The sequence below is a fragment of the Thalassophryne amazonica genome, chromosome 7 (assembly GCF_902500255.1).
Source record: "Thalassophryne amazonica chromosome 7, fThaAma1.1, whole genome shotgun sequence".
NCBI lineage: Eukaryota > Metazoa > Chordata > Actinopteri > Batrachoidiformes > Batrachoididae > Thalassophryne > Thalassophryne amazonica.
This window is the reverse complement of record NC_047109.1, coordinates 89,615,602-89,879,913: the sequence shown is the minus strand read 5'-3', so window position 1 is coordinate 89,879,913 and position 264,312 is coordinate 89,615,602. Positions and strand designations below refer to the sequence as shown.

The window sequence follows — 264,312 nt, the reverse complement described above, 5'->3', positions numbered from 1 at the left end:
ATCAGATTTTTAGAATATCCTGATTGTGTCTACCTAGACTTTTTCTGGTAGTCTGGACAACAAAAAAACCCACGAGATCCATTTTTTCCAAAGCGTATTCAAACCACATTAGTGCAGCGGATAAGAGAATATTTAGAGGGAAATCCTGCAAATGGTGATAAAAGCATCAAATTCGGCAGAAATACTCCTCAGACACTGAAAAAACCGATTGGCCACTTGACTTTTCAATCGGTGGTCAGGTAGGGGTCAATTGAAGAATTAAACAGAGGTCAAAATTAAAAGATGCTCCAATCATATTGAAAAATATTCCACATTATTTGCCTGATCATAAAGATTCCAAAAAGGTATAGTTTGGACTATCTGTGACTGAATTCTATGGAGTTACGGGATAAAAACAGCAAGAATGGTGACAAAGGTCAGTGTCGGTTTGTACAGAGGTCAAAAGTTAAAGTTGCTCCAATTTTGGTATAAAAAAAAAGTGATGGAAATTACTAGTTGAGTTAACACGGTTTTAAAAAGGAATGGTTTGGACCATGTATCATCCTTACTTATCACGTTACAGGGTAACATATGTCACATGTCATAGAATCCAATAGACGGAGACCTTGTTTGACCTTTACTTTGGAGACCAAGCATTCAACACTGTCAAAACTATTCCATTTATTAATCCTATTAGCTCAACCAATAATCTGCATCACTTTTTACCAAAATTGGAGCAACTTTAACTTTTGACCTCTGTACAAAATGACACTGACCTTTGTCACCATTCTTGCTGTTTTTATCCCGTAACTCCATAGAATTCAGTCACAGATAGTCCAAACTATACCTTTTAGGAATCTTTATGATCAGGCTAATAATCTGGAATATTTTTCAATATTTTAATTTTTGACCTCTGTGTAATTCTTCAATTGACCCCTACCTGACCACCGATTGAAAAGTCAAGTGGCCAATCGGTTTTTTCAAAAGAAGAATGTCTAAGGAGTATTTCTGCCGAATTTGATGCTTTTATCACCATTTGCATGATTGTTTCACTTACTGCTGCACTACATACAGACGTGTTTTGAAATTTGCACACATTTTTTATTGCATATTTTATTTTTTATTTTTACTGTGACTTATTCAGTGTTTAGTATTTATACATGCTTGTTCAAGGAGGGTTTAGTTCTGTATTCTTGTAGATACTTTGCTAATAAACACTATTCTGATTCTGATTCTGAAATGCAATTCAAATCACATTATTGCAAATCTGTTTCAATCTCAATATTATGGTCGCTCAAATTGGATTTCAACATGCTCTCTGCATCACTCCCAGCAAGACACAAACAACAATGACACATTTCCAGAGAGACGGAAAGTGGTTCGAGGCGGCTTACCTGTAGAGGCTTGCCTCTACTGGTGGTTGGCTCTCACTGCGGTATTGTATCACTTCCTGTTCCGGAGCACAGCGGTGTTTTGCTGTATCTGTTAGCTGTTTAATCTGCGCAGTTAGATTGATCTAGATAACTAGATAACAATTTGTTTCACAGTGTAATCTTCACATGCCTTAACTAAAGCACTCCCTCTGCTGAATCACCTCTAAATTATTTACACATTATTCACTTTGTGTGTTTTTAGGAATCCGCCAGCTTAGCGCATCTACTAGCTCTTAGCCGATTTAGCATGGCGGCTTCTCCTGTCTCTCCTGCACTTTTCTGCTCTGGGTGTGAAATTTTTAGTTATTCCTCGGCCTCCTTTAGCAGTAATGGTACTTGTAATAAGTGTAGCTTATTCGTAGCTTTGGAGGCCAGGCTGGGGGAATTGGAGACTCGGCTCCGCACTGTGGAAAATTCTACAGCTAGCCAGGCCCCTGTAGTCGGTGCAGACCAAGGTAGCTTAGCCACCATTAGTTCCCTTCCAGCAGATCCCGAGCAGCCGGGAAAGCAGGCCGACTGGGTGACTGTGAGGAAGAAGCGTAGTTCTAAACAGAAGCCCCGTGTACACCGCCAGCCCGTTCACATTTCTAACCGTTTTTCCCCACTCGGCGACACACACACCGAGGATCAAACTCTGGTTATTGGCGACTCTGTTTTGAGAAATGTGAAGTTAGCGACACCAGCAACCATAGTCAATTGTCTTCCGGGGGCCAGAGCAGGCGACACTGAAGGAAATTGCTGACTGCTGGCTAAGGCTAAGCGTAAATTTGGTAAGATTGTAATTCACGTCGGCAGCAATGACACCCGGTTACGCCAATCGGAGGTCACTAAAATTAACATTGAATCGGTGTGTAACTTTGCAAAAACAATGTCGGACTCTGTAGTTTTCTCTGGGCCCCTCCCCAATCGGACCAGGAGTGACATGTTTAGCCGCATGTTCTCCTTGAATTGCTGGCTGTCTGAGTGGTGTCCAAAAAATGAGGTGGGCTTCATAGATAATTGGCAAAGCTTCTGGGGAAAACCTGGTCTTGTTAGGAGAGACGGCATCCATCCCACTTTGGATGGAGCAGCTCTCATTTCTAGAAATCTGGCCAATTTTCTTAAATCCTCCAAACCGTGACTATCCAGGGTTGGGACCAGGAAGCAGAGTTGTAGTCTTACACACCTCTCTGCAGCTTCTCTCCCCCTGCCATCCCCTCATTACCCCATCCCCGTAGAGACGTTGCCTGCTCCCAGACCACCAATAACAGCAAAAACCTATTTAAGCATAAAAATTCAAAAAGAAAAAATAATATAGCACCTTCAACTGCACCACAGACTAAAGCAGTTAAATGTGGTCTATTAAACATTAGGTCTCTCTCTTCTAAGTCCCTGTTAGTAAATGATATAATAATTGATCAACATATTGATTTATTCTGCCTTACAGAAACGTGGTTACAGCAGGATGAATATGTTAGTTTAAATGAGTCAACACCCCCGAGTCACACTAACTGCCAGAATGCTCGTAGCACGGGCCGAGGCGGAGGATTAGCAGCAATCTTCCATTCCAGCTTATTAATTAATCAAAAACCCAGACAGAGCTTTAATTCATTTGAAAGCTTGACTCTTAGTCTTGTCCATCCAAATTGGAAGTCCCAAAAACAGTTTTATTTGTTATTATCTATCATCCACCTGGTTGTTACTGTGAGTTTCTCTGTGAATTTTCAGACCTTTTGTCTGACTTAGTGCTTAGCTCAGATAAGATAATTATAGTGGGCGATTTTAACATCCACACAGATGCTGAGAATGACAGCCTCAACACTGCATTTAATCTATTATTAGACTCAATTGGCTTTGCTCAAAATGTAAATGAGTCCACCCACCACTTTAATCATATCTTAGATCTTGTTCTGACTTATGGTATGGAAATTGAAGACTTAACAGTATTCCCTGAAAACTCCCTTCTGTCTGATCATTTCTTAATAACATTTACATTTACTCTGATGGACTACCCAGCAGTGGGGAATAAGTTTCATTACACTAGAAGTCTTTCAGAAAGCGCTGTAACTAGGTTTAAGGATATGATTCCTTCTTTATGTCTCTAATGCCACACAGTGCAGAGTAGCTACCTAAACTCTGTAAGTGAGATAGAGTATCTCGTCAATAGTTTTACATCCTCATTGAAGACAACTTTGGATGCTGTAGCTCCTCTGAAAAAGAGAGCTTTAAATCAGAAGTGCCTGACTCCGTGGTATAACTCACAAACTCGCAGCTTAAAGCAGATAACCCGTAAGTTGGAGACGAAATGGCGTCTCACTAATTTAGAAGATCTTCACTTTGCCTGGAAAAAGAGTCTGTTGCTTTATAAAAAAAAATCCCTCCGTAAAGCTAGGACATCTTACTACTCATCACTAATTGAAGAAAATAAGAACAACCCCAGGTTTCTTTTCAGCACTGTAGCCAGGCTGACAAACAGTCAGAGCTCTATTGAGCCGAGTATTCCTTTAACTTTAACTAGTAATGACTTCATGACTTTCTTTGCTAATAAAATTTTAACTATTAGAGAAAAAATTACTCATAACCATCCCAAAGACGTATCGTTATCTTTGGCTGCTTTCAGTGATGCCGGTATTTGCTTAGACTCATTCTCACCGACTGTTCTGTCTGAGTTATTTTCATTAGTTACTTCCTCCAAACCATCAACATGTCTATTAGACCCCATTCCTACCAGGCTGCTCAAGGAAGCCCTACCATTAATTAATGCTTCGATCTTAAATATGATCAATCTATCTTTATTAGTTGGCTATGTACCACAGGCTTTTAAGGTGGCAGTAATTAAACCATTACTTAAAAAGCCATCACTTGACCCAGCTATCTTAGCTAATTATAGGCCAATCTCCAACCTTCCTTTTCTCTCAAAAATTCTTGAAAGGGTAGTTGTAAAACAGCTAACTGATCATCTGCAGAGGAATGGTCTATTTGAAGAGTTTCAGTCAGATTTTAGAATTCATCATAGTACAGAAACAGCATTAGTGAAGGTTACAAATGATCTTCTTATGGCCTCAGACAGTGGACTCATCTCTGTGCTTGTTCTGTTAGACCTCAGTGCTGCTTTTGATACTGTTGACCATAAAATTTTATTACAGATATTAGAGCATGCCATAGGTATTAAAGGCACTGCGCTGCGGTGGTTTGAATCATATTTATCTAATAGATTACAATTTGTTCATGTAAATGGGGAATCTTCTTCACAGACTAAGGTTAATTATGGAGTTCCACAAGGTTCTGTGCTAGGACCAATTTTATTCACTTTATACATGTTTCCCTTAGGCAGTATTATTAGACGGCATTGCTTAAATTTTCATTGTTACGCAGATGATACCCAGCTTTATCTATCCATGAAGCCAGAGGACACACACCAATTAGCTAAACTGCAGGATTGTCTTACAGACATAAAGACATGGATGACCTCTAATTTCCTGCTTTTAAACTCAGATAAAACTGAAGTTATTGTACTTGGCCCCACAAATCTTAGAAACATGGTGTCTAACCAGATCCTTACTCTGGATGGCATTACCCTGACCTCTAGTAATACTGTGAGAAATCTTGGAGTCATTTTTGATCAGGATATGTCCTTCAATGCGCATATTAAACAAATATGTAGGACTGCTTTTTTGCATTTGCGCAATATCTCTAAAATTAGAAAGGTCTTGTCTCAGAGTGATGCTGAAAAACTAATTCATGCATTTATTTCCTCTAGGCTGGACTATTGTAATTCATTATTATCAGGTTGTCCTAAAAGTTCCCTGAAAAGCCTTCAGTTAATTCAAAATGCTGCAGCTAGAGTGCTAACAGGGACTAAAAGGAGAGAGCATATCTCACCCATATTGGCCTCTCTTCATTGGCTTCCTGTTAATTCTAGAATAGAATTTAAAATTCTTCTTCTTACTTATAAGGTTTTGAATAATCAGGTCCCATCTTATCTTAGGGACCTCATAGTACCATATCACCCCAATAGAGCACTTTGCTCTCAGACTGCAGGCTTACTTGTAGTTCCTAGAGTTTGTAAGAGTAGAATGGGAGGCAGAGCCTTCAGCTTTCAGGCTCCTCTCCTGTGGAACCAGCTCCCAATTCAGATCAGGGAGACAGACACCCTCTCTACTTTTAAGATTAGGCTTAAAACGTTCCTTTTTGCTAAAGCTTATAGTTAGGGCTGGATCAGGTGACCCTGAACCATCCCTTAGTTATGCTGCTATAGACTTAGACTGCTGGGGGGTTCCCATGATGCACTGTTTCTTTCTCTTTTTGCTCTGTATGCACCACTCTGCATTTAATCATTAGTGATTGATCTCTGCTCCCCTCCACAGCATGTCTTTTTCCTGGTTCTCTACCTCAGCCCCAACCAGTCCCAGCAGAAAACTGACCCTCCCTGAGCCTGGTTCTGCTGGAGGTTTCTTCCTGTTAAAAGGGAGTTTTTCCTTCCCACTGTTGCCAAGTGCTTGCTCACAGGGGGTCGTTTTGACCGTTGGGATTTTTCCGTAATTATTGTATGGCCTTGCCTTACAATATGAGGCACCTTGGGGCAACTGTTTGTTGTGATTTGGCGCTATATAAATAAAATTGATTTCATTTGATTTGATTAGAGTTGGAATAAGTGGAAAAAAGTCAAAGAAAATGATCAAAAGCAAAAGATCATGGAGGAGAATAATAAACTGTGGAGGGATGAGGAAATAAAGTGCCTGTTAGCTGTCTGCCACATAACCATTTCGGAACAGAAACAGGTACAGTTCGCTGCCGTCCATGTTTTTCCTGTACATAGCCTGTTACCATAGCAGTCAATATGGATAAGACTCTGTTAATGTGGACACACAGATCAGATCTGGTCACTTGCTATGTACAATACAGACAGTCAATCAGGGAGATCTGATTTGAACCAGATTTGCAATAAGTCTGATTTGAGCTGTCAGTATAAACAATGCCTTAATCTTCATATCTTCCTGGTTTTGAACTTGTACACTTGTACACTCTTGTGATCGCTGAGCCTGTTTTTTGATTTTTGGACTTTTGCCTTGAAGTGATCGCCCATGTATGATCTTGGACAGAAAACTGGCTTTGATTAAAGAACTGAATACATCCTGCCTGTTCTCTGCATTTGAGGTCACGTCAAAACTCAAATCACAACACAGGTCAAAAAATACAGTGCAGAGTGCATAAGAAATCTGCATATTTGAGCTGCATATAATTGATTTCAGGATTTTTTTCTTAATGCAACATACAGGTTTTCTATGATATCATATTAAAAGTTAAGTGTGATATTTTGCGCGTATTCCTATGAATTTCCACAAGCATATGCAACATGCATTTCACATTTAACATTCAGAAATGCAAGTTTCCTTTTTCATATGTTTTAGCCCAAATCTTTTGCAAAAACAGACTTGCTCGTTCTGAGTGTTTTTCAGCAAATGACATACAAAATAAAAGGATTATAAATATTGAACATATGATAAAGGAACCATTTAATTTGTATCAAGTGGCAGAAAACCATGTGAAATTTGAAGAAAATGTCTTAGTTTCAAGTTTAGACATCTTCAGTTTCAATAATAATGAATAAAAACAGTAAAATATCTACAAAGGCAGAGGATTTTATTTCAAGGGACACATTTGTCACAATGGTTATTTTAGCAACACAACAAACAAGCTACTAACTAACTGCAGAAACATTTGGAATTATTCAACAAAGTGGTGAAAAATATTTGTGCATTTGGCATCAATGTTTCCTTGTTTTGGCAGAAAACAGTCACGATGTCTGTGTGTACAAAAACACATTTTTGTACACACACACACACACACACACACACACACACACACACACACACACACACACACACACACACACACACACACACACACACACACACACACACACACACACACACACAGGAGCACATAAATAAATAATAAAACAAAAAAACATCCTTTTTCACTCTTTTCCCATTCTACACATCTGTTGTTCATCTATAGGTCCATCATTTGATGCATATTTTAGACTCAAGAAAGAAAGAAAGAAAGAATGAACAAACTACCGACTCACCAATGAAATCATCTGAGTCTGCTGCTGAATGAAAGTAAAGGACTTTAAAATTTAATGCCCTCCCAGAAATGACATTATCAGGAACTAATGTAGCCACATTCTAAGCGCAAGCTCCCATTACCAATTTTTGGCCCTGTTTTCTGTCCCAACTTCAAAACTGAAGAAATTAGGCGCAACTTTGTTTGTTTTTAAGTGTAGCCAAAATTCATATGTAATCACAGTGCTAATGCTTACCTACCATTTTATATCCAATTACATACAATTGTAACCAGTTGTTGCTGATTACACCCATTTTCCATCATACTATTTTCATACATGTTGATATAATCCTTTTAGGGTGATTTGTTTGTTTGTTTGTTTTTGTTTTTTTACTCCCTAATATCTGTATCTGCCTCTAAAAATCCATATCACTCAGACTCCACTGCACAAGCACAGAAATGCAGAGTGAAGAAATCTTTCCTGCCATGTGTCCATGTTTATTTGTGTTTGACAGATTAATCACTGTGAAACAAGAAGATATTAATGTTTTGTTTGTCTGATTAACAGTTTCATTTAATTGAAAATGGTTACATTCTCTGGCAGCTGTGCTCTCTGTCTCATCATTTTTTTCACTCACTCTGACTGAAATGTTCTCCCTGCAGCCTGAAAAAAAATGTTGCCAAACTCCCGTGATGAAGCCAAGCTCTACATGTTACAGTGATGACCAGTGGACTTTACATACCATTCATTTCACGTCCCCAGGATGCTATATTTATGTAAAATTACCTGTTTATTCTGTTTGTTATGAAGGAAATTGTTTGAGAAATTGGAAAGTATTGCTCATTATTTCACTTATTATCAGCTTATATGTACATACAGTACATATAGTATGTACATCCAGAATCAAAATCAAAAGTAAACAGGCTGTGATTTAATTTGTCGTCAGGCCATAAAATAACACAAAGTATAACTAAATTCACTATAATATTTTTGCGACTCCGGATAAAGCGGAAGAAAATGGATGGATGGATGGATTTTTGCAAACAAATGAGAGCTTGTTCTGTTTGTTGTTGTTGTTTTTTTAAATATACTGGGACAAAATCATGATGTTTAACCTAGTAGCCCAAAAACAGGATGCAAATTTAAGCTTCGACAGTTATTTACATTGGTATTAGCATACTGTTTGCACATTAAACATGTGCATGAGTGGGTAGGTGAGTTAATGCTATGTGCATTATACTATGTGCAAGCAATAGTAATGGTTAAAGCATGGTTTACACATAGACGGTTTTGTCGGTGGGTAGTACGTAGACTGAAGTTCGCTGTAGTTCCGGCTGTTTTCGCGGTGGAAAGGGGTGGAGCATTTGGCCGGCGTTTTGACCACCGTACTAGCCGCAAATACGCGGATAAAACGCCACTAAATACGCCGAATAAAGTGGCGTTTTGATGCCGTAGCATCCGGCACACGTCAGGCAACGGGGGTTAATACCCAGTTCTATCCTTTACAATCGCAGGTTAAGACTCGCGTGAGAACAGCTGTGTTCTGCTGCCGTCGATAATGCCCTGTGTACCGCTGGATTTATCCAGGCAAATCCTGCGTTACTCCAGGAACTTCTGCATATAGGCACCGCCCCCAGAGTATAATAGGCTGAAGCAGCAGGAATACATGCCTCTGTCACTGCAGAGGGAGGGAGAGCATACTCAGCCTTTTCTTCTCTTTCCTTTTCCCCTCCTCAACGTGTTGCTCCGTCTCCACCACAGGGCTACCCTCTCTTGGTAAGTCCTTGCCGCTGCCAATTTTCTTTTAGGAGGCATACTGGAGCTTCTCTGCAAAAATATCTGGAGCTGGCCGCGAGTGAGAGGCCTGCATGCAGCGCGCTAGTGTTTTTATATTGACCGCCGCCTATTGGCCGTTTGGAACGCCATTAACCGGGAGGTGGCGTTTAGAACAGCATACTGTCCGCTAGCGCTGCAGTTTTGTCTGCCTCTGTCGCCGGTTAAAACACCCTTGAGGACGCCGATGTGGGCTCTATTGCCGTTTTACACGCCATTGATTAGGGATACAACGCCGGCCGCCAATTACGGCGGTGTAAACTGCAGCACTACAGGAAGGGGCAGGATGAAAAGGCAATTAAAAAGTATCAAACGCCGTTGTTCGCGTTGTCTCCATCATCACGCGAATTCTCCAGGAGCGCTCCCGGAATTATTCGACAGGTTGAATAATTTTTTCTACGATTCCTGGTAAAGCCGGAACTAAGTCACGCCCCCTAGTGCTGGCGTTAACAACGGCGTGTGATCCTTAAGACGACCAAAAACTCTTCCGGGAGCTCTTACCGTCTATGTGTAAACAGGGCTTAAGTCCCTTCAGCTTCTCCCTTGTTTTTCACTCACGGTCACCACAGCAAATCTGAGGTGGATTTGTATGTTGAACTGGTCCAGGTTTTACTCCAGATGCAATTCCTGAGGCAACTCCACATTACATGGAGAATGGCCAAGGTTGGGCTTTGAACCGAGAACCTTCCGCACTGGAAACAAACACACTAACTGCTTGGCCACCACCCCTGTAGCAATAACTCAAAAAAAGGAAAAAACTAAATGTTATTATCTTGTAACTTGCCATATTAAAAGAGCACATCATGATGATGAAGTGATTAGATGCCGGCTAACTTAACTAAATTGAAACAGCGACTTTGCTTTACCTCTGTAATATCCCATACATGCCATAAACACATCTCACACCTGCTCAATGCACCACCTGCCTTCACAAATTAAGCTAGCAACAGTAGGGAATAACATAATGACCCACTATGTGGCCAGATCCAGGATAAATTATACAACAGAACGGGACTGTAACACTGTAACACTGGAAGGTGTTGATAGGAATGTGTATCCAAAACATTTGGTCAGTACTGTAAATCAGTGATTGCTAACTTGAAACATTCATGCATCCATTTTCTGTACCTACTTATTCCAGATAAGGCTCACAGGGAGGGTCTGGAGCCTATCCCAAGGGTCACTGGGTGAGAGGCGGGGTGCATCCTTGAGAGGCCAACAGGCTGTCGAAGGGCCAGCACATATAGACAAACTCATTCACATTCACACCCACGGTCAGTTTAGTCATTATTTCACCTTCCCTGCATGACTTTGGAAGTGGAGCACCCAGAGGAAACCCACACAAACATAGAAACATCACGCAGACTCCACACAGAAAGGACCTGATCTGAAGCGACCCTGGGACCTTGTTGTGAGGCAGCATTGCTAACTGCTGAGCCATCATGCTGCCCTTACTCGAATTCTATAATGTTGCAAAATCTTTGCAACACCAGTGTTTGGGAAAATTGTTCTGGAGTCAGCATCAAACAGAAAACGTTGTTTCCTGTGCTGCCACCTGTTGAACACTAAGACCTGCTGGACAGTTCAGGAATGTTCATCCATATGAAATTCTGAATTTCATACTTAAAACGTCACGATCAGTGCAGGGTCTGTATGTACATACGCTGCATTTAATTTATTTGTAGGCATTTAACAAGTGGAACTTTTTTCTTTTTTTGGGGGGGGGGGGGGGGGGTGCAACTGTCACCTTTTCTGTGACCTATGACCAAGAAAATTTCAGACAAAAAGTATCACTTTGAGTCTAAATTGTTCAAAAATGTTCAAACATGAGTGACATAAAAAGTATGCCTTTAGTAAGAGTAGAATTACCCAAACATATAGCAGAAATGTTGATATTGTGATCTGTAGTGAGTAGAGAGTCTAGCCTGGAAAGGTGGAGATAAGCTCTGGAGAGCAGAGGAATGAAAGTCAGTAGAAGCAAGACTGAGTACGTGTGTGAATGAGAGGGAGCCTGGTGGAATAGTATGGTTACATAGGAGTAGAAGTGGTGAAAGTAGATGAGTTTAAATACTTGGGGTCAACTGTCCAAAGTAATGTACAGTGTGGTAGAGAGGTGAAGAAGGCAGGGTGGAGTGGGTGGAGAAAGGTGACAGGAGCAATTTGTGACTGAAGAATATCTGCAAGAGTGAAGGTGAAAGTCTACAAGAAAGTAGTGAGACCAGCTATGCTGTACGGCTTAGAGACGGTGACACTAAGGCCGGGTTCACACGGCAGGATAATTAGGCTGATATCGGACCCGATCTTCCCCTTCCAACAATCTTAAGGATGCTCCGACAATCGTGATGACGCTAAAGATAATCTTATCAAATATTCCTGCCGTGTGTGGTGTGTTAAGAGCGCTCTGATCTGCTCGGAAGGACGTCAGGAGCGCTCCGATCGCAAATCAGGGATATTCAACATGTTGGATTTTTTTGGCCCGATATCGCAGCGTGTGTTTTGTCCCCCGACCACAAAGTGCACGCAGCCTGCTGAATTTGATGTGCAGCCAATCAGAAAGCGAGGTGACGGACGCACAGAACGGAAAATAAAATCAAAACAGCTGTTCTGACTTACCAGAAAGTCCGGTGGTCGCACTGTCTCCACTCTTTTAAAGAACGCCTTTTCTTTTTCTTTTTGTATTGCTTTTTTCCCCTCTGTATCTCCGTTTGTTTACTCTGAAGTCACGTTTAATCTCTAGAGATTTTGCGAGATTTCCTGTCTGAGCTGTTAATGTTCGTGTGTGAAATCTGTTTGTGTGTGGTGTTGTTGTCCTCACCGTGTGGCTGAACACCACACACTGTACGACCAAACCTGTCAGATCCATGATTTTTTATCTTCATGTGTGTGGTCTCTCAGGTTTTGGAAACCTAAAGATAATTTTAAAATCTTGTTGTGTGAACCAGGCTTAACAAAAAGACAGGAGGCAGAGCTGAAGATGGTGTGATTTTCGTTGGGAGTGACAAGAATGGACAGGATAAGGAATGAACATATCAGAGAGGCAGCTCAGTTGGAATGTTTGGAGGCAAGATTGAGATGGTTTAGACATGTGGAGAGGAGAGACCCAGGGTATATAGGGAGAAGGATGCTGAGGATGGAGCCACCAGGCAGGAGGAGAAGAGTGAGACCAAAGAGGAGGTTTATGGATGTGCTGAGGGAGGACATGCAGGTGGTTGGTGTGACAGCGGAAGATACAGAGGTCGGGGTGCGATGGAAACGATCTGCTGTGGCGCCCCCTAACGGGAGTAGCTGAAAGAAGGACAAACAATGTTGACAACCAACCACAGTGGCAAAGAGACAGACAGATGTTACAGGTTATCAGAACAGCTTTCAGGACCTGAATTTATAACCACGAGTTAAAAGTGCATCAACAACCTATAACAGAAAACTGTTGCGAAACTCTTTCGATTACCAACTGTCCAAGATCCATAGATAATATAATCTGACTCCATCCCATAAAAGTCAAGTCAAATGTTCTGTGTGACCACTGATGCAGGGTTGGGTTTGTGGCAAAGCAGCCTGTGCCTTTAAATTTTTCATCTTCCTTCATAATTTGACCTGTCCCCCAGCCAGGGGCGTGGAGCCAGTGCAGCTATTTTTAGGTGCTATGCTCTGATGACTGGGCTGCAGAGACAGAGAGAAGGAGTTTGACTGTGTTGTTTCAGCTGGGCAAACATTTAACCCCTCCATCCTTTTGTCACGGCGCAACCAAGAAGCCAAGAAGGAAATACACAGGCTCACCCCAGACACAAAACAATGTGGAACGCATGATTCACGCAGTTCGTTTGAATTATTTTAGATGACAATCCATCCATTTGTTAATCTGATATATATTTTTTTAATTCAATGCCAGAGCGGAGAGAATGAATGAAGCAGAAAGATAAAATACTGTATAAAATTTATCAACCGATTGTTCTGCTTGGAAAACTCGGTCATTGTCAGGTAAGTTTGGCATTTTTTTGTTTCTGTTTGCTTTAAAGACATGAGAAGCCAGAGCTCCATCTGTGACAGAATGTGTCAGACTGAGTGGTGTGACCCTGCAGGCTGACCTCAACACAGGTCAAAGCATGACTGATCAAAAAGTACGAGGTGTCACAGCAGTGGGATCTGCGTTTAAGTGGAATTTTACAGAATATTGAACAAATCTAAAATGTGTAACAGATTTTTTTTTAAATTCCATGTGCACATGCACGCACACTCGACCACACGTAAGCACACATTTTGCAATGCTTCTTTTTAATTTTCCACAGTTGCACAATATGACACACACCCTTTGCTGGAAATTCATGGGCTCCTTTGGTGATTTATTCATGTATTTATTTTTATTTGTGCCTGGTGGTGGTGGGGGGGAATTATTATTATTATTATTATCATTTCATCTACAGCACCCCCCTCCCCCCCAAAAAATGGCATGAAATGGGGGTTTTAAAAAAAACAGGCTACTTCACAATAATTATTTCCTTTAATCACAATTTTAAAACAGCTCTCCACATTATGCAAATTAAGTAAAAAATAAAGTACAAATAATCTCATGCATAAATACCTTCTTCTATATCACATTGAAATCATCACTTTTACAACCAATTTTCTTTAAACAAGCTATGGGATTGAAAAATTAACATTTCCAAGTCACTGAATATGTTTTGAACTCAATTCAAACCAATCATTAATTTAAAAATAAATGTTTTTGTCTTGTTTTTGTTGTGTGGGCCGCTGAAGAGGAGGTACTGCTGGCCCACCACCACCAGAGGGCGCCCTGCCTGGAGTGCGGGCTCCAGGCACCAGAGGGCGCCGCCGCCTCACGGGAGCAGCCAAGGTGACAGCTGTCACCCATCACCTGAGATAGCTGACAGCAATCATCAGTGGGGTATATCAGCAGGACGGCATCTCCACCTCATTGCCGAGATATCGTTTCTACCTGAGAGGTAACGTATCAAAGCTGACGGAGTGTATCCTTTTGGATTTGTGCTTAGTTTGTGGATTACTGTTCCAACGAGAGGTGGAGGTAACTTCCCTGCTGTTCGGAGTCCTGGGTGCAAACGCGCCCCCATTTAACTGTTCTTTGTTCCTCGCCAGCAGTACCAGGTCCGACACGCGGAGGCAGTGGCCACCTGGGAGTTCGGGACTTGGCGGCTCCAGTATTCCCGGGGTCCTGTGGCGGAGGAAGCCGTGTGGTTCCGGTCTTACCTTGGAGAGGCGTCTCCTATCTTCGAGCCTGCCCACACGACACTTTTGTGAATTGACTGTTGTCCATTTCCGTGATTGGTTGTATTCGTTGTGCACATTCACAACAGTAAAGCGTTGTTATTTTGACTTACTCCATTGTCCGTTCATTTGCGCCCCCTGTTGTGGGTCAGTGTTCCTACACTTTCACAACAGGATATCTCGGCCAGCGTCATGGATCCCGAGGGGCGTCAACCGGCTGTTGAACGGCCAATGGAAGAACAGGGCGCACAGGCGTCCGCAGGAGGGGTAATCGGTGAGTTGCAGCGGATCCTCACCGCTTTCACGACTCGGTTGGATTTGATGACCGAGCAGAACGTCCTCCTGAACCGCAGGGTGGAGGCTCTCGCCGCGCAGGTGGAAGCGCGCCCTCCGGGTGCCGCTGCGGCTCTCCCTCCCGTCGACCCTGTGCGTAACAGCGACGTTCCACTGGTTGTCCAACGACCCCTCCCACCTTCCCCTGAAGCATACATAAGCCCCCCAGAGCCGTACGGAGGCTGTGTGGAGACGTGCGCGGATTTTCTTATGCAGTGTTTGCTCGTCTTCGCACAGCGTCCCGTCATGTACGCGACCGACGCTAGCAAAGTAGCTTATGTGATAAATCTGCTTCGTGGTGAGGCACGCGCTTGGGCTACAGCGCTCTGGGAGCAAAGTTCACGGCTCCTTCTGACATATGATGGGTTTGTGAGGGAGCTCAGAACAGTGTTCGATCACCCTAATAGAGGAGAGACCGCTTCAGCCGTGCTGCTGTCAATGAGACAGGGGCGCCGGAGCGCAGCTGCCTATGCAGTCGACTTCCGCATCGTGGCTGCGAGGTCCGGCTGGAATAGCACTGCCCTCCGCGCCGCCTTCGTAAACGGACTGTCGTTGGTTCTCAAGGAGCACCTGGTGGCTAAGGACGAACCGCGGGATTTAGATGGGCTCATCAATCTTGTCATACGATTAGACAATCGGTTAGATGAGCGCCGTCGGGAACGAGACGAAGGGCATGGCCAGGCACGCGTCGTCCCTCTCCCTTCCGGTTCCGACCGCGTTCCGCCCTCCCACGCTCCACGGCCCCTGCGCTCCGTGTGGTTACAGCCCCCCCTGCTGACGAAGCTATGGACACGAGTAGGGCAACATTTAGGGCACCAGGTACACAAAGGAGGCTGGCCCGCGGGGCGTGTTTTGTTTGTGGCTCGATTGAGCATCAATTAAGAGACTGCCCCGAGCGGTTAAACACCAACGCCCGCCCCTAGAAACTGGGCTAGGGGTGGGCCGAGACATTCACGTGGGACACACCCACATCGCCACACGACTCCCAGTTACAATCCTTTATGAGGATTTAACCCTGAAGGCCCCAGCACTGGTGGACACGGGCTCAGAAGGGAATTTGCTAGACAGCCAATGGGCCAGGGAGATAGGGTTCCCTCTGGTGGCGCTTACCTCGCCTGTGCAGGTACGGGCGCTAGATGGCTCCCTACTCCCTCCAATCACTCACAAGACACCACCAGTAACTCTGGTGGTGTCGGGGAATCACCGGGAGGAGATCGAGTTTTTCGTGACTCCGGCCACCTCCCGTGTGATTTTAGGTTTCCCCTGGATGTTGAAACACAATCCCCGGATCGATTGGCCGTCCGGGGTAGTGGTTCAGTGGAGCGAAACCTGCCATCGGGTATGTTTAGGTTCCTCGGTTCCTCCCGGTTCCCAGGCCAGGGAGGAGGTCAGAGTCCCGCCCAATCTAGGGACGGTGCCGGTGCAGTACCATGACCTTGCAGAGGTGTTTAGCAAGGATCTGGCGCTCACCCTTCCCCCGCACCGCCCGTATGATTGTGCCATTGATTTGGTTCCAGGCGTTGAGTTCCCGTCCAGTAGGCTGTACAACCTCTCACGACCTGAACGCGAATCAATGGAGACTTACATCCGGGACTCTTTGGCTGCCGGGTTGATCCGGAATTCCACCTGCCCGATGGGTGCGGGTTTCTTTTTTGTGGGGAAAAAGGATGGCGGATTACGTCCATGCATCGATTTCAGGGGGCTGAACGAAATCACGGTTCGTAACCGATACCCCTTACCCTTGTTGGATTCGGTGTTCACGCCCCTGCATGGAGCCAAGATATTCACCAAGCTTGATCTTAGGAATGCGTATCACCTGGTTTGGATCCGGAAGGGAGACGAGTGGAAGACGGCATTTAACACCCCGTTAGGTCATTTTGAGTACCTGGTCATGCCGTTCGGTCTTACCAACGCTCCTGCGACGTTCCAAGCATTAGTTAATGATGTCTTGCGGGACTTCCTGCACCGATTCGTCTTCGTATATCTAGACGACATACTCATCTTTTCTCAGGATCCTGAGACCCATGTCCGACATGTACGTCAGGTCCTGCAGCGGTTATTGGAGAACCGGCTGTTTGTTAAGGGCGAGAAGTGTGAGTTTCACCGCACCTCTTTGTCCTTCCTGGGGTTCATCATCTCCCCAACTCCGTCGCTCCTGATCCGGCCAAGGTTGCGGCGGTGAGAGACTGGCCCCAACCCACAAGCCGTAGGAAGCTGCAAACAGTTCCTCGGCTTTGCGAATTTCTACAGGAGGTTCATTAAGGGCTACAGTCAGGTTGTTAGCCCCCTGACAGCCCTGACCGCACCAAAAGTCCCCTTCACCTGGTCGGATCGTTGCGATGCCGCGTTCAAGGAGTTGAAACGGCGCTTCTCGTCTGCACCCGTTCTGGTGCAGCCCGATCCTAGTCGCCAGTTAGTGGTTGAAGTGGACGCCTCGGACTCAGGGATAGGAGCTGTGGTGTCCCAGAGTGGGAAGACCGATAAGGGTCCTTCATCCGTGTGCTATTTTTCCCGCAGGTTTGACCCCGGCTGAACGGAACTATGATGTCGGCAACCGAGAACTCCTGCGGTGAAAGAGGCTCTTGAAGAGTGGAGACACCTGTTGGATGGAACATCAGTGCCATTCCGGTTTTCACTGACCACGGAACCTGGAATATATCAGGACCGCCAAGCGGCTGAATCCCAGGCAAGCCCCCTGGTCACTGTTCTTCGGCCGTTTTGACTTCCGCACACCTACCGGCCCGGACCAAGAACCAGAATCGGATGCCTTGTCCCGGGTACACGAAGACGAGGTCAAAACGGAGTTGTCGGATCCACCGGAACCCATCATCCCGGAGTCCACTATCGTGGCCACCCTCACCTGGGACGTAGAGAGAACCCTCCGGGAGGCCCTGGCACGAAGCCCGGACCCCGGGACTGGACCAAAGAACAGACTTTACGTCCCACCAGAAGCAAGGGCTGCAGTCCTGGACTTCTGTCACGGCTCTAAGCTCTCCTGTCATCCAGGGGTGCAAAGAACCGTGGCAGTTGTCCGGCAGCGCTTCTGGTGGGCGTCCCTGGAGGCCGACGTCCGGGACTATATCCAGGCCTGTACCACCTGCGCCAGGGCAAGGCCGACCATCGCAAGGCTCCGGGACTGCTACAGCCGCTGCCCGTGCCTCATCGCCCCTGGTCCCACATCGGCCTGGATTTTGTCACGGGCCTCCCGCCGTCCCAGGGAAACACCGTCATCCTCACGATAGTGGACCGATTCTCTAAGGCAGCCCACTTCGTGGCCCTCCCGAAGCTCCCAACGGCCCAGGAGACAGCGGACCTCCTGGTCCACCACGTCGTCCGCCTGCATGGGATACCATCAGACATCGTCTCTGATCGCGGTCCCCAGTTCTCCTCGCACGTCTGGAGGAGCTTTTGCCGGGAACTGGGGGCCACGGTCAGTCTCTCATCCGGGTATCACCCCCAGACCAACGGGCAAGCAGAGCGGGCCAATCAAGAAATGGAGCAAACACTACGTTGTGTGACAGCCGTGCACCCGGCGGCCTGGAGTACTCATCTGGCCTGGATCGAGTACGCCCACAACAGTCAAGTGTCATCAGCCACCGGCCTCTCCCCCTTTGAGGTGTGTTTGGGGTATCAGCCCCCATTATTCCCGGTGGTGAGGGAGAGGTCGGTGTGCCCTCGGTCCAGGACCCACCTGCGGAAGTTGCCGTCGGGTGTGGCGTGCCGCCCGTTCTGCTTTGTTGAAGGCCCGGATTGAGGGCGAAGACCCATGCAGGACCGGCGGCGGACCCCAGCCCCTAGTATCGTCCCGGGCAGGAAGTGTGGTTGTCACCAAGGACATTCCACTGCAAGTGGCCTCCCCAAAACTGCAAGACAGATACATAGGTCCGTTTAAGATTCTCAAGGTCATCAATCCCGCCGCAGTGAGGCTTCGGCTTCCAGCCTCACTGCGGATCCATCCAGTATTTTCATGTGTCAAGAACAAGCCCCATCACACCTCGCACCTCTGTACACCCCGGTCCGGCACCACCTCCTGCCGGATCATCGATGGCGAGCCGGCTTGGACAGTGCGCCGGTTGTGGACGTCCGACGGATGGGCCGGGGCTTTCAATATCTGGTGGACTGGGAGGGGTACGGTCCCGAGAACGCTCCTGGGTGAAGAAGAGCTTCATCCTGGACCCGGCCTCCTGGCCGACTTCTACCGTCGCCACCCGGACAAGCCCGGTCGGGCGCATGGAGGCGCCCGTTGAGGGGGGGGTCCTGTTGTGTGGGCCGCTGAAGAGGAGGTACTGCTGGCCCACCACCACCAGAGGGCGCCCTGCCTGGAGTGCGGCTCCAGGCACCAGAGGGCGCCGCCGCCTCACGGGAGCAGCCAAGGTGACAGCTGTCACCCATCACCTGAGGACAGCTGACAGCAATCATCAGTGGGGTATATCAGCAGGACGGCATCTCCACCTCATTGCTGAGATATCGTTTCTACCTGAGAGGTAACGTATCAAAGCTGACGGAGTGTATCCTTTTGGATTCGTGCTTAGTTTGTGGATTACTGTTCCAACGAGAGGTGGAGGTAACTTCCCTGCTGTTCGGAGTCCTGGGTGCAAACGCGCCCCATTTAACTGTTCTTTGTTCCTCGCCAGCAGTACCAGGTCCGACACGCGGAGGCAGTGGCCACCTGGGAGTTCGGGACTTGGCGGCTCCAGTATTCCCGGGGTCCTGTGGCGGAGGAAGCCGTGTGGTTCCGGTCTTACCTTGGAGAGGCGTCTCCTATCTTCGAGCCTGCCCACACGACACTTTTGTGAATTGACTGTTGTCCATTTCCGTGATTGGTTGTATTCGTTGTGCACATTCACAACAGTAAAGCGTTGTTATTTTGACTTACTCCATTGTCCGTTCATTTGCGCCCCCTGTTGTGGGTCCGTGTTCCTACACTTTCACAACAGTTTTATTTTGTGTGGTATTTATTTATTTACTTATTGTCCCTTTTTTCCTGCTTAAGACAGTTTAAATCTGTCAAAAACAGGAGTGGGGGGGGGGGGGTTGCATCTTTTGTGGCTGTGACCAGAGTTACATAAATAATTTCATCAGGCACTGTAAAACTTTAAGTGATTCTGGAATTTATTCTTCATATTATATATAAGCCATTGCATTATTACTCTACTTTTTGACCAAATTACATGAATAATTTGGAACAGAGAAGTTATCTAAATGTAGTGGGAGAAAAAGCTGATACAGCAAAAATGCAGATAAGCGGATAGACGGATTAGTCAACACTTGGCACTTTATGTAGGCAATAACTCAAAAATAATCATCTTTAACTGCGCCCTGCGGTGCAGAGTAATACCATCCCTGCTCACCCACCAACTTCAGCAGTCTTGCACCACCCTTGGAGACCCTGAGGTGGTTAGACAGATGCAGGCTCACAGGCAATAACTCAAACATAATAAATACGACCATTATCTCACTGACCAAATTAAAAGAGCACATAATGAGGACGGCCTGATTAGTTTGTGTTGAACTTTGATGCAGGAAACGAATTGATAAAGCCACTTTGTTTTGTCTATGTGATATCCAGACGTGTCTCCCCACAGACATGTCTGCCACCTGTTGGATGGTTAGTGTGGGATTATGGCAAATTTAAAACAGCAGTGGTTCAGTTTACATGTATACTGGCTGTCAGCTGGTGAAAACAGTGATTCTCATGCTCACTGCGCGCTTTTTTTGTGTTTTGCCCTTCAGTGCCTGCTTTTACATCAGCGTCAGCTAACCATTTAAAATCGCCACAGCAAGTAGAAACATGATGCCAACTATATAAGCAATGCAGGATGAAATATACAACAAAATAGTAAATTAAAACTGCAATGAAAGAAAAGATAGAACGTATGACTGGAGCTAATGCCGAAGGTTTTCATCTGTGCTGCAAATTAGTGATGGCAAATTTGAAATACTGCTCAGAAATGTTTCGAATCCTGTTTCAAAGCACTGTCCTATAGTTTGTAACAAAAGAAAGACATGCTAAACACTGCCACCTGCTGGATGGTACACAAATCTACATCCATATCAAATAATAAATTTCATTTTTAAAAGCGCCAGTCACACTGTAGGTCTGCAGTGTGCACTAGCACACGTGTCACTTGTTAATCAATTGTGATGTTTCAAACTGAGCAACAGAACAGATATCAAGCTGAAGTGTGTCAAACTGACCACTATGGTAAGGTGAGTGTAAAACCTCTGATTTCTTTGTTTATGCTCTGCATAATAGTATGTCTGCTTTCATTTTCTATGAAAAACATAAGGAATTTGATCCGTCTTTCACTGCTACACATTATCATCTTAAAACCGCTCTGATCAAACCGACCCACTTCAAAACAAAAACACCCAGACATGTCACAGACATCAGCGACGATTAACCTACACATTTTATTTATAACTGGCTTTCCGGGGCTGATGAGGGATTGTGGGATTGGAAATAGCTCTGCCTAGTAGGCAGGGTCTGTAAACCTGCAATGTGGCTTCAAGCCCATTATAGCTCCTCATGTGTCACTGGTGGCCTTTGTCTACTTTAGTCCTATTAAAGCATTTAAGTGTGAACGTCAGCGTCCCCGCTGGAGAGCCACTCTGCGCCGTTCCCCGGGGGCCAGGGCCCGACAGTCTGTCACCTCCCTCATATCAAACGCAAACTGTGTCAGAATACGTGTGTGCATGCGTGTTTTGACATCAGAGCGCCAAGGTGAAGCGGGGGAATATCAGAGACGAGAGAACAAGGGGGTCGGACCAGTCAAGCGCCCTGAGCGCTTTCCAAATTTAAATCTAAGGCCATTATAGCCAGGTCCAAACAGCATGGGATGCACACAAACACAACACCGCTTTCTCCACCTAAATCAAATCAAATTTTCTATTATTATATGAAATAACAATAACATCCACCCCCCCACCCACACACACGTATGTTTTGCAGGTTTTTCCATCTGTATTTATAGAAACTTTGCACATAACTGCTGATTTATTTATTTTTTTAATCTACAAAATTAATCTACTTGCATTACCACAATTACTGTACAAGTTCCAAATCAGCTCCCGGGTTGTGTGGCTGAATCACCACAGCAGCGCTGCCTTGTGACACACATTGTGCATGATGAAACCCAGCAGGGAGGCAAACTCGAGTAGGAGGGGAGCTGAACTTAAGTGTTGCAACAGATATAAGCCGTGGACAAACAGGTTCCTTGTAACAAAATTGATCCAGCTAGAAAATGTTTTGGTCCCCTTAATAGCGGATGATCCGTGTGTGGGAGGAAATGAGTCAGCCCGTGTTTTTTTTGTTCTCTGAACTTCAAAGCCCCCCGGGTATGTCAGGGGGGCAGCAGGGGGAACAGGAGCACATTATTTCACAATGTCTATTGTGAAATAATGTGAAAACAGAGTGTTTTCTTGTTTAATCTTAAACTTACACATGCACAATAGAAATTGCATGGATTAATCCTTCTACTCAGTGGCGGCTCCAGGGGTTTTTCTTGGGTGGGTGAGTGCTTATTTTGTGACGGTGTGAATGTGCCAAAATGCTTTTTAATGGAAATTTTAATTGGCTACGACATATGCTACCAATCAAACGTTTGGACACATTTTCGGGAAAGTGTGTCCAAACTTTTGACAGGTACTGTATCTGTTGATAATTTATATATACATTTGAGGGCATACGTTTGCGTACACCCTGCTTAAAAACGAGTGTCGGGATGTACAATGAAAATCATTAGCTAACTATAGCCAGGTGCCATTAGTTCTCGACTAATCTAAGCAGTGATACTCCAAGCTGACTTGAATAAAATAATAATAATGAAAAAAAACTATGGAACTACAAGTTGAAATATGAACTACATGGAAACAATGTATGTTGTTCCACTTTTCAAAACCCTGAAGTGAAGGGTTTTGTTGGCTGCTGGTAGATATTGGCCTGTGGTCATTACTGCTTGATCTTTGTCCACAGTGAATTATTCTCTGCAAGGGTGCCCTTCTTTGTTTTTGATAGTTGTGTAGGAAATTTGGAATTACCTAACTAGTTGACTTGAACAAAATGTCAACTAGTCAGGTATTAGCTAGTTATAGTTAATACCTGACTATTCGACTAGCTGTCTCAACCCTACTAAAGAGTTTCAAACTCAATTTTCCCTTAGTGCGCCTATTCCATTTTATATAACATCTAAATAGATCCTTCCATTTGATTGGTGGATGGTACATCACGTGGCACTGATTAATTGTCCCGTTGTATAGAAAAATATTCCATTGTATTTTTCCTGCATTTTGGGTCCATTCACTATCCAATTTTGTTTTGTTTTACATGTAGATCCTTAAATAAAGCCTACATGTAGGTTTTTAAAATAAAGTTTAACCATCAAAAATGTTTGTAAACCCTAAAATAATACAATTGTTCCTGTTGGGGTTTAACCATAATCCAACCATTGAAATTTAAACATCATAGAAAGGCAACAAGCATCACCAAGAGGAGCAAGAGGTTAAACTGGAATAAATTCAATAATTAGATTATTAAAATTATTTTTCATGTGTATTTTTAATTCCTAACATTGCTTATTTATTTAAAACTTTATGTATGGTGAATAAACTGCGTGTTGAATGGAAACTACTATTTAATTCCATTTGTCCATTTCATTGTTTATGTACATCTTGACCATCATCTGATCTTGACACACTAAAGCTTTTTGGGAACCTCCATATTTATGCAACAACATTTTGAAATTTCACTTCTTATGGTTTTCGCAGTTTTAGAACCAAACAAAAGCTAAATTCATAGAATAAACCTTTCTGATTGGGCGGTTTATTGGTTTAACTTTATCACAGTTAACTGTTCAGTTTGGTTTGCTGTGTCCGCCACCATGAGTGTAATATAAACTGTGGGAGCTAGGACCAAATCAGTCAAGAAATAGATCATTAGAAAATGTCAATTGGGCACCACAGTTTCATTTGAGGGAGGGCGCTAAAGGGTTAAAATATGATGCATATGGTGTAATTCTCTACTTCTGGGGACAGAGCCGGCCCAGGCATACCCCAACTACGCGGTCACTTAGGGCCTCCACGCCACCAGGGGGCCCCGAGAGCACCGAGACATTGTGATAAAAAAGTAAAAATATACATTAAATTAAAATAATATTGAATCATTTAAACAAAATTGTATTACACCTGAAAAAAATAAATTCATTTTGACAAAATACCAATACTAGGTTAATTGATGCCTCCTGTTGGCTGCTGCCACCGTTGGGTAAATTTAGATGCACCACTTGGGTCAGGTGGTCGATGACTAATCGTGAGGAATGAAGTGAGTGCAAGTCATGTCTCAGAAATTATCCCTCTGGAGCGGAGAAAAGAAAAAAGAAGAAGTTGGAAGACGAGTAAAAACAACAAGACAAAGGTAGGTTTGCATGTCCAATATTACAATTTTTGTTGTCATTATTTGCGAAATGCTCCGTTCGTTTAGTGTAAAGTGCTTTAGGCGTCTTAAAGTCAGAGGCGATTGCTGTAAGACTGCAAGGGAAGATCAGCTTCCCCTAAAATGTCAAAAAAATAAGCGATCAAATATATACTGTTGTGTGTACATGTCACTGACTAAATATGCGCTACAACGCGCTCAACTTTTGTTCAGAATCAGCTTCTTATCACTGGTAACGATGCGGCTTTCCTCTCACTCAAACCCGCAGCTTCACAATGCTTTAAACAGTGTAGACGCTCAGCGTCCACAGACTTCAATAGCGACACAAAGCATGCAGCGAAACGAGACGAGTCATTGGATAAATGCTGGGCTTTGTCCCGCCCATCGGACGCTCAGCGTGTCTGGGGGTCTATGGGGCAGTGGGCCGGCTGCACATAATGGCAGACAATTTGAATGTTGTGGACCGGATTTTGGCGAAGCCATTTGATAGTCTTCCTTACAAAGAAAAACTTAGAGTTAAACAGCAGGGCAGATCAACTCCTCAGATTAATTTGGTGCAAAAGGTGGGGAAAAGTAGCTCAGCTCTCAATGGTTTGCAGGCTAAAGTTAAAGCAATAGCCCCCAGTGTAATGTTTGTGCATTGCTATGCACACACATTGCTGTTATGTTGTGGATTTCTATGTTCATTTTGGAGATTATTTAAGTATTGTATTTAATTTTGATTACAACTTTATTTTTCTGTAAGATAATATGAATGTCATTTGATTCTGTTTTGTATTTGGATATTGAACATTTCGCACACCATTGCACATCTGAAAGAAATTAAACTATTTAACGTGTTTACTATAAATGCAGTCTCCTGCTTGCTGATGTTACTTTCAAATAGTTAAATTCATGAGCCATACTTATACATCACTCTGTATGTAGAAGTTAATTAAAACATATTTATGAGTTTGCTACCCCTTTAAGGTTAAAAACAAGAATGACACCTGTATGATGTAAGATAATTACAAATAATGCTAATGATTGTGGGTAAGTTACACACATAACAGTGTAGCCTATGGAATAATGAGGCATCTGGTGCTGAGGTGATGGTAGGGGGGCCCCCAAATGAAATTCTGCTTAAGGCCCCATAAAGGCTCGGGCCGGCCCTGTCCAGGGACAAAAACGTGGCATTTTCTCTAGATTTTTGGGCAAATTACAAGCAAACAAAGTGAAAATGCAAAGAAAAAGTGACGATGCAGTGGAAAGTGGACATGTGTTACGGTTTGTTTATGATCCTGAGCTCAAACATGTCAAGGCAGTTTTGCAGGCGAGAGAACGTAGCTACTGTAGTTAGCTGTGTAGGCTAACACTTACCGACACGGCGTCTCCCATTTGCCTTGTCTTCCCTTCTCCACTGGGAACCGAAAAAAAAAAAAAAAACACTTTTCGCAACTGCTTCGGTGATTGCAGCCAAAAACCAAACAGTACACCATTTTCCCCGTGTGAAGTTATGCTGTGTTTGTATTGCACAACGGGAGCAGAGGTCCCCATAAGTGATCAAATTCTGTGATATCATGCAGGGTTCAAACAAGACTGCATTGTCCTATTTAATGACGGGCAGATGGTGGAATTACTGAAATATGTGAAGAGCTACAGTCCCATTGAATCTCACCATAGCACCACCTATGCATCTACCTATTGCTCACTGCTTCCGGTGCAGATGCAGGAGGGTGCTCCAGTTTCATCATGCCACCAAGGGACAACTAAGCCGGATTTGATCTCTGTTTTCTCCAGTCAGACGAGATGTTCCTTCCCAGAGAGATAGAACACATAACAACAGTTTCTGACGTAACAGTACTCCCCCCACCCTGAGCTTTGTATTCTCTACTGGCCACCCCACAGCTCTGTGGCACAGGAGAGAAATTACCTCTGCACGCCAATTACCTCAATGCCACCACCTTACTTACATCAGGCCCGATGAGTCACCATTTGTAATTGTGGGAGATTTCTTAGATCAATTCAGATGAGGAAAGCCACAGCACACTGGAGCCTCTGTGGGCAGCCCAGAACAGCCAATCTACCTGCTGAAGGCTGTTGCTGATGTTTTGTCACTTCAAACAGCCCATTTTCCCTTTAGCCTTGCAGTTAGCCTCATAAAAACACAAAGCCACTATAACAGTTGATTTGATGGTAAAATCCAATTAGCCCGTACATCTGGTTGTGTTATGAGAATGTTTCCCTGCTAATGATTTGCACACTCTTACTTTTATTGGGTTACTCTGTCTGGCGTCTTGTGGTATTTCCTGTTGGACTTTCAGGGTGATATAGAATGCACTTAACAGGCTGGATCAAGTAACATGAAAAAGCCTATAAAGGCAGTCATGTTTGGTACTTAATGCTGAAACAATGCTGGACAAAGTTTGACAATACAAACAATAACGCAGTGAGATGGAGCCTATACCGCCCCAGGTTTCTGTGTCATTTATTAAAAACATAAATAAGCCAGATGTCAGACTAGTCAAAGAGGAACAGCACATAATGTGGATATAATAAGACATTCGTGTGCTGTGAATGTCAGGCTGAACCATAACCGTGTTCCAAAAAGGCAAGAACACCATTTCAAAGCAGAGTTATACAATGACCTTGAAATCCGTTTGCTTTCTAACTTTAAATAGGTCTCTAATGGCTTGCCTGTGTGTGTTGCCATAGGCTTTCCAAAAATAGATGTGGAGCACAAAGGAGCACTGCAAACAGACAGCAGAGAAAAGTGTTTTTACTGATCAATGTGCACGACTCTATGGAAACCATTGATCCACTGCTTGAATCAAACTGACCATGTTGTTGAATAACTTCCATCCTACTCACTCATGACACGTCTGCTTTATGTTACGATTTCGACACTTTCCAAATACCCTCAGAACGAAGTAACTCTTCACTATCCTGATAGTTTAATGCTGAAAGATGTACGGTTGATTAGAATGTCTGGAAGAGCATTAGTTTGACATCTCTATTAACTCAGGAACACAAAGGAGGCTTGCTGCCTGCAACTGCAAGCAAGAAGAAACCTTCCAGTGCTGAAAAATGAAGTCAAGGATGCAAACCTGTAATTCCATGAATGGTCACTTGAGGCTTGCTCCAAAAGAAAGTCAATCACTGTAGAAGCTCATACTAAAATTTCCAACTTTACAGCACAAATAAAATGTTTCCACCCTGGAACATAGAACAATTAGAACAATTCTGGTTTTTATAGCTAGTTTCCTAGTTCATGGGAATTGTACAGGAGTGTGTGTGTGTGTGTATATATATATATATATATATATATATATATATATATATATATATATATATATATATGAGAGAGAAATTTGTCCATTTACACAATTTTAAGCCATAAATTATAAATAACAATGGGTGATTGCTTTGAGTAACAGCAACTGCTAGCAGTAGCTGCTAGCTACTGTGGACTCCACCAGGTTTATCCTTTCTGAACAACATATTATTAATATGTTTCCATCTAGGAAGTGTGTATTACATGGACTGTAGTTATACTGAGTGAATTTTTAGTATGATTTTTTTTTTTTTGTATGTTAGCACCATGAACACTAATTAGCACATATAGCTGGGTGGCGATATTAACAATGATAGCACCAGAGTTAATGAGGCAACATCCCAGCAGTAGCTTTTAAATGTCCACACCCAAGAAACCTATGACAAGATCACCATGCAGTCTACAAAAAATATGCACAAATCAGCCATTCAAAATTCAGGTGTCCTAGCCTGTTAGCCTTAGCTTGGTAACATCGAGATGAGGGGCATGTTCAGTCTTCAATCGTCCTCCTGCTCAAGTCATGCCGGCCTTACCCATGATTCACTTCTTTACCCATTTATGGGGCTATTCCACAGAGCGCCGTTCCTTCCTGTTTAATCCCAAATAGCAAATCGGGGTGCGTTTTGAAGCATCATAGTAACTTCCTGATCCATCTTTGTCAGTCTTGAACAAACTTGGTATATTTCAATTTCCCAATTTCAGAACTGGTGATGATGATGGTTGTAACTCCTACATATACCACATAGTAGTTGTGGCCATCATCAACACCAACTTTGAAATGGGGGTAAAAATGTTTTGAACTGTTCAATAATTTCATCCCGGTTTACAAAATTTGCATCATTACACAGTCACTTCGGGTGTTCATAGTCTTAACAACTTCAATCATGTTATAACGACTTTAAGCAGGGTATCCTAGTGAATGCGGCTTGAAAATTGTTTGTGCTCCATCGGGGTAAAAATTTGAAGCCGAAGCAGCATTTGTTGCGGTTTTGCTCAAAGTTGAAGAGCTTGATCATGTCTGGCCGAGGGTGCAGCTCCTTAACTTTCATTTTCGGGTGGGTTACCAGGTCTGCACTTTATAAGCCACCCAGTTGCCAGGTCTGCATTTTATAATCCAGCCTCTTAGGATGCAAGGTGGGTCAAGCCGTTTCATCCCATCTTTGCACTTTTTTTGGATCATGGCCGATTGAAGTAGAACAGCGCCCTGTGGAATAGAGGTGTTATCGGTTGGATGAGAGTTATGCTGCGTATACACATAACGACGGCAAGTCACGAATGCCACAAAGTATACATTCTTGGCCACTGATCACGAATGTGATGATTCGGGAAGAGGCGTCAGGTGTCCTCAGGAACTGCTGCAACCTGTTACTATGCGTTACGATTAATGGCACGTGTTGCTGGAGAATTATCAAGAACCATTACGCATGGTCAAGAATAATGTTATGCACACTATTGCGCATAACAGTGCAAGGTTAAGTACTGTCACGTTATGAATGAGGCGAATTGTCTCCACACACAGAGCATAATTCTTGCTTGCCTCTACTGGTGGTTGGCTCTCACTGCGGTATTGTATCACTTCCTGTTCCGGAGCACAGCGGTGTTTTTCTGTATCTGTTAGCTGTTTAATCTGCGCAGTTAGATTGATCTAGTTATCTAGATTACGATTTGTTTCCCAGTGTAATCTTTACGTGCCTTAACTAAAGCACTCATTCTGCTGAATCACCTCTAAATTATTTACACATTATTCACTTTGCGTGTTTTTAGGAATCCGCTAGCTTAGCGTAGCTACTAGCTCTTAGCCGATTTAGCATGGCGGCTTCTCCTGTCTCTCCCGCACTTTTCTGCTCTGGGTGTGAAATGTTTAGTTATTCCTCGGCCTCCTTAGCAGTAATGTACTTGTAATAAGTGTAGCTTATTCGTAGCTTTGGAGGCCAGGCTGGGCGAATTGGAGACTCGGCTCCGCACCGTGGAAAATTCTACAGCTAGCCAGGCCCCTGTAGTCGGTGCGGACCAAGGTAGCTTAGCCGCCGTTAGTTCCCCTCTGGCAGATCCCGAGCAGCCGGGAAAGCAGGCTGACTGGGTGACTGTGAGGAGGAAGCGTAGCCCTAAACAGAAGCCCCGTGTACACCGCCAACCCGTTCACATTTCGAACCGTTTTTCCCCACTCGACGACACACCCGCCGAGGATCAAACTCTGGTTATTGGCGACTCTGTTTTGAGAAATGTGAAGTTAGCGACACCAGCAACCATAGTCAATTGTCTTCCGGGGGCCAGAGCAGGCGACATTGAAGGAAATTTGAAACTGCTGTTAAGGCTAAGCGTAAATTTGGTAAGATTGTAATTCACGTCGGCAGTAATGACACCCGGTACGCCAATCGGAGGTCACTAAAATTAACATTAAATCGGTGTGTAACTTTGCAAAAACAATGTCGGACTCTGTAGTTTTCTCTGGGCCCCTCCCCAATCAGACCGGGAGTGGCATGTTTAGCCGCATGTTCTCCTTGAATTGCTGGCTGTCTGAGTGGTGTCCAAAAAATGAGGTGGGCTTCATAGATAATTGGCAAAGCTTCTGGGGAAAACCTGGTCTTGTTAGGAGAGACGGCATCCATCCCACTTTGGATGGAGCAGCTCTCATTTCTAGAAATCTGGCTAATTTTCTTAAATCCTCCAAACCGTGACTATCCAGGGTTGGGACCAGGAAGCAGAGTTGTAGTCTTACACACCTCTCTGCAGCTTCTCTCCCCCTGCCATCCCCTCATTACCCCATCCCCGTAGAGACGGTGCCTGCTCCCAGACTACCAATGACCAGCAAAAATCTATTTAAGCATAAAAATTCAAAAAGAAAAAATAATATAGCACCTTCTACTGCACCACAGACTAAAACAGTTAAATGTGGTCTATTAAACATTAGGTCTCTCTCTTCTAAGTCCCTGTTGGTAAATGATATAATAATGATCAACATATGATTTATTCTGCCTAACAGAAACCTGGTTACAGCAGGATGAATATGTTAGTTTAAATGAGTCAACACCCCCGAGTCACACTAACTGTCAGAATGCTCGTAGCACGGGCCGGGGCGGAGGATTAGCAGCAATCTTCCATTCCAGCTTATTAATTAATCAAAAACCCAGACAGAGCTTTAATTCATTTGAAAGCTTGTCTCTAGTCTTGTCCATCCAAATTGGAAGTCCCAAAAAACAGTTTTATTTGTTATTATCTATCGTCCACCTGGTCGTTACTGTGAGTTTCTCTGTGAATTTTCAGACCTTTTGTCTGACTTAGTGCTTAGCTCAGATAAGATAATTATAGTGGGCGATTTTAACATCCACACAGATGCTGAGAATGACAGCCTCAACACTGCATTTAATCTATATTAGACTCTATCGGCTTTGCTCAAAAAGTAAATGAGTCCACCCACCACTTTAATCATATTTTAGATCTTGTTCTGACTTATGGTATGGAAATAGAAGACTTAACAGTATTCCCTGAAAACTCCCTTCTGTCTGATCATTTTTTAATAACATTTACATTTACTCTGATGGACTACCCAGCAGTAGGGAATAAGTTTCATTACACTAGAAGTCTTTCAGAAAGCGCTGTAACTAGGTTTAAGGATATGATTCCTTCTTTATGTTCTCTAATGCCATATAACAACACAGTGCAGAGTAGCTACCTAAACTCTGTAAGGGAGTTAGAGTATCTTGTCAATAGTTTTACATCCTCATTGAAGACAACTTTGGATGCTGTAGCTCCTCTGAAAAAGAGAGCTTTAAATCAGAAGTGTCTGACTCCATGGTATAACTCTCAAACTCGTAGCTTAAAGCAGATAACCCGTAAGTTGGAGAGGAAATGGCGTCTCACTAATTTAGAAGATCTTCACTTAGCCTGGAAAAAGAGTCTGTTGCTCTATAAAAAAGCCCTCCGTAAAGCTAGGACATCTTTCTACTCATCACTAATTGAAGAAAATAAGAACAACCCCAGGTTTCTTTTCAGCACTGTAGCCAGGCTGACAAAGAGTCAGAGCTCTATTGAGCTGAGTATTCCATTATCTTTAACTAGTAATGAGTTCATGACTTTCTTTGCTAACAAAATTTTAACTATTAGAGAAAAAATTACTCATAACCATCCCAAAGACGTATCGTTATCTTTGGCTGCTTTCAGTGATGCCGGTATTTGGTTAGACTCTTTCTCTCCGATTGTTCTGTCTGAGTTATTTCATTAGTTACTTCATCCAAACCATCAACATGTTTATTAGACCCCATTCCTACCAGGCTGCTCAAGGAAGCCCTACCATTATTTAATGCTTCGATCTTAAATATGATCAATCTATCTTTGTTAGTTGGCTATGTACCACAGGCTTTTAAGGTGGCAGTAATTAAACCATTACTTAAAAAGCCATCACTTGACCCAGCTATCTTAGCTAATTATAGGCCAATCTCCAACCTTCCTTTTCTCTCAAAAATTCTTGAAAGGGTAGTTGTAAAACAGCTAACTGATCATCTGCAGAGGAATGGTCTATTTGAAGAGTTTCAGTCAGGTTTTAGAATTCATCATAGTACAGAAACAGCATTAGTGAAGGTTACAAATGATCTTCTTATGGCCTCGGACAGTGGACTCATCTCTGTGCTTGTTCTGTTAGACCTCAGTGCTGCTTTTGATACTGTTGACCATAAAATTTTATTACAGAGATTAGAGCATGCCATAGGTATTAAAGGCACTGCGCTGCGGTGGTTTGAATCATATTTGTCTAATAGATTACAATTTGTTCATGTAAATGGGGAATCTTCTTCACAGACTAAAGTTAATTATGGAGTTCCACAAGGTTCTGTGCTAGGACCAATTTTATTCACTTTATATATGCTTCCCTTAGGCAGTATTATTAGACGGTATTGCTTAAATTTTCATTGTTACGCAGATGATACCCAGCTTTATCTATCCATGAAGCCAGAGGACACACACCAATTAGCTAAACTGCAGGATTGTCTTACAGACATAAAGACATGGATGACCTCTAATTTCCTGCTTTTAAACTCAGATAAAACTGAAGTTATTGTTCTTGGCCCCACAAATCTTAGAAACATGGTGTCTAACCAGATCCTTACTCTGGATGGCATTACCCTGACCTCTAGTAATACTGTGAGAAATCTTGGAGTCATTTTTGATCAGGATATGTCATTCAAAGCGCATATTAAACAAATATGTAGGACTGCTTTTTTGCATTTACGCAATATCTCTAAAATCAGAAAGGTCTTGTCTCAGAGTGATGCTGAAAAACTAATTCATGCATTTATTTCCTCTAGGCTGGACTATTGTAATTCATTATTATCAGGTTGTCCTAAAAGTTCCCTAAAAAGCCTTCAGTTAATTCAAAATGCTGCAGCTAGAGTGCTGACGGGGACTAGAAGGAGAGAGCATATCTCACCCATATTGGCCTCTCTTCATTGGCTTCCTGTTAATTCTAGAATAGAATTTAAAATTCTTCTTCTTACTTATAAGGTTTTGAATAATCAGGTCCCATCTTATCTTAGGGACCTCGTAGTACCATATCACCCCAATAGAGCGCTTCGCTCTCAGACTGCAGGCTTACTTGTAGTTCCTAGGGTTTGTAAGAGTAGAATGGGAGGCAGAGCCTTCAGCTTTCAGGCTCCTCTCCTGTGGAACCAGCTCCCAATTCAGATCAGGGAGACAGACACCCTCTCTACTTTTAAGATTAGGCTTAAAACTTTCCTTTTTGCTAAAGCTTATAGTTAGGGCTGGATCAGGTGACCCTGAACCATCCCTTAGTTATGCTGCTATAGACGTAGACTGCTGGGGGGTTCCCATGATGCACTGTTTCTTTCTCTTTTTGCTCTGTATGCACCACTCTGCATTTAATCATTAGTGATCGATCTCTGCTCCCCTCCACAGCATGTCTTTTTCCTGGTTCTCTCCCTCAGCCCCAACCAGTCCCAGCAGAAGACTGCCCCTCCCTGAGCCTGGTTCTGCTGGAGGTTTCTTCCTGTTAAAAGGGAGTTTTTCCTTCCCACTGTAGCCAAGTGCTTGCTCACAGGGGGTCGTTTTGACCGTTGGGGTTTTACATAATTATTGTATGGCCTTGCCTTACAATATAAAGCGCCTTGGGGCAACTGTTTGTTGTGATTTGGCGCTATATAAAAAAAAATTGATTGATTGATTGATATTCATCCAAACATCAGTTGCTGAATAATTCAGATCGCTCCAGTTTGCGCCTCAAAATCCACAGCAGAACTTTGTGACTGCATGCTTAGTTGGGCTCTGTGCCATGGAGTGGCGCAGAGAGGAGGAGGAGACAGACAGAGCCAGAAGTGTGACTCCACATAGCTCTCGTCTCACTCATTTTCCCAAACATCAGGCACATGCAGCAGGTGGAACACCTGCAGGAGCACGCTGAGAAGCACTGAAACAAAACTTTTAGCCAACTTGGCGTCACTGTCCTTCTTCAGCATACTGCAGCAATGAAACTGAATGTGGTGCAGCAGGGTTTAATTGTGCACACGTCAGAAAAGAACGCTGTCACGCTCTATTAAGGATCACCACTAATCAAGACGGATCAACACGCTCAGTTGCGACCTCCATGAGATGAGGTGAAATGAGGGTGGTGTGTGACATTCGTGCAAGATTTTTTTGACAGCCATAAACATGCTCCACGATAATCACGAATATCACACACTAACACACACTATTAGGAAACCTATTCAAATGCGTTAAGTCACGTTAAGAATGCCAGTAATGTGCCAAGAATGACGTAAATATGACATTTGTAACGCGTCCTGCCTATGTGTAAATGCACCATTAGGTGGAGTCAGGCACTGCCAGGATGGAAACATAAAGAGCTGCATGATTTCAGCTTCAAACCCACTTTTTAGGAAACCTATGGGTGATGTCACAATTTATATATACATCCTGTAATTGCAATGTACAGACTGACTGAATCATTGCCTGTTACACCAACATCACAGAAATGCATAAATTGGCTGAATCATTTTTACAATAGCACAACCCAAAATGGACACATGACTTTAATGGAACCCAGCCAGGGTGAGCTGACCTTATAAAATCCCTAAGGGATTAATAAAAACAAAGGCTCTCTGTGAAGTAGCATATTTCCAGTCCACATCCTGCTTCACAAAACCATTGATGAGTGGATAATCATAGCATTGTCCCTCTCAAATACTTTGTGGCCTATGTTCTCAACATGAAAACAAATCATAGTGTTGCTATTGCCACAGCCTTTAAAAAAAAAAACATATTGTTTTGATATGGGATAAGATAAGTGACTGGGTGAAGGTGACAGGATTAAACTGCAAGGTTCAAACTGACAGTTATATACTCCCCTGGTACATCCATCACAGGTGTCATTTATAATCCCCTTTCACACATGGAGCTGGGTACATTCATTGAAAACAGTTAACACGTTCATGGCAGCGATTTGACTTTCACAGCAGAGTTCATGTGATTTAAATTTTCTGTAATCACTCTGTTCTCTCCCGATCGTCCACTCAGTTCAAAGCAGTGCACAGAGAAGCAAAAGTGTCATCGCGAGTTTCCAACAGATGCAGTTGTCATTTTCACACCAAGCTCATCCCCAGATTCCATAGTATAAGTGGATGAGAATTTACGACTCCCGGTTGACAGGACAGCGTGTGTTACTTCCCGAGCCAAGGCCAGCACCAGATTACAGCTGGGACAATAAACTGTCTCTTGTCCAGTGACATAAACAGGTAGTGTTACCAGGAATCAAACCCTGGTACGCTGATATCTCAGCCGTGTATTCCACTGAGCTACCTACTAATTGCCGTTTATTGTATTAAAATCCTTCTCTGTTTCATTACACCATGAAGCTGTGACTCAGTGCAACATGCAAAGCCTGCATCATCCCTAGTTTATAATCCACAGAAGCCTATATAAATCCATCAAGGGTGTTATGGGTGTCTTGGTGGGCCTTCCTAGTCTAGACTCCTTCTTGCACAGTCGTTCAATTTTTGAGAATAATAAAAATACTTATATTTGGATTGTCCAATTACTTATGGTCTTTTAAAATGTAGGGACTGTGTACAGAAATGGCTATAATTCTTAAATGGTTGATGCAATACTTTTGTGAAACCCATAAATTATAACAGTTCCTACCTCCAGTTGTGTTAAATGAAGCATGCACGAAAATAGCAAAAGCTACAGTTCGTTGATTGACAGCTTAAGGCTGGTTCCAAAAGAAAGTCATTTCCCATTGAAGCCCATGTTAAAATGTACAAGTTTTTAGAGGACAAATAAATATGTTTACATCCTGGTACAAAAAATTATTTTGTTCTCTATAGCTAGTTTCCCCTTTCAGTTTGTCATAAGTCATCAGTTTAAGATAAGCCACAAAGTGACTGTGTCCACAACCCCATTAGCAGAGACAGCAAACAATGGCTGCTAGCTGTTGTCTGTCAATGTCTCTCCTTTCTGATCATTTTATTATAAATATCTGATGTGGTTTAACATGGCTTGTTGTGGGGATAATTGTTCTAACAGAGGTCAATGCTCCATTATTTCTGTTGAATGAAATTTTCATATTCCTTAATTTGTATGTTCGCACTATTAGCAGGTATTGGTAGCTTGGTGACATTAGCTACACTTTTACTCCACAGTTACTGAGGCAATAAGCTGCTCATAATTTTTAATACCCACACTCAAATCACCCATCATGAAAGCCAGTAGACAAAAATATGCATTAATAAAACACTAAACGCAAGGTTAGCCTGTTAGCTTTAACTTGTCAGTAACTCAGATGGAGTCGTGTTTGGGCTTCATTCATCCCACCCAGGACTAGCAAAGACATGCCCACACTCTACTTAACATCACTTTGAGGAGATGGAATGAGTTTATTAGTACCAATCACTACTGATATTTTCACCTGGGTTTGATTCCCAGTCACTGTACCTGTCTGTGTCCTTGGGCAAGACATTTCACCTGCATTGCCACAGTTCACACAGCTATACGGTGCATCCAGAAAGTATTCACAGCACTTCACTTTTTCCACATTTTGTTATGTTACAGCCTTATTCTAAAATGGAGTAAATTTATTTTTTCTTCAAATTTTTACTCACAACACCCCATAATGACAACATTAATTTTTGTTTGTTTGTTTTTTACAAATTTATTAAAAATAAAAACTAAGAAATCACAGGTACATAAGTATTCACTCCCTTTGCTCAATATTTTGTTGCACCTTTGGCAGCAATTCCAGCCTCAAGTCTTCTTGAATATGATGATACAAGCTTGTCTTATCTTTGGGCAGTTTTGCCCATTCCTCTTTGCAGCATTTCTCAAGCTCCATCAGGTTGGATGGGGAGTGTCGCTGGGCCACTCAAGGACATTCACAGAGTTGTCCTGAAGCCACTCCTTTGATATCTTGGCTGTGTGATTAGGGTCATTGTCCTGCTGAAAGCATCAGCTAGTCTGAGGTCAACAGTGCTCTGGAGCAGGTTTTCATCCAGGGTGTCTCTGTACATTGCTGCATTGATCTTTCCCTCAAACCTGACTAGTTTCTCAGTTTCTGCCACTGAAAAACATCCCCACAGCATGATGCTGCCACCACCATGCTTGACTGTAGGGATGGTGCCTGGTTTCTAGGGGTGTCGGAAAAAAATCGATTCACGTCCGAATCGCGATTCTTATTTATTATGATTCTGAATCGATCCAAAATGTCCAAGAATCGATTTTTAAAAGGCTTTTTTTTTTACATTTTCTTGCTTACTCGCTGCGTGTACTGTTTGTCAGGCAACGGCTTCCGTACTACAGCGTCCCCGCTAGGCGGGGGGGTGGTCCGGCATGCTTCAAACACTCGTGAGCTGCAGAGTTCAGTGGCTGTAGCTTAGCATGGTGGACGAAAAGTTAATTCAGCTAGCACCGTCTTTGCTGAAGGCAAATGTTTGGGCGCATTTTGGATTTTATTATTTGCTGCGTAAGAAGGAGCTTGACATGACTTACGCAGTGTGCAAAATCTGCAAAATCTGCAAGCCCACATGCTACGTCATGACCCGGAGCTAAAACAGGGGAACAGCGGTCTCTGCCGACTACTGACCAGCGCTTCGTTAAACTGCCAGCCAACTCTGAACCAACAAAGCAGATAAGTAAATTTACATGTAGAATCACTTGATTAACCTTGTAAAGCTGCATTTTCTTCAACATAAACATTTTTAAGTAATATAACTATTTCTCAGAGCTCTTTGAATCGAAAATCGATTCTGAATCGAATTGTCACCCCAAGAATTGGAATCGAATTGAATCATGAGTTGTTGCATGATTCACATCCCTACTGGTTTCCTCCAAACATGATGCCTGGCATTCACGCCACAGAGTTCAATCTTTGTCTCATTAGACCAGAAAAAATTTGTTTCTCATGGTCTGAGAGTCCTTCAGGTGTCTTTTGGCAAACTCCAGGTGGGCTGCCATGTGCCTTTTACTAAGGAGTGAATTCCGTCTGGCCAGTCTACCATACAGGCCTGATTGGTGGATTGCTGCAGAGATGGTTGTCCTTCTGGAAGGTTCTCCTCTCTTCACAGAGGAATGCTGGAGCTCTGACAAAGTGACCATCAGGTTCTTGGTCACCTCCCTGTTTAAGGCCCTTCTCTCCTGATGGATCAGTTTAGACGGGCGGACAGCTCTAGGAAGAGTGCTGATCGATCTGAACTTCTTCCAGTTACAGATGATGGGGGCCACCATGCTCATTGGGACCTTCAAAGCAGCAGAAATGTTTCTGTATCCTTCCCCAGATTTGTGCCTCAAGACAATCCTGTCTCAGAGGTCTACAGACAGTTCCTGTGACGTCATGCTTGGTTTGTGATCTGACATGCACTGTCAACTGTGGGACCTTAAATGTGGAAAAAGTGCAGCGCTCTGAATACTTTCTGAATGTACTGTAAATGGATATCAGATTTGTTTGAGGAAGTAGCCTGCTTTTTAACAGGCATCCTGTCTGCTTCACACTGCGGAATCTGGGGATAGGCACTGACACCAATGAGCCTCAGGGCCTATACAGGACTTACTTCTTTTCTTCTTGAATGATGCTAATAATCTACACGACAACCAAGTCTTATTTTTAGTTTCACTACAACTCTACTGCAGTAGTATACAGTGGAAAAATGACAAAAAATATGTCATTGTCCAAATGCTTATAGACCTGACTGTATATGACAGGATATTGGGGCTGCAACTTGGCTGAGGACACTATTCAAGAAACAGCCCATGAAACAATATGACAACTGCAGTGACTAAGATTCATGACATACTGCTGAGATATTTCAATGAAATGTAAAAAGAAAAACCAACCTATGAATATCCATTCATAGAACTGAAAGGTCCATAAAAAGCCGGAAACCTTGTTTACTATAGGAAGGGTAGTTTGACGTTCATTGTCCAAGCTACTTCCACCTATGCCACCATTTCTTTGCTGGACCACAGTCCAGAGAGCAGACTCTCCTCCTGTGATGTCTCAAAGGGTTTGGACACAACAATACCGCTACAAAATGGCTCTTCCTCTGATTATTGAACACTTCTTTGCATGCTGGAAAATGCCCAACAGTGTACCCAACACCTTTGTTAAAGAACTGGTTGATCCCTATGCATAAATCTGAAGTAGTTCCAGATATATTTTTAACACTTTGTTCAGCTGGCCTTGAGTTTTTAGATCTCATAGCATTGTATATGACATTCCTCTGCAGATCCACAGTGGCTATCATGGCTTTTATGTTATACAATTACTGGATTATTCAAATTCTTACTGCAAACTGTAAAAAAAATATGCTCAATATTTGCAATTCTTATGTGGATACCAAAAGACACTGCTTTTCTATCCTGGGGTTCAAGGGTTGCCTCACTTGTTTAGTGAGAACACAATACTTCTGACAGATTACGTGTGAGTGTGTTGAATCTCTTGCACTTTCCAGACTAAATCTTGATATCTACGCATCTTTAGCGACATAGTCTTTTTTTTACTGAAATAAATACCTTTTTGTTGTTTGTGTACTTCCAAGAATTCTGGTTTTAAAAACAATCATACTAAGAGTTACATGATGATAAATAAGAATATGTGTATGATTCTGTCTCGAAGATAATTAGTTTGTGACAATCGTTTCACTCACAATAGAAAGTGTAGACATAACTCAAGCAGAAATTTAACTGTGGGACACTTTCTAAGTTGGATAAAACCTCTGATGGAGCCTTCTGCAACAGTGCACCCTGCAGGTTGATTAGGAACAGGAACAAAAACAAAAAAAACATTACAATCAGTCTGCTATATATTACTGTAAACCTCTGATAGGAAACGCTAAAAACTCCTGAAAGTAATAAGAACATGGAAACATACCAAAAAACAAAACAAAACTGTGCTTAAAGATGTTGTTTTACCATATAAGTTCATCTTATTAAGGGTCACGGGGATCCTGGACTCTATCCCACCTTAGACAGGCAGTCAGTATATCACAGGACTGACACATAGACAGACAAACACATTCACAGTTACAGTCAAATTAGACTTTCCAATTCACTTAACCTTTTTCTTTTTTCTTTTTTTTTTTTTGGAGGATGGAGGACGTCAGACCCCTGGACGTCAGACTGGGAGACTGAACTCCACATAGAAGGTATCAGGTTGGGTTTGAACCTGGGAACTTCTCACTGTGAGGCAGTAGTGCTAACCAGTATTACACCATGCCACCACCATTTATGTTGTAAAAATGATTATCTGAAGGCATTACAATCTTATGGTGTCAATATGATCAAAATTTGTGTTGTCTGGATACAATATAGAATTTTCGCCCATATGAGTTAAAATCCAGAGACAAGATAACTGTAGGGTTTAAATAGTAGAGAAGCTTGAATCTTCGACTGGTCTGGGTTGCTTGACGCAAGGACATTTTGCTTCAAATCACAGAAGCTTCCTCAGCTAAAATTCTTGCTCTGGTAGTCTGACTTCTGTCTTGACTCTTGTAGAGAAGAAAGGGTTTAAAAAAACAATCTAATTCCATGAGAGTAGTTGATGGCTGACGTGTGTTCTTTAGTTAAAAATGTAGTCTTCCAGTTGTTAAAGTTTTGTAGATTTATTTTGAAACAAATGACCAACAAAACAACAAACCCAGACAAGGCAGATTACATCACGACACGACCGACATGGTCAGAAAAACCGTCAGACTCCTAACCTCTCGCACCAGTCGCCCAACTTCCCGCTCTCCTATGGTGCCACCCTTAGCCCAAAAAGTCTGAGAGCAAGCACACAGGTGACAGTGGTAAGGAAAAACTCCCTCTGATGATTTCAGGAAGAAACCTCAAGCAGACCAGACTCAAATATACAGGAAATTTTAGTAAATTTAGGGAGTCCATGCTGGTGCACAGGACGGGAGGCTTGCAGAAGAAGACACCCAGAAATACTAAGGTGATCGCCGGCCACTAGCCCTAAGCTTCACTAAAAGACCCAAAATTTAGATAAAGTTGAGGCCGCGGCCACACTCCCCATTACTGTGAATAGTTGACACCAAGTATTTTAAACTCACCACCAGCCTTCCCTTTATTCACACACATGCACAGCGGTATCACTAAACATGATTAATAGTCTCTGCTTTTGAGTACTTGGCATGCTTGACCTGACAGGCGGACTGTCATTTCAGTGACCCAGGGTGGGGTCTTTTCCCCCTGATGACAGAAACAGTCCACCCTCAGAATTCACAGACCTATTAGTTAACACGTCATACCATCCCGTCTTCCTTCAGGGTGCGCACTGTGCCGCTATGCTTCATTCTAAATGTCTCTTTGTTGTGATCTTTCATCTCTACATACACATCCTACCTCTCAGCCCCTCTCATGAGTTATGGGCTTGGAGAAGGTCATGGCTGTAACCCCTTCCCAGTTGGCATCAAATTTGCAGAACAAACGAATCTACAGTTTACTCAAGGATTGGACATACCAGAAAGATATCCAAGAGCAGAGGCCCTGAAAATGTCTCTGTGGCACGATAGGTCTGAAAGCCCATCTATTCCCAAAAGAGAAAATGATATTGCTTTTGAAGAAGAAATCTTAAATTTGAAAAGCTGCAAACAGATTTAGTTTACACATGGAAGGCAAATTAAAAAGTGGTAGCGGCAGCATTTTCACATTGAAACAAGAAAATGTCAGTTGTCTCAGGACCTTAAAAAGGGATTTGTTGACCCCCACTTGAATCAGGTGACTTGTTCCTTTAGGTTAAATATGTCAAAGGATACAATCAAGTTTACATTTCTGAAACATTGGCAACTCCATTGATATAATTTAGCTCAGTCATGCTTATTTGCATTTGTTGATAGATATTTCAGGTTAGACAATATGACTGCATTGTATTGGTGGTTCTGAGAATTGGGTGCCTGTTGCTTAAGGTTAGACCTGTGAAGTGCCTTGAGGCAACTTTGTTGTGATTGGGCGCTATATAAAATTAAATAAATTAAAATTAAATTGAAATTGGAGGGGAGTGGGTGGAGAAAAGTGACGGGAGCAGTTTGTGACAGAAAAACATCTGCAAGAGTGAAGGGGAAGGTTTACAAGACAGCAGTGAGAGCATCTATGTTGTAGACTTAGAGGCGGGTGGCGTGAACAAAAATACAAGAGGCAGAGCTGAAGATGTTGCAGTTTTCAGTGTAAGTGATGAGGACGGACATGACTGGGTACTGGCAATAAGCTTGGTCAAAAACGTCAGTCTGACAGCCAACAGCTTTACAAAGGGATGCAGCAGAGGGCTATCCAAAACAAATAATAATAATAAAAAAAAAAGGCAATAGGTCAGTACATACAGAGTCCTCATACCAAGCAACCAAATCCATGATGGCAGCCAAAACTCAAGATCTCAAAATAGTAGCAAAGTGTCTGTAACAGAGAAGTAGAAACACTGGAAAAAGCACAGGGAAATATGATGTGAGAGGGCAGGACAAAACCTATACAATCTGGTAACAAGGGATCACTCTAAAGCCCTGTTTACACATAGACGGTACGAGCTCCCGGAAGCGTCCCGAAAGAGTTTTTGGCCGTCTTAAGGATCAAACGCCATTGTTAACGCTGGCACTAGGGGGCGTGGCTTAGTTCCGGCTTTACCGGGAATTGTCGAAAAAATTATTCAACATGTCGAATAATTCCGGGAGCGCTCCCGGAGAATTTGCGTGACGACGGAGACAACACGAACAACGGCGTTTGATACTTTTTAATCGCCATTTCATCCTGCCCCTTCCTGTAGTGCCGCAGTTTACACCGCCGTAATTGGCGGCCGGCGTTGTATCCCTAATCAACGGCGTGTAAAACGGCGATAGAGCCCACATCGGCGTCCTCAAAGGCGTTTTAACCGGCGACAGAGGCAGACAAAACGGCGGCGCTAGCGGACAGTACGCCGTTCTAAATGCCACCTCCCGGTTAACAGCGTTCCAAACGGCCGATAGGCGGCGGTCAATATAAAAACGCTAGCGCGCTGCATGCAGACCTCTCACTCGCGGCCAGCTCCAGATATTTTTGCAGAGAAGCTCCAGTATGCCTCCTAAAACAAAATTGGCAGCGGCAAGGACTTACCAAGAGGTCTGGTTCAGAAGCAGAGGGTAGCCCTGTGGTGGAGACGAGCAACACGTTGAGGAGGGGAAAAGGAAAGAGAAGAAAAGGCTGAGGATGAACTCCCTCCCCCTGCACTGACAGCTGCTTCAGCCTATTATACTCTGGGGGCGGTGCCTATATGCAAAAGTTCCTGGAGTAACACAGGATTTGCCTGGATAAATCCAGCGGTACACAGGGCATTATCGGCGTCAGCAGAACACCGCCGTTCTCACGCGCGTCTTAACCTGCGATTGTAAAGGATAGAACTGGGTATTAACTCCCGTTGCCTGATGTGTGCCGGATGCTACGGCGTCAAAACGCCGCTTTATTCGGCAGATTTAGCTGCGTTTTGGCCGCGTATTTGCGGCTAGTATGGCGCTCAAAACGCCGGCGAAATGCTCCGCCCCTTTCCACCACGAAAACAGCCGGAACTACCGCGAACTTCGGTCTACATACTACCCGCCGACAAAACCATCTATGTGTAACCTGGGCTTAACAATGGTTATAAACGCAAGCAAACAATCAAACATGGAAGCACAGGGACACATGAAATGTAACGAAAGAAAGACGAAGTTAAGCTACACCGAATGAAAATAAAATAAACATGAACCACTGGAGAGAATTAGCCAAATAACATGAAAAATAATGATAAAAAATAATGCCAGAAATAAAATAACACAGAGAATAATACCAGACACAAAATACTGCAGCGATCAAACCTAAATGCCGATATGTGATCTCTGAGAGAAGAGACGGTGCCCACTTGAAGTAAATGAACAGAAAAGCTGCAAACAGAAATAATATTATTGCCATAATTAATATGAACCAAAATGCAGACGCAGATGCACTGTGGGAGAAAAAAAAGCTGGACAATGTGGCAGTGGAGGACTGACAGCACACGGTGAGTGGGACGAGAGAAAACACAATGAAGTAGTGAGAACAACAATTAAACTGACAGAGTGCTGAGCCAGGACTACATACACAAGGAAGAGTGAAGGCAAAACACAGAGACAGGTGTGTGATTACAGATCAGTCTCAGGTGTACAGCAACAGCAGCACAAAACAAGGTGCAGCACGTGTCAACTAACAGACAGAGATGACATGAGGTGGGAGGAATGGAGTGAAAGATAAACTCAAAGCAGCACTCAGGTAAGTATCTACAAACGAGGCATGAAAACCACACTCAGAAAAGCAGTTACGGTGTACAACAGAAGTGAACTAGAATGATACTCATGTCAGTGCCAGACTGATACACTCAACCCAAAAACAAAAGAGAGACCAAGGCCACCAGGGACAATACTATGACAATTATAAAATATCTCATCTATATCTCAGTGTAAGAGAACACAAAAAATATTGACCTGTTCTCAATATGTGGTGGGGCAGAAAGATCAGTGGGATGAGTTGGGCTACAAACATGAAGACCTGGGTTCAAGTCCCCGTGTGGTGTACAATTCTTTCCACGTATTTTCTTTTCCTACCACTGATGTTGATTCTAAGTGCGCATGCGCAAGTGCGAATTCATTTCATGACAATAGGCACATGAAATGCGGGGTGACACGTGGGGGAGTCTGGACGGCTATGGTTAGAGTTAGGCTGATACCATGGATCATCATATTCTACTTGACAGGCTGGAGAATCATTTTAGGATTACTGGGAGTGCCCTTGCATTCATACTTGACCAACTATTCTCACTGTGTTTTGTACAATAACACTACCTCTAACCTTGGTGACATGAAATTTGGGGTTCCACAGGGGTCCGTCTTAGGCACCCTGCTTTTCTATCTTTACAATAGCACCCCTTGAGCACATATTGAGGCGTTTTGGGATTACCTTTCATTGCTATGCTGATGATACTCAGATATACATGCTGATAACTGCTGGTAATCTCATCCACATAAAATCCATTGAGGATTGCCTTGCATCAGTGTAAAGCTGGATGTCCAGTAATTCCTACTTTTAAAACCTCACAAGACTGAAATGATGGTTCTTGGTCCAGTGAGACATCGGCATCAATTTGACCAGCTAACACTTAGCCTAGGCTCGTGTGTCATACATCACACTGACAAAGTGAGGGACCCTGGGGTCATTTTTGATCCTACATTGTCCTTTGACCTCTACATTAGAGATATTACGAGGACTGCTTTCTTCCACTTGCGAAATATAGCGAAGATTCATCCCATCCTGTCTATGGCTGATGCTGAGACCCTGATACATTCATTCGTTTCTTCTAGATTGGACTACTGCAATGTTTTAGTTTCTGGTTTACCACAGTCCAGCATTAGGTTGTCTCCAATTGGTTCAAAATGCTGCTGCCAGACTTTTGACACATTCCTTCCACATTTGTTCCATTCACCCACTAAACTAGCTGATTCTAATCAGTTCAACTCTTCAGGCAGGTTGATGAGCTCATCAGTGAAATCACTTGTTTTAGGTGTACAGGTAGAAGCAATACCTGGTGGGACGTTTACTTACTGAAGCCGGGGATTTCCACCTCTGATTTTTCACCTTTGGATTTAAAAGAACAATAATTTGCAATTTGTAAAATTCTAGAATTGGATCTAGACCACATCAAAATTCTGACTGTGAGAGGCTTCCACAAGTGAGCCAAGCTGTGTCACATATCTGGAATCTTTTTATGCGTTTCAGAGAAACTACACTCAACAAAAATATAAACGCAACACTTTTGGTTTTGCTCCCATTTTGTATGAGATGAACTCAAAGACCTAAAACTTTTTCCACATACACAATATCACCATTTCCCTCAAATATTGTTCACAAACCAGTCCAAATCTGTGATAGTGAGCACTTCTCCTTTGCTGAGATAATCCATCCCACCTCACAGGTGTGCCATATCAAGATGCTGATTAGACACCATGATTAGTGCACAGGTGTGCCTTAGACTGTCCACAATAAAAGGCCACTCTGAAAGGTGCAGTTTTGTTTTATTGGGGGGGGGATACCAGTCAGTATCTGGTGTGACCACCATTTGCCTCATGCAGTGCAAACACATCTCCTTCGCATAGAGTTGATCAGGTTGTCAATTGTGGCCTGTGGAATGTTGGTCCACTCCTCTTCAATGGCTGTGTGAAGTTGCTGGATATTGGCAGGAACTGGTACACGCTGTCGTATACGCCGGTCCAGAGCATCCCAAACATGCTCAATGGGTGACATGTCGGTGAGTATGCCGGCATGCAAGAACTGGGACATTTTCAGCTTCCAAGAATTGTGTACAGATCCTTGCAACATGGGGCCGTGCATTATCCTGCTGCAACATGAGGTGATGTTCTTGGATGTATGGCACGACAATGGGCCTCAGGATCTCGTCATGGTATCTCTGTGCATTCAAAATGCCATCAATAAAATGCACCTGTGTTCTTCCTCCATAACAGACGCCTGCCCATACCATAACACCACCACCGCCATGGGCCACTCGATCCACAACATTGACATCAGAAAACCGCTCACCCACACGACGCCACACACACTGTCTGCCATCTGCCCTGAACAGTGTGAACCGGGATTCATCCGTGAAGAGAACACCTCTCCAAAGTGCCAAACGCCAGCGAATGTGAGCATTTACCCACTCAAGTCGGTTACGACGACGAACTGGAGTCAGGTCGAGACCCCGATGAGGATGACGAGCATGCAGATGAGCTTCCCTGAGACGGTTTCTGACAGTTTGTGCAGAAAGTCTTTGGTTATGCAAACCGATTGTTTCAGCAGCTGTCCGAGTGGCTGGCCTCAGACGATCTTGGAGGTGAACATGCTGGATATGGAGGTCCTGGGCTGGTGTGGTTACAGGTGGTCTGCGGTTGTGAGGCTGGTTGGATGTACTGCCAAATTCTCTGAAACGCCTTTGGAGATGGCTTATGGTAGAGAAATGAACATTCAATACACGAGCAACAGCTCTGGTTGACATTCCTACTGTCAGCATGCCAATTGCACGCTCCCTCAAATCTTGCGACATCTGTGGCATTGTGTTGTGTGATAAAACTGCACCTTTCAGAGTGGCCTTTTATTGTGGGCAGTCTAAGGCACACCTGTGCACTAATCATGGTGTCTAATCAGCATCTTGATATGGCACACCTGTGAGGTGGGATGGATTATCTCAGCAAAGGAGAAGTGGTCACTATCACAGATTTAGACTGGTTTGTGAACAATATTTGAGGGAAATGGTGATATTGTGTATGTGGAAAAAGTTTTAGATCTTTGAGTTCATCTCATACAAAATGGGAGCAAAACCAAAAGTGTTGCGTTTATATTTTTGTTGAGTAAAACCTAACTCTACCTGAAAAATACATAGAAGAGAAGTCATTTGCCAGCTATATAGGTAACTTAGACATCAGTTATGAGTCTCATTTCAAATCCAGAAGCATGTGGTGCCCCTCTGGGAACAGCGGCCAGTTGTGTGAGTGTAAAATCTTTAGAGTTTATTCACCTTCAGTCATTGCATGGAAAACATCAACCCCTGCGTTCACACCGGGCGCGACGTGAGCGACAGCAGCGACAGGTTGCCATGTAATCCCTAGTCACGCAGCGCGACGCGATGGATGCGAGTGAAGTGATTTTGAGCGATTGGCGCGTTTGTGGCGCGATATTGCGTCACATCACGTGGCATTGCCCTCCTCCCCAAGTTAAAAAATCTGAACTTTTTTGTCTCGTTGCGCCGCGATGACCAATCAGGGACTGAATATGTAGTGACGTGGAGATGTCTGGAGTTTGACTGAAGATGTGAACATGTTCTGTCTCTGGTAGCAGCCTGTGAGCAGGACTTATGTCTCTTTTGTCCTTTATTTCACAATTATGACAGACTTTTTGGAGTGAACAGCAGCCCCACAGCAGCGGGAGCAGAGTTTCTTTGTCTTTCTATATTACGTGCGAGCGAATCGTCCATGGAGATTATTTTACTTATTAACTACACAGATGTATAATAAAACAAATGGTGGCTGGTTTCTAAACACAGTTATGACAGAGTTTTTTTGGGGGGAAGAGCGAGAGCAGCCCTGCAGCAAGCAGCGGAGTTTTTTTTTTTCTTTACGTGCGCGCTCGAGCGAATCGTCTGTGGAGAATATTTTATTAATTAACTACACAGATGTATAATAAAGCAAATGGTGACTGGTTTCTAAACACAATTATGACAGAGTTTTTTTGGGGGGAAGAGCGAGCTGCAGCCCCTCAGCAAGCAGCGGAGTTTCTTTTTTTTGTTTGTTTACATGTGCACGCGTGAACGGGACAGGAGGTCCTCAAACTGGGTCCCGCAGAGGTGGAAGGACTGCTGAAAGTGGCTGTCATCCAGACGTAGACGTAGCTCCTGCAGCAAATAATGATACTCCCTGAATTGGGAGCTTTCCACAACTCGCTCGGTGTGATCAAGGTCCGTCATGTTAACTTGACTGACAACCGGAGCCGGCGAGCGGAATGGAAGCTCCTCCTATTTGATGACGCACCGGGGCGAATTTTTGCAGCAAAAGCAGAGCGACACACCGGGCGAAGGAGGTGCGTCCGTCGCCACGCGACCCCCGCGAATTTGTAGCGTCTGATCGCGCCCGGTGTGAACGCGGCATTAGTCTTTGTCCGCTCATCACCAGATTGTTGCTTCAGTCAGTTTGGACCATTTCATGTCTGCCTGTTTTCCTGCTCATCTTCTTATCTGCAGATCAGTCGTATTCAGTGGTGGGCACAGTTCCGCTAATTATCAAAGCTAATGTTTTCATTATCAGATTAGCTTTTCAGATAACTTTAAAAACCATCATTGAACCAATTATCTTCTGATAAATTTTGGTCCGATAACTTTTTAGATCGCTAATATGTTTTTGCAGGTGTTGTCAATAAAGCTTTAACAGTTAAAAACATTTGTTAAGCCTGATATCAAAGATTTTAATGTTCATCTGTTAAATGTTTTGTAGCAGATGAACAGCTCTATTCTCTGTAAACAGAGGAGAGCTGGTTTCAGGAGAAACCACTCTATCCTCTGCAGGCAGAGGAGACCTGGTCACAAGATAATTGCTCTTGACACCATACTAACCGGCAATATCACCCAAGTCATCCAGAGGCATACAGTTTTAACTTATGGTTAAAATTTTAGCCAAACTATTTTTGGACATGTTATTTAAATTAACTGAAGTTTTATAAATGAATATATCAGCTATATGTTTTAGTTTTAAAGTGTTACACTAATTTTGAAGGTTTTAGTGTGGACATGCGTGTGTAGAGTTGAGCTTAGCTCCTCTCAACTGCTTTATTGCTGCAAAATATGTAGTAAACAGGACCTTCCAGCAGTGGACAGGGTGCATAAAGACAGAAGTGCTGACTTGTTTGGGTTTGTGGTCGCCTTTGATGCTACCAGACGTGATTGTGGTGTTAAAACTTAAAATCAGCTTGTTAGTAGTTGCAAGTGTACCGGAGACAATACTGAGTTATCTGTTAGCTGTAGCTTCCGATAAATTTTTGGTTTTTTTTTTTTTTTATCGGTTTAGCTTTATAAAAGATAACTTTTCAGTTAGCTGATTAGCTATTATCGAAGTTAACTTTTTGGTTAGCTGTGCCCAGCACTGGTCGTATTATTACTTAGTTTAATCTTGTTGTTTTAGCCTGTACTGCACAGGCAAAAAGAACATTACAATAAAGCACAGCAAAACAGAAACAGCGCCTTACTCTGTGTATCATCACCCACCTACCTCAAAAACTCAGTGACCCAAACCTGTTTTCTTCCCCATTTTATGATAGATATCATGTCCAGACCAAGAACTGTCTATTTTGAAAGAATCATTGCAGCCAAATATATCCTGCTAGCGTTTACGCTTCCTGATGTGCATCCGACACGATGGATCCTGCTAACACTGCTTAATTTGACTGCAATCAAGTCACTTACTACAACCCCTGGCAAAAATTATGGAATCACTCGGCGGATGTTCATTCAGTTGTTTAATTTTGTAGAAAAAAAGCTGATCACAGACATGACACAAAACTAAAGTCATTTCAAATGGCAACTTTCTGGCTTTAAGAAACACTATAAGAAATCAGGAAAAATAATTGTTGCAGTCAGTAACGGTTACTTTTTTAGACCAAGCAGAGGGAAAAAAATATGGACTCACTCAATTCTGAGGAATAAATTATGGAATCACCCTGTAAATTTTTATCCCCAAAACTAACACCTGCACCACATCAGATCTGCTCGTTAGTCTGCATCTAAAAAGGAGTGATCACACCTTGGAGAGCTGTTGCACCAAGTGGACTGACATGAATCATGGCTCCAACACGAGAGATGTCAATTGAAACAAAGGAGAGGATTATCAAACTCTTAAAAGAGGGTAAATCATCACGCAATGTTGCAAAAGATGTTGGTTGTTCACAGTCAGCTGTGTCTAAACTCTGGACCAAATACAAACAACATGGGAAGGTTGTTAAGGCAACATACTGGTAGACCAAGGAAGACATCAAAGTGTCAAGACAGAAAACTTAAAGCAATATGTCTCAAAAATCGAAAATGCACAACAAAACAAATGAGGAATGAATGGGAGGAAACTGGAGTCAACGTCTGTGACCGAACTGTAAGAAACCGCCTAAAGGAAATGGGATTTACATACAGAAAAGCTAAACGAAAGCCATCATTAACACATAAACAGAAAAAACAAGGTTACAATGGGCTAAGGAAAAGCAATCGTGGACTGTGGATGACTGGATGAAAGTCATATTCAGTGATGAATCTCGAATCTGCATTGGGCAAGGTGATGATGCTGGAACTTTTGTTTGGTGCCGTTCCAATGAGATTTATAAAGATGACTGCCTGAAGAGAACATGTAAATTTCCACAGTCATTGATGATATGGGGCTGCATGTCAGGTAAAGGCACTGGGGAGATGGCTGTCATTACATCATCAATAAATGCACAAGTTTACGTTGATATTTTGGACACTTTTCTTATTCCATCAATTGAAAGGATGTTTGGGGATGATGAAATCATTTTTCAAGATGATAATGCATCTTGCCATAGAGCAAAAACTGTGAAAACATTCCTTGCAAAAAGATACATAGGGTCAATGTCATGGCCTGCAAATAGTCCGGATCTTAATCCAATTGAAAATCTTTGGTGGAAGTTGAAGAAAATGGTCCATGACAAGGCTCCAATCTGCAAAGCTGATCTGGCAACAGCAATCAGAGAAAGTTGGAGCCAGACTGATGAAGAGAACTGTTTGTCACTCATTAAGTCCATGCCTCAGAGACTACAAGCTGTTATAAAAGCCAGAGGTGGTGCAACAAAATACTAGTGATGTGTTGGAGCGTTCTTTTGTTTTTCATGATTCCATAATTTTTTCCTCAGAATTCAATCAATCAATCAATTTTTTTATATAGCGCCAAATCACAACAAACAGTTGCCCCAAGGCGCTTTATATTGTAAGGCAAGGCCATACAATAATTATGTAAAACCCCAACGGTCAAAACGACCCCCTGTGAGCAAGCACTTGGCTACAGTGGGAAGGAAAAACTCCCTTTTAACAGGAAGAAACCTCCAGCAGAACCAGGCTCAGGGAGGGGCAGTCTTCTGCTGGGACTGGTTGGGGCTGAGGGAGAGAACCAGGAAAAAGACATGCTGTGGAGGGGAGCAGAGATCGATCACTAATGATTAAATGCAGAGTGGTGCATACAGAGCAAAAAGAGAAAGAAACAGTGCATCATGGGAACCCCCCAGCAGTCTACGTCTATAGCAGCATAACTAAGGGATGGTTCAGGGTCACCTGATCCAGCCCTAACTATAAGCTTTATCAAAAAGGAAAGTTTTAAGCCTAATCTTAAAAGTAGAGAGGGTGTCTGTCTCCCTGATCTGAATTGGGAGCTGGTTCCACAGGAGAGGAGCCTGAAAGCTGAAGGCTCTGCCTCCCATTCTACTCTTACAAACCCTAGGAACTACAAGTAAGCCTGCAGTCTGAGAGCGAAGCGCTCTATTGGGGTGATATGGTACTACGAGGTCCCTAAGATAAGATGGGACCTGATTATTCAAAACCTTATAAGTAAGAAGAAGAATTTTAAATTCTATTCTAGAATTAACAGGAAGCCAATGAAGAGAGGCCAATATGGGTGAGATATCCTCTCTCCTTCTAGTCCCCGTCAGTACTCTAGCTGCAGCATTTTGAATTAACTGAAGGCTTTTTAGGGAACTTTTAGGACAACCTGATAATAATGAATTACAATAGTCCAGCCTAGAGGAAATAAATGCATGAATTAGTTTTTCAGCATCACTCTGAGACAAGACCTTTCTGATTTTAGAGATATTGCGTAAATGCAAAAAAGCAGTCCTACATATTTGTTTAATATGCGCTTTGAATGACATATCCTGATCAAAAATGACTCCAAGATTTCTCACAGTATTACTAGAGGTCAGGGTAATGCCATCCAGAGTAAGGATCTGGTTAGACACCATGTTTCTAAGATTTGTGGGGCCAAGTACAATAACTTCAGATTTATCTGAGTTTAAAGCAGGAAATTAGAGGTCATCCATGTCTTTATGTCTGTAAGACAATCCTGCAGTTTAGCTAATTGGTGTGTGTCCTCTGGCTTCATGGATAGATAAAGCTGGGTATCATCTGTGTAACAATGAAAATTTAAGCAATACCATCTAATAATACTGCCTAAGGGAAGCATGTATAAAGTGAATAAAATTGGTCCTAGCACAGAACCTTGTGGAACTCCATAATTAACTTTAGTCTGTGAAGAAGATTCCCCATTTACATGAACAAATTGTAATCTATTAGACAAATATGATTCAAACCACCGCAGCGCAGTGCCTTTAATACCTATGGCATGCTCTAATCTCTGTAATAAAATTTTATGGTCAACAGTATCAAAAGCAGCACTGAGGTCTAACAGAACAAGCACAGAGATGAGTCCACTGTCCGAGGCCATAAGAAGATCATTTGTAACCTTCACTAATGCTGTTTCTGTACTATGATGAATTCTAAAACCTGACTGAAACTCTTCAAATAGACCATTCCTCTGCAGATGATCAGTTAGCTGTTTTACAACTACCCTTTCAAGAATTTTTGAGAGAAAAGGAAGGTTGGAGATTGGCCTATAATTAGCTAAGATAGCTGGGTCAAGTGATGGCTTTTTAAGTAATGGTTTAATTACTGCCACCTTAAAAGCCTGTGGTACATAGCCAACTAACAAAGATAGATTGATCATATTTAAGATCGAAGCATTAAATAATGGTAGGGCTTCCTTGAGCAGCCTGGTAGGAATGGGGTCTAATAAACATGTTGATGGTTTGGATGAAGTAACTAATGAAAATAACTCAGACAGAACAATCGGAGAGAAAGAGTCTAACCAAATACCGGCATCACTGAAAGCAGCCAAAGATAACGATACGTCTTTGGGATGGTTATGAGTAATTTTTTCTCTAATAGTTAAAATTTTGTTAGCAAAGAAAGTCATGAAGTCATTACTAGTTAAAGTTAATGGAATATTCAGCTCAATAGAGCTCTGACTCTTTGTCAGCCTGGCTACAGTGCTGAAAAGAAACCTGGGGTTGTTCTTATTTTCTTCAATTAGTGATGAGTAGAAAGATGTCCTAGCTTTACGGAGGGCTTTTTTATAGCGCAACAGACTCTTTTTCCAGGCTAAGTGAAGATCTTCTAAATTAGTGAGACGCCATTTCCTCTCCAACTTACGGGTTATCTGCTTTAAGCTACGAGTTTGTGAGTTATACCACGGAGTCAGACACTTCTGATTTAAAGCTCTCTTTTTCAGAGGAGCTACAGCATCCAAAGTTGTCTTCAATGAGGATGTAAAACTATTGACGAGATACTCTATCTCCCTTACAGAGTTTAGGTAGCTACTCTGCACTGTGTTGCAATTCTGTGAGCAAAGCCTGCTCACAGAATTGAGTGATTCCATATTTTTTTCCCGCTGCTTGGTCTAAAAAAGTAACTGTTACTGACTGCCACAATTTTTTTTCCTGATTTCTTATAGTGTTTCTTAAAGCCAGAAAGTTGCCATTTGAAATGACTTTAGTTTTGTGTCATGTCTGTGATCTGCTTTTTTTCTACAAAATTAAACAACTGAATGAACATCCTCCGAGGCCGGTGATTCCATAATTTTTGCCAGGGGTTGTATTAAACATCATCACGATTTGAAGCAAATCATAACTGAGCAATGTCATGTGCAATCTTGCCTGGTAACCCAACGCCATGTTGGGGATACATCCTGTTGTGTAACACAAAACGCTTACAGCTATAGCCAATAATAGATACTGGACATAAAAAAAAAAAAATCTTTAAAGGGTATACTGGGGAATATATGTTTTAGAACAAAAAAAAATACATCTAAATGTGCATTTAATATATTTTAGAAAGTGTATTGTTTTTTGACAAACCAACAAAAGATAAAATTATTTCCCCTTGAAGAAAATGCACTGGAATTATTTTCCTTCATGCACATTTTCATGTTTTACTACTACTGTGTAAAAGTTCATTGAAATCCAACAGTTTAGGAGGAGCTGCACTTACAATGGTCATGCTGTGTGTGTTTCTCCAGGTAAAACCGGAGTTGTGTTAGGAAGGGTATCCGGCGTAAAACTTGTGCCAACTACCATTGCGGATCTGGCTGTATCTGCTGTGGCGACCTCGAACATAAAACAGGAGCAGCTGTATATATATATATATATATATATATATATATATATATATATATATATATATATATATATATATATATATATACACGCACACACGTGCGTATACGCATGCAGAAAAAGAAAAATTAAGAAGAAAAATTAAACTATTTTGTGACTGATTACATGGTACAAATTAATTTAAAAAAAGTGAAATTTTGACATGATCCAGTAAAGGAACACCTCCGTTTCAGCGTGTCATGGGACAAGTTAGGACATGCCCAGCTCTCCACAATTTCTCTGATACTTACTGGACTGGTAAGCATTGAAAGCCGAGATAGGCAGGTCCCAACTTGTCCTCTGACACGCCGAAATGGAGGTGTTCTTTGTCTCGCTCAAACAGCGAATCGGTCGTTGCGCACGAAGCCTCCGCGCGGATTTCCATGACAAAATCTCTTGTTAAAAGTGAAATCTGCCGGAAAATGGCTGATGTCCAGCTCTTGTGATAACCAGAGAAAGTGCACACAACGGTCTCGTATCCACAGAGCCATCAGCTTAGAAATGATCTGGCGTTTTCTGCCTCGTCGTCGCAGCTCGGAGCGCGGCACGCCGAGCGTCCTTAAAGCCGTCCTTAAAGCTGTAGTAACAGTCCTTATTCTCTGTGAAGCCCGTAAAATTTTCACTGAAAGCCAGATAAATTTTTCAAATGGTTTCTAGGTGCCAGTCTCTAACAGCTTTTGAAAAAATTCTGATGGAAAAAAAGTCCAAATCATTCCGCCATTTCCAGACAATGAAAATCCGACGAGGGGGCGGGACCACTCCTCACTCAAAGCCTGCTCACAGGCGAATGACGTCACCGACAGGCGTGGAAAAACTCACGAATGCTCACGAGGGTTCAAGCTTGTCTGACGTAAAAACATATGAATGAAATCCATATAGTTTTTGAAAAAAATAAAAAGGTACGATACTTTATTGACAGACCTCGTATATATGTATGCATGTATATATATACAACCCCTGGCAATAATTATGTAATCACCGGCCTCGGAGGATGTTCATTCAGTTGTTTAATTTTGTAGAAAAATGACAGCCATCTCCCCAGTGCCTTTACCTGACATGCAGCCCCATATCATCAATGACTGTGGAAATTTACATGTTCTCGTCAGGCAGTCATCTTTATAAATCTCATTGGAACGGCACCAAACAAACGTTCCAGCATCATCACCTTGCCCAATGCATATTCAAGATTCATCACTGAATATGACTTTCATCCAGTAATCCACAGTCCACGATTGCTCTTCCTTAGCCCATTGTAACCTTGTTTTTTTCTGTTTAGGTGTTAATGATGGCTTTCGTTTAGCTTTTCTGTATGTAAATCCCATTTCCTTTAGGCAGTTTCTTACAGTTCGGTCACAGACGTTGACTCCAGTTTCCTCCCATTCGTTCTTCATTTGTTTTGTTGTGCATTTTCGATTTTTGAGACATATTGCTTTAAGTTTTCTGTTTTGACGCTTTGATGTCTTCCTTGGTCTACCAGTATGTTTGCCTTTAACAATCTTCCCATGTTGTTTGTATTTGGTCGAGAGTTTAGACACAGCTGACTGTGAACAACCAACATCTTTTGCAACATTGCGTGATGATTTACCCTCTTTTAAGAGTTTGATAATCCTCTCCTTTGTTTCAACTGACATCTCTCGTGTAGGAGCCATGATTCATGTCAGTCCACTTGGTGCAACAGCTCTCCAAGGTGTGATCACTCCTTTTTAGATGCAGACTAACGAGCAGATCTGATTTGACGCAGGTGTTAGTTTTGGGGATGAAAATTTACAGGGTGATTCCATAATTTATTCTTCAGAACTGAGTGAGTCCATATTTTTTTCCCTCGGCTTGGTCTAAAAAAGTAACCGTTACTGACTGCCACAATTTTTTTTTCTTGATTTCTTATAGTGTTTCGTAAAGCCAGAAAGTTGCCATTTGAAATGACTTTAGTTTTGTGTCATGTCTGTGATCTGCTTTTTTTCTACAAAATTAAACAACTGAATGAACATCCTCCGAGGCCTGGTGATTCCATAATTTTTGCCAGGGGTTGTGTATGTGTATATATATATATATATATATATATATATATATATATATATATATATATATATATATATATATATATATATATATATATATATATATATATATATACGAGGCCTATTAGAAAAGTATCCGACCTTATTATTTTTTTCAAAAACCATATGGATTTGAATCACGTGATTGCGTCAGACAAGCTTGAACCCTCGTGCGCATGCGTGAGTTTTTCCACGCCTGTCGGTTGCGTCATTCGCCAGTGAGCAGGCTTTGAGTGAGGAGTGGTCCAGCCCCCTCGTCGTTGTTTCATTGCCAGGAAATGGCGGAATGATTTGGGCTTTTTTTCCATCAGAATTTTTTTCAGAAACTGGCAGCTGGAAACCATTCGAAAAATTTATCTGGCTTTCGGTGAAAATGTTACGGGCTTGGTAGAGAATAAGGAGTGTTACTGTCACTTTAAGGACGGCCCCCAGCGGCTGTGGTGCCACGCTCCGAAGCCGCCATCGACAGGCTGAACGACCATTTCATTTCTAAACGGATGGCTGTCTGGATCCGTGACCATCGTGTGCCATTTCTCTGGTTATCACAAGAGCTGGACATCAACCATTTTCCGTGAAATCTGCCAAAAAATGGTTGAGCGGCTTCGGAGCGTGGCACCACAGCCGCTGGGGGCCGTCCTTAAAGTGACAGTAACACTCCTTATTCTCTACCAAGCCCGTAACATTTTCACCGAAAGCCAGATAAATTTTTCTAATGGTTTCCAGCTGCCAGTCTCTAACAGTTTCTGAAAAAATTCTGATGGGAAAAAAAGCCTAAATCATTCCGCCATTTCCTGACAATGAAAATCACTCCTCACTCAAAGCCTGCTCACAGGCGAATGACGCAACCAACAGGCGTGGAAAAACTCACGCATGCGCACGAGGGTTCAAGCTTGTCTGACGCAATCACACGTGATTCAAATCCATATGGTTTTTGAAAAAAATAATAAGGTCGGATACTTTTCTAATAGACCTCGTATATATATATACACACAATTTTTGCTTGCTTGGTTTTTTGTTTTTAAGCAGCAAATCTTCTTAACTTTTCTTTTTCTGTAAATTTATTACTGATTATTCAACTGACTCTACTGGACGTGCGTGCTTGCGTGCGTGTGTGTGTGTGTTCAATTCCAGTTTTTCTTTTGATTCATCTGGCAGATTGGCTCAGTCATGTCACACTTTCCATCACCACGCACAAAACATCAGAGCATTGTTCTTCTGTATTAGATCAGCAATCTTTGGTGGGTGACATGAATCCTGCTTTCACACCATCATGGTCAGTCAGGATAGCACCAAAACACAGGAAATACATTCACAAGTGACAAAGCCCACGAATTCATCACTTTCATCAGCTTGATTAAAAAAGTAAAAGAAACAGGATTTTTATTCCCTCCACTCTGATAAACTTGCTCGCCCTCACGTCTTAAATCATCTCTATTATTCCATACTGTCTACTGGTTAGAACATGAAGACAAACTGAAGATACTGTAGTTACTAAATGTATTCATGCAATCACAAATATTAACTGTATCTCTAATAAAAGGAAGCCAACTGTATAATCCTGAGTCGCACTGAATATTGTTTAAAGTAAGATCAAAAGATGTCTTGCTAGATGTACAAATTGATATTAATCATATAGTTTTTATTGTTATTCTGCTCCCCTCTCTTACCTGTTCTAATCATTTTGATGATTAAACAAGGTCGAGGGCTTTCTATAAGTCTATAATTCTATCTTCCTCAGCACACATTTGTCTTTTGATATACACTGATGTACAAAAATCAACCATGCAATTTGATTAAAGAACAAAAACATCATAAACATAACAAAAAGGGTCTAAATATACAAATAATGAATGTTTGAGTTCAATGGTAAGAATATGAGGTGAAAGATGAAATGTTCCATTTATGGAGTCAAATCCAATCCAAAATTGTTCTCAATCAACTTGTAAAAACAGTCAGATAGTTCAAAAACCATCCTGACGATGTAGTCCAAAGCTGATGCTGTGCACTGACTTCTTCATGTACACTGCCATCTGCTTTTCTCAGTCCAGCTAAAATTTGTGACCGAAATTTGTTGAGCTCCTCATCTGACATCGATTCTACGAGACGTCCCAGCGAATATTGCAAATGCCTCCAGACGGTTTACAGCATAATGGATTTGTTTTTTTCTTTTGTGTTAAAAGAATGAGCACCATCAATAAGCTACTAAGCTCTGTAGCTGCTAGTGTGCGCGTGCGGTGGTCACAGCGTGCAATAGCACGAATCTTATAGTTCCAAAATTGCACACTAATCAGCGCTAAAATTGCATGGTAAATGGAACACAATGGCAAATGGTATGAATAATCCATGTCACGTGACATACAAACCAATCAAATGACAAGGATCCATTCAGGCGTTATATATTATAAATTCTAATCCAATTATTTTTTCCGAAAATTTGATTGGTTAACTGTGTGAGATTTCAGACCGTATAATATTGGCGTAACCGTGGCAAAATATTCAACCATTTCACATTTGGATCTATTACTCCGCGCCCTGACCAGTCACGCACTGCTACGCAGATGTCATCAATGGCGCTGTCAGCTGAGAACGAGAGAAAGTCGCATACTGACGATGATGCAGAAATGGGTGAATTTAAGCTACCATACAGAATCAGAATCAGAATCGCCTTTATTGTCATGGTAATTTGTATTACAACGAGATTTGAGTGCAACTCCAAAAGGTGCTTTACGTGGGGCGAATAATTTTAGCCAAATAAAGGACAGTGAAATTTAACTGTAAATTATTCAGAGTATATGTACAACTAATATAAACATAAGGTAAAATAAAATAAAATGAAATGTGGACCAAGTAAAATGTAAAATGAGAATTATATACAACTGTGGAATCATATTGCACATGGTTTATAGATATTGCACAAGCAACTTGAAAGGTGTGGGCTAGAGTGATTTGTTATTGTTCAGTGCAGTGATCGCTCTGGGGAGAAAGCTGTCCCTGAGTCTGTTTGTCCTAGTTTTGATTGACCTATACCGTTGGCCCGAGGGTAGTAGGTCAAACAGGTGGTTGCTTGGGTGGGATGTGTCTTTGCAGATGCTGGCAGCTCTGCTGAGGTAGCGAGAGCTGGCAATGTCTTCCAGGCTGGGCAGAGAGCAGCCAGTGATCCCCTGGGCCGTTTTGATCACCCTCTGCAGCGCTCTCCTGTCTGCTGCTGAGCACCCAGCAGAAGTACCATAAGGAAGTACTGATGTGGATTCTGATACAGAATTATCATTTCGCATTTGATGGATTTTCACATTTGATTGATTACTCTGTGCCTTGATTGCTGATGGAGCGACGCTGCCTCGGCTTGAAGGTAAGCCTCGCCGACTGAATTACCTACAGAAAAATAAACCGTGTAATCAATGGAATTGGATTAGAATGGGAATAACCCTGTTGTGTCTGATGATATGGGGACGTTCATGCTGGATTACGGTGTTTACCCATGGCCTCTAAAACTACATTTGTTTAGTTGAATTGACAGACAGATTGGTGCTGTAACATGTTTTGTGGACGCTGTACTGGACAAACATGGTGACGAAATAACTGAGCCAGAAGGCGAGATTCTCAATTTTCCAGGTGATTTATACGCCTCACCTATGGTCATGAACTTTTAGGTATGGTAGAAAGAACAAGGTTGTGGGTGGCAGAAAAGACATTCCTCCATCATGTATCTGGGCTTACACTTCAGGACAGGGTGAGAAACCCCAATATCCATGAGGGATTCAGAGTAGAGCTGCCACTTTTTTGCAATGAAAGGAGCTAGCAAAGGTGGTATGGACATCTGATGAGTTGACCCACGGTCATCATTGAAAAAAAGATGGCCAATTTTCTGTCCAAAAAGTTGGAAATTCCTCACTCATTATTATAACCCTAACCCTCATGTACGTTTCTGAATGCTAAATGTGAAGCCCACATTGTGCATGCACAATGATGCACCAAAGATTGCACTTTACTTTGTGTGATATCACACAAAAGGCATTGTGAGACTACATTCTTATATTATACATAAAAACTTGATTGTGTTACACAGGTCTCCCATTGCCAATTTCTGACACCTGATTGCTTTTTGAGCCACTAAAATAAAAATCACATACTCAATCAAAGCATGCTATAGTGTGCAATCTGTGTTAATACTGATGTTACAGAATGTTGATTATTGTTCTATTGTGAAGCTTTTTAAAAATTGATGTATAAAAGTCAATAATTGGATGTAATGTGTGCAGATAAGGGTAATAATATGCATCATTTATACAGCTTTGGTTTTTATTTCTTTACTGCATCTTCAAATAAATTGTTTCTGCTTCAAAATGAATTTGGCTGCACAGTCACTTTGATGCCAGGTTAAAATTAGAGGCTAAAATTAAAATACAATCCAGATTGTTGTCTCTTTTGGAGCAGAGTGTTTTCATTTGCTAGCACGGGTACTGCAATGCAGTGCTACACAGCCCAGTGCAGAGCAGTGCAGCAGTCAGTTTGTGTGCATATGTGTTTGTGTGTGTTCCAAAATTCCCTATTTACTGACTTCTTTCACTCCTCTGGATATATACATCCATAAGCCCATAAAGGCATGTCACACTCTTCAGCAGAAGACAGTTTTGAAATGTTAACAGACACATTTTAGCTTTGGAATAACATTTTGTTCTAAGCACAGACATAAAAATTCAAAAAGAAAAAATAATATAGCACCTTCAATTGCACCACAGACTAAAACAGTTAAATGTGGTCTATTAAACATTAGGTCTCTCTCTTCTAAGTCCCTGTTGGTAAATGATATAATAATTGATCAACGTATTGATTTATTCTGCCTAACAGAAACCTGGTTACAGCAGGATGAATATGTTAGTTTAAATGAGTCAACACCCCCGAGTCACACTAACTGTCAGAATGCTCGTAGCACGGGCCGGGGCGGAGGATTAGCAGCAATCTTCCATTCCAGCTTATTAATTAATCAAAAACCTAGACAGAGCTTTAATTCATTTGAAAGCTTGTCTCTTAGTCTTGTCCATCCAAATTGGAAGTCCCAAAAACCAGTTTTATTTATTATTATCTATCGTCCACCTGGTCGTTACTGTGAGTTTCTCTGTGAATTTTCAGACCTTTTGTCTGACTTAGTGCTTAGCTCAGATAAGATAATTATAGTGGGCGATTTTAACATCCACACAGATGCTGAGAATGACAGCCTCAACACTGCATTTAATCTATTATTAGACTCTATCGGCTTTGCTCAAAAGTAAATGAGTCCACCCACCACTTTAATCATATTTTAGATCTTGTTCTGACTTATGGTATGGAAATAGAAGACTTAACAGTATTCCCTGAAAACTCCCTTCTGTCTGATCATTTTTTAATAACATTTACATTTACCCTGATGGACTACCCTGCAGTGGGGAATAAGTTTCATTACACTAGAAGTCTTTCAGAAAGCGCTGTAACTAGGTTTAAGGATATGATTCCTTCTTTATGTTCTCTAATGTCATATACCAACACAGAGCAGAGTAGCTACCTAAACTCTGTAAGGGAGTTAGAGTATCTCGTCAATAGTTTTACATCCTCATTGAAGACAACTTTGGATGCTGTAGCTCCTCTGAAAAAGAGAGCTTTAAATCAGAAGTGTCTGACTCCGTGGTATAACTCACAAACTCGTAGCTTAAAGCAGATAACCCGTAATTGGAGAGGAAATGGCGTCTCACTAATTTAGAAGATCTTCACTTAGCCTGGAAAAAGAGTTTGTTGCTCTATAAAAAAGCCCTCCGTAAAGCTAGGACATCTTTCTACTCATCACTAATTGAAGAAAATAAGAACAACCCCAGGTTTCTTTTCAGCACTGTAGCCAGGCTGACAAAGAGTCAGAGCTCTATTGAGCTGAGTATTCCATGAACTTTAACTAGTAATGACTTCATGACTTTCTTTGCTAACAAAATTTTGACTATTAGAGAAAAAATTACTCATAACCATCCCAAAGATGTATCGTTATCTTTGGCTGCTTTCAGTGATGCCGGTATTTGGTTAGACTCTTTCTCTCCGATTGTTCTGTCTGAGTTATTTTCATTAGTTACTTCATCCAAACCATCAACATGTTTATTAGACCCCATTCCTGCCAGGCTGCTCAAGGAAGTCCTACCATTATTTAATGCTTCAATCTTAAATATGATCAATCTATCTTTGTTAGTTGGTTATGTACCACAGGCCTTTAAGGTGGCAGTAATTAAACCATTACTTAAAAAGCCATCACTTGACCCAGCTATCTTAGCTAATTATAGGCCAATCTCCAACCTTCCTTTTCTCTCAAAGATTCTTGAGAGGGTAGTTGTAAAACAGCTAACTGATCACCTGCAGAGGAATGGTCTATTTGAAGAGTTTCAGTCAGGTTTTAGAATTCATCATAGTACAGAAACAGCATTAGTGAAGGTTACAAATGATCTTCTTATGGCTTCGGACAGTGGACTTATCTCTGTGCTTGTTCTGTTGGACCTCAGTGCGCTTTTGATACTGTTGACCATAAAATTTTATTACAGCGAATTAGAGCATGTCATAGGTATTAAAGGCACTGCGCTGCGGTGGTTTTGAATCATATTTGTCTAATAGATTACAGTTTGTTCATGTAAATGGGAATCTTCTTCACAGACTAAAGTTAATTGTGGAGTTCCACAAGGTCTGTGCTAGGACCAATTTTATTCACTTTATACATGCTTCCCTTAGACAGTATTATTAGACGGTATTGCTTAAATTTTCATTGTTACGCAGATGATACCCAGCTTTATCTATCCATGAAGCCAGAGGATACACACCAATTAGCTAAACTGCAGGATTGTCTTACAGACATAAAGACATGGATGACCCTCTAATTTCCTGCTTTTAAACTCAGATAAACTGAAGTTATTGTACTTGGCCCCACAAATCTTAGAAGCATGGTGTCTAACCAGATCGTTACTCTGGATGGCATTTCCCTGATCTCTAGTAATACTGTGAGAAATCTTGGAGTCATTTTTGATCAGGATATGTCATTCAAAGCGCATATTAAACAAATATGTAGGACTGCCTTTTTGCATTTACGCAATATCTCTAAAATCAGAAAGGTCTTGTCTCAGAGTGATGCTGAAAAACTAATTCATGCATTTATTTCCCTCTAGGCTGGACTATTGTAATTCATTATTATCAGGTTGTCCTAAAAGTACCCTAAAAAGCCTTCAGTTGGTTCAGAATGCTGCCAGCTAGGAGTACTGACGGGGACTAGCAGGAGAGAGCATATCTCACCCGTGTTGGCCTCTCTTCATTGGCTTCCTGTTAATTCTAGAATAGAATTTAAAATTCTTCTTCTTACTTATAAGGTTTTGAATAATCAGGTCCCATCTTATCTTAGGGACCTCGTAGTACCATATTACCCCATTAGAGCGCTTCGCTCTCAGACTGCGGGCTTACTTGTAGTTCCTAGGGTTTGTAAGAGTAGAATGGGAGGCAGAGCCTTCAGCTTTCAGGCTCCTCTCCTGTGGAACCAGCTCCCAATTCAGATCAGGGAGACAGATACCCTCTCTACTTTTAAGATTAGGCTTAAAACTTTCCTTTTCGCTAAGGCTTATAGTTAGGGCTGGATCGGGTGACCCTGGACCATCCCTTGGTTATGTTGCTTTAGACGTAGACTGTGGGGGGGGTTCCCATGATGCACTGTTTCTTTCTCTTTTTGCTCCGTATGCATCACTCTGCATTTAATCATTAGTGATCGATCTCTGCCCCCCTTCTCGGCATGTCTTTTTCCTGGTTCTTTCCCTCAGCCCCAACCAGTCTCAGCAGAAGACTGCCCCTCCCTGAGCCTGGTTCTGCTGGAGGTTTCTTCCTGTTAAAAGGGAGTTTTTCCTTCCCACTGTGGCCAAGTGCTTGCTCATAGGGGGTCGTTTTGACCGTTGGGGTTTTTCATAATTATTGTATGGCCTTGCCTTACAATATGGAGCGCCTTGGGGCAACTGTTTGTTGTGATTTGGCGCTATATAAGAAAAGGGTTGATTGATTGATCAGTGCACTGACTGCACACAGTACCGTTGTGAGCATGCCCAGTAGTTCCTGTGTCACGGAGCTCCATTCAGTGTTGCTTGTTGTTGTTTGCCTTTTGGCTGCTCCCATTTATTCAGGGTTGCCACAGTGGAACCAGCAAAGATCCATATTGGGATTTGGCACAAGTTTTGCGGCAGATGCCCTTCCTGACACAACTCCAATTTTACCTGGAGATAAAGACACAGCCCCTCTTCCAAAAAGGTCTCCCATCCAGGTACTAACCAGGACCCACTCTGCTCAGCTTCTGAGATCTGATGGGATCTGACTTGCACAGAGCAGATACATTCAAAGTTTGTTGTAATTGACATATGTCAGTCTCCACGCTAACGTTCAGCTGTATCAAAAGTGAAATGACTTTGGAAATGTACAGTGCCTCATGCAAAAGTCCTGCAATTGTCCACTGCCGACACATAGAGGTGATGCTGGGAACCGTTAGTAGTGTGAAAATATGAAGTCATCAGAGTGATGTGCACACCAGAGACACACTTATGAACAATTATATGGGTGGACAGAAAAGCATGTGCAAAGTGATGTGCAAAATGGCATGATCAATGGTTGTGTTAGTGTTGTTAGAGGACCTTGCAAATGGTGTAATCCGACATGAGCGAGTGAGGATTTACTTGCAAATGGCGGAAATTGGCTCATAAGCCAATTCCAATTACCAAGGCCACTGTTACTGGAGTTGCACACAGAACTGCTGCCGGCCCGGAGCGTAATACAGCAAGGAGCCAGGCGTTGTCCTTGCCGACACAGGTGCTGACCACGCTGGGCTACCTGGGAACAGGGGCATTCCAGCGGGAGCTGACTGATCGGTCAGGAGTGTGCCAGTCAATCTTGAGCCAAGCCATGCCAGCTGTGTGGAACACAATCATCTGAATGTCATCCAAGTACATCGCATTCCAACATTACAGCACAATTTGCAGCGAGAGCCAGTTTCCCTAATGTAATCGGAGCTATTGACTGCAAACATATTGCTATAAAGGCACCATCACTTGATGAATTTGTTTTTGTTAATAGGAAGCATTTTCATTTCATCAATGTTCAAATCATATGTGATGTGCAAATGTATTGCATTGGGGTTGGGTACAGGCTAGAGGCTGGCACGGTGCACGATGGGTGGCTGCTTTATTTGTTTAAGTGTCCCAAATGAAAACCAACGTGGGCACATTTGGGCATGTGCGCATTCAAATATGAGCCGGTGGAGCCAGCCCCGCTGGTGAAACTTAACCACGGGTGAAACTTCATTGGTGTCACTTCACAGCTATGTCTGTTGTGAGCAGCCTATTGTATGACCAGTATAATGACAACATTTATGACTTCAGCATGGGATGACCCGTGTCGCCTTCATGGGCTTCCACCACTTCAGTGAGAGCTGTGTCACCCACTATCGCGGTCACTTTTTTGTGGTTGGGGGTGAATTCCTCCATCCTGTCTCCTCCTTTCAAATCCTCCGTCTGACCATTTTCTTCTTATTTCAGTGTGTGTGCTGTGCGCTGGTCTGAGCCTTAGAATTTATATAGCCTAACACACACACATATGCACTCATTTTCATTTCATTTCACATTACGGCAAGCTGCGCGAGACAAGGAAGACCGAGCCACAGTTTTCATCTTTTCTGCACTCTGTCTCTACAAGTGCTCTAATTTGTATGCACGACAACATAGAGACAATGGCGGTGTCATCAAACACACTACACTTCACACTTATGGTACCGTCAACATGACCCAACCAAACTATTTAAATAAATTTGCATATTCAGAAGGAGGTGTGGACAGGGAGAAGCTTGGTCCGTCTGCATGTGCGCTCAATTCCACGTTGATTGGAATGATCCATGTGTACGCACACTTTGATACATCTGGATATTTTGGGGCTTATGCCAATTTTTGGAGTACGCCATGTTTCAGTAGGAAATCCACTCAAGTCTTTGTACATGAGGCCCCTGGTGTATAATCACGTATAATACTGTGACACACATCTTTAGACTGCTACTGTGGACAACTGGGCCTGATTACCTCATATTTTGAATTTGTGCGGCAATCAGGGCCAAATATCGGCAATCGGGAGACTGACTGAATCAAAACACAATCTATGTAAAATATAAATTGTGTATTCTCCATGATTTCTAATTGGTTAACCAGTGGTGTGTCAGCATTGTGTTATGATTTCTGACTCTTTCATATTAACTGCATCAGTAGATTATAGGCTAAGACGGTATTGATGAGACTGGCTATTGAGGACTTGAGTTCCTGGTTTTTTGCTCCAAGGTGTATAACAATATCAACTATGTACTTTCATACTGGTTGTGGATTTGAACTGAGTAGTTTTGGACAGTGATGAGTGTGTGTCCATTACATATTTTGCTATAATTTGTCTTTGTCTTTGAAAAATTATTGTTCCCCCATGTCTGCATAGTGTGTCAGGGTTATCCATCGCCTGCTGGCCTGTGTTGATAGAGCAAGCTGTGTTTCTCCAAGTCCACGATAAAGCATCTGATTGTTTTCCACACTAACTGAAGGCCACGTCTGTATTGTGGATTTGTTTTACTAAGGCAGGGGTCCTTAAGGCAGCTCTGGGGGTTGCTAAGATCAGAAGACTCTGAGTTTTATGTTTGCTTGCATCTCCGTTGGGAGTCTCTCCAGATATATCTGTTAATGTGCTTAAAATACAATTAAATCTTTCTCTCTGCATCATATTAGGGAGGGGTGTTATTTCAAAAAATTTGGAAATCTATAAATGTTTGCATGGAATATGGAAATATACATGGAATAAACCATAGCAGGATAAATTTTGGGTCATTTGGTTCCAAAAACCCATATGGACGGAGCGTCTGAAAATTTCAAGTAACGCGTGTGTCGTATATGTGCTGTTGACATAGAAAACCACTCTGTTGCTTATAATTAGTTCATTGTGGCCATGTCATTCTTTACATGTGATGATTATACTCAACTGATGTTCCTGAAATAAAAACTACACAGATTTTGTTTGTTACAATTGATCGTAACATATGTACTGAAGTTAGTTTTTTTGTCAATTACTCTTAAAAAACACCAGATAGGCTTACTGTTACTATAGAAGTTGAATATAAACATTTGGAGCCAAATTTCAAGTCTCTAGGTGCAGTGGTTCTCAAGATATGACATTTTCGTTGATATTTTTGGCGACTTTTGAACCCGATATCTTCACTGGCTCTGTCCATATGTGTTTTTGGAACCAAATGAACCAAAATTTATCCTGCTATGGTTTATTCCGTGTATATTTCCATATTCCATGCAAACATTTATAGATTTCCAAATGTTTTGAAATAACACCCCTCCCTAATCGTATTTCGATTCCTGGTGGTCCATGCTTGCTGGTCTCATTTCTCTGCTGGCTTCATCAAGAAAACTGCACAACAATCTTAATGGTACTGTATGGATAAATGCATTATTAAATTTGATGTTACAATTTTGCTCTTATTTACGTATATGATGTTTTATGACTTAAATATTGTCTCTAACTTCTTTAATGTTTGATAACTGATTTTAGTTTAATTGTAATTTATTTTGGCACTTTATGACAATTCTTTTAAAATCCTGTACAATTTTAAAATAATTATTGCTGTTGTCATCGTTGTTGTTGTGCTACTTTCTTTAATATATTCATTAAAGATGAAAAATCTGGAAAACATTTAAATTAAAATACTTTTTAGTCATGTTAATTTTGGTCTTTTACTGACAGGCTAATGAAGGAAAAAACATCAAAAACACATTTACCCAAAAAAACAAACAAATAATAATGCTTAAAAATTTTGAAGTGCTTTGTATGTACTTTTAATATTCAAATCTGCTTTGTGGCTGAATAAAGTAAGCAAAATGTAACATAACAATAATACCGCATTGATAAGTTGCTGAATACTGCTTGACGATTGTAAAGCAGAACAGAGAGACTAATTAGGTCCAGTGAATAATTTGCACATGCCTGCCAAGACTTGTTCCATCGAAAACATTTTGTCACATTAACACATTCATTGGTACTATGAAATTATGTGTTAGGCTAATTGTAAGAAACTGTTAAAATGACTTTCTCTCCCTGACACAGCTCAGATGGTACCTGCCCCCTCAAGCCATCTGAGCAGTGCAGACATCTGTGAGCATCAACATGCCAAGAACAAGTCTAATGTAAAAATATCATAAATGTTCTGACATGGAAAGATTACTGAAGGGTCATTTGGAATGGCTGTGAAAATGTTTCATGTCAACTCCGTCAAGCAGTGGAGCTGCTGTTTAAGCGAAAATCTCATGTGTACACTAGAAGGTCTGGGGTTTTTGTGTTCATTACTTTCCTTGGAGAAAATTGAAAACGTGTCACCAAATGACACCTGTGTAAAGCGTGCCGTCGACCAAAGTCAAACACAAGAGTCATATAAAATGTAACTTAACATGTTATTTATAATGGATTGGGGTCCACAGCGCCACAACTATGTGAGAACCCTCATTATGACTGTATTGGCAATTACATTTAATCATACTTTTCATTCATCTGTGAATTATTTTATTATCTGTTGAAATCATTTAGTCTACAAAATGTCAGGAAAAAAAAATAATAATCCAATATTTGTCAACTGATACAAATGAAGTCTGCACTTCTAGACATATAGGCAACTTAGGCAGTCACCTGGGGCACCATCTGTAACCCCTTCAAAAGACCATACTGACTAGAAACACCACTGCCTGTTCTTAAGTTAAAGCCCTGGTGGGGGCGCTGTTTCATCAAAGTACAACCAATATGGAAATATGGAAATCAATGGGAGACACTGAATGAGATATTAATAATAAACTGATAACATATTAATACAATAACATGCTTTTGGAGGGCGGTATGCATTTTCAGAGGCCCGACGTTCACGCCCAGTCACCCAAAATGACAGATATTTGCCCAAGTTAGACAAGGGCGAATATCTGTCATTATGGGCGACGGCATGGACGGAGTGACTCAGAAAATGCATACCGCATGACAACAGCATGTTATTTGCACTATTATCACTTACTGAGATACACAACACGTAACACGTACATAAAAACTTGGCTCACTTTAACTTTTGTTGTGTCGGCTGGCGTGCGCTGTTCTGCAAATTCGGCAATGCGTCCTCATCAGGCTGGCTGCTTTAGCTGCTGTTCATTGTCTATCCATGAGAAAATCATCCGGAATATCCATATTAGGACCAAAACACACTTCTCGCCTTTTTTTTTTTTCCTCTGTGGAGAGTTTTTTTTTTCCCCCTCTGCAGAGAGTTCTTGGGCTGCGCGCGCTATGACGTCATTTGTTTACGCACAGCGGGCAGGTATAGCCAGGTAGCGTCAATGTAAATCTACGATACCGGCCTAGCAATGCCTTGGTAAAGTGATAATAATAGTACAATAACATGCTTTTGGAGGGCGGTATGCATTTTCAGAGGCCCGACGTTCACGCCCAGTCGCCCAAAATGACAGATATTCGCCCAAGTTAGTTGAGGGCGAATATCTGTCATTTTGGGCGACTGGGCGTGAACGTCGGGCCTCTGAAATGCATACCGCATGATAACAGCATGTTATTTGCATTATTATCACTTACTGAGATACACAACACGTAACGCGTACATAAAAAGTTGGCTCACTTTAACTTTTGTCATGTCGGCTGGTGCGCACTGCTCTCCAAATTCGCCAGTGCGTCCTCATCAAGCTGGCTGCTTTAGCTGCTGTTCATTGTCAGACTATTCATGAGAAAATCACCTGTAATATCCATATTGGGACCAACACACACTTCTCACCTTTTCATCTTTTCCTCTGCGGACAGTTCTTGGGCGGTGTGCACTATGACGTCATCAGTATATGCACAGCGGGCAGGTATTGGGATACCCGCCCGCTACTGCGGGCAGGTATAGCCAGGTAGTGTAAATGTAAATCTATGCTACCAGCCCAGCAACGCCTCAGTAAGTGATAATAATAAACCTTATCCTAGATTTACATCTACCTGAAAATCTACTGCATTCTTCCTTGTCCCAGTCTTGAACACTACACCAAATTTTACTGAAACCTGTTGTTGACTTTTTGAAATATCCAGGCTAACAAACATAGTAATGCTGGTGATAGATAGCGGTCCTATTTCACTGGGCTGTGACAGAGTGTGAATAGCAATTGCGAGGGACATCGTTTTATTTCACAAGACGTTCGCTGGGTGGCACACTTCCCTCGCTTCACTTGCAGGGTGTCGCCAGCGTCACATTTGGATTTCTAATTTTTCAAAGTTGGCAAGGCATCAAGACTCCTCCCAGTGTGATCCCAGAGCCATCACTGGTGTCGTGCGATCATCTGAATGCACTCACTGCGACTGTAATGGGAGAGATTCATGAGAGAACTGTGGGAGGGGCGGAGGTGGATTGGAGAGGAACAGCCACTTCTGGAAGTAGCCGAGCTGATGTCAGCCTGGCCACAGTTGCAAGATATCAGGACTCCTGTTTGAGCTTTCTGGTCTTATGCATTTAATGTCTTTTTTTTAATTGGGGAGCACAAGTCTACAGGATTGGAGCACAGCACAGTCATTTTGAATCTATTTTTTATCTCGAGCACTCTCTCTCTCTGAGGAGGTGCAGTGGGAGTTCTTTGATGTGTTTGTTGTGAGGAACGCATGATCATTGAGGAAATATGATGACATGCTTTCATTAAATGGGACACACTGCTCATATCCAGCTCTAACATCACACATACAGTATGTGTCTTTAAAATGGGAAAATCTTTCAGCTAAATGCCGAGGAAATGTGACATCATATGTCCAGCAGAGCCAAAACACAGGAGGATAGAGGAGGACGTATCTGTGCCAAATCAACGTGCAGTTCCACCTCAGATCTACTGTGGAGACCCTGACTGAAAAAACAAGGGAACAGCCAAAAGGATTTACAATGTTACTGTTGAATAAATCAAATCAAATTAAAGGACGCACACTCCTGAAGCGCTGCTGGACATTACTGTGTCACAGAGCAGAAGCTGTTCCAGCCCGTGAACGATCACTGTGCGTGGATCTCGAAGCCACGGTCAAAAGGATCAGATAAGCTGTGGATTATATACTGGACATGGAACATAGGACAATAGATCCTGCAAGGACATCATTCTAGAAGTTTATTATGCCAATGGGAACAGTCTATTCACATGGATAATAGCAAGATAATAAAGGCTGAATACTTCGTGTTCAGCTGCAAGTGGCCACTTCAGTGAGATACCAACTGCGACAGTGTCACTCATTCATGTGTTTGGGCACTAATTCGTGTCTTCCACTGCTCTCCAACAGTCGCGTTCAGTGAGATAGGACCCTAAGCATTTGGCAGTCTGAGACAGCACATGCATTTGCCATCAGAATAATAAATGCAAACACCGTTATTGCATCCAGTACAGAATTGTGACTGATTCATTATCAAGACTATGTACTCTGCTACAAATATAAAAATAAAAAATGAATTAAAAAAGTAGAGAGAACTTAAAAACTCAAGGTTACACAAAGATTACTGAACTTAAAAACATAAGGGACATTATCTTACACCCAGTGTAAAGTGGTATAAAAAGAGCAGCTCAAGTGTCATTACTAGTTTCCACGTGATACATTTGACATTTTTAGACAGTGAGCACGACCTTTAAATCGCAATACCATTTGCATTAGTGTGTGCATGATGGTTTAAAAGTAATTGTTGATTTTGTTCATTACCTTAAAGCATTTCTGCCTCTGGGACAGTATAAAGAGTGCAACACATTCACAACACATGCAAACTCTGCCTGCATATGAGACAAATTTATCTCCATACAAAAGGTGCATTAGGAATGATAACATATAATGGCCACTCTATGGGCACAAAAAAGGAGTGGGAGGAGGGAGAAACATTTGCATGTTTCTCATGATGGAAAAAACTACTCTAACAACCCCAACAGACACACACACCCTTTCACTTATGTGTGTTTTCTCAGTACCACAGCACTGTGCACCCTGCGCAGTCCAGTTTAAAGGGAATTGGATAATATCATGTTTGGACTACAACACACCCATGCATAATGAATATGATCAATCCAACCCTTTTGTGCCCAACACTCAGCTTTGCATCTGTATTTCCAGCTGCTTAAACAGCAATGTATGTTTGAACATACATGAAATGGATTTGCACCATATTTTCAGCTCATTTTAGTGTCTGTCATCACAATAGAGCCCAAACTCTCACTAATGTTTTATATGTTTAGTAAATGCTTAAATTAAAAGTCTGTGCAGCAAGTTGCCTTGGGTTTTTAAGTTTTTTCCACAATTTCTTACAGTGTATATGCAGGGATATGTGAAGAATAGTGATAAAGGTTCATTTCAGTTTAAAATAGGGATCAAAAGTTAAAGTTGCTCCAATTTTGGTAAAAAGTGGTGGAAATTATTGCTTGAGCTAATAGGATTAATAAATAGAATGGGTTTGACTGTGCTGAATGTTTGGTCTGCAAAGTAAAGCTCAAACAAGGTCAACATCCATTGGATTCTATGACGTGACATATGTTACCCTGTAACATGATAACTAAGCATGATACATGGTGCAAACTATTCCTTTTTAAAACCCTATTAACTCAACCAATAATTTGCATTACTTTTACCAAAATCAGAGCAACTTTAACTTTTGACCCCCGTACAAACTGAAATTGATCTTGCTATTTTTACCCCATAACTCCGTAACATTCAGTCATAGATAGTCCAAACTATACCTTTTTGGAATATTTATGTTCAGACAAATGATGTGGTGTCGTTTTCAATATGATTGGAGCATCTTTTAATTTAGACCCCTGTGTAATTCTTCAACTGACCCTTACTTGGCTGGCTGCCTATTGAAAATTCAAATAAATAGATATATAATAAATAGCAATGTATGCTTGAACATACCTGAAATGGATTTGCACCATATTTTCAGCTAATTTTAGTGTCTGCCATTACAACAGAGCCCAAACTGTCACTAATGTTTTTATATGTTTAGTAAACTCCTAAAAAGTCTGTGCAGCTAGTTGCCTTGGGTTTTTTAAGTTTTAACACAATTTCTTACAGTGTATATGCAGGGATATGTGAAGTTTTAAGTACATTTACTACAAACAGCAAATCATAACATAAAGGAAAGTTTAGGAACGTTTCAATTTTGACAATGTGTGAAATATCATACTGTGAATCACTGAACTCAGTTCAATTTCTGTTCATTTATATAGTTCATTTTTAAATCATTAATTAAAACAAGGGTAACCCACCCACCCGCTGAACAAGCACATTGGCAACAGTGGTAATCTCTCCTGGATCACACTGATTTGGACACCAAACAAAATGCGTGTGTGGAGGATAGAACTCTTTATGATATCATGAGGCAAGAATGTTAGACAGGAAAACAAAGGAAAACATCTCACAACGAAAAAGCAAGTGATAAAGGGAAAGGTTTGATGGTATCATGAGGCAAGATTCATCCATCCATCCATTTTCTTCCTCTTTATCTGGAGTCGGGCCGCGCACACACCTCCCCCAGCTCCTCCGAGGGAACCCCGAAGTGTTCCCAAGTCAGCCAAGAGATGTAGTCCCTCCAGCATGTCCTAGGTCTTCCCCGGGGCCTCCTCCAAATGGGATGTGTCCGGAACACCTCTCCAGCGAGGCATCCAGGGGGCATCCGGACAAGATGCCTGAGCCACCTCAGCTGGCTCCTTTCGACGTGGAGGAGCAGCGGCTCGACTCTGAGCTCTTCCTGAGTGTCCGAGCTCCTCACCCTATCTCTAAGGGAGCGCCCAGCCACCCTGTGGAGGAAACTCATGTTGGCCGCTTGTACTCGCAATCTCGTTCTTTCAGTCATGAGCCAAATCTCATGACCATAGGTGAGGGTCGGAACGTAGATCGATCGGTAAATCGAGAGCTTTGCCCCCCTACTCAGCTCTCTCTTCACCATGACGGTCCGCTACAGCGACCGCATCACTGCAGACGCTGCACCGATCTGTCTGCATCAGCGTGCAGCATCTGAGGCAAGATTGTTCGAACAAAATCAAATGAAAATGTGATATGTGTGTGCAATAATTACATACATACAAATCTGTAAATATACAGAATAATATAATTTTGTAAATATACAGAAGTACTATATTACTCGAAGCATTAGGTCAGCAGAGATACTACAGTATTTCTTCCAACAAAGAGGACAGTCAGAATTCTTGTTTCCTTCCTCCCTCCATCTGATCTTTGTGATGTCATAAGGCAAGAATGTTAAAGAAAGAGATTAAAACATGCAGCCTTTCTCACAAAGTCAAAAGCAACTAATCAAACTATGAGATGAAAGACAAAACCTTCATGAAAATTCAGTAAGGTATGTCTTCTATAATATTTTCCAATTCTAAAGTAGAACTCTACTAGTGTATACTAAGGTATACCTAAATATCTAAAAAAAAAAAAAAAAAAAGAAGAGTAGAATAGAGTAGAGCCACTTAGGTGCCTGGTCTTGAGAACCAGGGATGGTTCTCAAGACAGATTGTTCCCAAGATGGGGTCGGCACAGCGGATACAGCCAGATCCGCATTGGTAATTGGCACAAATTTTACGCCGAATGTCCTTCCTGACACAACTCCAGTTTCACCTGGAGAAACACACACAGCCGCTGGTGTTCCAAAGAGGTCTCCCATTCAAGTACTAACCAGATCCTGCTCTGCTTAGCTTCTGAGATCTGATGGGATCAGGCTGACACAGAGCAGATCGGCTGCATGATTTTGAATGTGATAAACAAGAGAAATGGATGGATGGATGGCTGGATGGATAAACCATTATCACCATCAAACCATGTGTACACACAATTTTCTTTCAAATCAAATTCCATCCATTACTTTTACAGATAACTTCACTACACTCAAACAAACATACAAAGAGATGGGACAACCACATAACTTCATGTCCTCCTCTGTCTGTTTGCACAGGAAATTGATATCAATTCAGCATTAATAGGTCAATTGATGTAGCATGTGTGTGTGTGTGTTTATACACAGACCTATATATATATATATATATATAGTTTATTCAAGCTTCATGTCTTCAGATGTTGATGGTTACAAATAAAATTTTGGAAATTCAGGTTCTGCACATGAAGTTGTTCAAATATGAGCACTCAAAATTATACAAAGTATTTGCAGTAGTGGAACTAAATGAACCCCGTAGCGGTGTGGTGCTGTGGTGTTACTTTTCTTTGAGGTGAGTGTTTCACACGTTCACAGCCACATTTGGTGAGCTCATACATTCGTAAGCAACAGTTTATTTATAGCTGGCAGTCAATACCACCTCTTGGAACTATTAAAAGCAATGACGCCATCAGAAAAGGTCACCGACGCAAACAGACGGCTCAGGACGCTGATTGGCTGAGACAAGTTAACGACCAATTAAAAAGCAGCACCTGAGACACAAACTGATAGATTAGCGCGCTGACGTGATGCGTTCATGCGCCTCAGGATCAAACAACACGTATCATCAATACATAATGACTACATTAATACCGCACACACACAAAGCATTTAAACGTTTTCCAAAGCAGCTGACGAGCAGCAGGTTTTTTGTTTTTTTTAAAGAGAGTAAAATCTGTACCTTCAGGCAGAGTTCTTTGCTGCTGTGACGAATTTGTGATGTGATGAGTCTGACGGCTGTGACGAAGGAGCTATAAATAACCTGGACCTGGTCAAGAGGAAAGACATTATAAACCCCAGCTGAGGTGGTAGCAGACACTGTCCTCTGATGGCCTTTGACGTCATAGAGACAGTCTGTCCCCTGCAGGTCCACTGTGTCTCCAACTAGTTTAGAGCTCGTTCAGTCGTGTCCCTGTTTGTGTTTTCTGTATGCGAACAAACTGACCAGCGAGTGGTGTGAAATTACACATACACGCCAGTCGTGTCAGATTCACCGAACGGCGAGCGCCCCCTGCAGGTGACATGATGCAACAATCAATAACGTCCAAACTTTTATATTGATGACAGATTTTCTTTGTGGTATATCTTGGATCAACATATACACTAAAGTGAGGAAAATCTATTTAGGGCTTTTTAAAATTTGAGTAATTTCTTAATTGTCAAGTTTAGAAATGCTTTGACTGATGTAAGCCAACCATATCAGTTCTTTAATTTAGATGCCTTTAATTTAGACTAGGAAACTGTTCAATAGCAATATCTGTGACACGAATTAGTTAAGCAAACGTTCGGAGTTAGTGTTATAATTCATTATTTGTTGTTGATTTAAAGTACAAATCCTCTTGGACATGAACTGTAATAGGATAAAATAGAATATCATGTTTATGAGTGCAATGGTAAGAATATATGCGTTTACAATAGTTACAAGTTAATGCAATGCTAAAATACCCTCGGCCATGTAAGCATACAAATAGGAAAGAGAATGTGACCTTTTGACCTCTTAAAATAGGTCAAGGTTAACCATCTTTGAACTTGTCCAAGGTCTGTGTCCCAAGAATGTTCCCTATGAATTAGAAGACCCTGGCAGTAATAGGACTGGACTTATGCTGTCGGTTTTATGAGTATAACAAGAAGAAACAGAATGTGACTGCTTGACCTCTTAAAATAGGTCAAGGTTAGCCATCTTTGAACTTATCCAAGGTCGGTGTCCCAAGAATGTTGCATGTTATTTTGAAGACCCTGGCAGTAATAGGACTGGACTTATGCTGAGCACAGACGAGCAGACGGATGGACACAAAGTCTTTGCAATACCCAACAGCCATATTTTGGCCTCGGGTAAAAATTAAAAGTTCTATTCGATGAGTTGAATAGAATGTATTATATAATACCTAATAGATCATTTCCATTTGATTGGTGGATTCTATGGACTATGACATTTATTATTTATCTCATTGTATTGGTGATGCCACTATACCAAACATTTTTGTTCTATTTACGGTGCATTTTTGTCCTCCCACCAGTTTTTCTCTGTTGCACAGTTCCATTACTTTTTCATAAAAATGCTTTAAAGGTGCGAAGAAATGAAATCCAGTAGCCAAAGTATTCATGGGGACATCTTTAGCGGCAGAAGTTCTTTTCTGCTGGACTTGGAAAAGCAGATGTGTTTCTGCATTGAGCTCATCAGGAGCTCTCGCTTTGCTCAGCAGTCTTTTGGAAGCTGCCTCCAGGCAGTAGTGAACACAAGTGGATGATTTTGATTTTTCATTTACAAACACCTATAGAGGTCCTATAATTTGTTGATTCACATTCAGTACAACATAAATTAATCTGTGTTTCAATGCAATTAGATTAGATTAGATAGAATTTTAATAATCCCTTGGGAAGACTCCCTCAGGAAAATTGAGGTTCCAACAGCATTGTATAACAGCACACAGGGTAAGAAGCACACAGAATATCAGAAGTAGAAGTAAGAGACAATTTGCAAAATGTAAATACAAATATATATACCAGAAATACTGTCTTACTGGCTACAACTGCTTCTCTCCTTCCCATCCGCTGTCTTGCTGTTACTCCTCCTCCACCTGAGTGAGGAGTTGTACAGTCTGATGGCCTGAAGGACAAAGAAGTTTTTCAGCCTGTTGGTTCTACACTTGGGAAGAAGCAGTCTGTGGCTGAAGAGGCTCCTCTGGTTGCTGATGACCGTGTGTAGAGGTTGACTAGCATTGTCCATAATGTCCAGCAGTTTGTCCAGTGTCCTCTTCTCTGCCAACCACAGAGCCAGCACACCTGATCAGTTTGTCCAGCCTGGATGTGTCCTCCTTGGATGTGCTGCCCCCCATCATACCACTGTGTAAAATAGGACACTGGCTACTACAGTCTGGTAGAACATCCACAGGAGTTTCTTGCAGATGTTAAACGACCGCAGCCTCCTCAGAAAGTACAGCCTGCTCTGTCCCATCCTGTACAGATGGTTGGTGTGGGTTGTCCAGTCCAGTTTGCTGTCCAGCCACAGCCCGAGGTATTTGTAGGAATCCACAGCCTCCATTTCAACTCCCTTGATCAGAACTGGTTGCAGTCTTGGTCTGCACTTCCCAAAGTCAATGACCAACTCCTTTGTCTTTGAGGCGTTGAGCTATTTATGTGGCACCAGACAGACAGCAAAGTCCCTCACTGGGCGCCTGTACTCCTCCTCTCTGTTGTCCCTGATGCATCCAACAATGGCTGTATCATCTGTGAACTTCTGGATGTTACATAGCTCAGAGTTGTAGCAGAAGTCCAAGGTGTAGAGGTTGAAGAGAAGAGGGGCCAGCACTGTGCCCTGTGGTGCTCCGATGCTGCTAATCACAGCAGCATCAGAGCTTCATACTGCGGCCTGTCGGTGAGCTAGCTGGAGAGCCAAGTGACCAGGCCAGGGGTCCACTCATATCCTGTTCAGTTTGTCCTGAAGCATAAGGGGCTGGATGGTGTTGAAGGCGCTCGAGAAGTGCAGGAAGAGAATCCTCACTGTGCTGCTTCCCTTATCCAGGTGCGAGTGGGCTTGGTGTAGCAGGTAGAGGATGGCAATGTTTAATTTATTATATGTATATGTATACCTGTGGTCATTCATTTGGAAATTTTTACTTGAATGTAGACGTATGTTACATTTGCGTTACTTATCTATTCTTTTTGGACATCAAAAATTGCTTCCAAGCTTTGAGCCTTCCTTTGACAGAGCTGCAGACACTTGCGTTGAGGAATCATACTTGTAAAAGCAGTGCCATCTACTGGTCATAGCAGGTGCTGCCGCCAAATGTGAAGGGTTTTCTTTTCAGTGATAAATTTGAACACAGTACAAAGATATAATGCATTAAATAATATGACAATAGTCTGATCGTGTAACTCGGCCACATGGGGTGTGCGGACAGTCCATTCTGAGTGCTGGTCCCACACCCAGGGAAATGAGGAGGATAGAAACAGGAAAGACATAGATTGCAAATTGTGTCAAATCTCAGCCACACTGGATGCACAAGTCAATGCACTTGGAGTGTGTATTGAGTAGGCAGTGAGTGGGGTTGCGTTATGAAGGGCATCCAGCATAAATTTTGCCAAATCAAACATGAAGAACAGGCTGAAGAGTGGAAAAGCAGTTGGTCCAGATGAGAATGAGGCATGGAAACATTTAGCAGAAATGTTAGTGGTATTTTTAATGAGACTCTTTAATAAAATCTTGAAAAGTGATAGGATGATTAAGGAGTGTAGAAGTGTAATGGTTCTGATTTTATTTTAGAACAAGGGTGATCTGCAGAGCTGCAGTAAATACAGAGGCATAAAGTTGATCAGCCACAGCAAGTGCAGCAGATAACAGAATACAACCCCTGGCAAAAATTATGGAATCACCCTGTAAATTTTCATCCCCCAAATTAACACCTGCATCATATCAGATCTGCTTGTTAGTCTGCATCTAAAAAGGAGTGAACACACCTTGGAGAGCTGTTGCACCAAGTGGACTGACATGAATCATGGCTCCAACACGAGAGATGTCAATTGAAACAAAGGAGAGGATTATCAAACTCTTAAAAGAGAGTAAATCATCACGCAGTGTTGCAAAAGATGTTGGTTGTTCACAGTCAGCTGTGTCTAAACTCTGGACCAAATACAAACAACATGGGAAGGTTGTTAAAGGCAAACATACTGGTAGACCAAGGAAGACATCAAAGCGTCAAGACAGAAAACTTAAAGCAGTATGTCTCAAAAATCGAAAAATGTTCAACAAAACAAATGAGGAACGAATGGGAGGAAACTGGAGTCAACGTCTGTGACCGAACTGTAAGAAACCGCCTAAAGGAAATGGGATTTACATACAGAAAAGCTAAACGAAAGGCATCATTAACACCTAAACAGAAAAAAACAAGGTTACAATGGGCTAAGGAAAAGCAATTGTGGACTGTGGATGACTGGATGAAAGTCATATTCAGTGATGAATCTCGAATCTGCATTGGGCAAGGTGATGATGCTGGAACTTTTGTTTGGTGCCTTTCCAATGAGATTTATAAAGATGACTGCCTGAAGAGAACATATAAATTTCCACAGTCATTGATGATATGGGGCTGCATGTCAGGTAAAGGCACTGGGGAGATGGCTGTCATTACATCATCAATAAATCCACAAGTTTACGTTGATATTTTGGACAATTGAAAGGATGTTTGGGGATGATGAAATCATTTTTCAAGATGATAATGCATCTTGCCATAGATCAAAAACTGCAAAAACATTCCTTGCAAAAAGACACATAGGGTCAATGTCAATAAGCAGATCTGATTTGATGCAGGTGTTAATTTGGGGATGAAAATTTACAGGGTGATTCCATAATTTTTTCCTCAGAATTGAGTGATTCCATATTTTTTCCCTCTGCTTGGTCTAAAAAAGTAACCGTTACTGACTGCCACAATCTTTTTTTCTGATTTCTTATAGTGTTTCTTAAAGCCAGAAAGTTGCCATTTGAAATGACTTTAGTTTTGTGTCATGTCTGTGATCTGCTTTTTTTCTACAAAATTAAACAACTGAATGAACATCCTCTGAGGCCGGTGATTCCATAATTTTTGCCAGGGGTTGTATATAGAGAGGAATCTTTCAAATAGTGAAACAAGCACCAAATACAGCACAAATACTTAGACATTACTCTTTAAAAAAAAACAACAACAAAAAAAAAAACGACTGGCTACTTGAATTTTCAATAGGCAGCCAGGTAGGGGTCAACTGAAGAATTACACAGGGGTCAAAATTTAAAAATGTTCTAATCATATTGAAAGCTCTACCACATTATTTGTCTGATCACAAAGATTCCAGAAAGGTATAGATTGGACTATCTATGTTATGGAGTTATGCGGTAAAAACAGCGAGAATAGTGACAAAGGTCAGTTTCATTTTGTACAGGGGTCAAAAGTTAAAGTTGCTCCAGTTTTGGTAAAAAGTGGTGCAAATTACTGGTTGAGCTAATAGGATTAATAAATGGAATAGTTTTGACTGTGCTGAATGTTTGGTCTGCAAAGTAAAGGTCAAACAATGTTAACATCCATTGGATTCTATGACATGTGACATATGTTACCCTGTAGCATGATAACTTAGCATGACACATGATGCAAACTATTCCTTTTTAAAGCCCTATTAACTCAATCAATAATTTGCATCACTTTTAACCAAAATTAGAGCAACTTTAACTTTTGACCCCTGTACAAACTGAAATTGATCTTACTATTTTTACCCATAACACTCCATAACATTCAGTCATAGATAGTCCAAACTATACTTTTTTGGAATATTTATGTTCAGGCAAATTATGTGGTATAGTTTTCAATATGATTGGAGTATCTTTTAATGTAGACCCCTGTGTAATTCTTCAATTGACCCCTACCTAGCTGGCTGCCTATTGAAAATTCAAGTGGCCAATTGTTTTTTTTTTCAAAAGAGTAATGTCTAAGGAATATGTGTGCCAATTTTGGTGCTTGTTTCCAGAAATGAATGATTGTTACAGTTATCTGCTCCACTAAGCATGGGACAGAGGAGTGGAAACTCGACTTGAAAACAAGGTAGGGAACAACAAGCAACGGTATTTAAAGCAGGATATGATAGACACAATGTTTGCTGTGAGAGTGCTGATGTAGAAGTACAGAGAAGGCCAGAAGGAAAACTTGTGATAGGATACCAAGAAAACAGTTGTGGTATTGCATGAAGAATTCTGGAGTGGCAGAGAAGTAGGTGAAGGTGGTGCAGGATGGATACTTAAAATGACAGTGTGACAGCACTGAGGTGTGCAGTGGGAATGACAGATGCATTCAATGTGGAGGTGGGATTACATCAAGCTTGTGCTCTGAGCCCTTTCTTGTTTGCAATGGTGATAGACAGGTTTAAAGACAAGATCAGACAGGAGTGTCTATGGACTATGATATCTGCAGATGACATTGTGTTCTATAGTGAGAGTAGAGACCAGATTGAGCCAGGTTTGGAGAGGTGAAGATATGCTATGGAGAGAAGGGAAAGAAATTCGCTCAGAGCAAGGCATTACATGGGTGTGAATAAGGGGGGAGTCCAATGAAGTACAGGGGTTGCATGGAGTAGAGATGGTTTAGTTAGCCGAGTTTAAACACGCGGGGTCAACTTTCCAAAGTAATGCAGAGTTTGGTAGAAAGGTGAAGAGTGTGCAAGCAGGGTGGAGTGTGTCAAGAAAAGTATAGTGAGATCAGCTGTACAGCTTAAAGACGGTGGCACCAACAAAAAGACAAGAGGCAGAGTTGGGGGTGGCAGAGCTGAAGATGGATGGATTAGGGGCGAAGATATCAAAAGGACGGTACATGTAGGATGTTCGGAGTCAGAGAGGTGAGATTGTAATGGGGCATGTACAGAGGAAGGATCCAGGGTATACAGAGAGTGGGATGCTGAGGATGGACCACCAGGCAAAGAGGAGGTTTAAGGATGTCATCAGGGAGGACAGGCAGGAGGTTGGTGTGACAGAGGACAATGCAGAGGACAGGGTGAGAGAGGGAGATGGGCGATCTGCTGTGGTGACCCCTAACAGGAGCAGCAAATAAAAGAAAATGAAGAAGTCTCATCATGCACTGGGATCACATGTCCTCCTGCTGTCACAATGTACTAATTGTGTGCATATAAACATTAAGTCGTGAAGATATTCACATGCACGTATATTTGTGTGTGCATTTTTACCATTTATAAAACATTTCACCTTTAATATTCAGATGAACAACAGCAGTTCACATTTTGTGTAAAAAAAGACCTTGAATGTTGTGATAGATGGCTTCTGCTTTAATCTGAGAAGGTCCTGTGAACCTTTCCTGAGCATGTTCCCACTGTTCTACTTACATAACTGGACTGCTGGGAATTCAGTTTTGTTTTGTTTTGTTTTTTAAGGAGGTTCATTTATCCCTCCTGTCCAGGGTATACCCCACCTCACACCCTATGACTGCTGGGATAGGCTCCAGCGCCCCCCCCCCCCCCCCCCACCCCACCCCATAACCCTTAATTGGCGTAAGCGGGTATAGAAAATGAATGGATGGATGGTTCTTTTATCTCAACCAGAAGCGTGGTCTGTGTGATTAGCCTAGATTATATGCAGATTGGTCATCGTCATAAATCCACAGCTGTCCACGGTCTCACATTTTTATTTGTCACTTCAAAGCATTCTTCAGTGCTAGTTTGCTGTTTGGCTCAGTGGACAAATGTCTTGTCTATAGCAGAAGAACAAAGCACTGCTCTCATTTCTTTTCACCTGTTCCCATATCACTGCTCCCACAATGTAGATTTTTGGGTCGATCCCTCCAGTTTGGCCAAAGAGTCAGTTGTGTCTTCTAAGGCCTAAATATGGCCATATTGTGAAGACTTTGCATCTGTCCATCTGTCTGTGCTCAGCATAACTCTAGTCCTATTACTGCCGGGGTCTTCAAATTCACAGGGAGAATTCTTGGGACACAGACCTGGGACAAGTTCAAAGATGGCTAACCTTGGCCTATTCTAAGTGGTGAAAAGGTCGCATTCTTTCTACACACTCTTTCATTGATTACATGCTGATTTTAGCATTGCATTGTATTTTTTGTTATATATTCAGAGGATTTCTGATGGTTATTTTGTTGTCTGTCATGCTTTCAGCCCTCTGGGAGCAGTAGAGGGAAGCAACACTGATTTCTCTCTCCACATCACATCGTTACTCTGCAGCAGCTGGGAATGACCCAGTGGGTCACATCGCTTTCATCCTGTGTGACCTCCAACACCCACCTGTTTGTGATCCCTCATCCTGAAGGCTAGAAAGACAGAAGCACCGAAAAGCAAGAGCACAAGTGAGGCGGGATCCTCCATGTACGCCACCATGGCGGTGACATCAGCCCCCCACCTCCACCGCCCACTGTGCACAGTTTTAAAACTAATCAAATTTGTGACCGCCAATAATCGACACACATGCTGTCACCACTGATTTATCACAGTGTTGGAGTTGCTGACGTCTATCGTTAGTAAGAGAATTAGAAATAATTCTAATAATTGTGAATAGTTAATTTAAGGTAATCTGGGGGTGCAAAAAAGCATGATCCAAATTAAACCAGAATATGAATTAAAAATTAAACATTTTAATTTTAGTACAGTATATATACTTGTACAATGTGCTATTTTGTGTGTGAGGCCATGGACATGGGGATTAGTACACTCTATTTGCTTAGTGGGTTGCAAATATTTAAAACCAATTTTAAATTAAATGTTATATCTAAAGCAAAGCGGTTGCAGTACTGTATCACAGCGCCACAGTGTCTCCTTATTGACACATGCATGTACAAACATGATGTCTTATAAAGCACATGGATGTAAATACAGGGTGAGAGACACAATCAAAAAGAGGGCTGGAGATTGCAGAGGTATGTGAGCAACAACCATTTTCAGCATTTGATGCACTTGCTGCTTTGTGCCCCCTCATTTAAATTGAATTTGTGAGATATTTTCTCCACAACAGCTTTCCCAGTGGGAAACATTCCTGCCAGAGTTTTACCGTGGCTTTTGTGAAGCTTATAGGAACAGATCATGGAGATTTACCCCCCAGCAAAGGCGACCAGGCGAAGCAGAAAGCAGAAGCAGAAAGTGTGACCACATTACACCCATTTTGGCATCCCTTCACTGGTTGCCTGTCCCAGTGAGATCAGATTTTAAGGTTCTGCTACTAGTCTAGAAAATTGTACGGACTGGCACCTCCCTACTTAGCTGACCTAAATAAACCCTACGTACTGGCCCGGGCTTTGCGTTTTCAGGGTGCAGGACTACTTTGTGTCCCTAGGGTGAATAAGGAGTCTGCGGGTCACAGAGCTTTCTCTTATCGTGCCCCTGTTCTGTGGAATGATCTCCCTGCATCAATAAAACAGTCAGATTCTGTGGAGACTTTCAAGTCCAGACTTAAGACACACTTATTTTCCCTTTCGTATGGCTAGCATATTGGCATAGTATAGTTTTATGCTTTTTACTCCTTTAATTAATTTTATTAGGAAACGGAGCGTGCCACGGCCTCAACTTTACCTAAATTCTGGGTCTTTTAGTGAAGCTTAGGGCTAGTGGCGGCAATCACCTTAGTATTTCTTCTGTTTTTCTTGTTGTTTAATTCCTGGCAAATTATAGTGTATTTGATGTCTTTCTGATGCCTGATTCTGTTTTTTCTCTCTGTTTAAGGTGCGGCTCCATCCAGAGATGGGTGTGGTATTTGTGCTGGAGACCCTCCTGTCCTGTGCACCAACTGCATTTCCTGTATATTCGTTTTGTAAATTGTTCTGTAATTTATGTTTGTAGCATGGCGCAAGCAGAGGGTCACCCCTTTGAGTCTGGTCTGCTTGAGGTTTCTTCCTCAGAGGGAATTTTTCCTTACCACTGTTGCTCTGGGTGTTAACAAGGTTAGACCTTACATGTGTGAAGCGCCTTGAGGCAACTCTGTTGTGATTTGGCGCTATATAAAATGAAATAAATTGAAATTGAAATTTACCACCCTGCAGAAAATAATCACCAGCCTAACTGCCACCAATTGTAGTGAAATACCTTGAAATGTAAGACTACCATAGAAAGTTGCGCACATATTTTCACAAGGAGACTGCTAACTCGCCCTCTCACAAAGTACCTGTAGGAATTTTCTTTACGGCACGTGGAACATCCATCACAGATCCAGGGGTTTCCGTAGCATAGTAGACACATGCTTCCAAACCTGACCTGACACTGTGGAACAAATAAGGCGACTGTGTCTTCCTGCTGGACAGCTTCAAAGATGGCAATTCAGACTGATGAATGACATCATGGCTGCTTACTGTCAACAAGTCAAAATGATTTGCAGTTGTCATATAAATATCTGTCAGAAGAACTGGTCTTTGACAAAATAACCATTTAATGTTACATAAAATAATCGTATGTATAATACACTCGTTAAAAAGCAGTATGACATTTACATGTAAGTGTAGAGTAGCTGGTACATAATTGTTCATGAATGATACGAACAGTATTATGATGAAAGCATGTCTGTCATTCCTGAAATGCCTTTATGTGAACTTTGGAATGTAAATACTGGGTTTGTGTCTGTAACAGAAGCAGTCTTTGTGCAATATGTGCATCACTGACTGACAGTTTTATGTCCAAGCCACTTCCTGTTACCAGTCCTGTTTGTGGTATTTTCAACATTAAACATTATTTACTGCTACATTAAATTAAATATCTATTAAATTAAGTCTGTCATTCTGTCAGCTTCTTGCATGCTCCAATATAGTACTGTGCATACGTTTTGGGTGACCTGGAATGTTGATAAAAATTGAATTTTTGTTTTCTGTTGTTGTTGCATCTATCAGTCAAAGTTGAAATTTTCAAACATTCCATTAAAAAAAAAAAAAAATCACATGTGAGATTTTTCCCCCTTTCTCTTAAAAAAGTAAGATCACATGTGATATCAACCCCCCCCCCCCCCCCCGTTCTCTTAAAAAATATAAATAAATAATAAGTAAGACCACATGTGAGGTTTTTTTTTCTCCCAGTTCTCTTAAAAAATAAAATAAGAAAAACGTTCCTTCAGATGCTCCCTTGTTTTTCACTCAGGGTCACCACAATGTTAATTTGGCACATCACATGGAGAAATGTGGCAGCTGTGGGATTTGAAACAGGAACCTTCTGCAGTGAAATCAAGCTCACTAACCTCTTGTCCATCACCCCTGCCTCAAAAATAAATAAAATAAAATAATTAATTGTAAAGTTAAATCAAGCTTTAAAAAAAAAAATCTCATTAAAAAAAACTTTGTAAGCATACCAGTCTGTCACACTTTAACTTCTGACCCCTGTACAAACTGAAATTGACCTTTGTCACCATTCTTGTAGTTTTTACTTCATAACTCCATAACATTTAGTCAAAGGTAGCTCAAACTATACCTTTCTGGAATCTTTGTGATCAGCCACATAATGTGCTATAGCTTTCAATTTGATTGGAGCATTTTTAATTTTGACCCCTGTGCAGTTCTTCAATTGACCTCTACCTGGCTGCCTATTGAAAATTCAAGTGGCTAATCGTTTTTTCAAAAGAGTAATGTCTAAGGTATTTGTGCCAAAGTTGATGCTTGTATCACCTTGTGAAGGATTGTTTCAGTTATCTGTTGCACTATATGTATTTAATGTATTTATGAGATATTTTTAAGCCTTTCTCATTTTTTTTTCTTTTTTAAGCACATTAATGTGCAAAGGTCCACAGATGTAATAATTTGTTTAGTAAACATCTTGTCAAATATTACCCATGGATTAGAATTGTCCAGAATGGAAATAGGTGCTTGTTATCCATTTACTGTCACCAAACATTATTTTAGTGGAACTTTTCCCTGTGATTTCCAGGGAAAACACGGGTATAATGGAGTCAGTCTCAGTAATTCTGAAAAAAAAAAAAATGCTGCATATTCAGCTTTGAAATATTGGATTCTGAAACATACAGCCAAGGGCCAATGAACCTCCTGTTTTAGGAAATGTCATCTCATACATAATGATCTCCAGTTATTCTTTTAATGCGGTGCATCTGAAAAGTATTCACAGCACTTAAATTTTTTTTTAAATTCATTTTTCCCCTCAACATTTTACACACAATACCCCATAATGACAATGTGAAAAAAGTTTTCTTTTTAGATTTTTGCAAATTTTTAAACATTTTAAAAACTAAATAATCCCATGTATGTAAGTATTCACAGCTTTTGCCATTGAGGCTTTTCAGGTTTCAAATCCCGCAAAACCTCGGATAGGTCGCTGCGCTGCAAGATCTCAGTAACATTGAGAACTGCATTGAGACGCTCTGATCACGCTGCACTTTAACCACTGCAAATGGACAACAGCATTAATATCACAACACAAAACTATTTTTATATTGTGCCTAAAACTCTCGTGAATATATTCCCTGGGTTTTTAGACGTCATACGTCTATGCGTATGACGCATAGACGTATGCATGCAGTCTCTTATTAACGTGATAAAAATATAAAAAATTACATTTTTGTAGTATAATATTCATTTACAATTGTCATCATGTGGATTCTTTATGTTGCTTTGACTGCAGTAACTCTCTGGCGCGCAAGGGATTATGGGATATGTGAAAACCCAGAATGAAGTTCAAAATTGAGCTCAGGTGCATCCTGTTTCCACTGATCATTCTTGCAATGTTTCTACAGCTTAATTGGAGTCCACCTGGGGTAAATTCAGTTACCTGGACGTGATTCGAAAAGGCACGCGCCTGTGTACATATAAGGTCCCACAGTTGACAGCGCATGTCAGAGCACAAACCAAGCAAGAAGTCAAAGGAATTGTCTATAGACCTCCAAGACAGGATTGTCTCGAGGAACAAATCTGGGAAAGGGTACAGAAACATTTCTGCTGCTTTGAAGGTCCCAATGAGCACAATGGCCTCCATCATCTGTATAAATGGAAGATGTTTGGATCCAGCAGGACTCTTCCTAGAGCTGAATGCTGTCTAAACTGACTGAGTAATCGGGGAGAAGGACCTTAGTCAGGGAGGTGATCAAAAACCCATGGGTCACCCTGTCAGAGCTCAAGCATTCCTCTGTGGAGAGAGGAGAACTTTCCAGATGGACAACCATCTCTGCAGCAATCCACCAATCAGGCCTGTGTGGTAGAGTGGCCAGACAAAAGTTACTCCTTAGTAAAAGACAAATGGCAGCCCGCCTGCAGTTTGCCAAAAGGCACCTGAAGGATTCACAGACCATGAGAAACCAAATTCTCTGGTCTGATGAGACAAAGATTGAACTCTTTGGTGTGAATGCCAGGCATCATGTTTGGAGGAAACCAGGCACTACCCCTGCAGTGAAGCATGGTGGTGGCACCATCATGCTTTGGGGATGTTTTTCAGTGGCAGGAACTGGGAGACTAGTCAGGATTGAGGGAAAGATGAATGCAGCAATGTACAGAGACATCCTGGATGAAAACCTGCTCCAGAGCGCTCTTGACCTCAGACTGGGATGACAGTTCATCTTTGCACATAGCCAAGATATCAAAGGAGTGGCTTTAGGATAACTCTGTGAATGGCCTTGAATGGCCCAGCCAGAGCCCAGACCTGAATCCATTCAAACATCTCTGGAGAGATCTGAAAATGGCTGTGCACCCAACTTGATGGAGCTTGAGAGGTACTGCAAAGAGGAATGGACAAAACTGCCCAAAAATATGTGCATCAAGCTTGTGGCATTATATTCAACACTTGAGGCTGTAATTGCTGGGTGTGAATAGGTGAATACTTATGTACATGTGATTTCTTAGTTTTTTAGTTTGAATAAATTTACACAAAATTCAAGAAAAACATTTTTCATGTGATGATGGGGTGTTGTGAGTAGATTTTTTTTTTTTTTTTTTTTTGGTGGGGGGAACTTAATTTACTCCATTTTGGAATAACAAAATGTGGAAAAAGTGAAGCGCGGTGAGTACTTTCCGGACGCATTATATCTGGGACATGTCTGGACATGTTAGGAAGGCCTTTTGTTTATATGTTACTTATGAAGACTTGTTACAAATCCCAAGATCCCGAATGCTAATGCAGCATAGACTGTAAAAGCCACTTTTGATTGCGTTATTTTATCAACACAAAACAATCAAAACATGCTTGGAGTTTAATGCAATATCACTAGATGGCGACATTTCACTTTTTGGTTCTTAACCAAACCCCACAACGTGATGCAATAAAGAAAACCGTGTCTCAAAATAAAACAAAAAGCAAATAAAATCAAATGTTATGTAGAAACAGTATGTTTTGTGGATTCTGCTATCATCACTTCAAGAAAATATATGCATTATTTCTAATTCAATTTCTTATATAAAAAAAAGAACAGGGAACTGTCCGAAATAAATATCCTGTTTGAAATAAATTATTCGAGATAAGCAATAAACTGAAGTTGCAGAATATTTTTTTAACTGTTCAAAAACTCCACAGTCACTTTATGACAGAGTCTACAGCGTACAATGTATTTTAGATTATTCTTCAAAGTGGTGCTGTGTGTTATATATACGTTTTCAAAATGGTTTAAATCGGATAAATTATTTAAAGCCCCAAATTCTCAGAGAATTAAGTTTTTTTTATTATTATGAGCAATGTGAGCGTCCCACAGCGCTCCGTCGGTGTCCAGCCAACCAGTCACATCGATACTTGAGTGTGGAGCGGATTTCACCAATCAGATTGGATGTTTTTGGGAGGTGAAGTATTGTGGCGGCAATGTTATGGAGTTTCCGCTGCTACTCTCGTTTCATGCCATCAGGTTAGGGAGCTAGCAGAACAGCTAACTGGGCTAGCGTTACGTTAGGCCTTCAGTAAATCAACTGAGGAGTTACCGCGGTGTTATAAATATTCCTCCACCAAGCTGCATGACAATATTTAAAATACTAGAAATATGGTGGTTCTCAAAATTCGAGACCAGGTAAGTTTTCGTCTTGTTAAACACTGTCCTAAAGGGGCTTACTAACGAAAGCCGATTTGATTTTAACGACGCCAGTCTGTAATCGGAGTCTTACCTTAAATTATCAAGTGTTAACTGGTGTATTCTTAGAATGTCGTTTAGTGAATTACATTCTGAGTCGTGATTTTTTTTTTTTGCATTAACAGCAAACACGTAACACTGGGACGCTTGTGCCAGCGGTTGTTGGGGATGTTGACCAAATTATGCTGCTGTGTTTATCTCCAGCATTTAGCCGGAGCCTGAATCAAATGTTAGCTTGGAAAGTGACTTTGACTTTATTAACTTAGCATGTTGTGGCAGAACAACAATACCAGCCTTCGGTTTTGGCAAATGATGTCTTTACGTCAAGTAGTCAGTGAATGTCTGAAGTGTAACGTTAAATGTTAAGGAGAGCTGTTGAACTGGCGTTACTGTGACAACAAGACATTTATGTTGGCTACATTTGAACACCGTGTTGGGGCGTTCGGCAACAGCCAGGGTGTCCGTTTTAGTTATTTGCCTTCGTTCAGTGTTTTTGTGGTGGTTAGTAATTCCTCTGTAATGACTAAAGTTAAGTCCTTTGATCGCTAGCCTGCCTGAAAATTTGCTGCTACGTTAGATATTCTCCTAAAATGTATTTATTTGTTATAATCGAATACCCCAAATAAACTTCATACAAAATGTCTGCAGTGTAATGAAGACGTCCCCAATCACCGGAAATATTGCCACTCGAAGTTCTGATCACGTGATTTCAGTTTGGCTTCTGGCAATGGCCTCACAATGTTGCTGGTGGGCTGTTTCATAATCACGTACATAAGTGAATTTTAACGATAAAGTTTGGTTTAATGACAAGGTGGAAATGACCAACAAAGTTTAGTTTGCCATACATGGATAACTACTACTGGTCTATCAGCAGCAAGGGGAATTTGGTTTGATATCCCCATTTGTTTACCAGCTCTAATTATACCAATTTTTACCAAAATATCTGTCTCATTTCCATGATGTCTAATTTTGATGAGCTGTCAGAACTATTATTTATTTAGTAGTTGCCTACTAAATAAAGACTAATTTCCCTATAAAAGCCTACTGTATAACAATCTAACTCCCAGAATCATTGCCCAGTGGGGAAACAGCTTGAAAGAGACATTCAAAAATAAAATGTCTTGTATGTCAGAAATGTCCTCTCCAGAAATAGAGTGCATTTCAAACTCAAGTATTTTATGCAGGGCTGTGAAAACTCCGCGGATCCACGGGATTCCACAGATTTCATCATGGGTGGGTGGTGTTAGTGTTGTACTCTTTAATCGTGATCGTTACTGAGTTTTTAAAATGCTTATCGCAAAGCGTTCTTTTTTTACGACATCATGCAAGTTTTATAAGTCCGCGGACACTGATCTGTGTGTTACAGATACATATCAGTTTCCTCGGATCCGCGGAGGAAAAATGCCACTCAAAGCCTGGCTGTTACGACAGTTGTCGTAAAGCGGGACTGGTTGGTTGCTGCGGTGACACTGTGTTGCTCCTGTGCGAAGCTTAGCTAAACGTAGCATGTGGACATCGCACACTTTTAGAACTTTAAATTTTTAAAAGAAGAATTTTGCAGCATGTCTGATGTCGCAGAGAGACATCAGACATAGCGAAGATGGCAAGAAAGACTGTTTGAAAAAGTGTGATAAGGACAAGAATCCGTGGAATTGTTGCTGGCTTCATCAACACACCTGAAAGATGAATAGAAAAAGTGGTAAGAATTTTATTCTCTCTCTGGAAAATAAACATTGTGCTGTTCAAACTGGATTTCAGAAAAGATTATGTGCCTTTTTTCTTTCATTAATCTAGACTTTATTTCATTGAAGAAACAGACGTGGCTTTGAATGAATTTAGGCTACATGAATTTATGCAACAGTGTAACTTAGTTTTTCTTAATGTAGACTTTTTTCATGGGAAAAAAAGACTGTGGCTTTGAGTTGATTTACAGGAATTTACACAAGAATGTGTGGCTTTTTTTCTATAAGGTATGTTATTGATATTTTACCCTGATTTTTAAAATATTCTTCAAGCTTTAGCTGTGGTTTTTGACATAGTTTAACAGTCTTTTCATTCTTCATGAATTTCATGTAGTTTAATTGTTCTGAGTTAATGCATAATTTGGTTTACAATTAAAAGGAAAATCATTCCAGGTCCTACTTCCACATCGTATTCTGTTATTTTAACATGATCATTGATGGTTCAAATGAAAGGTTGAATCTAGGATCATTTAAATATGCACTAATTTTGAGATTTGTTCTTCCAGGAGATGTTGAAAATGTATCAGTAGATGAAAAGTTAATTTGGTTTCTGGGGCCCCACAAGACCCTACACCCTGGCTCCTGCGGAGCTGCGCCCCCCCCAGACCCCCTGCGAATTTTCCTCGGATTTTACAATTTTCATTTCACAGCCCTGTTTATGTGAATAATAATTTATTGTTTGAAAGAGGTAATCACTATCTGTGATGCCTAGGGATGGGTATTGATAAGATTTTATCTATCAATACCATTATCGATTCCACTTATTGAGCCGATTCCCTTCACCTCTTGTGAATTTTCTGTGTACTAAAAGTAGGCTTTACAGGTATTGAGTCTTAAAGTAAATAAATATGAAATTGGTCCTTAAACTGTGGACATAAATAAACTTTACATGGTGGATCCTTGATCTCTGGACATAAATAGAATCTGTAGTTTTTGTCAAAAGCATTTCCTTATTGGCATGAATGTCTTTCGATACCTTTGAGCTGAGCTCTTACAGCTGGCTGTGCTGCACGTCAGCATCAGTTTAATTCATAAAGAACGCAGGATGTCTCATTTTGGGAGGAAAAGATGTTTTAGTCTGTTGTAGTTTGTCTGTATTACAACGTTTGGAAAGAGGTGTCATTTTATTTAAAGCGGCGAATCCCTTTGAAGTTATTAATTCCGACCAGACTATAACTCGACTCAGCAGAGAGCGGAGTAGCGTTTGAAGCTGTGCCAACGGAACGGAGGACTATTCTTGTTTTTTGACTGCAACAAGACAGGAGTTCCAGTTAGTCACTTTAATCTGCACAAAGTAACACATGGTTGACATATTTTAATGGCTTTGAGAGGGGTTAAGAAGTGGAGTTGCTGCTTCTGAAGAGCAGCGAATCAAAGAACCAGTGAAGCAGCAGATCGAAGCTCTGCTTCATTGGTTCAAGCTTCAAATCGGAGTTGTGCTGCAGAAGCGGTTGATTACAGACCCGCTGCAGGGTCTGTAGTCAATGTAGAGAAATGATCATTTTCCCGACAAACACCCTCAAAAACAACATCCGCTCTGAAGGACCGATAAGGGAATCGTTAAGCAAAAAGGCTATTGATGTCGGTGTATCGAATCATTTCTTAACGATACCTGAAGAACCAATTCTTGTTACCCAACCCTAGTGATGCTACAAAAGGATGTGCACCTAATTCGCTCAAATGTCATTAATATTGGCGTGCTACTCAATCTGTCAAAAACTGTCCTCTCTGGAAATGCTTATAGTCCATCACTATATGAGAATGCATAAACACAATAGCAGTTGTATACTCTGAGTACATAATTACCATCAGCTGTTTTTAGTAGATAGTATACAGGGTTCTAGCTAGTGCAAACTTGCGTTACGGCCCGTTACGCTATAATTTTGGACGGTTACGCTTATTTTGGAAGCGTAACGGGTCTGTAATCAACCGTTTCTGCAGCGTGACTCCAGTTTGAAGTGTGAATCAGTGAAACAATGCTTCAATTCAGTGGCTCGTGGCTCTTTGATTCGCTGCTCTTCAGAAGCGGTAAGTCCGCTTCTTAACCCATCTCAAAGTCATTAAAATATCATGAGTCACTTTTGTGTGTATTAAAGTCACTAACTGGGACTCTTGTCTTGTTGCAATCAACAAACAAGAATTGTCCTCCGTTCCGCTGGTACAGCTCCAAACGCTGCGCGGCTCTTTGCTGAGACAGAGTTCAATCGGGATTAATAACTTCAAAAGGAATTTCCGCTTTAAATAAAATGACACCTAGGGTTCTAGCTAGGATAAAATTTTAGCATAGTGGTAATGTGGAGGGAGTGAAGTGACCGAGAGGGGGATGGTGCGGAAGGGGGGAAGCTTTTGAAAACTCAAGCTAAAAATTGGCCGTTCTAGGGGTACCCAAAGGGGAAAAGCCAGGTACGACAGCCCAAGTCCCTTCATCATGTCCAGAAGGCTGGGGAAGTTTGTTGAGTAGGCAATCTCATTCTGGGTTAGCCAGTACATGGCCCTCAGTGAGGCAGTCGGACTCCGTGGGTATTTTTAAGTCAAGACTTAAAACCTATTTTTATTCTTTTTCTTATGAGTAGTTTTTATTTTGTTATGTTTTATTCTTTTACTTCTGTTTTTAATTAGGTATTTGAATTTTTTTTATTTATTTATTTTAATTTTTTATGTTGAACTGTTCTGTGTGAGGCACCTTGAGGCGGCTTTTGTTGTAATTTGGCACTTTATAAGCTGATTAAATTGAAATTGAACAACATTTTATTGAGTCTTAAAGTAAATAAATATGGAATTGGTTATTGGATCCTTAAACTCTGGACATAATAAACTCAACATGGTGGATCCTTGATCTCTGGACATAAACAGAATTAAAGTCTTAGTTTTTCTCAAAAGCATTTCCTTTCAGACATTATTATTGGCATGAATGTCTTTCCATACCTATGAGCTGAGCTCTTGCAGCTGTGCTGCAGGTCAGGTTTATAAAGAATGCGGGACGTCTCATTTTGGGAGGAAAAAATGTTTTAGTCAATTGTAGTTTATTGTCTCTATTGCAACATTTGTAAGAGGTGTCATTTTATTTATTTATACTTCGTTTTGAAGTTATTAATTCTGAGCAGACTCTGTCTCAGCAGAGAGCCGCGCAGCGTTTGAAGCTGTGACAACGGAACGGAGGACGATTCTCGTTTCTCAACTGCAACAAGACAAGAGTCCCAGTTAGTGACTTTAAGCCACACAAAAGTGTCTCATGATATTTTAATGGCTTTCAGAGGGGTTAAGAAGCGGACTTACCGCTTCTGAAGAGCAGCGAATCAAAGAGCCACGAGCCATTGAATCGAAGCATTGCTTCGATTCACACTTCAAACTGGAGTCGCGCTGCAGAAACGGTTAATTACAGACGCTGTATTGAAAATCGTAACGGTCCAAAATTATAACGTAATGGGTCGTAAAGCAACTTTGCGCTAGCTAGAACCCTGACACCTCTTTACAAACGTTGCAATACAAACAATAAACTACAATCGACCAAAACTTTTTTCCTTCCAAAATGAGACGTCCTGCATTCTTTATGAACCTGACGTGCAGCTGCAAGGGCTCAGCTCATAGGTATGGAAAGACATTCATGCCAATAATAATGTCTGAAAGGAAATGTTTTTGACAAAAATTAACAGATTTTATTTCTGTTTATGTCCAGAGAGCAAGGATCCACCATGTAGAGTTTATTATGTCCAGAGTTTAAGGATCCAGTAACCAATTTCATATTTATTTAGTTTAAGACTCAATAAAATGTTGTTCAATTTCAATTTAATCAGCTTATAAAGGGCCAAATTAGCACAAAAGCCGCCTCAAGGTGCCTCACACAGAACAGTTCAACATAAAAAATTAAAATAAATAAATAAATAAATAAAAAAAAAATTCAAATACCTTATTAAAAACAGAAGTAAAAGAATAAAACATAAAATAAAAACTACTCATAAGAAAGAAAATAAAAATAGGTTTTAAGTCTTGACTTAAAAATGTCCATGGACTTTGAGTGCCTCACTGAGGCCCATGTTGGCTAACCCAGAATGAGATTGCCCACTCAGCAAACTTCCCCAGCCTTCTGGACATGATGAAGGGACTTGGGCTGTTGTACCTGGCTTTTCCCCTTTGGGTACCCCTAGAATGGCCAATTTTTAGCTTAAATTTTCAAAAGCTCCCCCCCCCCCCTTTTTTTTTTTTTTTTTTTTTTTTTTTGGTGCCAGTGATACATACTTGTGTACCCTGACTGTGAAACAGCTCTGGTGCAGTTTTTCAGTTTAGGGTAGGGTTGGGGTTAGTTTACAACCCCAATTCCAATGAAGTTGGGATGTTGTGTAAAATATAAATAAAAACAGAATACAATGATTTGCAAATCCTCTTCAACCTATATTCAATTGAATACACCACAGTAGGGCTGCTCGATTATGGAAAAAATCAGTATCACGATTATTTAGGTAAATACTGAAATCACGATTATTCACACAATTCTTTTTTTTTAGTTACACAATGCATTTATTCAGCATTTCTCTCACTCTAAAAAAAAAAAATTGTTATAGACAATGTGCACAAAACCTCCAAATTGAAAATGTACTGTACCTTACCTGTATAAAACATAAAATGAATAAAATAAATATTAAAAATATCATATTATATATTATTTTTCTGTTTTCCTCTCCCTTCCCTGTTGTCACTGACCAGTTGGTCAGTGTCTTTGGGCATCTCCCTGACTTGTGCTACTAGGACATAGTGCGGCTGCATTGTTTTTGTTTCAATTTATGTTCATTAGTTTGTGTTTTTGTCATCATTCCCTTGACCACGTCTCCTTATCTCCTTTTGGAGAAATTTATCCGTTCATTTATTGTTAAAATATAAAATGAAACAGCTTTTTTAAAAATAATAAAATAGTTGCTGTTGAAAGAACCTTTTATTTAGAAGCAGGTGGTGTTATGCTGAATTCTCGGAACCAGATGAAGGTCTCTTCTGCAGCTTTGAACTCTGGTGGTGTTGCTGAAGACACTTTTGTCCTATTTTGAAGAGCAGAGATGTTTTCTTTCAACTGGACGTGGTGTTCAGCTCATCAATGGAAGTTTGGTTGTCTGCACAGCAAATGTTCCTGATTAGGACAAGTAAAAATATTTCTTTAAATATAAAGAAACACTAAACAGTTTATATATAAAAAAGGAAAAAAAAAACAGGTAAAAACGATGGGGAAAAAAACGCCCGAAAAAATAAGTTATTTAAAGTTAAGCTTTTGTGGTGTCTGAAAAAAAGCTGTAGCTTTATTTGGTAAAAATAAAAAAAGACTGAACCATTTACAAATTAAAGCGTTCACTCAGATCAACTGTGCTAAAAGGCTAATCTAATGTTAACTGATCATCAAACCTTCACAGCAGTTCAGTAAACGTCACGTTTTATTTTTACATTATTCTCACCTCGATAAAGCTGCAGAACTAAACTCCGTTGGGCAAACTGGGACTTCGCATATATCCAAAAAGTGGGAGATTTCGGACTGAGTGGGTTTGCTCCATCACCCCGGCTGCCTGCCTCGCTCTGCCCAGGAATGATGCTTGAAGGCCGGCTTCTCCGTGCGGATTGGCTCGCTGTCGCGGTTCGACCGATATCCCACCAAGTCGTCAGTCCTCCCTCGGTCGGCGTCACTCGTTCTACTGTCGTTCTTTTTAAAGATTTTTTTGTGGTTCAGGCCATGCAAATTCAAGAAGGCGATCGCTGAACTTTTTTCAGGTTGTGGAAACAGCCAGAGTGTGACGTAGCAATCCCGCCCCCTTGCCGCTTCCGAAGCGACGCGTCTGACGTCATGCGTCTTGGGATACGTTGACGGATTGGCCTGATGAAAGGCCCTTAAATGATTTCACTCGATTATACGAGTTTGGAGATCGTTTGATACAAATATCGATATCGCGATCGAAATTCGGTTAATTGCACAGCCCTACACCACAAAGACAAGATATTTAATGTTCAAACTGATCAACTTTATTGTTTTTTGTGCAAATATTTGCTCATTTTGAAATGGATGCCTGCATCACGTTTCAAAAAAGCTGGGACAGTGGTATTTTTACCACTGTGTTACATCACCTTTCCTTCTAACAACACTTCATAAGCGTTTGGGAACTGAGGACACTAATTGTTGAAGCTTTGTAGGTGGAATTCTTTCCCATTCTTGCGTGATGTACGACTTCAGTTGTTCAACAGTCCGTGATCTCCATTGTCGTATTTTGCGCTTTATAATGCACCACACATTTTCAATGGGCAACAGCTCTGGACTGCATGCGGGCCAGTCTAGTACCCGCACTCTTTTACTATGAAGCCTTGCTGTTGTAAGACGTGCAGAATGTGGCTCGGAAATGTCTTGCTGAAATAAGCACAGACGTCCCTGAAAAAGATGTTGCTTGGATGGCAGCATGTGTTGCTCCAAAACCTGGATGTACGTTTCAGTATTGATGGTGCCATCACAGATGTGTAAGTTGCCCATGCCATGGGCACTAACACCACCATACCATCACAGATGCTGGCTTTTGAACTTTGCGCTGGTAACAATCTGAATGGTCTTTTCCCTCTTTTGTCCAGAGGACACAGCGTCCGTGATTTCCAAAAACAATTTGAAATGTGGACTCATCAGACCACAGCACACTTTCCCAATTTGCGTCTGTCTATTTCAAATGAGCTCAGGCCCAGAGAAGGCAGCAGCGTTTCTGGATGTTGTTGATGTATGGATTTCACTTCGCATGGTAGAGTTTTAACTTGCACTTGTAGAAGTAGTGACAAACTGTGTTAACTCACAATGATTTTCTGAAGTGTTCCTGAGCCCACTCAGTAAGATGCTTTACACAATGTCAGTTTTTAATGCAGTGCCGCCTAAGGGATCAAAGGTCACCGGCATTCAGTGTTGGTTTTTGGCCTTGCCGCTTACGTGTAGAAAGTTCTCCAGATTCTCTGAATCTTCTGATTATATTATGGACTGTAGATGATGGAATCCCTAAATCCTTGCAATTGAACATTGAGAAACATTGTTCTTAAACTGTTTAACTATTTTTTTCACGCAGTTGTTCACAAAGTGGTGATCCTCGCCCCATCTTTGCTTGTGAACGGCTGAGCCTTTTGGCGATTCTACATTTATTTTTGTACCTTATTTTAACCCAAACCCAAAGTTCACTATGCTTGTTTTGCCTGAACAGTTATAAGTTGTTGGTGCCCACATCTTACATTTTGCATTAACCCTCTGGGGCTGACGCCATCGTATACGACGGCTAAGACCAAGCTTTATTAAATTATAAATAACTTTTTAATGATATGAGATAGAAACTTACCTTTTTTGCTGAAAAGTTAACTCCGCGGACTTTCGAGCCAGCCATCGGCCATCTTTGTACTCCTCATAGAAGCTGTGTGATGACATGCGCAGTGTGAGTGTCCAATCGGAATTGGTTCACCGTCACATGGTTTTCCAAAATCCAATCGTAAGGCAGATTTACCTCACGTGAAAAGCCAAAGATCGTTTTCAGGAGTGATATGTTACTAGTTGGTCCGTTTGAATAGCCCCATGGGTGCTCCAATGAGTACATACTATTGGTCTCCATGCGCCCTGCGCCATTACGCACAGCGATCAGTGAAAGCAGATGGAGAGCCTCTGACGACAATCTCACATGCTCAAACAAAGAGTGTGTAACTATCAGGATTGCTCCACTAGTTTACATGCAAATGTTACTGGATAACTCTGTTGATTTCTTGGCGTAAAGCACTTGTTTACCATATCAATGGAGCGAGGGGGAGGGCTGCTCCTCAGACTGTAAGGAGCCAAAGTGGGCCAAAGTGTGAATGAAAGCTGCTTTAGGGGCAGCACATAACAGTCCAAAACACAGTCAAAGTAGAAGTTTGTGTTGTAACCTTTGTGTAATAGCAGACAGAAATTGCTTTGAGATGAAGACAACAAAACGTATAGACCATTTTGTATATATTGTTCACAATGTCCATTTGTGTTTATTGTTTGAACCTTTTTGTTGTACAGTCTTTCACACAAGACCTTAAATTACCTTTATAAAGTGTCAAAACAGTTGTTTATTATAGTTTGCTCTGTGTTTTGAATAAATGTGTATGGAAAATTATTTTCCACTTTACTTTTTTCTTTCTTATTTTTGATTGTAAACCTTTATTACACTTATAAAACACAACAAAAGCATATATATTCAGAAAGCACAGGTTGTCCTGAAAAAAGAGACATAAAACTTGATTGTGGGATGCAGGGAGAGCTGTTAACAGCAATAATAAAACATTTATGCCAGGCGAGGGAACGGTCCAAAAAATGTCCTTGGACCCCAGAGGGTTAATGACAATTTGTTTCAGTCAAACCACATTTTCAAATTGTTACTTTCTTCAGTGATTTACCCCAGAACTATCTGCCAAGCTAGAAAACTGCTGCATCCTAGTAAGAGCAGAATACTACTGGAATGAATTTGAATGAGGAAAGTTGGGGGGTTTTTATCACCTAAATGGATGCTGCACTCACTGCAGTTTATTGTCTGGAATAGTCCCAGATTGCATTTCAGAGCTTCGAGAATTAAACAAAAACATTTGTGTGGGTGGTGTTGGGGGGTAATTTTGGGTTAGAGCTTTTTTAGTTTTTCACCACTTTCATCCCTGAATATGTCAATCGTGAGTCACTTTTGTGCGGATTAAAGTCACTTGTTTTGAGAAAGTCCTCCTTTTTGTTCACACAACTCCAAACACTGCGCGGCTCTCTGCAGAGTCAAGTTAGAATGATAGTCCAGTCAGAATTAATATATTCAAAGCGAAACACTGTTTAAATCAATTGACACCTCTTTGACATTGTAATACAAACTGCAATTGATCAAAATGTTTTTTCCTCCCAAAATGAGCCGTCCTGCGCTGATGTGCAGCAGCCGACTGGGTTCAGCTCAGAGGTACAGAGTGAAATTCACGCCAAAATGTGTGAAAGTAAATGCTTTTGACAAAAACTACAGATTTTGTTTATTTTTATTTATGTCCAGAGATCAATGATACAGTGACCAATTTCATATTTATTTACTTTAAGACTCAATAAAATGTTGTTGACATAGAAAACCTGTAAAGCCTACTTTTAGTACACCGAAAATTCACAAGAGGGATCGATAAGGGGATCGATAAGGAATCAGATCGATAAGCAGAATCGATAATGGCATCGATATTGATAAAATCTTATCAATACCCAACCCTAGACTGGAGTCATTTCCGTGATTAAAAGCCCGACCGTTTATTTTTTTTGACACCGTGCTCAGACTCTGACCCACAGCCTGACGTGCAGCTGTTAAATCAGACAGCAAAAGGCTGTGATTTGACACTTTGCTGCTTTCAGTGCTTCATCTGCCATCATATTATCATAGTTTTTTGCAGTGCGCACGCTGAATACATTTTGATAATGGATCAAATGCATTTTGCAGAAAAAATTTTTCAGAGGAAATTATGACCCAGTCATTAAATGAGGCACAGGTCCCGATTCAGGATTCCTCATAGATGTTCAGTGCCTCCTGACTGTAAGTAATCCGATACATACATATCACCCACATCAGATCGCAATGTATTTCCATTAAAAACCCCAAGCAGTCTCGACATGCAGAGGTACAAAGAGGCACCTGGAGTTTCTGATGCAGATGGAAAAGGGCAATATAGATACAGTCCCTTTACCATTTTATTGGCAAATTTGGTTAAAATATTTTAAGTTTTTATCATGACATCGCGTTAGGTGGTCATTTTCATATGATAATAAAAACAAACAAATGAAAAGAAATTTAAATCTTAAACCTAGTTTTCTGTGTTTGGTTCCCAGCTTTCAAGGGAACATTATATTGAAATTACCTTTACTAGCAGTCAGCATGAATCCTCTAGTATCTTTAGGTTTCATCAGTCATTATCAGGATCCTTTTCAAACTGGCAGCATTATTAAATTATATTGTAAGTCCTTTCGCCTGCTCCCTTGTTTTTACTTGGGGCTGCCACAGCAGTTCCAAGGTGAATCTGCATGTTGATTTGGCATTTTTTTACATCGGATACCCTTCCTGAAGCAACTCCGGGTCAACGCTACATAGAGAAATTTGGCAGGGGTGGGGTTTGAACTGGGAACCTTATGCACTGAAACCAAGCATCCTAACCACTTGATAAATATCAATATAGATACTTTGAGTGAGGACAATATCTTTTCCTGTATTTCACAGCCCCAGTGGGGCGTATGATTGGTATTTTGTGTGCTTGATTACAGAGCTGTAGTCTCTCCCTCTCTCCCCCTCTCTCCCTTGAGTAGGGCACAATTAAATGATGTGCTGCCTTGTGACCTGGTGCTTTTAATTAATTCTGGCAGACTTGGCAGTGGTTTGCTGCATGAGTCAGTGTAACTGTGACTGTTAAAAAAAAAAAGAAAAAAAGAAAAACTAAATAAATAAAAATTATGTTTTCATGGAGTTATGGCCCCTTCACACATAACACGAATGTGGGCGACACAGGCGGAATGTGCGAAACCCAAAAAATTCTTCCCCACTCGACACAGAGGCAAAACTGAGTATTTTCACATTATTTTATTTTATTGTTTTGTGGGTCATGGGATAATTTCATCATGTGCTGGGAGTCTTTAAACTTGCGCCGCAAAGCAGCTTGTTAACAGCAGAGACTCAATCCATCAGCCGCAATTAACGGATTACAGAGGGTGCTGTAACCTGGCACCAAACTTGTGACATATTAACTTTTCTTCAGCCAGGACATAAGTATTAAATTATTTTCAGACGTCGTTTTGTAAACGTGGATAAGTTTTTTATCAGTTTGTGAAGATGATCTCACTGAAACGGACAGGTAAGACTATATTATTTACTCCTTGTGTGAATGGTTTTAATATTTAATAATAGCATGTTTATCACACTACTAACGTACAGTACACTAACTGTATTCAAGAAGGAAACATTTATTTTAAAAATAACTGATATTTTCAGTCCCTCGTGTCATTTTTCAGATTTCAAATGTATGTACCTGTTTCTAAGAAAAAAAAACATAAATAGAAAAATCCACACTTCATCACTTTTTTTCTGATGTCAAGGATAGTAAAACAAACTTTTTAAAAAAAAATGTATCAGTCGATTATGACCACAGAACTGGGGGAAAAAAGTTTATCTCCTGCATGCCTAAATCGCCTGTGTTATTTATTTATTTTATAATCACCATTCTGTGTTCTGAACTCTGCCAATATCGTTATTGTTGTCAGACTGAAGGTTTTCCTCCAAGGTTTAGCCTCCTTCATTGTGTTCTAAATAAGGCTCAAAACCAAGGCTGTGTCCCCGCCGCTGCTTCAGAATCACCTTCAGACTGGACTTAAAAAAAACAAAAAAACAAAAAACAAAAACAAAAAAAGCTCCACACTTGAAACAAAATCGTCCAAAAACAGCTCAACTTCCGTTGTGTTGTACAATTGATTTGGGCTTGAATCAGCAGGTCCTGTTCTGGTTATGACGTAGCAACAATATTCACATTCAGAAAACTTTATTTATCCCAAGGGGCTATTCAGTTTGCAGTCATGGGTTGCAGCAAAGGATGTGACATTATCACACACACAGACAAACAAACTGTATATTGCACAAGAATGTCAGAAAACAGGATAAAACATCAGCTCAGGATCCAGCCATGAAGGTCTCAAGCTAAGCACTGTCACTAACTTTTAAAAGTCTAATAGCAGAAGGAACAAAGGAATTCACATATCTGTTTGTTTTCCTGCTGGGAGCAAGATAGCACTTCCCAGAGGGCATCAAGACAAACCTCTCTTTAAGAACATGGTCAATATGGCCTCGGCTGATAGCTGAAAGACCTGATAGAGTGGAGCCTTCAGGCAGCTGCTGTTTATCGTTCACCTGTGCATTTATCGACTTTTATTTTTCATGATTTTTTTTTTAAATGTCAACATTTCATCATTTTTAGTGATTATTTGTGCACATTTTTTGGTGTCACCTACACTTTAAAGTTCATATTGGAATGTTGACATCATTCATTCATTCAATTTGATGAAAGGTGGAATGATTCCATCTTTCACCTCATGAAATATTTATGCCATTAAACTCATAGGCATTCTTTGTATACTAATTGTAAACTTTAAGAAGAACTGAATGCTACATCTTTAGTAAATGTTTTGTTTTTGCAGCACTGCAGACCAAACATTTGTCAATTTGCATTTCTATAAAATGGCAAATATATGTAGTTGATGATCTGAAACCATGTAAGCTTTAGCATTTCTTGGTTAATTCCCAAGGCTGTTAATTGTTGAAATTGTTGCAGATTATATCGGTTGACAGACTAATTGGGCTAATTGATGAATCCACTAACCATTTCAAGTTAAATAGCTTCCTGTTCTTGTTGGACATGCCAGCTATTCTTGTGACATATACAACCCCTGGCAAAAATTATGGAATCACCGGCCTCGGATGATGTTCATTCAGTTGTTTAATTTTGTAGAAAAAAAGCAGATCACAGACATGACACAAAACTATAGTCATTTCAAATGGCATCTTTCTGGCTTTAAGAAACACTATGGAAACAGTGAGGCTGCTGTTTTGCTCTGGGTGGAGGACAGAACCTGTAGTTTAAAGCATACGTGTGTGTGTGTGTGTGTGTGTGCGCCATTATTTAAGTTATCAGGTTTTGAGAAATTAGGAAAAATGTACAACCCCTGGCAAAAATTATGGAATCACCGGCCTCGGAGGATGTTCATTCAGTTAATTTTGTAGAAAAAAAGCAGATCACAGACATGACACAAAACTAAAGTCATTTCAAATGGCAACTTCCTGGCTTTAAGAAACACTATAAGAAATCAGGAAAAATAATTGTGGCAGTCAGTAACGGTTACTTTTTTAGACCAAGCAAAGGGAAAAAATTATGGAATCATGAAAAACAAAAGAACGCTCCAACACATCACTAGTATTTTGTTGCACCACCTTTGGCTTTTATAACAGCTTGCAGTCTCTGAGGCATGGACTTAATGAGTGACAAACGGTAGTCTTCATCAATCTGGCTCCAACTTTCTCTGATTGCTGTTGCCAGCTTTGCAGGTTGGAGCTTTGTCATGGACCATTTTCTTCAACTTCCACCAAAGATTTTCAATTGGATTAAGATCCGGACTATTTGCAGGCCATGACATTGACCCTATGTGTCTTTTTGCAAGGAATGTTTTCACAGTTTTTGCTCTATGGCAAGATGCATTATCATCTTGAGAAATGATTTCATCATCCCCAAACATCCTTTTAATTGATGGGATAAGAAAAGTGTCCAAAATATCAATGTAAACTTGTGCATTTATTGATGATGTAATGACAGCCATCTCCCCAGTGCCTTTACCTGACATACAGCCCCATATCATCAATGACTGTGGAAATTTACATGTTCTCTTCAGGCAGTCATCTTTATAAATCTCATTGGAACAGCACCAAACAAAAGTTCCAGCATCATCACCTTGCCCAATGCAGATTCGAGATTCATCACTGAATATGACTTTCATCCAGTCATCCACAGTCCACGATTGCTTTTCCTTAGCCCATTGTAACCTTGTTTTTTTTCTGTTTAGGTGTTAACGATGGCTTTTGTTTAGCTTTTCTGTATGTAAATCCCATTTCCTTTAGGCGGTATCTTACAGTTCGGTCACAGACATTGACTCCAGTTTCCTCCCATTCATTCCTCATTTGTTTTGTTGTGCATTTTCGATTTTTGAGACATATTGCTTTAAGTTTTCTGTCTTGACGCTTTGATGTCTTCCTTGGTCTACCAGTATGTTTGCCTTTAACAACCTTCCCATGTTTGTATTTGGTCCAGAGTTTAGACACAGCTGACTGTGAACAACCAACATCGTTTACAACATTGCGTGATGATTTACCCTCTTTTAAGAGTTTGATAATCCTCTCCTTTGTTTCAATTGACATCTCTCGTGTTGGAGCCATGATTCATGTCAGTCCACTTGGTGCAACAGCTCTCCAAGGTGTGATCACTCCTTTTTAGATGCAGACTAACGAGCAGATCTGATATGATGCAGGTGTTAGTTTTGGGTATGAAAATTTACAGGGTGATTCCATAATTTATTCCTCAGAATTGAGTGAGTCCATATTTTTTTCCCTCTGCTTGGTCTACAAAAGTAACCGTTACTGACTGCCACAATTTTTTTTCCTGATTTCTTATAGTGTTTCTTAAAGCCAGAAAGTTGCCATTTGAAATGACTTTAGTTTTGTGTCATGTCTGTGATCTGCTTTTTTCTACAAAATTAAACTGAATGAACATCCTCAGAGGCCGGTGATTCCACAATTTTTGCCAGGGGTTGTATGTACGTGTGTCATTGTGTGTGCTTGAGTGATCATTTGCCTGCAGCTCTGCCAGCCTGTGGAGTTGGCAAACAGCTGTCTCCATGGTGATAGTATTAACTAGATTGGCGTCTATGAGAAGAAGAGGTGCACAGTTGTTTTGCTTGAGAAGCAACGAAAATCTCCAGCAGCAGTCATCTGGAACTGGTGAACTAGGAAAAACAACAAAATATTTATAGATATTCTCTGGGTAGGATTCACAGTAATCTTCTAGAAGAAGGAAAAAAATACTCATATAGGAAGTACAAAAGTGTATACTTATTACTCTGAATGTGTCCTAATGACTTTATCCTCCACTGTGCCCTACAGATAGTCATGAGCCTTTTAATAAAAAACACTGTTGTCTTTTGTTTAATACAAGTGAGTGCTAGTTTCTTACTTGTTGTCTTTCTCTTAGTATCCCAAATACACACTGAGCAATGTGTAATATGGGCTGTAACTACTGATCGCTTTCATACCAGAATATTTCACTATATCTATGACAAGTTGGAAAAGATTGGCTTTTAAACTTGGAAAAATTTAGGAGGTTTAATGTTATCCATGCAGGCTCATATTGTGTGTGCAGACAGAGAAAATGATTATATTTGCCTGAAGTTTTAAGATTTTCACAGCACCTTAAAGAACCAAAATATGTATTTTCTACACAAAGTCTTCAGCATAAAGAACATCAATAATTGGGGTTTATACCAGTGTCACTGACCGAACGGTCCCCCTAAAAATCGGTCTGCCCTGTCTTCACTACGCATGCGTCATTTGGGACAACAGCATCATCATTTCTGAGTGTCAGCTGTGATCCACCGATTATCACCTCGTTTCTGCTTAAAACTGCACTCCAGTCATTATCTATCTCAGCGACAGATATCCGAAGCTTTTGGACAACAATCATTTCCACATAAATTCAGCATTATTTCATAATAAAAGACTGCAGCGCCTAGGTTGTCTTGCTGCGTCAGTAGCGAAATGAGGTGATTATCGCCTCATTTCTGTTTAAAACAGCCTTGTGTCTACTTAAAACTGACTTTAGAATGATTTAAGAGGTTTTACCTTGTCATCTGGTGGTTAATAATCACATCCTTTGATTGCTTTGGGTGTAGAGAGTCAGTCTCAGATGAGCTGCCGTGGTCCCAAATGATGCATGCACAGTGAAGGCAGGGCGGACCAGTTTTTAGGGGGGGCCGTTCGGTCGGCGACACCGGGTCACAGTATTGTCGAAGCACCAGTATAAGACTGGGTAATCTCGTACCCATACTTCCAATATATCAGCACGGGATGTGATGACCAGTTCGTCCACTTTATTTTTTTGAAGCAGTATCTAAAGGCCCCTTTACACATAACACGATTGAAGCCAACTGGTGCATGAAGGAGGAATTGCATGCCATTTGTGAAAAATTAGAGCAGCCTCAAGCACCTCATACAGCTGTCGCCACAACCATCTGCGCACACCAGTGGCTAAAAGACAGCAAGTGTCCTGCGAATGCCCATTCGACCCCCCTCTTGGCAGGTGTCGGCCAAATTCCAGGTGCCACACAGGAACATCCAACACCACTCGCTGGGCACTTAGAAAAGGCGGGGATGTTCACACTTCCAGCATGATAGTGGAGCGCAGATGACCAGATTCGCTGTCTGTGTAAATTGTCTAAGTGCAACACAAGTGTGGCATTACCAGTCAAAACACATGGGTGTGACTGCCAAACTCCCCCCCCCCCCCCCCCCCCCCCCCCCCACACACACACCATGAATCCAAAATTGTCAGCTGTGGCTGACAGTCCCGGAGTCTGGTCGCTGTCCAGTACAGTGTGCTGCTGGAACAGCTGACCACTGTGTACTGCAACTCAGCTGGTGAACATGCAATGCACATGTGTGGGCGGGTGCTCATGCCCTCATGACATGCTGATAATTATGTTCAGACACTATCGCACGAGGTCCAGCCAAAGTCTGACTGCGTGACACTGTGTGAAATTAATGAGCCGGCCGGACAGGCTGATGTCACTTCCACCACGTAAATTGTTGTTTACATGACAGAGTGGAAATTCAAGAAAGTCCTGCAACAGCACCTACGTTTCATGCAGTGAGGAGAAACTCAAACAATGAGGCTGCGTTATTTTAAAAATTGATTTTTGAAAGTTTGAATATCATTTGAATCATTAAGGAAAAGAATCACGATTCTGGTTAAATCAATTATCCCCCCCTCCCCCCTCCCCCCCCCAAAAAACACCCCTAATAACTAAAGTATTAAAGAGCTGCTTACACACTAACACCACACCCTACAGTTTATGCATCGATTGAAACAAAATTTATGTAAGCAGTAGTAGGGTTGGGTATCGGGAACCAGTTCTTTTCAAGAATCGTTAAGCAATGATTCAATCCACCGACATCAATAGTCTTTTTGCTTAATGATTCCGTTATCGGTCCTTCAGAGCAGCTGCTGTTTTTGAGGGTGTTTGCCAGGAAAATGATCATTTCTCCACGTTGATTGCAGACCACGTCTGCAGTGCGGCTCTACTTTGAAGCTTGAAGTAATGAAGCAGTGCTCTGACCCACTGCTGACCCACGGTTCTTTGCTTCACTGCTTTTCAGAAGTGGAAAATCCGCTTCTTAACCCCTCTAAAAGCCATTTAAAATATGTCAATTATGAGTGACTTTTGTGCAGATTAAAGTCACTATCTGGGACTCCTTGTCTTGTTGCGAGAAAGAAACGAGAATCGTCCTCCGTTCCGTTCCCACAGCTCCAAACGCTACGCGGCTCTCTGCAGAGTCACGTTAGAAAGATAGAGTCCGGTCGGAATTAACTTCAAGGCAATCGCCATTTAAATCAAATGACACCTCTTTCCAAATGTAATACAGACAATAAACTGCAATTGATCAAAACTTATTTTCCTCCCAAAATGAGACGTCCTGTGCTGACGTGCAGCACAGGACGTGCAACCTGCTTTCCTCTTCAAGACGTCTGTCTCACAGCTGGACCACTGTATGCTGTCAAGGTAAATGACACTTCCCCACAGTAGTGGGCAGGGCACACAAAGACAAGCGCTGACTCATTGGCTGTGTTTGAGTTTGTGGTCGCCTTTTATTCTATCAGAAGCCTTGGCGGTGTTTAAACTCAAAATCAACTTGTTAGTAGCTGAGTGTACCGGAGACAATAGTGAAAGTTAGCGGTTAGCTGTAGCTTCCGATAATTTTTTTGGGTGGTTTAGCGTTATAAGATAACTTTTCAGTTAGGGGATTAGCGTTTATTGAAGCTACCTTTTTGGTTAGCTGTGCTCACCATTGGTATGGACATCATGCCAAAATGTCTGAAAGGAAATGCTTGTAACGAAAACTACAGATTTGGTTTATTTCTACAGTGGGGTAAAAAAGTATTTAGTCAGTCACTGATTGTGCAAGTTCTCCTACTTAGAAAGATGAGAGAGGTCTGTAATTTTCATCATAGGTACACTTCAACTATGAGAGACATAGACATTTACAGAAGCATAGCACAATATAACACATTAGCAAATTGTGACTCTACACAGAAATTCACAAGAGGTATCGATAAGCGGAATCAATAATGGCATCAATATCAATACCCATCCCTATGCAGTATTAAGCACATGAATGTATCAGTGCGGTGTATATTGAATCAGAGGTCCAGTGATATGCATGGTATCAAGTTTTGAATTTACGTGATTTTTTTATGCATCTTGGTCACACTGAATGGTTAAGATATTCAAACATTACTAGTGTGTCTATCTAGCGTGGACTGTCTCGTCCAACAAAAATGTGACAGGCCAATTGTCATGATTAACAATGATTCATTGTGGAAGCTAATGGTGTGTGTGTGTGTGTGTGTGTGTGTGTGTGTGTGTGTGTGTGTGTGTGTGTGTGTGTGTGTGTGTGTGTGTGTGTGTGTGTGTGTGTGTGTGTGTGTGTGTGTGTGTGTGTGTGTGTGTGTGTGGTTGGATTTGCTTTGGACAACTTGTTTAATATCAGGGAAGAGTTAGATTTTTGTCTTGGTTAGGAATGTTCCATCAGGGTCTTTAATGAGTTGCATTTTTTGGAAGAGATCCCCTACTCTCACAGTTCTCTCCATCCATGCCAGCATCCTCCCATCGGCAGCGGAAAACTGCCTGATCAAAGACACATAGAAAAGTACAGCAGTGTGGACCTGGCTAACAGAAAATCTAGTCAGGTCCACATAATTGACTCAAATATCCTGTGCTGATCTGATCAGTATGTTGACTGTAACTTCTCCAAAACCAAAGAAAAGCAGAAGCTGTTTAAACATGAAACTAGAGTAAATGGATGGAATTTAATTGAGGAACAAAGAATGAACACTGAAGAATCTGTCTGTTTAATGAACACCATAAAACACCATGGGGACAGTGCTTTAGTGTCCTCAAAAATACTGTCTTTCTAGAAATTTGCTCCCCCTGTCCATTTTCAAGGGCTTGTGGTGTTTTAGTCGCTTGAATCCTTTGGAAACCTCTCTGACCCATGTCCTCACCAGTTTTCGTGGCTGTGGGAGTTATTTTGGGAGATGTTAATGTATAAATTTGCCAGTTGGAAATACAAAACACATGTAGACATATGTGTTTTGTGGACTTGTAAAAAGGCGTACGTCCGGGTCACTTGAGGTGTCCGCTGGTGGATGCTGTGGGAGTACGGAGTACCAGAAATGCTGCAAGGTGAAATCTGGTCTCTATAGCCTCATTTCCACCCAGCAGCCCAGGGTCAGTTTGGTACTGGTCGGAATGGTTAAGTCTGGCTTGGCTTGTATTTCCACTGCCAGCAGTATGTTGTTTGGTAGGCAGAGCATGTAGACGTCGACATGCCTCCACCACACGGTGCCTACACAGTGCAGGGCTCGAAATAGTATGTGCATGTGCTAGTTTGTGCACGTATTATTCGAGCAGTGCACGTAATTTTATACTGCGCTTGCACTGGTGCAAGTAACTTTATCCAAGTTTTATCAACTATAAGCACCAGTAGAATGAAACAATAAAGGAATAAATAAGGAAAAAACAATTTCCAGTGTGTTGTCTTCGTCTTCCCTGCGTTTTATGACTCTCACACACAGAGTGAGTTGCTGTGCTCTATTTGTTGTGGAAAGCTGATAAATGTCGACCAGTGGCACGCGCACGTGGGAAAAAAAAAAAAACTGGTTGCCGCTGCGGTCCTTACGGAACCCGAGAGAGGTCATTTAAAGTGATTTTTTTTTTCTGGCCATGATAATTTGTGCACACGTTTTCCTTTAATTGAGCCCACGAATGAATAAAATGTGCTGTCAGATTAATAAAACGTGTGCACGTTTTCCTGGCCATGATAATTCGTGCGCACGTTTTCCTTTAATTGAGCCCTCGAATTAATAAAACGTGCACACGTTTTCCTTTCGTTCAAAATGAACTCCATAATATGATCTATATGGTGACGCTATACGGGGAGACGCTTTGCCCCACTTTGCATCTGGAGGATGATGCCATGCTGGGCAGCTGGAGTTCTCTGTATGTCCTTGTGTGCCCTAACCATGATATACCCTGACCACATCCATTTCTGATGGGGAAATGTATTACACTGTCTGCTGGTTTGTTGACTAATAGCCAACATTTATGTCAAGACAATATTGAATAATTGAGTGCACGTTTTACAAATTGTGGCCACGTTTAAGTAGATCGTGCCCTTGTTTGCTTAAAATGTGCGCACAATATAATAAAACGTGCGCACAATATAACAAAATGACCACACAATATAATAAAATGTGCGCACAATGTAACAATGAGAGCACAATATAATAAAACGTGCGCACATTCTCTCCACATGAAAAACATTTTGGGATGACACTTCCAGGGCTCTGTAGTTCCTCGCTCTCTCTCCCCTCAAACTCTGTCATAATTGTGTTATAAACTAGGGATGTGAATCGTACAACAACTCATGATTCAATTTGATTCCGATTCTTGGGGTGCCGATTCGATTCAGAATCAATTTTCAATTCAAAGAGCTCTGAGAAATAGTTGTATTACTTAAAAAATGTTTATGTTTAACAAAATGCAGCTTTACAAGGTTGATCAAGTGATTCTAGATGTAAATTTACTTATCTGCTTTGCTCGTTCGGAGTTGGCTGGCAGTTTAGCGAAGCGCTGGTCAGTAGTCAGCAGAGACAGCTGCTCCCCTCTTTTAGCTCCGGGTGATAGCGTAGCATGTGGGCTTGCTGATTTGAAGTGTTTCCGCAGTACTTGACTTTCATTTTGCAGATTCTGCACACTACATAAGTCATGTCAAGCTCCTTCTTACGCAGCAAATAATAAAATCCAAAATGCGCCCAAACATTTGCCTTCAGCAAAGACGGTGCTGGCTGAATTAGCTCTTCGTCCGCCATGGTAAGCTACAGCCACTGAACTCTGCAGCTCATGAGTGTTTGAAGCACGCCGGACCACCCCTCCTCGCGGGGACGCTGTAGTATGGACAAACAGTACCTGACAAACAGTACATGCAGCAAGTAAGCAAGATTATGTTTAAAAACTGCTTTTAAAAAAATCGATTCTTGGACATTTTGGATCGATTCAGAATCATAATAAATAAGAATTGCGATTCGGTCGTGAATCGATTTTTTTTTTTACGACACCCCTATTATAAACCAGTCACCAATAATCTTCATGGACGATTCGTTCGCGCGCGCACGTGAAAAAAAAACTGTCTGCTGCTCTCCCCTCAAACTCTCCCCAGAGAGGAAGAGTCTGACACATCAGAGGAGGAGTTTTAAGGTTGATATAAGACTGACTTTTGGTTGTGCAAGTAACTTTTTTTTTTTTTTTTTTTTTTGGTGCAAGTAATTTTTTTGTTAGTAGCACCAGTGCAAGTAGGTTAAAAAATGTATTTCGACCCCTGCAGTGTAATTTAACATTTTTTTAAAAACAGTTTAATTCATTTTATTTTATTTTCATGGCTCATGGGATTTATTATCGGGAACAGGTGAGCTTAAGACTTTATGTTCACTCAATGTGTGAATGGTTTTAATATTTGAAAGTCTGAACCATATGAATGGTCATGTGAGGACTGCAGCTTTCGCTTTAGCTGCTGAGCCAGTTGAAGCACAGCAGCGGGTTAACGCCTCCCTTTTGTTACCGTTCCATTATTAAACCCAAAGGTTGCTGATAAAATGGTAGCTGCTTGTGGTCGCATCTGTTATTTTGGTACCTGTTCCTGAATCTGGATGTGGAAATGCACAAATAGCGTACCATGCTGACCTGGACCGTTCGGTGGAAACAGGGTTATACGACCAAAGTAAGAAGTTTGTCCACATTCTCTGCATCACATCAGACCTGTTCTCCGTAGGTGTAGGACTTCACCAGGGTTGCTCCTTGTCACCAATCCTGTTCTTGATGTTCATGGATTGGATTTCCAGGTGCAGTCAGAGACTGGAGGGTGTCCAGTTTGGTGACATCAGAATTACATCTATGCTTTTTGCAGATGGTGTGGTTCTGTTGGCTTTATCAGGCAATGACCTCTGATGTCCACTGGGCAGGTTTGAGGCTGAGTGTGAAGCAGTTGGGATGAGGATCAGTATCTCTAAATCTGACATCATGGTCCGCTGTTGGAAAAGGTTGGATTGTCCCCTCTGGGTCAGGGGAGAATTTTTGCCCCAAGTGGAGGCGTTCAAGTGTCTTGGGGTTTTGTTCACGTGTGAGGTCATTTAGAGCCTCAGATTGAATAACAGATTGTGGTTGCAGCTGATGTTCTGCAGACGCTGTACCGGACTGTCATGGTGAAGACGGTCCGGTCCTGAACCACCCTGAGCCTGGTTCTGCTGGAGGTTTCTTCCTGTTAAAAGGGGGTTTTTCCTTCCCACTGTTGCCAAGTGCTTACTCACAGGGGGTCGTTTTGACCGTTGGGGTTTTTCTGTAATTATTGTATGGCTTTTGCCTTACAATATAAAGCACCTTGGGGCAACTGTTTGTTGTGATTTGGCGCTATATAAATAAAATTGATTGATTGATTGATTGATTGATTGAAGAAAGACCTAAGCCAAAAGGCAAGACTCTCAACTTGCCATTCAATTTAATGCTCCTATCCTCACTAGGGCTGGGCAGTATACTGGCATTATGAACAGTACCAATATATTTTAGGAGATATATAAATGGGACAATGCCATAACACAGATATTGCTTTAATGTTGTGTTGTGAGCCATTTGCATTTTTTTTTCTTTCCGTTTCATTAAAGCAGCTTGCCTTTCTCCTCTCCAAGTCAAACAGTAAGCAAGCAAGCAGGCCGGCTCAGCCCTGCCCCTCTTTCCATCTGCACAGAAAGTTGCTGCTTGCAACACAAACTCCAAACCTCTATACAAAAAAACGCAGTGTCCTCTGTATGCGGAATGAGCGGCATCAAAAGTTCTGTTTATACCACATGAATCTTAGCTTCATCACTGGAGTTTAGCTCCTGGACCTGGGTTATTATTGGTTTCATTGTTTTTTTTACTGGAGGTTTATTGTGATTAGTGGATTGATTTCTGAGAGAGCAATATGTAAATCCATCCATTTTCTATACCCACTTCCTCCAGCTAAGGGTCATGGGGGGGCTGGAGCCTATCCCAGCAGTCATAGGGCATGAGGCAGGGTACACCCTGGACATGACACCAGTTTGTTGCATATAAATAGTTATTAAAATTATTACTAATGAACTTGTGGTTTTTCAGTGTATAAGTTGCAGGACCTCCTAAACTACACACACACATCTTCAACCACTTAGTCCAATTAAGGGTCGCGGGGAGCTGGAGCCTATCCCAGCAGTCATAGACCGTGAGGCAGGGTACACCCAGGACAGGACACCAGTCTGTTGCATATAAATAGTTATTAAATTATTACGAATGAACTTGTGGGTTTTTTTGGTGTATAAATTGCAGGACCTCCCAAACTAATAAAATAGAAAAAAAGTGACTTATACTCTGGAGAACAAAGTCCACAATTACCCTCGTCTGTATGATGTTTCATTGCCACTGCGCACTGACAAATATACTCGTCAGAACAGCTGACAAGAGAGCTGTAAAATGTTACTATTTGATGTGAAAAGGGAGGTTTTATATGGTCTGAGTGCTCTGGTGTACCTGCTGGTGTACCTTGTGGATTTCTTCAATAACAAGTGTAGTGCATGAGCAAGAATGTGTACAAGTACTTCATGGTACAGTTGGTTGTTTAAGGGAAAGCATGGTTAAAAGCCAAGTGTATTAGGTGTTTCGCTTATTGGTCACTGATATTCTGCATAAAATCTTTGTGTAAGTCTGAGATAGTCATTCATTTCAAACATGATGATCCTGATATTTGGGTTGTTTTTTGTGCTCTCTCTCTTTTAACAGCCTGCCTTGCTGAAAGCCATCTTCAACGTAGACCCAGATGAAGTACGCTCCCTCATATTTAAAAAAGAAGATGTGAATGCACAGGTAATCTCAGTGCAGCCACACTCATCGCCGCATCTGTTTCTTCACAATGTTGTTGTTTAAAATTTCAGATCCTCTAAATTTGTAATCTGATGTGAAATGGTCCTTCAGATTCCTGATGCAACTCTTTCTGTTAGTAGTGGTAAACTGAACAAGTGTACATGCCGAAGTTTTAATGTCCACACTTGTGATCTTGCTTTGCATATTTTATTGCATTTGTCTCCAATATCATTTTTGTCAAAATGAGGCCAGTTGTATTTGTGTGATTTTATTGAAGGGGTTCCAACATATAACTTAATTTTTTTTAAATTATTATTATTTTTTATTTTTTGATTTGCTTTTTCTTTTTATACTCTTGATATTTAAAATCCAAAAAATAAAAATACGTCCTCAACAGATTGCTATATTAACCTGTGTAAAACAGGAAGGACTGCAAGGCTTACTTATTAAATATTTTATTTATTTGGGTGACCTTGGTGTGTATTACTTTTACAGGACAATGAAAAGCGAACTCCATTGCATGCGGCTGCTTATCTTGGTGATGCAGAAATTGTAGAGTTGCTGATTCTTTCAGGTAAAATTTCATGCAGAAGAGAGATTTTTTTAATTTATTTTATTTATATATTTTTTGTGCTGTTCTCAAAAATCATAACTATATATTTAAGATCACTTGGATGTCAGCTTGTTTAAATTGTATTTGCTCAAAATGTCAAAATTCCACTTGGTCATAAAACTTCACTTAAACAAAATGATTTCGAAAATAAATATTGCAACTGAGTAACAATATAGAACAATAATGGTTGTTTGCTCAGTTTCCTTTTTATGAGTGAACAACAGAATATCTAAGAAATAGTTTAGCTTGGCTGTAATTTCGTGCAGTGCAGAAATTAGTGTCACAATTTCTGACAGGTTAATAGTTGACTGATGGGCCACGTTCATGACACAGGTTCTGCAGTGCTGTGCTACATAATATTAGCATCATTTTTATACAATTTTACTCTTACATAATCATTGTGGGCACTTTGAACACTATAGTAGAGAAGCTTGAACCCAGACTGGACTGGGTTGCTTGACGCGAGGACGTTTCGCTTCAAATCACAGAAGCTTCCTCAGCTAAAATTCTTGCTCTGGAAGTCTGACTTCTGTCTGACTCTTGTAGAGACGAATGAACAAAAGCCAACAAAAGCTGGAGTTTTAAACCTAACCAGACCGCTCCTACTGAGAGGCAGACTGCTATAGGCTAGTGACTAAACAATAGCTCTAATTAGCAACTATTGTGCTCTAGTTAGCACTCTCCTAATGACAGGGCAGCTGTCCCTCCTAATGATGGGATGGATGCCTTTCTTGATGGCTCCCTTGATGACTCTCCCGATGACGTGAATGACTCATTAACATGAACAAAAGACTGAAACTCCTTTGACCTGAGTACCCCATTGTAAACAGGGGACAAAGCGTGTCTCAGACCCCCTCCCCGGTTAAGGCTGGGTTTCAAACATTTCACAAAGAATGCCTCCTTGACCCCTCTCTCAAACCATTTCTTCTCTCTGGTTAATATTTTAACATCCTTGTCCTCAAACGTGTGGTTAGTGTCTTGAAGGTGGAGATGAACTGCAGACTGAGGTCCACTGGCGCCCTCTCTGTGGTGCTGGTATAGTCCTTTGTGTAAAGGTTGCTTATTCTCACCTATGTAGTGTTCGTTACAGTTTTCCTGACATCTGATAGAATACACTACATTGCTCTGTTTGTAACTAGGGATCATGTCCTTAGGGTGAACTAATTTCTGTCTCAAGGTGTTAATCGGTTTAAAGTAAACTGGGATTTTGTGCTGTCTGAAGATCCTCTGTAGTTTTTCCCCTACTCTTCTTCTTGTCTCCGTCTCCTGTCTGTCTGGTCTCTGTTCTCTGGGACTTCTGCACTTTGTCCAGGAACCATCGTGGGTACCCACATACTGTGAGGGCTTTCCGGACACGTTGTTGTTCTTTAGCCCTTCCCTCTGCAGTTGTGGGCACCTGTAGGGCTCTGTGTTGAAGCGTCCTGATCACCCGAGCTTGTGTTCAAGGGGGTGGTTTGAGCCAAAGAGCAGATATTGGTCAGTGTGAGTTGGTTTTCTGTAAACCCCTGTCTGGAGCTGCCTGTTCTCTCCAATCGTAACATCACAGTCCAAGAAGGCCAAATGGTTGTTTCTGGCATCCTCACGTGTGAACTTGATGTTGGCGTCCACCGAGTTGATGTGTTCTGTAAAGTCTTCAACTTCCTGTTGCTTGATTTTAACCCATGTGTCATCAACATATCTGAACCAGTGACTGGGAAAGATGCCCGTGAAAGACGTCAAAGCTGTCTTCTCCACTCGCTCCATGTAGACGTCAAGACAGCCTTAAAATCTTAACCAGAGAGAAGAAATGGTTTGAGAGAGGGGTCAAAGAGGCATTCTATGTGAAACAGTTGAAACCCAGCCTTAACTGGGGAGGGGGTCTGAGACACGCTTTGTCCCCTGTTTACAATGGGGTACTCAGGTCAAAGGAGTTTCAGCCTTTTGTTCATGGTAATGAGTCATTCACGTCATCAGGAGAGTCATCAAGGGAGCCATCAAGAAAGGCATCCATCCCATCATTAGGAGGGACAGCTGCCCTGTCATTAGGAGAGTGCTAACTAGAGCACAATAGTTGCTAATTAGAGCTATTGTTTAGTCACTAGCCTATAGCAGTCTGCCTCTCAGTAGGAGGGGTCTGGTTAGGTTTAAAACTCCAGCTTTTGTTGGCTTCTGTTCATTCGTCTCTAAAAGAGTCAGACAGAAGTCAGACTTCCAGAGCAAGAACTTTAGCTGAGGAAGCTTCTGCGATTTGATGCGAAACGTCCTCGCGTCAAGCAACCCAGTCCAGTCGAAGATTCAAGCTTCTCTACTATGGAAACCACCTGGACAACTGAGAGCCTACACAGAAACACTTTGAACACTATTCTTTTTGTGATACTATTTTTCATGCAGTTCAGAAACACCCAAACATAGTTTGTTTTTTTCCAATCAGTATTAGAGACAGTGACAAATAAGCTAAGGGATGCCAGACCAGTGCAGGTTACTTTCCAGCCAAGGCCGGTACCTGTTTACAGCTGGGTGGACTGAGACATTGCAGGTTAAGTGTCTTGGCCGAGTACAGAGGTAACACAAACAGGATTCAAACCGACCAGCTTCTTATACACAAAGCTACTTGTTCTGTGGTGGCAAGTAAGAACAGCTACTATTGTGGAGCATGATGAAATAATCTAAATTTGAAACTCTAGAATGTTTTCATGCCCATTTAACTAGATGGCATGTATTGTCAGTCCTTTCCAGTCTGTTCTTTGTGTGTACAGATGAAGATATTAAAGAACACAACTATATAGTTCTCTAAATTCTTTATTTTATGTCAAGTGTTATGCAAGAGGTTATGAAAATGATTTCCAGTGTCCTCTAACTTGTAGGCGCCAGGGTAAATGCCAAAGACAACAAGTGGCTCACTCCTCTGCACCGTGCTGTGGCATCCTGCAGTGAGGTATGTGACCACATGTGATTTTTTTTTTTTTTTTTTTTTTTTGTCACACACAAAGTAAAAATTGTCAAGACTGTGCAACTTGTACTGAGAAGACATGCATTTTTGCAGGAAGCTGTGCAGGTGTTGCTGAAGCACTCTGCAGATGTAAATGCCCGAGACAAAAACTGGCAGACACCGCTTCACATCGCTGCGGCCAATAAGGCGGTCCGTTGTGCCGAAGCCCTCGTCCCTCTGCTTAGCAATGTGAATGTGTCTGATAGAGCAGGCCGAACAGCACTGCACCATGCCGCTTTCAGCGGTCACTTAGAGGTAATTTTTGAAGGGAGGCAAAGCCAATCACAAGGGTCCCCTGATTTTTCCTTACCTCCACTCTAGCAACATGGATGGTTCCTAAGTCTGTTATGTGTGTCACATCAGCTTTACATGCTACTACATTCCTGGTCAGAGATTGACAAACACACAGGCTGTTATCTCAGTCACAGCAGCTTTACACATAGTTACATTAATGGCCTTAACCTTCTGTCTTCCCCAGCCTCAACTAATTTTTTGACCTTTAGGTGCAGTGCTGAGATAAAGACAGTTGCACAAATAAGTAGTCGTTCTTTCTTCTACGTGACTGTGGGGTGCTGCTGTGGGCCATAAAATGTTAACTTTTATCTTTTATTTTAAAATAATAGATGCCATTGTTGATTGGCCAGTCACGTCATGTCATGCAAATGACCCGCAGTTTATTCCTTGCTTGCTGATTAATCATTAAACTTCATTAGGTGATCTCTTTCTCATGTAGTTTTTTTTTTTTTTTTTACATAATTCAAGATTAAATAATGTTCAGCAATCCCCTAGTCATATATATTTTTATCACTCACATGATGCATCAATATTGATTTCTCTTTCTCTTGTGTTGCTGTTGTCAGATGGTGAGGCTCCTTCTTTCTAGAGGAGCCAACATCAATGCCTTTGACAAGAAAGACCGCCGTGCAATCCACTGGGCAGCCTACATGGGTAATAAGTCAAATGTGGATTTTATATCACACTGTTAATTTTTAATGTAACTCTAAGAGAGCCTCTGTCTGTTCAGTTTATTTGTATCACACCAAATCACAACATAAAGCACCTCACAAGGAGAGGGTCTAACGTTACCTACCCTGTGAGCTAGGTAACGTAAAAAGTGATAAGGACAGAAACTCTCTCTGACATGTAATTTTTCAAACTGTAGGAATACACCTCAAGCAGACCAGACTCAGAGCAATGGCCATCTGCTTTGGCCATACTACCAATAACAAAAAGTCAAATAGGCAAGGTATAGCAGCTATAACAGGTATAGCAAAGATTTGTCAAACACGCAAAACAGACACAATTGAATGAACTAGACGGGTAGGTAAATGTCCAGTCCTGTGGTCATAATGACCAAGAATCAACCAGGTGACAAAGATCCAGCCATCATGGTTAGAAGACAGTTCAATCCATTAAGCCTTCAATGGCACTGGCACTTAAACCATCTCAGTGCTCCATTTCCTGAGTCAGTAAAGGTAGGGACAGTGCTTTGGGATGTGTGATGATCCTCTGCATGGTACGTCTCACTAGCTATGATCCTTTTACAGCCTCTTCGTCTCACTAGCTATGATCCTTTTACAGCCTCTTCATCCACAGTGCTCAACTAGAAGAAAAATTCATAGTAACAGTGTTTTACAACAGCAAAATAACAGGCAGGATGCTCACATAATCGACAGCAACATAACCCTGTGTTTTCACAGACAGTGACAGAATTTACATGTGGTGAGACCGAGTCCAGTTCCGCAAGTAGTAAAATTAATTTCTACTCTATGATTTGAAAGGCAACTTTACTCTGCTTTTTATTAATTTTAAAAGCTTCCAGTGCATGAAAAAACTTAATTTAAAAAAAACAGTACAGTTAGCAGGTATAGGCCAACATGCTGTATGGTAGTGGGAAAAACTACTATTAGCCGGGCCTTAAACATTTGCGCTTTATGTTGTTTTTGCTTTCTGTTACGTTCAGGGCACATAGAAGTGGTCAAGCTTCTTGCATCTCATGGAGCTGAGGTGGCTTGCAAAGACAAGAAATCTTATGCACCCCTACATGCAGCAGCGTCCAGCGGAATGATCAACGTTGTCAAATACCTGCTGGACCTGGGAGTAGATGTGCGTTCCATGTCATTACACTCTTAACACTGCTGAATCCTGTGTTCTGATTCAGCCATTCTCAGACAAGTTCTAGGAAGTGATGGAAATAAAATAAATACTTGCTGTTTCTGTTGCCATCCAGATCAATGAGCCCAATGCGTATGGCAACACACCCTTGCATGTTGCCTGCTACAATGGACAGGATGTGGTGGTGAATGAGCTCATAGAATGTGGGGCCAATGTCAACCAGGTGAACGAGAAGGGCTTTGCACCGCTGCATTTCACAGCCGCCTCACGGAATGGAGCACTCTGTCTGGAGCTCCTTGTGTGTAATGGTGCAGACGTTAACATCAAGGTAAAAACCAGGTCAATGCCACTCACATTTACTATGTAATAGGCACCCTTTTTCAGGCCATGTCTGCTTTTCAGTTAGCAATTAGATAAGTCACGAAAGTGCAAATAATAAAACTAGGGTTTGGCAGTTGGACAGTTCCATTGTCCATCACTGATGTGGAGCCACCACTGTGATGCCACGCCCTCCAACCTGCCACATACAGCAGGTAAAATAAGTATTTAACACATCACCATTTTTCTCAGGAAATATATTTCTAAAGGTGCTATTGATGTGACATTTTCACCAGATGTCAATAGTACCCAAAGTAATCCACCCATACAAAGAAACTTAATATGTACAGAAATTATCTTCTGTGTGATAATATGAAATGATGTGAAGAAAGGGAGGGGCAAAAGGCATGGAAAGCCAAGATCAAAAAATCAAAGGTCAAAAGTATATGCTTATTCTTGCTTGTTCCTGCTACAACCTAAATACAGTTGTTCTCAAAAGTGTACATACCCTGGCAGATTTTTTGCTTTTTTGGCCATTTTTAAGAGAATATGCATGACAATACAAAACTTTTTTTCACGCATGGTTAGTGGTTGGGTGAAGCCATTTATTGTCAAACAACTGTTTCCTCTTTTTAAATCAAAATGACAAGAAAAGTACCCAGAATGACCCTGATCCAAAGTTTATATACTCCTGTTCTTAATACTGTGTATTGCCCCTTTAACATCAGTGACAGCTTGGAGTCTTTTGTGGTAGTTGTGGACGAGGCTCTCTGATGGTGAAGCTGCCACTGAATATGTCTTGGACTTTATTTACATTAATTACAAATCTAATGGTGCGTTTACACGTAGACAGGACGTGTTACGAATGTCATATTTGCGTCATTCTTGGCACATTCCTGACCTTCTTAACGTAACTTAACACATCTGAATAGGTTCTTAATAGTGTGTGTTAGTGTGTGATATTCGTGATTTTCGTGGAGCATGTTTTTGGCTGTCAAAAAATCTTCCACGAATGTCACGCACCACCCTCATTTCGCCTCATGTTGTGGAGGTTTCAACTGAGCGTGTTGATCCGTCTTGATTAGTGGTGATCCTTAATAGAGCGTGACAGCATTCTTCTCTGACGTGCGCACAATTTAAACCCTGTTGCACTGCATTTAATTTCATTGCTGCAGTATGCTGAAGAAGGACAGTGATGCCAAGTCGGCTAAAAGTCTCGTTCCAATGCTCCTCAGCGTGCTCCTGCAGGTGTTCCACCTGCTGCTGCTGTGCCTGATGTTTGGGAAAACGAGCGAGACGAGAGCCGCGTGGAGCCACACATCTGGCTCTGTCTCCTCCTCCTCTCTGCGCCACTCCATGGCACAGAGCCCAACTAAGCATGCAGTCACAAAGTTCTTCTGCTGTGGATTAATCTAGATTTTGAGGAGCAAACTGGAGCAATCTGAATTGTTCAGCAGCTGATGGTAGGGTGTGTGTGTGTGTGGAGACAATTCGCGTCATTCACAATGTGACAGAACGTAACTCCGCGGAACATTATTCTTGACCGTGCGTAATGGTTCCCAATAATTCCCCAGTAACACGTGCCATTAATCGTAATGCGTGGTAACAGGTTGCAGCAGTTTCTGAGGACACCTGACGCCTCTGCCTCAAATCATCACATTTGTGGTCAGCGGCCAAGATTGTATACTTTGTGGCATTCCTGACTTGTCGTTATGTGTAAACGCAGTATAAGAGTTTTCGTTGAGAGGTAAAAATGTCATTGTTTAAAAATTACTAGTTAACAATGTGTGTGAATTATCAGAATGTATCATTTTGTAAACATAATCTTAATAAAGCACCTTATTTCTGTTTCAATCCAGAGTAAAGATGGTAAGACTCCCCTGCACATGACTGCCATTCACGGGAGATTTTCTAGGTCTCAAGCAATTATTGAGAATGGTGAGGTCCTGCAAAAAAAAAAAAAAGCTCTAATTGACTTTGGTTTCTCACTTTAGTCTGTAACATTCAGTACGCCCCATTGAAAAATCAGTCATGGCTTTGTTTTTCTGTAGGTGCTGAGATTGACTGTGAGGACAAGAATGGAAACACACCACTGCACATTGCAGCTCGATATGGACATGAGCTGCTAATCAACACCCTCATCACCAACAGAGCTGACACAGCTAAGTAAGTGAGGCTGTTAGTCCTTTCACAGCAAGTTTTTAACTTCTGGAGGATTCTGTATTTGTCAGTAGGATGTTCCTAATTTGTTTTTACGACCAGTGAGTAGGCTGGTAAATAATCAGATGTTGCTGTTAAATCAATATGATTGTGTTTTTGTTTCAGACGAGGGGTACACGGCATGTTCCCACTGCATTTGGCAGCTCTCAGTGGATTCTCCGACTGTTGCCGAAAGCTCTTGTCTTCAGGTGAATGTTTATCCATACATGCATACATACATACCCAAAATGCTGCTGAGTTTCTCATTTGTAAGTAATAGTGCAGGGAATTATAATGCTGAAGCTTCTAATCCTCTATAATGACAGGCTTTGATATTGATACTCCTGATGACTTTGGAAGGACCTGCCTACATGCTGCAGCTGCCGGAGGGTGAGTATCAACTGTAGGACTGTTGAATATTGTATTCAACAATTAGCTGCAAGTGCTGCACATACAGAGCATGAACCAAAAGATTAAGAATATTCTAACAGCAATCATTTTGACTTCTTGCAAATGTCTCAGAAACCTGGAATGCCTCAATCTTCTCCTGAACACTGGTGCAGACTTTAATAGGAAGGACAGCTTTGGAAGGTGTGTTAATGTTTGAGCAGGACTGGTGCCCTCCTAGTTCCACAGTCAGGTTTGACACTGTTATGCCTCGTCTTCCAGAACACCGCTGCATTACGCTGCCGCCAACTGTAACTACCAGTGCCTGTTTGCTCTGGTGGGCTCTGGGGCCAGTGTCAATGACTTAGATGAGCGGGGCTGCACTCCTCTCCACTACGCCGCTGCCTCTGACACAGATGGAAAGTAAGTAGCACTTACATCATTCAGTTTCTTTAGGTGAGAGAAAATATTTGAGGGGTATAAAAGCTCTGTTACATGATTAATTATGCTGAGTGGCACTTGTGGGCTTGGTGGCAAATGTTCCAATGACTTTGTGTCCTTGACCAGGTCCCTGGAATACTTACTGCGAAATGATGCTAATCCAGGAATCCGTGACAATCAGGGCTACAATGCTGTGCACTATGCCTCTGCGTACGGACATCGCCTCTGTCTAGAACTGGTGAGAACTTCCCGAGATCATGACAGTTAGCATCTCTGTGGTCCATTAACAAGCTTTATTCTAAAAATGTCTGATGCGTTGACACTTCTGCCACATTCCTTTACAGATTGCAAGTGAGACACCTCTAGATGTGGTGGGTGTCTTTTTTTTTATATATATATATATATATATATATATATATATATTTCTTTTCTAGTTTGTTTCGGGTTTTCATGTGTACATTCTACAAACGTTTAGCTGTCATCATGAGCTTCAAGCATTTTGATTCTGTTTAGCTAATGGAAACCTCAGGAACAGACATTCTGAATGACTCGGATGTCAGAGCCCCCGTCAGCCCCTTGCACCTTGCTGTGAGTAATGTTTTGTGTATTTTGTTGTCAGATTTCAGTTTCTGTCTCCTCATTCTTTAAACCACAACCATATGCATGTCGTTCTTTCTGTGTTGTTTTTTTGTGTTCTGTGCTTTGTGAAGGGCTAGTCTTGCAGTTCACCCTTGAGGGATAAATAAAGTTGTCATATCCTTGATGTTAACATATTCATGGTGAATTAATCTTTCAGGCATACCATGGTCATCACCAAGCCATGGAGGTTCTGGTACAGTCTCTGCTGGATCTGGATGTGAGGAACAGCCAAGGGCGCACACCCTTAGACCTGGCCGCATTTAAGGGCCATGTGGAGTGTGTGGATGTCCTTATTAACCAAGGCGCATCCATTTTGGTCAAAGACTTCACTTTGAAGCGAACGCCCATCCACGCAGCTGGTATTGACCTTGTAGTTAAACGGCGGATTTGCCTGCATATTCTGATATTTTATCGCTCTAATTCTAATTGATAATTCTTTCACTGCAGCTACCAATGGTCATTCAGAATGTTTGCGTTTGCTAATTGGAAATGCTGATCTTCAAAGTGCTGTAGATATTCAAGACGGGAACGGCCAGTAAGTATAATTGGTTTACTATATTCCAAAGGAGATGGGGTTCTCGGTTCAGTTTTATAGTAATTACTGACGCTGTGTGCTGTTGTGCAGAACCCCGCTGATGCTGGCAATCCTTAGCGGACACACAGAGTGCGTATACTCTCTGCTTAATAAAGGAGCCAGTGTAGAAGCCAAAGACAAGTGGGGAAGGACGGCTCTGCACAGAGGAGTAAGGACATCTCATTGTTCTACCACGTACAGAAGGGCTAGGAGCTGTTGCACAGCTTTCAGTACCAAAATATACCCACTATGGATAGTATAACATGGTAGCACAATAGTCTAAATGTTGTGAATGTTAATGTTGTTGTTTGTTTTATTTTAACTGAACCACACCACAGGACTTTTTAAATGCAAGTTTTTTTATATACACTGTAGTTTTCAAGATGGAGAACCAGCAGCTGCCGTCAAAGAAAACATTTTATGAGACAAATAACTGGAAAATTAACTGTCACTAAAAGCACTTTCGTTTGCATTGTTTGGAAAAGTTATTAAATAGAAACTTGAGTTGTATATTTTGAACCCTTGCAAATTTATGTGCAAAAGAAAACTTTTGGAAAACACAGCCTATAGTAACTAAAGTAAAGGTAAAGCAAGTCCCTTTGGCTTCTCCCTTGTTTTTCCACTTGGGGTCGCCACAGCATAAGCATGGGCTCAAATTGAATCAGGACTGCCTGAATAAATTTTCAGTGTATTTAAGAGATGTGAAGTGACATTTTGCACTAGTGCAATCACTTTCTGTTTGGCTTCAGGCAGTGACGGGCCACGAGGAATGCGTGGAGGCCTTGCTTCAGCACAGTGCCAATTTTCTGGTGCGGGACTGTAAAGGGCGCACTCCAATCCACCTGGCAGCAGCGTGTGGACACATCGGGGTACTGGGAGGTTTGCTGCATTCTGCCCAAGCATTGGAGACCCTTCCCGTTTTAACAGACAACCAAGGCTACACACCACTGCATTGGGCCTGCTATAATGGTACAGAGAAAGATGACCCGAATGAGCATATATGAAAGTGCACATTAGACACTTGGATCACGTGTAACAGCTTTTGCAATAATTATTGTGGATCTTGTGCCTGCCGTTGCTTAGGGCGTTTTAGTAGTGAATGAAATTTAATATAAAATGTCAACGCATCAAAATTTTCAAAGGATGATTGGACGTAAATGTGACATTAGAACTCAACACTTCAACAGTGAGGCTGATGGTGATTGTTTTCTTTCCTGCAGGTCATGATACATGTGTGGAGGTTCTGCTGGAACATGAGGTTTTTCACAAAAGTGAAGGCAATTCTTTCAGCCCCCTCCACTGTGCCGTGTAGGACCGCCTGCTACCTTCTATTTCAGTCATTGCACATGAACACATAACCTGTACTAGCTGAAATTAATGTTCTCTCTCTTCTTTAGCATCCATGACAATGAAAGTGCTGCTGAAATGCTGATAGACACTCTCGGCTCAGCAATAGTCAGTGCTACAGACAGTAAAAATAGGTACACACACAAACCACAGTACAGCAGTCAAGTTTTGTGATGTCATTTCCAGTATTTTTATGTTCAGTAAAAACCCGGTTTTAAAGCATGTACTTGTTTTGTGTTTGAGATTGATTTAATCAAGTTTACCTGATAGAAAATGAGCTTTGTTGGTGTTATTTATGCAGGACCCCCCTACACGCAGCAGCCTTCACTGATCATGTAGAGTGTCTCCAGCTGCTGCTGAGCCACAACGCTCAGGTCAACAGCGTCGATGCTGCAGGGAAAACGCCTCTCATGATGGCCGCTGAAAATGGCCAGACCAATGCCGTTGGTATGATTGCGTCTGTTTCTGTCGTCTTAATATAAAACATCACAGCAGGACACGCTGATTAATGCAATGGTGAATTAAAATAAAGTTGTGTTTCCTGTCTTTGTCGCAATCTCTGTCAGAACTGCTGGTGAGCAGCGCAAAAGCAGATCTCACTCTACAGGATGCAGTAAAAAACACAGCTCTTCATCTTGCCTGCAGTAAGGTCAGTATTACCACATGGTGGCACGCTTCTTTTATTCTCCTGCAGGTATGCCAGTGTCTTGAAATGAGATCTACATTATTACAATTCTACACCACACGGTTGTCTTAATATGAATCATTCAGCAGTTATTTCCTTTCAGGGACATGAAACCAGTGCCTTGTTGATATTAGAGAAGATTACAGACAGAAACCTCATCAATGCCACGAATGCTGCCTTACAGACGTATGTATGGCCTGTGTTACATGAGTCTTCTTGTAACCTACTACATCTGTATCATGGAATGAAACTGATGCAGTAATGTACTAAATATGTTATTTTTAATACATATATCTGTGCATCTGTTTTATTTTTCCTTCAAGGCCTCTACATGTGGCAGCAAGAAATGGTCTGACTGTGGTTGTGCAAGAATTGCTTGCAAAGGGAGCCAGTGTACTTGCAGTTGATGAAAATGGTATGTGTGCATCATCAGTGTTGCACTTTATTGCAGAATGCTAGAAGTAGTAGTAACTAAAATTCAAAAACATAATGTGAAGTGGCACCAGTTCGGCCCTTTAAAAAACAAAAAAACAAACTGATTTATTTAAAAAATTATTGGTTTCACTCTAATGACACTTAAAGCTGTATGCCCTTTTAAATTTCACAAAACTGACAAAATTTAGTTTCTACTGAAATCCAAGCATTATAATGGAGGTTTGTTTTTGTAATATGTTGCAAACTTTTGTTTTGAGATTACTTGTGACCTGACTCTTGCTTGATTGCACGTTCCCGGGGTATGCACGCTAACATCTGTAAAATGTCTTGTAAATTACTTCAGAGTGGAAGCCCCCATGTGATCTGACATCGCTACAAAATGTAGATCATGACATCTGATTGCTTGAATTTCTCCCCTTCCGGGGGAGAAATTCTAAACTGTTTCCAGACAGTGAGAATTTTGATAATATTGGCAATATCATATTATGAATCCCATATTTAAAAGCTAAGGAATAAAATTATTGTGGTGCCAAAGAAAATCATTATTTTTTACTTAAATCTTAAAACACCCAGAGGCCTTACAGCTTTAATGTCTGCTCTGACTTAACACCACCTCTCTAATATTTTATTAACTCCCATGGCACAGTGTATTGCAGGAGCTGTAGGATTGGGGTCCATCATAACTGTATTGTATTGATTTGTTTTGGGACACTGAGTTATGTGGTGATTGTAGAAAAGTGATAGTATTTTGTTCATGAGACTCATCCAGGGCTATAAAGGACACAAAAATGTTGGCGTACCAAAGGACCAGATGAAGGTCATACTTTTTGAGTAATAAGCCCTAAATGCAGTATACTTTTCTTGCGTTTTTAATTGTCAACCATTTTCAGAACCTTGTGAGGGGGAAAAAGGCACAAGATATACAAAATCTGACAAGTTTTTCTAATTCTATAGAAAGACTGACTTTCAAAGCTGTGCATTCTATACAGTTGGATACATTCATGCTGGAAAGTGCACCGAGAGCCTTGGGGGCTGTGGCTTCAACACTATTTGAGATACAGACCTAATATTTTGGGTTTTTACATATCTATTGTATAGGAGCACCTCTGAATTTTTTTTCAGAAGAATCTGAGAGGGTGACCTGGCAAGTTCCTCCCAAATTGGGTTATTCGGATTACTATCTGACCTGCATTACTTTTGACTTTATTCCCTAATTGCATCTATTACAACTGAGCCCAAGTACATGTAGTACCAAGCCTGAGCCACGAAGAGCAGTATCGATAGATAATTTTAAATCTGTCCCTCACAAACCTGATCTGATGTTAGTTTAATAGCTCTTCAGGGCAAGGCGGCTTATTTTATTGGATACAATATCATTATGAATATTTGTTACACTTTCTTTTAAAGTAATGAATCAGTTTGGTAACTTTGGTGGGCGGGGATTTTGTGAAACGCAGCTGTGCCGCATGGCGCAAAGCAACGCCGTGATGAAGCCTCATGGGACATGTTCTGGCATGTCCAGGCACATCCACAATTTCTCGGATAATCACTCGATGGAAAAACCACCGACAGCTGTCTGAACGCCATCTCAAAGCCGTCCTGTGAGACCAAAACGGAGGTGTTCCTTTGTCTTGCTCCATCAGCAAATCGGTCATGACGCGCAAAGCCTCCACTCGGCTTTCCATGACAAAATCTCTTGTTAAAAGTGAAATCTGCCGGAAAATGGTTGATGTCCAGCTCTTGTGATAACCAGAGAAAGTGCACACGACGGTCCGGCTCCACAGAGCCATCCGTTTAGAAATGATCCAGTGGTTTGTGGCTCTCAATGGCGGCACGGAGCGCGGCGCGCCGAGCGTCCTTAAAGCCGTCCTTAAAGCTGTAGTAACAGTCCTTATTATCTGTGAAGCCCGTAAAATTTTCACCGAAAGCCAGATAAATTTTTCGAATGGTTTCCAGCTGCCAGTCTCTTAACAGTTTCTGAAAAAATTCTGATGGAAAAAAAGCCCAAATAATTCCGCCATTTCCTGACAATGAAAATCCGCCAAGGGAGTGGACCACTCCTCACTCAAAGCCTGCTCACAGGCGAATGACGCAACCGACAGGCGTGGAAAAACTCACGCATGCACACGAGGGTTCAAGCTTGTCTGACGCAATCACACGTGATTCAAATCCATATGGTTTTTGAAAAAAATGTCGGATACTTTTCTAATAGACCTCGTATAACCTCTTTGGTGTCACGTTTGTTTTGTTAATTTGACAGACATACAATGATATGTGCATGCATGCAGTTTGTTTATAGAACATGTCAGTATTACAATATTACACGCGACGTCATTCATGGCGCGACATTAGTCATAAGCCGATGCACGAAAACGGCGTCATCAACCACATTAATTCTGCACAGTTTCAGGACATTGACAAAATAAATGTGTGCAAGAAACTTACAATTTTAGTCCATCTTTTACGTCCGTCTGGATCTTTCTTTTCTGTGGGGAAATTGTGTAGAATGAACAGAGGTTTACGACCACATTTCTTCTTCTTTCTGTCTTTGGATGGCCTTGGTGGAGCTTGCAGTCGTGTGTTTTCAGCCAACTTTCAAGCCTATAAATTCCGTTCGAGCATTTGAAAACAGCACAGTGCGCACCAGTCATTATTGTATGCGTTGCTTAAGGCTTAAAGCCTTTGAAACAATCCCTGTAAACCTTAACTTTAACAGTCCTCAAACGCTACCATATGCGAAATTCAGTGGTAGCTGTGTGAGTTTGGTAGCTGGAATTTTTTTGCTCCATTTGACCCACGCATGCGCAGATGCTTTGCGCACTTCACTTATTCCCAGATCTTTGATTGTAACTGTAAATAAATTTTGTGTATCAAATGCTGTGGTGGTGGTGTTGTTTTAGGTTACACCCCCGCCTTGGCTTGTGCCCCCAACAAAGATGTGGCAGACTGCCTAGCGCTCATCCTGGCCACCATGATGCCTGTGTCTCCTTGCACCCCTGCACCTTCCCTCCCTTTCAGTGCCATTAACCACTACACCACCAGCCCCTCTAAGAGCGTCACCTTCGACAGCCTGCCCATGCCGCGCGGCGAGCACAGCTCCTACTGCAGCTTCAACAACATCAGCCATCACGATGGTTTCTACAAAGACGAGGAGCTCAACGACTCTGACTCAGAGACGTACTGAGAGATGGTACCAAGCGCGAAATGCATAAACACACATTGTGTCTTATCAATCACCCACCGTGAGCTTGGGAGGCCAGAAGGTGAGACAAGCCCCCACAGGAGCCTTAAGAGTGACCCCACCCTCCCTTTCCCCCAGAGAGCAAGAGAGGGAGGAGGTGCAGCAGGCTGGCCCACAGTCATCCCGACCTCATCCAGCTCCAGGTATTCTTCCCGGTGATACTGGACCTCAGTGACTGCTGCTCTACCAGTACAGTGACTTGTCGATTGCTAAAGAGTGGATTTGTTTGGTGGACGGCGACCGTATTACGGCAATAACGTGCTGAAGAGGCGTGTTAACACTTCACGTGGCGCTAAACAGGGACCAAAAAACAGATGAAATAATTTTAACCCAGTTCTGTTTTACAAATTAAAATCAAATAAATAAAAATATACATTTTCAGGGGGTGTTAAATTGGTAGAGGCACTTTTTTTTTTCTTCACTTATGTTACAGTATGTTGGTATTTGACCACTACTTTTATCAGAATGCACTTGTCCTTCAAATCTGTGAGGGCAACATGTTTATTTTTAATCAGAATTTTAATATGCCCTTGTTCATGTCTTAAAAATTTTTTTCTTCCTTTCTATATAAAAAAAATTAAAAATCTGAACTGACTGACATGAATATTAAAAAAAAAACATGCATCAGATTACTTTTAGGTTGATCAACTTTGCCTTTGTACATTGACTATTGTGCTTTAGCCTTTAAAAAAATAAATTATTTGTGTACTTTCGGTTTTATTTATGTCTTCAGTTTGTGCCTACTGAGGTGTGCGGCTCAGTTTCATAAGGTGAAACACTGTAAACCAGCGATTGGGCTGTTTGATTTTTCTTCTGTTTGAATATTTTTTGCTCTTATAGACAGTGTGACAGGTTTTGCTTGCTTTGATGTCACAACAACAAAAAAATTCAAGTCTGCATCATTCAAAATTCTCCATTCTGTTGAAAAATAATTTTTACTGGAAATATGTACAATACATTCTACTAGCTTCATTTGAATGGAGAAGATTTTTTCTTTTCCACAAGAGATGAAACTAGCATGTATATAGATACTGACTGTGAATTCAGTGCACCAGTGAATTCTTTGAGTACCTGAGATTGCTGTATATTTTATGAGTAATAAAGAAATGTTATTTAATAATGAACCTGAGTGTTTCCTAGAATAGTTCTGTCATTAATTGTTGACTGCATGACACATGATGCAATTGTTTTGAGAATAGAGTTTAAAATGTAAAGCTAATCCCCTTGCGCACATGACAGCTTTTTGCTTTTTAGTGTTTGGTATATTCTCAAACTGTTAGTTGTGCTACAGTGGAGAACTTTTAAAATAAGATTTGGGGGTGTTTATTAGCAAAAATGGAATATATCATTCATAATCATGTTAATTAGTGTGTAATTACTTGCAACAGTTAATCTTATGTTTTTGTACGCTTAGATGTACATGGGAGTGGGCACCCTCATGGTGGACATGCATACTCTGTCTTTTGTATCTTGCAGCACGAACAGAAGACCAAATTCAAAAAGAGGAATGAGTGGTCGCTACTACAGGAATAATTTTCAGTACATTCATGTCTGAAATTGAGGATACTGTGTGTTGCTTATCACAAGAGAGCATGAGTACCTGTCACCAAAGAAACCAAAATGTGAAATGGAAACAAAATCATGGAACAGTGATGGCACTGTGCAATCTCCAACCTCACAAATAGGTGACACTAAATTCTGCACAGTGCAACTTTAAATTGCAGCGCTGATCCCAGTCGGGTTGTGTAAATAATTTAAAAACAACAAATGCTATCTTGTAATTCGTCACATTAAAAGAACATATAAGGATGATGAAGTAAGTATATGATGGTTACCTATAAGTTGTTTGATGGATCTGGTACAGGTTTTCCCCTGTGTAATACTGACATGTCTGTCACCTGCTGGAGGCGGTGCTAGCCTTAACGTGAAGTAAGCAAAGTAAAAACTAAATTTAAGAATTGATAGAATGTCAGACTGGGGGGAGATGCAAAAACGTTTTGTTTCGACTACAAATTACGAATTTTCACTCGCAGCATTGTTTCAAAATTTGTTGACTAACAAACGGCACAACGCACATGAGCTGAACACTGCCACCTGCCAGACGTTTCACGAATGTGCATGTTAATTTTATTAAAATACATTTAATTTTATTTAGTGCAGGGTTTGTAGAAAATTTGGTTTTTTGAAGATGTGGACTCTTGTGAACAGAAAATTACCTCATACCACACTGTTAGGATGCTAATAATATATAAATAATTACAAAGTAATATTAAAAACAAATGATGGACCAATGAGAAAACGGAGAAGACACCGTCAGCAGTGATTGGTTCTCAACCCGGAAGTTTTTAAAGTGCAAAATGACGCCTTGTAAACGTTAACTTTGTAACTTCTGCAGCGGCTAAGCGGTCAAAGTTTGTCTCTGCACAGTTATGGACGAAGTAATGGGAGCACAGCTGATTGCTGAGTCTCTTAAGACTCAGGTACGTTCAACAAAATAAAACTTTCAGACATCATTTCGTCATGCTGGAGTTTGTTGCAGTGGAGTGTGTTACGTCGGTGTTTGTGACCCCGCAGAAAGTGGACTACATGTTTGGGATAGTTGGGGTTCCGGTCATTGAAGTTGCCACGGCTGCGCAGGCGGCGGGGATTAAATACGTGGGGATGCGCAACGAGCAAGCGGTAAGAATTATATGACATGTTTATCATAATTATCATTATAATGTATTAATACATTATAGATTATTTTTAAAATTCTGAGTGGGAAGCAGCAACAACATGTTGGTGAAGGGAACAGAGGTGATGAGGAAATAATGGGTAGATATGGTATCAAGGACAGGAATGGAGAAGGACAGATGGTAGTTGATTTTGCAAAAAGGATGGAAATGACTGTGGTGAATACCTACTTTAATAAAAGGGAGGAGCACAGGGTAACATAAGAGTGGAGGAAGGTGCACACAGGTGGACTACATTCTTTATAGAGGGTTTTCATGTGATGTATCGGCAGTGGTGGGCACAGATAACCAAAAAATTTACTTCGATAACAGATAATCAGATAACTGAAAAGTTATCTTCGATAAAGATAAAACAATAAACCACCCAAAAATGTATCGGAAGTTACAGATAACAGTTATCGATAACAGATAAATTCCAATATTATCTCTGGCACATTTACAACTACTAGTAAAACAAATTTAATAGCTTCTAGTAATATTAAAAGTAACAACAGACCCAAACAATGAGACCACACTTTTTTCTTTCAACATTCTGCACCTGCTGGAAGCTCTTGTTTACTACAGCGCTCCCAGCACAGAGGCACCCCGAGAGCAGCCATAAGGCCAGCTCTCTATCAATTACAATGCTCCGGTCAGGCGGAGGTCTTGAAAAATAAAGTCCTGCTGAGTTATGGTTTTGATTTATAAATAACATTAATACCGATAGAATAACTCCATTAATGTCAATTCTGTCATTTGTACAAAGTTAAAATATAACATATATCTTTTAATGTTGAATAATGCACTAATTCTAGGTTTTGTAACAAACACACAGATCGCAAAGGATTCTGGGTAAAAGTGCTTCTGCTAAACACTGTTTGGTTCAGTCATTCATTATGTAAACCAACACGTTAATGTGACGTCTGTCGTGTGTTGGTGTTTAAAGATAAATGTGCTTTTGTAAAATATTCCATTTTTTGTTTGTAAAAACAGGCATTTTTACAGAGCCCTGCAAGTGTCATTGCAAAATGTTTTGCATGTGGAGAGAATGTGCGCACGTTTTATGATGTTGTAAAACGTGCTTTACATTGTGCGAGATGATTTTTCATGCAGGAATTTTTTGGACCGAGTTTCAGGTTAATCGTGCGTCCTGCATCGTGTAGTGTACGTGGAGTATCAAGCTGCGGTCAACATCTGACGACCACCTCCTGATTGCCGATCGTATGGTCGAATGAGAATCAAACCTGTTTGATATATTATTGTGGTCGGCCGTCGTGAGGGTTTCCTGCTGCTGAAAAGCTACAAGCATCCAAACGCTTGCACTGTGCCTGTGCAAACACTGCAGAGCTGGCTTGTAATGTTATTATTATTATTATTATTGTTGTTATTATTTTGCTGTTGTTTTGTTTTTAAACATCATTTGTAAAAAAAAAAAAAAGCCATTTGCAAAGCCAAAAAGTTGATTTGACAATCATCTGATATAACCGGGGTCAAAAATAAATAGAACACTGCCATCTACTGGTTCTGACGCTTAGTACTTAGGGCGGATACTGCCATGAACACTACTGGCCAGTAGATGGCAGTAGAGGCCTTGAAAACAAAATTCCAGATAATCTCTGTCTGCTACATTTAAAATGTGTGGATCTTAACAAACGCAAATACAAAACCAATGTCTATAAACGCAGAGAATATATTCAAGAGAGTTTTAGGCACTAGAGTTTAATGCTGTTGTCCGTGGAGCCCGAACAGAGTGTCTGAAATGCATTTGTCCTGTCGTGACGTACTGAGATTACATCATTGTACCCATAATGCACTGCGGGGCACAGCATGTGGTCACAAAACCTTAAAAATTAGCACATTACTTTAAAACTAAAACATATATCTGATATTTTCACTTTATAAAACTTCAGACATGACAGTAATTTTAAATAACTTGTCCAAAATTAGTTTGTTAGTTTGTTTGAACCATAAGTTAAAAATATATGCCTCTGGATGACTTAGGTGATATTGCCAGTATATCGGTATGGTGTTAAAGGAAATGTTTTTTGTTTTTTTTGGCCGTTTCTCCTTTGTCTGCAGAGGATTGAGACGCTTTTCATACAAGCAGTTCTCTTCTGTTTGCAGAAGTTATAACTGTGCGTCTGTTACAAAACTTTTAACAGGTGGGTGCTGAACTGATTTTAAATTTTAAAAATGCTTGTCGCTCTTCAGCTTTGTTTACTTTGTTTATCGGTTTAAAAGTTATCGGACAAAAATTAATCGGAGGATAATTGATCCGATAATTGTTTTGAAAGTTATCTAAAAAGATAATCTGATAATGAAAACATTATCTTCGATAATGATCTGTTATCGGATTATCGGAAGTGTGTCCACCACTGCGTATCGGCAGTGTTGCCACAGTTACTTTGAAAAAGTAATCCAATTACTGATTACTCCTTGAAAAAGTAACTTAGTTACTTTACCGATTACTCAATTGTAAAAGTAACTAAGTTAGATTACTAGTTACTTTTTTAGTTACTTTTCCCAGCTGCCGACAACAACCCTCTGCCACCTCAACATGACAATGATACCTGTTTTGCCAAAACTTACTTTATAGTCACCCTTTCTTGACTTCAATGAAAATAAATACTTGTTTTATAAAAAGTAAAATAAAGACCTCTTTCTTGACCTCATATTTAACTGTTGACAGCACTGTAACAGTAAAACTTTTAATTTCGAACCTACATTGTTTATAAATGTAACTATTAAATTCATTCTAGCATTTTTCTAACATTTAAATTCTCTCTAAATATTTTACTTGTAGAAATTAATATTATTTTAAGTAGTATTAGTAGTTGTAGTAAAAAAAGGCTTCAAAACTGGACCTTTAATCTAGGGGTGTTGTGAGGGGGGCACATCCTTGCCCCACGCCCCCATTCCATCTGGATTCGCCCCTACTTTGGCGTTTGAGCACAAAGAATGGATAACATTTATTTATGCAGAAAACGTGACCAGATTTACAGGTAAGAAAGTTTTATTGTGTTTTCACATCATGTGGTCCTCAGAAAGAGAGTTTAGGTGCATTTGAGTGGAAAATAGTGTTAGTTGTTGACGTGTCGCGGAGGATCAGCTGTTTTAACGTGCAGATACGGAGCGGCTCAGCTCTAAATAAAGGAGGAAAAAAGTATAAAAATGTCTTTGTAAAGCTCAGTGCAGGTGTGCTGATCACCGTGCTTTAAGAGGAGACGACGAGTCGAGCAGCTGCAAAAAACCGCGGATGAAAAGCTCACAGTTCGCTTAAAGTGTGCAGTTCAGTCGAACCCCGACCTCCTGCCCACGGACCAAGTTTAATGCTGCTATCGACCCACAATGAAAAATAATAGTAACGCACAGTGACATGGAGAAGTAACTTTAATCTGATTACTGATTTGGAAAGATTAACGCGTTAGATTACTCGTTACTAAAAAAAGTGGTCAGATTAGAGTAACGCGTAACGGTAACGCGGTTACTAAGTAACGCGTTACTGGCATCACTGCGTATCGGTCACGTCATTTTGTCTCCCGCGCCCATTCTGGATTACGACGCGGTGGCCGCTGTGATACGCTACGTGCATTTGGTGAACAATTGCAGAAGCTTCAACGCTGGTGTGAAGAAGCCTCACGGCATCGTGGCGCTGAGAGAGATCCGCCGCTACCAGAAATCCACTGCTCCCAGAATTTTATTTTATTTTATTTGGCAATAAAATTAGAAGAATACATAAAATACCGCAGAGGATAACACAAGAACGCTTCCAATATGGATGCTTATTTGCATTGTGGTCCTCGAGCACCGAGCTGCTGATCCGCAAGCTGCCCTTCTAGCGCCGGTGAGAGAAATCAGTCAGGACTTCAAGACGACCTCCGCTTTCAGAGCTCCGCCGTGATGCTCTGCAGGAGGCTGGAAAGGCTGACCTGGTCGGCAGCTTCCTAGTTCACAATATCGCAGTGTGACACTGTCGGCCAGTTCGTTACATCAACACTAAATTCACTATCTGGTATAAGATATGGATCCACTTAACCAACTGCTACACATCTATCACGATAATTAGCTTTATCTCAAGGATTTAAAGCATTGTAATAACCGTACATTCTCTCCATTTTTCTATCATGCACCAGCCTCCTTGTAATCCAGAATGGAGACGGCACCTGTCCTGCAGCAAATCGGTCACGTTATTGAAAACCCTCTATAGGAGATGCAAGCTAAAAGAAATCAGAGACTGTAAGGTGGTGGCAGGAGAGAGTGTTGTTAGACAGCACAGGATGGTTGTTTGTAGGATGACTTTAGAGGTAAAGAAGAAGAAGAGAGTGAGAGCTCAACAAAGGATCAGATGGTGGAAGCTGAAGGAGGAAGACTGTTGTGTAAAATTTAGCGAGCAGGTGAGAGAAGCACTGGTTGGAGGGGAAGCAATTTTGGACAACTGCAGAAGTACTACAGATGTGGTGAGGGAGACAGCTAGGACAGTACTGGGTATGACATCTGGACAGTGGAAGGAAGACAAGGAGACTTGGTGGTGGAATGAAGAGGTCCAGGAAAGCATAAGGAGAAAGAGGTTGGCGAAAAAGTTTTGGGATAGTCGGAGAGATGAAGAAAGTAGACAGGAGTACAACAAGGAGATGCAGTGTAAGGCGAAAAGAGAAGTGGCAAAAGCGAAGGAAAAGGCATATTGCGAGCTGTACAAGAAGTTGAATAGTCAGGAAGGAGTAAATGACTTGTACCGATTGGCCAGACAAAGGGACAGAGCTGGAAAGGATGTGCAGCAGGTTAGGGTGATAAAATACGCACATGGTAATGTGCTGACAAGTGAGGAGTGTGTGCTGAGAAGGTGGAGGGAATATTTTGAAGAGCTGATGAATAAAGAAAATGAGTGAGAGAAAAGGCTGGATGATGTGGTGAGAGCAAATCAGGAAGTACAAGAGATTAGTAAGGAAGAAGTGCGGGCTGCTATGAAGATGATGAAGCGTGGAAAGGCCGTTGGTCCAGATGACATTCCAGTGGAGGCATGGGAATGTCTAGGAGAGATGGCAGTAGAGTTTCTAACCAGATTGTTTAATAAAATCTTGGAAAGTGAGAGGATGCCTGAGGAGTGGAGACGAAGTGTGCTGGTTCCTATTTTCAAGAACAAGGGTGATGTGCAGAGCTGCAGTAACTACAGAGGCATAAAGCTGATCAGCCACAGCATGAAGTCATGGGAAAGAGTAGTAGAAGCTAGGCTTAGAAAACAGGTGAAGATCTGTGAGCAGCAGTGTGGTTTCATGCCAAGAAAGAGCACTACAGATGCAATGTTTGCTCTGACAATACTGTTGGAGAAGTACAGAGAAAAACAGAAAGAGTTACATTGTGTGTTTGTGGACTTAGAAAAAGCTTATGATAGGGTGCCAAGAGAAGAGCTGTGGTATTGTATGAGGAAGTCTGGAGTGGCAGAGAAGTATGTTAGGTAGTTCATCCCCCAGGCTGGGCGGCGCGGGCCCCTCCTGCTGCGGCCTTCACCCACTTTGCCTCAATTCGGAAGATGGACTACTTCAAGTTCAGTGCACAAACAATGTCAAATGTATATGTGTTGTCTTTAATTTTGATGTGTGCCATTATTACGGTAAACAAGTAATAATTGTGGATTAATTGCTGTATCTTGTCTGAGGTAATTGGAGTGTAAACGTAATTGCCCTTTTTTGGGATCACTAAAGTTGTCTGAAGTCTGAAGTCAAGACATGTACAAGAATAGTAGAGATGCGCAGTCGGAATGACAGACTCATTCAAGGTGGAGGTAGGATTACACCAGGGATCAGCTCTGTGTCCTTTCTTGTTTGCAGTGGTGATGGACAGGTTGACAGATAAGATCAGACAGGAGTCCCCATGGACTATGATGTTTGCAGATGACACTGTGATCTGTAGTGAGAGTACAGAGCAAGTTGAGTCTAGTCTGGAGAGGTGGAGATATGCTTTGGAGAGAAGGGGAATGAAAGTCAGTAGAAGCAAGACTGAGTACATGTGTGTGAATGGGAGGGAGCCCAGTGGAATAGTGCAGTTACAAGGAGTAGAAGTGGTGAAGGTAGATGAGTTTAAATATTTGGGGTCAACTGTTCAATGTAATGGAGAGTGTGGTAGAGAGGTGAAGAAGAGAGTGCAGGCAGGGTGGAGTGGGTGGAAAAAGCCACCTTTTTCCACCCACTCCAAGGTGGCAGGAGTGATTTGTGACCGAAGAATATCAGCAAGAGTGAAGGGGAAAGTTTACAAGACAGTAGTGAGACCAGCTATGTTGTACGGCTTAGAGACGGTGGCACTAACAAAGAGACAGGAGGCAGAGCTGGAGGTGGCAGAGCTGAAGATGTTGAAATTCTCTTTGGGAGTGACAAGAGTGGACAAGATTAGGAATGGACATATCAGAGGGACAGCTCAGGTGGGACGGTTTGGAGACAAAGTCAGAGAGGTGAGATTGAGATGGTTTGGACATGTGCAGAGGAGGGACCCAGGGTATATAGGGAGAAGGATGCTGAGGATGGAGCCACCAGGCAGGAGGAGAAGAGGGAGGCCAAAGAGGAGGTTCATGGATGTGCTGAGGGAGGACATGCAGGTGGTTGGTGTGACAGAGGAAGATACAGAGGACAGGGTGAGATTGAAACGATTGATCTGCTGTGGCGACCCCTAACGGGAACAGCCGAAAGAAGAAGAAGAAGGGAAGCAGCAACAACCTCGGTCCATAAGTATTTGGACATTCTGTGCAGCACCACAGTGGAGTTGAAATGAAACAGTCAAGATGTGCATGAGTGTAAAACATTCAGACTTAATTCAAAGAATTTAACAAATATATTTCAATCATTAAGGTTATTTGTTTGTTTTCTCATCTGTTGCATCCACAGTTATATAGCTTCATTGTGGAGTGGCACAAACTGACAAAGAAGGACATGCATGCCATTTCAGATACAGTTTACCAGAGATGGCACCTGGGGAACTTGAGCATAGATTTGATCTGTTGATTCGCCTGAAAATTCTGCTCTGTTCTACTCAAATGTGAAGCTGTGACTGGTGATGCAACAGGCAAATGCTGCACTATGCACAATTTGTCACAACTGCAGAAGACGATAACTCCTTGACAGTTATTCATCGTGGGTGTGTTGATTGCTTCCTTCCTTGACTAATTTCCTTGTGTGTTAAGTGCCTACTTCAGACACGTTTACCATACACAGTATCATTTTAAAAATGTTCCCCCACCAGAAACCATGGATGAATAAAAGGGTGAAAATCCTACTAAAAGCCAGTAATCAGGCATTTAGATCTGGAGATGCGGCTGGCTACAGCACTGCCAGATCTGAGCTGAAGAAGGGAATTAAAAAGGCTAAGGACATGTTTAGGCAACGGGTAGAAGACTAATTTTCCACCAAGAACACCTGAGGTATGTGGAGGAACATCAAACCCATCACTAATCACGGACAGTCTAACTCCCCCCACAGTGATGTCACCATGGTCAGTGATCTCAACAACGTCTTCGCTTCCTTCGAACCTAGCAGTCACAATCCACCTGAAAAGTAACTGTCACAGAGGGGGGCAGAGCCCTCACCATCAGGCTGAGCACACATGGGGTCTGGCCGTCATTACAGAGAGTTATCCCCCAGAAAACATCAGGCCCCAACAGAGTCCCTGGACATGTGCCGACCTGCTGGCTGAGGTTTTTTGTAATATTTTCAACCTGTTCCTGGACCTGGAAACAGTGCCTCAGTGCTTTAAGTCAGCCATTATTGTCCCAGTGCTGAAGACAATGCACATCAACAACATCAATGACGACTGGCCAATTGCCTTCACACCCGTCCTAATGAAGTGTTTTGAAAGACTGGTCTTACCCCACATGAAGGCCAAAATCCCAGATGGACTCACACCAATTTGCATACAGAGCAGATCTACAGATGATGCCATATCTCTAGCTCTTCACACCATCCTGACGCATTTGGAGGGGCAGGGCACAAATGTGAGAATGCTCTTTGTAGACTACAGCTCTGCCTTTAACACTGTTATCCCCTCGCAGCTCATCCACAAACTGGATCGGTTGGGCCTCAGCGCAATACTGCGCAACTGGATCTCCATCAGGATGCCCAAAATTGGTGCACTCATGTCCACACACCTCATCTTCCATAACCCTGAACGTCGGGGCTGTGTACTCTCCCCAATCCTTTATTCGAGTTCACTCATGACTGTGTCATTGCATGTAACTCGTACACCATCATAAAGTTTGTAGATGACACAACTGTGATTGGGCTACTCTCTCATGGTGATGAGCTCCAGAATCTGGTGAGGTGGAGCTCAGAAAACAACCTGTCCCTCAGCTCTGAAAAACCAAAGAGCTGATCATTGACTTCCAGATATCAATGGGGACTGTGTGGAACAAGTCTTGTCCTTCAAATTCTTGGGAACCCACATCTTAGACAACCTCTTGTGGACATCCAACATCACTGCTCTGCTGAAGAATGCCCAACACCCTTTTGTTTTCCTGAGCATGCTGAGGAAAGCTGGCCTTTTTCAAAGTGTCCTGCTCTCCTACTACCTCTGCACCACAGAGCGCATCCTAACACACTGCATCTGTGTGTGGTTTTGCAACTGCACTGCAGAATAGCACTACAACGAGTGGTGTCAAGAGCTGGGAGAACCATCAGGGTGCAGTTCCCAATACTGGAGGACATTGACCACACTCGCTGCCTCAGGAAAGCGAGGACCATCTGCAAAGACCTCAAACACCGATTCCATAGTCACTTTGAACTGCTGCCATCCGGTATAAGCTACAGAGCATTACGGGCTCGAACCACAAGACTCAAGGACTGTTTCATCCCAAGTGCAATACACACCTTAAACTGAACCTTAGTTATAATGTGAAATCACCCGCAAAATGCAGATTTACTGCCAATGTCTGCTACACTTGCACAGTCTGCCAATTTGCACGACATGTACAGTATTTGTATATTACCTTAGGTATATATGTATTTGCATATTACTTTTATGTTTTTTGTGCAGCCGATCTGCTCTGTGTAAGCCTGATCCTGTCAGATCTCAGAAGCTAAGCAGTGCGGGACCTGGTTAGTACTTGGATGGGAGACCTCTTTGGAACACCAGCGGCTGTGTGTGTTTCTCCAGGTAACACTGGAGTTGCGTCAGGAAGGGCATCTGGCGTAAAACTTGTGCCAAATATCAATGCGGATCTGGTTGTATTCACTGTGGCGACCCTGAACACAAAAACGGGAGCAGCCGAATGGACAACAACTTTTATGTTTTTTGTATTACATTTGTATATACTTTTATCTTTTGTTTTCTTAACTTATCAGGAGAGTTGCATCCAAATTTTGTTGTGCTCCACTGTACAATGACAATACGGGAATTCTATTCTATTCTATGTTAACAATCTGGAAGTGGAAGTGTCTATTTTTCTAATCTATACACTCACTGTATTATATGGGATACATGAGGCTTTTACAAATCCTAGGAGAAATTATGAGAAAATTTCCTTATACTGGTGATGGCTCTGTGCAGTTTTAGTATGTAAATGTTTTATTTATGTTGTAAATAAATAAACGTCTCTTTTGCAACAGGCATGTTACGCAGCATCTGCCATTGGATATCTTACTGGAAGGTAACTCTTTAACTTCCTATCATCATGTTCCTGTTCACTGAGCAGTTCTGTGTCAGAGTGGATCACGCTCATATGTTGTTGTCTCCTGTGATTATCTTTATCCAGACCAGGTGCCTGCCTGGTGGTGTCTGGCCCTGGACTCATTCACGCTCTTGGTGGGATGGCCAATGCAAATATGAACTGTTGGTATGGGAAATTTTTTTTCTTCCCTCATAAATAAAGCTCGTGATTGGTAGCTGGCAGTATGACAGATTTTACATGGCCCCATACCGGGTTTCTGCAGGCCTTTGATTGTTATCGGGGGATCCTCAGATCGAAACCAAGAAACAACTGGAGCGTTTCAGGAGTTTCCTCAGGCAACACACATTGACATATTGATTTTTTTTCTGAATGAAACTTCAATAAACTGAATATTAATTTCTTGCTAGGTTGAAGCATGCCGCTTGTATAGCAAGTTCTCTGCACGACCCAGCGGTCTGGAAGCTATTCCTGCAGTGATCGAGAAGGTAACATAAAGAACTGAAATGTGACGTGTGACTATTAGTGCATTCATGAAAATGAGCTGCCATCGTGACTTGGTCCCAGATGAGCGGTAGAAAATAAATGGAAATGAGCTGCTAACAGTTGTTCATGATTGAGTTTACTCAGTGTACAGTTACAACTACATGTTCATCCTTGTTTGTCTTTGTGCTTCTGGATGTTAAAACTTAAAACATAATTTTACATATTATAAAATTTTGTTCCGGGGGTTTGCCTCTTTAAGAATCTGCTTAATTCTTGAACATTCTCAAAGTGTGACATCACAATGATACAAAAGGTCTAGAAGTTTAAATTCTGACTGACCTTGTCTGTCGATTGGTAAAGTTATTAATGGTTGTGTATTATTGCCCTGGTGGAGGAATGCCTTTTATGACTATATCGTCACATTTTCTGTGTTTTTATGCCTTCTCACTGCTTTTATCTGGTTTAATGTCATTGTAAATTGAATAGATTTTGGTTTTGGGATATTACTGAGACAAAATACAGACAAAAACAAAGAGTTCACCACGCTTCTGTATAGCACAAACAAATCTGGTGCAGCCAAGTAGGACTAATTTGTAAAAAAGAAAAATAACTGGTGCAACACAGGAATAAGTGCCAGAAAATTTAATAAGGTGCTGAAAGTAAAAAATGTTCAACGGGACTAAAGTTTCAAACATTCACATTTTTTTACTTTCAGCACCTTATTAAATTTTCTGGCACTTATTCCTGTATTGCACCAGTTATTTTTCTTTTTTACAAAATACATTCAGAGATGACATCTTAGAAAACTGTGATGGCATTTTTGTCAAATTTGTTAAAATTTAAACACTAAAATATTAATCAGTTAATCAACAACAAATCAAAAAAATACTTATTTAAGTTGCAACCTAATTAATCATTAACACTGAATGGGTGGTCTTGGTTCATCTCACTCCCAATACTTTGATAATGAAATATCTGTAAGGTGCAAATACTTGCATTTGTATAGTACGATTTTTTTTATATGTATATAAGTTGTTTTGTTGGTTGTAGGCAGTTCGCATAAGCATATATGGACGTCCGGGTGCTTGTTATGTGGACATTACAGGGGACATGGTCAATGCTAAACTGAAAAGGAGCACAGTCAGGTTTGTTGCCATTTATACGTTATTACTGCAGTTTTCAATTATTTGTAGTATTACGCCAATGGTTTTGATGATATACTTGCACTTTGAGAAATGTAATTTTCTCTGGCAGAGCTGTGACCTGTTGTCCACCTCCTTTAGTGAGTTTGGCTAACCATGCTGCAGTCACAGAAGCTATCGCTGTCTTGAAAGCGGCTCAAAAACCTTTAGTCATCATTGGCAAAGGTGGCTTGAAAGTAATCCTTTTGGAATCATGACATCACTTAAAATGCTCAGTGTTCTCCAATCATGGTGAATTAGAGTGCCACATAGATCTTGATGTTGTTGGGGGGTGGGGTGTGCCCAACAGGAGCAGCCTATGGTAAAGCAGAAACTGCTCTAAAGGAGCTGGTGGAAACGGCTGGACTGCCGTTCTTGCCCACCCCCATGGGTAAAGGGGTGCTGTCCGATGACCATCCCAACTGTGTGGCTGCTGCTCGCTCAAGGTCACCCACCCGTTCACTACTAACATATTTTAGAAAGTATTCTGTATAAAATGTTTTTGATCTTGGATAGTCTTCATCAGCATGCCTCAGCCTGTTTGTTAGTTGTATATATTGTTCAAAATATTGTGTTGGTTAATGCTGCGTTTACACATAACAACGACAAGTCACGAATGCCACGAAGTATACATTCTTGGCCGCTGATCATGAATGTGATGATTTACCACGCGTTACGATTAATGGCACGTGTTGCTGGCGAATTATCAGGAACCATTACACACGGTCAAGAATAATGTTCAGCACTGTTGCGTGCTATTGCACGTAATGGGCCTTTCACACTGAATAATTCAGGCCAATCTGTCAACGCTTCCCAATCCATCGGATGCGTTTCCAACGCGTTTGACGCATCCGACGCGTGACGTCACACTTCGCTTCGGAAGCGGCAAGGGGGCAGAGATTGCTACGTCACACTCTGGCTGTTTCCACAACCTGAAAAAAGTTCAACTATCGCCATCTTGAATTTGGGTTGCCTGAACCACAAAAAGCTTTAAAAAACAGCAGTAGAATGATTCTCCCATCACCCTACTGGGAGAAGCTTTTTTGCAGCTACTTTTCGGAGTGATGCTGACCGAGGGAGGACTGACGACTTGGTGGGATATTGATCGAACCGCCACAACGGGCCAACCCGCATGGAGAAGCCGGCCTTCAGGCATCATTCCTGGGCAGACCAAGGCAGGCAGCCGGGGGGATGAAGCAGACCCACTCAGTCCGAAATCTCCCACTTTTTGGATATATGCGAAGTCCCAGTTTGACCAACGGAGTTTAGTTCTGCAGCTTTATTGAGGTGAGAATAATGTAAAAATAAAACGTGACGTTTACTGAACTGCTGTGAAGGTTTAGTGATCGGCTAACATTAGCATAGCCTTTTAGCACAGTTGATCGGAGTGAACACTTTAATTTGTAAATGGTTCAGTCTTTTTTATTTTTTACAAATAAAGCTACAGCTTTTTTCAGACACCACAAAAGCTCAACTTTAAATAACTTATTTTTTCTGGCATTTTTCCATCATTTTTTCCCCCTTTTTTATATATAAACTGTTAAGTGTTTCTTTATATTTAAATAAATATTTTTAATTTGTCCCAATCAGGGACATTTGCTGTGCAGACAACCAAACTTCCATTGATGAGCTGAACACCACGAAGTCCAGTCGAAAGAAAACATCTCTGCTCTTCAAAATAGGACAAAAGTGTCTTCAGCAACACCACCAGAGGTCAGAGCTGCAGAAGAGACCTTCATCTGGTCCCGAGAATCCAGCATAACATCACCTGCTTCTAAATAAAGGCTCTTTGAACAGCAACTATTTTATTATTTTTTAAAAAGCTGTTTCATTTTATATTTTAATAAATGAACGGATCATTAAAAATGTCCACGAATCAAAGTCAAAAGACATTTGAACAGGTAGAAGCTCTCCACTTATTGTGCTCAAATTCATATTTTAGAAATGACTCTGTCCTGATAACAACATTAAAGGCAATTACATATTTTGGTGAAATTACAAGTTGAAATGACTATTAAAAAAATCATGTTTATGTCACAGAAATCCCACTTTACAATCACACTGCAGTCATTGTTAAAATATTTCCTGTTGCATTTATAATAAACATTTGTATTTATTTACAGTGTCTGTGTTGTGGCTGGGGTGCCTGGCTGGCTTTTGTTTCTGTTTTCTGTCTTCTGTTTTCTGTCTTTTGTTTTTCCTTCCAGGTGGCATGCGTTCAGGACTGAGTGGCTGTGTGGCTGAGTTATTAGGACCTCACCCTGATCACCTGAGGCTGGTCATGTGCAGCTCGTCAGGACTCACAGCTGTGGTGCATCTTTATGGATTGGGGCATGGTTGCATTTAAGTCTGGAGTACACAGTGTGTATTTGCCAGAGACCCGACCTTGTGACCAGACGGGTGAGATCGACGTCTAGAGAACCATCTCATCATCATGGATGCAGCGACCGTACCAGGTTTGATGCCATGGTCTGTGAAAGAGGAGGGGGTGAGGTCTCACGCTCATCAGCACACTTCCTGAGGTACTTTAGGTTTTGTGACTAACATGAGTACAGTCAGTAGATGTGGTGTCCCTCACACCTTATTATATTGAGCTGCTATGTTAGTCGTTTAATCAGCTTCCACTGCAGTGGAGAATTGAACTGGGTGTTCCATGCCTGCAGGGTGGGAAGCAGATTGGTGATTAAGCCAGGAAGTGTTTGCTGTTTATGTACACCTTTGAGTGGTCTCTCTGTGTGTGGAGTGGTGGACTCACATGATGGTTTCTTCTTTCACAGACTCGGTTGGTCGCGGCCACCTGGGGGGTGTCGGCGGGGTCCTTGGGTCCGAACTGTTCTGGCTCCGAACCGTTTGTGCTGCTGGGAGCGCACCGTTGTTCCATCTCGCCAGACCGCGCACTTATTTGTTATTAAGCACTCACTGTTATGTCATTAAATTCTGTTATCCCTTTGAACCGTGCTCTGCTTATTTTATGCTGGGTCCTTTAAACGCTGGTCGGTTCTCCGCCCGCGTCCGACACATAACAGTCTGTTTTTCTGGTTGAAATGAGATATAAATAATCTACCAGACTTAAAAAAATTTACAAATTTCCAAGTTATTTTGTCTAAAAATAAATGTCAGAGGTTCCTTATGTTAAACAAGAAATTATCTAATCTGAAATAACAGGTGGTTTTAATTTACAGATGAAAGGTTTCTAAAGAACCATTTATTGATTTATTTAGCTATTTTAATTACAAGTGTTCTAAACTTTTTTAACAGTAATCAGAAATTCTGAGGTAACAAACAACAACAACAAAAAACATTTCCAAGGATTTTTCAGAAAACTGCTCCATTAAATGAGCAGTCCTGTCACATGTTTGTTTTGTACAGATCAGTGGTTTCTGCACCAGTCTTCCGTGTTTTGGCCCGACGCGTCGTTCCTATTGGACAACACAAAGGTACATCACAGCTCAGAGTGTCGAAAGTTGGATTGGATTGAACTTTGACCGCGTCAGCCTGCCGAAAAGTGGCAATGCGCGCTCCCGTCAGAAGCGTCAGTTTAGCTCCTCTTTTGACGCGACGCTTCTGACGCATCTAAAAAGCAACGCATCTCATTGAAAATAATGCTTTTTAGACCGATCTTTGACGCATTTGACACGTCTGACGTATTCAGTGTGAAAGGCCCATAACAGTGCATCATTACGTTCTGTCACATTGTGAATGAGGCAAATTGTCTCCACACACACACGCCCATATTCATCCTACCATCAGCTGCTGAAAAATTGAGATTGCTCCAGTTTGCGCCTCAAAATCCACAGCAGAAGAACTTTGTGATTGGATGCTTAGTTGGGCTCTGTGCCATGGAGTGGCTCAGAGAGGAGGAGGAGGAGACGGAGAGAGTCAGATGTGTGGCTCCACGCAGCTCTCGCCTTGTGTGTTTTCCCAAACATCAGGCACAGCAGCAGCAGGTGGAACACCTGCAGGGGCGCGCTGATGAGCACTGAAACGAGGCTTTTACCCGACTTGGTGTCACTGTCCTTCAGCATACTGCAGCAATGAAACTGAATGCAGTGCAGCAGAGTTTAATTGTGGGCACATCAGAGAAGAACACTGTCACGGTCTATATATTAGGATCACCACTAATCAAGACAGAACAACACGCTTAGTTGTGACCTCCACGACATGAGGCGAAATGAGGGTGGTACGTGACATTCGTGGAAGATTTTTTGACAGCCAAAAACATGCTACACGAAAATCTTGAATATCACACACCACCACACACTATTAAGAAACTTATTCAGATGCGTTAAGTCATGTTAAGAATGTCAAGAATATGCCAAGAATGACACAAATATGACATTCATAACATGTCCTGCCTATGTGTAAATGCAGCTTTAGCCTTTCTTTGCTTTCCAGTTGATGAAATGTAGAAAAACTAATAGACACAACTAATTAAATGAACAAACTGACATGCAAACACAAAAGAATCTGAACAAAAAACTAAATTGAAATTACATCATACATTGGTAAAGTTATTCCTAGGCTTTTAAAGAGCCTAGGAATGTACCCTGAAAAATGCAGCAAACCTTCACAAGCAGTTTGATAGGCCTGTCTGTTTTTATTTTATGTTATGGTCATTGTGCATGTTGAAAGATGCCAACATGGCACCAAATAGGAGATTCACTGAATCTCACCTGTATTTATCAGAACCCAAATTTTCAGAGCAGAATATGCAGCACTTTGTACAGACATATTTATGGAAACTTTATTATTACACTCCTTATTGATAGAAACAGTCACAGAGAATATTCTCTCATACCTGTTTTCTCTAATATCTGATCATAATTGGTTATTGTCCTGCCTCTTTCGCTGACCTTTCTGGTACCAAGAGCCCTTCTCCAGGCTGATGTGGTGCTTCTGCTTGGAGCTAGGCTGAACTGGATCCTACACTTTGGTCTACCGCCCAGATTTGACCCTCATGTCAAGGTCATCCAGGTTTGTAGGAGATAAAGTTCTTTTTAGGTAAAAATGTGAATGGAGGATAACTCCTATCCACACGTCTACTTGAACTTGAAAAGATTGTAGGAACATATGACACAATAGTGATGATACGCAGGATCTGCAAATATGTTATCACAATATCTGACTGAGTTGATTTGGTGTCTGCACTTTGAATGAAATCATGCTCTTGTGCATTTTGATGTATATGAGGTCTGTCCATAAAGAAACGGTCCTTTTTATTTTTTTCAAAAACTATATGGCTTTCATTCGTATGTTTTTACGTCAGACATGCTTGAACCCTCGTGCGCATGCGTGAGTTTTTCCACGCCTGTCGGTGACGTCATTCGCCTGTGAGCACGCCTTGTGGAAGGAGTGGTCCCGCCCCCTCGTCAGATTTTCATTGTCTGGAAATGGTGGAATGAAAAGGACTTTTTTTCCATCAGAATTTTTTCAGAAGCTGTTAGAGACTGGCACCTGGAAACCATTCGAAAAATTTATTTGGCTTTCGGTGAAAATTTTACGGGCTTCTCAGAGAATAAGGACTGTTACTACAGGTTTAAGGACCCCTTTAAGGATGCTCGGCACGCCGAGCTGCGACGACAAGGCACAAACCACTGGATCATTTCTAAACGGATGGCTCTGTGGATAGGAGACCGTCATGTGCTCTTTCTCTGGTTATCACAAGAGCTGGACATCAGCCATTTTCCAGCAGATTTCACTTTTAACAAGAGATTTTGTCATGGAAATGTGGACATGTCCAGCTCTCCACAATTTCTCTTATACTCACTCGACTGGTAAGCACTGAAAGCCGAGATAGACATGTCCCAACTTGTCCTCTAACACTCCGAAAGGGAGGTGTTCCTTTGTCTCGCTTCCAAAGTGAATCGGTCGTGACGCGCGAAGCCTCCGCACGGCTTTCCATGACAAAATCTCTTGTTAAATGTGAAATCTGCCAGAAAATGGCTGATGTCCAGCTCTTGTGATAACCACAGAAAGAACACACGATGGTCTCGTATCCACAGAGCCATCCGTTTAGAAATGGTCCGGTGGCTTGTGCCGCGTCATCGCAGCTCGGAGCGCGGCGCACCGACTGTCCTTAAAGGGGTCCTTAAAGCTGTAGTTAAAGTCCTTATTCTCTGTGAAGCCCGTAAAATTTTCACTGAAAGCCAGATAAATTTTTCGAATGGTTTCCAGGTGCCAGTCTCTAACAGCTTCTGAAAAAATTCTGATGGAAAAAAAGTCCTTTTCATTCCGCCATTTCCAGACAATGAAAATCCGACGAGGGGGCGGGACCACTCCTTCCCAAGGTGTGCTCACAGGCGAATGACGTCACCGACAGGCGTGGAAAAACTCACGCATGCGCACGACGGTTCAAGCATGTCTGACGTAAAAACATATGAATGAAATCCATATAGTTTTTGAAAAAAATAAAAAGGACCATTACTTTATGGACAGACCTCATAGTTTCATCAGCAGGGCAACAAACCATGAGGTCAGAAATGATAAGTTAGTTGTACCTGAGTTAAATTATACATTTTTCTGTTCCTGTTGCTAAGAAATCTTGTGCTCTGACTTCAGGTGGACCTTTGTGCTGAGGAGATGGGGAATAATGTGAGGCCTGCTGTTGCCCTCCTGGGTGATATCAATCAAGTTGTCATACAGGTGCGTTAACTGCACGTCACCTCACACCTTGTGACAATCTACTAGCTTCTGTGTTTTAAAGATATACAGTTACAAGAGATATACAAGATATACAAGAGAACAGTTTTTATTACGCGTCTGTGTGTCATTCATGTATGACAGAGGCCAGCAGGAATCTCTGTGCTTATGCTAGTCAATAGGCCTCACTGCCCGACAGCCAAAGGATTTTCTGGCCACTCAGGCCAGAGCCCGGGTTTTAGCCCACTGGTCAGTGCCCGCCTCCCATGCCGGCGATCGTGAGTTTGCGTCCCGAGGGGAGCAAGTGGGAGGAGTCAACATACACAACGCAGAGCAAGTCGCTACATATACATGAATATATACAATGAAAGTTGTCCTCTGTATTTAACACATCCTAATTAAAGTTCAATCAATCAATCAATTTTTTTTTTATATAGCGCCAAATCACAACAAACAGTTGCCCCAAGGCGCTCTATATTGTAAGGCAAGGCCATACAATAATTATGTAAAACCCCAACGGTCAAAACGACCCCCTGTGACCAAGCACTTGGCTACAGTGGGAAGGAAAAACTCCCTTTTAACAGGAAGAAACCTCCAGCAGAACCAGGCTCAGGGAGGGGCAGTCTTCTGCTGGGACTGGTTGGGGCTGAGGGAGAGAACCAGGAAAAAGACATGCTGTGGAGGGGAGCAGAGATCGATCACTAATGATTAAATGCAGAGTGGTGCATACAGAGCAAAAAGAGAAAGAAACAGTGCATCATGGGAACCCCCCAGCAGTCTACGTCTATAGCAGCATAACTAAGGGATGGTTCAGGGTCACCTGATCCAGCCCTAACTATAAGCTTTAGCAAAAAGGAAAGTTTTAAGCCTAATCTTAAAAGTAGAGAGGGTGTCTGTCTCCCTGATCTGAACTGGGAGCTGATTCCACAGGAGAGGAGCCTGAAAGCTGAAGGCTCTGCCTCCCATTCTACTCTTACAAACCCTAGGAACTACAAGTAAGCCTGCAGTCTGAGAGCGAAGCGCTCTATTGGGGTGATATGGTATTACGAGGTCCCTAAGATAAGATGGGACCTGATTATTCAAAACCTTATAAGTAAGAAGAAGAATTTTAAATTTTATTCTAGAATTAACAGGAAGCCAATGAAGAGAGGCCAATATGGGTGAGATATGCTCTCTCCTTCTAGTCCCCGCTAGTACTCTAGCTGCAGCATTTTGAATTAACTGAAGGCTTTTTAGGGAACTTTTAGGACAACCTGATAATAATGAATTACAATAGTCCAGCCTAGAGGAAATAAATGCATTAATTAGTTTTTCAGCATCACTCTGAGACAAGACCTTTCTAATTTTAGAGATATTGCGCAAATGCAAAAAAGCAGTCCTACATATTTGTTTAATATGCGCTTTGAATGACATATCCTGATCAAAAATGACTCCAAGATTCACACAGTATTACTAGAGGTCAGGGTAATGCCATCCAGAGTAAGGATCTGGTTAGACACCATGTTTCTAAGATTTGTGGGGCCAAGTACAATAACTTCAGTTTTATCTGAGTTTAAAAGCAGGAAATTAGAGGTCATCCATGTCTTTATGTCTGTAAGACAATCCTGCAGTTTAGCTAATTGGTGTGTGTCCTCTGGCTTCATGGATAGATAAAGCTGGGTATCATCTGCGTAACAATGAAAATTTAAGCAATACCGTCTAATAATACTGCCTAAGGGAAGCATGTATAAAGTGAATAAAATTGGTCCTAGCACAGAACCTTGTGGAACTCCATAATTAACTTTAGTCTGTGAAGAAGTTTCCCCATTTACATGAACAAATTGTAATCTATTAGACAAATATGATTCAAACCTGTTATGTGTTGACGCGGGTTGAGGAGCGGACCTGCGTCTGACGGAACCCAGCGCTAAAATAACCAGAAAGCGGTTCCAATAACAAAACAATTTATTTCTTCCACCCTTTGGTGCATAACAATGTGTACAAACTAAAACAGCGTCAGTTTGGTGGAGTGAAGGCTGGCATGCTCTCCAGCGCCTAAAAGGATCGAAACCCGGCGCTTCTGGACTCACTGTTACCGCCAAACACCCCCCAGGTGGACACGACAAACCGACTCTCTGCGAAGGATAGAAGAGGTGAGGTAAGTCAGCAGTTACAACCAATATCCTTCAAAAGGCACACACCATCAGCAACACATTCAGGTCTGTATTTAAGCTTTATGCAAATGAGCAGCTTCTCACAACAGGTGGAGGATCACCGGTCCGCACGCCACGGCAGTGAGAAGCGAGCTGCACAATTCTCATCACAATTCAAGTATACTGCGTAACAAAATACCAAGTTACTATCAACAATTAGTCAAACAATTAATCACCTCTGATGTGTGCTGACAGCATGTGTCCCTCACCCTTCTTCCTTCTCAGGCACGATGTGTCAAACCCAGGAGCGGTCCTCAGCGTCTCACAAACGAACATCACAAGGTCGAGTTCCCGGCAATTCTGCTTGAATCACACATGGCTTAAATGCAGAACGCCATCTAATTATATGCTTCAGCTGAAAGTCTTTAAGGTTGCATGTGAGCACCATCCACAGGTGCTGCACATAACGTTGATGAGGGTGAAGGACTCTTCATCCAGCACCTTCTCCACAGACAAATCAGTTTTCATACCACCTGGAGAGCAAAGAAAAGAAAAGAACACCAAAATGTCCAGCCACACCCCCCCAACACACAACAAAACCACCGCAGCGCAGTGCCTTTAATACCTATGGCATTCTCTAATCTCTGTAATAAAATGTTATGGTCAACAGTATCAAAAGCAGCACTGAGGTCTAACAGAACAAGCACAGAGATGAGTCCACTGTCCAAGGCCATAAGAAGATCATTTGTAACCTTCACTAATGCTGTTTCTGTACTATGATGAATTCTAAAACCTGACTGAAACTCTTCAAATAGACCATTCCTCTGCAGATGATCAGTTAGCTGTTTTACAACTACCCTTTCAAGAATTTTTGAGAGAAAAGGAAGGTTGGAGATTGGCCTATAATTAGCTAAGATAGCTGGGTCAAGTGATGGCTTTTTAAGTAATGGTTTAATTACTGCCACCTTAAAAGCCTGTGGTACATAGCCAACTAACAAAGATAGATTGATCATATTTAAGATCGAAGCATTAAATAATGGAAGGGCTTCCTTGAGCAGCCTGGTAGGAATGGGGTCTAATAAACATGTTGATGGTTTGGATGAAGTAACTAATGAAAATAACTCAGACAGAACAATTGGAGAGAAAGAGTCTAACCAAATACCGGCATCACTGAAAGCAGCCAAAGATAACGATACGTCTTTGAGATGGTTATGAGTAATTTTTTCTCTAATAGTTAAAATTTTGTTAGCAAAGAAAGTCATGAAGTCATTACTAGTTAAAGTTAATGGAATACTCAGCTCAATAGAGCTCTGACTCTTTGTCAGCCTGGCTACAGTGCTGAAAAGAAACCTGGGGTTGTTCTTATTTTCTTCAATTAGTGATGAGTAGAAAGATGTCCTAGCTTTACGGAGGGCTTTTTTATAGAGCAACAGACTCTTTTTCCAGGCTAAGTGAAGATCTTCTAAATTAGTGAGACGCCATTTCCTCTCCAACTTACGGGTTATCTGCTTTAAGCTACGAGTTTGTGAGTTATACCACAGAGTCAGGCAATTCTGATTTAAAGCTCTCTTTTTCAGAGGAGCTACAGCATCCAAAGTTGTCTTCAATGAGGATGTAAAACTATTGACGAGATACTCTATCTCACAGAGTTTAGGTAGCTACTCTGCACTGTGTTGGTATATGGCATTAGAGAACATAAAGAAGGAATCATATCCTTAAACCTAGTTACAGCGCGTTCTGAAAGACTTCTAGTGTAATGAAACTTATTCCCCACTGCTGGGTAGTCCATCAGAGTAAATGTAAATGTTATTAAGAAATGATCAGACAGAAGGGAGTTTTCAGGGAATACTGTTAAGTCTTCTATTTCCATACCATAAGTCAGAACAAGATCTAAGATATGATTAAAGTGGTGGGTGGACTCATTTACATTTTGATCAAAGCCAATAGAGTCTAATAATAGATTAAATGCAGTGTTGAGGCTGTCATTCTCAGCATCTGTGTGGATGTTAAAATCACCCACTATAATTATCTTATCTGAGCTAAGCACTAAGTCAGACAAAAGGTCTGAAAATTCACAGAGAAACTCACAGTAACGACCAGGTGGACGATAGATAATAACAAATAAAACTGGTTTTTGGGACTTCCAATTTGGATGGACAAGACTAAGAGTCAAGCTTTCAAATGAATTAAAGCTCTGTCTGGGTTTTTGATTAATTAATAAGCTGGAATGGAAGATTGCTGCTAATCCTCCGCCCCGGCCCGTGCTACGAGCATTCTGACAGTTAGTGTGACTCGGGGGTGTTGACTCATTTAAACTAACATATTCATCCTGCTGTAACCAGGTTTCTGTAAGGCAGAATAAATCAATATGTTGATCAATTATTATATCATTTACCAACAGGGACTTAGAAGAGAGAGACCTAATGTTTAATAGACCACATTTAACTGTTTTAGTCTGTGGTGCAGTTGAAGGTGCTATATTATTTTTTCTTTTTGAATTTTTATGCTTAAATAGATTTTTGCTGGTTATTGGTGGTCTGGGAGCAGACACCGTCTTTACGGGGATGGGGTAATGAGGGGATGGCAGGGGGAGAGAAGCTGCAGAGAGGTGTGTAAGACTACAACTATCTAACTAACAACTGTCATAACCCATTAACAAAACATGGTAGACACTTGAAATGTATGTATATGTATCCCCTGGCGAGTAGATCATCTCACTGAAGTTAAGAGTTGTTTGGTGTATATATATTCATAGAGGATTGGGTGGCACTCGAGAGTGGGTGGCCCGGCGGCCAGGTCCGTGCTCACAGCCCTTGGCTGTTGGGACGTGGAACGTCACCGCGCTGGGGGGAAGGAGCCTGAGCTTATGCGGGAGGTTGAGAGATACCGACTAGAGATAGTCGGGTTCACCTAAATGCACAGCTTGGGCTCTGGTACCCAACTCCTGGAGAGGGGCTGGACGCTCCACTTTTCTGGCATTGCCCATGGGGAGAGGCGGAGAGCTGGGGTAGCATTGCTTATTGCTCCCCAGCTCAGTCGCCATGTGTTGGAGTTCACCCTGGTGAACGAACGGGTCGCGTCCCTATGCCTTCGGGTCGGGGACAGGTCTCTCACTGTTGTCTCGGCCTACTGGGGACTCCATTGTTCTCCTGGGGGATTTCAACACCCACGTGGGCGGCGACAGTGAGACCTGGAGGTGGGGGATCGGGAAGCACAGCCTCCCCGATCTGAACCCGGGTGGTGTTCAGTTGTTGGACTTCTGTGTTAGTCAGTCTGTCCATCACGAACACCATGTTCGAGCACAAGCATGTCCATAAGTGCATGTGGCACCAGGACACCCTGAGCCGGAGGTCAATGATCGACTTTGTAGTTGTATCATTTGACCTTCGGCCACGTGTCTCGGACACTCGGGTGAAGAGAGGGACTGAGCTGTCGACCGATCACCACCTGGTGGTGAGTTGGATCTGCTGGGAGGGGAGGAAGCCGGTTAGACCTGGCAGGCCCAAACGTATCGTGAGGGTCTGCTGGGAAGACTGGCGGAACCCTGTGTCAGTGAGGTCTTCAACTCTCACCTCCGGGAGAGCTTCTCCCAGATCCTGGCCGAGGTTGGCGACATGGAGTCTGAGTGGGCCATGTTCTCCACCTCCATTGTCGATGCAGCCGCTCGTAGCTGTAGTCGCAAGGTCTGGTGCGTCTGGTGCCTGTCGCGGCGGCAATCCCTGAACCCGGTGGTGGACGCCGGAAGTAAGGGATGTCATCAAGCTGAAGGAGGAGTCCTACTTGTCTTTGATGGTAAGTGGGACCCCGGAGGCAGCTGACAGGTACCGGTAGGCCAAGCGTGCTGCAGCCTGTGCAGTCGCAGAGGCAAAAACCCGGGTCTGGGAGAAGTTCGGGGAGGCCATGGAGGAGGACTATTGGTTGGCCTCAAAGAAATTCTGGCAATCCGTCTGACGCCTCAGGAGGCGGAAGCAGCTGTACACCGGCACTGTCTACGGTGCGGGTGGGGAGCTGTTGACCCTGACTGGGGATGTTGTCGGGCAGTGGACGGAATACTTCAAGGATCTCCTCAATCCCATCGTCAAGTCTTAAGAAGAGGAAGCAGAGACTAGGGACTCAGGCGGACTCATCCATCACCATGGCAGAAGTCACCGAGGTGGTCAGAAAGCTCCTCGGTGGTAAGGCTCCTGGGGTGGATGAAATCCGTCCTGAGTACCTTAAGTCTCTGGATGTTGTGGGACTGTCTTGGTTGATATGCCTCTGCAACATCGCGTGGCAGTCGGGGACAGTGCCTCTGGATTGGCAGACCAGGGTGGTGGTCCCTCTGTTTAAGAAGGGGGACCGGAGGGTGTGTTCCAACTATAGGGGGATCACACTCCTCAGCCTCCCTGGTAAGGTCTATTCCAGAGTACTGGAGAGGAGAAGTCGCCCGATAGTCGAACCTCGGATTCAGAAGGAGCAGTGTGGTTTTCGTCCTGGTAGCGGCACACTGGACCAGCTCTACACCCTCCATCGGGTGCTCGAGGGTTCATGGGAGTTCGCCCAACCAGTCCACATGTGCTTTGTGGATCTGGAGAAGGCGTTCGACCGTGTCCCTCTGGGCACCCTGTGGGGGGTGCTCTGGGAGTATGGGGTCCGGGGTTCTTTGCTAAGGGCTATCCGGTCCCTGTACGACCGCAGCAGGAGCTTGCTTCGCATGGGCTGCCCTTTGTCACCGGTTCTGTTCATTACCTTTATGGACAGAATTTCTAGGCGCAACCAGGGTGTAGAGGGGGTCTGGTTTGGGAACTACAGAATCTCATCTCTGCTGTTTGCGGACGATGTGGTTCTGTTGGCTTCATCAAATCAGGACCTTCAGCGTGTACTGGGGCAGTTTGCAGCCGAGTGTGAAGCATCCAGGATGAAAATCAGCACCTCCAAATCCAAGGCCATGGTTCGCGACCGCAAAAAGGTGCTTTACCCTCTTCAGGTCGGTGGAGTGTCCTACCCTCAAGTGGAGGAGTTTAAGTATCTTGGGGCCTTGTTCACGAGCGAGGGACGGATGGAGCGTGAGATCGACAGATGGATCGGCGCAGTGTCTGCAGTGATGCGGTCACTGTATCGGACCGTCGTGGTGAAGAGAGAGCTGAGCAGGGGGGCAAAGCTCTCGATTTACCGATCGAGCTACGTTCCAACCCTCACCTAAGGTCATGAGATTTGACTCATGACCGAAAGAATGAGATTGCGAGTACAAGCGGCCGAGATGAGTTTCCTCCGCAGGGTGGCTGGGTGCTCCCTTTGAGGTAGGGTGAGGAGCTCGGTCATTCGGGAGGAGCTCGGTCACTCGGGAGGAGCTCGGAGTCGAACTGCTGCTCCTCCATGTCGAAAGGAGCCAGCTGAGGTGGCTCTGGCATCTTTTCCGGATGCCCACTCGACGCCTTGCTGGAGAGGTGTTCCGGGCACGTCCCATTGGGAGGAGGCCTCGGGGAAGACCCAGGACACGCAGGAGGGACTACGTCTCTCCGTTGGCTTGGGAACGCCTCGGGGTTTCCCCGGAGGCGCTGGGGGAGGTGTGTGTGGATCAGGAGGTCTGGGCGGCTTTGCTTGAGCTGCTGCCCCCGCGACCTGACTCCGGATAAAGCGGAAGAAAATGGATGGATGGATATTCAAAGTTCTTTATTAATCGTCTCCTTTCGGAGAAATTTAGTTTGGTGCATGAGGGGGCTCACCTGCACAGAGAGTAAAAACAGGACCAGCCTTTACACAGTAAAAGCCACAAAAATAAATACCACCAACAATAAAATAACATAAATAACCAAAAATAACCTTATAAATCATTGTAACCAACTCAATATAAACTACTAAAACCACACATCCATTAACCACTCGCCATTCAACTGAAAAATGTGCCAAATTTATCCTATGACATTAAGTACAATTTAAGCTTGTTCATTAATAAGCTTAATAGACAACAGAACAAATGAATGTTTGTACCGGTTACATTTGTACAAAGGAACACGATATCTCTTTCCCGAGTTTAACAAGGTATACTCTGAGTGCAGAACATGTGAGCTGTCCATTAAGATGTTTTTTGCTTGTGTAATGGTTGCTCTGTCAGAGAGTTCTTGAAAACTGGGAGGAGTGTGGCCCATGATCTTACAGTTTTTATAAGGGCATGGATCTGTGCTTTCAATTTGACTGGAAGGTTCCCAGACCAGCCGGTGATACCATAGCGAAAAATGGACTCAATCGTAGCTCTATAAAAGATTAGCATAATGTTCCAGCAGACCCCAAATAAAATGAATCTGCGCAGAAAGTGCAACCATTGATGAATTCTAACACTGACAGAAGTAACGTGTCTGCCAGCTTAAGTTACTATCAATATGAACACCAAGATATTTGTAAGCGGTCACCTGTTTAATTGTGAGGTTGTTTATAACAACAGATTTATGGTCACCGGCTGATCTGGGATCAGCATCATCTCTACTGTTGTTCTTATTAATCTGGAGTTTATGGCTGTCACACCAAGCCACAAAATCATTCACAGCATATTTTCACATTAATGATGGTAAAGCTGTGACTTGAGATTGCTTGAGTAATTAAAGTTCCTCTTGGTGATGTGTCAAACAAGCAGTTACTTGACGAGACTAAGACAACGAGTATCACTTGCATCGTGAGGGAGCTTCAGCTTCAACATTTTAGCTATGTGGCATGTTTCTCCTGAGTGTTGATGACCCCAGTAGTTGGAGAAGGGCAAGGGGACACTCACGTTTCACCTGGCTGCGGCAGATAGATGATTATTTTAGCAATGTGGGGATGGGTGGTTGCAACCGAAGACCAGACATGGCTTGACTTGTTGATACCTGTATATTTTGAGGTATTAATAGTTGGCCAGGGGTGGTGGCCAAGTGGTTAATGCGCTTGGTTTCAGTGCAGAAGGTTCCGGGTTCAAATCCTACTCCTACCACATTTCTCCATGTAATGTGGAGTTGCGTCAGGAAGGGCATCCGGCGTAAAACTTGTGCCAATTCAACACGCAGATCCACCTTGTGCGACCCCGAGTGCAAACAAGGGAGCAGCCGAAGGGACTTACTTTACTAATAGTTGGCCCATTGTGATTTCTCAGCTACTTGATGGCGTATGTAGAGATGGCTGGAAGTACTCCTCAGATACAGAGTGGTGGAACACGCTTAGGAAGAAGATCGCTGCCAATGCTCTGTCCAACAAGGTGAGATTTCAGCGCAAACATTTTGTACAGCTGTTAATTGATCACAATGTGAGGTGTTAGATGCATTTTCAGACAGTTATTATGCTGACAGTTTTGGTATTTTCCACACAGGAGCTTGCACTTCAGTCATCAGTTCCAATGAACTACTACACAGTGTTTCACCACATCTCAGAGCTGCTGCCACATGACTGCATTATTGTCAGCGAGGGAGCAAACACAATGGACATAGGGCGCACAATGTTGAAAAACTACCTACCACGACACAGGTAAAGCTGAGTCTGTGGTTAAAGATAACACTTCTCATTTGTGTTAAAGGACTAGATCCAAAATATACACTGCATCCATTAAGCAAGTGAGCATTCTGACCTTATCATAATTTCTTTGTATATTTTCTAATTCCACACTATATAAACCAGAGTACTTATTGGATTTACACATTCTCAGGTGATATGTAGTTGTGTAATAAGGGAGGGTGTGTCCTAAAGTCATTAAAACCCTATGTCAAGGTGTGAATAATTATTAGGCAGCAAAAAAACACCTCCGTCTTGGAAGTCTCACAGGACATGTTGGGCCATGTCCAGCTGTTACACAATTTCTTGGATACTCACTCGACTGAAAGCCATCAAAAGCCGTCTGAATCTTCTGAATGGTTTCCAACACGGAGGTGGGTTTTTTTTTGCTGCGCGTCCTGAGCTGCTTCGTGCCGACGCGCGAAATCCTCCGCACGTCTTTCATTACAAAATCTCCTGTAACAGTGGAATGTGCCGCAAAAGTGCTATGTCCAGCTCTGTTGCCATTTCTGTGGTAGTCACATGATGTCCCGGATCAACACAGCGTTTAGTTTAGAAATGATCTGGTCAATCCAGCCTGTCGAATGGCTGCTCGGCGCGCGGCGCGCCCTCCGCCGCTGTGGGCCGTCTTTAAAAAGGTTTTAACAGTCCATAATCCGCGTGACGCAGACAGAATCTTCACCGATATCCAACTGAATCTATCGAATGGTTTCCAACTGCCTGTCTCTAACAGTTTCTGAAAAAACTTTCATGGAGCAAAGCGGCAGTCTCTCAGCAAGTTCTCAGACAAAAGAAATCTGACGGGAGGGGTGGACCAGTGCTCACTCAAAGCCTGCCCACAGGTGAATGACGCAACCGACAGGCGTGGAAAAACTCACGCATGCGCACGAAGGTGTTGTGTGGGCCGCTGAAGAGGAGGTACTGCTGGCCCACCACCACCAGAGGGCGCCCTGCCTGGAGTGCGGGCTCCAGACATCGGAGGGCGCTGCCGCCTCACAGGAGCAGCCAGGGTGACAGCTGTCACCCATCACCTGAGACAGCTGATACCAATCACCAGGGAGGTATATCAGCAGGACGGCATCTCCACCTCATGGCCGAGATATCGCTCTACTAAGGAGGTAACGAACTCAGCCAGTTGTGTTATTCAGAGAAGTAATACTTTGTTGCTTGTGCTTAGGTCAGCTGAAGACCGTATTGGACGTGGTTGGATAAGTACTCACATTCCAATCCTACAGTGCTGTTTTTGAGTAGAGGTGGAGGTGGTGTTTCCACCCTGTGTGTTGCTGGGTGCGGCCGCACCCACACCTGACTGTTTCTGTTCCTTGCCAGCAGTACCGGATCCGACGAGCGGAGGCAGTGGCCACCTGGGAGTTCGGGACTTGGCGGCTCCAGTATTCCCGGGGTTCGGTGGCAGAGGAAATCGGGTGGTTCCGGTTCGACTCGGACAGACGTCTCCTATCGTCGAGCCTGCCCACACGACACCATTGGAATTCGGCTTACTGCTATAATTGTAATCTGTTGTGTTTGTTGTGCGTGTTCACAACAGTAAAGCTTTGTGATTTGACTTCCTCCATTGTCCGTTCATTTGCGCCCCCTGTTGTGGGTCCGTGTACCTACACTTTCACAACAGAAGGTTCAAGCTTGGCTGATGCAATCACACGTGATTCAAATCCATATAGTTTTTGAAAAAAATAAAAAGGTCTGTTACTTTTTGGACAGACCTTGTACAAGGTGGAGACGTATGGAGCTAAATCAAGACCAAAGGTTTTGTAATTTGAAAATAAAAAAAGATTGAAAAAAAATATTTTGAAACTGAAAATTAAAGTTTTGTAATCTGAAAATAAAAAAAGATTGAAAAAATAAATTTTGAAACTGAAAATTCCATGTTTGTTCTTGAATTTTATAATAATTTAAAAAGTATTATCAAAATAAAAATAAGTGTAAGATATATATTTTTCAGTTTAAATACATTTTTGATTCAGCTCTGTAATTTTTTTTGATCAAATTTTTTTTCATTCATATTTCTTTTTTTCACCTTCAGATCTTTTTTTCACTTTCAGATCTTATTTTTTCAGTTTCAAACTTTTGGCCCTGTTATGGCGTGGGAGGACATGGCTTCGATTGAGAGGGGCGTGGAATTGTGAATTGTGAACGTTAAAGAGCAAACACGAAGCGATTGCAACTCACAGTGATTCCAATTTAAAATAATGGAGAAGCAACCTGAGCTTCTTCTGGCATTTTTACATAAAACAAACACAATAAAAATGTCTATAAACCCAGAGAATATATTCATGCGAGTTTTAGGCACGATATACAAAGAGTTTAATGCTGTTGTCTGTGTGGAGCCTGATCAGAGCATCTCAAATGCATTTCTCCTGTCGTGAACGTTTACCAATAATGCACTAGCACTGCCGAGGCATGTCCACACTAAAACCTTCAAAATTAGTACAATACTTGAAAACTAAAACATATAGCTGATATTTTCACTTTATAAAACTTCAGAAGTGACATTAATTTAAGTAAGATGTCCAAAATTAGTTTGGTTCAAATTTTAACTGTATGCCTTTGGATGACTTGGGTGATATTGCTGGTGAGTTAGTATGGTGTCAAGAGCAATTATCTTGTGACCAGGTCTCCCCTGACTGCAAAGGATAAAGCGGTTTCTCCTGAAACCAGCGCTCCTCTGTTTACAGAAAATAGAGCTGTTTAAACATGTAACAGATAAGCACTAAAATCTTTCATATCAGACGTAACAAATGTTTTTAACTGTTAAAGCTTTATTCACTACGCCTGCAAAAACATGTTAGCGATCTAAAAATTATCGGACCAAAATTTATCGGAAGATAATTGGTCCGATGAGGGTTTTCAAAGTTATCTGAAAAGCTAATCTGATAATGAAAACATTAGCTTCGATAATTAGCGGTTAGCGGATTAGCGGAACTGTGCCCACCACTGAATCTACAATAGTCTTTGACACTGGAGGGCTCATTCAACACTCGGCATGAGACGAACAGTTTGTCACGTGACACTGTATTGCCCATGTGCATTTCCCTATTAAAACACTTTTGACATGTTTTTATAAAAGTGACATCTGAGAAATGTATATCTTTGTTGTTGGCGCTGTAGCTAACGCTATTGACGTGCAGGTTGGACGCTGGCACGTTTGGAACAATGGGCGTTGGCCTCGGCTTTGCTATAGCAGCTGCTGCTCTGGAGATGAGCGAGAAAAGAGGTCAAAGGATAGTTTGCGTGGAAGGAGACAGTGCCTTTGGATTTTCTGGCATGGAGGTTGAGACCATGTGCAGGTAGATTTATTTCCTTGATTTGTGATTGTTGTATTCACTCGACTTGTACTACTTTATTTTACATCCTTTCTGTTTTCCACAGGTATAATCTCCCTGTGGTCATCATTGTGGTCAACAATAATGGCATATACAGTGGAGTGGATTCAGACACTTGGAAGGAAATGGCAAAAATGGGAGACCTGACAACTATGTGAGTCATGCAGAATTACACTAATGAGTGTCAAATTTCTTCCATAATTGAATGAATGGTATCCTCCTTTGCTATGTTGGTTGTCAGAGCTCCACCTATCACTCTCCTACCTGAAGCACGCTATGACAAGGTTATGACGGCATTTGGCGGCCGAGGGTTCCTGGTGAAGACTGTGGAGGAGCTGCGGAATGCTTTGCAGCTCAGCTTAAGTGACTGGGAGAGGCCCAGCCTGCTCAATGTGCTCATTGACCCTTCATCAGACAGGAGACAACAGGTAGCCTTCACCTTTGAATGTACTTGTAGAGACAAATTAAATTACACTGTCAAAGTCAAACATGAATGAAGAGAGCAATGCTTTCACTTTGGGGTTGAAATACAGCATCAGCCTACTAAGTACAGTGCCTTGCAAATGTATTCACCCCCTTGGGCATTTAAATATTTTAATTTGTGTATGCCATTTCTGGCACAATAAGTAATTCAGGCTTCTCTGTATTAAAATTTCTAAAATTGTCATCCATAAACTCAAACTGAAAGCAAATCTTTACAACTTGTTATAAATTAAACTAGAGCAGCACGCTTATAGAGTGCAAACCTTTGCCAGCACTAGTTTCCAATTCCACAATTTTTTACCTCAGAAAAAAAATTCAAGGTCACAGTCCTGTTAGAAGTGGCTTTTCATAAGCAGAAATAGATGTGATCAAATGCCAGTTATATATTTAGTTCATGCACTTGAATCAAAGTTTTTTTTTGTGGTGTTGTCGGGGGGGGGGGGGGGGGGGGGGGGGTCTAACTTTTTCAGATAATTTTCACAGAACATTGGTTATCTCTGCTATGCACAATTAGATAAATAGATGAAGATCGACAAACAGGCATAAAATCGGAACCTCCGTCCACGTTTGGTGGTGTAGGTAAATTCATAACAGAAAAATGAGCGTGACTGAGGCACTGTTGATTGAGATATAATGCAAAATGTACACCAAATAGGCATTTCAATGTGAAATTGTAATGTCCGCAAAATCCACAATCCGGATCAGATCCAGATCAAACTTTGTCAGGTGATAGTGAGTGCCAGTATGCACCTCACTTTCAAATATGAGAGTGATTGGGGCACGTTTGATTAGGATATAATGTAAAATATACATTAAATGGGGTTTTCAGTGTTGAATTAAATTGGCCACAAAATCTGTAATCTGGATCAGATCTGGATAAAACTTTGTCAGTCGATAAAGGATACCATCCTACATAACACTCTCAAATATGAAAGAAATTTGATCTTTTTTGACAGATGTATGAATTTCTGAAAATTTGTTCATTGTTAAGGAGAGGGATTGTTCCTGACTTTAACCTTTGACCATGAAAATTGAATCAGTTCTTGCCTATCAGGATATGAATCCTCTAAAAATTTCATAACAGTATATGAATAATTGTGGGCTCCATGCTGTTCACGAACAAACAGACAAACAAACATGGGCAAAAAGATAACCTCCACCCGATTTCATTGGCGGAGGCAAAAAATAAATAAATAAAAAATCAAAACCAAGATAATGGGTTACATAAATAATGGCACCCTTTGGTATAACACACAGCAATCATCAGTTTCATTGCCAATTTACTTGAGACACATTCGGGGATGGATACATGTACATTTTACTGAATATGTCTTGGCATTTTTTTTTAACATCAGTTATTAATAAATACAAACAATATGGTACTCTCTGGTAAGTGTGTGGAGTAAATATTTGAATGACCGTGCAAAAAGGACAGTACTGAGAGAAGTCACCAAGACACACACAGGTTTTGTGTTTGACATGGCATAAAAAATTAAAATGTGTAAAAGCCCGAGGGGGTGAATACTTTTGCAAGGCACTTTATGTACTTGATTCTGCTGTTTGAAAGGCTGCAGGTCTCTGAGTGCCGTGCCATACTGAACAGTAATCCGTGTACTCCAGGTGCGGTGCAGAATTGTTGTATTCCACCATCCCTCCACCTAACACCAACCTGACCTTTCTATTTGTGTCTGCATAATTAGAAAGTATGGCCCTCTGTGTTGATGTTGAATGTATCTACGCAACCCTTTGCAGACGTGTTTGAAATCTGTATTGCAGAGTTTCCATGGCGCCCAGCTCCACAGTGTGTAGCAGAAGGACTCGTGTCCTGAGTGGATGTGTGTGTCCTTCATCATTTGTCCTCCTTATTTGCATCCATTGACCTTAAAGCTGCAAGTCTTTGCTCATGGGTTTTCTGAAACAGTTCATACCACTCAGCTCACACAGCGCTTGGCAGCGGAATATCATCGCCTTCTGCTTGTTCATCCATCCTTCTTTCTGTTTGTTGATCATAAATTTTTTTAAAAATTCAAGCTATGATTTGAGAATGACTAAGGATCTTAGGATGCTATTAAAGACCAAGTTTATATGCCTGAACTTGAACAAAGACAGAATAATAGTCACAAAACATGCATGAAATGTGTGTTTTACTGACAAAATGTCTAAATAAGGCAGTGTGTTTGAATTTGGAGACCACATTTTTCTAACTTTTACCTCTGGCACAAAAATCCCTTTCTAGAAAAAGTGTTTTATTGTCTCAGAAGGTTTAATATGACTCTTGTTTTTATTTTCAGGAGTTCCCTTGGCTCACACGCTCCAACCTGTAGACCTGCAGAGATCTGCTTCCTGCTTTCTGCACAGCAGGCAGCGACTATTTCTCCTCAGCAAACTCCAACGTGAACCTAATATGTCTTGTTAACATTGATTTATGAAATGATTCAGTATATTTTGACTGCAAAGTTGTATTTCCTCTAACTAAGTAAAATCAGAAAAGACCACTTTGACACCCATGTTTTTTAAACATCAGGATTAAATGCCTTTGCTTGGTATGAAATCAGAATTTCGCATTTTGCCACATGGAAAAAAACTATCACGTTTCATGTTAAAAGTAGTCTAATTACCAATTATTAAAATGAGTGGCCTTTTCTTGATCAATTTACTGTTGAAATTCTACTTTGTTCAATACACTTGAATAACATTTGGATATATTTCAAGTGTACAAGGCACATTCCAGATAATAATGAAACGTTTCAATGCTAATTTAAACCTTGTGCAGTGGACGGTGCACACTGATCAGTTAAAATTTTTGGTATTTTCTTGCAGTTTTACAATGTTTTGCAAATTAAAATGAACAAAGCAAACCACCAGACCTTTAGAAATGAACCAAACTGACAAACATGCCTCAGTAATTTATATCATGTAGGAACGGCATATATACATTTGTAAGAAGTAAGCTTCATTACTATGATGACAGTATGCGTGCACCACGCACGTAGGAATCACACTCAAAATGTGATCTGCTATCAGAAATGTCTGCTGCAGGGAAGCTTAGTTCCTCATATACAGCCTGTAATTACTGTAAGTGGATGTGAAGCAGTGAATTTTGTGAACCTGACAAAGACAAAACATTTGTGCTGTCAGTGTGAGCTCATTCTAGTCTTGAGCATCCAGAACCCCCCTCCCTTTTTTTTTTAATTCTGCACACTAACAAGACTGTGTGGATCAGGGTTTGTCATGTGAAGTGGTGAGGGCTCCATCTGGGTCTTAATCAAAAACTTGGTGAACATTGGCTGAGATTTACATCATCTTCACAACCGAGTTGTCACATAACATGGGCGATGTCCTACCGCGTGCTGGGTAATCGGGAGAGTCGGGAGTTTTCCCGGTGGGCTGGTCCAACCTGGGGCTGTTGTGAAGGATGTTAATACGAGGTCTGTCCATAAAGTATAGGTCCTTTTTATTTTTTTCAAAAACTATATGGATTTCATTCATATGTTTTTACGTCAGACATGCTTGAACCCTCGTGCGCATGCGTGAGTTTTTCCACGCCTGTCGGTGACGTCATTCGCCTGAGAGCACTCCTTGTGGGAGGAGTCGTCCAGCCCCTCGTCGGAATTCCTTTGTCTGAGAAGTTGCTGAGAGACTGGCGCTTTGTTTGATCAAAATTTTTTCTAAACCTGTGAGACACATCGAAGTGGACATGGTTCGAAAAATTAAGCTGGTTTTCGGTAAAAATTTTAACAGCTGATGAGAGATTTTGAGGTGATACTGTCGCTTTAAGGACTTCCCACGGTGCGAGACGTCGCGCAACGCTCTCAGGCACCATCGTCAGCCTGTTTCAAGCTTAAAACCTCCACATTTCAGGCTCTATTGATCCAGGACGTCGTGAGAGAACAGAGAAGTTTCAGAAGTAGTCGGTTTCAGCATTTTATCCGGATATTCCACTGTTAAAGGAGATTTTTTTTAATGAAAGACGTGCGGACGGGTCCGCGCGTCGGGACGCAGCCGACGCGGTGCGGCGGCACAGGAAAAACACCTCCGTGTTGATACCATTTGTAAAATCCAGGCGGCTTTTGATGGCTTTCAGTGGAGTGAGTATATGAGAAATTGTTTAACAGCTGGACATGTTCCAACTTGTCCTTAAGGCTTCCAACAGAGGTGTTTTTCCTGTGGCGGAGCGTCGCGGCGGCTGCGAGCCGACGCAATCCGCCCGCACGTCTTTCATTAAAAAATCTCCTTTAACAGTGGAATATCCAGATAAAATGCTGAAACCGACTTCTTCTGAAACTTCTCTGTTCTCTCACGACGTCCTGGATCAATAGAGCCTGAAATGTGGAGGTTTTAAGCTTTTTTTAAGGGGCTGGACGACTCCTCCCACAAGGAGTGCTCACAGGCGAATGACGTCACCGACAGGCGTGGAAAAACTCACGCATGCGCACGAGGGTTCAAGCATGTCTGACGTAAAAACATATGAATGAAATCCATATAGTTTTTGAAAAAAATAAAAAGGACCTATACTTTATGGACAGCCCTCGTATATATGCATACATGACCACCACTAACTGTTAGGCTACACAGCACACAAGACACTTGGGCTGCTGTATCTTAAAGAGACGACATTAAGTGTTATAAATGTTTTACAATCATGAAAATTCACAAGAAAATAACTTAAGACTGCTTCTTTTGCAATGCTGTTATCTTGTCCAAAGCCTAAGGTAGGGACATACCATTACATGTTTAACACCCCTATGCATTCATTACAGTTAGTTCAGTCCAATCAAGCCCTGTGCACTCAGATGGGACTTGTGCTACTAGCAAGTATAGGAGGAGTGTCCCGTGAGTGAAAAGATGGACAGAAAAAAGCCAGGTGGAGCTGAAAAAGCTAGATTAAGAAAAAGAAAAGTTTTGGAGGAAGATGCTGCCAAGTGTGTAAAGCTCACAGATATTTTTCCAAGAAGACAGAGTGAAGAGAGAAATGGTAAATAGGGCCGGGCATAACAGGCTACATGCCTGTTATGCCCGGATGTCAGCCGTATCAACATTTGTAGTACTCTACCACCTCTTCCAGCTACTTACAGACTTCACTGACTTACGCTGGGCATACACTGTACGATATTTTCAATTGTTGTACTTGGCTCCAGCTCAAACTGTGTGACAAAACCGCAGGGTTTAAAAGTTCAGAGTGCACGATTCATGGTCTCACTGTACACCAGCTGGTGTACTGGTGAGTTAACAATACCGCTAACTTTTACTTTCTATTATAAGCCACCCAATTTTCACAGTCAGTCAGCACATAAATGCCACAGCAGAACTCTTATTATCTCTGTGCGCTGGCAGTTTGTGGGCCAGTTGGATATGAAACTCCTGGGCTGAAAAATGTTCCCAGCACGCCCCTGGCGATGTCCGAATATAATTTTAACCTTTGATAAGTAAGACTCCATGGTAAATGGACTGGATTTATATAGTGCATTTTCTATCTGTATCAGAAGTTCAGTGCAATAACCTTAAGCAAGATGGCGGCTGCCTGGCAACAGCTCACAGGTTGCATCTGCCATCTAGTGGATTAAATAGAAATCGATGGGCAACCACAGTCCCCACTTGGGAGGAGCTCTCACAGACGTGTCTGAGTGCAGAGCATGTTTTGGGTGAGAAAATATGGCAGGCAGTGACTTCAGTCGTGCAACCCAGCACTAAAACACCCACCGCCCCAAGCCAGCGTGTGAGATGAGCAGCAGGGAATTGTTTAGTAAGTCCCTTCGGCTGCTCCCTTGTTTGCACTCGGGGTTGCCACAGCAAATCCAAGGTGGATCTGCATGTTGAACTGGCACAGGTTTTACGCCGGATGCCCTTCCTGACGCAACTCCACATTACATGGAGAAATATGGCAGGGGTGGGATAAGAACCCGGAACCTTCTGCACTGAAACCAAGTGCATTAACCGCTTGGCCACCACCCCTGCCAGCAGGGAATTGTTTATCACTGTCAAAAAATAACTCAGAACAGATGAGCAGATTTTCAATAAAGTTGACAGGAATATTCTATGGGTGTCTCCAAGTAATTCACTTTTAGCCAAAGGTCAAAGATGTCAATTATAGTCTGAAAAACAAATTTTTTACAGGATTTCTCTGAAACCAATAGGTCGAGAGAGGTGATCCAAAGCTTATATTGATCAGCTAATCATTTGTTATTCAGTGGTGTAATCAACAGCACTGGAGTCTGAAAATGATATTTCATGTACGTAAATCTGGAACTAATTGGGCTGGAGTAACAATATTTAGCTTATTGATCTCTACTACCAGTCCTGCTGTGTGTTGATATGACTCTTCATGGTCTTACAGAGCAGAGTTATGGGTGCATGCAGGGCGTCACCCCTCAATGCCTTTCATTCAGCAAAGTTGTGTTTCACAGTTTTGTTGTTGTCAAAAGTAGGCAGCAGTTCAGTTACATTTATGCACTTAAAGTTAAACTGATGCATTCTTTTAGAGCTCTTTAAAGCTTAAATCCCCCAGAGAACTGAAATGAAGACAGAATGTGCAATAAAGCCAGTCCAGCCTGGACTAACTGGGCTCCACAATGCACCGCTGTGGAATGGAGTAATCAATACTGATAGTATAAATTTGTCTCGGGATGCAAAAAAGCAAGTGAAACCTTCAGAATCCCAGTGGAAAGTGCTTGCAGAGAAGCCTACCGTTGAGCAGAAGTGGAGGAGTGGAAACAACAAAAGGCACCCCCTGCAGTAGTAAAGATCTAATATTGGCACCCGAAGCAGCTGGCAGGTTGTCTCCTGTAATTTTAGCGCACACTGATGCAGAGGAAAGATTTAATGGGCATTGGTCGCCATATCCTCTACCAAGGAGACGGAGAGGAGGGGGTCCGGAGAGAGGGCAGCGAGTGAGGAGAGGGAGAGAAAGGCAGCGCGAGAGGGGTGGCTGAGGATCGGAAATAAAGTCAGGCAACTATCCGGAGCAGCATGACTCTCCTAACGCTGGGACTGTATCTGCCGCTGTGGTTTTCTTATGGCCTGGCTCAGTCCTCTCCTCTGGATAGTTTGGTTTCTCTGCCAGCAGGTAAGCATGCATGACCACTCATCGTGTGCGCGCACATGCTTTGGTGGAGCATGAATACAATGGCCAGTTTTAGGTTCATGATCTGTTTGTTTGAATAAAATCCTTAATTTTCTTGTCATTCATGCGGATGACTAAAGTAGCTTCTATAAATAGGAAGGCCGGCTTCATATCGGTGCCCAGCTTAAGGAACTCTGCAGGATTTGATAGTTTGCACCTGTTCTGCTCCTGCACGTCCTACTCGTGTGTTTGGTTGAGGGCTGCCTCCCCACGGGGCACCACGCTGCATGCTGCAAACTTGAATTCGGCTGTATTGTTGCAGACAAGCGGTTGCCTTCTTGTCATTGGGACATGTGGCCAATGACTGCATGCACACTTTGCACAGCTCTCAGATCGCAGGTGCAACAGAGGAGGATCAACCCGTGCTGTTTGCTGAGTCCACCTCCACCCCCACTGTTTCCTCCGCCCCCTTCACTTTGGCGCCGCCACGCTCATGTGAGTAAAGTCATGTGACTTTGTTTTTGAATGTATGTTGCTATGCCCTTGGGCAATTTTCAAACAGCTCCACTTTGTCACTATCTTGAAGAAAAGTCACACCGGTTGCAGTGAGACCCTCTGCTGGTATTTTGTACCGCAGCATTCAATTAACTTGTTGTTTTGAGCACTTTGGTAGAAAAATTCAGATATAGTCACTGAAACATGTTTTTTGTCTTCTGATACCGTTTTTGTAAATAAACACCAGGTCTTTTGCTGAGCTAACCACGCTACCACATTGGGATTTGTGGAAATAGAAAATTTAAATGTTCAAGCTGGAAAAAATGTGTAATGTGTAATTTGTGGCTAATTAAGGAAGGAGTGCCAAAAAGCCAACTGATACTGACCAAACAACTACAGCTGTTGGGAAATTAGAAATTAAAATAATGAACACATGGTGGCACAGTGCCTTAGTGGTTAGCACTGTTTCCCCATAGTAAGAAGGTTTCGGGATCGATTCCTGCCTTGGCCTTTCTGTGTGGTCTTTGCATGTTGTCTGTGTGGGTTTCCTCTCGGCACTCTGATTTCCTCCCACAATCAAAAACATTCTCTTAAAAAATAAAATAAAATAATGAACACTGTGTTCAGTAAATTTGATGGTCCTTAGAGGTTCTTCCTTAAATTTGCTCAAATTCCAACTGTGAGATGCACTCGTTTAGGATGTACAGTTCAAATTTGGTGAAAATCAGATTAATTTTGTTATATGCACAATAAAGTGTGACTGACACACACACACACACACACATATAGAGGGAATGCAGTTCTATATCCCTTTTCTGGGCCTTTCAGCTTGCAGGGAATACAAAGGCTTAATGCTTTTTGTTTGTGAGGGGTGGGGTACAGACGTCTTAATGAAGCCGATGAAACTAAAGTGTCTAATGAGTCAGAGCTGAAAAGAAAAAAAATATTTTTTTGCTAATGCATCTTGCAGAATGGCGACATGGGTTTTATTGATGGAGGTGAGACAGGCGACGGGGACAAAGGTTCTACCTGCATGCAAGGCCCGCCTGGACCTGTTGGTCCTCCTGGACCTGAGGTAAGAACCAGAACCATCTGGTCCCACCATCACACAGTCAACTCACTGAATGACAGACTGTTGTTTTTGAGCTCGACCTCATTTTACAATGTTGAAAATTAGGAAAGAAAATAAAGTAGAACCCCATCTCCATCATTTGAGTTTCTGCAGAACAGGAGATGGGGATTTCTCTGTCCCATGAAGAACAGCAGCTCATTAATGCACCATATTTAGCTGAGACACAAATAGCCTTTTTCCACTGCCTGCTAGAGGGCCACACTTCGTTCTCAGAAATGACCCGAAGAGTCATCTGCCTGGAAAGATGACTAGCTCACGTAAATTCCAGGGATTACCAGCATGAGCGTGCGTCCGTGTTTGTGTACTTCAGTGATGAAAGATGTAAAGACACTTTGGTTCCACAGTTGCCTGTGAAGGTGGAAGACCCCCACTGTCAGCCCAACAATTCATACGCTAGAGTTACTTTTGCTCATTGTGATCAAGTGGCAGGTAAAGGTTTTGCTGTGTCTGCTCATCTCGTGCTGTTCCAGGACCAGCTGGACTGCAGCAACACTTCACTATATCAACAGCACCAGGCACGATTTAAATCAATATTGGCTGCTCAGCCTTTAGCTAATTGAAAGTGCAGATCTCGGCTTTGGGCAGCACAAAAATCCAGAGTGGATGCTGTAGATGATAATTAGCTGAATACCTTTAATTTTATGTGCGTGTGTGATGTTTGTATTTAACAGGGTCCACCTGGATTACCCGGTATACCAGGTTACAAGGGAGAAAAGGTAACAGTTTAATGTTCCTATTAAGTGTCATGTATATTTTTAATGTTATTTTATTATGTATATGGTATGCAGAGCATTTCATTATCTGTATGTGTGTGTGTGTGTATTAAACGAATAAAAACACTAGAAACTTGATACTTACACCATTGTATCCCCTGAGGAGTAGTAGGGGCCATTTACATTTTAGGGTTTGATGCATTAGTGAAGGTGCAGTTATTTATTTATTTTAAAATAACTCTAATGATGCAGATGGCTCCAAAGGGTGTTATTTTTTATTCTTGTGAACACAATAAATTTATATGTTAGAAATGTGGTACTTATGCCATAGATACTCCTTGGAGAGTAGATGAGTCCATTACATTTTAGGGTTGATTGGTGGATATATTTCTATATTACTAAGGGTTAAATGCTTTTTCTTGTGAACACAGTCACTCAGTATATGATAGAAATCTGATATTTACACCATGGATACAATGCAAAAATGCAACATCTTACCAAGTATATTTATCTAATTTCTAGTTAGTCTAAGTAATTACGCACAATAACTGTGGGCCTTAGAACAACCAACCAGCTCTTCGCTCTCACAAGGATCCTGGAGGGGGTTTGGGAGTATGCCCATCCAGTCTACATGTGTTTCGGGTACCCCAAGAGATACTGTGAGAGGTGCTGATGGAGTATGGAGTGAGGGGGTCCCTTCTCAGGGCCATTCAGTCGCTGTACTCACAAAGTGAGAGCTGTGTTCGGGTGCTCGGCAGTAAGTCGGACTTGTTTCCGGTAGGATTAGCCTCCGCCAGGGCTGCGCCTTGTCACCGATCCTGTTTGTGATATTCATGGACAGGATATCGAAGCGTAGCCAGGGGGAGGAGGGTTTCCAATTTGGTAGGCTCAGGGTCTCATCACTGCTTTTTGCAGATGATGTGGTCCTGTTGGCTTCATCGGCCTGTGACCTCCAACTCACTGGATCGGTTCACAGCCGAGTGTGAGGTGGCTGGGATGAGGATCAGCATCTCTAAATCTGAGGCCATGGTTCTCAGCAGGAAACTGATGGATTGCCTGCTCCAGGTAGGGAATGCGGTCTTACCCCAAGTGAAGGTGTTCAAGTACCTCAAGGTCTTGTTCACGAGTAACGAGACCATGGAGCATGAGATTAGTCAGAGAATCCGTGCAGCAGGGGCGGTATTGCATTTGCTCTACCGTGCTTTTGTGATGAAAAGAAAGCTGAGCCAAAAAGCAAAGCTCTCGATCTACTGGTCAATCTTTGTTCCTACTTTCACCGATGGTCATGAGGTTTGGGTCGTGACTGAAAGAACTAGAATGTGGTTACAAGCAGCCAAAATGGGCTTCCTCAGGAGGGTGGCTGGTGTCTCCCTTAGAGATAGGGTGAGAAGCTCGGTCATTTGTGGGGAGCTCAGAGTAGAGCCGCTGCTCCTTCGCGTTGAAAGGAGCCAGCTGAGGTGGTTCGAGCATCTGGTAAGGATGCACCTGGGTGCCTCCCTAGGGACGTGTTCAGGCAAGTCCATCTGGGAGGAGACCCTGGGAAAGACCCAGGACTAGGTGGAGAGATTATATCTCCACACTGGCCTGGGAACACCTCGGGACCCCCAGTCAGAGGTGGTCAATGTAGCACGCGAAAGGGAAGTTTGGGGTCCTCTGCTGGAGCTGTTGCCCTGCGACCAGAGTCCCAGATAAGCGGTTGAAGATGTGTATATATAAGACAAAATCACTGCTACAAATTGCAGATTTTTTTAAACTTGTTAAAACATCCCCCTTCCATTAAAAATAAATAAATAAATCTGCCAAAGCAGCAATTGCAAGGTCACTTAACATTTATTGAAATAAGGTCTTGAAATTAGCTGAGAAAACTCATTTTGAGTTATATTTTACCAGTACTGGGTAATTATTTGTACTGGTTTTTACAAATAACACAGCATCTTAAAAATCTTAGTGTGTCAAAAAAGCTTAATTGTTCTCAGAAATGACTCAAGACCAAATGTTATCAAGAATTTTTAACTACTTTGTTCTTTTTAACATTTTATTTGAGTGATTTTGTCTTATATTAAGTCTAACTTCCCTTTTCCTCAATTTTCCTTAGAAAATTGAGGAAAAGGGACTGCACAGAGCTTGTCGCCTGACAACGACCAGCCAATTCTAGGCATTCTGTCTTCCACACTGCCAACTTTGTAATGCTATCTAATAATTAATGTTAGTTACTACTCAGTAAAGTGACATTTGATCGAGAAAAATTGTCACACTTTTCTAGGTCCTGCTTCGATATTGATAAGATTTGTTGTGTGATCAACAAATTAAATACTCATCTTAACAAATGACAAAATATAACATAATAGATCTTCAAATTTGACCCTATTTTATGGAGTTTCAGTCACCTCAGAGTTTAAGTCTGAGCTGTTTAAAAAAATACCTCTTGAAGAGGAAAAACCTGTAAGTCGCACCTCTTTTTTTTTTTTTGTCTATTTTCATTTTTGTGCATTGTTGAAATGTACTATTATTGGCATTTATTCTTTTATTATTAGTTTATTTTGTTTAGTGATTTGACTCCTGGGAAAGTCCTATATAAATAATTATTATAAATGATTATTATTCTTGTTATTGATTACAGATATGTGATTTTTAAGTGCCTAAGTTGCACAGGAGTATAAATTGCAGAACCTCCTAAACTAGTAAAAATAAGCTTATACTCCAGAAAATACCGTCAATATTTTGACTACAAATTGCGCAAATATGCTTTGTAAAATTGTGCGGTTTTGCAGTGCACCAACTGGGATGCACATGAGCTGATGAGATTTTGGCAGTTTCAGGTTAATATAATTGCATATTAATGAAAAAGAAGTGATCACACTCCTCCTCCTCCTCCTCCAAACAGCCATTGCTACAAAATGTTTTATGATGGAGACTGCAGATTCAGAATGTCTGTGTACACTATAGTGAGATAAGTAGGCTCACATATACAGACATGGTTATTTGCATAAATGTTTTTATAAGCAATAAATCAATGTGATAAGATATTTTATATTCCTGAAGACGTATATGATGTGACACATGGTGCCGATCTGCAAACACAAGATTTTAATCACAATTCCAGGGTGACTAAAAGTGTTTTACACATTTCACAAACATTTTAATATGTTTTTAGATGTGACGTAAGATTGACATGTTGCTCATAGTATGTATCTCGTCACCCCCCCCCCCCCCCCCCCCCCATCCTGTTGTCAGGGAGAAATCGGAAGACCTGGGCAAAAGGTGAGATTAATCATTCTATATTTTGTAATAATGGACTGAAACAGTGCCTTTGCCAGCTTTACACCTGAAATTGTTTATGCAGTTTTATAAAGTATATGTTCAGTATTTTTAAAAAGGCAGTGCAGACACATGAACAGGATTCAGCAGGTAGGAAGATGCAGCACAGAGGGAGGGAAGATCCTGTTGGAGCATATGTCATGTCAGTCAGCGCCCAAACACGTGCCATTTGTCACAGCACTCTGTCTCTCGTTACACTGGAAGGACAAGGCCACACAGCTTTTGTGCACGTGCAGTGTTTGATCAGACGAGCAGTGAGCTCCTAAATGATCAGTCAGTGGTTGTTCAGTAGAAGAGGCCCAGTGGGAGAGCTTTGCTGGCTGGTGGCCTAACTGAGCAGCTTTGCAGCACTGCAGTGCAATTTAGCTTAGTGCTTCAGCCAGGTCATAAATCATTTTATTTCCCACAAGCACTCGCTCCTGTTCTATATACAGCCCATCATTTAATTAAAGGGAGCAAAGTGGCATTGCTCGTTAAAGTCATTTTCCCCTACATGTGCAGCTGCCTTGTGTCTTGAGACATACTGGAGTGAGCGTCGCCGTGGTCTTATACACCAACACTTGCCGATTTATTTTTGTTAATGTGACTTTCCTTTTAAGTGGGTGTAGCAGACAGTTTTTATGTTTTTTACACTTCTTCTTCACATACTTGTTCAAGTGGCTGCTTCAGCTGCTGCAGTAAAGATTTCTTAACTCGTTTTACAATGAATGTCTCCTTTCAGGGTCGGACAGGTTCTCCTGGACTGCCGGGAAAGCCAGGAGCAAATGGATGGCTGGGAGTGAGCGGGTCCAAAGTGAGTAAGTCAGATCTCACAACGTAGAACAGTGGTTCCCAAACATTGTAGGTCACACACCTCAGTGTACATCCTGACCAAGTTTTCGCACCCATTGCCACCATCCTCCGTCCCCTCCTCTCCATAGTACTAACCAGTGTTGTGCAAGAACTAGCTCAAAGTCACTCACAGACCCAAAATATAGATAAAGTTAAGGCAGAGACCTGTTCCGTTGCTAATAAAATGACTTTAAGATAGGAAGCATAATACCATACTATGCCAGTGTGCTAGGGAAAATAAGTGTGTCTTTAGTCTGGACTTGAAAGTCTCCACAGAATCTGATTATTTTATTGACGCAGGTAGGGGATCATTCCACAAACCAGGTGTAAGTAGGGAGGTGGTAGTCTGTGAATAATTTTATAAGTTAATAGCAGAACCTTAATTGAACCAAAATTGAAAATGTTTGACATTCTGAGAGGTGTTGTCCAGTGACCCCTGTATTACGCAACAACAAAAAATCCCAATCCAGACTAACCAGGCAAAACATACACAAACGTGAACCTTCCGTCATTACAGATTGTCTCGCTTGTGCCCCTGTGAGTGTATGTAGGCAAGTTTGGGAAACCCAGATGTAGAAGATAAAACATTTGATATTTCCAGGGCAACAACAGAACTACTGAGGATGTTAATGCTACACATTTCTGTTTTTTGATGGTTTATTTACTTATTTTTTCCATTAAACTCAATGAAAAGGTTACATCTGGCGTGGAATGGTATGCCTTCATTTGTGGAATTCCAGATAGAACTAAAAAATATTGAATGTTTCATTTTTTTTTAGCTTTTTTCTTAGGTGTTACCTCTGAATATTTATTTTTATTTCCTAATGTTTTTCTCTGTTCCAGGGTGAGAAGGGTGACCCGGGGCTGATGGGTTTGCCTGGACCAAGAGGACCAATTGGACCTCGGGTACATCTTGCATGTGACTTGATTTTTGGATTGAAGATCATCTCTGATGTCTGGAGTCCACAGTGATGATTGAATGTTTTGTATTTGTAATTGTAGGGTTTGCCTGGCTATAAAGGTGAAAAAGTAAGTGAATGTTGTGATAATTTGAAGCCTGTTTCTGTGACCACATTTTTCCGAACAGTTGCCCAAAATGTACATAATAACAGCCGATGGGTTCTATTTGTAGCTAAGGGAAAAGAGGTTGGATGAAGACAGATGACAGAAGGCAAACAGAATTTCACCACTCTCTAAGAATTCTTACTGTCCATCCATCCATCCATCCATTTTCTTCCGCTTTATCCGGAGTCGGGTTGCAGGGGCAGCAGCTCAAGCAAAGCCGCCCAGACCTCCCGATCCACACACGCCTCCCCCAGCTCCTCCGGGGGAACCCCAAGGCGTTCCCAAGCCAGCCGAGAGACGTAGTCCCTCCAGGGTGTCCTGGGTCTTCCCCGGGGCCTTCTCCCAATGGGACATGCCCGGAACACCTCTCCAGCGAGGCGTCCAGGGGGCATCTGGAAAAGATGCCTGAGCCACCTCAGCTGGCTCCTTTCAACGTGGAGGAGCAGCGGCTGGACTCCGAACTCCTCCCGAGTGACTGAGCTCCTCACCCTATCTCTAAGGGAGCGCCCAGCCACCCTGCAGAGGAAACTCATCTCGGCCGCTTGTACTCGCGATCTCGTTCTTTCGGTCATGAGCCAAATCTCATGAGCATAGGTGAGAATCGGAACGTAGATCGATCAGTAAGTCGAGAGCTTTGCCCCCCTACTCAGCTCTCTCTTCACCACGACGGTCCGATACAGTGACCGCATCACTGCAGATGCTGCACCGATCCGTCTGTCGATCTCATGCTCCACCCGTCCCTCACTCGTGAACAAGACCCCGAGATACTTAAACTCCTCCACTTGAGGCAAGGACACTCCACCGAGCACTTTTTTCCAGTCGAGAACCATGGCCTTGGATGTGGAGGTGCTGATTTTCATCCCGGATGCTTCACACTCGGCTGCAAACCGCCCCAGTGCACGCTGAAGGTCCTGATTTGATGAAACCAACAGAACCACATCGTCCGCAAACAGCAGAGACAAGATTCTGTGGTTCCTAAACCAGACCACCTCTACACCCTGGCTGCGCCTAGAAATTTTGTCCATAAAGATGATGAACAGAACCGGTGACAAAGGGCAGCCCTGGTGGAGGCTTACTATTTCTCCAAAAAAAAACAAAAAAAAAAAAAACAGGCAGCTGTCAAGAATAGTACCTCATTTAAATTTTACCTACAACCCCAATTCCAGTGAAGTTGAGACATTGTGTGAAATGTAAATAAAAACAGAATGCATTGATTTGCAAATCCTCTTCAACCTATATTCAATTGACTACACCACAAAGACAAGATATTTAATGTTCAAACTGATAAACTTTATTGTTTTTGTGCAAATATTTGCTCATTTTGAAATGGATGCATTTAAAAAAAGCTGGGACAGTGGCATGTTTACCACTGTGTTACATCACCTTTCCTTCTAACAACACTCAATAAGCGTTTGGGAACTGAGGACAGTAATTGTGAGTGTCATGATTGGGTATAAAAGGAGCATCCCCAAAAGGCTCAGCCGTTCACAAGCAAATATGGGGCGAGGATCACCACTTTGTGAACAAGTACGTGAAAAAATAGTCCAATAGTTTAAAAAACAATTGTTTCTCAATGTTCAATTGCAAGGAATTTAGGGATTCCATCATCTACAATCCATAATATAATCAGAAGATTCAGAGAATCTGGAGAACTTTCTACACGTAAGTGGCAAGACTGAAAACCAACATTGAATGCCCGTGACCTTTGATGCCTCAGGTGGCACTGCATTAAAAACCAACATCATTGTGTAAAGGATCTTATCGCGTGGGCTCAGGAACACTTCAGAAACCACTGTCAGTTAACACAGTTCGTCACTACAAGTGCAAGTTAAAACTCTGCCATGCAAAGCAAATGCCAGACATCAACAACATCAGCTTGGGACTCTGGCAAGGACGGTCGCATTCCTCCCCTCTCCTCTCCTCCTTTCTGCTCTCTATCTCTGCTCCGACCTTCAAAGTCCCAGACTGTGGATTCAATCTCGGAGCAAATCACTGCATTGCAAAGGAATTGTACTGCTGAGGACCAGAGAATATTCTTCATAAATTTGGACTCTCGACGGTCAGGAGTGCAGTAAATAGAATTCTGTATCTCTCCACCAAACATCAACATGGCAGCCTTATTGGCTCCTGAAGGCCAAATTCCCTGCTTTTCCCCCAGAAGGAACTACAGCCTTGGTGAAGGAATTCCCCCCCCCCCCCCCCAGCCTGCTGTTGCCTAGCAACATCAGACTTTACACACACACACGCGGACAGAAACTGTCAGACTTTACACACACGCGGACAGAAATTGACAGAAATTTATCTGCACACGACGCATGTCTCCCTCCCTCCATCCCTATTACCCCACCATGTCTCTCCACTCCCCTCACCCTGGCTTCCTCCTTGCCACCTCGTAGGCAGCGCGGTTTTTACTGCTGCAGCCTTCAACCCCCAGGCTGGACGGCGCGGGCCCCTCCTGCTGCGGCCTTCACCCACTTTGCCTCAATTCGGAAGACGGACTACTTCAAGTTCAGTGCACATAAACAATGTCAAATGTATATGTGTTGTCTTTAATTTTGATGTGTGCCATTATTACGGTAAACAAGTAATAATTGTGGATTAATTGCTGTATCTTGTCTGAGGTAATTGGAGTGTAAACGTAATTGCCCTTTTTGGGATCAATAAAGTTATCTGAAGTCTGAAGTCATCCAGAAACGCCGTTGCCTTCTCTTGGCCCTGAGCGCATTTGAAATGGACAAACACAAAGAGGAAAAGTGTGCTGTGGTCTGATGAGTCCACATTTCAAATTGTGTTTTTTTTTTTAAATCATGGACACCGTGTCCTCTGGACAAAAGAGGGAAAAAGACCATCCAGATTGTTACCAGTGCAAAGTTCAAAAGCCAGCATCTGTGATGGTATGGGGGTGTGTTAGTGCCCATGGCATGAGCAACTTACACATCTGTGATGGCACCATCAGTGCTGAAAGGTACATCCAGGTTTTGGAGCAACACATGCTGCCATTCAAGCAACGTCTTTTTCAGGGACATCCCTGCTTATTTCAGCAAGACAATGCCAAGCTACATTCTGCATGTGTTACAACAGCTTGGCTTCGTAGTAAAAGAGTGCGGGTACTAGACTGACCTGCCTGCAGTCCAGACCTGTCGTCCATTGACAATGTGTGGCATATTATGAAGTGCAAAATGTGACAACGGAGACCCTGGAATGTTGAACAACTGAAGTCATACATCAAGCAAGAATGGGAAAGAATTCCACCTACAAAGCTTCAACAATTAGTGTCCTCAATTCCCAAACGCTTATTGAGTGTTGTTAAAAGGAAAGGTGATGTAACACAGTGGTAAACATACCACTGTCCCAGCTTTTTTGAAACGTGTTGCAGGCATCCATTTCAACATGAGCAAATATTTGCACAAAAACAATGAAGTTTATCAGTTTGAACATTAAATATTGTGTCTTTATGGTGTATTCAATTGATTATAGGTTGAAGAGGATTTGCAAATCATTGTATTCTGTTTTTATTTACATTTTACACAATGTCCCAGCTTCACTAGAATTGGGGTTGTCGATATTACCATGCTGCATAGTTTTTGTGCCATAAAAGGAACCTTTTTATAAATTGTTCTACCCACACAAGATTAATCACAAAGAGCAGCAATATTTGTGTTTTTTTTTTTTTTATTATTGAGCATTTATTTGTTCCCTGCACAGGGAACAGTTGGGACTATATTTGAAGAGAGTATCACTGACATGGTCTTTGGTGTCAACATGTTCCTTTAGATTAAAGCTGTTCAAGATTTATTGAGTGACATTATGCTGATTATCTACTGGTTTGATGAACACTGAACTCTAATTCACCAGGGATCTCGAGGCGAGCTTGGTGAAGTTGGACTGAAAGGCGCCAAGGTGGGTTTATGAATAGTAATGGCAATATATGACAGAAATTGTGAGAAGTCCAAACTGATATTGTTGTAGTTATACTGCTGGTCCTGTGCTTCACCATTGTTAACCTCTTCTGATGTGAGGTCCCACAGACAGAGGACGCTGAGTGTCAGTACAGGACCAACATTTTCCTAGTTTTGGGCGGTTTTAATGTTGATGAAATGAGTGTGCTCATCTTACTCTGCAGGGTGCCATGGGCTTCCCAGGGATGCTTGGACAGAAAGTGAGCAACAGAGTTGAGCAAAATTAGATTTGTGCAAAATTACAGCTTTAAATCATTCAGTTGATGGTGTTTGCTTTGTAGGGTGAAATGGGTCCAAAAGGAGAACCTGGGATCTCAGGAAACAGAGGACCCACAGGGCGGCCGGGGAAAAGAGGGAAACAGGTGTGATGTTTGTGCATATTAGGCTTTTTAATCATTCTGCCTGTGTGTGGTGTTACAGCAGAATAATTAAAGTGTAGTGTTTTTGTAGCTGGGTGTAAAGTGTTTTAAATGTGGCTACCTGGTGTATTTTGGACATGTGCTTTCAGGGGATGAAAGGAGACCCAGGTACTGTGGGGCCCATGGGACCCGCAGGCCCACAAGGACTTCCCGGCCACCCTGGTCCTCCTGGTTTACCCTCCACAGGTAAAAAAAAATAAATAAATAAAAATACCTGCTTCATTGACCAGAGCAAAAAAGAAAAAACAAAACAAAAAAGATAGGAAACTCTTTGAGGGTTCAGTTACAGATGAGGACAAATTTAATAGCTCTGCTATGAGGTTTTCTTCAAAATTTTCCAAGTGCTTTTTATTCCCCCCACTATGAAATACAGGGGGATATAGTGATCAGCATGTCCATCTGTCCATTCAACCACCTGTTTTCACTTTTTAGCACGATATCTCAAGATCCAGTTGACCAGTTTCATTCATGTTTAGCCTAAGGGTGTACTTGTGTGATCCCCCGGCACCAGTCGATTACAGTGACCTTGATTACAGTGAGTCAATTTCAAGGTCACAGTAAGATATTAAAGATATGGTCATTGCCACCCTTGTTAGCGCAGTATCTTAAGAACCACTTGACCAGTTTCATTCATATTTAGCATGAGGGTGTGCTTGGGGTGATCCCCGACACTTTGTATTACTGATTTGTGGGGACTGGGGGGATATGTCATCCCCTGATGACTATTGTTTAACAGAGAAAGGAATTTTTAGCACAGCATTTCTAAACATCATTTTTTTTTCCCAATTTATTTTCATTTATATAGCGCCAAATCACAACAGAGTTGACTCAAGGCGCTTCACACAAGTAAGGTCTAACCTTACTAACCCTCAGAGCAGCAGTGGTAAGGAAAAACTCCCTCTGAGGAAGAAACCTCAAGCAGACCAGACTCAAAGGGGTGACCCTCTGCTTGGGCCATGCTACGGACATAAATTACAGAACAATTCACAAAACAAATATATAGGAAATGCAGTTGGTGCACAGGAGAGGAGGGTCTCCAGTACAAATACCACACCCATCTCTAGATGGAGCCGCACCTTAAACAGAGAGAAAAAAAACAGAATCAGGCATCAGAAAGACAAGAAATACGGTATAATTTGCCAGCATTAAACAATAAAAAAAAACAGGAAATACAAAGGTGATCACCGACCACTAGCCCTAAGCTTCACTAAAAGACCCAGAATTTAGGTAAAGTTGAGGCCGCAGCACGCTCCGTTTCCTAATAAAATGAATTAAAAGAGTAAAAAGCGTAAAACTATACTATGCCAGTATGCTAGCCATATGAAAGGGAAAATAAGTGTGTCTTAACAGTTTTGTTGGTATAGGATCAAATAAACAGGTTGTGCTTTTTGCTGACATTACAAGTTTCGTCAGCATGCCTTGTGAGATACTCTCAAATTCTGTAAATCTAGGTAATACCTCAGTAATGGCACCAACCTCAATAGCAGTGTATAGTGGCTGGGTTAAGGTATGCTGGTATATGTTTAACCTAATGTCTTGTATTTTCTTCTCAAAGTAATCCAGGAAATCTTGTGCTGTAAAAGGAGAGCAAACTACAGGTGGTTGTCTGTGAATAAGTGTTGCCACCGTGTCGAACAAGAACTTTGAGTTATGTTTGTTTTTGTTGATCAAATCAGAGTAGTAGGTCCGCTTTGTAGCCAGTAATGCATGCTTATAGTCTAAGATAGCATCATGCCACGCAAGGTGAAATACTTCTAATTTTGAACTATGCCATTTCCGTTCTAGACCTCTAGTCTTATGCTTGAGGTCACACAAGTAATCATTGAACCAAGGTGACTGTGTTTTGGGGGAGGGTAGTTTTAACACTGGTGGTGCAATCATGTTGAGTGTAGTTTTGAGCACTGAGTTTAAACTATCCACAAGACTGTCTAATGACTGGGTATTTGTCAAATGTGAAGCTAAGACTTCAAGCAGTCTAGCTTCGAGTTCAGACTTAGTTGAGGAGTTGATGCATCACCATAGTGATATATAAGGTTGTTGTTCCATTAATCACTGCAGCGAAACTGTAAGCTTAATAAGTGAGTGATCAGAGACCACTGATGTAAGAGGTATGATGTCAATATTCATGACAGCAATACCACGTGCGAGAACCAAATCCAGGGTATTTCCACTAATGTGCATCGAGTCCCGAATGCATTGCCGAAATTCTAATGCATCCACAATTTCCATAAATGATTTGCAGAGGGGATCAGAAGGCTTATTTATATTAACGTTAAAGTCAACAATGATCAGAATGTTATCTGCACTCGTTGACAAGTTAGAGATGAACGCACCAAATTCATCTAAGAATTCAGAATATGGACCAAGAGGCCTATATACAGTGACAAAGTAATATGGCTGATTTTTATTCTTCTGACCATGGCAATGCGTAATATCCTGAGCAGAGCGGAGAATCAGACGCTCAAACAAGTTATATTTGTGAGCCCCAACAGCTAATAAGCTAAACTTAGCTTTATGAATAACAGCAACACCTCCGCCTTGCTTCACATCATGAGGGACATGACTAAATGTATATGCTGGTGGGCAGGCCTCATTAAAGGACAGCTATAGGTTTAAGCCAGGTTTCACATAACCCAATCATATCTAAGTGATAATCAATAATTAGATTATTAATCAACAATGCTTTTGAGGATAGTGATCTTAGGTTAATGAGACCCAGACTAAGGACCTCAGTGGGGTTGACAGTTGAACTGTTTGGGTTTAGGGGTGGTTTCAGAGTAGCATATATAAGGTGCCTAGAAGTAGGTTTAGGCTTGAGACATTCCACGAACGTTATCGATAGCAGACATGAAATCTTTGATATTGTTGGAACAACCACTGGGCCATCCTCAATTTCAACATCATCCAATGTAGTAATGGGTATTAAGTTTGCACAGCATTTCCCTTTATGATTTTTAGGTATTAGGTTTGCAAAGCATATCCCTCTGATTTTTATGGACACGTCTACGGAAGTAGGCCACAGTCTCAACTTGTTCAATTTCCCTCCCTGGCAGATAAACTGCACTATCACCATAGTGGATTTTCTGCACTAATTTCCCCGCTAAGCTAATGGATTCTACACCCACATTTGTCATAAGCCTTGCAAGGTCTCTAATCACCTGCTCTGTGGCCTGCTGTAAATTCATAATATTACCCTCCCTGTAGAGCTCTATCTATGTTCGCAGACAAGATGGCGGCACCTTCCCCAGTAGGGTGGAGGCCATCCGGCATCAGCAAGCGATGGCGGCCTCAGAACGAAGGCCAGTTATCAATAAAGCTAAAGCCTTGCTGTCTACAAAATTGCGCCAGCCACCTATTTAATGATGTCAGCCTTCTAAACGCCTCATCAGTACCCCGGGAGAGGAGGGGACCAGAGACTATTAATCGATGCCGACACATTTTTCTGGCAAGGTCACAAGTCTTCTCTGTGTCCATTTTTGTGACCTCTGAGTGCTTCAACCTGACATCATTGGTGCCGACGTGAATAAGGATGTGACTATATCTCATGTCATGTTCCATAGTCTTGTCTTCCCTTTTGCAGCATCAGCACCCTAAGGTGGGATGCAATGTCGGGAGCTCTGGCCCCAGAAATACATTTAATGTCAGCCGGTGTCTGTAACCAGACTTTGCGGGTGATACAATCCCGTCCGGCGGCCTGGAGACAGGAGTGGAAGTCACTTGTGGGCTCAGAGAATTCACATCAGGCAAATCCAAGGGGAGAACCGATTCACAGTTCACAGTGGTGAGTGTGATCGGGGTACCACAACCGGGCACCAAGCCCTACAGGGCTTTCTCCGCCTAGCCACAGTCTGAAAGCCATCCTCCACAGCCAGCATTTCTAGGTAGATGCTAATGGGCATGCTAGCTGGCCCAACATTAACCTCATCTGGAGTGCCTGTAACATCTAACTCCACTGAGCTAAGAAGCTGCTCTAACTTACGGACACGGCTCTCTAAGAGAGCCACCCTACCTTCCAACATGACGCATGATTTACAGAGGGTGTAAAGCAGTGTACTTTGTGCACTAAGAAATTCAAGAGTATAGCCAAGCAAGCATGAGCTAACAATAAAGGAATAAGCTAACTACTCCTAAGGCTCACACAGGATTCACACAGACGTAAATAAATAAATTAAAATTCACAGCAGTTACACTGAAAAAGTAGAAGTATTAAACTTGTAGGAACAGTTAAAAAAAATCCTCTGAGTAAACCACTCCTAAGATTAACACAAGAGTAAAGTACTAAGGTAAAATTCCCAACAGTTACACTAAAAAAACAGAAGTATTAAGGGGAGTCGAATGAGCTAATGCAAGCTAACCGCTTGCGAAAATGCTAACCGCTATAACAGCTATAAAAGTAACGGCGGGGGGAGTCGACCTAGCTAGCAAAAGCTAACCGCTAGCAAATGCTAAACACTAGCGATTCACAACAGGACTGTAGTTAAATAAGATTCAATAAGAGTAGATATACTTAACCAGAAGAGTGCTAAACAGAAATAAAATAAACGTATACAACCATGTAAAGTGTGGAAGAGCGTCACAACAGCAAATAATCCACTGGAAGCCACTGGTACGATGGCTGGAAAGTGTCACAAAGAGCGCAGAGGGAAACATCCTAGTTTTATTGTAGATGCTTACAATATTTTACTTTTTACACAGAAACACAATTATTTCCCAAAAAACAAAAACTACCAGGGTCAAAATTATCAGCCCCCCTGATGCTAATAGTCAATTGTGTGCCATTTTTACTGGATAACAGCCTGCACTTTGTTGTAGTTGTCAGCAAGTCTCAGATATGTCTCCTGAGGAAGCCCAGCCCAAATCTCTAAAGCTCCTGCAGATTTGATAGTCTTCTGTCATGATAGAAATGTGATGATAGTCATGACTATATTATATAGATAGTCATGATAGTCTTCTGTCATGAGTCTGTCTCTCTGTCTGTCTTGAGTTCACCCTACAGATTTTCAGTGAGATTCAAGTCAGGGCTTTGTGCAGGCCATGTAGTAACATTCACTTTGTTCTTCTGAAGGTTGTTCTTCACCAGGAGTGCCGTATGTTTTGGACCGTTGTGTTGAAAGACAAAGCGACGACCCAAACCCAGTTTTGCTGCTGACTGCTTGAGGTTTTCTGTCAAAAATCTTTACATATCTTTCTTTATTCATGAGTCCTTCTACCTTGAGGAGATTCCCAGTTCCAGACGGACTGAAGCATCCCCACAGCATAACACTCCCACCACTGTGTTTCACTGCAAGAACAGTGCTCTCCAAACATAATGTCTCTATGGCCAAAGTCTGACCAAAGTACAAGCTTCCACTATGCATAATCCTTCTCCAGGTTGTCCTTAGTGTACTTCAGTCTGGCCTGAAGGCCTGTCTTCTGCAGAAGTGGAGCTCTTCTTAGTCTCCAACCTCGCAGTCCATTCCTGCCCAGTGCTCTAGTGATTGTCTTCGTTGAGAGTACAATTCCTGCCTTGGCTATGTCATTCACTTGTGTCTTGGTAGTTGTTCTGGGGTCTTTAGACACATCTGTCAGTAGTTTTTAAAGTCTTTGAATTTTTTTGCTTTGTACCTGTGACAAGCTTGTTCTGTAGTGTGTGGCTTTCTTTGACTTTCTTGATGATATTTCTCACTGCAGTTTTTGACACTTGGGAAACACTGTGATAACTTTGTATATCCTTCTCCTGCTCTGTGAGCATCAACAATTCTTTCTCTCTAAACTGATTTCTTCTGATGTTTCTCAAGTGACAGCTCAAACCCTTACTGAGTTTTTTTTTTATACTGGATGGTTTTAACTTGATTTTACAATCTTTGAGCTTTACAAAGTTCAGGCACATCATCGCACAACAGTGGTTTGTGCTAAGGTTCAACAAAAACGTCAGTTCTTAAGGGGATTAATATATTTTTGACCCTTGTAGTTTTTTTTTTTTTTTTTGTGAAATAATTTTGTTTCTGTGTGTAAAGTAAAATACTGTAACTATCCAAAATAAAGATGTTTAGAAATGCTGTGTTGAAAATTCCTTCCTCTGTAAAAGTAAATAAATAAATAAATAAAAAGAAGCACTTGGGAAAATTTTGAAGAAAACATTACATTTCATGGTTGAAGGCTTTAATACGTTCGTCCTCATCTGTATGTACCCCATTGGTTTGGCAAGGCATCAATTTCCATCCACTTTGTACAGTTTGCAGTATGTTTGGTTCTGCACACGCTCTGACCGTGTGATCTTAATGCAGCACACTCTTGCTGGATGTAAGATTAACATCCATCATCTTATTTTTCACTGGAGAAACCTGATCTGTTGGAGTGAAATATCATGGCACCGTGTGACTAAAGTTAATCCAGAGTGGGAATCCCTTTAGTGTTTACTAATGTCACCACATAATCAAAATGACACGTTATTGCAAAGAATAATATTGCAAAGTTAATACAAAGAATTAAAAAATGATCTAGTCCATGAAATATTTTGTCAGCTGTACTGTACTTGGCGTTCTCCACACTGCTTCCTTTTGGCACATGAATCCTTCATTACTCTGCAGATCACACAGAAGGTTAGCCTCTTGAACACCGTTTCTACAATGATCTCATCTTTGTGCATGTTTAGGAGTTTATATGGTTGGAGCAAAGGGTATCCGTGGTCCACCGGGGCCTCCTGGGAAGTGTAGCTGCAGCTCTCTCAGTTCTACATATGAAGATTATCACTCCAGAGACTTCTATCCCAGCGTACCAGCGGTGAGGAATCACGTGACAAGTGTTGTGCACTGGTGTGCACAGTTTCTTTTTGCTTAGCTGTGCCCACCAATGGTATTATCCAAATTCACTAATATAGTTTTGAGGTGTTTGTGATCAGTGATGTCATGTCTCACTTGAAGACTCAACTCAGCTTTTCCACCTGCAGGTCTTTAGGTTTAATATTAAAAAGACAAACGTGTGCTGTGAGTGCAGTGCATGCTTCTGCAAAGGGCCAATCTGTATTTGTAATTAAGCCAAATTGAAGTGCACATTGGCACGCAGTTACACTCAACATGCAACATGGAAATAAATGGGAAAGATTATAAAAATATTGATTTTAAAATGATCCTGGATTTACATCTGGCTCAAAACCTCATCAGCATCCACTGCAGCAAATTTCACTAAAATCCGTTTAGGTTTTTGAGATATGCTGCCAACAGATAAATTTGGCAGAAAGCATTGCCTCCTCCTTAATAGTTTTAGACTTAATGCTATTGAACCACCCCGAGTGCTGGATAACAATCCTCCAGGCAGACAACTGGTCCATAGCCATGTCCCAAAAGTCCCCTTGGCCTTCTCCAGTTGCTGGGGTTCTCTTCCGTCAAAGAGACCCAGTACCAAAGATATTCAGTTGTCATCTTAGGTCTGTGGTTAGCAACCAAGTCGCACAACCGTACAATAAGATAGGAAACACCAGGACCCTAAAGACTTGAACCTTTGGTGTCCTGCCAAGATGTCAGCATCGAGCAACCTCATCAGGTTTTCCCGGGTCTCTCTCTCTCTCAAATGTTGAGGACTCAGAGACATGAACATCACTGTAAGATAAGTGAATGTGTCTACAAGTTTAACTCTTTAACTCCTCAATTAGCTTCTTAAGTGGTGCAATCAGGACATCAACTGAAACCACAGTCCTGAAAGTCAAGGTTGATAAACCTTTCCTTGTGGACAAGGGACCAGTTACAAGAAGCTCCAGCAAATTAGTTTGTCATCACTCACCTTATTATTGTGTCCCAAAACAGACTTGTTATGGCTTGCTGGATTATTTGGACTCTTCCTCCGTCAGCAACAGCACAATTTTTGCGTGATGAGGATGTTCATTTGACAGATTTGAACTCCTCTCGCGTAATGCACGTAAAGTCATTGCTGCTGGTAGTAATACCATAACGCTGCTATTACAACAGTGACAAAATGAAGTAAAATAAACCTGCCTATGTATTCTTCTGATAGTTGAGATGATAATACTGTTGCAATTGAAAATATGTGAACATTCAATGCATTTGCAGGTGTATTTGGTGTGTTTGTACAATCATGAAGAAAAGAAAACCATTTGTGTCGACCTTAGTCCAGACTTCCAGGTGTGAAAATGCACGCAGAATTGAACGTCATGATTTAAATGATTCATAATTTAAATTGTACATAATATTGAATACATGGTTGTTTATGGGTGAACTTTTCTTTATGTAGTTTGCATTTTCTTTCATCTGCTGGCTCCTCATCGTTGAAGACCATGTGTGGTCAAAACGTGGCATTTTCTTTTTACCTGAACTTGCCCAGTTAAATAAATGTTTTACTTGTGAGTGTTGACTAACTTTTTCCCCCTACGACATGGCAATAAATTCTCTGACACCTTTTGTTTTTCCTTTCATTCAGATATTCATTGTAAACAGCGAGGAGGAACTGCAGCGCCTTCGCACAGAAAACGCTCTTGCCTTTCGCAAAGACCAGAGAGCACTCTATTTCAAAGACACTGACGGCTGGCTGCCCATTCAGGTACATTTGCGTGCAGCAATCTTAGACTTGGTCCGAATTATATTTGTCACATGCAAAATAATTTTTAAATTCAATTTTCTTTCAAGTTTTAACCTGTAAAAGAACTTTTCATGACAGCTGATACCGTTCCAATCCATGGAAAATGCACCCGATGAGGAAGGCTACTGTGGCGATGGGATTGTGCAGATTTCCAGGGGGGAAGAGTGCGATGACAGAAACAGAGTCGTCACTGACAGCTGTGTCAGTAAGTCATCTGCTTCTGTTAGCTGGTCTACATAGCTTTTTTAGTTGTACTCAGCTATGTACTTACAACATAACCTCACGTGCGTCCCCTTACCAGAATGTAAACACGCCTACTGCGGAGATGGATATCGCCATGAGGGGGCGGAGGAGTGCGATGGAAAAGACTTTGGATACCAGACATGCAACTCATACCTCCCAGGGTAAATACAAGACAGCTGAGTGATGGGAAATCTTTGGGCTCTTGCTTGAGGATCTGTGACACACATTCTACTGTGCATAGCGCAAGTCCACTTGGGGCATGTCCACCTACATTTAGCTGTTTACATAGCCCGTAATCTGAGTGCAAACTAAGGTGCAGGGAACAAATAGGTTGGATTTATCTTTTTAATTATTCATGGATGTGTTTTGTGTATAACATGACATGAGAGCATCATTTCTCATTCCCTCTAAGAGCCCTTCGCACAAACTGCTATTTAGAAAATGGATTCAAGTGAGAGGTTTTCTGGTGAGTTCCTTAATCTATGCCAACACGTCACAGTGCACCAGCAGACAAGCAGCTGTCATCATTCCGCGAGGTGAAGCAGTGAGGCAAATGAGGTGATGTTTTTGTAGAACCCCAAATCAGACAAAGACTACGTTTACATGCAGCCAATAACCCTTTCATAAACGGAATATTAGCAATAATCCTGTTGCGCACGGCCATGTAAACATCCGCAAAAACCCAAATATGCTCATATTCCGGTTTTTAAAAACCCGAATATGACCCCTGGGTTACTCCTTTTCTAACCCGAATATCAGGTCATATAAACGCGCATTGGGATATCCCCATAGAAAGGAACGTTATTTTGTGTTCTGCGCATGTCCTAACCGCAAGGAATCTTGGTCTTTTGAGTACGGCAACTACTTGTATGCAGCGCGCGCAACCCACAGGACACCACAGAAGCGGAGGTAAACAAGCATGGGGAAATCCAGACGCGGCAACACAGCACCACACTTTTGGAGCGAGGAGGAAACCGAGTACAGTGGTCCCTCACTATAACGCGCTTCACCTTTCGCGGCCTCGCAGTTTCGCTGATTTTTTTTTTAGTGCAATTTTACATGCTGCTTTTTTTTTTTTTTTAACAGCGCATTGTGTTCTGTGTCCTTGTCAGGCAGGCCGGTCGCGGCACCAGTCGGCATCACCGCAATTGCTCTCACTGCCTCGGATGCGCTTACTGAGTCTGCGGGCTCGGTAAACCCCACAGCGGGCCACTCACACCGCCACCCTCTCAACTGTGCGGAGCTGCGCCAACTCTGGCAACAGGTCCAGAGACTACGCTCGCTGTTTTGATGCGGAGCACTCCAGCAGCCCGCAAGGATAGATTTCTTGCGGAAAAATCCACAGCGCCGCAGGGTCTCGGTATACCGCAGCCACAGAGCTCCGTGGCCATGACTTGGATTCTTTGCGGGTCCCGCATCCGTACCCCCGGAGGCAGTGAGCGAAGGGAGAGCACGCGCATTGTGTTCTGCATGTGTCTGTTTATAATCTTCTCGCCCAGAAGAAAAAAGACAGTGTTTAAAGTGAGAAAATGTTAATGCCTGTTTGAGAAAAGTGTATGAAGTGTGTAATGAGGCGTTTTACAGGCTTAAAACATCTATAATAATTGTAAAAACTAATGCTGACTACTTCGCAGATTTCGCCTATTGCGGTTTTTAGAACGTAACTCCCGCGATAAATGAGGGACCACTGTACTTCATTGGTATCGTGAAAGACATGAATATGTCTTTTACTGATGGTAGAAAGTACCGATAGCGACATTTACAAGAAGGTGGCTGAAAAGTTATGCGAAGCAGGATTTGCACGAACGCCAGACTAAATCAAGCACCGGTGGAAGACGTGCATCGCTGTTTAGATGGGGATATTCCAAATGATACCAATGACCATGTATACAGGATTCAGAAACCGGAATATTGACCTTATCCTGAATGTTAACGGCATGTAAACGTAGCCAATGTTGGAACAATATGAAAAATGCAAATACAAAGAAAACACAGTGATCCTTACTTTTGACTCTTGTTGCATGCTTTGTATGGTCAACTTCATTTCATTTATTAATATACATCAATTCCTGCATTCAAGCCCTGCAACACTCTAAAAATCGTTGTAACAGGATCAGTTTATTCTAAATGTAAGGCTTAAATCATGACCTTTACAGCAGGTTTTCTTGAGCCAAGTCAGGAGATGGATGCATGAACATTATCAGGTTACTGGACTTCATTTACATCAATCATTAAGGAATACAAATAGTATGGTACAGTGTGGTAAATCTGTGTAGGCAGTTCTCAAAAATTGAGTGACCATGTGCATGTGTCCATTCTCTTCCGGATTATAAGTGTGATTTGATCGGCCACAAGGTGCAGGGTGTACGTGTGTGGAACCCACTTATGTAAGACGCATCTGAGTGTTGAACCATATTAATTCCCACAATGCACAACCTTAGACTTTAGACCAGGTGTTTGCTTGTTTGTGGCTTAATCACATTTTGCTTCCACACACACTAACCTTACAACTTTTGAGTTCGGGTTAACATTTCACCAACACACCATCACTGCCCTAATCGCACATTATTTTAGACCAAAACAAGCACAGTTCTAATCTATGCTTATAAATTGTAACAGCAGGTAGAGTGAAAACTACCAACAATAACTGCTGTTCGCTGCTTTGTGGCGGGTGGAAGATAAAGCCCAAAATGTGTATTACGTTAAGGATGGATGTTTTGTTTTTTTTACAGATCATATGGTCACCTGAAGTGCACACCATATTGTGTTATTGACTCCACAAACTGCAAGTACTTCACCTGAGGAGGAAGTTGTACAGTGCTGCAGAGGGAAACTGTGATTTTTGTTCAACAGGAAAATTATCATGCAAAAAAAGTACAATAATGCAAGAAACAAGATGTTCGGAAAGAGGGAGCTGCAGTGACTTTGGAAAAAAAAACCACACACATCCTCTGTATCGCTGCGGAGATGCGATGTAGCTCCCTGGAAACAGTCGGAGGCAAAACCTACACCCACAGGACAACTGTCTTAAAACATGGGACTTAAGCGTGGCGTCCTCAATGTGCCTGAGCGAACTGGACTCAGCGTCTGGATGGGACTGTGGAGATCCCTCATTATGGGTTAGAAGCGTGTTGATATTGACCCAGTTACTGTTGCAAAAGAGGGGCAGTAGGAGCCATGATGCCAGGTATTCTGCATTGTGAATGAGTGTGCTCACTCTGCACTGTATTTGCATGAGGCTGGGATTAAGACTTGACAGCAGCTGTCGCTACATAAGCATGTAACCTATACTTTACTTACTCTTGCCACAAGGTTTGCACACTCCTCCCAAAGAATTCACAGAGGCAGTGCGAGCTGTAAAACCAGCCGTCTGTTTTAAGATCGATAGTTAAGACGTCGAGATGAGTGTGGCGCATCGTTGTGCTTAAATGCAGGTAATATTTCACTGAGGTTGGTACCACAAGGCCAAACATCGGTGAAAAAGTCAGAGGCTGACCCTGTGCTACCTTAGCTTGTGGTGGCACAGACCTCGACATCCACATTCTGGAAACACACACACACAAAAAGCAACTTGGTTTTTAATATCCAAGAAGTTCTCAGGAACCGACAGGTGCCGTAATTCCACCCAGCATGTTTCACACACATCCTCCCTTAATCTCTATGTCTCTCTAAATGACATGGCAACGACTGTACGCCGAGGCACATGGATTCCGCCAACGTAGCAGTAATGCAGGTGCCAACGAGATCCCTCCATGAAATCTACTGTATGTGAAGGCTTGAAACTGTTACCTACTTAATCTTGTCAGGGCACAGGAACGCTGGAATGGTGTGTCGCTGCTGAAAAGGAGGAACTTACCTCCCATCTGTCCTTTGGTCATTACTGTATTTACGCTAATACCTCTTTATCCAGTCTGTCTTACAGTTCACAGCAACAGAAGAACTCAGCAGTAAACTTAATGTACTTGTCTGCTGTGTCTTGGGCACCAATGATGAAAATGAATTTGCCGATATAAGCTAATATGAGTCGCAGTGCCAAGGGAGACCTGTTCTCAGCCATACTTCATGTAGTCAGGTGTCAAAAAGTCCATTTTTCTGTCATAGATTCAGTAAAACCAGTAAAACTGGTATTGAAACGACTGTTACCGTGTTGTGTCTGCATGCCAATAATTGTGCAACGCTTTCACTGTGTCAAACGTTGTGTAAGTGTGCACAGCCGGCGTGCTGAGGTCAGCTGTACTGTGGCGTGCACAAAGCTGAGCTACCTTTTTGAAAAAAAAAAATGTGCAGTGTTCTTTTACTGTGTATGCTCAAATGTGACGTGCATGTGGTAACGTAAGGCTTCAGAAACTGTAGTACGCACTGTGACGGGGTGAGGAAGTTCATTCTATGACATGACACTTTATACAGAAAAGGCACTGAAAATAAAATCAGTTGAACTCATTTGAAGATGTGCACTCTGGGGGGGGTGTCAGCACCTTCAGTTGCTCTGGTAAACAAGCGGTGACAGTAACTGGGAAGTGCAAAAAAAAAAAAAAAAAAAAATGCAAACATAGATAGAGCTGGTATTGATCCTTTAAGGCTGTGGCTTAAAAAAAAATATCCATCAAGTGGGAGATGCTGTCAGCAGCTCCCTGCAAAGCACTGCATTTGGCTGAACAGTACAGTGCACGTTGTGCACAGTGCGGGAAACCTCCCGCAGGCTCTGGCTGCTCAGAGAGATGAAGCAGTAATTCGGGTTCCAGAGGTTGGGCAGCCAGCCAGAGCTGCAGCAGAGATGTTTGAGGCTGGATGCGGCCGTCTAACTCTATTAGCATGGTGTATTTCTTCCCAAATTACATCAAGACAATTTGTCTGCCGAGGCACCCTAGTAAAAGCTTACCTCGGCGTATTTATCCCATCATGTGCATTCCCTGACCAGGCCAATCAGATTTGTAGTGCAGATGTCTTCTGCACTTTACAGAAGATCCCCCCCCCCCCTCCTAATTAAGTTTTATAATTCTTCATTTTGGAAACCTTCACTAGTTCTCTTCAGGACAAATTCATTTACAAATGTACTATTAGTCTTCAACATGTGTGTTTGATTTTACCAGTCTGTCTGCAGGCTGGAACTTGCTACAGGCTTATAGGAAGAAATGTTTGTTAAGCAGGGTGTGCACAACAGGGAATGCTTCAGTTGTAAGCTCAGACTTGTGAAAAGCATTTTAGTATTTACAGTGGTGGAAGTGGAGTGTTATTTTTTTAAACTTAAAATTACAGTGTGGAGGATTTATTGTGGTGAGGTTGCAGTTTACATTATACACTCACCAATCACAGGTCTGTTTTGTCTCTGTTTGTGCTTTGTGCACCTTTGCCTTCTGTCAAAAAAAAATGAATGATCCTCTGTTTAAAAAAAAACTGGGGTTTTCCACATGTTAGCCTGCACTAGCAGCTAGTAGACAATGTACAGGGTGCAACCATGGATTCCTGAAGCATTGAAAGATTACATTAGTATGTGCATTTTGGGCTACTGTGTAAACGTGGTAGTGCAAAATTAGTCTCAGTGAAGGAGCCCGCTCTCATGTAAATATGGAGGGCTCATTTCTAAGCTTAGGAAAACACCAAGAAGTTGTTCCTGGTAATAACACACTAATGAACGGAAGGTTATGAATGATATGTTCCGCTAAGAAACACCCCTAAATTCAACACACTGTAGCTTTAAATAAAATTGGAACTCTCTCCATTTAAAATGTTACTCAAAAGTACAAAGTATTTACTTAAAAATATGCTTAAAGTACTACAGTTTTAAATACTTGTGCAGAATAGCTAAAGTGTGCAATACTCCTAAATAAATCAAGTTATTGTCAGATTACTAGGTTTTGGATGACTAATTAAGATCAATTAATCATGTACGTTGGTTGGCGTTGTTGACTAGTCGCCAACAACGCCAACGGTTATAAATTAATGTTCAAATTTAAGCATTATACTCTTAAGAAAAAACTGCAAGTAGAAAACATCACATTAACACAGGGAACTATGTGGAAATGTTTGTGGTACTAAAAGACTTCATGCAAGATCATTTATTCAGTGCCCTTAAATGGAGTTATGCCTGCTGGTGGGTGTTGGACCGTGGTCACGGTGTTCCACTTGATCTGACCTGGATAACCTGTCTGTGTGTTTATTGTGTAGGAAGAGAACAGCCTGCCAGATTTTTTCCTGGAAACTGAAATGTGACTTTTATTCTCTGCTGTGACCGAGTTTGTGTGTGTGTATACATACATACATATGCTGCTCAAAAAAATTAAAGGAACACTTTGAAAACACATCAAATCTCAAAGGGGGAAAAAAAATCATGCTATCTTTCCTGATATGGACTGGGTAATGTGTTAGGAAGGATGCCATCGTTTGATGGAAATGAAAGTTTTTTTTAACCTACAGAGGGCTGAATTCAACGACACACACACACGTGTGCTGGTATGCACGCCTGACAATGTCTGGGCTTGCTCCTAATGAGATGATGGATGGTGTCCGGGGGATCTCCTCCCAGAACTGGACCAGGGCATCACTTAGCTCCTGGACAGTCTGAGGTACAACCTAGTTGTGTCGGTTGGGCTGAAACATAATCTCCCAGACGTGTTCTATTAGGTTTAGGTCAGGCGAACGCGAGAGCCAGTGCATAGTATCAATTCCTTCAAACTCCAGGAACTGCCTGCATACGCTTGCCACATTGTCAACACACCAGGAGGAACCCAGGACCCACTGCACCAACGTAGGGTCTGACAGTGGGTCCACTGATGTTATCCTGATACCTAATAGCAGTCAGGGTGCTGTTGTCTAGCCTGTAGAGGTCTATGCGTCCTAGGGATATGTCTTCAAAGACCATCACTGACCCACCACCAAACCGGTCACGCTGAGTAATGCAGGCAGCATAACATTCTCCACGGTGTCTCCAGACCCTTTCATGTCTGTCACATGTGCTCAGGTTGAACCTGCTGCCATCTATGAAAAGCACAGTGCACCAGTGGCAGATCTGCCAATTCTGGTGTTCTAAGGCAAATGCCAATCAAGCTCTACGGTGCTGGCTAATAAGCACAGGGCCCACTTACAGTACTCCACCCTCAAAGTCTGTTTCTGATTGTTTGGTCAAGACATTCACACCAATGAGCTACTGGAGGCTATTTTTGCAGGACTCTGGCACTGCTCATCCTATTCCTTCTTGCACTAAGGAGCAGATACCAGTCCTGCTGATGGGTTAAGGATCTTCTATGGCCCTGTCCGGCTCTCCTACAATAACTGCCTGTGTCCTGGAATCGCCTCCGTGCTCTTGAGACTGTGCTGAAAGAAACCATATTCTGGCAATGGCACATATTGATGTGCTGTCCTGGAGGAGTTGGACTACCTATGCAACCACTGTAGGGTCCAGGCACTGCACCACGCTACCACCTGTTGTTAATTTCATTAACATCAAAGCAGCTGAAACTGATTAACAACCCCCCTCTGCCACTTAACTGATCAGATCAATATCCCAGAAGTTGAATTGACATTCTTCCTCTCGCCCCCCTGGGAGGGTGGTATGTGTGTTCCTCAAGCTCAGGTCCTCTACTAGAAGCCTGGGAGATTGAGGGTTCTGCACAGTATCTTAGTTGTTCCTAGGACTGCACACTTCTCCTGGACAGAGACCGCCGTTATTGTGCCTGGAATCTTCTGGAGCCACTCTTCCGGTTCGGCTCCTTGTGCTCCTCTTGCCACTGGAATGCTATGGACTTTATCTTCCACATCTGCTCAAGTTGCTCCTTCAGCCGTTGGTACTTCCAAGATTTTCTCATCCTCCTCCTTTCTGATGTTGCTGTCAGTTGGGATTGCCACATCGATCACAACTGCGGTCTTCTTAAATGTGTGTGTGTGTGTATATATATATATATATATATATATATATATATATATATATATACACACACACACACACACAGTTGCATACAAAAGTTTGGGTACCCCTGATAATTTTCATGATTTTCCTTTATAAATCATTGGTTGTCTGCATCAAAAATTTCAGTTAAATATATCATACGAGGTCTATTAGAAAAGTATCTGACCTTATTATTTTTTTCAAAAAGCATATGGATTTGAATCACGTATGATTGCATCAGACAAGCTTGAACCCTCGTGCGCATGCATGAGTTTTTCCACGCCTGTCGGTTGCGTCATTCGCCTGTGAGCAGGCTTTGAGTGAGGAGTGGTCCAGCCCCCTCGGCGGATTTTCATTGTCAGGAAATGGCGGAATGATTTGGGCTTTTTTTCCCATCAGAATTTTTTCAGAAATTGTTAGAGACTGGCAGCTGGAAACCATTCGAAAAATTTATCTGGCTTTCGGTGAAAATTTTTACGGGCTTCACAGAGAATAAGGACTGTTACTATAGCTTTAAGGACGCTCGGTGCGCCGCGCTCCGTGCCGCCATCGAGAGCCACAAACCACCGGATCATTTCTAAACGGATGGCTCTGTGGATCCGAGACCATCGTGTGCACTTCCTCTGGTTATCACAAGAGCTGGACATCAACCATTTTCTGGCAGATTTCATTTTTAACAAGAGATTTTGTCATGGAAAGCCAAGCGGAGGCTTCGCGCGTCACGACCGATTTGCTGATGGAGCGAGACAAAGGAACACCTCCGTTTTGGTCTCACAGGACGGCTTTGAGATGGCATTCAGACAGCTGTCGGTGGTTTTTCCATCGAGTGATTATCCGAGAAATTGTGGATGTGCCTGGACATGCCAGAACATGTCCCATGAGGCTTCATCACAGTGTTGCTTTGCGCCATGCGGCACCGCCGCGACGCGCGGAATTCCTCCGTACGTCTGTCTCAATGTGCCAAAAAAGTGCTGATGTCCACGTCTTTTCACAATTCCTGTGCTAGTCAGACGACATCCCAGATAAAACACAGCGTCCAGTTTGGAAATGAACGGCACATTCCACTGTTACAGGAGTTTTCATCATGGAAAGAGGAGCGGAGGCTTCGCGCGTCGCACATCCACAATTTCTCGGATAATCACTCGATGGAAAAACCACCGACAGCTGTCTGAACGCCATCTCAAAGCCGTCCTGTGAGACCAAAACGGAGGTGTTCCTTTGTCTCACTCCATCAGCAAATCGGTCGTGACGCGCGAAGCCTCCGCTCGGCTTTCCATGACAAAATCTCGTTAAAAGTGAAATCTGCCAGAAAATGGTTGATGTCCAGCTCTTGTGATAACCAGAGAAAGTGCACACGATGGTCTCGGATCCACAGAGCCATCCGTTTAGAAATGATCCGGTGGTTTGTGGCTCTCGATGGCGGCACGGAGCGCTGCGCGCCGAGCGTCCTTAAAGCCGTCCTTAAAGCTGTAGTAACAGTCCTTATTCTCTGTGAAGCCCGTAAAATTTTCACCGAAAGCCAGAAATTTTTCGAATGGTTTCCAGCTGCCAGTCTCTAACAGTTTCTGAAAAAAGTGTGATGGAAAAAAAGCCCAAATCATTCCGCCATTTCCTGACAATGAAAATCCGCCGAGGGGGTGGACCACTCCTCACTCAAAGCCTGCTCACAGGCGAATGACGCAACCGACAGGCGTGGAAAAACTCACGCATGCACACGAGGGTTCATGCTTGTCTGACGCAATCACACGTGATTCAAATCCATATGGTTTTTGAAAAAAATAATAAGTCGGATACTTTTCTAATAGACCTCGTATAGCAGATGAACACACTGATATTTGAGAAGTGAAATGAAGTTTCTAGCATTTACACAAAGTGTGCAATAATTCTTAAAAAAAAAAAAAAAAAAATAGGTGCATAAATTTGGGCACCCCACCAGAAAAAAAAAATACATCAATATTTAGTAGATCCTTCTTTTGCAGAAATAACAGCCTCTAAATGCTCCCTATAACTTCCAATGAGAGTCTGGATTCTGGTTGAAGATATTTTGGACCATTCTTCTTTACAAAACATCTCCAGTTCAGTCAGGTTTGTTGGTTTCCGAGCAAGCATGGACAGCCCACTTAAAATCACACCACAGATTTTCAATAATACTGAGGTCTGGGTACTGAGATGGCCATTCCAGAACATGGTACTTGTTCCTCTGCATGAATGCCTTAGCAGATTTTGAGAAGTGTTTAAGGTCATATTCAAGGTCTGCTGATATTGACTAGAATTCATGTGACCCTCAAATTTAACAAGATTCCCAGTACCTGCAATGGTCACACAGCCACACAGCATGATGGAACCACCTCCAGATTTTACTGTCGGTAGCAAGTGTTTTTCTTGGAATGCTGTGTTCTTTTTCAGCCATGCATACCGCCCCTTGTTATGTCTAAATAAAAATAATAATTTTATTTTCATCAGTCCACAGCACCTTATTTCAAAAAGAAGCTGGCTTGTCAAAATGTGCTTTAGCATACCTCAAGCGACTCTGTGGCGTGTATGCAGAAAAGGCTTCCTCTGCATTACAGCATCATACAGCATCTCTTTGTGCAAAATGCGCTGTATAGTTGAACAATGCACAGAGACACTATCTGCAGCAAGATCATGTTGTAGGTCTTTGGAGCAGGTCTGTGGGTTGACTATGACTGTTTTCACCATTCTTCACTTCAGCTTATCTGAGATTTTTCTTGGCCTGCCACTTCAGGCCTTAACTAGTACTGTGCCTGTAGTCTTCCATTTCCTCACTTATGTTCCTCACAGTGGAAACTGACAGCTGAAATCTCTGAGATGGCTTTTTGTATCCTTCCCCTAAACCATGATGTTGAACAATCTTTGTTTTGTTGTTTAGACGCTCCCATGTTATTAGTGTGTTTGTCTGCTATATATTTAAAATTTCTGATCCAGACAACCGATGATTTATAAAGGAAAATTATGAAAATTATTAGGGGTGCCCAAACGTTTGCATACTGTGTATATATATATATATATATATATATATGTGTGTGTGTGTGTGTGTGTGCATGCTGGAAACAGAAACTACGGGAGTCTTTGAGGGTTCCAGTAATTAAATGTATACACTATATTGTCTCTGTAAAATTCACATTGGTAACAATATTTATCATACACAAGCACAATTTAGAGTATTTATTATCTAAAATACAGTTTATACACATTAAGAGGAAAACCTAGTTTCAGTACGAGTAAGATACAAAAGCATGTTTTAAGAATTAGCACTTAAAAGAACAGACAACTGGAAATCAGTCTATTATACAGTCTCAACTTCAAATAAATTTGCACTTATTCACTACAACTCCAGACTACTATCAAAATACTATGTGGTGTTTTGTTGTATAGACACACAAAAAAGCCCAATGAGGATGTTCTTGAGGTGTTTGAATGGCTCAGTAACTCTATAGCCAAAAATTCTAAATTCCACTTGGTGAACTGACATCATAAGCAAGTACAGTGGAAAACTATAAAATCCAGAATGCAGTTACACTTACAGTGCATTATTTTCACATACAGTTATGAATAAGGAGCAATGCATTATAACTTTAATCAATAATTTTGGGATTAGTAATACAGTTTATGGCCCATTTTCTATTGTTGGCACCTGCATTATATATGAGAGAGAGAGAAAAAAAAAAATCATGCAATCACTAAACATGTCCTGTGGCTAGCCACATTTGTTGTTTTCTTTTTTTTTTTATCACAGCCTTGATATAATTTCATCCACTTCAACATGACATTTATAACTTAAGTCTTTAATAAATATGGAAATGCAAACAATGCATAGGTTTGTGCAGAGGATGTCCACATAAATATTCTGCTGCTCGTCAGAATCTTCATGTTGGATCCAGTAGTTTAGTTTTCAGTATTGTGGCTGGCAGGGGAAACTAAAGCCACGTTCATGGCTGTTCCTTTTTGGTCCCACGGAAAGTCTCCAGAGCAAAAACTCGCAATGTAAAACAGAATAATAAATATTACATTTTGATTCAAATTCCAAAGTGAGAAATAACATTAAGTATTGATCATGAATTCTAAAACAGTGCAAGTTTTTTTCCCCATAGGTACATTTAAAGTTAGCTGGTGGTGCAGTTCTGTAACTTACTGAAGTACATCGATTACACTGGTCAACATGATTTTTCTTGCATGGAGTTCTTCAAGGGATTTTGGTAAATTTGGTGGCGCTGAATCCAAATCTGGTGTTAGTTTTTGTCAATCACATCACATTATTGAGATATGAAAACATATTTCTTGCATCAAGCACTGAAGCAAAAGCTGCAGTCTCACACACCTCTTCAGCACCATAAAGTATATTACGGCTCTTGTTCACATTTTGAGTACCTTGTTTAAAAACTATGTTTTACTAACTAGGTTTTACGTAATTCATCAATGCGGAACATGCAGGCTGCAAAAAAAAAACATGATGTGATGGAGGAAATCTGAACTCAGATTCGGGTTCAGCATCCAAAATTAGCGTAAATCAGTTCTCAAAGTCTATGCAAGATTTTTTTTTTTTTTTTGGTTGACCAGTGTAATCACCCTGTTTCATCAATCCAAGAAAAAAAAAAATCTGAATAAACAATGTTGAATAAATTTCTTTGCTTTCTCATCAGTCCAAATGATCTGGTGAAAATAGCAAAGCCCTGTGGTTGTGGACTTTAAAGCTGCAGTGTGGAGGATTTAGTGTCATCTGGTGGTGAGGTGCATTACGCCGTTACCAGTCACTGTAGTTTCCCTTTGTGTTTTTGCTTCTTTGGTGACAGGGATTCATGCTCCCTCCTCTTCTCTTGTGCTAAGCAATATGTATGATCCTCTATTTCCCAAAAATGAGGCTCTTAAACTTGTTAGTCAGCACAAGCAACCAGCAGACAGTACATAGGGGAGCAACTACTGATTCCTCCGCTTTACTCTTCAGTCATCTGACCACAATGCGAAATGCAAAAGGCAAAGTTAAGTATCTCCCTTTTAGGTACTACATCAACATAGCGGAGTGGCCAAACCCCAACATCCGGTCTTGTTAAATGAAGCGACAAAATCTCGGATTTCCTTAAATGGCTATTTGAGGCTAGCTACAAAAGGGCCATGCCCCGCAGACCCCCATCTTGAAATCCCCAACTTTATAGCAGAAATAAACATGTTTACAATTTGGATAACAAAATGACAACTGTACAGGGGTGGAATTTCTTTAAATATAACTCATTAGTTTAAGATATTTTAAGCCATAAATTTATGACTCATTGGGCGCGTGGTCTCTTTGAGCGACAGCTAGTGTGTTCCAGCCAAGCATTGCTAACAAAGGCTGTTAGGAGTGGCTGCTAGCCGCTTCAGACTCGATCATGTTTGTCATTTCTGCGCATTTTATTACAAATATTTAACAAAATATGGCTTACTGTGCGGTGCAACATGGCAGCCTCCAGCAGGGGGCCCGCTCCCATGTATTACAAACAGATGGTTATGAATGCTATAGTCCAATTCTACTAACACTCCTACACAGTGTAGCTTTAAAGCACCTGAGTACATAAAAAGCCATAGTGACAGAATGTGTGGCAAGAACAAATTGTTGATGCATAGCGGCATTCCTGCACTCTCCGATACACGCAGATACTTTGCCCAACTGTGTGCTCCTAAAACATCTAAACCCTAAACGTCTTTGAACTTTACAGCTCGTTCTGTTTAAAGAAGTGCTGCAAAAACCTCACGGCTGATGTGGCCACACCGGTTTGTACACAATGTGCTTGTGTTACCTTTCTACAAGCAGCCAGCCGCTTATTCAGACGCCCCCCCTCAGGTTCTGTGCTGCTCTTTGATGAGATCATCCCTTTGCTGAAGTTTCAGACAACTTCATCAGACTCCAGGTCGTATTCCTCATACAGGGCATCCAGAATGGTCAGCTGCTTTTGCATGGCGGGCAGATACCTGCTGAGATCCCTGTGCATGCTGCTGCTGAAGCCACTCTTCAGCTCATCACCCTCTTTGGATACTAAGGCAGCGGTGAAACTTTGATACGTTGGAGCAGCTCTCAAGGCCAACTGGGAGAGAAAACAAAGACCACCACCCATCACTTCAAGCACAACATGGATCAAAAGAGCTTTAAGTGACAAATACCTACAGCAAATACACCTCGCACCACCCATCCGTGGTACTGACGAAGGGTCTTTCCATAAGCATTGTCTGGATTGAAGACATGTCATGATTTTGCTTAATGCAACTTAAATTTCTATGCACATACATCTGCGTGTCCATCTTTACAGAGTTTGGACTCACTGAGGGCTCCATGGATGTCTTGTTCCCCTGCGTTGATTTCTGACAGAAACTCCATGAGGAACTTTAGACCTCGTCGGAGCCACAGCAGAGCCTCGGTGGCTGAGTTCCGCACCTGTGCCACGTTGGTCTCCACTTCGTGCATCACAATGGACTGTAGCGTTGGGAATCTGTCAGGGTCCGACATCAGCTTCTGGTGTATTTTCTGCAGGTTTAAGGCACAAATACTCTGAAATCTTATTGGCTGTCCTATATCACATGCCTTCAAATGAATAAATAAATAGTTAATGTACTTAATTATGAAGGTACATCTGGGGTCATACGTAGGGCTGGGCGATATAAACAGTTGTTCCAAAAATAAACAAATATGGTAGAAAAATTAAGAACCTGCAAGAGAAAATTAACAGTTTGACAAACTTAACCACCGTAAAGAAAGATGATGTGGATAAGCAAGATCAAGTCATCATGGTGTGGTTACACTGATGTATGTACCAGTAAAAATGTACAGATAACCTGTGCCAACTGAGACGGGCGATACAGTACATCCAGAAAATATTCAGAGCGCTTCATTTTTTCCACATTTTGTTATATTACAGCCTTATTCCAAAATGGATTTAATTCATTTTTTCCTCAAAATTCTACTCACAACACCCTATAAAGAATGTGAAAAAAGTTTTTGGAGAGTTCTACAAATTTATTAAAAATAAAACACCTAAGAAATGACATGTACATAAGTATTAACAGCCTTTGGCATGAAGCTCAAAATTGAGCTCAGGTGCATCCTGTTTCCACTGATCATCCTTGAGATGTTTCTACAGCTTAACTGGAGTCCACCTGAGGTAAATTCAGTTGATTGGACATGATCTGGAAAGACACACACCTGTCTACATATACGGTCTGACAGTTGACAGTGCATGTCAGAGCACAAACCAAACATGAAGTCATGTATTGTCTGTAGACCTCTGAAACAGTATTGTCTCAAGATACAAATCTGGGGAAGGGTACAGAAACATTTCTGCTGCGTTGAAGGTCCCCATGAACACAGTGGCCTCCATCATCTGTAAATGGAAGAAATTCAGATCACCAGGACTCTTCCTAGAGCTGGCCGCCCATCTAAACTGAGTGATCAGGGGAGAAGGTCCTTAGTCAGGGAGGTGACCAAGAACCCGACGGTCACACTGTCAGAGCTCCAGCATTCCTCTACAGAGAGGAGAACCTTCCAGGACAACCATCTCTGCAGCAATCCATCAATCAAACCTGTATGGTTTAGTGACCAGACGGAAGTCACTCCTTAGTAAAAGGCACATGGCAGCCCACCTGGAGTTTGCCAAAAGCAGCAGGCATCCCCTCTGAAAGTTTAGTTTTTTGTTGTTTGTTTTAAATCACCTGTGACAGGGCCACTTGAAAAACCAAGACTACAGACAAACTGAAATCTGAAGGGAAACACTTTGGTTTGTTGACAAATGGAGGTTTGGTCATTTGTGTAAACAGTAAAATTCAAATGTTGTCCAAATATATTTTACATGAATGTGTTTGTGTTTAATTCTGGGATGTTCACTCCTGAAAAATTTACACTGAAGTTGTGCTGTTATTTATTTATGTAATACTTGTGCATTATTTTGCACAAAGGTCACAATGGTCCAAACTGTAAAGATAAAATTATTAAAACCTTCATGTCTGGTAAGTTGTGTACTTGTTAGCTTGAGATAATTTTGATATTTTGTAGTCTTACTTTAAAGTATCTACATGCCTTTTTTTCCTGTTTCTCTAAATGCCTGCAGGCTCTAACATAATAAACGTTACATCAGCAAGATATGAAATTGTTTAATTTGGATTTTTTTAAGTAAATTTTTTATATTGCTGTTTGTAGTTCATCCTTGTTTTATTTTTCCTAACCGACAAAAACAAAATTAAACCAAAAAAAGTTGTAAAAATTGTGTTTACGTATATCGCCCAGCCCTCGTCATGCATTATTGTACAAATTAAAACAAGTAGCTCTCTGATATCAAAGTGAAGTTTTAAATTACATAGGTTGAGTAACACACTTTCCACATTAGTCACATGTGTAATTAAATTTTGTTGAACAGCAACATGATTAGCAGTAACATACCTTTATATTTCCAACAAAATCCATTTTAACTGGTGCGAACACTGTTGACCCCAGCTTGTCTGAGGAGAGAGAATCCAGGATCATTTTTTAGTAGCTGATGAAGTACATATATTTAATGTCCTATTTTAATAAGTTCTTTTAGCTGTAGTCATTGTTTAAGCAATGAGTCACCATCAGAGTGGTGCTTCATTTGAAAATAAAATTCTGAAAAGGGTGTTAAAATAGAAAGATGAATTTTTTTGTGTGTCTGTGCAAACTACAAACTGACATTAAGCCGGTGTCGCAGACTGTTCGGTCTGCCCCTAAAAATTAGTCCGCCTTTTGCATCTGCATGTGTCATTTCGGAGCTCTGCCGCTCGTCTAAGACAGTCTCTTTACCCAAAGCGATCAAATGGATTAATGGGATTATTAACCATCAAATGATAAAGGTAAAACCTCTTAAATCATTCTGAAGTCAGTTTTAAGCAGAAACAAGGCTGTTTTAAGCAGAAAGTCAGCAAAATTGCGTGACGCTTTGAAATGGCCGACGTGTGGTGAACGCATCAGCTAGCAGCTCGTTTAGCCGTGGTGCTCTGATCGCTTCCGCCACTTTATATGATGAAATAATGCTCAATTAATGTGGAAATGATTGTTGTACAAAAGCTTCAGATATCTGTCACTGAGATAGATGAAGACTGGAGTCCAGTTTTAAGCAAAAATGAGGTTTTAATTCATGAACCGCAGCTAATGACGCATGCGCAGATGCAAAAAGCAGACCAATTTTTAGGGGGGGGGGGGGGGGGCGTTCAGTCAGCGACACCAGCCATACTCTCCCTGATACAATGTGATGCAGCAATATAGTTCAAGACCACATTTGAGCACTTGAAATGCAACTGCATGTACAAAAGATACAATTTGTTCCTATATTTTGATTACTTTGTGCGCACATGATGCTCTGTGCTAAAGTGAGTGTGCACTAAGGTCAATGAGCCAATGAAAGACAGCGATAAATGTTTTTATTGTGTTTATGTAGGTGACAGCAAACACGGATATACCGTATTTTCTGGACTACAAGTCGCACTGGTATATAAGTTGCATTTATTTTTGAAACATGGTGCTACCACTTCTTGTCAAAAGAAGCAAAATTAATTTAACCGGGCATTATTTAGTTATAATGCAAATATTAGTTTGCATGATAACATGTTAGTGAGCAGAAGCTAATGGGCTAATTAACCTTATTGTAAGACTAATTATACAACTGCTTCTTTTAGCTGCTAAAGAGACAGTCATTGATGAGGTAAAGCTACAATGTAATTAAAGTTTGAAAACATGGCGCATTATTTATTTATCAGACAAACACTTACCTTAGGTTTGGCTTGCTGACCTGCCATTGCTGTTCTTGTTGTCTCACACAGTTCAAACAAATATTGTTCCTAATAATGTGAAAATTATATTTCCTGTTTTTATTCCAGTGCGTGGTCTTTCAGTTTGAGAGCATGATTTCTTATATTTACTTTTTCTCTAAGACACCGAATATCTGTCTCATTCACACCTTATTCTTCTTGTTTTGTGGCAGTTGGCATCCAGGTTAATGTGTTACTGCCAGCTTCTGCTCCCAAGTGTGAATAGCAGCACCTCATTCAGTATACAGGAGCAGCTGCTCATGTGTATAGACTGTGCCATCGTGTGGCCATACATTACAATACAGTATTTTTTCATTAAGTCACTTTGGAAAACAAGGTGGTCACAGGACCTGTCAAACTAGTAAAGTAAAAAAAAAAAAGAAAAGTGACTTCTAGTCCAGAAAATACACTACATTTAGTGAGCACATAAAGGTTTTATACACTCAGAGATAAATGTTTGGAGACCGAACCGACCAGTCTTTCCCCAAAGGTGGGAATGAATGACCAGATGCACTACCAAAACTATATAATTATTTATCTCAAACACACAAATTAATCAAACTACAAGGATGAATTGTATGTCATGCATATACAACAGCATTTAGAGGGCTATATGTATTTTATTTTTCTTCCTTTATCTGTGGCGACTCCAGGAATCCCTGGGAGTGTCCTGGACACCTTCACATGATCTACCACAAGTTATGCACTACCAGACCTTAACCCCACCCTCTTTTTTTGCCTGCTTTGGTGTTTCAACAATGAAAATGTCTCTCCGCCTCAAACAAATTATCCAGTGGACCTACTGCGGTATTTAGAGATGGGAAAATGTATAATTTTAGACAAATATGCAATGTGTTTTCCTGTCTGTGCCCCCCTGAATGTAATAGCATGTAGCACCATGCAATGCACATCATGATGTAATAATGGAAATATGACTAGGGTGACCAGATTGTCCCACTTTGTGACCCAAATTGAGATGGTTTCTGGCATTGTTACTGACAGTCAGACTTCAGTGTTGAAATGCATGTTTTAAAAATGAATGTTTTAACCACACGTTTTTAAAACTGAAGCCTGACTGTCAATAACAGCTCCAGAAAACATCTCAATTTTGGGCACAAAGTGGGACATCTGGTCACCCTAAATATGACACCTGTTGCATTGATGAAGTTTTGAATAATGTTCAAACTGCTGAGATGTGGCCCCATCTCACAAACATACAAGATCATACGCCGTTTCTCCATTCACACTGTAATATAGTGTGCATGTCTTTACGATCCTGGCACAATGCAGTGCAATGTGTTGCGTTATTGTGTAGTGTACAGTCAATTTAAAAAAAAATGATCAAATATATGACAACAGAAAAATAATATTTAACAAAAGTGACATTATTAATATGAAGTACAGTTTTTCCAGACATCTAAGAAGTCTTTAATGTTGGGCATGCTAATGTAATAGTGACTACTACTGTGATCTGAATCAGGGATGGTGCACCTTCTACATGCATGTTTACTTCTCTGTTTAGTACAATTGTACAATGTTGCTTTGTTGAGCTGATCTGGTGCATTAAGGTTCACCAAATTATATTGGATTTGGACTCGTATTTTCTTTTAATTTGGTGAGTTACAAAGTGATGGAATTTATTATTTTTGAGTTAACCTGTACCCATTTAGAAATGACCTTTTTATTTATGTTTGGCAAACCATTTACCACAGATGTTGGTAAACACCAAACACTGACTATTAATACATCAACTAACCAACTGTTAATTCAGACAAATGCGATCAATGTGGACAAAACTTGAGTCTTTTCAACTGTTGTTGGCCTTATCGGTCAATGATTATTGTTTTGTTTTTTTTTTAATCACTCAAACATCCTACAACTTATCAATCGAGAGATACATTTGTGCGTCTATGTCAATATGTGGACAGTGACCTCCTGTCTGTGTGTGTGTGTGTGTAGTACAGTCAAAAAACACTGAAAAAGAAAACAGCATGAAATTGAGACCATGAATAAGAGTTAATGAAGCTGAGACAGATAGTTGCCTCCTTATAACCGATGGACCATGTGATTGATAGAACATGCACATATAACAAAAAAGAAAATGTCATAAATTTTCTGAGCTGCTTTAGTTTTCCAAATTGAAGTTACACAGGGTGAAATGATTGCAAACAAAGGAAAAGCAACAGATTAAAATGAGGAGAGACTATAAGTGACTGGCCTACCTAATACAGGCACTATTGCATAGCATGAGTCCAAAAAATCTTGTGTAGGGATACCATTGTCGTCGTCCAGTCTTATATCACTAAATCTAAAAAAAAAAAGTCAGATTCAAACAGAAGAATATATTAGAGATAAATTAGCCACTTCAGCTTTTATTTCATCAAAGAAAACAGGAAAACAAAGGTTTACATTTATCACAGGCCAAACCAGACATGAGTCTCTCACACTCACTCACTCACACACACACACACACACACACACACACACACACACACACACACACACACACACACACACACACACACACACACACACACACACACACACACACACACACACACACACACACACACACAATCATACAGTTCTGTTATTCAACAAACCTGACCCTTTTCTGGCATTGTATCTAAAAAGTATTGTTATTTTTATTTAGGTTACCATTCAAAAATGGTCCCATCAGTTTTAAAACAAGTTTTCATTTTGTAACGGAATACTGGCCTAGTAAGATCCTTATGTTATAAAGAAAATTAATTACATCATCTTCTAGCCTTCTAACTTAGCATTACAATAAACTGCCATATTGGACCGAATATAAGATGACCCTGATTATAAGACAACCCCCAAAAGACATAATTTTGGAAAAATTCCATCTGGAGACATTTTTTTTATATACCCCCCTCACACTAGAGGCTGAATGAGCCCAAATCCCATCTGAATGAAAATTCAATCCACATTTGGGAGGTCTCAAGGTGCAGTCACGTCCTTCGGACAGCATTCTGGACGCAGACTAAACAGTCAGGCACAGTCGTGTGGCTGCCTCGCGTGTTTTGCACATGTTCAAAACATTTGTTGCGCAGTCGAAGTGGCAAAAATACCAAGTGGCAGCCAAAGTGCTGTCTGACCACAGTCTGATTGCATTCTAAACAATCGGACGGCATGAAAATGGCATTCGTAACATTGTGATCGCGCTCGGAGGGATTTTCGGCATGTTTCTGTCACGACTGAATGTCCAGAATGTGCTGCTGGATTATATCCTGCCGAACAGCAATCGGACCGCAATCGTACAGCTTGTAAGTGCATTCTTATTGTTCTTACTGGAATCTGGCAGCTATCCAGGTACTATTACCGTACTCCACCTACATTTGTACCGTGTTCGGAGGCTCATGCACACGGCACATGCACGAATCAGTTGGGGGGAGCGCAGTCTGGGTATTCGAACGGCTGTCCTCCGCAATTCTTATTCTCCCCACCAGATGTGGCACGAATCCTGTTGTTTGTTTTTTTTTTTTCATTTTAGATTCTGCCAGATTCGGCTTGGCTCATGCTCATTTGTACCTAGTGTGATGAGGGTCTAAAAATGCTTTAATTCAAAAATTTTGCTTCGTAGCAGTAGCAGCAATCAGGAGGGGTTCACTCCGCTACTAGAACAGCAGTGTAAGGGATTCTGGGAGGACTGTAATGATAAATAATTTGGATTTATTGTCATTTTAGAATGTTTTATGCTAGTCCTTATGGTAATCTTGTTAAAGTTACAAAGATGTGATTGTGATATTAAACTGAAGAAGCAACATTCAGCACCATGAGTGCAAATTGTACTGCACAGACAGCCTTTCAGCTCATTTAGCTGTTATATAGTGTTGTGAACAAAAAGTTTTTTCAAGGTTCTCTTAGCCACCTACTGTTGTTGTTGTGCCTGACATGAAAGTTTAGTCTGCAATTATAAAATGACCCTGTATTTTTCAAAGTTTTTGTTCTGGAACAAAACCTCATCTTATATTCAGGCCAATATGTTATGTCACACAAACTGTTAGCTTAGTAACACTTTCCATGGCTTCAGAAACAAAAAAAAGGTGAAATACATTAGAAATTCAGAGTAAAATGTCAACAAAAAGTTTTTACAAACCCAGATATCAGGTGAGGGTCTCTGTGTCACATTATGAAGAGAGAATACATTTATGTAAAACACTCATGACATCTTGAAATAATTTCAGTTAAAATCATCCAAACCCATTAATATTTATTCATTCTATGCAACATGATCATAAAGTTAACACAATATTACCACACATTAGGTGAAGTCAAAAACTGCAATAAATCCAAAGGTGGCAGCAAAAGTACAGTAATCTAACACGTCAATACTTTAAGAGTAACTTCATACTGTAAATAGTCCTAAAGGATGTGACTATCCTGAATAGCATTTTCATACCTGTGACTCACTGTGCTGAAGAATGTCTCCACCTGCTCTGTGTCTTCTAGCTCTGCAGAATCTCTGAACATTTCGTCCTCATGTTGACCCTCATCTGGATGTAAAAAAGCTGTCTGGTGTTGCTGAGACTGGTTCTTGTTGTCTTGCTCTGGTCTTTGGTCCACTTTGTGCCTCTGCTTTTCTTTTGTCTTGTTTTGTTCATAAGCAGTCTTCTGGACCTCCTCCACTGATGACTGGTCGTCGTGCTCAGTCTCAGATGTATCATGGGACATATCCTGCCTCGGATCAACTTGATTCTTGAGGTCTGATCTGTTGCTACTGACTGTATAATTACAGTATATGGATAACACAGACACAGAGAGATAAGTGGTAATTGTGTTAACATACAATTATATATATATATATATATATATATATACACACACACTCAACAAAAATATAAACGCAACACTTTTGGTTTTGCTCCCATTTTGTATGAGATGAACTCAAAGATCTAAAACTTTTTCCACATACACAATATCACCATTTCCCTCAAATATTGTTCACAAACCAGTCTAAATCTGTGATAGTGAGCACTTCTCCTTTGCTGAGATAATGCATCCCACCTCACAGGTGTGCCATATCAAGATGCTGATTAGACACCATGATTAGTGCACAGGTGTGCCTTAGACTGCCCACAATAAAAGGCCACTCTGAAAGGTGCAGTTTTGTTTTATTGGGGGGGATACCAGTCATTATCTGGTGTGACCACCATTTGCCTCATGCAGTGCAGCACATCTCCTTCGCATAGAGTTGATCAGGTTGTCAATTGTGGCCTGTGGAATGTTGGTCCACTCCTCTTCAATGGCTGTGCGAAGTTGCTGGATATTGGCAGGAACTGGTACACGCTGTCGTATACGCCGGTCCAGAGCATCCCAAACATGCTCAATGGGTGACATGTCCGGTGAGTATGCCGGCCATGCAAGAACTGGGACATTTTCAGCTTCCAAGAATTGTGTACAGATCCTTGCAACATGGGGCAGTGCATTATCCTGCTGCAACATGAGGTGATGTGCTTGGATGTATGGCACAACAATGGGCCTCAGGATCTTGTCACGGTATCTCTGTGCATTCAAAATGCCATCAATAAAATCACCTGTGTTCTTCGTTCTTCTGCCCATAACATAACCCCACCGCCACCATGGGCCACTCGATCCACAACATTGACATCAGAAAACCGTTCACCCACACGACGCCACACACGCTGTCTGCCATCTGCCCTGAACAGTGTGAACCGGGATTCATCCGTGAAGAGAACACCTCTCCAACGTGCCAAACGCCAGCGAATGTGAGCATTTGCCCACTCAAGTCGGTTACGACGACGAACTGGAGTCAGGTTGAGACCCCGATGAGGACGACGAGCATGCAGATGAGCTTCCCTGAGATGGTTTCTGACAGTTTGTGCAGAAATTCTTTGGTTATGCAAACCGATTGTTTCAGCAGCTGTCCGAGTGGCTGGTGTCAGACGATCTTGGAGGTGAACATGCTGAATGTGGAGGTCCTGGGCTGGTGTGGTTACACGTGGTCTGCGGTTGTGAGGCTGGTTGGATGTACTGCCAAATTCTCTGAAACACCTTTGGAGACGGCTTATGGTAGAGAAATGAACATTCAATACACGAGCAACAGCTCTGGTTGACATTCCTGCTGTCATCATGCCAATTGCATGCTCCCTCAAATCTTGCGACATCTGTGGCATTGTGCTGTGTGATAAAACTGCACCTTTCAGAGTGGCCTTTTATTGTGCGCTGTCTAAGGCACACCTGTGCACTAATCATGGTGTCTAATCAGCATCTTGATATGGCACACCTGTGAGGTGGGATGGATTATCTCAGCAAAGGAGGAGTGCTCACTATCACAGATTTAGACTGGTTTGTGAACAATATTTGAGGGAAATGGTGATATTGTGTATGTGGAAAAAGTTTTAGATCTTTGAGTTCATCTCATACAAAATGGAAGCAAAACCAAAAGTGTTGCATTTATATTTTTGTTGAGTGTGTGTGTGTGTGTGTGTATATATATATATATATATATATATATATATATATATATATATATATATATATATATATATATATATATATATATATATATATATGAATATATGAATGTAAAATGGCATTGCAGAGTATCCAAATAGGTTTGCAGAATATGCAAAATCAGTTAAATATGGACAAAGTGTTTATCTTATGTGACATTTTACATAAGGAAATGCGTAGTTCTCATACAGTAAAAAAGACAAAGAAATTATAAAGTGAATCAACCTTTTTGGAATAAAGAACTACAGGCTCTTTGGACTATTGTGCAGATAGCTGAGAAGAGTTTCCTTAAATGTAATGATCTAAATGTAAAAATTCCTTTAAAAATGAGTTTAAAAAAATGTAAACAAAATTTTGACCAAAAGCTAAGACTTTTTAAAAGATGTTTCAGAAGAGGACAGTCTCTCCAGCTTGAGAACTTGAAGTTAAATTCTAAACTGTTTTGGAAATAAATAAATAAATTAGGACCCCAGAAAATAAAATCAGTTCCAATGGAGATAATAACAGACAATGGAGATTCACACTTTGAAACAGAGTGAGCTATCAGATGTTATATTGTATCAAAATGATATGTTGAATTATGACATTACTCTCGAGGCGGTACAAAAAGTTGTGAGTGCTGCTAAAGCAAATAAAGCAGTGGGAGTTGAGGGGATCCCTAATGAAGCTCTCAAGGCACCCTCTCTAATTCAATTTCTGCAGGGTCTTTTTCAAGCCTGCTTTTCAAATTCTATTGTTCCATCAGAGTGGCATCAGTCAATAATAAAACCTATTTCTATTCATTTCACCAGAAAATGCCTGTGTTTGTTTCCGACACCAAATATGTGGAAAATAATGGCACTATGTGATAAAGCTGTGTGGAATAGACAATTCTCAAAAACTGTGTGATCACGCATGAAGGAGGTGAGTGAGGGAAGCCACTAAGGCACCATGACAACTCTAAAGGTGTTATAGATTTGTCTGTCTCTATGTGGCCCTGCAACAGACCGGCGTCCTCTCCAGGGTGCACCCCACCTCAAGCCCTATGACTGCTGGGATAGGCTCTATCTTCCCATTGACCCATAATTGGAGTAAGCGGGTAGAGAAAATGGATGGATTGATGCTTTAGGAAAATCCGTCTCTGTTCCACTCCACCTTGAAGCTGTATAGCTGGTTCTTCTCTCAGAACAAGAGAAGCGTAAAACTTCTTTAACGGAAGAGCTAGTGTATCGTTCCACCCCTGTAAAAGATGCCAACATGGACCAAAACAGAGGGTTCACCAGTCCTCACCTGCATGTATCAGAAACCAAAATTTCATAGCTGAATACACTGTCCTTTTTACACGGTTACTTACAGAACTTTTGTGGACCCATTCATTGTCTGACTAACTGATTAGTCCTATGTTTGATGTGCTAATTGCAAGGAATAATTAATCAGTAAGATGTTTATAACAAAAGGAACAGCCAGATTTTCTTTAAAAACAAAAAACAAAACACTACAGGGCTGGATGTACCTGGATGAAATAAACCTTTTAAGTTGAAAAGTGGTCAAAAGTATTTAAATGTTACTTTTTTTTGAATAGGTTGTATCTCTTTAAAATAAAAGTTATATTTTTACTGGAGGTTTTTCATTTTTTAAAAGTGTACTTGATGGTTTGTGTCTTTTTAAAACGTCAGATTTATGTGAACCTTTGAGTTTTAATAATGTAGATATGTTGTTGTCCATTCGGCTGCTCATGGCTCCTGGATGAGGACTTTGTTACTGCCAAGGGAAATGCAATAACGTAACTTGGCATCAGTCACTGTCTGCTCCCTAAAATGCAACAATCTATGTCAGTTCAGAGAAAGGACGTATCTGAGTGCAATGTACTTTCCTTTATGTAATTTATTAATGGTCTTGAGTTCAGTGATCACTCCATGTAATAAAGTTGAGATGAACATCTGACTGACCTGCAAAGAAAGGATGATGTTCTTGTGAATCCTGTACATCCAGTCCTACTGTCTCTGAATCCAAGCTCTGGTTCTCCTGAGATACTTTCTCCTGTGAAGCTTCAGGCAAGTCGCTCCATCTAGAATTCATTTTAACAGCAATATTAAATCTCAAGCTTCAGATGTACCTCTGTTTTGCCACAATGACGGACAACTGTGAAGATTCAGAAATGAAACCAATGGAATACCACTTCTTGCATGCAAAATCTGATAAATACATTTCATCTGGTGTTTGTTAGGTGCTATTTTCAATGCATTATATGGCATAACAGTTTCCAGTAAGACAACACTACTTTTGATACAACAAAGCCACCTACTTTTCACTCATGTTCTGACTGCGAGAGTTGACCTGTTGGTGAAAAAGATGCTATATGTTTACATACTGGTATGTGGAAACAATGCAAGCCTGGTTATATTACACTATACCATCTCTTCAGGCAGACAAAGTATGAGACCAACCTTCTGAGGCTTGACAGCTGCTACAGGGGGAGAGCCTGGTGGTGTCACTATATCTGCCCCGAAAGTACGATTTGCTATGTGCATGCATTCCTCTAGAGTCTTCAGGAATGTGGTGCATGTAGATTTCACCATGGTTCCAGTGTCTATCCCTGTCTACAAAGGACACACGCATTTCAGACCACACCTTTGTGTATACTTTGGCTACACAGTTTCAAGCTCAACATTTCCCAACTTCACACATTTTCTGTCACCAAACAATTCAGTCAATTAAAATGTCTACTCAATTCCCCTAGGTAAGTCCCTTCGGCTGCTACCTTATATTTTCTTGTGGTGGGACAAAAGCATCTGGCGTCCTCTGGTTCCAGAGGTGTCAAGTAACGAAGTACAAATACTTCGTTACTGTACTTAAGTACACTTTTTAGGTATCTATACTTTACTCCATTACTTATTTTTCTGCCTACTTCCGACTTCTACTTATTACATTTTCACACAAGTATCTGTACTTTCCTTACATTTTTAAAACAAACAGCCTCGTTACTCTTGGCTTCAGCGCCGGTGGATGTGCGCTGACGCCTCAGCGCACATCCACCGGCGCGGCTTTACCGAGGTGCCAGCGCGGATTTATCTGACCATGGGTCTGAAGAAGGCACTGACGGCGGAGGAGGGAGACGATATCAAGAAGTCCCTGGACTTTTTGTCTGAAGAAATCTCTGTTGTTAAAATGCAGCAGAAATCCATTATGGAGCTGGTGGAAGAAGTGAAGGCTCTCCGGATCCAGAATGCCGAGAAAGACCGGTGTCTGGTGTACCTGGAGAACCGTGTTGCAGAGTTGGAACAGTACACAAGGATGAACGACGTTATTATTACAGGAATTCATATTAAACATCGATCCTACGCACGGGCGGTGTCAGAAGACAGCAGAGGGGAGGCCAACGAGCAAGAGGCCAGCTCAGTGGAACAACAGGTGGCTGACTTCCTGCAATCTAAAGATATTCAAATGGACTGTAATAACATTGAAGCGTGCCACCCCCTGCCCAGGAGAGAGGATGGAGACAAGCGAGCTGTTATAATGAGGTTTGTCAACAGAAAACATAAAATGGCATTGTTAAAACAGGGACGGAAACTCAAAGGAACAAACGTATTCATCAATGAACATCTGACCAAAAGAAACGCAGACATCGCCAGGAAAGCTCATCTCTTAAAAAAGCAGGGAAAAATTCAACAGACATGGACATCCAACTGCAAAACATTCATCAAACTGAACGGAACACCAGAACAAGCGAAGGTTATGGTAATCAGGAACATCAAGGAACTGGACAAATACGACCAATAAGGTATGAGGACACAAACACATCACAACACCATGACACAGACCAGAGGAACCTATTCATCTACTACATCATCTACATCTAGAGACCAGAAGGATATAACTCACAGGATTGCTGATCATGGAAAACTAGAACTGAGAACATTTATATACACAGACCACAATGTACTGGACTTGGAGCACGATATAGACCCGGACAATAATTTCTTATCAAATATTAATGACAGTTGTTGCTATTATACAGATGAACAGTTTAATCGGATCATTAAAACGGATAACAAATTATCAATAATCCATTTCAACAGCAGAAGTCTGTATGCAAACTTTAACAACATTAAAGAATATTTAAGTCAATTAAAAAAAAAAAATTAACATAATTGCTATATCAGAAACATGGATCAATGAAGATAAAGGAATGGATTTTGAACCAGTCGAAGCAGTGGTTTGCAGATTGAAGCAATGCTTCAACCTATTGTTTCGTTTATTCTTTCTTTCTTTCGCTTAATTTTCCCCCGCTAAAACCCTAAAGAGCATACTTCTGTGAGTATTATTTACCTTTTCTATGTTAAACCGACCTGTTATGGTCTTCTGAAACAGTTGATAGATGTATTTTATAACTTAAAAATGGGAGCGACGCTAACACGTTAGCATGTCTATGGCATTTTCAATGTTAAAAATTAGCATGAAGCAGTTCCAGCTGTCTTCACGTTCGGGTGCATTTGTTTTCAAATTGTAATATTTCTTAAATTTATTTTTGTTTATATATTAATAATCTAATGATAATTATTATATACAATTTCAGAGAAAGAGACAAAAAGAACCTGAATAGAAACACAACAGAAAATAAAATATAAAAGCAACTAACAATGAACATACATACATACATACATACAGAAATAAATAAGTGTTTCCTGTGAACACTAGTGACTCTTACACCTCCATTTCATCCCTGTTTTATTTAAGTTTAATGACAGTTTGTTTCGGTCAAACCATATTGTCAATGTGTTAATTTCTTCAGTGATTTCCTCCAGAACTATCTGCCAAACTAGAAAACTGCTGCATCCTAGTAAGAGCAGAATACTACTGGAATGAATCTGAATAAGGAAAGTTTTTTTTTTCTCACTAAATGGATGCTGCACTCACTGCAGTTTATTGTCTGGAATAGTCCCAGATTGCATTTCAGAGCTTCTAGAATTGAAACATTTTCATGCAGGTGGTGTTGGGGGGTAATTTGGGGTTTGGGGTCTTGGGCCACATGTAGAACGAATCAGTTTTTAAATTAAGCTTTCAATTCATATAGTGGCATCTACCTTTTTTTTTTTTTTCTTTTTTTTTAAGGTTACTTTATACTTTTATACTTTAAGTAGGTTTTGGAGCACATACTTTTTCACTTTTACTTGAGTAAAAAGGTCAAGTTGATACTTCAACTTTTACCAGAGTGTTTTTAAACTGCAGTATCTATACTTCTACTTAAGTAACAAATGTGTGTACTTTTGACACCACTGTCTGGTTCAGGCTGAGAAACATGCCCAGAGCAGACAAACACAAAAGGACTTAAAAACACTACATTTCTTCAGCCATGACACGGAACTAAAGTATTTTCAGACGCCGTTTTCCAAATCAGGACGTTTTATGTGGATACATTTTCGTCAGGCTGTGATGATGAATCAGACTGAAATGATGTAACAAGTAAGATTAAGACTTTATATTTACTCAGTGTGTGAATGGTTTTAATATTTGAAACAGTCTGAACTGTTTGCATGAGGACTGCAGCTCTTAGTTGTTCAGCCAATGAATGGACAGCATCAATGGACAAATTTCGACTTATGAGTAACTTACAAGAAACTTGTGTCAACAATCGCATAACTTACCTACAACTTATGACCAGCATGTGTGGAACGTATGAGCCATATGCTGACATGCATCAAAAATATTGTGCATGGACAAAATTTTTTGACGAAATTGTCGTACTACGCCGTATACCAGCGTGCTTCAAAGTGCTCTTAAATTATGGTTAAATTATAGGAAAGTTACCCATAACTTATTAGACGTATCCCAGCGTATTCTGTGTATTTTTAATACGTCAACATGCACAGGCTAAATCATCAAGGTGTGACAGGGCCTTTAATTTGATACTCCTTGAACAATGTGACGTGTATGGCTGTTAAGATTTTTATACAATGGATTGACCAGTGGTTACCTGGTTTGTAGAAATTACATTTTTTTTTTCTCCTAATGCTTCTGTTTAATTCTTTCTTTCAGATTTTTGACAGCCAGGCACGTACATGAAAGTCAAATACATGCCCCAATCAAACCCTAACTATTTCATTGAGCCAATCAGCAGCACCTACAAGTATCAGTTCTATTTCTGGAATCTTCTGGAGTTTTTCCCCACACTGTTTAAACAGGGAACCAATTTGGTGTATGCAAACCTCTGCTCTACTGAATAGCTGAAATAGTGAATAAAAACTGAAATAAATCAATCTCTTTATTATTTTGAAAGAACTTTACACAGAAATGAAGCAGATATTCTAAGTGACTAAAATGTAGTGCTTAGCTACATGCAATATGTGGAACTGTGGGAACAGTTTTTCAGCATAAGTTTAAGGTGTATGTAAACATATTGCCTCAACTGTAAACATCACCTATTATCATCAAAGATCCTGAAATTGAATAAAAATAGCAGACTCACACAAGTCATGGTGTAGTTTAACATTATGCTTACAACATTAGTTAATTTCTCTAAATTCAATAATTTTGACATACATCCCATTCCATCCTTATTTGAGAGCGCGTGCACAGCAACTTGAAGTTTTAGTCACAGACACGTTAACCTTCACTTATGACACAACAACACCAGCGTCTCTTATGTCATCAGCTCATCCAAACACTACCCTTACCTCTGCTGTGTGTCCTTGCTCATCATTCTCCTTGATCTTGTTTACTTGTTGAAGGAGAAGGTCACAGTACAATCTGAGTTCTGACATTTTTGTTTTCAGGGCCTCTGTATTCTCCTGAAGCTCTACAATGGCAATAAAGAATCAATTAAACACTGCAAAGATGTCTCACAAAACAGAAACTGCAACTGCAAATTCCATTTGTCAGACTTGGATGTTATGGCAATCAATTACCTTTTTCTCTCTTTGTTCTGTTATCTGTAAGGCAAGCCTTCGCCGTTCCCAGTGCCACAAGCCATTTCTGCCTCTCTGCTGCATTAATGGCTTTGAGGTAAAAGTACTGTTCTCCAGGAATGTTCAAATCAACTCGTGTTGAGTCAGAGGAATGAACTAAACACAGAACACAAGAAGAAAATCCTCATCAGAATGCCACATTTTTTCCAAAATACTGTAGAAAATAACAACAGTAACGGTTGATTGCCAACCTTGAATTTCACAAACTGAAATTTTAAGGCTGCCTTTGCACCCTTTCCATGCATCTTCTTGAGAGTCATAGTAAGACAAAGTTCCTCCATCAAGCACAAACCAACGTGGTTGCCAACCTGTAAAAGGCATTTCAGAAGTTTAATCATGTTTTGATATTGAAATTATTCAACAATCGACTACTTGATTTTAATAATCAACTAGCCAGTGAGATATAAAAGGAACGATACCAAACTTTGGTTGCAACATCTCAAATACTAAGATTGCTTCCCTCTGTTACATAACTAAATATGTTTAAGTTTTGGAGCATGAGTCAAATAAGTTATTCTTTACATATTCATCAATTAACTTTTTCTTTACTGTTTTCTATCTTTTTGGCCATGGAGCCATCTACATTTGCATCATTGCTACTTGGGAATTCTTAAATACGAAAAACATAGCAATAAAGCATTCTGTTGTTCTGTCAAAATATTTGTAACACAGAGTGATATTTCCTGCATTGTCAGTACTATTTAACTGAAATCCCTGATGTTTAGACAACTCCAGGACAAAGTACTGAATTGTCCCCATGTAAGCCTGGATGCATTAACATTGAGACGATAAGGTAAACTTACTGGGGGAAAAAAATTAAATTATACGAGGTCTGTTAGAAAACTACCCGACCTTTTTATTTTTTGCAAAAACTATATGGATTTGAATCATGTGCGCTTGCATCGGCCAAGCTTGAACCTTTGTGTGCATGCATGAGTTTTTTCATGCCTGTCGGTTGCGTCATTCGCCTGTGAGCACGCTTTGAGTGAGCAGTGGTCCACACCCCTCGTCGGATTTTTATTGTGAGCAAAATGTCTGAACGATTTGGAGCTTTGCTGCATCAAATTTTCCAGAAACTGTGAGAGACAGCCAGGTGGAAACCATTCGAAAGATTCAGACGGCTTTCAGGGACGATTCTATGGGGATCACACAGATTAAGGAGTGTTACAACCGGTTTAAAGACGGCGCACAATGGCGGAGGGCGCGCCGCGCTCCGAGCGGCGATCGACAGGCTGAAACGACCAGATCATTTCCAAACTGAACGCTGTGTTGATCCGGGACGTCATCTGACTACTACAGAAATGGCAGAAGAGGTGGACATACCACTTTTTCGGCACATTCCACTGTTACAGGAGTTTTTGTCATGAAAAGACATTCGCGCGTCGGGACGGAGCCGCTCATGGCACAGGATAAAAAGCAACGGCGTAATAAAGCCTCACAGGACATGTTGTGGCATGTCCAGCTCGTCCACAATTTCTCGGATAGTCACACGACTGAAAAGCCACCGAAAGCCGTCTGAATCTTACGAATGGTGCAAGAGCTGCGCATGTTCCAACATGTCCTGTGAGACCAACACTGAGGTGCTTTTGTCCTGCGCCATTAGCGGCTCCGTGGCGAATTCCTCCGCTCCTCTTTTCATGACAAAAACTCCTGTAACAGTGGAATGTGCCGAAAAAGTGGTATGTCCACCTCTTCTGCCATTTCTGTAGTAGTCAGACGACGTCCCGGATCAACACAGTGTTCAGTTTGGAAATGATCTGGTCATTTTAGCCTGTCGATCGCCACTCGGAGCGCGGCGCGCCCTCCGCCATTGTGCGCCGTCTTTAAACCGGTTGTAACACTCCTTAATCTGTGTGATCCCCATAGAATTGTCCCTGAAAGCCGTCTGAATCTTCCGAATGGTTTCCACCTGGCTGTCTCTCACAGTTTCTGGAAAAATTTGATGCAGCAAAGCTCCAAATCGTTCAGACATTTTCCTCACAATAAAAATCAGACGAAGGGTGTGGACCACTGCTCACTCAAACTGTGCTCACAGGCAAATGACGCAACCGACAGACGTGAAAAAAGGTTCAAGCTTGGCTGATGCAAGCGCACATGATTCAAATACATATACACTCAACAAAAATATAAACGCAACACTTTTGGTTTTGTTCCCATTTTGTATGAGATGAACTCAAAGATCTAAAACTTTTTCCACATACACAATATCACCATTTCCCTCAAATATTGTTCACAAACCAGTCTAAATCTGTGATAGTGAGCACTTCTCCTTTGCTGAGATAATCCATCCCACCTCACAGGTGTGCCATATCAAGATGCTGATTAGACACCATGATTAGTGCACAGGTGTGCCTTGGACTGCCCACAATAAAAGGCCACTCTGAAAGGTACAGTTTTATCACACAGCACAATGCCACAGATGTCGCAAGATTTGAGGGAGCGTGCAGTTGGCATGCTGACAGCAGGAATGTCAACCAGAGCTGTTGCTCATGTATTGAATGTTCATTTCTCTACCATAAGCTGTCTCCAAAGGCATTTCAGAGAATTTGGCAGTACATCCAACCAGCCTCACAACCGCAGACCACGTGTAACCACACCAGCCCAGGACCTCCACATCCAGCATGTTCACCTCCATGCCACAACCTTAAAAAGACTGTCAAGCAAAACTGATTCAGGAATTTAGGAGCATTTCAAAAAGAGTGGGCAGGAGCTGGAGTCTGTGCATCAACAGCCACCACACACAGACCAGACATATCCAAGTGTCACATTCCTAGAGATCAAAGACTATGTCAAAAGCATCTTAAGCCTGGTTCACACGGCAAGATAATTAGGCCGATATTGGACCCAATCTTCCCCTTCCGACAATTTTAAGGACGCCCCGACAATCGTGATGACGCTAAAGATAATCTTATCAGATATTCCTGCCGTGTGTGGTGTGTTAAGAGCGCTCTGATATGCTCGGAAGGACATCAGCGGTGCTCCGATCGCAAATTGGAGATATTCAATATGTTGGATTGTCTTGGCCCGATATCGCAGCGTGTGTGGTGTCCTCCGACCACAAACAAGCACGCAGCCTGCTGAATGTGATGTGTAGCCAATCAGAAAGCGAGGTGACGGACACACGGAGCAGAAAATAAAATCAAAACAGCTGTTCTTACCAGAAAGTCAGGTGGTCGCACTGTCTCCACTCCTTTAAAGAACACCTTTTTGTTTTTCTTTTTGTATTGTTTTTTCCCCTCTGTTTTAAATAGTCCACAAACTATCTCCATCTGTTTACACTGAAGTCACGTTTAATCTCAAGAGATTTTGCGAGATTTCCTGTCTAACCTGGGAATGTTTGTGTGTGAAATCTGTTCGTGTGTGGTGTTGTTGTCCTTACCGTGTGGCTGAACACCACACACTGTACGACCAACACTGTTAGATCTATGATTTTTTTAATCTTCACGTGTTTGGTCTCTCAGGTTTTGGAAACCTACAGATAATTTTAAAATCCTACCATGTGTACCAGGCATTACATGTGCTTAGGAGAAAAAGACCTGGGCCAGTGCGCAGCAGGCCAAAGTACTCTTTTCAGATAAAAATAAATGTTGCATTTCATTTGAAACTCAAGGTCCCAAAGTCTAGAGGAAGAGTGGAGAAGCACAGAATCCAAGTTGCTTCAAGTCCATTGTGTTAATTTCCAGTCAGTGATGATTTGGGGTGCCATGTCATCTGTTGCTTTTGCAATGGATAGGTGCATGCCAACTACTTTTAAAATGAATAATTTCATGTAAATGACTTCATAATATTCAAATTAAAAGTCTTCTTTATATAAAGCTCATTTAATGGAAATCTGATAAGGCTAATTTAATGGTAATCTGATAATCTGTTTAAAATGTAAGTTGTTTCTGCTTCTCCTTTTTTCCACTCAGGTTTGCCACAGGAGATCCATATCAGATATGCATAATGATCTGGCACACATTTTATGCCAGAAGCCATTCCTGGCACAATTTCACATTACATGGACAATCGACAGGGGTGGCCTTGAACCAGGAACCTTCCATTCTGGAAACAGGTGCACTAACCATTTGGTCACCATGCTGCCTAATAAGCCCTGCTTTACATATCACATTAAAACGTTTTTATTCAGTTAACTTTTGGAAGTGAAACTGAACTCTTATTTCTCATGAATGGTCTTTTTATGTACTGATTAGCGACTACGTTCATTTTTAGGCAGTGGTTATCCATACGTAGCCATATTCATATAGTGAAATTCTATTCGTACGTAGCGTCTGTCTCATTGGTCAATATAGGTCACGTGATCATGAAGACGTACTTCTGGATATATTTGCTATTGATACATAAATTCCTAATCTACATTAACCACAACCACAAATCCTAACCAATAGAAATTGACTATATGAATATGGCCACTATCTTAGTTATTTTAAATCTATTCTCTAGTGCAATACACCAGATTTTTAGCTTTTTATATTAGCCATGTGTAGCATTGTTAACTTATTTTAAATATTGTTATGATGATTCATTTGATTTGATTATTCATCCAATAATGAGAATTATACAAACAAAATATGTAAATCTGACGTAATTAAAAAGGATAATACACAAACCAAAAAATACAAAAATAATAATTATAAAACAAACAAAAAAAAAACCCACTTATTTCCAGTGCGGTCCTTGGTACCACATATTAATATTTCTTGTATTTGTTTTTACTGTTATTTGTCTGTTTTTAGTGATTTGCATTTATGCACCACAATGGAATATGTGTTTTCACTTTATTGTATCATGAATTTTTCAAAGTATACACCTTGGTATGTGCAATAAGTTTTACTAAAATTCTATCAATCAGTTAAGAAACAACTTGTCAGTCGACTATATACACAGTGTATGGACAACACTCCATTGTACGGCTGCATGATATGACCTAAAATTTATATCGCGGTATAAATTTAATCCCTTCACGGTAACGGTATATATCGCGATCTAAACTTAAGTGTAAAATGATGTGTTTCTGAATTAGTCCCTCAGCAAAGGTAAATTGATCAAAATAAATAAATAAAAATGAGAACAAAAAATAAAAACAGATATAATGTAATTTTAAAAACATTTATTGTGCAGATCTCAAAACTACTGGTACAATTTGCCGGAATGTACATCTAAGATGCAAGCCTAGATTTGATGTTTTGGTGAAAGAATTAACTAAATTTATGGTCAGCGAATAAAGTTTTATCTCTTGAACACTAGATGGCACACCTGCTCTGAATACATGAAGCTCTTTCAGGATGGTCACTTCAACTCAACACAAAACCACCAAAACATTTTATAAAAATATACTTAATTTACTTATATTTGAAGTCAGTCTGGGTAAATTCACATTACCTGGCTGATTAATCCGGTTAAAAAAAACCCTTGCATTACTTAACATGGCGCTTTCTCAAATGTTTGATTCAGGTCGCGACAGGGCGTCCGCCTTACCCCAGTGCGTTGGCTGAAATAAACAAACAACGGCTTTACAATTATCAGCGATGAAACAGGCATCTCACAAACTTACATGAACAGCAGTGAGAGTCAATCACTTCAGCTCAGAACACCCCTCTCCGCCATAGCAAACTGGTTCACACACACAGCCGCTTCACAGGGGAGTTTTCCTGGATCGAAAAACTCTGCGGCTGTTATCGAGATTAGTCGGTGGAGTCCAAATCTCTACCGTCGTCCAAAATTATACCATATACCGGGTAAACTGGCTAAACTGTGCAGGTCTACTCCATTGACAGAAGAAACCCTCAGAGAGGCAGCACTGCCACTTTTGTTTGTTTATGTGGTATGACAAGTTGATGAGCTCATTTCAATAGACCCAGTCACCCACGGTGAGACTAAACACCGACAGGAGCCGGTGGGAGCCAGTGGGAGCCAACAGGAGCCGATAGGAAGCCTAATTCCTTTCAACTATGCATGAATAACACTTAAATTCCCATGGAAGTCAACATTCTCCATGTACACAGTCTGAAATATCCCTTATTACTGCTGTAAAATGTTGTAAATTGCTTTTTTAATGGTGGCTTTTGAGTCCCAGATCGGTACTGGCAGTTTACCATTAATGCCCCTCTTAATCATCTTATAATATTTCCTTGCAAGAAATTCTTAGATTAAATTAGATAGAATTTTATTCATCCTTGGGAAGACTCCCTCAGGGAAATTGAGGTCTTGCCATTTGAGGCAATAACCAGTTCCCAATTGGTGGACGGGTGGGGGGCATACCTTTACATCAGTTAATAAGAAATTTGGGGGGGGCAAAATTTTATCATAAATATTTTTCACATCATGACTTCAGGCTATTTGACAATATTTTGCCCTGGCTGGTCTCACTGGCGTCTGCCTGGCGAATGGAGTTTGAGGTTGGGGAACAGCAGTTATAAGGGTTGTTAATGTGTATATTTTGCCTAAATCTTATGTTTTAATATACAATCTGTTTCCATGCTGTTGCACAAAAATGCCTATGTCAAACATTTTTTTCATAACCCTACCTCTGAACCAAAAAGACAAACATAGGTTGAAAAAGGACCAAATTTTGCAGCTCATCTGGAGTTGGTCAATAGAGACAACTTGTGTGAAAGCTTTACTCTAAATTTGTATCTTTCCAACATAACTGATTTATAAATTTTCAGATAAACATCAAATAATTATGGCTACTACTCCATATGCATACTGTACAAGTAAAAAGCCAATAAAACAAAAATATTGATCCAAAATGAAATAAATGTTCAAAGTCGGGTGACTAAAGGACCATCATAACACTTTTGAATTTCAGATTAAGATAAAGGCTGCATAAAAAGTTTTTTCTTTTAAGGGTCAGGTACATAAGAAGATGTAGTATCTTTTCCATGAGAAAAATGTTCACAGTTTATTTGAATGTTAGACTTAGATCATTTTGATGCACAGATGAAGAACATGTGAGATAATTTGTAACAAAGTGTTGCATTTTATGTCTTCAAAAAACAGACTTTTTAATTATGATTATTTTTAATTCCAATATGAAATAATTTGAAATGGAATGTACTGATTTATAATCACTATTTGATTCAAATTTTTTTGTTCTTCTTTTACATGTAGCTGTATATTTGTGAATAACAAACACTTCTGAGATTTAAGCAGACGTTAAAAAAGGTTTAAAAATTTGAGTCACAAAATAACCAGTGCAAAAGGTGCTCTTAAGGTAGGTAATGATGATGTTGATGATCTCTCTTTTAGGGAGCGGTAATTAATGATTTATGAGTGTGGGGGGAGGGGAAAGGGGGCAGAGGAGCTTTGAAATCCACCCCCCCCCCACTCCAACACAAATCATAATCAGCCACCCCTCCCTGAGACTCAAGGTTACCCTATGTGAAACCATTATATATATATATATATATATATATATATATATATATATATATATATGAAATCGCAGTGAAAGCCACCTCTCTGAGATTTTGCGAGATTTTGTGGGATCTGAAACCTCAATAGGGTGAATTGATTGCCAGTTATGGAGAGTGTTGTGAGACTCTGTTGCCGTCTCACCCAATCGAAAAATTTTTTGGACTTTGAAAGCTTGCATCTGGTGAATTCTGGAGGGGTTTAAACTAAAATTTCTCCAGATTTGAAATCCCCCCCAAACTCTGTGAATTTAAATCCCCCCCAATGTCATGATATGAAATCAGACCCCAACTCCCCTTGATAAATAATGACCGCTCCCTTAGTGTCTTAAGGTGTGCTGACATTTGATGCATGCACTTGCACACACATCATTGTGATGATCCCACCGGCTGTGTTCCCAGCTGGACGCCATGCATTGTTCCAGTGACTGCCACGCGCTGAGTGCTGGACGCTGCTTATATAAAATAATTATTTCGTAGCGGATTAATCATTTCCTCTGCAAGTTGGCTGCTAATCACTTCCTGAGTCACAGAGTGCTCCAGCCGGAGCCATTCACACATGGAATGAGCTGGAGAAAGCATTTGGAGCCATCTAAAAAGGTAATTATTTGTCATGTCTACATTGTCATGGCTTGATAAAACAGTTGCATGTTCTTTCCTTCTTGTGTACAGCTCTGAAAGTATGTTTATGATAAATTTAACATCTCGTTACAATAGTTCAGACGAGCTGCACTCTGGTGTGATCTGCTGATGCAACCACTCACTCTGTTCACTTCTTCTTTACTCCACTTGACAAACTGCACGTAGTGACATTTATGCATGAAAGATTTTTTGAACATTTCAAAATTCTCTCTGCACAACTGCACACGCCAACGACCCTCTTGCGTTCAATCTGCACCCGTTAAAGATGAGTTTACTCTCTTGCACAACACAGAGCGTGCAACTGCGTGCATCAAAGTCGTGCAAGTGTCAGTGGGCCTTTACACATAACGAAAAGTCACAAATACCACAAATCTAAATTCATTGCCGAGGATCATGATTCAGGGCAGAGGCATCACGCACCGTCATGTACTGTCGTGACCTGTTACCACTCGTTACAATTAATGGCACGAATTGCTGCCGAATCATCACAAATCATTACGCACAGTCATGAATATTGTCCCTCACTGTTGCACACCATTGCGAATCATCACGTAAACACGCATGACAGTTTGTGTCAGTTCTTGACAGCTTTCTTGTTGATTCGTGACAGTTTGGGCTCCTAGACTCATCAAGAATACACTAAGAATACTGTTACACTTTATTACAAATCACCACTAATCACCACATATGGACACATTCAGTTGCGATCTCCATGAATCAAGGGTGATTTGTGACATTCGTGGAAGATTTTTTTTGGCAGCCAAAAACATGCTCCATGAATATCACGAATGTCACGAACCAACAAGCGCTGGTAACTAGTGATGGGATGAACAACACTGGTGCGTCAGCACTGTGCCGAGCACACAAGAGTGAAACCCCGTATTGGTGCGTGTATCGCTTTAAGAAAAAAAATCACGTGACTGATACAGGAATTATGTCATTCAGCTGTGCCGTGCCAAATTGCATTTATGAGGAAACAAACTGTATCGACATGTTACGGATTTGTTGGATGGATTTTTGCTTGCCCTCACCTTGTTCCACTGACTTCATGGATCGTTCAAAGACGTTTCCCCAGTCTGGAATAATTTTGATCTTTTGACGCCAAATAAGATTGCATATGTTTGTACTCCTTTACAATACTGGAAGAATAACCAGAAAACACATCCACACCTTTATCAACTCGCACTGAAATTTTTATGCTCAACATCTTCATCTGTACCCTGTGAAAGAATTTTTTCTAAGGCAGGGGAACTGGTGTGTAAGAGGAGAAATCGCCTTGGAGCAAAGACACTTCAGAAACCTTTATTCCTCAATAAAAATGCATAAATGAATCTATTTTTAGTCTTTTATTTCATATGCTTTAACACTCAAGTTAACAAATTTCCATACATATGTTACAAATTTAACTCTAAATTTTATTACAGACAAATTTGCTATATTTTACAAACCAACATTTAGCATTTACACAAACAAGGTTTTAAGCAAATTTTAAACTCTTTTTGTGTGGAGAAAAGATTATGTTGTTTTGCCACTGTCTTAAAGTAACCCTAATGATGTACTTATTATTATTACACTAATTGCACGAATTTGTTTTTGTAGCCACTAACGACTGGGAGTGAAGCATGCTGGGGTCATTCTGAACTGGGAGTGAAGAGCTGGGGTCATTATGTTTTTGCAAGAGGAAATAACTTTCAGATGCCTGTTGATTAAAGGAATTATGTGCGCCTGGGAGTTTGAGATGGCCACTCACCCTCCCTTCGCGCACACACTAGAAAAGAGGGGGCAGAGCCATGCTCCGATAGAGTCTGCTGCGGGTTACGTACGAACGCCCAGCCGGTTGACAAGCGCACTCTGCCGAAGGTGTTGGCTCTCCACCTTAAAGGCGTCACGGTAAGAGAGAAAGAGATATTTTATGCGCTGCAACCACTTGTGTTTGATGTAACTGCTTTTGTGGGGAATAAATATACGCCTGTTTGTTCTAGCAAAATGCAGTCTGTGTGATCATTTCTGTGTGCCGATCTGACCGAACCTTGTTACAAAACACTTTTCATGAACAGCTTAATTCGACACACAAATTGAGCACATGAAATTATGCAATGATGAGATCATATTTTAAATCGAGGACTGGCGATTAACTATTTCACAGGCTGATGTTGCGTTTGCAGCACGTTAGCTTTTCCATCTTATTTTCATTTTATTTACCTGCAATGATTTTATAACTACTGCAGGGGTCACTATTGAGCAACCAACACAGTGTCAATACAGTGTCAATACAGTCTGTGTAGTGTGTCAATACACTCCTTGAGGTATCATCATCCCATCACTACTGGTAAAACTATTCAGATATGTCAAATGTCACGAATGTGCCACGAATGACGGAAACATGACATTTGTAACGCATCGTGCCTACGTGTAAATGCAGCATTAAACAGATAAGAGATTATGTATAATATGCAGAAGCATAGGACCTTCCAGTTTGACGTTAATATACTAACAGCTTTTGTAACTTCAATATAGACCTATAACTTTTTCTGCCCACTGTCATGATAGGATGATTTTGGAATCCTAACCCTAACTCAAAATTCTATTTGAAAACTAGGGAGATTTTGTATGCTAACGTCACCAAAAGCTTTTTACAATATAATACATATACAACTTGATTCTAGGCCTCCTATCGGCTCCTATTGGCTCGCACCGGCTCCTGTCGGTGTTTAGTCGCACCGAGAGGGAAAGCATTAACCCCACCGGGGTCGACACCGTCGTATACGACGGCTAAGACCAAGCTTTACTAAATTATAAATAACTTTTTAATGATATGAGATAGAAACTTACTTTTTGTTTTGCTGAAAAGTTAACTCCGTGGACTTTCGAGCCAGCCATTGACCATCTTTGTACTCCTCATAGAAGCTGTGTGATGACGTGCGTAATGTCAGTGTCCAATCGGAATTGGTTCACCATCACATGGGTTTCCAAAATCCAAATCGTAGGGCAGATTTACCTCACGCGAAAAGCCAAAGATCATTTTCAGGAGTGATATGTTACTAGTTGGCCCGTTTGAATAACCCCCTGGGTGCTCCAATGAGTACATACTATTAGTACAAACTCAGTGCGCCCTGCACCATTACGCACAGCGATCAGTGAAAGCAGGAGCAGACAGAGAGCCTCTGATGACAATCTCACGTGCTCAAACAAAGAGTGTGCAACTATCAGGATTGCTCCACTAGTTTGCATGTGAATGTTACTGGATAACTCTGTTGCTTTCTCTGCGTAAAGCACTGTTTACCATATCAATGGACAACAAAACGCATAGACCATTTTGTATATATTGTTCAAAATGTGCATTTGTGTTTATTGTTTGAACATTTTTGTTGTACAGTCTTTCACACAAGACCTCAAATTACCTTTATAAAGTGTCAAAACAGTTGTTTATTATAGTTTGCTGTGTGTTTTGAATAAATGTGTGTGGAAAATTATTTTTTGTCTTATTTTTTCCTTGCCTATTTTTGATTGTAAACCTTTATTACACTTACAAAACACAACAAAAACATATATATTCTGAAAGCACAGGTTGTCCTGAAAAAAAGAGACATAAATCCTGATTGTAGGATGCAGGGAGAGCTGTTAATAGCAATAATAAAACATTTACGCCAGGTGAGTGAGTGAACTGTCCAAAAAATGCATCTGTCTTTAACCCTAAAAACTTGAGTTACTCCTGGCCGGTTCCTGGCACAGTGATCACTTGGAGGAGAAGCAACTCCTTTGATAAAGAATATAAACGTCTTGAAATTGTGACTATTTTTGGAGTACTTTAAACGAATTTTTCGGTTATTTCTATGAAGCTCAGAAAGGTGACGCGGGTGTTAGCTCGCGTTAGCTCGGCTGCTGCTTGTATTAAAACTACAAAGTGCGGTACCACGCTAGCTAATCTCTTTAGAACGAAAATTACAGCGTTTAAGTGACGACGTACAGCAACTGACTTACCGCTTATATAATTAGTCCACTTATAAAGCATTCCCTCCATCGTTTAATCATCTATTTTTTTTGTTCATTGCTAGTTTCTCAGAGGAAGATACGATGCACAGCTGATTACAGCGACTCTACGGGCCTCGACGTGATTTCTGGAGTAACGTCTTCGATTTTGCATTTCAACTACGATGATAGAAGTGCGTAAACGTTCGTGAATTCGAGTCTGAGCGTTTAGGAGAGAATTAGCGTCACACCGCCCACCTTTACGTCAACAACGTCAACTATTGTGGGTGTGGTTTGAAATGATGGAACGATAGCGCACCAATAATATGAAAAAATTAAGATACTGGGGCGGGATTAAGAGCTATTTTCTCCAATCGTAACTGGGAGGAAGGCACATCGCAGTAGCCACACAGACAGCGCGTTTGTTTCCGAAGTTGGTTGCCACGTAGTTGGAATCGGAAGGAATGATTCAGTTTAGATTTTTGAGAATTGTAGGATTTAGTGAGGTTTCATTGTCGAAATGATTCTGTTTGCTGTTTGTTTGATGCTGCCCTCGTTGTTTGTGTACGTAAAAGGTGGGAAGCTTCCTGAGCTAGAAGTTCAAATTGAAGTTATCCACAAACCCTTCATATGTAGCCGCAAGTCAAAATATGGAGACATGCTTCTTGTTCATTACGAAGGATTTTTGGAGAGTAATGCCACCATGTTTCATTCCAGGTAATTTAGAAAGACTACCATAATAATGCTGTATGTGTCTGTTTTTCCATTTTTTGCCTTGACATCTCAACAATAATTAAATCAAGGGTGTCACATTGTGCCCCAGGGGCCAGATAAAGCCTTTAAGCTCGCAGATTATGGTCTTCTGTGTGTATCATCAAATATAACCTGCATAGTGCACGTTTTTAGCTGACACGCATTATGTTAAACCATTATCTTCCCTGCCATATCCATAGGTGCATTTTTTTTCTAAATGTTGCAACAATTTATAGGTTAAAGGTTATGGGTTAAAACTGCAGCATTCTTTGTCAGACAGCACCAGAACCATACCAGCGGGGCCAAGTGGATAGTGCAGAAGGTTCCTGGTGTCGCACACCGAATGGTCCGCCCCTAAAAATCGGTCCTCCTTTTGCATCTGCGCATGCGTCATTTCGGACCACAGCAGCACGTCTGAGACGGAGTCTCTTCACCCAAAGCAATCAAATGGATTAATGGGATTATTAACCTTCAGATGACAAAGGTAAAACCTCTTAAATCATTCTAAAGTCAGTTTTAAGCAGAAACGAGGAGAAATTTTGTTACGCTTTGAAATAACCGACGCGCAGTGAACACATCAGCTAGCAGCTCGTTTAGCAGTGGCGCACTGATCACTTCCACCACCTTTTATGAAGAAATAATGCTGAATTTATGTGGAAATGATTGTTGTACAAAAGCTTCAGATATCTGAACATGAACACGAATGAAGTACTCTGACATAGCAACCGAGGCAGAAGAACGTGGCTGGCATGCTCAGGTGCTTCCGGTTGAGGTCGGGTGTAGAGGATTTATTGCCGCATCCACAACTAAGTTTGTTAAGAGAATGGGAGTACGGGGACAGGCATTCCAACAGGCCATGAAATCACTGTCAGAGGCTGCTGAACGAAGCAGCAGCTGGCTATGGCTCAAGAGAGAGGACCCCAACTGAGACCTGGAAAATGACCATCAGGAGTATAGCAGAGGGGGCACACCTGGGACACCAGGTGGCACCGCTGAGCCGTCTGGAGGTGTCGTGGGCCTTTCAGCGAAACACAGATGAAGGAGGGTACCCACCTGAACACCCAAATGAAGCGATTACCCCTACCCCATTCTAAACCAAGTGCTGATTATCTAAGGGATTGTACGATCTAGTCCTGTAAGCTCAACCTTCGCTGAGATAGATGATGACGAGTGCAGTTTGAAGCAGAAACGAGGTGTTAATCCATGAGGGGCGACCGATTTTTAGGGGGACTGTTCGGTCAGCGACGCCGGTTCAAACCCCACCCCACATAATGTGGAATTGCATCAGGAAGGCCATCTGGCGAAAACCTGTGCCAATTCAACATGCAGATCTACTTAGGATTTGCTGTGGCAACCCCAAGTGCAAACAAGGGAGCAGCTGAAGGGACTTACGTATTTGGACCCGAACCATATCAGAATTGTGCTTCTGACCAAGACTTCTGGAAGTGTTCAAAGCGATAGGCCAGAATTCAAAGTATTGTTCACATTCCCAGGTATTTCATGGTGACACACAACACCAGACTTGACTTAACTATGTATTTCACAGAAATTAAACCCTCATCCTCACCCTAATCCATTTAACATGACAGCTGAGACATCAGGTTTAGAGTCTCTTTCCGACATCAGAAGGGTGCATTGCCCTTCCAGAAATGGCGGTCAGATTAGGGAGTACAAAAAAAAGAACAACCTGTTATGTGCAGACGCAGGTTGAGGAGCGGACCAACGTCTGACCGAACCCAGCGCTAAATAACCAGAAAGCGGTTCCACAAACAAAATGATTTTATTTCCCCTCAGTGCAATAATTAGTGTACAACATAAATATTGGGTTTGTCTGGCGGAGTGAAGGACGGCGCGCTCTCCAGCGCCCAAAAGGATCGAAACCTCGGCGCTTCTGGACTCAGATTCACCGCCAAACACCCCCCAGGTGGACACGACAAACTGACTCTGTGAAGGATGGAAAAGGTGAGGTAAGTCAGAGCTACAGCAAATATCTTTCAGAGGCACACACTATCAGCAACACATTCAGGTCTGAATTTAAGCTTTATGTAAATGAGCAGCTTCTCACAACAGGTGGAGGATCATCAGTCCGTACGCCACGGCAGTGAGAAGCAAACTGCACAATTCTCATCAATGTTCAAATATACTGCGTAACAAAATGCCAAATTACTATTAACGATCATTCAGACAATAATCACCTCTGATGTGTGCTGACAGCATGTGTCCCTCACCCGTCCTCCTTCACAGGCACGATGTGTCAAACCCTGGCGCGGCCCTCAGCGTCTCACAAACGAACGTCACAAGGTCGAGTTCCCGGCCATTCTGCTTGAACCACTCATGGCTTAAATGCAAAACGCCATCTCATTATCTGCTTCAGCTGAAAGTCTTTAAGTTTACACGTGAGCATCATCCACAGGTGCTGCGAGTCAGTAGGCCTGCACATAAACATCCTCCACAGGTGCAGCTAATAATGCTGATGAGGGTGAAGGACTCTTCTGCCAGCACCTTCTCCACAGACAAAAACCAGTTTGCATACCACCTGGAGAGCAAAGAAAAGAAAACAACACAAAAACATCCAGCCAAACCCCCCAACACACAACAGTACCCCCCCATCAACGGGAAGCCCCCCGGCAACCGAACAGACCACGCCCGAGAACAACACCTCCCTCCGGGGTCCATGACAGAAAGCAAACGGCAGGACAGGGCACCGCGGCTGGAAGGCCGGCTGGCATCAACAAAAACCCCAAAAAGTCCCATATACAACCCAACATAGAAGAAAAATACAAAACCCACCCAAACCCTCCCCAGGGGACCGTCCCATCCAACCCCGGGAAGAAAAGAAAAACTCCCAAATGTAATAACACAGCCCCAACAACACAATACAAACAAATTCACAAAGAAAAATAACAAACAACCCCCCCAGAACGATATGCAGAACCCCCCCCCCCCCCCAGAAGACCTTTACCGCCAGTTCCAGGAGAGAACAACCAAAACCGGAATCTTACAGCGGTCCCCAGGTTTACACGGAGGAACAGCGCCCCCCAGAGGACCATACCATCAACCCCAGGAGGTACCCTCCCCACAACCCAGGAACCCCAGACCCGGCCACACTTGGTTAATCGGCCCCACAATCAATTCCCCCCCAGAGGACCGTCCCATCGACCCTGGAGGTGGAACCTGGAAGGAAACATAACAACACAAAAATCCAACCCCCGGCGGACTTCATTAAAACACCCCGGGGGCAAAATAAAACAACTGTCAAACCCTGTTGCACCCCGAAAGACCCCATACCACTCCCAGAGCCTATCGTTAGCCCAATTTTGGCGAACGGCACAAACTACTAAGCTGGGGAAGGAAACAGGAAAAACTAACCCGGTCCCATCCCCGAAGCGCAGCGGAAAACCGGAAAGACGTCCGGTGCCCCAACCCAACCATACCACCAGCCTATCGGGAGGGGTGGAACTACCGAAATGGCGAACGGCAACAGATCGGCCCACCACTCCGACTGAGGTATGTTCCCGCTGCACCACACCCCGGTAACACCAATGACGAACGGTCAAAGGCCCACCGGGGCTGGAGAGGAACCGGGCCCTAACCAAACCCCAAAAAACGCCCCTGACAACCCCCCCCCCCCCCCCTAGGTGCAGAGGTCTTCTGAGAAACGCTCAGCGTGACCAACCTGCACCACCCCACAACCCAAAAGACAAAACGGTCTCAGAGCAATGTGAGGTTGGGGTTAGGGAAGCAGGGAAATAAAAAACAACAAAACAAAATAACCCAATCCTCAAACAAAAATGACCTAACTTCAAATAATGATTACCTGAGTCCAGCTGAGCTCCGAACCGCCAGTCGTTCACTCCACCAGAACCGCCTCTAAATCCCCAAACAATTTATAACCCCTTACATGAAAACAAAAACAGCCCAAATAACTAAACAACCAAAGGGGTTTTTTTTTGTTTTTATTTGTGTGTCCATTTTTATGCCTGTCCCAGAACACCTGGAGATACGTCATCACTATCTTTCTTGACGCTTATGTGACCGGGACAATATGGCGGCTTCAGCTCGTCCGAGCTGCATGGGCTCATCCGCAAGAGGAGCCAGAGGTCCCGTCAGAGGAGTCTCAGTTGGGTGAAGAAGAGGCAGCCCAGATCTGTGTCGGGGAAAGCCCCGAGACGAAAAAACCCGCTCTGATGTCCGTCCTCTCTCGCGTCCACGCTCCTTTATCCGATCATCTAGACGAATAACCAAAGATATTAGTTCATCTAAATCTTTTGGTTCATCACGGACTGCTAGCTCGTCTTTTAATGGATCGTTCAAACCATCTACAAACACTCCTCTTAAAGCTGCGGCATTCCAACCGGATTGGGCAACGGTATTTGTTTTCACCGGATGGTCAAAAACCAAGCGGAACTCCCGAGAGAAATCCTTAAAGGATCCTAACAATGGAGAGTTATTACTCCACAACGCAGTGACCCAAGCTAAAGCGTCACCTCGGAGCAAATTTGTCACATATGAGGCACGACTACCATCAGAAGAGAAGGAAGCCGGTCGCTGAGCAAAAACCAGAGAACATTGCATCAAAAACGGAGCACGGGCTTCAACGTTTCCCGCATAAGGCTCCGGATGACAAATGATTGGTTCGGAAGCCGAATCTCTGGGTGACGGAGTTATCTGCACCGGTATCGATGCTGGAGCAGCAGGAAGCGGAACGGCTTGCGCTGCAAGCTCCGTAACGCGGGCATCTGTTTGTTTAATTTGGTTTGCGAGATGCTGTAATTGCTCCCATATTTTCTCCAAGTGTTCTTGAACTCTTTCGGCAAACGGAACCGCTTCTGCCGCTGGGTCCATTTTGGAATGGCCGGGAACTACTGTTATGTGCAGACGCAGGTTGAGGAGCGGACCAACGTCTGACCGAACCCAGCACTAAATAACCAGAAAGCGGTTCCACAAACAAAATGATTTTATTTCCCCTCAGTGCAATAATTAGTGTACAACATAAATATTGGGTTTGTCTGGCGGAGTGAAGGACGGCGCGCTCTCCAGCGCCCAAAAGGATCGAAGCCTCGGCGCTTCTGGACTCAGATTCACCGCCAAACACCCCCCAGGTGGACACGACAAACTGACTCTGTGAAGGACGGAAAAGTTGAGGTAAGTCAACAGAGCTACAGCAAATATCTTTCAGAGGCACACACTATCAGCAACACATTCAGGTCTGAATTTAAGCTTTATGTAAATGAGCAGCTTCTCACAACAGGTGGAGGATCATCAGTCCGTACGCCACGGCAGTGAGAAGCAAACTGCACAATTCTCATCAATGTTCAAATATACTGTGTAACAAAATGCCAAATTACTATTAACGATCATTCAGACAATAATCACCTCTGATGTGTGCTGACAGCATGTGTCCCTCACCCGTCCTCCTTCACAGGCGCGATGTGTCAAACCCTGGCGCGGTCCTCAGTGTCTCACAAACGAACGTCACAAGGTCGAGTTCCCGGCCATTCTGCTTGAACCACTCATGGCTTAAATGCAGAACGCCATCTCATTATCTGCTTCAGCTGAAAGTCTTTAAGTTTACACGTGAGCATCATCCACAGGTGCTGCGAGTCAGTAGGCCTGCACGTAAACATCCTCCACAGGTGCAGCTAATAATGCTGATGAGGGTGAAGGACTCTTCTGCCAGCACCTTCTCCACAGACAAAAACCAGTTTGCATACTACCTGGAGAGCAAAGAAAAGAAAACAACACAAAAACATCCAGCCAAACCCCCCAACACACAACACAACCTGATTTTTGTCCAACTTTGCAAACTGAATAGAACACACCCAGCATTGAGTGTAACCATTCATTCACTTGTGTTTCAATACCAGAGACGGCCAAATCAAAAAACTTTTTTTTTTCTTCTGCTCCCTCTGATTGGAATGTCCTCCAATCTGAACTGAAACTGTCTGGGTTGATTTCTTTGAACGCCTTCCGGTCTATCTTAAGAGACTGCAAACGGATTTCTTTTGCACATTGCCGTGTTACTAAATTATTGATTGTTTTATCCTATTCCTCGTTGCAATGACTAAGCTGATTGTTTTTTTCTGTATATTGCTTGTATTTTATTTGTTGTTGATGTTCTCATGACGATGTTAACCTGCCTATCATGACATGTGCTGCTTCCTTTCTTGGCCAGAATCACCCTTGTAAAACATGTTTCTATCTCAATGGGCTTTTTATCTGGTTAAATTACTGTTGCTGATGTAATAAGACATTTAACACCTACCTATTGGTGTGGACTAAGAAACTGTTTAAATTTATTTCATTTATATAGTGCCAAATCACAACAAAGTTGCCTCAAGGCGCTTCACACAAGCAAGGTCTAACCTTACCAATCCCTAGAGCAAGCACAGAGGCAACAGTGGTAAGGAAACACAGGTTCAGAAATATGGTTATAGCAAGGATTTTGAAACATTCTGAAACAGTGTTTGATGTCATTAATTTTCGGCACAGATTAAATGTTTTGTTATTATCTCCAGCTATGTGCTCTCTATTCTATAATTCCAGTATTAGTTTTCTGTTGTATAGTTCATCCTGTATTACCACCACTGGATTAACATGTTCCGTATTATGAGAGAATGACTGCGTCCTCATTTTGTGTCTTTGTGGTATCAAGTCTGTGTTTACTGGATTTTTCCTGAAAGAACACTGCATCTTTGTGTCTGTTGACAGTCGCAAACAAGGGGACCAGAAACCAGTATGGTTCACTCTCGGGATCAGAGAAGTGCTCAAGGGTTGGGACAAGGGTCTGCAGGACATGTGCGCAGGAGAGCGCAGGAAACTTACCGTCCCTCCATCTCTGGCTTATGGCAAAGAGGGAAAAGGTAATATGGATTGCCTCAATTATAAAAAAAGTACACGGAAATTCACATACTGCATGTTGCACACAGTTTTCTTTGGATTGGATACTACTGAGTCGCCCTTTTGGATGTTCATAGGAAAAATTCCTCCAAGCAGCACCCTCATTTTTGACGTTGAGCTCATGGAGATCCGAAACGGCCCCCGCTCACACGAGTCTTTCCGGGAGATGGACCTAAATGATGACTGGAAACTCTCCAGGCTAGAGGTGTGAATTGTGCTAGCTTTATAGCTTTATTTTTTTAATGCTGCAAAAACATACTTATATTTTAATGCATTTCATGACATTTTGTCTACATTACAGGTGAAAGAGTATCTGAGGAAGGAATTTGAGAAACATGGATACTTGCCCAATGACACAAATCATGAAGTGATGGTAGATGATATCTTCAAGAATGAAGATGAAGACAAAGATGGTTTTATATCTGTCAGGGAATTCACCTACCAACATGATGAACTCTAAAAGACAGGACCCCCACCCAATTGTTTTTAGTTTTTGTGCCCTGTGCAGAAAAAATCGTTATCAAAAGTAATTGCTTTTTTTTTTTTTTTGTCTGTGTGTGGCCCTGCGACAAACTGACGTTCTGTCCAGCGTGTACCCCACCTCACACACTGTGACTGCTGTGATAGGCTCCAGCACCCCCATGACCGTCAATTGGAGTAAGTGGGTATAGAAAATGGATGAATGGAATTATTTATGGAAGCAAATTCTTTGGAAAATGTGAAACCTCAGATTCTGAAAATACAATTATTTGCTTCCCCTGGACACCTCGCTGGAGAGGTGTTCCGGGCACGTCCCATCGGGAAGAGGCCTGGGGAAGACCCAGGACACGCTGGAGGGACTACATCTCTCGGCTGGCTTGGGAATGCCTTGGGGTTCCCCCAGAGGAGCTGGGGGACGTGTGTGTGGATCAGGTGGTCTGGGCGGCTTTGCTTGAGCTGCTGCCCCCGCGACCCAACTCCGGATAAAGCGGAAGATAATGGATGGATGGATGGATGGACAAGAATCAACTATCTGTCATCATCAGTAATTATCTCTCCTGTTGTACTGAAAGAAAAACAGGTTCCTCAGTCAGATAGTGGTTGGGCTGCTAATCTGTAGACCTGGATTTGAATCCTGGTCATGCTGCCTGTCTTGAACAAGACATTTAATCTGTGTTGTCTCAGTCCATCCAGTTGTAAGATGGGTACTGGTGTTGTCTGAGGAAGTAACTGCAATGAACTGGTGTCCAGGGGGCAGTCACGGACTCTCATTTTTCCAGGGGTTAAGCATCATTCAGGACCAATGGGTCATCAGGCCTGCATAGGCTTTGTTTCTTATATTCATTAATTAATTTTTTGCCCCTTATGCAGGTCTGCTCAACCAATATCCTCTAACTCTTCCTGGGGGATCCTGAGGTGTTCCCAAGCCATCTGGGAAATATAATCCCTCCATTGTGTCTCTTATATTGAAAGAAAAATTATGAATTTATGGGTCAGACTGAGCTTCACAGTTTTTCAAAACCAGACCTTAGTGGAGCAGATAAGTTTGATTTTTGGCCAGAATTGTTCACTTGGTGATACAAGCATCAGATTTGGCATGAATGTTCTTCATAAATCAGTTTGAGAGAAAAAAGTGCGTGCCACTTGAAAATCCAATATGGCGGCCAGGTAGGGGTCAAAGAAGAATTACACTGGGGTCAAAATTTAAAAATGCTCCAATCATATTGAAAGCTATACCACATTATGTGTCTGATCACAAAGAGTCCAAAAAGGTATAGTTTGGACTATCTGTTACTGAATGTTAGGGAAACAGCAAGAATGGTGACAAAGATCAATTTCAGTTTCTACAGGGGTCAGAAGTTCAAGTTGCTCCAATCTTTGTAAAATTTGATGCAAATTATTGGTTGAGTTAATAGGGTTTTAAAAAAGGAATAGTTTGCATCATGTGTCATGCTCAGTTGTCACATTATAGGGTAACCTATGTCACAGGCCATAGAATCCAATGTACGTCGACATTGTTTGACGAGTACTTTGCAAACCAAGCATTCAACACAGTCAGCTATTCCATTTATTAATCCTATTAGCTCAACCAATAATTTGCACCACCTTTTACCAAAATTTGAGCACGTTTAACTTTTGACTCCTGTACAAACTGAAATTGACCTTTGTCACCATTCCTCCTGTTTTTACCCCATAACTCCATAACATTCAGTCAGAGATAGTCCAAACTATACCTTTTTGGAATCTTTGTGATCAGACACATAATGTGGTATAGCTTTCAATATGATTGGAGCATTTTTAAATTTTAACCCCTGTGTAATTCTTTATTGACCCCTACCTGGCCGCTATATTGGATTTTCAAGTGGCCCATACTTTTTTCTCAAACACTGATTTATGAAGAACATTCATGCCAAATCTGATGCTTGTATCACCAAGTGAAGGATTGTTTCAGTTATCTGCTCCATTATCTGTGAGTGTTCCGACTGTAATCTGGGTCATCGGTTAAGTGAACTTCTATGTCAGATTTTTTGCTTGTGTTTTTCTAACTGAAAATCTTTTGATGAAACACTGCAGTCATTTCCACATCAAACGTCAACGTCCACAAGCAACATCACCTTAACCGGAGAAGACTCTTATGCCATTATTTTTCTTTTACAGGTACATGTGATGCCTTCTAATCACAAAAAGTAGTGGTTGATTGGTCACCCAAAGGAGAACATTACTGGAATTATATATATATACTCAACAAAAATATAAATGCAACACTTTTGGTTTTGCTCCCATTTTGTATGAGATGAACTCAAAGGTCTAAAACTTTTTCCACATACACAATATCACCATTTCCCTCAAATATTGTTCACAAACCAGTCTAAATCTGTGATAGTGAGCACTTCTCCTTTGCTGAGATAATCCATCCCACCTCACAGGTGTGCCATATCAAGATGCTGATTAGACACCATGATTAGTGCACAGGTGTGCCTTAGACTGCCCACAATAAAAGGCCACTCTGAAAGGTGCAGTTTTATCACACAGCACAATGCCACAGATGTCGCAAGATTTGAGGGAGCGTGCAATTGGCATGTTGACAGCAGGAAAGTCAACCAGAGCTGTTGCTCGTGTATTGAATGTTCATTTCTCTACCATAAGCCGTCTCCAAAGGCGTTTCAGAGAATTTGGCAGTACATCCAACCAGCCTCACAACCGCAGACCACGTGTAACCACACCAGCCCAGGACCTCCACATCCAGCATGTTCACCTCCAAGATCGTCTGAGACCAGCCACTCGGACAGCTGCTGAAACAATCGGTTTGCATAACCAAAGAATTTCTGCACAAACTGTCAGAAACCGTCTCAGGGAAGCTCATCTGCATGCTCGTCATCCTCATCGGGGTCTTCACCTGACTCCAGTTCGTCATGGTAACCGACTTGAGTGGGCAAATGCTCACATTCGCTGGGGTTTGGCACGTTGGAGAGGTGTTCTCTTCACGGATGATGCGAAGGAGATGTGTTGCACTGCATGAGGCAAATAGTGGTCACACCAGATACTGACTGGTATCCCCCCCAATAAAACAAAACTGCACCTTTCAGAGTGGCCTTTTATTGTGGGCAGTCTAAGGCACACCTGTGCACTAATCATGGTGTCTAATCAACATCTTGGTATGGCACACCTGTGAGGTGGATGGATTATCTCAGCAAAGGAGAAGTGCTCACTATCACAGATTTCGACTGGTTTGTGAACAATATTTGAGGGAAATGGTGATATTGTGTATGTGGAAAAAGTTTTAGATCTTTGAGTTCATCTCATACAAAATGGGAGCAAAACCAAAAGTGTTGCGTTTATATTTTTGTTGAGTATATATGCATGAAAAAGTCACCCAGGTACAAATTACTAATGGTACTAATTTCAGTGACAGTGATTAGTTGGATGGCATTTCAAAAGCAGAAGTAGGCCAAACTCACTCCTTGACAAAAACAAAAAAAAAAAATATTGTATGCTGTAGCTCTTATGAGGGTTCGATTTTATCTTTATTTTCTTTTTTAAATTTCTTGTGTTCTTCTTTTGGTTGAATATGTCTAGTTCTATTTTGTATCATTTTATGTGAGCTCCACCTCATTAATTATGACTCCGTTACGCTTGCACTGACATGGTTACCACAGATGTACTAACAGGCAGTATTGTTTTGATTTAATGCTTTACAATTATTGAGCTTGTTTGTTTGAAGAATAAAGAGAATTTGTTCATTGTTTAGATGTACGATTTTCTTACACTGAAGGTGTGTTAAGTTTACAGTGTGGTCACTCTTAAAGGACCATACCAGCCATTGTGGTATTGATGTATCATACTGTATTTGTCATAAGCTGCTGTTTTCTAAATGGTTAAACTGAAAATAAGTTAAAACATTCTGATATGCTATTTAAATCCAACTTGCTGATACTTAAAACTGTGTTCTGAGGGCTTATCCATCGTAGCGCGGAATGTGGCACCCACAGGGTTTTTTTTTTTAATCATCATGACCATATTGTCGCTTGTTTTCCCGTCTTTTTGTCCAAGTGTTGACGTAAACTTATTATATCATCATTGATCATTTAGATATCAATCATGATGCACCATAGAACAACAGAAGATTGTTCAAGTTGACCTAATTTTTCTGTGTAAATAGGTCATCATGGTCATTAATTAAATAAATGCAATATCAGCTGAACAGGCCAGGAGATATTTATTTGCTTTTAGTGATTCATCTTGAGATGGACCAGAACCATGTTGAACATTGGTGACCTTGACCTACTTTTTCTGGGAAAATTGGTCACTATTCTTGGGGTCTGTAAGCATGGGTGTCTGGCATTATTTATTAGTCTAGCTGTGGATGGAAAGAACTTTGTGTCTTGAGGTTCTGGACTTGATGGACCTCAGCAATAACAGCCATTCAGGCAAATGTTCAGGTTTTCCCTGAACATTTGGAGAAAACTGAACTAAAACTGACTTTAGAATGATTTAAGAGGTTTTACTTTGTCATCTGATGATTAATAATCATATTATTCCCTTTGGTCGTTTTGAGTGTTGAGAGTCAGACTCAGAGAGTCAGACTCAGATGTGCTGCTGCTGCTGCTGTGCTCTGGTCGCTCCCCTGTCTTTAATTATGAAATAATGCTGAATTTATGTGGAAATTATTGTTGTACAAAAGCTTCAGATATCTGTCGCTGAGAGAGTGCAGTTTGAAGCAGAAACAAGGCGATAATCGGTGAATTGCTGCTGACACACCAAAATGACGCATGCACAGTGAAAGGCGGGGGGACTGATTTTTCTTTTTCTTTTTTTTTTGGAGGGGGGGAGCATTCTGTCAGCGACACTGGAAAGGTTGATAAATATGTTGTCACTTTCTCTTTTTTTGTTTTATGGTTTACAAACTTATTGTCAATAGTGTCACTTGTATCAAATTGAAGCAAACATTAAAATGACCGGTATGGTCCTTTAAATAAAAGAAATTTTTTTTGTGTGTGTGTGTGTGTGTATGCCTTACTCGGCCAGTAGAGGGCAGACTTGCTCTTTTGCATTAATCATTCAAAACATGGTTTAAACTTTACATGTTATGATCAGTCTTTTTATATCATAGAAATTAAAATATTTGAACATTTCAGATGAATGTTGAGTCACTTTTTTAAGATTCAACCATTAAATAATTTTCAACTGACTTTAAATTGCTCAATGTTGTCTACATACTTTTATGATAGGACAGATTGACTGTGGTGCAGTTTTGGTCTGGCAGCATGCTATGGTTGTGTGTTGCCGCATCCATCACATTATGCAAGGTCCTGGTTGGCAACCTCCCAGTCCATCCCCACTTCTGGAAAGTAGCAGTCTGTCTTCCACAGCCAGATGAAATGTGGGCATCATCTTGGCCTTCTCCTCAGCACTGATCTACACCTGCATGCTGGATCACACACCACATGGTCAAAATGTCAGAGGTGATACACCTCATCTTAGTCTCCATAAGAAACCATTTGTTTGACACCAGTATCCTCCAAACTACTAAAGCCATCCAATCGTTCATTTTAATTAAATTCCAGTCTCACAACCATACAGAAAGACAGGAAGCACATGGATCCTAAAGGCTTGGACCTTTGTCTTAGGATCTCTTTTTTCTCTGCTGCTGCTTTCTTACAGGATGGTGGTAGAAAACTGTTTTAAGACTCATCTCTGGAAAAGAAAAGGAAAAAACATAGGCGAGCTCCAAGTCTTTGGAGGGTGGTGAGTGGTGCCGGGGGTCGTCCACCGCAGTGTTGTCTATATCCAAACCTGAGGTGACTCATGTGGGTGGGAACCCGGAACGTCCTTTCTCTCAAAGATTACCATTTTCCAAGGATAACTGAGACAATACATTCTGGGCTGAATACCTGTAGGTTCGAGTATAGACTCTTCAAGGGCTTTTAAGGTGCTGATTTTTGTTTTGTTGACTCCCAACAAAAGGGTTCAGCGTTAAAGTCCATCTTTAGACTAATAAATCAGTACCTGTAAGTTCTTTATCTGTCCAGGCATTGAACACATCTACACACATCACTGTAAACCCAAACAAGTTAGCAGAACTCAAAAACATTAAGGCAATCAATTACCAGAAAATTTTTGAGTTCATAAACTTGAAAGTCAATTGTTCCCAGACCTTAAAAGTTTATATTACATGCTAATTGTACGGTTGTACCTCATGATTACAAATGAATTAAAGTGTTCCTTAAGTCCCTTTTGCTGCTCCCTTGTTTTCACTTGGGGTGACCACAGCAGATCCAAGGTGGATCTGCCTCAAGTTCTTCACCAGGAGCCCTTCCAAACACAACTCCACATTTCATGAAGTGTCGCAGGGGTGGGGTTTGAACCAAGAACTTTCTGCACCAAAACATGCACATTAACCACTTGGTCACCACTCCTGATAAAGTATTCATTAAGTCAACTCAAATATTTTCATATATAATGACTTAATTCTTTTACGTTATGCTTTGATGTTTTGCTTTAGTTCAAGTCAATCAAAAATTCTGAGTTTAATTTATTCAAAAAGCAAGACCATGCTACACAAACTTGAAATATTTAAGTAAGTAGAATGTTTTCTTAATACCTTTGAGTTGAGACTACTTAATCTTTTTAATTAATTTGAACATTCAGGTTTATAGTGTCCCAGTAGCCCAGCTCCTCATTCTTCTGAGCTACATGTTCTGCTGTCAGGTTTTTTTGTTGTTGTTACCTCCACCAAGGAGGTTATGTTTTCAGTCACATCCATTTGTTTGTTGGTTGGTTGGTTTGTTAGCAGGATTACTCAAAAAAACCTCAACGGATTTCAATGAAATTTTTTACCAGGGGTGTATCTTGGCCTAACTTAGAAGTCATTAAATTTTGGTAATGATCTGGAACATGACCTGGATTCAGTAATTTGAGGATAGGGCCAATTTCAACCTTTTTGCATCTAACTTCATGAAGACGGGTCACAAAGGCTGAACAATTTAGCATTTGTTTCTCCTCATTGAACAAACTTATTAGAAAATAAAAAAAAAACTTGTGTAGTTCATGCAGTTTCTCTTTATAAATACATTTGCTGAAGATCTAAGGGTTTAACCACTGAATCTGAAACATGACGGTAAATGCGTAAAACAACGTCTCTTTGCCAAAGGGTATTCCATGTGACCTCAGTGACCCTATGGCCTTGGTGGAGGTTTGCGCTCTCCAAGTGCTTCTAGTTGTAAATGTTATCGACATATATGTGTGTGTGTGTCATTGCTTTAGGCTACACACACCAGCGCTCACGCACAGACTTTCTCTGAACATTTGGAGGAACTAAATTAGGTCACACTGTGCACAATTAAAGTTTTACACTCTTTAATAAATCATCATTTTGATAAATTACATTTTAATCATAACATCACAAAAATACATTTTGACAAAAAAAAAATGGATTTATAGAAACATTTCAAAGCAGTGAGTGAAACATGCTTGGTGCAAATTTAACCACTATGTGAAGATAACAGCAGCCACTGCGGAATGTTACTGGCATGTGGGAAGACAGACAAATCTTTTTTCTTTTTAGTAAAAACATCCCACAACAAAGCACGAAAAGTGAAATTTTTCCCAACTGCCAACTACCAACATGTCTGCTTACATGGCGAGGATGGAACATGATGTGAATAAAAAAAGGAGCAGTATTTAATTCAAATTCCTCACCAGACTGTTGCCTTAAATGAAAATACTGTAACAGGTCTCGCTCTCACTCTGGCACATTTTTTTGGATTTAGTCATCAGTTTATGAAGCATCATTCGCAGCAGCATTTATGCTTTTGAGAATATGATGCATGGTAAAAAAAAAATAAATAAACATCTGTACAAAATAAATCTTTACACTTTTTTTTTTTTTTGCAAAAAAGTGCTTCATGGGCAACCAACTGTCTCATTTTTAAGTTCACATGGTAACATATTTGTCATGTGAACATCATGTTAATTTGTAAAAAAAAAAAAAAAAAAAATGTTTTTACAACAAAATCATCCGTATACTCGAATTTTAACCTGGATTCCTGCAATGACACTCATAGGAAAATAAGTATTTGAACACCCTGCGATTTTGCAAGTTCTCCCACTTAGAAATCATGGAGGGCTCTGAAATTTTCATCTTAGGTGCATGTCCACTGTGAGAGACATAATAATAATAATAAAAAAAATCCGGAAATCACAATGTATGATTTTTTAATAATTTATTTGTATGTTACTGCTGCAAATAAGTATTTGATCACCTGTGAAAATCAATGTTAATATTTGGTACAGTAGCCTTTGTTTGCAATTACAGAGGTTAAACATTTCCTGTAGTTCTTGACCAGGTTTTCACACACTGCAGCAGGGATTTTGGTCCACTCCTCCATACAGATCTTCTCTAGATCTTTCAGGTTTGGAGTTTCAGCTCCCTCCAAAGATTTTCTATTGAGTTCAGGTCTGGAGACTGGCCAGGCCACTCCAGGACCTTGAAATGCTTCTTACGGAGCCCCTCCTTAGTTGCCCTGGCTGTGTGTTTGGGGTCATTGTCATGCTGGAAGACCCAGCCATGACCCATCTTCAATGCTCTTACTGAGGGAAGGAGGTTGTTTGTCAAAATCTCACAGTACATTACCCCATCCATCCTCCCTTCAATACGGTGCAGTCGTCCTGTCCCCTTTGCAGAAGAGCACCCCCAGAGTATGATGTTTCCACCCCCATGCTTCACGGTTGGGATGGTTTTCTTGGGGTAGTTCTCATCCTCTAAACATGGTAAGTGGAATTGACTCCAAAAAGCTCTATTCTGGTCTCATCTGACCACATGACCTTCTCCCATGCCTCCTCTGGATCATCCAGATGGTCACTGGTGAACTTCAAACAGGCCTGGACATGTGCTGGCTTGAGCAGGGGGACCTTGCTGCCCTGCAGGATTTTAAACCATGACAGCATCATGTGTTACTAATGTAATCTTTGTGACTGTGGTCCCAGCTCTCTTCAGGTCATTGACAAGGATCCTGTCTCGTTCTGAGCTTTCTCAGAATCATCCTTACCCCACAAAGTGAGATCCTGCATGGAATCCCAGACCGAGGGAGACTGACAGTCATCTTGTGTTTCTTACACTTTCTAATAAATAATCTTAACAGTTGTTGTCTTCTATCAAGGTGCTTGCCTGTTGTCCTGTAGTCCATCCCAGCCTTGTGCAGGTCTACAGTTTTGTCCCTGGTGTCCTTAGACAGCTCTTTGGTCTTGGCTATGGTGGAAAGGTTGGAGTGTGATTGATTGTGTGAACAGGTGTCTTTTATACAGGTAACAAGTTCAACCAGGTGCAATTAATACAGGTAAAGAATGCAGAATAAGAGGGCATGTTAAAGAAAAATTAACAGGTCTGTGTGAGCCAGAATTCTTGCTGGTTGGTAGGTGTTCAAATACTTATTTGCAGCAGTAACATACAAATAAGTTATTAAAAAAAAATCATACATTCTGACTTCTGGATTTTTTTTTAGATTATGTCTCTCACAGTGGACATGCACCTAAGATGAAAATTTCAGACCCCTCTATGATGAGCCTGCCTGGTACTGCACCAGGTACTGACAGCAGGGAATAGATACGAATAAAAAAAAAAGGGGGGGGGGGGGGGGTCTTTTCCACATACAAAAAAAAAAGTATGAAAAACTTTACAATAACTTTGTCTGCACGAAAACAACATCAACTGAAACAGTCATGCGAGAAAAAGAGAGAGTTCCAAGTTCAACTATTTTGAAACTTCATCAGAATTAAGGTGGTTGAATTTCCTGCTTGAAAGAATAAATAATTGTCTTATAAAGCCTTCATGCTGCAGTCCGGGCTCAAAATAAGACGTCTTCATGCTCGATCATAAGCTGCACCACTAATTTCTGCTGCCTCATATCATTCAGTGTTGTCAAGGCGTTCTGCTCCGGCGGCTGCATGAGCGTCGGACCGAAGACGATCCCCAGGTTTTCAGCATTCATTAAATTGTCCCTTTCAAACATCGTCACCCTGCGGAGATGAAGAGAACAGAAAAGATTTATATTTGAACGTCAGCTCGTCTTCTTCTGTGATGGCTGACAAACAGACCTCTTGAGGTGAGCCATCAGGTACCGCAGGGTCTCGTAGTGGGCCGGGGGCAGCTGCAGCAAGCCCTCATGGATGGCCTCCAGTCTGGACTCAGCGTCCGGACATTCTAGATGACATTAGTAAGCGGATTAGCAGCAGAGCCCTGCAGACCAGCACCACCAACTCATTATCAGCGTGAAATAATCCATAGCAGAGGGACTCTTACTTGCAGCCTGAATAAATTTGGAGTACAAGTCAAAGGGAATGACAGGAATGGGAAGGTCTCTTAAATAGAGCTTCAAAGCACCAGCAATGATGTTGATGTCTGCATAGGTACTGGCACTGATGTCAGCCTTTTCACCATCTGTTGATTGAGTAAAATACATATAAAAACATTAATAAATGAAATACTAATTGGGTAACTCACAAAAGTAAGAGACAGATGTTGTGCTTTTGTTGAAATCATATTTTGAATTGCAGTGTTGTGCAAATGTTTCAAGCACATTAAATCCACCTAAAACTTTTAGAATAACTTGAAGCGGAATACTGAATCAAATTAATGATAATGATTTTATTTAGCATTTTCAGACAAAAACATTCAGTGCTGTACATAAAAAAGAACAGCAAATAAGATAAAAAATTTGAACAAATAAAGTAAAAATTTGTGATCACTAAAAACATTTAAATATATAATTTGTTTTAAGTGGTTTCCTGCAACTTATATGAAAACCTGGTTGTATTTCCAATCATTTTATTACTGTGTGACAAAGTTTTTATTTTTGTATGAAAATTCCAAAGAAGTCAGAGGAGGTCATGTTATTGCCCATTTGTTTGTTTGTGTGTCTGCAGTGGTGGGCACACTTCCGATAATCCGATAATAATAATAATTATCGAAGATAAAGTTTTCATTATTGGATTATCTTTTCCAGGGCTGTGAAATGAAAACTGTAAAATTCAAGGAAAATTCGCAGGGGGTCTGGGGGGGCGCAGCTCCCCAGGAGCCAGGGTCTAGGGCCTTGTGGGGCCCCAGAAACCAAATTAAATTTTCATCTACTGATACATTTTCAACATCTCCTGGAAGAAGAAATCTCAAAATCAGTGCATATTTTATTGATCCTAGATTCAACCTTTCATTCGAACCATCAATGATCATGTTGAAATAACAGAATACGACCTGGAATGATTTTCCTTTTAATTATAAACCAAATTATGCATTAACTCAGAACAATTAAACTACATGAAATTCATGAAGACTGAAAAGACTGTTAAACCATGTCAAAAACCACAGCTAAAGACTGTAGAATATTTTAAAAATCAGGGTAAAATATCAATAACATACCTTATAGAAAAAAAGCCACACATTCTTGTGTAAATTCCTGTAAATCCACTCAAAGCCACAGTGTCTTTTTTCCCATGAAAAAAGTCTACATTAATAAAAACTAATTTACATTGTGTCAGGGCTTGAGTTTTGTTCTTTTGTGTTATCAGGTTTTTGGTTTATTTATTCTTTTGTTGGGATTTTTCTGCTTGGGTCTGTCTGTCTCTGTTTCTCTTATTGGTTCTTGGTAATGGGTGCTTCTCTTTCTCTCTCTGGCCACGCCCTGCTTCTGGTGCTTTCCATGTGCACCTGTTCCTGATTTGCTGATTGCCACCTGGGGTTTTATAAGCTCACTGGGTGGTATTGTTCTCCGCCAGTTTGTCGTGCCTTGTGCCTGCATTCCAGCTCTGTACCTGTGTTCTTGTTCCTGCCTGCCTCATAGTGTGTACCTGACCTCCTGCCTGTTGTTTTGACCAAATTCATGTAGCCTAAATTCATTCAAAGCCACAATGTCTTTTTTTTTTCCAATGAAAGAAAGTCTAGATTAATGAAAGAAAAAAAATGCACATAATCTTTTCTGAAATCCTGTTTGAACAGCACAATGTTTATTTTCCATAGAAAAAAAAATCTTACCACTTTTCCTGTTTATCTTTCAGGTGTGTTCATGAAGCCAGCAACAATTCCACGGATTCTTGTCTTTCTCGCCATCTTCGCTCTGTCTGATGTCACTCTGTGACACAGACATGCTGCAAAATTCTTCTTTTAAAAACTTGAAAGTTCTAAAAGTGTGCGATGTCCACATGCTACATTTAGCTAAGCTTTGCACAGGAGCCACAGTGTCACCGCAGCAACCAACCAGTCCCGCTTTACGACAACTGTCGTAACAGCCAGGCTTTGAGTGGCATTTTTCCTCTGCGAATCTCCGCGGATCCGAGGAAACTGATTTGTATCTGTAGCACACAGATCAGTGTCCGCGGACTTATAAAACTTGCATGATGTCGTAAAAAAAAGAACGCTTTGCGATAAGCATTTTAAAAACTCAGCAACAATCACAATTAAAGAGTACAACACTAACACCCCCCACCACCACCCCGCCCATGATGAAATCCGCGGAATCCCGCGGAGTTTTCACAGCTCCGCTTTTCAGATAATTTTGAAAAATATTATCGGGATAATTATCTTGCGATTTAATTTTTGTCCGATAATTTCTAGACCATTAACATGGTAAATAGATATGTAAATTTTTAGACCGTTAACATGGTAAACAGATATGTAGTTCTACCCTCTGCAAACAGTGGAGAGCTGTTCTTATAAGAAACCACTCTAACCTCTGCAAGTAAAGGAGAACTGGTCACCAAAAAAAAAAAACATTTCTTTTTACACCATACTGATACACTGCCAATATCACCCAAGTCATCCAGAGGCACACATTTTTAACTTATGGTTTCAATTTTAACCAAACTTATTTCGGACAAGTTATTTAAATTAACGTCACTTCTGAAGTTTTATAAAGTGAAAATATCAGATATATGTTTTAGTTTTAAAGTAATGCGCTAATTTTTAAGGTTTTAGTGTGGGCATGCTGTGCCCAGCAGTGCATTATGGGTAGGATAGGGTAATCTCAGTACGGTAATCTCAGTACGTTCACAACAGGAGAAATGCATTTGAGACACTCTGATCAGGACAACAGCATTAAACTCTAGTGCCTAAAACAAAGTTTAAAATAAAACAAAACAAAAAAACATTACAAGACAGCTCTGCGGTGTTTGCACAGGCACAAGAATATCAAACAGATTTGATTTTCATCTGACCATACGATCGCCGATCAGGAGGTGGTCGTGAGATGTTAAATGCAGCTTGTTACTCCATGTATACTAAACGATGCAGGACGCGCGATTAACCTGAAACTCAGTGCAATCCAAAAAATTCTCACATGAATAAAAAATCAGCTGGAAAAGGGCCAAAACTCGTACTGGCACCAGTAGTTGACAGTGTTCTACTTATTTTGACACCGGTTATATCAGACGGTTATCTAATTACAACTTGGCTTTTTTTTTTGAAAATGCCTTTTTTTTTAATACCAATAAAAAATGGCATATTTTACAAAAGCACATTTGTCTGTAAACACCAACACACAACACACCTCACATTAACGTGTTTACATAGAATTAATCAACCAGTCGGTGTAGCGGAGGCACATTTTACCCAGAATGCCATCTGTCTGTTTGTTACAAAACTTCAGAATTAGTGCATTATTCAACATTAAAAGATATATCTTAACTTTGCACAAATGACAGAATTGACATTAATTGAGTTATTCTATCAGTCTTCATTTTATTTATACACCAAACCATAACTCAGGAGGGCTTTATTTTCCAAGACCTCGGCCTGATGGCAGTGCCGTGATTGGTTAGAGTTGAGCTTTCTGGTTTTTCTCAGTTGCGTCTGTGCTGGAAGCCATGTAGTAAAGTAGAGCTTTCAGCAGGGGGGAGGACGCTGAAAGACAGAAGTGCTGACTCGTTGTTTGGGTCTGTTGTTGCTTTTGATGCTTCCAGAAGCGATCCGGTGTTAAAGCTCAAAATCAGCATGTTCGTAGTTGCAAATATACCAGAGACAATGCTGGAATTTATCGGTTATGTGTAACCAGGCTGTTCACTGTTTGTGAACAGCCTGGAGCCCACAGTTTTTTATATATTATTATGAAATATTTTATTGAAAATTCATATCCTGATAGGCAAGAACTGATTAAATTTTCAATGTCATAGGTCAAAGGGCAAAATCAGAAAAACAAATCTTGCAAAACTGGAAAAGTCCCTATCTTTAACACTGAATGAATTTTCAAAAATTCATAACTCTGTCAAAAAAGATAAAAATTTCTTTCATATTTGACAGCGTTATGTAGGATGGTATCCTTTATCGATGGACAAAGTTTGATCCGGGGATATGATCCAGATAACAGATTTTGTGGCTATTTAAATTTAACATTGAAAACCCCCATTTAATGTATATTTTACATTATATCTTAATCAAACGTGCCCCAATCACGCTCATATTTGAAAGTGATGTGCAGACTGACACTCACTATCACCCGACAAAGTTTGATCCGGTGTCCCATTGAGATGAGGTGAACGTCGAGATGAGGTGCATTGCGCTACTGCACATGCATGCACTTTTGCACTGTTTCTTTCTCTTTTTGCTCTGTATGCATCACTCTGCATTTAATCATTAGTGATCGATCTCTGCCCCCCTCCACAGCATGTCTTTTTCCTGGTTCTTTCCCTCAGCCCCAACCAGTCTCAGCAGAAGACTGCCCCTCCCTGAGCCTGGTTCTGCTGGAGGTTTCTTCCTGTTAAAAGGGAGTTTTTCCTTCCCACTGTAGCCAAGTGCTTGCTCATAGGGGGTCGTTTTGACTGTTGGGGGTTTTCATAATTATTGTATGGCCTTGCCTTACAATATGAAGCGCCTTGGGGCAACTGTTTGTTGTGATTTGGCGCTATATAAAAAAAAAGATTGATTGATTGATGCATGCGCACATCGCTCTGCCCCGGACTTGAAGACGTCACCCGTCGAGATGAGGTGCCTCGTGTAACTGCACATGGGGAGATGATGTAACTCGCTCATGTGCATGCGCATTTTGTTTTTTTTGTGTTTTTTTCCATCAAAGTTGGTTTTTTTTATTAATTGTATTCAGTGTATTTAAAGCCTAGTAAGTAAAACATTTTCTGTTTTTTACGTTAGGAGCATAAATGTATGTACGAGGGCTGTCCATAAAGTATAGGTCCTTTTTATTTTTTTCAAAAACTATATGGATTTTATTCATATGTTTTTACGTCAGACATGCTTGAACCCTCGTGCGCATGCGTGAGTTTTTCATTCACGTCTTTCATTAAAAAAATCTCCTTTAACAGTGGAATATCCGGATAAAATGCTGAAACCGACTTCTTCTGAAACTTCTCTGTTCTCTCACAACGTCCTGGATCAATAGAGCCTGAAATGTGGAGGTTTTCAGCTTGAAACAGGCTGACGACGGCGCCTGAGAGCGCTGCACGACGTCTCGCTCCGTGGGAAGTCCTTAACGCGACAGTATCACCTCAAAATCTCTCATCAGCCGTTAAAATTTTCACCGAAAACCAGCTTAATTTTTCGAACCGTGTCCACTTCGATGTGCCTTACAGGTTTAGAAAAAAATTTTGATCAAACAAAGTGCCAGTCTCTCAGCAACTTCTCAGACAAAGGAATTCCGACGAGGGGCTGGACGACTCCTCCCACAAGGAGTGCTCACAGGCGAATGACGTCACCGACAGGCGTGGAAAAACTCACGCATGCGCACAAGGGTTCAAGCATGTCTGACATAAAAACATATGAATGAAATCCATATAGTTTTTGAAAAAAATAAAAAGGACCTATACTTTATGGACAGCCCTCGTATATGTATATTTTGCCTGTCGAAATAAGCTAACTCCAGGTTAAAAATACTTATCGTTTTATAATGAGTAGATTTTATACATTACTACGTTCGGATGAACAATTTCTACATTTACTTGCCCATCAAAATAAGCGAACTTCGTCAAGTAATTTTTTCAGTGTACACATATGCAGTTACGTGAGGAACCTCAGCTCGACAACGCACTTCATCTCGACAGACTTATCTGTCAAGCGGAGGTGCCACGCAACTCATCTTGACGACGCACCTGATCTCGACAGAACACCGGATCTAATCCGGATTGTGGATTTTGTAGACATTTGAATGTAATATTGAAAAGCCCATTTGGTGTACATTTTGCATTATATCTCAATCAAAAGTGCCTCAATCACTCTCATTTGTGACAATGAAGTGCAAACTGGCACTTTCAATGAATAGACCAAGTTTGATCTGATCCATACTGCAGATTTAGTGGATATTTGATTTTCACATTGAAAAGCCCTCTTGATCTATATATTTTATATTATATTTTAGCTTATGAAAAGCCACTCTGAACAGAACTTTGACCTTGAAAATATTTTCCAAGGTAAACATTTGTGGAACTGGAAACTAGTGTTGATGGAGGTTTGTGCTCTACGTGCGCAGTGCTCTAGTTAATTGATTTGTTTCTTTAATAAAATAGAAAAAAACATAATTTGTTTTTTGTTGGAAAAGTAACCTATACACATTTCAAACATGATTTTGTGTTGATACACTGAAGAATAGGGAGGAAAAAACACCTTCAAACATGACATTTTTCTGCACAGAGTTGTAGAGCGCATCAAACATTTGTGCTGTACCACAGTTCAAGATTAATAACTCCCACACATGCTTAATCCTCTGAATCTCAAGCAGTTTCTGGGAATGTTTTGCTCCTGACACATTTTGTTTCATTGTGGCCTCATATTTCATTGCACCTGCAAGTCTTGCACCTCTATGGAAACAGCACAGCAGAAACTTTTTTGTGCAGCTTGACACTGTTATATAATAGACATAACAAAGAAAAAACAAAAGGTGAATTTCTTTGATAATTTATTTTATTTTTATAAAATGTAAAGAAAGTAGAACCTTTATTATGCATTTTTGACAAGTGTCACAAATATTGGGTAGGAAATGTAGACTCTGCATGCTGTACATATAGTATCTATCTGTTTCTGTACCGTTATCTCTCACAACAGCATCTTTCTGTTCTTTCCATCTTTTCTTGTCTGATCCGGCCTGTAGTTCAAAAATTTGCTGAATATTTGTCATGTTACTGTTGGTCTTAGCCGAGTCATTCAAGGCTTTCCAGTTGCACTGAGGCATGCAGAATTTTTCTTTTGTTTCACATGATCTGAGTCACATAAACAGTATTTGGGTCATGAAAATAGTTTATTTTTGGAAAAATGTTTAAATGAGACATGTAGAATAAATTGATTTGATGAAATATTATTTTAAGCTTAGATTTGTTTTCTTTTGGGACAAGGGATTTTGGTGCATTTTGGACCATCGTAAATGTGAAAACCCGATGATAATTTCTATTTTTACAGTTTCTGGCTATGAAAGAAAGTGTAATTTTGGTGATTTATTTTATTATTAGTATTATAATGTGACCATACCTTTCAAACTAACTTGTGAGTTGTGAGTTTTGAGTTTTGAGCAATTAATATTTGGATTGTAACAATCAATCAAACATCAAGTTCACCATTTTTATCAAAATTTGAGGGCGCCAAAAAAAATCTTACAAGCGCATTTATACAAAACTACAAATCAAACCCTCAGCTATCTGAATACTGGAGCAGAAAAAGTACACTTCAACAAACCTCGATCAAAGGAGAGCCTCACATCCTCAATGTGCTCTGAAAAACCCGACACTCTGTAGAGACCCTCAGATTTCATACCTGTGGAGGTAAAACAAAGAAGATTTTTGTGCCATTTTATGTCTTTTTAATCTTAGATGTCAAATAAAGCCTGGTTAATCACATCAAAATGTCTGTAACTGTTTGTTTGCATTTGACCTCTTAGCTCTATCTCTCGAATGCACATGTCCACCACCATGGGCCGCGTGGTGTTGTGCGCCTTGACGAGCGTGGTGAGGTCACAGCTGAACACTTTCTTTATCCTGCGCAGGTCCGGCTGGCAGTCACTGGGAACCAGTTTGGAGCACTGTTTGTGCACATTCAGCCCACAATCTGGAAGCGTGACAAAGTGAAACACACAGTACTGTAGAGTGACGATAACACAACAATCACAGTAAGTCTGTGATACTGAGACAGTCTTCACTGCTGCACAGCTGCAGTCTGTGGCTGATAAGAGTCAGCATGGCGATTTTCTTTTTTAATGTTTGAGTGTGAATTTG

General features: G+C 41.5%; 6 protein-coding genes across 7 annotated transcripts in view; 4 read left to right on the top strand and 2 right to left on the bottom strand.

Moving 5' to 3' along the window:
• Positions 1 to 91,131: 91,131 nt before the first annotated feature.
• ankrd28b (ankyrin repeat domain 28b) lies at positions 91,132 to 134,044 on the top strand. The gene is made up of 28 exons (XM_034175014.1): positions 91,132 to 91,368; positions 116,878 to 116,961; positions 117,454 to 117,532; positions 120,415 to 120,485; positions 120,594 to 120,794; positions 121,400 to 121,487; positions 122,503 to 122,645; positions 122,770 to 122,982; positions 124,832 to 124,910; positions 125,024 to 125,138; positions 125,298 to 125,380; positions 125,498 to 125,561; positions 125,694 to 125,762; positions 125,841 to 125,981; positions 126,126 to 126,237; positions 126,344 to 126,370; positions 126,513 to 126,587; positions 126,796 to 126,997; positions 127,086 to 127,173; positions 127,264 to 127,381; positions 127,962 to 128,181; positions 128,433 to 128,520; positions 128,610 to 128,693; positions 128,861 to 129,006; positions 129,126 to 129,208; positions 129,348 to 129,430; positions 129,568 to 129,659; positions 132,580 to 134,044. The coding sequence occupies exons 1-28, from the start codon at positions 91,342 to 91,344 to the stop codon at positions 132,861 to 132,863; spliced, it is 3,159 nt and encodes a 1,052-aa protein (XP_034030905.1). The 5' UTR covers positions 91,132 to 91,341; the 3' UTR covers positions 132,864 to 134,044.
• A 1,230-nt stretch (positions 134,045 to 135,274) lies between these two features.
• On the top strand, positions 135,275 to 169,660 carry hacl1 (2-hydroxyacyl-CoA lyase 1). The gene is made up of 17 exons (XM_034175013.1): positions 135,275 to 135,400; positions 135,495 to 135,599; positions 145,216 to 145,256; positions 145,362 to 145,442; positions 145,540 to 145,612; positions 145,685 to 145,762; positions 146,811 to 146,905; positions 147,015 to 147,127; positions 147,252 to 147,387; positions 151,810 to 151,915; positions 153,500 to 153,583; positions 162,815 to 162,916; positions 163,028 to 163,182; positions 166,353 to 166,511; positions 166,594 to 166,701; positions 166,789 to 166,975; positions 169,322 to 169,660. Exons 1-17 carry the CDS (start codon positions 135,350 to 135,352, stop codon positions 169,352 to 169,354), a joined length of 1,707 nt encoding a protein of 568 aa, XP_034030904.1. The 5' UTR covers positions 135,275 to 135,349; the 3' UTR covers positions 169,355 to 169,660.
• Positions 169,661 to 173,123: 3,463 nt separating this feature from the next.
• colq (collagen-like tail subunit (single strand of homotrimer) of asymmetric acetylcholinesterase) lies at positions 173,124 to 199,276 on the top strand. Its single transcript, XM_034175012.1, has 17 exons — positions 173,124 to 174,093; positions 174,476 to 174,585; positions 175,556 to 175,660; positions 176,389 to 176,433; positions 179,665 to 179,691; positions 180,470 to 180,541; positions 181,423 to 181,485; positions 181,582 to 181,608; positions 185,500 to 185,544; positions 185,768 to 185,803; positions 185,885 to 185,965; positions 186,112 to 186,208; positions 192,657 to 192,784; positions 194,435 to 194,554; positions 194,672 to 194,798; positions 194,895 to 194,997; positions 197,569 to 199,276. The coding sequence occupies exons 1-17, from the start codon at positions 173,997 to 173,999 to the stop codon at positions 197,636 to 197,638; spliced, it is 1,353 nt and encodes a 450-aa protein (XP_034030903.1). The 5' UTR covers positions 173,124 to 173,996; the 3' UTR covers positions 197,639 to 199,276.
• A 6,598-nt stretch (positions 199,277 to 205,874) lies between these two features.
• plekha8 (pleckstrin homology domain containing, family A (phosphoinositide binding specific) member 8) lies at positions 205,875 to 238,169 on the bottom strand. Of its 2 annotated transcripts, none has more exons than XM_034175011.1 (13): positions 238,003 to 238,169; positions 226,156 to 226,272; positions 225,905 to 226,060; positions 225,674 to 225,795; positions 221,447 to 221,599; positions 221,305 to 221,336; positions 220,968 to 221,067; positions 216,946 to 217,271; positions 214,742 to 214,827; positions 211,138 to 211,196; positions 209,031 to 209,232; positions 208,876 to 208,937; positions 205,875 to 208,795 (listed from the first exon to the last, which is right to left on the bottom strand). In XM_034175011.1, exons 1-13 carry the CDS (start codon positions 238,040 to 238,042, stop codon positions 208,598 to 208,600), a joined length of 1,653 nt encoding a protein of 550 aa, XP_034030902.1. In that variant the 5' UTR covers positions 238,043 to 238,169; the 3' UTR covers positions 205,875 to 208,597. The 2 variants fall into 2 exon arrangements, with proteins under 2 accessions (XP_034030902.1, XP_034030901.1); XM_034175010.1 differs by having other exon boundaries at positions 216,946 to 217,267; positions 220,949 to 221,067; positions 238,003 to 238,168.
• Positions 238,170 to 238,406: 237 nt separating this feature from the next.
• fkbp14 (FKBP prolyl isomerase 14) lies at positions 238,407 to 246,138 on the top strand. The gene is made up of 4 exons (XM_034173564.1): positions 238,407 to 238,707; positions 245,455 to 245,606; positions 245,721 to 245,848; positions 245,945 to 246,138. The coding sequence occupies exons 1-4, from the start codon at positions 238,511 to 238,513 to the stop codon at positions 246,101 to 246,103; spliced, it is 636 nt and encodes a 211-aa protein (XP_034029455.1). The 5' UTR covers positions 238,407 to 238,510; the 3' UTR covers positions 246,104 to 246,138.
• A 9,788-nt stretch (positions 246,139 to 255,926) lies between these two features.
• The window catches only part of chn2 (chimerin 2), a 123,365-nt gene continuing 114,979 nt past the window's right edge, over positions 255,927 to 264,312 (bottom strand). The window contains exons 10-14 of the mRNA XM_034175008.1: positions 263,972 to 264,145; positions 263,777 to 263,854; positions 256,421 to 256,558; positions 256,216 to 256,321; positions 255,927 to 256,137 (exon numbers count right to left, since the gene is read on the bottom strand). Coding sequence (XP_034030899.1) covers positions 255,966 to 256,137; positions 256,216 to 256,321; positions 256,421 to 256,558; positions 263,777 to 263,854; positions 263,972 to 264,145 — 668 coding nt within the window. The 3' untranslated portion in view covers positions 255,927 to 255,965. The remainder of the gene's footprint in view (positions 256,138 to 256,215; positions 256,322 to 256,420; positions 256,559 to 263,776; positions 263,855 to 263,971; positions 264,146 to 264,312) is intronic.

What these genes read in the sequence shown, in the direction of transcription:
- hacl1 (XM_034175013.1), top strand. Translation starts at nt 135,350, where the DNA reads ATGGACGAAGTAATGGGAGCACAGCTGATTGCTGAGTCTCTTAAGACT. An exon ending in AATGCAAATATGAACTGTTG is followed by an intron (nt 145,443 to 145,539) that starts GTATGGGAAATT and finishes GGGTTTCTGCAG; the next exon opens with GCCTTTGATTGTTATCGGGG. An exon ending in TCAATCAAGTTGTCATACAG is followed by an intron (nt 153,584 to 162,814) that starts GTGCGTTAACTG and finishes GTGATTTCTCAG; the next exon opens with CTACTTGATGGCGTATGTAG.
- colq (XM_034175012.1), top strand. Translation starts at nt 173,997, where the DNA reads ATGACTCTCCTAACGCTGGGACTGTATCTGCCGCTGTGGTTTTCTTAT. An exon ending in TTTGGTTTCTCTGCCAGCAG is followed by an intron (nt 174,094 to 174,475) that starts GTAAGCATGCAT and finishes CACTTTGCACAG; the next exon opens with CTCTCAGATCGCAGGTGCAA. An exon ending in GAGGACCAATTGGACCTCGG is followed by an intron (nt 181,486 to 181,581) that starts GTACATCTTGCA and finishes TTGTAATTGTAG; the next exon opens with GGTTTGCCTGGCTATAAAGG.
- ankrd28b (XM_034175014.1), top strand. Translation starts at nt 91,342, where the DNA reads ATGGTGGTTCTCAAAATTCGAGACCAG. An exon ending in CTGTGGCATCCTGCAGTGAG is followed by an intron (nt 120,486 to 120,593) that starts GTATGTGACCAC and finishes GCATTTTTGCAG; the next exon opens with GAAGCTGTGCAGGTGTTGCT. An exon ending in TGGCCAGACCAATGCCGTTG is followed by an intron (nt 129,007 to 129,125) that starts GTATGATTGCGT and finishes AATCTCTGTCAG; the next exon opens with AACTGCTGGTGAGCAGCGCA.
- plekha8 (XM_034175010.1), bottom strand. Translation starts at nt 238,042, where the DNA reads ATGGAGGGAATGCTTTATAAGTGGACTAATTATATAAGCG. An exon ending in AGTCAGAACATGAGTGAAAA is followed by an intron (nt 221,068 to 221,304) that starts GTAGGTGGCTTT and finishes AATGAATTCTAG; the next exon opens with ATGGAGCGACTTGCCTGAAG. An exon ending in AGACATCCATGGAGCCCTCA is followed by an intron (nt 208,938 to 209,030) that starts GTGAGTCCAAAC and finishes TCTTCAATCCAG; the next exon opens with ACAATGCTTATGGAAAGACC.
- fkbp14 (XM_034173564.1), top strand. Translation starts at nt 238,511, where the DNA reads ATGATTCTGTTTGCTGTTTGTTTGATGCTGCCCTCGTTGTTTGTGTAC. An exon ending in GCCACCATGTTTCATTCCAG is followed by an intron (nt 238,708 to 245,454) that starts GTAATTTAGAAA and finishes GTCTGTTGACAG; the next exon opens with TCGCAAACAAGGGGACCAGA. An exon ending in GGAAACTCTCCAGGCTAGAG is followed by an intron (nt 245,849 to 245,944) that starts GTGTGAATTGTG and finishes TCTACATTACAG; the next exon opens with GTGAAAGAGTATCTGAGGAA.